At 41.2% G+C, this 239,814-nt stretch overlaps 2 protein-coding genes across 7 annotated transcripts; one reads left to right on the top strand and one right to left on the bottom strand.

The window, feature by feature from the left end:
* Positions 1-26,134: 26,134 nt before the first annotated feature.
* Positions 26,135-114,818, top strand: IL12RB2 (interleukin 12 receptor subunit beta 2). 3 transcript variants are annotated; one of them, XM_025288497.3, is made up of 16 exons: positions 26,136-26,647; positions 38,163-38,274; positions 39,777-40,064; positions 45,047-45,161; positions 47,143-47,327; positions 48,560-48,702; positions 50,318-50,468; positions 62,661-62,740; positions 74,988-75,207; positions 85,686-85,886; positions 91,948-92,046; positions 92,137-92,295; positions 100,911-101,048; positions 106,033-106,123; positions 108,581-108,680; positions 113,670-114,818. In XM_025288497.3, exons 2-16 carry the CDS (start codon positions 38,199-38,201, stop codon positions 114,207-114,209), a joined length of 2,586 nt encoding a protein of 861 aa, XP_025144282.1. In that variant the 5' UTR covers positions 26,136-26,647; positions 38,163-38,198; the 3' UTR covers positions 114,210-114,818. The 3 variants fall into 3 exon arrangements, with proteins under 3 accessions (XP_025144283.1, XP_025144282.1, XP_025144284.1); XM_025288498.3 differs by lacking the exon at positions 92,137-92,295 and having other exon boundaries at positions 26,135-26,647; XM_025288499.3 differs by lacking the exons at positions 26,136-26,647; positions 38,163-38,274; positions 45,047-45,161 and having other exon boundaries at positions 39,897-40,064.
* A 9,391-nt stretch (positions 114,819-124,209) lies between these two features.
* On the bottom strand, positions 124,210-140,487 carry SERBP1 (SERPINE1 mRNA binding protein 1). 4 transcript variants are annotated; one of them, XM_006057508.4, is made up of 8 exons: positions 140,058-140,487; positions 136,201-136,351; positions 135,515-135,655; positions 135,313-135,402; positions 134,613-134,732; positions 131,927-132,104; positions 128,219-128,392; positions 124,210-126,416 (listed from the first exon to the last, which is right to left on the bottom strand). In XM_006057508.4, exons 1-8 carry the CDS (start codon positions 140,368-140,370, stop codon positions 126,360-126,362), a joined length of 1,224 nt encoding a protein of 407 aa, XP_006057570.1. In that variant the 5' UTR covers positions 140,371-140,487; the 3' UTR covers positions 124,210-126,359. The 4 variants fall into 4 exon arrangements, with proteins under 4 accessions (XP_006057570.1, XP_006057572.1, XP_006057571.1 ...); XM_006057510.4 differs by having other exon boundaries at positions 134,613-134,687; XM_006057509.4 differs by having other exon boundaries at positions 135,313-135,384.
* Between the last annotated feature and the right edge of the window lie 99,327 nt (positions 140,488-239,814).

Genomic DNA, 239,814 nt, shown 5'->3' with positions numbered 1-239,814 from the left:
CTTTTTATTGTGTTCCTTATGCCTCTTACTGTGGAAAATTCTGAAAGAGATGGGAATACCAGACCACCTGACCTGCCTCTTGAGAAACCTATATGCAGGTCAGGAAGCAACAGTTAGAACTGGACATGGAACAACAGACTGCTTCCAAATAGGAAAAGGAGTACATCAAGGCTGTATGTTGTCACCCTGCTTATTTAACTTACATGCAGAGTACATCGTGAGAAACACTGGGCTGGAAGAAGCACAAGCTGGAATCAAGATTGCCGGGAGAAATATCAATAACTTCAGATATGCAGATGACACTACCCTTATGGCAGAAAGTGAAGAGGAACTCAAAAGCCTCTTGATGAAAGTGAAAGAAGAGAGTGAAAAAGTTGGCTTAAAGTTCAACATTCAGAAAACTAAGATCATGGCATCTGGTCCCATCGCTTCATGGGAAATAGATGGAGAAACAGTGGAAACAGTGTCAGACTTTATTTTGGGGGGCTCCAAAATCACTGCAGATGGTGACAGCAGCCATGAAATTAAAAGACACTTACTCCTTGGAAGGAAAGTTATGACCAACCTAGATAGCATATTCAAAAGCAGAGACATTACTTTGCCAACAAAGGTCCGTCTAGTCAAGGCTATGGTTTTTCCTGTGGTCATGTATGGATGTGAGAGTTGAACTGTGAAGAAAGCTGAACGCCAAAGAATTGATGCTTTTGAACTGTGGTGTTGGAGAAGACTCTTGAGAGTCTCTTGGACTGCAAGGAGATCCAACCAGTCCATTCTGAAGGAGATCAGCCCTGGGATTTCTTTGGAGGGAATGCTGCTGAAGCTGAAACTCCAGTACTTAGGCCACCTCATGCAAAGAGTTGACTCATTCGAAAAGACCCTGATGCTGGGAGGGACTGGGGGCAGGAGGAGAAGGGATGACAGAGGATGAGATAGCTGGATGGCATCACTGACTCAATGGACGTGAGTCTGAGTGAACTCCAGGAGTTGGCGATGGACAGGGAGGCCTGGCGTGCTGTGATTCATGGGGTCACAAAGAGTCGGACACGACTGAGCGACTGAACTGAACTGAACTGAACTGATGCCTCTTTCGCGACTTCACTTTCACTTTTCACTTTTATGCATTGGAGAAGGAAATGGCAACCCACTCCAGTGTTCTTGCCTGGAGAATCCCAGGGACAGGGGAGCCTGGTGGGCTGCCGTCTATGGGGTCGCACAGAGTCGAACACGACTGAAGTGACTTAGCAGCAGCACTATGCCTCTTACATGCTTTGTCTCTCTCTCTCTTTCTGCTTCAGTCTGGACATTTTATTCTGACCTATATCCAGTTTTATTTTCTCTTTAGCTGCACCAAATCTACTTATCAAATTAACCCATTCAGTGCTTACCTTTCATTTTTCAGTTCTAGAAGTTCCATTGGGTTCAAACTTATAGTTTTCAGTTCTCTGACAAATTATCCACTTTGTTCTTTAATTTCTTAAACACATTCTCATAGTTATTTTAAAATCATGTCTAAAAACTCCAACATTTGTATCTCCTGTGGCTCTGTTCATATTTTCCTTATGGTTTAGGTCAGTCGTCAGTTTTGTAGGCTTCATTCTTTTTTTTTATTGAACTTGAGACATTGTACATGAAGAAATATGAAGGCAATTTGAGGCTCTGGGTTGACTGCCGGGGTCCAGCTCCGGTGGATCCAGGGAAATTCGAAGGAGAGAAGGCTTCGGCAATCAGGATACGATAGCTTTAATTAAATATTAATTAGCGATATAAAGAGTAATAGAATAAGGATAGCTCAGTAGGAAAATTCAATGGAGAAAAGAGGCTGAATAACTTGGTTTACATGGAAAGCTAATAAAATTCCAAGCAAGGAATTTACATCACCTACGTAGGCCACAGGCATCCTCCCATTCTCCCGAAGGAGAGGAGACACTAAGGCCTCCCCAGTCAGATCTTAGAAGCCCAGGCATAATTAGTAGGCTTGACGAGCCTCCACGTTCCAGATGGGGGTTCAGCCAAAAGGTGAGAGAAAGAATGACATGGGGAGACCAGTCTTACGAGGAACTGATCCCATTTTTTATTTTTCCAGGGTCTGTTTTTATACACTGAGATGTTATACAAAAGTCACGTGGGGTCAGCAGTCCTGACTTTTATTAAAGTCAGGTGCTTCATACAAATGTATACAGAGGTCTTAAGGGTGTTACATCATCTTCTGGCCAGGGGGGGGCTGCTGACAATTTATGACCCTCTCCTTGTGACAGCGGTCAGTCAACCAGAACACTTATTTCTCCAGGGGTGATTATTTTTGAAACAGATGCAACCTTCCGAAGGTACCAGATAAAGTTACATTTCTATAGGGTGAGGGTGTAGTGGGTTTTAATTAAGGAAAGAATTTGCTTAGCCTAAGGTCTAACATGATTAATATCAAAGGTTAATACTTATTTCTTCTATATATTCATTAATGTGTATAAGGGCAGGGGATGTGGAGACTTAGCAGCGAACATTGGCTCAACAAATGAAAAACCCTTCACCAATACAATTTCTAATCAGCCCACTATACTTATACTAATAGTTTTCTAACTTCTCAAAAGAATCTGTTTTTAGAAGGTTTAAAGCATCTCGTGCCTCTTACAGTTGGGAGGCTGTGAACAATCACATGTGGCCGGACAAGCCTGTCAGGCAGGCTAGAGAACCTTCAGAGGAGTTTGTAGGTTAAAACACTCCTGTCACGCCCAGGAATTATTATTAACTGGAGCTCTAAGTTAACTCTTTCTCCGAAAGAGGTGGTGGGGGACAGCCCCCCGTATAGTCAGAGGTGTAGGTGAGAGCACAAAGTAGTAAAGTAGGCAGGCTCTGGTTTTTGGGGTAGATACTCTAGAATTTCCAGGGGGACTCCTGAGGCTCGATCCTGCCTTTGCGTGTGTCGAGCCTCCTTCCTCATGACCTTTGCCAGGGGCGGAGCTCCTGGATCCCGGCAGTTGACTTTTACTTTTGGCAAGAATTTAGGCCAGAGGTAGATCATCTTAATTCAATCTGGGGTTAAAATAATGCAGATCTAGGCAGGAGTTCTTGTAAAGCCTATTTGCCATTCCCATTGACTTCCAGGACAAAGCCTTTCAGGATCCCAGCTGCCTGCCTGGAGAATTTACCAGGGAACCTTTTCTGAGCTCCATCATTTTGCTCTTCCATTTTTGTTTTTTTGTCCCTACAGCTTCTGGGACTCCTCATGGAACTTCTCAGCACACATCTATCTGCTGCTGCTGCTAAGTCACTTCAGTCATGTCCAACTCTATGTGACCCCATGGATGGCAACTTACAAGGCTCCCCCGTCCCTGGGATTCTCCAGGCAAGAACACTGGAGTGGGTTGCCATTTCCTTCTCCAATGCATGAAAGTGAAAAGTGAAAGTGAAAGTGAAGTCGTGTCCAACTCTTAGCGACTCCATGGGCTGCAGCCCACCAGGCTCCTCGTCCACGGGATTTTCCAGGCAAGAGTACTGGAGTGGGTTGCCATTGCCTTTTCACACATCTATCTGGCATCTTTAAAATGAAATTTAAATGCCAAGCTTACACATCTTGACTTTCTTTATTTCCAGGTCTTGGTCCTGCACATTGTCATTGTCTTTCCCAGACTCTTGCAAACCAGGTGTGGATGGGAAGAGATGACCAGAGTCAGCTTTTCAGATGACTTTTTCAGAGGGTCCCATTGTCAGGACACACTGGCTGGTCTGCTGAGCTGTGCTCAGGTGTCTCTTGGAACCAGTGATACTGTCTCTTAATCAAGGAGCCCTATCACCCATCTCAACTTTCTCCAATGGAAGCAGTGCACACCTGTGGACAAACAAGCCCCTAAAATATGTTCTCCACAGAATCAATGTTTTGAAGGCATTTTACAACTCCAAATCTGTGTATGTTTAAATTAGATAGGAAATTATCTATCTCGAAGTTGGGTTGTTGAATGTAAGCAAAGGGAGCAGAATGAGCACTCTGTGTGAGCAGCCTAATGTGAGAACTCTGCCTCATAACAGTTTGGAGAATGTGTTGGATTGAACACTGTCCCCCAAATCCATGTCTACCCAGAACCTCAAAATAGGACCTTATTTGAGGAAAAGGTCTTTGCAGATGTAATTAACTAAGTTAAGATAAAGTCACATGAGATTAGTGAAAGTATTAATCGCTCAGTTGTATCTGATTCTTTGACCCCAAGGACTGTAGCCCATCAGGCTCCTCTGCCCATGGAATTCTCCAAGCAACAATACTAGAGTGGGTTGCCATTCCCTTCTCCAGGGGATCTTCCTGATCCAGGGATCAAACCCGGGTCTCTGCATTGCAGGCGGATTCTTTACCGTCTGAGCCACTAGGGAAGCCCCCATAGGGTGGGCCCTAAATCAAATGACCGGTGTCCTCATAAGAAGATAAATGAAGACACAGACAGAGACTGGGTGTTGTCACAGTCACAGAATTCCAAGGACTGCTGGGAGCCACCAGAAGCTGGGAAAGAAGGATTCTTCCCTAAAGCCTTCAGAGGGCACACTGTCCACCTTGGTTTCAGACTTTGCCTCCAGAACTGTGACAGAATGAATTCCAGTTGCTTAGATCACCTGGTTTGTGGTAATTCATTGTAGCTGCCCTAAGAACTAATACAGGGCTTCCCAGGTGGTGTAGCGGTAAAGAATCCACCTGCCAATGCAGGAGATAGAAGAGATAGGGGTTTGATCTCTGGATCAGGAAGATCCCCTGAAGTAGGAACTGGCAACCCACTTCAGTATTTTTGCCTGGAAAATTTCATGAACAGAGAAACCTGGCGGGCTATAGCCCATGGGGTCGCTAAGTCAGACATGACTGAGCACACAAGCACGCACACATGCAAGAACTATTACAGTGACTAACAAATTTAATCACAACTTCTCCCATTAGTAGCAACAAATCTGAGCCATTGTCTTGATTATAATTGGGATTATTTTCTAGAAGTGACTGAATGATGACAGAGAGAGGACAATGCCATTGAAGAAAGCATTATTACTCACAGTTCCCAAGGGAAGAGGGCATACTTGCCGGGCTGGGCCACGTAAGAAAGTTCCAGGATTGGTCAGGAGGCAGTAAGAGTGAGCGGAGAACATGGTCTAGAGTCTTTTGGGGGGTTTTCATGGAAAGGAATGAACAAGGCAGAGTAGGCAAGTTTTAGCAAGTTTAGGACTAGATAGCTTGAATAATTCCAGTGGGCTCTGGGCTACAGGCAGGAGATACAAGAGACCTGAGTCAGGAAGATCCCCTGAAGGAGGAAATGGCAACCCACTCCAATATTCTTGCTGGAAAATCCCATGGACAGAAAATCCTGGCGGGTTACAGTCCATGGGGTCACATAGAGTCAGACACAACTAAGCGACCGAGCACACACACATTGGACTATAGGAATAGTCTTGACTTGTCTGATACTTGGACATGGGGTGGTTTGAGAAAGAAGAAATATTGACTTGATGTGTGAAAATTATGTAAAGGAAGTATTCAGGGATATGAACTTCAAATTACTGTTATGGACTGAATGTTTATGTCCCCACAAATTCATATGCTGAAGTCCCAACATCCAATGTGATGGAATTTGGAAGTGAGCATTCGGGGGTATAATTAGGTTTAGATTAAGTCATGAGGGTAGGACCTTTCTGATGGGATTAAAGTCTTTGTAAGAAGGGGATGAGAAGGAGAGATCTCTCTCCATGAGAACAGGCCAAGGAAAGCCCAGCTGAGCACACAGCAAGAAGGCAGCCATAAGCAAGCCAGGAAGAGACTTCTCACCGGGAACAAATCTGCTGGCACCTTGATCTTGACCTCCCCAGTCTCCAGAACTCCATGTAGATGTCCGTTGTTTATGCCATCCAGTTTATGGCATTTTGTTATAGCAGCTTGAGCTAGGATAGTTGGTTTATATATGAAAAGAATGTTTGAAGGCAAATTGCTTACTCTCCTAGGAATTAGCTAGCCCTGGGAGGGGCAGTCTCTCCTTGGGTCAGCAAGCCCCCAAAATGTTAAAGTATCATAAAACACAGGAAGTAAAAAACAGAAACAAAAAACATGATTGTCAAATGTATAGGCTTTTGCATAGCAAAGGAAACCATAAACAAAATGAAAGACAAACTACGGACTGGGAGAAAATATTTGCAAATAATTCAACTGAAAAGGGTTTAATTTCCAAAATATACAAACAGTTCATACAACTCAACATTAAAAAAAAAAAACAATCCAATCAAAAAATGAGCTGAAGATCTAAATAGACATTTCCCCAAAGAAGACATACAGACAGCCAACAGGCACATGAACAGATGCTCAACTTCTCTTAATTGTTAGAGAAAGTCAAATCACAACTACAAACAGTTATCACCTCACACTGGTCAGAATGGTCATCATCAACAAATTTACAAATAATAAATGCTGGGGAGGGTGTGGAAAGAAAAGAACTCTCTTAAGCTGTTGGTAAATTGGTGGTCATTATGGAAAACAGTATGAAATTTCCTTAAAAAACTAAAAATACAACCACCATTTAACCCAGCAATCTCACTCCTGGTCATGTATCTGGAAAAAACAAGAACTCTAATTTGAAAATATATGCACCCCAATGTCCATAGCTACACTATTTTCAATTGCCAAGACAGAAGCAATCTAAGTGTCTATCAACAAATGAATGGATAAAGAATATATGGCATATCTGAACCACTTTGCTGTATACCTGAAATTAACACAATATTGTAAATCAACTATACCTCAATGATAAGTATACAAATAAATAAAAACATGATCATTACAGACATACAAACAGAAGTTACCAGAAGCAGAAGCAGTAGAGAGAAGTTGAGACAGAAGGAGGCAGAACCTGAAATTATCTTTCTTTTCAGAGCCAAATTTCTTGAAAGAACAACTTACATTTCTTGCTTATTTCTCATTTATTCCTTACCAACTACAATTTGACTTTTTCCTTTACTTCTAAAAAATTCCTCTTATGCCAAATTCAATGAATGCTTTCACATATGTCACCTTTGTATGAATCCTTTTGTTTTCCCCTGCCCTCTACAGGTAGAATTGGTCTCTCCTGCATTAGCATTCTTTGGGAACCTTATGGAAAATTTTATCAAGCGCCTTAAATAATTCACTGTACATATTTGCTTATATAAATATTCCTCTACCAAAATGTAAACTACCAAACTCTGAATTTCTGTCCTTAATATTTAGAATTGCTCCTATTCTTAATGTTTAGAACCTAACACAGGCTAGGCTCCCAATAAATATTTTACAAATGAATTTAAGGACTAAAAGTACTCCTCTGGAGCAGAACTTATCATTTTGGACAGTCTCTTGAGTTTCTAGGTGAGTTCCTCCCTCAGTGTCTATGGCCTTTTTGTCTTCCTGATTTTTCCCCAATTTCTTACTATTTCTTTTCTATCCCTTTTTTCTCACATTCTTTCAAGATTAGTGTTTCTAAGTGTTCCCTAGTGTTCCCAAGGACTTCATAAAATCTCCCTGGATGATCTCATGTACTTTCCTGTTTTCAGTTTCCACCTTCATGCTGATGACTTCAACAGCTGTATGTCTTGGCTACTACATCCTCCACCATAGCCCCAAACTGCCTCAAACTCAGCTGAATTCACTATCCCCCTTTCTGTGACATTTCATAATCTCCTGGTCAGGCCCTATTTTGAAATCGGTTCCTAAATGTCTCTTAATTCCATATTCTCTTCTACATCTCTCTGCCCCAATCACAAAGGACCCATTCTCTCCTTCCTCCAGGTCATTCTTTCTATTTGAAGACTTAAAAAGAGAATCAGGTCAATGTTTTTAGTGTTTCAGTAGTTCTCTGTATACTTCAGGAAATCATCTTTCCCTAAACATAACACGCCTCTTCCTTTGTCTTCTACCTGGAAGATCCCTCCTGTCTCATTAGCCAGCCAGTCTCTTGGCCATGTAAATAACTTTAATGTGTGCCTTCTATGTGCAAAACCCTGGGCTCAAGTATCTTTCTTCAAAAAGCTTCCCTGATCTGTCTCCTCATTTCATAAGATGGCCACATTCATAGAATTTGTCAAACTCTATTATGATTACTTACCTACATATTTTTTCCCTCAGCTTTATTGAGGTATGGTTGAGAAAATAAAATTGTAAGATATTTAGTGTACAACATGATGATTTTGATACATACATACATTTGTGAAAGGATTTCCCCTTCATCAAGTTAATTAACACATCAATCAACTCACACATTTCCCTTTTTTCTAGTGAAAACATTTAAGTTCTATTTTTTAGCAAATTTCAACTTGTGTCTCTTATCATCTCTTTCCTGTGGAGCCTATTATAACATCCAACCCATATCAGGCATTTAACAAATTACCACTAATGGGATGGACGATTGAATCTTTCATCAGATCAGATTAGATCAGTCGCTCAGTCGTGTCCGACTCTTTGCGACCCCATGAATCGCAGCACGCCAGGCCTCCCTGTCCATCACCAACTCCCGGAGTTCACTCAGACTCATGTCCATCGAGTCGGTGATGCCATCCAGACATCTCATCCTCTGTCATCCCCTTCTCCTCCTGCCCCCAATCCCTCCCAGCATCAGAGTCTTTTCCAATGAGTCAACTCTTGAGAGTCCCTTGGACTGCAAGGAGATCCAACCAGTCCATCCTAAAGGAGATCAGTCCTGGGTATTCGTTGGAAGGACTGAAGTTGAAGCTGAAACTCCAATACTTTGGCCACCTGATGCAAACAGCTGACTCATTGGAAAAGACCCTGATGCTGGGAAAGATTGAAGGGAGGAGGAGAAGGGGATGACAGAGGATGAGATGGTTGGATGGCATCACCGACACAATGGACATGAGTTTGAGCAAACTCCAGGTGATGGTGAATGACAGGGAAGCCTGGCGTGCTGTAGTCCATTGGGTCGAAAAGAGTCGGACACAACTGAGTGACTGAACAAAAACAACAGTGCGATTACTAAGTGCAATAGGCAGACTTCTAAGATAGTCTCATGATTCTCCCTGTCTTGTACTCATACCTTTATGTAATCCTTTTTTCTTGAGTGTGGAACCTGTGACCTATTTCTAACCAGTAGAAAATTGTAGTGGTGGTAGGATATCACTCCTGTAATTTGTAGTTAGGCTACATTATATGGCAAAGGTAAGGTATGTTGCAGCTGTAATTGAAGCCCCAAATCAGTTTATGTTAAATCACTTAAAAAAGAGATTATCTTGGGTAGACCTGAGCTAATCAGTTGAGCCATTTAAAAGAGGGACTGAGGCTCTCCCTAAGTTCAAAGAGATTCTCCTGCTGGCCTTGAAGGAATAAGCCACCAAGAGTTCTAAAGCTGCAGGGAAATGAATTCTGCTGACAACCCTTTGAGCTTGGAAGAACATGGCATGCTTCAGATAATGTAACAGCCCTGGTCAACACCATGGCTGCAGCCTCGTGATATCCTCAACAGAGAACCCAGCTGAGCCATGCCCAGACTCCTGACCTATGAAAACTCTGAAATAAAAATATGTCTTGTTTTAAACTGTTATCTAGGTGGCAATTTGTGATGCAGCAGTAGAATACTAACACACCAGTGGAAAAAGAATATGAAGAGAACCGAGGAGGTTCAAAAAATTCTGACAAATATATCCACATTTGAGTGACTGGGAAAAGAAATAGGTACACTAAGAATTATTAGAAGGAGGTGGTGGTCAGATGGTGTCTTAGGTAGTGTGGGCTGCTATAGGAAGAATTCTGGAGACTCAGTGGCTTAAATAATAGTTATTTCTTATCATTCTGGAGGCTGGAAGTTTTAGATCAGGGTGAAAGCATGGTCAGATTCTGGTGAAAGTCTTCATCTTGATTTCCTTATAATGTGAAGAAAGAACTTAGGTTTCTTTAACCCCATAAGAGAGCATGAATCCCCTCATAGGGACTCTATCCACATGACCTCATCCAAACCTATTATTCCTAAAGGCTACCTCCAAATACCATCACACTGGGGATCAAGGCTTCAACAATACGAATTTGGGAGGGGAGGATGTAAACATTCTGTACATGGGAGGTGGAGACTTCCTCATAATAATACAGCAGCTGATACAAGAAGCTGCCTCTAACTCCAAACACATAGAAATTTTGAATTTTTAAAAAATTGTTTAAAATTCATAGCCAAGCCAAAAGCAAGAAAGAACAACCTCATTTGCCAGAAATGAAGATAGGCCCAAAGTAAGAGCACTAAGTAGGAGCTAAAGCAAAACAACTCACAGGGGTGAAGGAAATAGAAATCTTTAGCACTCAAGTTTTACTACTAGTGAGAAGAATAAGCACATAGACTCAGACCCAGGCTTGATAGAAAGCTTGAATAATCTTCTGGACCACATGAGGTTGACTTTGTTAGTGAAAATGGTACAAGGAAAACTCCATCAAACAAATACACTAAGATAATTAAAAAGAATTAGAAGAGATAAAGTTTGCAAATTTTTTGGTGATATATTTACATAAAATAAGATAAATTATAAAACCAATAAGATAAACTATTATAAAAGATTTTTATAATAATTTATCAGAACAAGATCTGTATATAAAAGTCAACATCAGTGCCTCCTGGTTCCAGCAATATCAATTAGAAACATAATAAAAAGATTTCTTTTATAATAGCAACAAAAAATAAAATTGGAATTAACATAATAAGTAATGTCATACCTATATGTAGAAATTTCAATTAAAAATTATTCATAAAACAAGCATAACATACATACAGTTCAAAAATTTAAAATACATAAAGAAAGAAATAGTACTTTAAAATGCCCTTCTACCCTTTCTCAGCCACTTAATTCCCTTTTCCTTATAATGTGGAAATCATCTTGGTTTCTTATGCATTTTTTCAGAGATACCCCAGGGATACATAGGCAAAATCTATTTTTTTCTTTTTGTTTAATAAGATGGCAACAGAGTGGAACATTGCTTAGTATCCCAGCTTTCCTCATATATCAATATATCTGAGATAATTTTACATCAGTACATATGAAATTGCCTCATTCTTTCAAAATGTAGCATTGCATTCCATTTACATAACCAGTCCCACACTAATTAATATTGGTACAAACAATGTTATTGTGAAAATACCTGTACAAAATATCTCAAGCTCAAATTGCTAGAAAAGGAAGTAAGTCAAAAGTTATATGACTTTTAAGTTTTTTTTTATGTTTAAGTTTGCATTTAAAACACTGATAAATAAGACAAGTAAGCCAAAAAAACCTCCCTAGAGTAGCACTCATTCACATTCCCACCAGCAGTGTTGGTGAGTGCCTATTTTCACACAGTGTACTCTCCATGTCAGTGTTTATTCAAAATTTGATCTATGTCAATATGATAGGGTTAAAAACGGTCTCATGCAAGTAAAAACCACAAAGAGGTACTTCACACACAGTAGGATACCTAAACTAAAAAAGACAGATACTAGGTTTTAGTGAAGAATCTTTACACACTGCTGATGCTAGACATGTTAAATGATTCAGCCACCTTGGCAACATATTGGACATTTCTCAAAAACTTAAGCATACAGTTACTATATTAGACCAAACAATTTCACACCCAGGAATATGCCCAAGGGAAATGAAAGCATATGTCCACACATAATTTTGTACATGAATGCTTATGTTATTCTTGTTGTTATTTAGTCACTAAGTCAAGTCCCACTTTTTGCAACCCCCTCCCCCCCATCCCCAGATTGTAGACCAGAAGGCTCCTCTTTCCATAGGATTTCCCAGGCAAGAATACTGGAGTAAGTTGCCATTTCCTTCTCCAGGGGGTCTTCCTGACCCAGGGATTGAACATGCATCTCCTGCACTGTCAGGCGGATTCCTTACTGCTGAGCCAGCAGGAAGCCCTATATGAATGCTTACAGCAGCATCATTCCAACAAAAGATAGGAACAACTCAAATGCCCATCAATTAATGAATGGATAAACAAAACATAGTTTATCAATTGAGCATGTACATCACTTACCACTCAGCACTTCTGTTGATATTTCTGGGTGCACACCTTTGAGAACATTCACATACATGCACAAGAGATATTCAAGAGGATGTTCAACATATTATTTGTGGTAGCAAGGAGTTGGAAGCACCTGAGAAGCCCATCAATATGAGAATGAGTGAGGAAACGTGGATTAAGCTTTTGAAGGAATGCTATGCAGTAAGCTGAAACAATGAACCAAAGCTACTTGCAACAGTGTGGATTGATCATAAAAACATGATGCTGAGAGGGAAATAAAAGTAAAAACAGTATTATATTTAAATAGCAATCAGTTCAGTTCAGTTCAGTGGCTGAGTCATGTCAGACTCTTTGCAACCCCATGGACTGCAGCATGCCAGGCCTCCCTGTCCATCACCAACTCCCGGAGTTTACTCAAATTCATGTCCATTGAGTCAGTGATGCCATCCAACCATGTCATCCTCTGTCATCCCCTTCTCCTCTTGCCTTCAATCTTTCTCAGCATCAGGGTCTTTTCCAATGACTCAGTTCTTCACATCAGGTGGCCAAAGTATTGGAGTTTCAGCTTCAGCATCAGTCCTTCCAATGAATATTCAGGGGTGGACTGGTTGGATCTCCTTGCAGTCCAAGGGACTCTCAAGAGTCTTCTCCAACACCACAGTTCAAAAGCAGCAATTCTTCGGCGCTCAGCCTTCTTCACAGTCCAACTCTCACATCCATACATGACTACTGGAAAAACCATAGTTTTGACTAGACAGACCTTTGTTGGCAAAGTAACGTCTCTGCTTTTTAATAAGCAATCTCGGTTGGTCATAGCTTTTCTTCCAAGGAGCAAACGTCTTTTAATTTCATGGCTGCAGTCACCATCTGCAGTGATTTTGCAGAATCCCCCAAAATTAAGTCTCTCACTGTTTCCATTGTTTCCCCAATATTTGCCATGAAGTGATGGGATCAGATGCCATGATCTTCGTTTTCTGAATGTTGAGTTTTAAGCCAACATTTTCACTCTCCTCTGTCACTTTCATCAAGAGGCTCTTTAGTCCTTTTTCACTTTCTGTCGTAAGTGTGGTGTCATCTGCATATCTGAGGTTATTGATATTTCCCCCGGCAATCTTGATGCCAGCTTGTGCTTCCTCCAGTCCAGCATTTCACATGATGTACTCTGCATATAAGTTAAATAAGTAGGGTGACAATATACAGCCTTGACGTACTCCTTTCCTGATTTGGAACCAGTCTGTTGTTCCATGTCCAGTTCTAACTGTTGCTTCCTGACCTGCATACAGATTTCTCAGGAAAAAGGTCAGGTGGTCTGGTATTCCCATCTCCTGAAGAATTTTCCACAGTTTGTTGTGATCCACACAGTCAAAGGCTTTGGCATAGTCAATAAAGCAGAAGTAGACGTTTTCCTGGAACTCTCTCTTTTTCGATGATCCAGTGGATGTTGGCAATTTGATCTCTGGTTCCTCTGCCTTTTCTAAATTCAGCTTGAACATCTAGAAGTTCACGGCTCACGTACTGTTGAAGACTAGCTTGGAGAATTTTGAGTATTACTTTACTAGTGTGCGAGATGAGTGCAATTGTGCAGTAGTTTGAGCATTCTTTGGCATTGCCTTTCTTAAGGATTGGAATGAAAACTGACCTTTTCCAGTCCTGTGGCCACTGTTAAGTTTTCCAAATTTGCTGGCATACTGAGTGAAGCACTTTCACAGCATCATCTTTCAGGATTTGAAATAGCTCAACTGGAATTCCATCACCTCCACTAATTTTGTTCGTACCGATGCTTCTAAGGCCCACTTGACTTCACATTCCAGGATGTCTGGCTCTAGGTGAGTGTAAGTGATCACACCATCGTGATAATCTGGGTCGTGAAGATCTTTTTTGCATAGTTCTTCTGTGTATTCTTGCCACCTCTTCTTAGTATCTTCTGCTTCCATTAGGTCCATACCAGTTCTGTCCTTTATTGTACCCATCTTTGCATGAAAATTTCCCTTGGTGTTCCTAATTTTTGAAGTGATCTCTAGTCTTTCCCATTCTATACAGCAATATCATTTATTTAAAATTTTAAAACTTTTAGTTTTAAGTTAGATACTTTTAAAAGTTATATACTTTTAAAAAGTTAGATAGTTACCTAAGTTAATCTAACTTAATCTAGATCAGATCACATCAGATCAGATCAGTCACTCAGTCATGTCCAACTCTTTGCAACCCCATGAGTCGCAGCACGCCAGGCCTCCTTGTCCATCACCAACTCCCGGAGTTCACCTAGACTCACGTCATTCGAGTCAGTGATGCCATCCAGCCATCTCATCCTCTGTCGTCCCCTTCTCCTCTTGCCCCCAATCCCTCCCAGCATCAGAGTCTTTTCCAATGAGTCAACTCTTCGAATGAGGTGGCCAAAGTACTGGAGTTTCAGCTTTAGCATCATTCCTTCCAAAGAAATCCCAGGGCTGATCTCCTTCAGAATGGACTGGTTGAATCTCCTTAATCTAAAGTTATCTAACTTAATCTTAAAGTTATCTAAGTGAATCTAAAGTTATCTAACTTAATTTAAAAATTATATAAGTTAGATACTTATCAGAAATTCATATTATGTAAATAAACACACAGAATGCAGATTGGAAAGACACATTATATAAGAGAGAAAGTAAGGATAGTAGGACTGGAGCCTGACAATAAGAAAGGAAAAAAGAAAAGTAGACAAAACTTTTAAAGGGGGCTATGAACTAGACCTGCCTCTTGAGAAACCTATATGCAGATCAGGAAGCAACAGTTAGAATTAGACATGGAACAACAGACTGGTTCCAAAGAGGAAAGGGAGTACATCAAGGGTGTATATTGTCACTGTGCTTATTTAACTTATATGCAGAGTACATCGTGACAAATGCTGGGCTGGAAGAAGCACAAGCTGGAATCAAGATTGCTGGGAGAAATATCAATAACCTCAGATATGCAGATGACACCACCCTTATGGCAGAAAGTGAAGAGGAACTGAAAAGCCTCTTGATGAAAGTGAAAGTGGAGAATGAAAAAGTTGGCTTAAAGCTCAACATTCAGAAAATGAAGATCATGGCATCTGGTTCCATCACTTCATGGGAAATAGATGGGGAAGCAGTGGAAACAGAGTCAGACTTTACTTTTTTGGGCTCCAAAATCACTGCAGATGGTGACTGCATCCATGAAATTAAAAAATGCATACTCCTTGGAAGGAAAGTTATGACAAACCTAGATAGCATATTCAAAAGCAGAGACATTACTTTGCAAACAAAGGTCCGTCTAGTCAAGGCTATGGTTTTTCCAGTGGTCTTGTATGGATGTGAGAGTTGGACTGTAAAGAAAGCTGAGCACCGAAGAATTGATGCTTTTGAACTGTGGTGTTGGAGAAGACTCTTGAGAGTCCCTTGAACTGCAAGGAGATCCAACCAGTCCATTCCAAAGGAGATCAGTCCTGGGTGTTCTTTGGAAGGACTGATGCTAAAGCTGAAACTCCAGTACTTTGGCCACCTCATTCAAAGAGTTGACTCATTGGAAAAGACTCTGATTGTGGGAGGGATTGGGGGCAGGAGGAGAAGGGGACGACAGAGGATGAGATGTCTGGATGGCATCAGCGACTTGATGGACATGAGTTTGGGTGAACTCCGGGAGTTGGTGATGGACAGGGAGGCCTGGCGTGCTGCAACTCATGGGGTCGCAAAGAGTTGGACACGACTGAGCGACTGAACTGAACTGAACTGAACGATGAACTAGACTCACCAAAAAGAGAGATAACTCAAATAAATAAAATCAGAAATGAAAGTGAGATGTTACAACTGATACTACAAAAATACAAAGGATTATAAGAGACTATCACGGACAATAATGTGAAAGAAAATTGGACAGCCTAAAAGAAATAGATAATTTCCTAGAAACATACAAATTACCAAGACTGAGTCATTAGGAAATGGAAAACCTGAATAGAATTATTACTAGTAAGAAGATTGAGTCCGTAATAAAAATCCTCCCAACAAATAAAAGTCCAAGACCAGATGGCTTCACTGGTGAATTCTAACACTTAAAGAAGAACTAATATCTAGCCTTCTTGAAAGCTTCCCAAAAATAGAAGAGAAGGGACTCCTCCAAACTCATTTTATGAGGTCAACATTACTCTGATACCAAAACCAGAGAAGGTTATTACAAGAAAATTGCAGGTCAATGTCCTTGGAGAGCATAGATGTAAAAATACTGAACAAAATATTAGCAAACCAAATCCAATAATAACTTAAAAAATTGCACACCATAATCAAGAGGGATTTATTCCAGAGTGCAAAGATGGTTCAACATCCACAAATCAAAGTGCTATATCATATTAACAAAAAGAAGGATAAAAATCATTTGAACATGTTGTAGACACAGAAAAAGCATTTGACAAAATTCAACATTTATTCATGATAAAACTCTCAACAAAGTGGAAACAGAAGAAACAAACCTCAACATAATAAAGCCCATGTATGACAACTCTATGGTTAACATAGTACTCAGTGGAGAAAGGACTTCCCTTGTGGCTCAGCTGGTAAAGAATCCGCCTGCAATGTGGGAGACCTGGGTTCAATCCCTGGGTTGGGAAGATCCCCTGGAGAAGAAAAGGCTACCCACTCCAGTATTCTGGTCTAGAGAATATCATGGACTGTACAGTCCATGGGGTTGTAAAGAGCTGGACCCAACTAAGTGACTTTCACTTTCATTTTCAGTGGAAAAAAGCTGAAAGCATTACCTCTAGAATCAGGAACTAGACAAGGATGCCTACTCTTGCCACTTTCATTCAACTTAATACCAGAAGTCCTAGCCAGAACAATTAGGCAAGAAAAAGAAATAAAATGCATCCAACTGGAAAGAAAGAAGTAAAACCACCACTATTTGCAGATGACATAACAGTATCTACAGAAAACCCTAAACACTCAACCAAAAAAAAAAATCATTAAACTAATAAACAAATTTAGAAAGTTTCAGGATAAAAAATCAATATACAAAAATAAGTTATGCACTAACAATACACTATTAGAAAGAGAAAATAAGAAAACAATTCTTTTTACAATAGTATCAAAAAGAATAAAACACCTAGGAATAAATTTAATCAAGGAGGTGAAAGACCTGTCCATTGAAAACTATAAGACACTGATGAAAGAAATTGAAGAAGACATAAATGAATTAAAAAATAACCCATACTCATAGATTGGAAGAATTAATATTGTTAAAATGTCTATACTATTCAAAATAATCTACAGATTCAATGTAATTTCTATTAAAATTCCAATGGCATTCTTTCACAGAAAAAGAACATACAATTCTAAAATATATATGGAGCCACAAAAGATCCTTAATAATCAAAGCAATCTTGAGAAAGAAGAAAATGCTAGAGACATCATACATCCTGATTTCAAACTATATTACAAAGCTGTAGTAATTAAACAGTATGATATTAGCATAAAAAGAGACACAGATTGATGAAATGGAATAGACAGCCCAGAAATAGATGCACATGCATATGGGTTTATGACAAAAAAGCCAAGAATATACAATGGAGAAAAAATAGTCTCTTTGATAAATAGTGGAGGAAAAACTGGAGAGATACATGCAAAAAAAAAAAAAAAAGAAGAAGAAAGAAAAGAAACTAGACCACTTTCTTATATCTTACACAAAATTAACTCAAAACAGATTAAAGGCTGTTGAACATGACACCTGAAACCTTAAAACTCCTAGAAGAAAATATAGGCAGTTAACTCTTTGACACTGGTCTTGCAATGATTTTTGGATTTGACACCAAAAGCAAAGGCAGCAAAAGTAAACAAGTGGGACAACATCAAACTCAAAAGCAAAGGAAACTGTCAACAAGATGAAAAGGCAACCTACTGAATGGGAGAAATAATTTGCAAGTAATATATCTGATAAGAGGTTAATATCCAAAATATACAAAGAACTCAAATACTCAGTAACAAGAAAATAAACAACTTGCTTAAAAAAAATGGACAGAGAATTTAGCATTTTTTCAGAGACAATATAGAGATGGCCAAAGAGCACATGAAAAAGTGCTCCATATCACTAATTATCAGGGAAATGCAAATTCAAGTCACAATGAGATACCTTTTCACATCTGTGAGAATGACTATTATTAAAAAGATAAGAAATAGCAAGTGTTGGAGAGGATGTGGAGAAAAGAGAACCCTTGTGCGCTGTTGGTGAAGATGTAAATTGGTGCAGTCACTGTGGAAACAGTGTGAAGCCTTCTTAAAAAAATTAGAACTAGAGTTACCATGCTGCTGTTCTGTGCTTAGTCGTGTCCTACTTTTTGTGACCTCATGGACTGTAGCCCACCAGACACCTCTGTCCATGGGGATTCTCTAGGCAAGAGTACTGGAGTGGGTTGCCATACCCTCCTCTAGGAGCTCTTCCCAACCCAGGGATCAAACCCAGGTCTCTGGCACTATAGGCGGATTCTTTACCAGCTGGGCCACCAGGGAAACCCAGAGCTACCATATGACCCAGCAATTTTACTTCAGGAAAGAAAACAAAGACAATGACTTGAAAAGATTTCTGAACCCCCCCTGTTCACTGCACCACTATTTACAATAGCCAAGATATGGAAACACACTAAATGTCCATCAATGGACAATTAGATAAGTTGTGAAAGTTCAGTTGTGTCCAACTCTTTGCAACTCCATGGACTGCAGCATGCCAGGCTTCCTGTCCGTCATCAGTTCCCGGAGCTTGCTCAAACTCATGTCCATTGAGTTGGTGATGCCATCCAACCATCTCATCCTCTGTGATCCCCTTCTCCTCCACCTTCAATCTTTCCCAGCACCAGGGTCTTTTCCAATGAGTTGGTTCTTTGCATCAGGTGGCCAAAGTATTGGAGTTTCAGATTCAGCATCAGTCTTTCCAATGAATATTCAGGACTGATTTCCTTTAGGATGGACTGGTTGAATCTCCTTGCAGTCCAGGGGACTCTCAAGGGTCTTCTCCAACACCACTGTTCAAAAGCATCAATTCTTTGGTGCTCAGCTTTCATTATGGTCCAACTCTCACATCCACACATGACCACTGGAAAAACCATAGCCTTGGCTAGATAGACCTTTGTTGGCAAAGTAATGTATCTGCTTTTGAATATGCTATCTAGGTTGGTCATAACTTTTCTTCCAAGGAGTAAGCGTCTTTAATTTCATGGCTGCAGTCATCATCTGCAGTGATTTTGGAGTCCAAGAAATTAAGTCTATCACTATTTCTGTTGTTTCCCCATCTAATTGCCATGAAGTGATGGGACCAGATGGTCTTTGTTTTTTGAATGTTGAATTTTAAGCTAGCTTTTTCACTCTGCTCTTTCACTTTCATCAAAAGGTTCTTTAATTCCTCTTTGTTTTCTGCCATAAGGGTGGTATCAACTGCATATCTGAAGTTATTGAATCTGAAGTTATTAAATCTGAAGTTATTGATGTTTCTCCCAGCAATCTTGATTCCAGCTTGTGCTTCATCCAGCCCAGCATTTCACATGATGTACTCTGAATATAAGTTAAATAAGCAGGTTGACAGTATACAGCCTTGAGATACTCCTTTCCCAATTTGGAACCAGTCTGTTGTTCTATGTCTGGTTCTAATTGCTGATTCTTGACCTGCATACAGATTTCTCAGGAGGCAGGTAAGGTGATCCAGTATTCCCATCTCTTTAGGAATCTTCTACAATTTGTTGTGATGTACACAGTCAAAGGCTTTAGCATAGTCAATGAAGCAGATGTTTTCCTGGAATTCTTTTGCTTTTTCTATGATCCAGTGGATGTTGGCAATTTGATCTCTGGTTCCTCTGCCTTTTCTAAATCCAGCTTGAACATCTGGAATTTCTTGGTTCATGTACTGTTGAAGCCTAGCTTGGAGAAGTTTGAGCATTTCTTTACTAGCATGTGAGATGAGTGCAATTGTGCAATAGTTTGAACGTTCTTTGGCATTGCCTTTCTTAGGGATTGGAATGAAAACTGACCTTTTCCAGTCCTGTGGTTGGATGTAATATCATGTAATATTATTCAGCCATAAAAATGAAGGAATTACTGCCATTAGAAACACTGTGGATGGATTTCAAGGGCATGCTAAGTAAAATAAGTCAAATAGAGAAAAACAATGCTGTATGATCTCACTTATACATGGAATCTAAAAACCAACCAAACACTGAACTGATGAATACAGACAACAGATTGGTATTTGACAGAGGCAGAGGATGGAGGGTGGATGAAATTGGTGAAGGTGGTCAAAAGGTACAAACTTCCAGTTATAAAATAAATAAAAAACAAAAGTTGCTAAGTAAATCTTAATATCTCTAAGTAAAAAAATCTTGAGGGCTTCCCTGGTGGCTCAGTGGTAAAGAATCTGCCTGCCAATGCAGGAGAAACAGCTTCAATCCCTGGTCTGGGAAGATCCCACATGCTACAGGGCAACTAAGCCTGTGTGCCACAGCTATTGAGCCTGTGCTCTAGAGCCTGAGAGCTGTGATTACTTATCCCATGTGCCACAACTACTGAAGCTCAAGCGCCCTAGAGTGTGTGCTTGGCACCAAGAGAAGCCACTGCCCCACAATGAGAGAGTAGCCCCTGCTCTCTGCGACTAGAGAAAAAGCCTGTGCAGCAACGAAGACCCAGCACAGCCAATAAATAAATAAAACCTCTTAAAAAATCTTAATAGATCTCCTCACTTTGAAGGAAGAGACTAGAGATATGAAGATAGAAGTCTGCTGTTGTAAAGTGCATGCATTATACATTATTTGAAGGTAAGCTGAGATAAATTAATAATACATATTTGTAAAAACTATCAGACACATGAAAGATGTTCATAGTCAAGGATATATGGTTTAAAGCAATGAAATACCATTTCTCAACTGTTATATTAATAAAAATTACAGAAGATGGATAGCATTCACTCTTCGTGATGATGCAGTATGCCAGTAGGACTGTAATTACTATAGTTTGGACAATAATCTGACATAATCCTTTACAGTAAATAAGCTCAAACCCTTTGATTCAACAAGGCACACATGAGATTTTATTACACACAAATAAAAGCACTATACATTTGTACATGTTTATATTTAAGAATATTTTTATTTTGGTGAATATGCTGTATTTTTGCTTGGAGGACAATTGGAAAAAAAACTGAAGACCTATAAATAAAAGAAAAGTTTACATAGTATGGAATACCTGTAGCTATTAAAAAATAATTAGATCTGTTACGTATGTTGTGGAATAAAGTTTATGCCATGTGGTAAAGAAAAACAAAAGATTGATAGATAGATAGACTGACTCAATTTTTGTTTAAAGCAGAAAAAAGCCCTATCATACATTTATATAGGCATGAAGAAAAATGTGGAAAGATTCTCACAAAACTATTACTTTAGGGGGATTTATCCTATTATTACTGTATTGTGTTTAACTTATAAAAACAGATACTCAATTGAGATTCTTTCTGTCTCAGTTTTAACAGAGGTCCTACAGGCTAAAATCAAAAACTCTAATGTTAATACATCACCCAGCAGATAGCAGTGCTTCAGACCAATAACTTCTGGCGTTTCACATTTTTTTTTCCTTTCCAAAGTGTAGCATTCATTGCTCCTGTTCCATCACTTTATATTGTGGGTGAGGGAGTGGGGTGCAGGTAACATGTATGTGGGGATTATAGGTGGTAGACCAGAGAAGTCATCGCCAGCGAGGCAGCCACTACTGCTCACTACCCAGAGAACTTGGCTCTGAGGTGGATACTTTGAAGGGACCGGACTGGAAGCTGTCTCACTTCAGAAATCAGAGAGTATTTTTTATATATGGGAAGCATAGAGCAAAGAGATACTTGGAGCCTAAAAGATGGATGCAAGGAGATCAAACCAGTCAATCCTAAAGAAATCAATGCTGAATATTAACTGGAAGGACTGATGCTGAAGCCAAAGTTCCAATATTTTGACCCCCTGATGCGAAGAGCCAACTCACTGGAAAAGATCCTGATGCTGGGAAAGATTGAGAGCAGGAAGAGGAGGAGGTGACAGAAGATAAGGTGGTTGGATGGCATCACTGACTGAATGAACATGAGTCTGAGCAAACTCCAGGAGATACTGACGGACAGGAAAGCCTGGCAGGCTGCAGTCCATGGGGTCGCAAAGAGCAGGACACAACCAAGTGACTGAACAATGACAACAAAAGACTGATACATAGAAAAGAATATTAATGCTCACCAAGCATCTATGTTTAAGAATGTCCTTCACTGGACTTTCATTGAGCAAATCTGTAACTAACTAACTTAAATAACTACTGTGTGATTTTTGGTTAGAAATGTTTGTTAGAAACCTGACTTTTATGTGAATCACTCTCCTCTTTTGGAGAACCTACAATACACTTTCTCTTGAGCCACAAAAGTTCTGCTTCTGATGCCCAGGTTACAAGTTATTACATGATGTAATCCGTGAATCCTGTGTATCATGTCTCTTAGATTTAGCTGTTGAGAAGTGCAGAGTCAGGCTGTGAATCCAATTTATGTTGTGTGGAACCCTGTGGCTGTCAGTGTTTTAAATTTGCCCCATGTCTCATTTTACTTTTTGATATTTATTTTCATTTAACAAGGCTTCTGGCAACCTAAAAAGCTCTTGAAAATGCATTGCTCCTATCCAAGACATGGCATCTTTCATGTGGTTTGTTCCTTTGTAAACAACATCTGTGCTTGCTGAATGTCAGTTGTGGGAAAGTTACAATTCTACATTTTAAGAATCTTTGAGGATTACTAATAATTTAAGTATTTTGCACTACAATATTTTACGTAAGCCTTTCAACATATGACAGTACAATTATATTTAGGGGTTTTATTTGGGTCCTGTAAATGTAACACTTAGGACAGATGAGTAAAATTGATAACTAAACAAAAGCTTTCAGAAATGGAACTTTTGCAAAGTGAAGTAGTAAGGATGAATAATTCATTTTAGATTCTAATCTCTTTCTTAAAATAAAAGTTTAAAAATGTATGTCTGAAACTTCTTACCAAGTTTAACTGGTGCCAACATTTGTCTGATACACTAAATCACTATGTTGGCAACCATCTCAATATTTATTGACAAATGACACTCAGTTATTCATAGCACACTGAAAGTGTTTTCAGGACTTTTGGTATCAACAATGAACCAAAATAGACATTTAAAGGAATGGAAAAATACTAGAAATGGAAACTGAACTAGTATTTCCTAGAACACTATTTGTCATTGTGGTTATTCACTTAATTGAGCTTTTGATTTGCAAGTGCATCATCTGGTTCTAGATACACAGATGGCCATCTCACATCTACAGACTTAAAAATCATCCTAATCATCATACATGGATAATTTGGTTTGTATGTCAGGTTCTTGCGTCACCAGGCTTTCTTCATTATCTAGGGCTTGTTCTCAGAAAATATAGAAGCAAGATTTTCTTTTCTCTAACTAGACAGGTAACCACAGACAACCACCATGTATCTACTAGGGAAACTCCCCAGATATTAAAAGAAGAAGGAGGAAGAAAAGGAAGAGAAATGAAAGAAAACAGAAAGATATTGACTGATGGTTAGATTCCATATGGAAGGGTCACTGAGCTACTAAAAAAAAAAACCAAACTACTATATATAATTTTCTAACTATTCTTTTTTAAAAATTCTGTTGCAAATTTTAAGATTCAACATCACTTATAATCTTGATTGATCACAGAGAATGAGATTTCTCCAGAACAAGTCAATTCAACTCAACAAATATTTGTTGAGCCCCTGTTCTGTACCACTCACTGTCCCAAGTGCTGGAGATAAGAGAGTAAATAAGATATGTGGTCCTTGCACTTATGGAGCTTATAGTAACAAGGAGGATTCAGGGAGGATGGGAGCACCTTTGTTTTTAGCAACTATTAACACAAGCCTTCCTTCAATATTTAATTGAGGGATATAGTTAATTGAATGATATACTGATGGATTTAAAAGAAGATGATTTCTCTAATAATACTTATGTAAGATTAGTCATCTTCTGGTTTATTTGCCTCTTGGGAAAAGAGAATAATGAAGGTTATCATTGTTGCCTGCATCTTAAAGTTTTCTCATAATTTGTTTTGCTGCTTAACAAATTCAAGTTCTTTCTCCATTACCTCTCATCTGTTCTCCTACAGAAAATAGCTCAGATGCACTGGAACATCATCTTGTATCTGACTCAGCAATTTTGTAACATGCTGCAGTTAGAGGTTAACAGACTAGTGGTTTTTAAATATTTTAGTCTGTCTGTGGCTTTTAAAATTAAAGGGATTTGTGCATATATCCCCAATATATGTTCAGTTTTTTAAATTAACTTATAAATTTTATATATACATAATAAGTATATTTTGCAAATACACAGTTACAACATATATACTGTAAAATGTACACTAAAATATAAATTAATTTTTAAATGAGATAGAATAAAATACATTTTGATAATTTATTGACAAAATAAAAAGTCTTTCTTCTCACTAAAAATAAGAGAAAAATAAGCTAATTCATGAATTATACAAGCCTATTATTTACATTTGGTTACCATAATTTTACTACCCCTGATACTGATTAGTTGTCCTTTCAAACTGAGTAGATGCTGCTCTATTTTCATACTTTTAAACAAAGGGTTCAAAATTCACTCACTCAATTGAAAGATTGAAACAAAATATAAAATACTTGTTTGTAAGTATTTTAAAGTGCTTTTTTGTAGGTGACAGATGAAGTTACATAATTTTTAACAAAACAAAACAAAAAACCCCAATAATGGTAATATTTTGAAACATTTGTTTTCAAATTTTTTCTTTATAGCACTTTCTCCTTCAGTGTGGAAATGTATATTTATTTGAAGGGACAAACAAACCTTGTTTTTTATTTTTTTCCAGAAGAGTCTATTAGGTAACATACTACTAAGAGACATATCATCACAGAAAAGATAGGCAGGTTTAAAATATTTGCCTTCTTTGGTAAAAAATTAATAATAATAATTGAATTCTTTTAACTTTGATGCAAATAATTTTCATAGTCACTATCTCACTACCCAGTGCTATTAAGATTCTACAATTTAAGGATTTGTTTTTTATCAAAATATTCACATAGACAAATTGTTGGAGTGTTTAAACTTCAATGTTACAGTCTCAGAAAACTAATTATACACTGTCAATTCTAAGATGCACACTTTTCATATTTAACAGCTCCAAAATTACTAAGTGTCTTATGCCTACCACCCAAACAGTATGGTGAGGTAGTTAACTTTGCACATGCTTAGTGAGCCTGGACTGGTTTCAGAGGAAGGGAAGAACATCCCAGGGGTAACAGTGGGACGTTCTTGTAAGAAATGCGGCTTTCTTATATCACAACACAGATATCATATGTTGATATGATATCAATATCAACACTCATATCACAGAGGATGATATCAGGTGAAACCCAAAAAGTGATCAGGAGTATGATCACTGAATGTGAAGGTATCTAAAGACTATTTTAAACAAATTTATTTGTTTCTTTTTGAATGAGCAAGTGACCGATAATAAACACATATGTCTAATCAGCCTAAAAGAGGTGTTTTTAAAATAAGAGTGTAATTACAAATATTCTAAGTGACAAGGAAGCATTATGTCATAAGTTTTATGTGACAGTTCTTTTTATTTCTTCCTAGTATATAAAAAAACAGTCTTACAGTTGAATTCCTAGATTCAATGAAATATTGTCATAAGTAAAGTCACCTCTGTCATCCCCTCTGCATTTTGGGCAGTTTTTCCTCTTCCCTCAGAACCCCACTTACAACATATGGAACATGGGATTTTCCTGATGGTCCAGTGGCTAAGACTCCCGGTACCCACTGTAGGGGGCCCGGTCCGATTCTTGGAGGGGGAATTAGATTCCACATGGCCCAACTAACAGTCCGCATCTGATTCAGCCAAATAAATAAATAAGTGTTAAAAAACAAAAAAACATATGGAACATGGGACCATTTAGGGTCGGGGTCATGCCAACTATTAAATGTACGTTTTCCCTTACTTTTTAGTTACCAAACACCAATGAAAGTTCTAGTATTTTCTTCCTACATCCAGTCTTTCACACAGCCCCGTTTGGAAACCGCGGTGTCGTAAGCGCTGGGCAAGCGCAGAGGAAGAACATCTCTGAGGAAAGTTTTCTAAAAGAGTGTCAACGAAGTGCCGCTTTCCTGTGGCAAGAACACAATTCTGTGGTGCTTTTCACACCCTGGCGCTTACTTTACCTGCCCAACCCTGTGAGCCCTCGCTCAGGCTGATGAGCCAGGCTTTCCGACCCTCGTGTACCGAAGGGGAATCAGAGGTGTGGAGCGGTAATTACCTTGCTCCGGGACACACGGACACAGCTCGCCCGGGAGGAACCCGAGGCTCGCCGGCCGGCTTCCACCGCTGACCGCGCAGCTGCCTTCCCTCCGCCGACGGTCCCAGCCACCGCCACTGCCCGGGCCCCGCCCGCCTCACGTCCCGGCGCGCCCCGGCGCTGGAGCACCCACCCCCGGGCCGGCGGCGGGGTAGGCGCCGGCACCGGGACGCCGGGAGCTCACTCGGCCGGCGCGGCACGTGCGCCCCACAGCACCCCGGCCCCCGGCTCCGCGCCGCCCCGCAGCGGAGCCGCGGGCAGGCGACGCGCGCGGTGAGTGACCGGGGCTGGGGGGGTCGGGGCACCAGAGACCCCGGGGTTGCGTGCCTCGCTTTTCCCGTGGAGGGGGGTTGGGGGACGACCCCTCCTAACCAAGGTCCTGGCGGGCTATTCGCAGGAGGGTGCCGGGTTGGGGTAGGGGGTCAGATGGAGGGGAGGGGGCGCTCAGATTCATCCTCCACTGAGCTTGTTGAATGGTGGGAGTGCTCAGTGGAGGATGCGCGGGTGGCTGTGGAAAGGGCAGCGGGCACCCCTCTAGCCTTGGACAAGGCCCACGGGAGTGACTCGGGGCTCGAAAGCGGACCTTCTGTGATTAAGATATTGAGGAATCTTAACTTGGTCTTGCATAGGGCTGAATTCTCCTTTTCTCCGCAGCACTTGTCTGGGGGCCTCTGTAGACCCAGAGTCCCCACCTGGCCAGTCACTAGCAGAATGCTCTGGGGCCAGGCGCGTGGCCAGACTCTTCTCTCATCTGAGATGTCTCTTTAGAGAGGCCCTTTTCACCTGGTTGAAGGGCACTAAATAAAAGCATTGAAAAAGATTATGTATCCCTATGATTAGATCTGTTTTATGGACAGCAATCCAAACCCATGCTATAGTCTAAAGAGTAGGCAATGGCACCCAACTCCAGTACTCTTGCCTGGAAAATCCCATGGACAGAGGAGCCTGGTAGCCTCCAGTCCATGGGGTCGCCAAGAGTCTTGGCACAACTGAGCGACTTCACTTTCACTTTTCACTTTCATGCATTGGAGAAGAAAATGGCAACCCACTCCAGTATTCTTGCCTGGAGAATCCCAGGGACAGAGGAGTCTAGTGGGCTGCCGTCTATGGGGTTGCACAGAGTCGGACACGACTGAAGCGACTTAGCAGCAGCAGCAGCAGCAGCATAGTCTAAAGAACAGGGCAAAATTAGACTTTAGCCTTTTTAAAAACTCTAAATGTTTGTTATAATCCCTTCTGTGTGTGTCCCATGTGAATAAAAATCATTGAGCACCTACTGTGTACTTGGCCCTTGGGTATCATTGTTATACTCTATAACTCTTTAAAAACCCAGTGAACCAGTTATAAGTATTCCCATTTTACAGATGTGGAAACTTTCACACAGATAGTGGGTTACAGGTTTCTGCCTCCAGACTCTGTGCTTCTTGCCTTTGCACCTCTGACTCAGAACATTATATCCACTTCCACTTGGGTAAACAAACATTAGATTCTAGTTCCCATTAGCAAGGAATGGTACAGTGCCCTATTTCCGTGGCCAGCATATAACTAAAAGGACCTTAGTGGCTGAGAGCTGACACTTTTCCCCTCCATTTTTATGTGAAATTCTCAACTCATTACTGTCACTTTCTTGGGCACAGAAGACTGGTAAAGAGTTTGCAACATTCTTTTATCATGTATCATGTTTCTTGAATGTCATGATGCTTACATAAATCCCCAAATTTTGGCAAGCTCTTAATCTTTCCTGCATTAGAATTGAGTTACAGTGTAGAAAAATTGTAAAGCATGTGGGAGAAAAATCCTATAAATACAGTAGATGTTGTACATCATTTCTCAATTGTGGACTTTTTGTTGTTGTTGTACCTGCTTTGTTCTTCGGCCAGTTATTTGTCATCTTTGCAATTACACTTGCAACACTGCTCTTAACTTTTGCATGTACGTTTATGTAGGCTAAATCCCAAAGAAAGAAAGCCAAATCCCAAAGAAGCCTTGTCCAATTTCCTTTGTCCTTGGAACATTGTGGTGCTCTTTGCTAATGGTAGCAATGTTTTTTAAGTACATATTGAAAATCTGTTATGTTCAAGACACTGTGCTCATCATCATAATAAATATAAAGAAATGTAAGTCTCAGTTCCTGTCCTCAAGTTAAAACCGTTTGTGTCCATGCTCAGTTGCAAAGTTGTGCCTGACTCTTTTACGACCCTGGTGGACTATAGCCCACCAGGCTTCTCTGTCCGTGGGATTTCCCAGCCAAGAAAGATGGAGTGCATTGCCATTTCCTTCACTAGGGGATCTTCCTGACCCAGGGATCGAATCTGCACCTCCTGCATTGCAGATGGATTCTTTATGACTGAGCCACTTTGTCATAAATGATAGGTGGCATAAAATCACCTTTTATGTAGCAGGTGTAGTATCTAGTTTTAATCAAACTAATCCTTCAGTGGTGAGCCAGATGACTGGGCCAAGAGAGAGGTCAAAAAGCAAGACTGTCTAACTTAATTCTAACAATGTCCTTGATAAGTAAGTGATACTATCTTTTTTCTTATAATAAGAATAATAATGGATGATAATATTTACTGAGCTCTTGCTATATACCAGGCACTTTGCTAAGAGCTTCTCATTTAACTCCCACAATAATCCTGTGAAGTAGGTGCTATTTTTATTTTATAATTGAGGAAACTCAAGCATAGAAGGTAGTTCTAATTTATCTAATTCTGATTTTACTTGTTGTTTTTCTTATTATTGTGATCAACTTGCAGATTTCTCCACTTGTAGAATAGAAATACCAATAGTTAACTTTATTTAGTAGGAAAGCAAATATTAAAAACTCTGCATTTTGGTAAATTGCTAAGTAAATGCCTATAAAAGATTATTAAGACTAGAATCTTAATTTACATCTCTTTTGCAGTAATATGCAGAAGAAAAGGAAAATATTAAGTAAAACATCAGGCAGAGATGCTGAAACATGAGGTTGTTAGTGTAGACGTTTGGGCTGAATTATTAATTATAGAAGAAGCCTTGAGGAGTATTGTATTGTATGCATGGTGATCACTAGTCTTAGTCCCCCCAGCCCCCACCCAGAGTGCCTCCAATGATATTAAGATAATTGTGAAATTCCTAGAAAACTCTTAGAACAAAGTAATCATAATGTGTTTTAATGTTTTTAATGCCTCATAGCACTCAGAAAAGACTCAGGGATTGATGTTACAAACATACCAAGATGTTACACGATCCAAGGATAAGCCTGCCACTCCCATGCCATAGCCCACAAATAGAGACTTAAAGGTTGAATGTGTCCAAGGAGAGACCTTTCCAATTAACTAATGAAGAAAAGTTAAGAGAGAGAGAGATTTAATTTTCTCAATAAATATGGATTGCCATTTTTCAAAGTTACTTGCAATGACACGAATAGAAGTGGAAAAACCAGGATGGCACCCAGCCCCAGGATGGTCCTCTGGCCCCACACACCATGCTGTTTTCAGAATACCATCCTCTCCAGGAAAAGATGGCTTCTTTTACTTATAACTCTTGAAGTATGCAGAGAGTGAAAATAGAGAAGGTTGGATTGTTGCAACTTAATTGAACAAGTGCCTTGAAAATTGTAGCCTTGTGGAGCTAAACGAAGAAATAAAACACATTGCAAATAACACCAGTTGATTTGAAAGTATCTTGTTTTTTCCAGACTCCATCCATGTCTTATGTCTTATTCTTTTATTTCCTTTTTATTTCTATTGTAGGAGTGCTTGTTCAATTTATAAGGCAGTTCACAGTACACATGATTCTGCAGTTGGGTCCTGATAAGATTCCCTAATAAGTTTTAAATGTAATTTGTTTACACACAACATGTCTGGAGCCTGCCTGTTATGTCCAGTGTGATATATCTGAAGTGGAAATGAAACAAATAGGACTGAGAAATAGAACATTCTAGAAAAATAGGAAAGAAGGGAGAAAAGCAAAGGAGATCTTTGTTAAGGAAAATGATTTAAAAAATCATAAAGAGGGAAAGGAGAAAACACTCTGAAATTTAAAAAAAAAAAAAAAAAGGAGAAAGGAACCCTTGAATTCAAAAGAAGAAACCAAGAGTAGAAAGTTCCTGTACATGGGTAAAATTAGGACTACAGATGCTTACCGGTGAGATAAGCCAAAATTCAAAAGAGCGTCAGCAGCTGCATGAGAAAGAAAAACAGGTGTGTGTCCAATTTGGCTCATGTAATGGCGTTTGGAACTGTTGGTTAAAAAGAAGAAAAAGCAGAGGGGGTTGACATGGTTACTTTCCATCCCCTTTAAGCCATCTGGCATTTCCAGGTGGCACAGTGATAAAGAATCTGCCTGAAGAAGCACAAGCTGGAATCAAGATTGCTGGGAGAAATATCAATAACCTCAGATATGCAGATGACACCACCCTTATGGCAGAAAGTGAAGAGGAACTCAAAAGCCTCTTGATGAAAGTGAAAGTGGAGAGTGAAAAAGTTGGCTTAAAGCTCAACATTCAGAAAACGAAGATCATGGCATCTGGTCCCATCACTTCATGGGAAATAGATGGGGAAACAGTGGAAACAGTGTCAGACTTTATTTTGGGGGACTCCAAAATCACTGCATATGGTGACTGCAGCCATGAAATTAAAAGACGCTTACTCCTTGGAAGAAAAGTCATGACCAACCCAGATAGCATACTGAAAAGCAGAGACAGTACTTTGCCAACAAAGGTCCGTCTAGTCAAGGCTATGGTTTTTCCTGTGGTCATGTATGGATGTGAGAGTTGGACTGTGAAGAAAGCTGAGCGCCAAACAATTGATGCTTTTGAACTGTGGTGTTGGAGAAGACTCTTGAGAGTCCCTTGGACTGCAAGGAGATCCAACCAGTCCATTCTGAAGGAGATCAGCCCTGGGATTTCTCTGGAAGGAATGATGCTAAAGCTGAAACTCTAGTACTTTGGCCACCTCATGTGAAGAGTTGACTCATTGGAAAAGACTCTGATGGTGGGAGGGATTGGGGGCAGGAGGAGAAGGGGACGACAGAGGATGAGATGGCTGGATGGCATCGCTGACTCGATGGACGTGAGTCTGAGTGAACTCCGGGAGTTGGTGATGGACAGGGAGGCCTGGTGTGCTGCGATTCATGGGGTCGCAGGGAGTCAGACATGACTGAGCGACTGAACTGAACTGAACTGAATACAGAAGACTCAGAAGACATGGGTTTGATCCATGAATTGGAAAGATCCCCTGGAAGAGGAAATGACAATCCACTCCAGTATTCTTGCCTGGGAAATCCCATGGATAGAGGAGCCTGGAGGGCTACAGTTCATTGGGTCACAGAGTCAGACACAGCTTACCGTACCTGCATTAAGCCATCTGACGTGACATTATGAAGGGGCTGATTTGATAATCTGGGACTTGTGGGCCAGGATTTGTCCATATTATGGCTTGTTAGACTTTTCAACAAATAGTAGTCTTAGAAGCAAAATGGAGATGATGCTTTGGGTAAGGAACTCTTTTTCATAACATCACTTGTGAAAGGCTTGAGGAGAAGTTTGGCTCCAAAGGCTGAGTTTCAAGTTAGCTATTTGGTGGACTTTTCCTTTTCTATCCTTACAGTGGAATAGGTCATTAGAAATGGATATATATATTGTGCATACACTGGGTTTTGTCATTTGATCTTTGTTTGAGGGAAGTAGGTGATTCAACCTTCTGAACACTAAAGCATTAGGCACTGTAAGTGCTTTACTAGATGGGTATCACAAAGACTGGATATAATGTGCAATGACCATAATAAGAGATCAACAAACAAATTCCTATTAGTACTAAGAGCATTGTTCATATTAGTTCTAGTTCTAGTTTTATGCTGCTACTATTGCTACTGATCAGAAGCAATTGCAGCTGCAAGAAGTAATGTTGGATTAGAAATTATAAGACCATCATTCTGATCTAGATTCTGCTATTAATGTGACCTTTGGCAAGCTGCTTCCTTTCTTTAGGGCTCAGTTTACCTACCTATAAAATGAGGAATGTAGAATATATGACTTCCAAAGTGTTGTCTTTATATGCTGATTTGCCACCAGTAAGACATAGGACCTGTCCATTACTTTGCCAGCAGAAGAGAAGGATTTTGTACCCTGCCTCAGCAAATCAACTGGGTAATTGATGGTCTGTATTTGTAAGGCACACAGCCTTCATGCACATTCAAAACAATCACTTTCTTGTTCTGTGGTGGCCCAGACTCAAATGTCAGCTGTTGGGAGGGGAGGGGAGCAGTAGGGCATGGTTATTATTAGCTAATCTTTGAGGTTCCTTCTTCCTCTGAGTTCTTAAAGTCTATGAAAGCCAGGGTTAAGATTAACTAACGTATGACCTTTTACCTAGTCTAACAAAACATACAATTCAAGTACGTTGAAAGTCATAAGCGATTTAGAAAAGAAAGGCAAAACCTGGATCCAGAAGGAAATGGGGGAGCTAGTCTCAGTGGAGTGCCTACCCTGTGCTGGGTATTCTTGGGAGTCCATGCCATGGACATATTCATCCTCCCAGTAACTTGGTCTAGGTAGGTATCCCTGTACTCTTGGCATGAATGAGTAAATGGCACCCTGACAGTTAACAGCACACAGTGGAACTGAGACTCTCTAGCCTTTTTCTTTTCCACCATACCATGCTGCTCCTTGAGCTTACTATGGTGCTACAGAAAAAAAGCAGTGTGGAAGTAGGAAGAGTTCCTGCCTACATGAAATTACCATCCTTGATGAGGGTTTTTCCTAGCCTAGCCAAATATGATTTTGAAGTAGTTGCTTATTTTGTGCTTCTTCCTGGAGCAGTGGGGAAAGAGAGGCTCATGGAGGGGGATTCTTTCTCTGCCCTCCTGCCAGTGGCTGTATTTCTGGCTGGTCCCTGCCTCACTCACTGAGATGTTGTTTTCATTGTCTGGAAACTGTCACCACTTGAGTGATGAGTCAATGACAGCACACTTTGATTTTCTGATTCAAGACAGAGTTGTAGTTTTAATATCGACCCTCCAGGCAGACTGTATGAAGGATGTTTACAGTTGATAGAAGGTTTCATTTTATTGGAAGATACCTCATTTACTTGAAGGTCTTTGGGGTTGTTTCTTATAAATGAAGAAATTGTTTTACCTGGTCATTCAGAGAAAATAAGCATGTTTGTATTTGGATCAGTGTACTATGTAAACTCAAATCCTCTATTTTGTCTAGTTCATATGTAGGTGTATATATATATTTCATATACATATGTACATTTTAAAAATTCTTATTATAACCAACTAATATTTTACTATTCGGAGAATGTTATAACTTCATAAGTTGCAATGCACATTGAAAAATAATACACTGTGGACACCCCTTGCAGTTAGGAAGCAGAAACCTTTAATCCCTGTATATCTGCTCATTCAGTTATCTTCTAGTTCAATCCATTGTTTCCTTTATGCCAGAATATTCCAAAGTTTAATGAAAACTTATTTTAAACTGAACTAAGATAGCTACAACAAAAGGTAGCAAAATGAGATTTAATGTAGTTTTAATGTACTGTAGTCATTTTAAACTAACTAGAAGCAAAAAACAGAAAAGCCATTTAAATTTCATTCAGTTCAGCATGTGTCTTTTATTTTTAAACATCACTGTCTGGATGTGGACAATGTTGGTCCTAAATACTTCTTTTTATTTTTTGGCTATGTGATGTGACTCTTAGTTCCTCCACCAGGGATCAAATTGTGCTCCTTGCATTGGAAGCCTAGAGTCTTACTCACTGGCCCACCAAAGAATTTGCCAGCATATGTCTTCTATGTGCCACAAATTGTGGCTTCTGCCCATGAGGAGTTTGCAAGATAATGGAAGATATAGGCAGATACCTAAAGAAATTAGTTCTACTTACTATGGCAGGTGCTAAGATAGGAGGATGCCAGAATGATATGAAGATACAAGTAGGATACAAGATACAGTCTGACCAAAAGATATCAGTAAGGCTTGTAAGATCTGGCTACTTCTCTCCATCTCTGCTGCTATCCCTCTGGTCCACATCACCAGTATTGCCTACCTGGCTGTTCCCAGTTGTTTCCTAACTGATCCATTTGCTTCTACTCCAGCCTCCATACATGGAGCCAAGACTAGTTTTTCTGTTTGCTTTTGTATTTGTGTGTATGTTTTATATAATTCATATCTTGTTTCTCCCTAACTAAAAGCCAGCTAAATAAATAAATAAAACCGCTAATTATGCACAGTGGTTTCCCATTGATTGGAGAGTAAAATCCAGGCTCCTTTCCATGGCAAACAAATCCATGGCAGATCTTGCTCCTGCCTTCTACAATTTCATTTCATATGACTCTGCACACAGTTACTTTCCCCAGCTACTCTGACCTTATTTCTGTGCCTCAACCAAATAGCAAGCCCGTTCCTCTGCCTTCAGGCTTTGCACTCAATATTTATTCTGCCAGGAAAAATCTTTCTGAGCCTTCACCTGGCCTGTGCCAATCGCAGCTCAAGTTTCACCTCTAGAAAAGCCTTCATTGTCCAGCTTCTCTGCTCCCCAGGGACTCTCTCCCCTTAGCCTCTCTTAATCTTTTGTTATTATCTGAATGTATCTGTTTGTTATTTATTTACTTTTTGTCTACCTACTCCAAAATATTGGCTCCATGCAAGCTGAAACTCTGTCTTGTTCTCCACTCTCAAGTCCTTGGCACCTGGCAATTGCTAAATTCTTATTTATCGAGTAAATGACAGAATAAAAAGTGTCTGAGCTGAGTTGGGATACATGAGGAAGACTTAAGGAGTCCAAGAACAGTGGAAAGGTAGGAGAATACCACGAACAAAGACACAGAAGCATGAAGTGGCACGGGATGTGTGGGGGGACCAGGAGCAGCTCAGTGTTGCTAGGCAGTAGTGTCAGTAGTGGTGGATGTAGCTGGTGATGACGACAGGAATTACCAGTCACAGAAGCCACTGAATGCTATGACCTTGGCCTTTGTGATTTAGAGAGAGCTGAACTGTCAGATTTCAATTTAGGTCAGTGTTTCTCAGACATTTTAAACTGAAGTCCGGAGAATACATGTTATATTTTCTGCAAACTGAGATTCATCTCCAGAGTTCAGAGGCCACCATGTTTTTTGGCCCATAGCCCCTTTCTCCATCTTCAAAGGCAGCAGCCACAGCCCTCACATCATGGCTCTCTGACCAATTCTTCACCCCCCCTCATCCACTTTTAAGGACTCATACAATTAGGTTGGGCCCTTGTGGGTGGCTCAGATAGTAAAGACTCTGCCTGCAATGTAGGAGGTCTGGGTTCAGTCCCTGGGTCAGGAAGATCCCCTGGAGAAAGGAATGGCAACCCACTCCAGTATTCTTGCCTGGAGAATCCCATGGACAGAGGAGCCTAGTGGACAACAGTCCATGGGGTCACAAAGAGTCAGACATGACTAAGAGACTAGCAGATTTTCACTTGGGTATCCAGGGTAAACACCGTACCTCAGGGTCCCTAACTTTAATCACATCTCCAAAATCCCTTTGTCATGTAAGACAATGTATTTATTCACAGGTTCTGTGGATTAGAGCATGGACATCTTTGGTGGATCACTATGCTGCAGGGCCCACAGGGATGTTTATAGGGGATTTTCTATAACTCATATTCCTCCCCCCCCCCCCCACTTCCCTTCTTTCTTTCAATGCTTATAAGGCCTTTCTTTTCCATGGCCAAGTGCTCACATACAGCAGCGAGCAAGACAGTCAATGTTCCAGCTCTTGTGGGGGCTTAAATTCTAACAGAAAGGTAGATGACTGATAAGCAATCAAAATAGGAGATTGTTTGATGGTGTAAGTAAAGTGATGTGTAGAAAGGAACTGGGCAAGACCACTTTGGCTGAGTGGTCAGGGAGGGGCTCTTTGAGGAAGTGACACATGATCTGAGATCTGAAGGATGTAAGTCAGTCAGCCACTAAGAGCCAGGGGAAGAGGATTCTAGCAGAAATGAAAAGTACAAGGTTCCCGGAGCAGCAGAGGGCATGTCTTGTTCAAGGAACAGTCTGAAGGCCAATGTGAATGAAGTAGAACAGCTAGGCAAAAAAAAAAAAAAAAAAAAAAAAAAAAAGAGCAAATCATGGTGGCAAGACAGGAGACGTGAAGCCAGCCAATGGCTGAGAGAGTAATGTATGGTAATTTGGGATTTTTTTTCCTAACAGCAAGGGGGATCTACTGATGGGTTTTAAATAGAGATGATACCAAGCAGGGAACATAATCCAATTTATGTTTTTACAGTAGTCAGCTATGTAAAAATGACTTAGAAAGGGGCAGGGATGGACTAGAGAGACACATTAAGGAGCTCCTGCAGTCCTCTGGGGGGAGATGACAACTGAGGTTTGGACTGGGGTGAGGACGGTGAAAGGACTGATCTGTGGTATATTCAGGAGGTAAAATTGACAGGACTTAATGGTGATTTGGCTGTGGGGTATGACAGGGTGCAATGAAGGAGGACAGCTAGGTTCTTTTTAGCAAGTCACAGGATAAAAATTTTATTCACGGAGGTATAAAGGGCTAGAGGAAGAACCAGTTTGGAGAAAGGAGACCAAAGTTCAATTTGAACGTGTTAATATGGAGTAGTCACATCTGAGAAGTGATGCCAAGGAGACAGACATAGGAGACTGGCACTCAGTGCAGTGTCTGAGTTGAAGATAAGCATCTGAGAGTCTAGCTTACAGATGGTGTTGAGAGCCAAGAGACCAGAGGAAATCCCTCAGGAAAGAGTAGAAATAGAGAAAAAGAAAATGTCTTGAGTGCTGAGGTCCTCCAAGACTTTCAAATCAGGAGAAAAAGGATGAGCCACCAGAAAAGGCTATTGAAAAGATGCTAAATACAGGAGTCAAAAAAGCTAGGGGATAGTTTCCAGAAAGCCCGCTAGAGCAGGACTGTAGTATCTCTAGCACTGAACGCCGCGCCCGGCACATGAAAGGTAACCGTCACTGTTGAATGAATAAGTGAACTTTTCTGAGGCTCTCCAGTGGTATTCTGGCACATTTCTGGGCATGGGAATAAGAGGTGGACATTGGCTGGTTGCCAACGGCCCAACATCACACAGCTTTTCAGCCTGCTTCTTGAATTTCTGGCCCACTTTTGATAGAATTTAGAGAATTTGCTAGAGCCATTCCTTAGGTTTATATTTGGAAACAAACCGAAATCACCAACTTGCATTTTCCAAATCATTTAAGATAAAAATACTCAGTAAAATAAATAAATAATGAATAAACAAGCAAACAAGTAAAAATGAACTTATGGAAAACCCAAACAGCCCCCTTGGAACCCTTAGAATTCTTTTCTTACTGCCAAGGAAATCAGTCTTTTACTGAGTTCTGGAGTGTGGGGGGTAGTAGTGGTTAAACCACATTTTAATCTCCTGTTACTTCCAGGAGCACATGACTAGATCAGAAATTCTCACTACTCTTGGAATTTTAACACTAGTACATTTGACTATGATGACGCAGACTTGTTTGGAAGGAAAAAGCTTTGGGTGAGACTGAATCTCAGATTAAGTAACTTGCCCATAGGCTCAAAGTATTTAAACCCAGTTCTAAAGGACTCCATAGGTCAGATCTCTTTGCTTACTCTTTGCTGACCCCAAGAAGCCTAAATGACATGGGGGTTAGAGGTGGCTAAGATTTTTAGTTTATTGGTTTTAAACATCATTTTTTAAAAAGTCTCTTAACAACACAGAGTAAATTAAAGGAGCATTTTAAGCCCTCTGAATTGTTTTGGTTGTGGTATTTTCTGAATGTATTTAACATGAATGAATTTGTGTTCTTTTACAAGGAAACATACAGAGGTGTATTCCAGAATTGACTGTTCATGGCACATACAGTTAGCGGGTGCTCACTGGCACTTATTTTTATCATCATGTTGCTGCTAGTTAAGGCAAAAATAGGTAAGATATTTCTGTAATCTAATCTGCAGAGGAATTTTTGGTTTAAATTCTCAGTTACAGATGAAATATGCATTTGCAGTAAATGTTCTGATAGTTGGTCTTTTTAAAGCAATCGGTCAAGTTTAAGTGGATAAGTTTGGTTCTAAGTATGTTACTAATATGTATTTTATTTCATTATATTAATGATTGAAACTCCAGTGATATCTTTTCTCTTAAGAAAGTGACTAGGTAACCAGGCTAGGAATCATGAATGGATGTTTTAAAAATCATGAATGAATTTTAACAAAGGGTATTCATGGATGGATTCAGCTCTGCTAAAAAAAGAAAATAATGGCTGTCATTTTCTTTGCTTTTTTTATTGGCATCTTATTTTTTACTTTCTAACCCATTAGGATCAAAGAAACAAAAAACAAACATAAAAGTAAGAGAGAGAAAGAGATTTATTTCTGAAAATAAAAATGGAAACTTTTAACTTAAATATTTAATATTTCCTTTATTTGACTTAAGTAACTTTTTACCAATTTGTTTATGGTAGTTGATCCAAGCAATTTTACAATTAACAAAAAAAGACTTTCAGTGGAGGCTTTATATCATATCTAAAAATTCAGGGTGGATCTATAAGGGTTTTTTTTTTCATCAGCAGTTACTGAATACTACCAAAACTGCTAATTCGCAATTAGCTGTTGTATTTACATATACAGAACCACCTGAAGAGTAAGAATGATCTCTCTTTAAGAGTTTATTGTGGGATCTGGCATAAGGAAAATAATATGAACTCTTTTTAAAAGAAAAATACTTTTGTGTACTTTAGTATTAGCTGTATTGGGAGTGGTTCATCCTACCTAGGGTCTTACATCTTGGAGGAATACCATGGTAAGACCTAATTTCCATCCCAGATTCCAACTACAAACATACCAGAGCCCCTAAATATTTTCTGTTTATTATAAAATAATGCTATGGATTACACATACTTTATACCCCTAATATAGCAAGAGCAGGGATTATTCCCCAAATGTGCCCTTTAACATTTGTAGTAGCCTTTTAAGCATTTGTGATAGCTTTTTAATCATTTTGGTATGAGTATTGACGTAAGTGTTATAAATCATAAAAGGGCAGGGAAACAAATGTGATTTATTCTGGGAAGTACTTTTTTGTAGTTTGGTGAATAATTTGCATATAAGACAGATTGGTTTTTCCTAGAAGTGTGTTCCTGAATGTCCTTCCAACCCTATTTTCTCACCACTTTCCTATTTATAGTTCTGGTTATAGTATTACTGTTTTAGAAAGGATGTATACTTTAATTCAGATACAGTTAGACTTTAATATAGTTGCCTTCTGCCCTCACTGTGCTTCCTCAATAGAGCCAGAGCAACGTAGCTTATGTGTATTTTCATGATTTGATAGGGTTTGTTTTATCCAGCTTTGGGAAATTTACACAGCCCTCCAACTGATATAGGTTTCTTATGTGCCGACTCATCTTTTGCATTTGTATCTTGCTGCAGATGTGTGCAAGAGAGGGGATGTGACTGTGCAGCCTTCCCATGTCATTTCATTAGGATCAGCTGTCAACATTTCCTGCTCTTTGAAGCCCAAACAAGGCTGCTTGCCATCCTCCAGTTTTAACAAGTTAATCCTCTACAAGTTCGACAGAAGAATTTATGTTCAGCATGGTCACTCCCTCAGTTCTCAAGTCAAAGGTCTTCCCCTGGGCACAGCCCTGTTTGTCTGCAAGCTGGCCTGCAGCAGCAGTGACGAGATTCGAATATGTGGGGCAGAGATCTCCGTCGGTGGTGAGTAGTCCATCCTGAGTTCCTAAAGACTGGTGATCTTCTGGTATTTGGCATGTATTAAGCAGAAATCCAAATAGAGGACAGTGTTCTTTCTTCTCCCACTTCAAGGATATATTTAATCTTCCTAGTAACATGAGCACCTCAATGTGTTAAGTCCAGAAATCAACAGAACTGGGATCTCGTTTAGTAAATCTCTCCTTTCCTCTCCTCTCTTCTCCTCACCTTTCCTCTTCTCCCCTCTCCTTTCTATCCTTCTCCTCCCCCCCACCCCCTGCTTCTCTCCTCTTTTTGGCCATTAAGACCATTTACCTGTTGCCCTTGGACTCCAAAATCAGGAAAAAGGCTTTCTGCATCTGAATCTACATGCCTTCTTGACTTACAAGAGTTTTTCCAAAGCCACAGCCTCCTAAAAAGAAGAGATGTCTCTCGACTTGTGCAGTTCAGGCTGATACCCAAGGCTGAACACTTCTCCCCTCTCTGACTTAATGTAAAAAAAAAAATAGTTCTTCCATCCACTTCACTCCTGACCACTGATTATCATACTGAGCAGACATTAAGAGAGAACGATCATCATACTTAGTATCTTTCCCTGGGTTTTCTAGAAAACTGCCTGAGACAAAACTGATGTGCTAAGGCTTCAGAATGGGAGAGGAGTTGTCTGGTTACAGGGAAGCAAGAGTGAGGGAGTGAAACCAGGAAAAAAGTGGAGCAAACATGAGGTGGTTAAGTTACTGACCTAGCCACGGCATCACCAGAAGATACAGCTGGTTGCTTGGTAACTAGGGACATCCCCAGAAAGAACATATGGCAATAGAGTGACAGGTGAAAGAGAGAACTGTCTGGTGCAGGTCAAAGTTCACCCACAGAGCACCAACTCCCCCGCACTGCTAGCTTGCACTATGGGTCTCTCCACGCCGCCGCCAGGGGTAAGAACAAAGATGTCAGAGTTGGCGTCTGCAACCTGAGCCGCAGTGCACAGGGTGAGCCAGCAGCACACCTTCCTGCAGCTTGCAGTCTGCAGCCTTGAAGGCCCAGCCCTGCAAGCCAGTGAGCAAGCAAAGGCCCTGAGCCATCCCAGGGCACGCTGTGCCTCTGTGGTTCCCGGGAAGCTCCAAACTGGCAGGTGAGAGGTGTGTGGAAAGTCGGAGGAACTGCTGCTGCAGGCTGGCTGACTAAGATGCACGGACAGGGTCCCTGTCATAACGAGAGTGGTACAGAGCTCAGTGCGACTTATCAGGAAAGATAGGAGCCTCTTCTCTGTGACCTGTAACAGCAGCTCCCAACCTTTTTGACGCCAGGGGCCAGTTTCACAGAGGACAGTTTTTCCACGACCATGGTAGGGGGCTGGTTTCAGGATGATTCAAAAACATTGCATTTACTACGCACTTTATTTCTATCATTATTACATCAGCTCTACCTCCGAGCATCAGGCATTAGATCCTGGAGACTGAGGATCCCTGATCTATAAGGACATGGTTGGTGCCAGGCAGTAATTCCTAGAGGGCCACCACAAGAATTGAGCAGAACACCAAGCATATCTAAGCAAATCATTCGGGTGTGGAGGCATAAACTAGGTCTCATACCCCTCTTCCAGCACAGGGACTCCTGTTCACAGCTCTGATGGGTTATGTACACTCAGTTCTGACAGCCTGTGATGTAGTAAAAGGAGCATGGGCTTTGAATCCCAACCCAGCCACTAGCAGTGGACTCAGACAGTTTCAGTTCTCTCAGCCTCAGTTTCTCCATCTGTGTGATGAAGATACTAACCCTACCTCCTTAGATGGTTGTGGTGATTAGATGATACCTTGGATGCAAAGTGCTTAATCTAGTACCAGGTACATGCTGCTGCTGCTAAGTCGCTTCAGTCGTGTCCAACTCTGTGCAACCCCATACACGGTAGCCCACGAGGCTCCCCCATCCCTGGGATTCTCCAGGCAAGAACACTGGAGTGGGTTGCCATTTCCTTCTCCAACGTGTGAAAGTGAAGTTGCTCAGTCGTGTCCGACTTTTAGCGACCCCATGGACTTCAGCCTACCAGGCTCCTCTGTGCATGGGATTTTCCAGGCAAGAGTACTGGAGTGGGGTGCCACTGCCTTCTCCAACCAGGTACATAGTGATAGTGATAGTGAAGTTGCTCAGTCGTGTCCGACTCTTTGCGACCCCATGGACAGTAGCCAACCAGGCTCCTTCGTCCATGGGATTTTCCAGACAAGAATACTGGAGTGGGTTGCCGTTTCCTTCTCCAGGGGATCTTCCCAACCCAGGGATCGAACCCGGGTCTCCCACATTGTAGGCAGACGCTTTACCGTCTGAGCCGCCAGGGAAGCCAACCAGGTACATAGGAGGCACTTAAGTGATGAGCACTAGGTTTGCAGTTCCTTTGGTCTTCCTCTTTTCTTCATGTATGCAGTATGCTGAATGGCTGAGCATGTTTTGCTTGAGAAGAAATGAAGTATTGGTTATAGGCAAAATGAAATTTTTTCTTAAAAACACCATTCGTCCTCACCTCCCTTATCTTCCAAACGCCTGAATATTTTATCCAGGTAATTCACCATCTTATAGACCAACATACTATATTAGTATCAGATATTCTCAGCTCCGTGGTGTCAGGTCCAACTGTTCACAGTGCTGCAGGTGGGTTTTTTAGGGAGCTAACAATGGCCTTGGAAGTCAGTATCTTTGCAGATGTCCTTAAGCCATTCCATGCCATTTCCTATCCTTGCTCAGATGCATGAAAGTGCCACAGCCCCACTCATCCAGAGGTTGTGCATGCACCTGTGGCAACTGAGAGCATCAGGAGATCTGTGGAGATGGTAAGGCACATCTGCCCCGGTGTAGCTCAGTTGGGCAGCGATGCTGGAATGTTGCTTGTGCAGCGTGCTCAGGTGATAACCACACTATTAAATGGCTGCTCTTTGAACAAGTTTAGCACCTTTGAGGTAAAGAACTGACTGGAAGCAACACCTTTTTCTGAGTATGACTAGTCATCCCAAGAAAAGACACAATGAATGTTGGTTTCACCTGGTGCAGTGAGTTTAATTCTATCTGGTGATGGACTGAGCAGCCCATTTCCTCTTTTGTGATAAGTGGTAGTCCAGAGTAACATTGCATACCCCAAGTAGACCTGTCATAAAAGTGACTGGTTCTTCAGGATTGGGAATGGGTAGATGGCCTTGAAGCCTCTTCTTTCTGGCCCCCTTCTGGGCTTGTGCTGCTTTGCCGCTCAGAGCTCATCCAGATTGTTCAGTAACTAAACAACCAGGGCTCTACTTAACCTCAGAGGATTGGGCCACAACTTATTTGGACAACCTAGGAAATAAATGAAAGACAGTAGATGATACTTAGTTGTTTTCAATATATGCTTAGCTGTTGATATTTCTGAACGCTATTTTTAAGACTTTATTTCATATAGTAAGTAGGGCTTTAAAAAATAATAAGAAGAATACACATAACAATGCAAATAATATTTACATAATACAAATAATAATTACATGGTAAACAATTTTCACTTCAGAGGCTTTGATTTCTGACGTTTTCTTAGCTTCAGCTATTATACATTTATATTGAAGAGAATTAGGTCTGGTTTATCCTGGGACAGACAGTCTCTGCTCAAACCATGTCCCAGCCTGAAGTAGACACCTTGATTTCATGGTCCAGGGAACTCACAATAAGTTGATTTGATTTTGAGTAAAAGCTATGGTGTTTAAAATGAGAGGCTCTGCAAACTTTTAGGAGTAAAGGTGAAAGTGAGACTAACTTTTTCATTATGCAAAAGTGTCAGGTATATTATCTCTATCTCATTTGGTCATCAAAAGACCCTATGAAGCACTGAGAATTGATGGTGGTTTGTACACATGTATTTACTTTCATTCCCCCTGAAATAAAGCCAAGATGCAGCAAAGAAAGTTTTCTAGAGGCATAAACCCTAAAGGACAAAAAGAATGAGAGGGGAGACACAGCAACACAGTTTTGGAAGCTGGAAAGCAGGTGGACCAGCAATCACCGACTTGGCCTATAACTGGCAGTGAGAAATGTCAAGATGTGACCTGATTTAATGCAGAAGCTCCCACCCTAGACAGACAGAAATTGATGATACCATGTACTGCTGTGAGTAAGAGTAGCAGTGGGGATTAAAGTTCTGTCTTTGACTATGAAGTGGCTTCATTTAAAAATACACACCTTATGATAGAAAGGGCCATGCCTACCTTGTACACTTTTGCATTTCCACACCTAATGCTGCCTGGTCCATGGAAGGTTTTCAGTGTCTGTGTACATAAAGAATTAATTTATAAATATTCATTAAGTGCTTCAGGTGATGCTGCAGAAATTAGATTTAGGTGGTACATCCCAGGAAGACATGACTAGGGCCAATGGATAGATGTGCCTTGGCAATAAATTTCAAGTCAATGGAGAAAGAAAGACCCAATTTTTATAAGTTTCTAGTATTTGAACGAGCTTCATTCTAAAAATGTAAACTCATCATCACCCAGGGTATTGGAACTAGCACTGAATGTTCACTTGTCAGGGAAAATAGTAGAATATGATGGTGAAAGGCTTGAACTCAAGTCAGCCACTCCTGGGATGGAGCCCTGATTCCACCACTTCATAGTTTCGTAATGTTGGGCAAGATACTTCATCTTTCAGTGTCCTCTTTGATAAAATGAAGATAATAATAGTATGTACTTGATGTAGGTGCTATAATGTCCAATTGAGAAAACCACTCATAAAATACTTAGTATAGACTTGGCATATAGTAAGAGTAAGTGTTTGATCCATATCCATTATTATTACAATTGTTATTAGAACAAATTCATGCCTAGGAGGCACAGTTGAATTTGATGGGATTTGAAATAGCTCCCAGCTCATCTGGGCATGGGAGACATAGGGCAAGTATTGTTATCTTGTTGGCAAATAACAATAATGTAATTGAAATATCACATGTGTGCTGATTAAAATAGGTAGTTCTATTCTTTTTTAAAAAGTTGTTCCAGAACAGCCTCGAAACTTATCTTGCATACAGAAGGGAGAACGTGGAACTGTGACCTGCACCTGGCACAGAGGGCGAGACACCCACCTGTACACTGCATACACTTTACAGTGAGTAAGACTGTATTTGCAGCCTTTTGGTTGGTCTTCTCTTATATGACATCTAGAAGTATCTAACAGTGATAGTTTTACCGAAAGGAGAAGCAGTAAACACCTCCAGATACTTATATACTTAAAAAAAATATTCGAGTGTTCATCAGGTAAAACTGGTTCATTCATCTAAAGTGTGAGAACTTATGTCTTAGGCCTGAGGACTGACTCAGATCTCTTCAGGGCATCCAAGGCCCACATTATGGATGTTATTCCCTGCTGAATAGGGTTAAACTGGCTTCTCTCTAGGGTTAAACTTCTCTCTTTTGCAGTTGAGGAATCTTGGGTAATGGTTTATAAATAGACTCTTTTTTGTGGTAGCTTTCCATTAGCCCTGGAGGATTTTCTTTTTAAAGCACCTTTTAAAAGACACTTGCTCCTTGGAAGAAAAGCTATGACCAACCTATACAGTGTATGAAAAAGCAGAGACATCACTTTGCCAACAAAGGTCCACATTGTCAAAGCTATGGTTTTTCCAGTAGTCATGTACAGATGTGAGAGTTGGACCATAAAGAAGGTGGAGCACTAAAGACTTGATGCTTTTGAATTGCGGTGCTGGAGAAGACTCTTGAGAGTCCCTTGGACAGCAAGGAGATCAAGCCAGTCAATCCTAAAGGAAATCAGTCCTGAATATTCATTGGAAGGACTGATGCTGAAACTGAAACTCCAATACTTTGGCCACCCGATGCGAAGAGCCAACTCTCTAGAAAATACCCTGATGTTGGGAAAGATTGAGACAGAAGGAGAAGGGGGCAACAGAGGATCATATGGTTGGATGGTATCACTGACTCAATTGACATGAGTTTGAGCAGACTCTGGGAGATAGTAAAGGACAGGAAAGCCTGGCATGCTTCAGTCCATGGGGTCACAAAGAGTTGGACATGACTTAGTGACTGAACAACAGCAAAAATCTGACCTGAGAGTTTACAAAAAGAGAGAGTCTGGGAAATTCTTTCCCTTGGAATTAATTCTGTAATCCCATCCAGAGATCTAGCTGTGGGGCTGTGACTAAGTGAGAAGGAGATAGGGGAAAGGAAGTGGGGCCTAGGGTTCTGACCTGTACTTGGATCTGGCACTTCTGTGAAGTAAATGCCAAGGTGGCCATAGATCCTCTGGATGATTTACTCTGTCCTAAGGAGTGAAGAGGTCGGCCACGATTTAGGGAGTCAAGGCTTTCCTGATGGTTCAGTGGATACAGAATCTGCCTACCAGTGCCGGAGACACAGGTTCGATCCCTGGTCCAGGAAGATCCCACATGTCTCAGAGCAACTAAGCCCATGTGGCACAACTATTGAGTTTGTGCTCTTGAGCCCACGAGCCGCAACTACTGAGGCCACATGCCACAGCTATGGAAGCCGCACACCCTAGAGCCTGTGCTCTGCAACAAGAGAAGCCACTGCAATGAGAAGCCTGCATACTGCAACAAAGAGTAGCCCTTGCTCACTGTAACTAGAGAAAGTCTGCATGCAGCCACAAGGACCCAGCACAAACTAAAATAAATAAAATTATTAAAAAAAAAAGAATTCACCTGCAATGCAGGAGAGGCAGGTTTGATACCTTGGTCAGGAAGATCCCCTGGAAGAGGAAATGGCAACCCATTCTAGTATTCTTGCTGGGAAAATCTCATGGACAGAGGAGCCTGGCAGGCTGCAGTCCGTGGAGTCACGAAAAGTTGGAGATAACTGAAGCGACTGGGCACGCATGCATGCAGTGTAGAGATCATTACTCATCCGTATGAATGTCAAGCACTTCAGTCCTATCAAAAAAAAAAGGGGGGGGGTGAACTGTGGTCCTATGACTGCAGAATACAATATTCCCATAGTATAACCCCTAATAAAACATGTCAAGAATTTTAGATACTTGAACATTTTGTTCCTTTGTGCTAGAAAGAGGCAATAGTACATAAATTGTCTTGCTAAACACAAGCATCTTTCATTTACAGGTTAAATGGACCAAAAAATTTAACTTGGCAAAAGCAATGTAATGATCACTATTGTGATCATTTGGACCTTGGAATCAACCTAACCCCTGAATCACTTGAATCTAGTTACACAGTCAAGGTTACTGCTATCAATAGTCTTGGGAGTGCTTCTTCATTTCCATTCTCATTCACATTGTTGGACATAGGTATGTATAATTTCACTTTTTTAGGTGTTGATCTTAGCCTGTGAACATTATTTTTAGAATCACTTGTGTGATGGTTTCAAAAGGGAGAGTGGTTCATGGAGAGTGGCCAGTAGGCGTTGACAAAGGATAGATGTGTCTTTGGTGTAAGCAAAAGGATGTAGGTCTCAAGCGAGAGACATGGTTGTACAAAATGGAATATGCGACATTATTCTCTGTGTTGGAGAAATAAGAGCCCACTGGTTTCAGATCCCATGAAGGCATAGGCTGCCAGTGATCCTTTCTGAGTGAGGAGAGGGTCATGTGAGGTTCAAGAAGCTCAGTGTAAGCCCTTCATGGTGGAGGTGTCTTTTCAGGGCCACAGCTACTCCATTGTTCTAAGATAAGGCTGCGTGTGGGCCTGCAGGGCTGAAGCAGCCAGGTGCAAACTATAAATAAAGTGTATCGATGTACCAAATGCATCTTCCTCAGAGAACACTTACCTTCACCCCTCTCATCAGCTTGGGAGCTGGAGTTAGCCAGTCCCAGCACATTTCTGAGCAGATGTAATTGGCCCAGTTGAATCAGAGGCCAATTCCAGGCATTCCCAGGTAACACTGAGCTTCTGACCTGCCTGAAGTTCTGGCCTCACAACACGTGTCTCTTTTCTGTCTTCCCAAGGCATCTCATTGCACACATACACACTGTACAGTGTAGTAAATGATGCACGTTAGCATCTACTCTACATTTTGCTATCACACTTTTGCCCATTTTGCCTTCCTTCTCTTTACATTGACCATTCATCTCTAGTCACCTTCTTTCCCTCTTCTCTTCTATTCCTCTGTTGCTGAGTCTCTTTCCTATGGCTTTTCCTACCAAGATTTTTTCTCCTTCTGATGTAATCGCCCGACTAGCCACACCTCTACCTTCTCAGCCGTTGAAACTCTTGGGTTTGGCACATTGGTTTTCTTTAAATCATTGAATTAAGCGAAATCCAAATTATCAGTGATGTTTATGGTAGTTTATCTGTTTAAAAATGAGGGTAGATTAAAGGGAATTACTTTAAGGATTTAGAAGTCAATCCAATTTTTTCTTACTTCTAAAAGCCGGAGACTCCTCTCTTGTTTGTTTCACCAAGTTGGCGGCTGTGCATTTTAGAAATGAGACTTGTTCAACTCTTTATAGCTCATGTAATTATAAGGCAATTTCCAGCTGTGGAGCCTGAATCACACTTTTTTGTTTGTCCTGGTTACCAGTGAGGCCTCTTCCTCCGTGGGACATCAGAATCAAATTTGTAAATGCTTCCGTGAACAGGTGTACCCTTCTGTGGAGAGATGAGGGACTTGTGCTGCTCAATCGACTCAGATATCGGCCCATTAACAGCAGATCCTGGAATATGGTAATGGTCTCTAGAGTGAAGGGGAAACCAAGGAGAAATTCTGAGTAGCACCGCCCAGATGTCTTTTTTCATACCAGCAAAATACAGAGTTTAAGAATGTTTAGCCCAAAAGTACACATATACATGTGAGACATATCAGTCAATCATGTACACTTCTGTTTATTGAGAAGTATCTTAGGGAATTCCCTGGCAGTCCAGTGGTTAGGACTCCATACACTCATTGCCAAGGGTCCAGGTTTGATTCCTGGTGGGGAAACTAAAATCCCATAAACCATGTGTCAAAAAAAAGAAAAAAATGAAAACAAATATCCTAAAATTTGATCACTGATGCTGAAAGTTTTTAAGCCATAAGCTTCTATAAACCCACACTAATTTTCTATGATTTATTTCTAGTAAATGATTCATTTTTCCTTGTTGTTCTACTCCCTACCCCGTTATTACTTCCATTATTACTTTTTGGTAATTTCTTTTAAATTATTTATATATTTAGTTGGCTGCACCGGGTTTTAGTTTCCGCATGTGGGATCTAGTTCCCTGACCAGGATGGAACTCAGGCCCCCTGCATTGGGAGCACAGTCTTAGCCATTACACCACCAGGGAAGTCTCACATTTTAGTAGTTTTTAACCTATTGGAAAAAGAAATATTAGGGAATGTTCAGAGGCTTATCTAAATTGAATATTCCAAAGATAAAACTTTACACTTTGATGTAATAGTGAACATTAAATTTTTACAATAAAAATGTAGGATTATGATTCTTTCCAGTATTTTGTTAAAATATAGTGCCTATAATAATAACAAAGGATCAGTTCCACATAGAAGAATTCCATGGACTATGCCATGGGGTCACAAAGAGTCGGACACGACTGAGTGAATTTTACCCTATTCAAATATTAGTCACTCAGTTATGTCTGACTCTTTGTGACCCTGTGGAGTGTAGCTCACCAGGCTCCTTGGTCCGTGGAATTCTCCAGGCAGTAATACTGCAGTGGGTTGCTATTCCCTTCTCCAGGGGATCTTTCTGACCAAGGGATCAAACTCAGGTGGATTCTTTACCATCTGAGCCACCAGGGAAGCCCTAGTTCCACATATAGAAAGGTATAATAATTAAATGCTTATATATTGTTGTTGTTGTTCAGTCATTAAGTCGTGTCCGACTCTTTGCGACCCCAAGGACTGCAGCATGCCATTTAATAATTTTCTTATATAATTAAATTTTTCTGTTTGGAGCCAGTTTTATGTCTGTGTTAAAACATTCATTGCATTCTAATTGTGGCCAAATAAAAAATAATATCTAGTTAGAAACAAACTTTTTCAAGGCCTTTTTGAAAATGAGTAGTTTTCAGTCTTTACTTGTTTTATAGCTGGTTTCTGGATCCCCCTTGGAATCTATATAGGTGGGTTGTTAGATCCACAAATTTTTTTGTCTTTGTGTTTCTAATGAGACACTATTGTTTCAGATTAACATCACATGTATTCAGTAACCCAGTCATTATATTTCTTCTCATTGAATGACAGATTTGAAAAGTAAAAAGAGTTATCTAGTTTGGTTTTCTTACCTTTATTTTAATTAATTTAGTATTAACAGGCACTTTAAAAAATCTTGTTGGTTTCAAGGTTAATGTCACAAATGCCAAAGGAAGACATGACTTGCTGGATCTGAAACCCTTTACAGAATATGAATTTCAGATTTCCTCTAAGCTACATCTTTATAAAGGTAGTTGGAGTGATTGGAGTGAATCTTTGCGAACACAAACACCAGAAGAAGGTATGTGTCTAAAAAAGGCGGTGGTGGGGGTGGGGAGGAAGGAGGGATGGATAGACAGGATGAAAGATAAGAGAGAGAGGAAGATGTAATAATTTCCTTAGAATAGACTGTAAAATACTGATACTAAATCAAAACATAGTGCATTGATTAACAAGCTCATTTTCACATCAGCTTAAGTATTGAAGCTGTCCGGGGAGATATGTTTATATTGCTTGGAAATTTTTGACATTAGTTAAGTCCTACTCCTGTTTTTCATATATTATCACATTGGTTACAAGCTTTATGCCTCTGTTTGATTTTATCTCTTACTTCTATTTCACTTACTATCTCACTCTCTCTTATTCCACAAAGCTATGACTAGTAATTAATTTCATTCCTTTATCATTAAAACTTGATGCATCTTGCCTTTTGGGTTCTATGAAAATTAATATGGCCTTTATAAGCCATACTAAAAGCTTGGGAAAAGGTAGTCTCTGGAGACATAACATTTTAAAATAAAGTTTAACAGCCAACAATCCTCTCTTTTCCAAATATTACAGCTCTGCACTTCTTCAAACTTTGATACTCACTGCTCACAGGAGTACCATAGATTGCCCATAGCTATGAAGAGGAGGTCAAATATATTTTTCAATCTGATGAGCTTTTTGTTTTTGGTAATTATTGGGAAGACAGTTTTACTGAAGTAAAATCAAATATTTTATTAAACCAAAAATGTTTATATGAACTTTATGCCTCTTCTAAATCTTTGGAGACATAAGAAATAGCCATTTGAGTATTAGTTTTTGAAAGCACTCAGTTAGTGATACAATATACAACTTCATAATTTGTCTGAGAAGTTAAGTTGTATCACATTAATCTAAAATATAAAAATAGGGAAACTCTGGGCTCATAAATTCTTGTCATTTTTACTCACACTTGATAATGACCTGTTTAGAGATGTATGAAAGACTTTTATTTTTTTTTTTCAAGTGTTTATCTGTTGAATTAAAAACCCATCAAGGCAGAATGGTAACTTTCTCATATCCTATAAAATGAACCACTACCATAACAACGAATGCAGCAACTTGTTGTGTTTATGAACTCGTGGATGGTTATGAATTGAACCAAGGAAGCTGGCTTATTCAGAGTAGTTGCAAGCATTCACAAAGAGAGAAACCCATACTCTGAAATATGCCACGTTGACCAAGCTCTGCTGACTTCCTCTCTATCTGAATCGCCCTTTTCTGTGTTTGATCTTTCTGTGGGTTGTTGTAAGATCTCTTTTCTCTTACTCTAAGCTTCATGGTTTTCACCTCTTACCACTGTTTCTGTCATCAGTTTCTGTATGAAACACTAACTGATGTAAACCTAAAAGGTGTGAAATTTTTTTGACACTTCTTCCTTTTAACCCTTGGGATGTGTATGCAAATGTAACTTGGCATTTAAAAAAAAATACTAGTAAGCTTTTTTTTTTTTTTACTTACTGTCTAAAACTGAGCAATGTTATTATGATAGAGCTCTTTGCAGCCTCGGCTACTCAAAACAGCACAATATGTTATCTCTTAGTGGTTTGGGTGCAGTTATTTATAGCATGTCAGCAGTGAATGAAGGCATTATTCACTCCATATGCCCCTTCCCTTGTCATTAAATTAAACTCTTGTCACAGTCCTCCATGAAGAACACTTTAAAAATGACCACTAAGTAAGGGGTGGAAGGAAACAGATCACATTCCTATGCTTAGGAAGACAGTCCATCAATCAGTATACATCAAATGTGGGCCTGACTGGGAAACGAGCAGTCATATTTTGCTTCTAGTGGGAAAACAGTCTTGAGTTTGGGTTGTGTAGTGTCTTCACATGCCTGAGAAAATGCCCAAGTATTGGGGTACAGTGCTTCCTCATCATTTTGAGCACCCAGGAGGAGACTCCAAAATAAAGGTGAATGAACCATTCCTTAGAGCTATATTAACAATTAAGTCTTTCTGCCTATTCATTCTTCATCATTTTTCAGTGTTATTTGTATGTTTGGCCTTGGTAAACTTGACTGTGGACAGTTAATAAAGGAAGTGTTAAATGCTCATACTGGTGCCGGAGCAGTAAAGGAGTCCTCCTCCTCCATCGTGGTGATGGCATAGGTAATTGGTGAGAGATCGCCAAAGAGAGGAAAAAACATGGCTGCAGCCACCCATCTTCCCATTGAGAAGCTAGACAATTGTTCATTCACTTGTGATTTTAAACAGTTGCTAGGATAGGTTGCTGCTGCTGCTCCTAAGTCGCTTCAGTCGTGTCCGACTCTGTGCGACCCCATAGACGGCAGCCCATGAGGCTCCCCCGTCCCTGGGATTCTCCAGGCAAGAACACTGGAGTGGGGTGCCATTTCCTTCTCCAATGCATGGAAGTGAAAAGTGAAAGTGAAGTCTCTCAGTTGTGTCTGACTCTTAGCGACCCCATGGACTGCAGCCCACCAGGCTTCTCAGTCCATGGGATTTTCCAGGCAAGAGTACTGGAGTGGGGTGCCATTGCCTACTCCATAGGATAGGTTGCTGCTGCTACTGCTAAGTCGCTTCAGTCGTGTCCGACTCTGTGCGGCCCCATAAATGGCAGCCCACCAGGCTCCCCCGTCCCTGGGATTCTCCAGGCAAGAACACTGGAGTGGGTTGCCATTTCCTTCTCCAATGCATGAAAGTGAAAGGTGAAAGTGAAGTCGCTCAGTCTTGTCTGACTCTTAGCGACCCCATGGACTGCAGCCTACCAGGCTCCTCCATCCATGGGATTTTCCAGGCAAGAGTACTGGAGTGGGTTGCCATTGCCTTCTCTGTAGGATAGGTTAGGTGTGAACAATTAAATACTAGAGGTTATTTTACCGTCTGTTAGTAAGCAAGATGGTAAGTCTAGCTTAAAAGTAAGCAAATATTTTCTATAAAGGTCCAAAGCTGAAAATATTTATATAAATATTTATATATTGATTGATTAATTAATTTATTAATTTATTAATATATTTATTAATATTTATTTTATATGAATATTTATAATATTTATTATTTTCAGCTTTGCAGACCTATGATCTTTGTCACAACTATTAAAATTTGCTGTTATCACATGCAAGCAGCCATTGACAGTCTAGAAATACATAGACAAAACTGTATCCAAAATTTTATTTTTGCACACTGAAACTTGAATTTTATAAAATTTTTATGTAACTAAAAAGGATTCTTCTTTTGATTGGTTGTCAACCATCTAAAAATGTGAAAGCTATTATCATTAGTTCACTGGCTATATCGAAACACAGAATAGGGAACCAGTCAGATTTGGTCCATGGGCCATAGTTTGCTGATTCCTAAATTAGCTAAACTTGAAAATATCATGCTTGTATCTTTTTGCCTAAGACTTGAGGAAATGAGAATGAATGGTTCTTTACCTACTAAAGGGGCTTAGCGACAAACATTTTCATTAGAGGGAAAATGTTACGTTTGAGATCCAATGAGTGTCCCTACCCTCTTTTCTTCTTCTTGTGGCCTCTCCTAAGCTCAACACCTACCCTGGAAGAAGTAAATGCCTAAGCTTAATTATTTGACAAGATGGTAATCACTCCAATGGGAAGAAATGCTTTTCATGAAACCCTCCAAAAGAAGCCAGTGGGGAGTAAAAAACACTTCTCTGGATGGCCTGTAAGGAATGTATATATGTCAGGAACTATGCCAGGTACTCAGATGCAATGATAACCAGTCAGATCCTCAGATTCAGGGACTTACAGTCTATCTTGGAACATCAGGGAAAATTCCTGGAAGAGATAGCACCAAGAATAAGCTGCAGAGCCCAAAGGAAATCTTATGACCTTCTACCATCTGGAGCATGCGGTCTCCAAGGTACTGCAGTAGAAGGGAAGAGCTATTATTACCTCCTAGAAGTACTTGCTTCTCTTGAGTTCTGTGAAATCTCTTCTACCCTGTTGATTTTTCTTCTACCCTGTTGGCCAATTCTTCCTAGTCTTTTATGCTGGCCATCTTTCTCTTCTTAATCTCAATATACAGGGCTTTGTATTGGGTCTCTTTCTTTTCCCAGCTGACCTCATTCAATCTCATGGCTCTAAAACTAGATAGGTAGGTAAAGAGAAAGAAAGAATATAGTTTCTGTTCTGGAGTCTCTCCAGAACTTCAGATCTGTACTCCAGTCACCTATTCTACATCTTCACTTAGATATCAACAGATACACTAAACCTCACATAGCCTAAAAAGATTGTTTTTCTCCAATGCAAAATGCTTTCAGAATGCCTCTGTTTCGGTCTTTCCTTTCGTGGTTAATGACTCTACCATCTTCCTAGTTATTCAAGTCAAAAAATGGAGAAATTATCCTTAAATTCTCCTTTTCTCCCATTCCCTCATACCAGCATTGAGTCTCCTAAACATATTCAAAATCTATTCATTGCTTCCACTGCTACTCTGACTATCCTAGTTTAAGCTACTTTCTCATTAGAAAACATAACAACAAAATGAACACTTACAAACTCATCATTCAAGTTAAATGCTGTAAAATTACTGATGTATTCTTACCCTGTCACACTTCCCCACAGGTAGCCACTATCCTGGATTGTGTGTTTATGTCATCATCACACTTTTCTCATAGTTTTCAGAAATGTATATACTTCTAAATAGTGATTAGTGTCGCTTGTTTCAAGCTTGATCAAAATTATATGCAGTATATAATCTTTTGCAACTCACTTTTTTTCCCCATCAGCACTCTAACATGATGCCTCCATTGATTTTAGGATAGAGGAAACATCCCTGCTTCTGTTAAGAAATAGGCTCTTCACTTGTGATCTGGATGTTGAAAGATTATCTTTCTTAAAAAGAAAAAAAATAGATGGCGGAGTATTCAGCTATGTCAGATGTTCCTAATAAATCCAGTGAAGTGAGAATAGAGAAGTAATCATCAGATTTGACAAAGCAGCATCAATTTCTGACCAGGAACAGCATAAGTAGAGTTGTGGGGGCATTGAATGAGAGTGAATGTGAGGTGAGGAAATAAAGACAGAGACAATTCACAACTCTTCAAGAAGTTCTGTGAAGGGGAGCAGAGATGTTGGGCAGTAGCTGGAGTAGGGTGTAGCATTAAGAAATTCCTTAATTTTTTTTAGGATCAGAGATAATACAGTATATTTACAAGGTGATTTTAGGACCCAGCAGAGAAAGAGAGATTAATAATACAGGAAATAGGATAATAGTGGGAGAGATATACTTGATGAAGCAAGAGGATGGGACCTAAAACTCAAGGGCTTGGCCTGTGATGGAAGTAGGGAATGCTTCATTCACAGTAAAGTCAGTAGAAGTGATGTGTTAGGAAATTGATGGAGAAGTTTGAAAGTTTTCATGGTGGAAATATTAGGGAATCCCTGTTTGATCACTTCCTTTTGCTCAGTGAAGTGTGAGGCAAAGACATGAGGTGAGAGAATCAGATCATTTGAAGTGAGCAGGTAGAGGGACTTACAGCATCAGCCATTGGGAAGAAGCAACCCCTGTGGATGATAAGCCACCAAAAATAGTGACAGAAAGGAGTGAAAAGAGAGAGTGAACAAAGTGTTGAAAGTTATCAAAGAGGAGGAAAGGTGGGGGAGTGTGTAGGGCTTCCCATGGAGACATAGCAGGTGGTAACGTATGAAGGCAAGAGTCTACCACTGAGAAACTTGTTTAATCATGTAGGTGTTTGTGAATCTGTGAATCTATTTGAGTTATTTGAAACTAGATTTTAGAGAAGTGTATCACAGTCCAAAGAGTGGACATTGAGGAACCAAGGTGGTGGATGACTTACTTAGCTCTGTCTTTCCCTGCTTGGAGCATGGCTTGGACCAAAATATTCTCATGGGTTCAATTTAGTCCACTACCTGAAATCTCTCAAGGTACTCCTTTTTCATATTCACTTTGTGTTAAATTCTCTATTTTTACTGTTCTTAGAGATCTTTCTACTCTACCCCACTGCATGCTAAAACCTCGGTGGAGGGATTGCTGTCTACTTGCAATTCAGTTTCTCTCATCCACACCCTTGCACTTGCCTTGGCTTCCGAGATGAATGCTAATCTCAGAAGCAGCACATGGCTTAGCTCTGATTTACTTACCACACGTCCTTTTTCTTTGAATCCTCAAATCTTGGGATTCCCTTGTAACTCAGTCAGTAAAGAATCTGCCTGCAATGCAGGAGACCAGGGTTTGATTCCTGGGTGAGAAAGATCCCCTGGAGAAGGAAATGGCAGCCCATTCCAGTATTCTTGCCTGGAGAATCCCATGGACAGAGGAGCCTGGCGGGCTACAGTCCATGTGGTCACAAGAGTCAGACGTGACTTAACGACTAAACTGCCACCACCAGAGTTGAAAGAACCCTTTGAGGGCAGTTAGGCTGATCTTCTGCTTAATTTAGGATGTCCTCCTTTTTTATATTGGTGATTCCTTCCTCTTTAACCCAGGTTTTTTTATATTGGTGATTCCTTCCTCTTTAACTCAGGTTTTTTCCTTCACATTGATAGTACATTCGTCTCAGGAGAAATGACTTCCATTGCTCAATATTCATATTTTTTATCATTTGTACTCATCCTTTTTGTGTGTGTCACTTGGGACATATGGCCTTTGTCTTTCCTTTTCTCACCTGCCTATGATACTTTTATCTGACTTTTTGATGACACTGAGGTTAGGACTCCCAAGTGATTTTGACAGTTGAATGTCAAAGATTCTCTATAATATTAGCCCTTATATTGCTTTACACAGCAGTAGTTTGACTTTTCTAGTCATAAAGTTTTACACTTTGAAACCCATACAGATTTGGCTAATGATTTCTCTCCCATAGAGGCTTACACTACAGGTGGGCACCATTAAAATTTCAGCTTCACTTGCAATTTATCTTTTGAAGAAACTATGACTCTTGAATTTGATTCTTAGCTCTGTAATAATCTGGTAGGTTGTAGAGGCAATGAGTGGCAATGAGAGGCGAGTGTTCCCTTGAAATTTCTCACCTATATGTAATTAACTGAAGACATGTAGCACCATGGAACGTGTCATCTGGCCTAGACACTGAGCACACCGTAGTTTCCAAATTCTGATTATGTGGTCAATGTCTGGATCATCTAGTCTGTGGCGTGTTCAGATCTTTGCTCAACACGGTGAACGCTAACAGACGAGCAGGGTCTTTGGAGACAGCAAAACTTGGGCCCAGCTCTCAGCTTTGCCATCACCATCTCTGCAGTTTTTGTAAATCATTTGATCTTTGTCAGCCTCCTTGTCCTCAGCTGCAAAACAGGTCTACTCATATGCTTCCTCTGCATTGTGTGAGGATTAAGTGAGAGCATGGATATATAGTATCCAAAGATTATTTGGCACATGCTAGTTGGACACGACTGAGCGACTTCACTTTCACTTTTCACTTGTATGCACTGGAGAAGGAAATGGCAACCCACTCCAGTGTTCTTGCCTGGAGAATCCCAGGGATGGGGGAGCCTGGTGGGCTGCCATCTATGGGGTCTTACAGAGTTGGACAGGACTGAAGTGACTTAGCAGCAGCAGCAGCAGCAGCAGGTGGTCAATAAATGCCAGGCCCCCTTCCTTTCTGTTGCCTGTGCTTTTTTCCTTTTTACATATGGACTAGCAGGAAAAAAAGTTCTGAGCTCGATTCCTGGGTCCCTGTAATCCTGAAGGATGGAGAGCACTTTCAGAATGTCTTCTGTACACATTTCTTACTGTTAGGTCCTCGCTGCAAGGGTGAATACTATCACTAGTCAGAAGAGAAGGGGAAGAAATGAATGTTTAGAAGTTAAAAGAGATGAAGGTGAGAGAGGCAGGAAGAGGAAGTGACAAAGGAAAAGACTAGAACATGAAAGAGGCACACCCAGTGGAGGACCTAAGTTTTACAGAGACGCTGTAAGCCTTAGCAGAGCCAGGCAACTGCATGATGCAGAGCAAAGATCATAGACCAAACAGAGCTGTGTTCAAAGCCTGGCTTCCCCACTAATTAGTTCTGGAACTTTGATCAAGTTCCTTAACTTCTTTGAACTTCAGTTTTCAGGTGAAGAAAACAACAGCAGCTAAATTGAGTGCTTAACATGTGTAAGCACTCTTATGTTCATTTAAGTTCTCACAATAGCCCCATCTGATGTGTAGAATTATGATCCTCATTTGACAGATGAGGAACCTGGCTTAAGGACAAGTTAGCATTGTTCTGGAGAAGGCAATGGCACCCCACTCCAGTACTCTTGCCTGGAAAACCCCATGGATGGAGGAGCCTGGTAGGCTGCAGTCCATGGGGTCGCTAAGAGTCAGACAAGACTGAGCGACTTCACTTTCACCTTTCACTTTCATGCATTGGAGAAGGAAATGGCAACCCACTCCAGTGTTCTTGCCTGGAGAATCCCAGGGACGGGGGAGCCTCGTGGGCTGCCGTCTATGGGGTCACACAGAGTCGGACACAACTGAAGTGACTTAGCAGCAGCAGCATTGTTCAGGATCACAGAGCCTGGATTTGCCCATAGAGGGCCTGGCTCTGGAGCTCACACTTTAACCACTGCACCAAAGCTAGTGTGTCATGCGGCTGAGGAGGACATGAGATGTCACTGAATGGGCCCACATGGGGCCTGCCCGTGGTATGTGCTGGGACATGTGCCCCCTCTCTGTCCTTCTTTCTCTTCTCCCCTTCCTGCCTGCTTGTCTTCTGCCATCCAGGTAGGACTTAGCTTTCTGGGAATTTCTAGCTGGTTAAATGGAACTTGCTGCTCTAGAAGGAACCCCAAGATAGCTTCACCCTAATACACTCTGAGGGTCACTATTACACAGGTTAGGTTGGCACAATTGAAGCCTGTTTTCAGGGATTGCTTCTATTGATTCCACCCCTGGCTGTAAATCAAAACAAAACTGATAGTGGGAGAAATAAAACTATTTCAGTTCAGTTCAGTCGCTCAGTCGTGTCCGACTCTTTGCGACCCCATGAATCTCAGCACTCCAGGCCTCCCTGTCCATCACCAACTCCCAGAGTTCACTCAAACTCATGTCCATCGAGTCGGTGATGCCATCCAGACATCTCATCCTCTGTCATCCCCTTCTCCTCCTGCCCCCAATCCCACCCAGCATCAGGGTCTTTTCCAATGAGTCAACTCTTCGCATGAGGTGGCCAAAGTACTGGAGTTTTAGCTTTAGCATCATTCTTTCCAAAGAACACCCAGGGCTGATCTCCCTTAGAATGGACTGGTTGGATCTTCTTGCAGTCCAAGGGACTCTCAAGAGTCTTCTCCAACACCACAGTTCAAAAGCATCAATTCTGCGATGCTCAGCTTTCTTCACAGTCCAACTCTCACATCCATACATGATCACAGGAAAAACCATAGCCTTGACTAGACGGACCTTTGTTGGCAAAGTAATATCTCTGCTTTTCAATATGCTATCTAGGTTGGTCATAACTTTTCTTCCAAGGAGTAAGTGTCTTTTAATTTCATGGCTGCAACCACCATCTGCAGTGATTTTGGAGCCCAAAAAATAAAATCTGACACTGTTTCCACTGTCTCCCCATCTATTTCCCATGAAGTGATGGGACCAGATGCCTTGATCCTAGTTTTCTGAATGTTGAGCTTTAAGCCAACTTTTTCACTCTCCTCCTTCACTTTAATCAAGAGGCTTTTTAGTTCCTCTTCACTTTCTGCCATAAGGGTGGTATCATCTGCATATCTGAGGTTATTGATATTTCTCCCGGCAATCTTGATTCCAGCTTGTACTTCTTCCAGCCCAGTGTTTCTCATGATGTACTCTGCATATAAGTTAAATAAGCAGGGTGACAATATACAGCCTTGACGTATTCCTTTTCCTATTTGGAACCAGTCTGTTGTTCCATGTCCAATTCTAACTGTTGCTTCCTGACCTGAATACAGGTTTCTCAAGAGGCAGGTCAGGTGGTCTGGTATTCCCATCTCTTTCAGAATTTCCCACAGTTTATTGTGATCCACAAAGTCAAAGGCTTTGGCATAGTCAATAAAGCAGAAATAGATGTTCTTCTGGAACTCTCTTCCCTTTTCCATGATCCAGCGGATGTTGGCAATTTGATCTCTGGTTCCTCTACCTTTTCTAAAACCAGCTTGAACATCTGGAAGTTCACGGTTCACGTATTGCTGAAGCCTGGCTTGGATGATTTTGAGCATTACTTTACTAGTGTGTGCGATGAGTGCAATTGTGCGGTAATTGTGCGGTAGTTTGAGCATTCTTTGGCATTGCCTTTCTTTGGGATTGGGATGAAAATTGACCTTTTCCAGTCCTGTGGCCACTGCTGAGTTTTCCAAATTTGCTGGCATATTGAGTGCAGCACTTTCACAGCATCATCTTTTTGGGATTTGAAATAGCTCAACTGGAATTCCATCACCTCCACTAGCTTTGTTCATAGTGATGCTTTCTAAGGCCAACTTGACTTCACATTCCAGGATGTCTGGCTCTAGGTGAGTGATCACACCATTGTGATTATCTTGGTCATGAAGATCTTTTTTGTACAGTTCTTCTGTGTATTCTTGCCACCTCTTCTTAATATCTTCTGCTTCTGTTAGGTCCATACCATTTCTGTCCTTTATTGAGCCCATCTTTGCATGAAATGTTCCCTTGGTATCTCTAATTTTCTTGAAGACATCTCTAGTCTTTCCCACTCTGTTGTTTTCCTCTATTTCTTTGCATTGATCGCTGAAGAAGGCTTTCTTATCTTTCCTTGCTATTCTTTGGAACTCTGCATTCAGATGCTTATATCTTTCCTTTTCTCCTTTGCTTTTCGCTTCTCTTCTTTTCACAGCTATTTGTAAGGCCTCCCCAGACAGCCATTTTGCTTTTTTGCATTTCTTTTCCATGGGGATGGTCTTGATCACTGTCTCCTGTTCAATGTCATGAACCTCCATCCATAGTCCATCAGGCACTCTATCTATCAGATCTAGGCCCTTAAATCTATTTCTCACTTCCACTGTATAATCATAAGGGATTTGATTTAGGTCATACCTGAATGGCCTAGTGGTTTTCCCTACTTTCTTCAATTTAAGTCTGAATTTGGCAATAAGGAGTTCATGATCTGAGTCACAGTGAAAACTATTTCACCCACTGATAATACACATACATACACACACTTAGACATAGGAGTTGATTATTCAGTTTCTTTTCAAAAAATATGTTCAGTTGACTTTCTCAAATTAAATCAGGTCATATTTGACCATTGTTTTATGGATTGGTGGTTATTTCTTCTACTAGTTCAGCCTGTGTTTCAGCATCAAGTAGATGAGATTGCCTGGTTTGTTCATTTGCTTATTCATCATTTAACAAAGAGTAACTGGGAGCCTGTTACATTCTAAGCACTGCACTGGGTATGAGGAATGCTAAGATGAATGAGGGAGAAGGCAATGGCATCCCGCTCCAGTACTGTTGCCCGGAAAATCCCATGGATGGAGGAGCCTGGTAGGCTGCAGTCCATGGGGTCGCTAAGAGTCAGACACGACTGAGCGACTTCACTTTCACTTTCCACTTTCATGCATTGGAGAAAGAAATGGCAACCCACTCCAGTGTTCTTGCCTGGAGAAGCCTGGTAGGCTGCAGTCCATGGGGTCGCACAGAGTCGGACACGACTGAAGCGACTTAGCAGCAGCAGCAAGATGAATGAGACAGACTTCCTTACAAATAGATTATTGTCTAATGGTCATAAAACTAAATAATTATACTCAAACATAAATTCAGGAATGGAGATGAACACAAAGTTCAGCCTTTGTGTTTGTATTTTACAGGATTGAAAAATGTTTTACTCGTGATTTATGTCTGTTTTTCTGTTGAGAATTATTTATGCATTCCAACAAAAAAGAATTAACCATGTATACTTTCTTTGAGTTATTTTACTAATACACGTTTAAGGGTTAGTTAAAAATGTAATGTCCCCTTGTCATTTTTAAAAGTTTGTTTTTAAGGTGGTTATTTAGTCACACAGTCATGTTTGACTCTTTGTGACCCCATGAACTACAGCACTTTGTTTTTTATGACTTCTGTGGTCAAGCATGTTCATTATTTAACAAAAGGAAAAGGGAAATACTGGGACACAAAGAAAATTGAAATTATCCTATAATTCTACTCTCTTAGAATAATTTAATCAATAACCAATTGACTTTTAAAGTTTTTACGTTGTGTATTTGTATATATGTATATATATATGAAGCTGTGGATTTTTTTCCCCTTCAAAACAGAGCCTATTGGGATGTTAGATGTCTGGTACATGAGACAGCACATTGACTACAATAGACAACAGATTTCTCTTTTCTGGAAGGTAAGTTTGCAGTGTCCACTTAAAATTCAGGAGAACTATATATTTAGTTTTTTTAATTGAGATATAATTGACATATGAAGAGAATTACATATTTGAACGGTAAGTTTCAAAGCCGAAGAACTTGTTCTATAGTTGCTTTAATATGAGGCTTCAGAGACTGTGTTGGAACTCATTTTCTCAGCCAGATCTTCACAATGGTTGACTTTATGTCATTTACTTTTCCAACACAAGGGTGAGGACTCTTGACTTCCTGCCTCCACGCAATCATATCTTTCCCTCATCCACTTCCAGTCAGATCAAGGTCTCTTCCCTTCCCGAACTGTGCCCATCCTCTGTCCCCATTCCCCACACCTTCTCTTCTGATTCTGTTCTCCTCTCTGCCATTCCTCCCACCCCACAGATACAATATGCCCTGCAGTGACCACCCCACTTTTTCATTTTAGGGGAGAGTAAAGCTGTGGATATAGATATTTAGGAATATGTTTTCTATGGTCATTGAAAAGTGAGTGGGTGGAAAGTAAGCGCCTCTACCTCAGGAATACTAATAATAGTAGAAAATAAGAGAACTAGGAATAGAAAACAGCCCTTCTTCAGGAATAGTAGTGAAACAGTGGTAAACAGAACAACCTTCCAGCAAACAGTGAGGCCTATTGTTATGACAGGATGTAAAGTTTCACAAAGTGCTGAGAGCTGGCATTATCATTTCACTTAACCCTTACAAAAACCCCAAGAGATGCATACTAGTATCCCCACTAACACATGAAAAAAACTGAGAGTCCAAAAGTGGAGGTTTTTCACAAAGTCAACCACCTACTAAGTGCAGAGCTGGGACTAAAACCCCATCCAGAGCTCTTTCTGCTACAGTATGACTCATTTTGCCCCCCAAAATATATATATTGTTTGAATTGAGCTACCGATTGGCATGTTTATAAGAAGAGGTTTTATTTCTCAAAACCTATGTCCTTTTTACGACATGTCTTCCAGTTAAGGGTAAATAAACAGTTTTGGAATTATGCAGCTGACAAGCATGAAACTAGAAGTCAGAGTAATAAAGTCCTCTGATGGGGTTAGCATGATAGATTTTGATAATCACGGTCTTCTTCAATTTTAAGAAATGAGCTCTTTCTCCCTCTTTCCCTTTCTCTCTCTCACACATAGAATCTCTGGTATAAAAGGAGACTACTGTAAATAGCTTGGTGAGTCATAATCAAGTTCTTCACTTTGAAACTAAAACTGCAGCTTAAAATTTATCTTAAAAAAATGGATTTTTAATAGCAAGATTATTCTTAAAGCAAGGCATTTAGAGCAACCGCAATTTGTAAATAGTATAGAAGAACCTACCTCAATTCCTGGCTGTTGGTTTTCATTTTCACAAGTAAGCAACTGGTTAAAATGCAAATTCTTCATCCCGTAAAGATCCCTCCTCCAAAAATGTCCTTTACAGTTATCTGAAAATATGCTGTTCTTGTCCCATTTCATTCCTCTCAACTCTGGGGTTTCTCTTGGTAGAATGAGGGTAATGATCAAAGTACCTGCAGAATTCAAGGTGGGGGGCGGAGGCACAAGTAAATGAGAAGGTGCAAACCCAGAAAAATCACTGGGGCTGCCAAGGTAAATTAGATGGTACCGCAACATGATTTTTCTCATAACAGTGTAAGCAACATACCCAGTGCTAGACTTGTGTTTCTTTCTGTCACAAAGAGCATTTAGAACAGGCGTAAGCAGGACACCCTGAAACCAGCCTCGGAGCAAAGTCAAAATAACGATTTGTTAGCAAACAGGTAATGTTTAGCAAACTTCCATATGCGGATTCCTCTCTGCTGCTCATCTTAATCTTGTCCCTGTTTCTTACAAAGCTTTAGGTTCTAAAATGAAGTCTTGAAATTCAAAAGGGCTTCAAAACTCTTCTGGTCCACCCTATCTCTCATGAACATTGCTCCTAGTCCAGCCAGAACAGACAGATGTCTCTGCTAGGACCGTCTGGGACAGGAAGAACTGCTCTGGAGACAGCCCACCTTGATGGCATCTCTTGTCTATAAGTTCAGTTCAGTTCAGTTCAGTCGCTCAGTTGTGTCCGACTCTTTGCGACCCCATGAATCGCAGCAATAGGTTTTCTTTTGTGGAGCCAAAATTGTGGGCCCAAGAAGGATTTTTTGGACCGGAATGGATTTGAATAAGAAACCAAAAATGTAAAAACTAGAAGCTCCAAAACCTTATGCTAGATGGTGGTCATGAAAGGGCACCTTCAAAACCTTCAGCGATTGTCCACCCTGAAAAAGGAGAGTTGGAGCCAGCCTTCTGTTTTACAGGGTTGTTACAGGACTTAGTCCCTAGTCCTTCCCAGGTGGCGCTAGTGGTAAAGAACCCTCCTGCCAATGCAGGAAACATAAGAGAGTTGGGTTCTGACCCCTGGGTTGGGAAGATTCCCCTGGAGGAGGAAATGGCAACCCATTCCAGTTTTCTTGCCTGGAGAGTTCCAGGGACAGAGGAGCCTAGCAGGCTACAGCGCATAGGGTCACACAGAATCAGACACAACTGAAGTGACTTAGCACGTGCACACACAGGACTTAGTCTTTTTCTGTTGAATCCTGGATTTCTTCAACGGCCCTACACAGGAAGTGGCAATTAAACCCTGCCCAGAGTTACTGAGATGAGTGGTTCTGCTCTGAGCCCCAGAACCATGAATCCCAGACCTCCAGAGCCAAAGGGCATTTAAGCAGCATGCAGTTCCAGCAATCATTTTACAAACATGGAAACTGCAGTCTGGGGAGGGGAAGCGATTTCTCACAAGGATTTCTGTAATGTGGTGCCTGCTGCTGGGAGCCCTTCCTGAGTGGTATACTGCCCTTCTGTTTGGAAACACTCCCATCCCTCTGACTGGGGATTTCTCTTGCCGCTCTCAGGCAGGACTGGGAGCTGACAGGGCAGTGCTGTGACAGGAGGAACTCATCAAAACCTCAGAACAGCCTGCAGCCAGATCAGGTGCTTTGTGGTGGGGCCCAGTCAGACCTCACTGGGGAAGGGAAGCAAAGACATGCGTGTGGTGGGTGATTTTTCTTTTCTAACTTTGATCAATACTGGGAAACCCAATGAAAGGGACACCCCGCCACTGCAGAGGGGAATTCAGGGCTTCAGCACCAAAGGAAGCCCCAAGTAAAACCCCGTCAGCCTGTGAACACAGAGAGAGCACGTTTCTCTTGCGGCTGGGGAAATGAGAGATGACCTTTCATTTCTCTAGTATGTTTACACTAGAGGAGAACAACTTGATGCTGAATGGGTACAGCCCAGGTGTGTGCTGAGGGTGGGGGCAGGGGGTGGGTGGAGGGAGGGGAGACGGGTCTGTGGTGAGGATGTGTGAGTGTCTGGAGTGGTGTGTCTGCATGTGTGTTGTGTGTGTGTGAATGCACATGTGTATGAATGCATGTTAATTTTATATTCATGGGAGGGATCTGATTGTGTGGGTGTGTAGATACGAGTACATGTGTGAGTGTGCAGGCATGTATGCTGTGCATGTATGTAAGTGTCTTATCACATCTAATAAAACACCATAGTTTGGGGGCTTGTAAATAGCAGAGATCAATTTCTCACAGTTCTGGATGCTGGAAGTCTGAGATCTGGCTGCCAGCATGGTTAGGTAAGGGCCCTCTTCTGGATTGCAGACTTCTCCTGCGTCCTCACATGGTGACATGGTGGAAGGGGCTAGACAGCTGTCTGGGGTCTTAGAGAGTGCTGATCCCATCCATGGGTGCTCCACCCTTATGATCTAATCAACTCACAGAGGCCCCACCTCCTGACACCATCACATTAGGTGTGAAATTCCAGCGTGTGAATCACCATTGCAGTGAGTGAGTGTAAAGGCGTGAATGTGTGGAAGATGGGTGTGTGGGGTGTATGTGGGTGTGAGTGTGGGTGAATATGTGTGGGTCTGTGAGTGTGGGGGTTGGTTGTGAATGTGAGCATCTACATGTGTGTCTATTTATGAATGTGAGTGTAAGTGTGTTGAGGGTGGAGGAGACCGCTGTTGTTCTGGTTCCTATGTAGTTCCTCATTTTCCCACACCTTGGTTTCTCCTAAAAGCTACATTTCCTCAAAAGTATTCTGTACTGTTTTTTGCCATAGTTTTTTTTTGTTTGTTTGTTTGTTTTTAATTTTTGGTCACACCACACGGCTTGTGAGATCTTAGCTCCTCGACCAGGGATTGAACCTGCAGTAAAAGCATGGAGTCCTAACCGCTGGACCACTAAGGAAGTCCCCACAGTTGCTTTTAAGAGAAAAAGTACTTTCTATGTTGAAGCCAAAAAATTGAGCCTAATCTATGAATAGAGCAAAAACACCTGGGTATTGTCAAAACAGTAAATGCGGTGGTAGAAAATGTGGCTGCGTCACCAACAGCCCCAGTGTTGGATGAGAGCCCTTCACAAGGGGTCACCAATTCTTTCCCTCACATTCTAACATCCCCTTCTGCACAGACTTTCACATCATTTCCTTTGCTTTGATCAGTTATTTCCATCTGTGATTCCAGTACACTTTTCCTTCAGTTAATTCAGCTTCCATCCTTTAAGAAGAAAGTCACTTTGAATATAAGCCTTTGACTGTGTGGATCACAATAAACTGTGGAAAATTATGAAAGAGATGGGAATACCAGACCACCTGACCTGCCTCTTGAGAAATTTGTATGCAGGTCAGGAAGCAACATTTAGAACTGGACATGGAACAACAGACTGGTTCCAAATAGGAAAAGGAGTCCGTCAAGGCTGTATGTTGTCACCCTGTTTATTTAACTTATATGCAGAGTACATCATGAGAAACGCTGGACTGGAAGAAACACAAGCTGGAATCAAGATTGCAGGGAGAAATATCAATAACCTCAGATATGCAGATGATACCACCCTTATGGCAGAAAGTGAAGAGGAACTCAAAAGCCTCTTGATGAAAGTGAAAGTGGAGAGTGAAAAAATTGGCTTAAAGCTCAACATTCAGAAAATGAAGATCAAGGCATCTGGTCCCATCACTTCATGGGAAATAGATGGGGAAACAGTGGAAACAGTGTCAGACTTTATTTTTCTGGGCTCCAAAATGACAGCAGATGGTGACTGCAGCCATGAAATTAAAAGACGCTTACTCCTTGGAAGGAAAGTTATGTCCAACCTAGATAGCATATTCAAAAGCAGAGACATTACTTTGCCAACAAAGGTCCATCTAGTCAAGACTATGGTTTTTCCTGTGGTCATGTATGGATGTGAGAGTTGGACTGTGAAGAAAGCTGAGCACCAAAGAATTGATGCTTTTGAACTGTGGTGTTGGAGAAGACTCTTGAGAGTCCCTTGGACTGCAAGGAGATCCAACCAGTCCATTCTGAAGGAGATCAGCCCTGGGATTTCTTTGGAAGGAATGATGCTAAAGCTGAAACTCCAGTTTCATTTGGCCACCTCATGTGAAGAGTTGACTCATTGGAAAAGACTCTGATGCTGGGAGGGATTGGGGGCAAGAGGAGAAGGAGACGACAGAGGATGAGATGGCTAGATGGCATCACTGACTCGATGGGCGTGAGTCTCAGTGAACTCCAGGATTTGGTATTGGACAGGGAGGCCTGGTGTGCTGCGATTCATGGGGTCGCAGAGTCGGACACAACTGAGCGACTGATCTGATCTGACATATGAAAAGATACGACAGTGGGTTAAAGCCATGTTACCCTTTCCAGTTTCCTCTGTCAGTTTTTTCAGAGTCCTCTCACTGTCTGAAGCATGGCTAATCATAAACTTTCTGAAGTTTAGGTTTAGACCATGGGTCTGGAAGAGAAATGTCTGTGTGCAGATGGAGCTGAATTCCCTTCTTCATTCGCTCACTCCCTCGTTTGTTCATCCACGCGAACAAGTACATTAAAGCCCCTCTTTAGGCCTAGAGCCCATGTTGTATGCAGGGACATGGACATGAACAAGCCAGGGGCAGGCTCCGTGTCCTTGAGCTCACGGTCCAGCAGAGGAGGACAGAAATGCAGAGGGGATGGTGAGGGTCTTCGGGTGTTAAGAAGGAGTTCAAGGTTCAGCTGAGGGGACTATGACCAGGGAGGAGATGGGTGAGGAGTCAGAGAGGACCTTTCAGAAGGTAATACTGGCAGTTTCAGCATCTCCCATTCTCTGTGCAGCTAACTTTGTGAACCATAGACCAAAGTGAAGCTCAGGCGATGAGTCACTGCGGTTAAAGGGACAGAGCGTCAGGAAGACACAAGGGACGGGAGGGTCTACACATGGAAATATAGGCCTACAATCAGAATCCATGTGAGCATCTGCTTGTAGTTTATGTGGTTGAAAGGATTTGGAGGTGTGGGTAAAATGAGTCAGCAGTCTAGTTGCTGAGGATTAAATAGGGTGAAGTTTTTGTTTGTTTAAACTGAGTTTTAAGGATAAAATCTTTTGGAATATTTAAAAGCTTTAGAAAATATCATGTATTTTCCCTTAAATTGTTTATATTGATTCTGTCCAGGTGTTATTACAGTTTTCTGACTTAAAAAAATATGAGAAGGTAATATTGGAGCTCCCCAGAAGAACAAATTAGTCAGGACAAGGGTGGGAGAACATTTGCTAGGAAGACCTCAGGGGGACATGGCTTTGGCATGTAAAGAATCACATTAGTGAAGTGCTATCCCATAGAAATATTGGGTTGGCAAAAAAGTTCTTTCAGCATAAGAGGGCACACAAACCTGAACAAACTTTTTGGCCAACCCAGTATAAAGCAAGCCACAGATGCAAGCCATATGTGTAATTTCAAACTTTCTCATAGCCACCTTTTAGGACATTAAAAAAAACAGGTGGAGTTAATTTTAATAATATGTATTACTTAACACAGGTTTATTGAGAATGTTATCATTTCAACATGTAATCAATTTAAAAATTACTAATGATCTATCTTGGGGCTTCTCTGATGGCTCAGTGGTAAAGAATCCACCTGCCAATGCAGGAGATCAGGTTTGATCCCCGGGTTGGGAAGATCCCTGGGAGAAGGACATGGCAACTCACTCCAGTATTTTTGCCTGGAGAATCCCAGGGACAGAGGAGCCTGGCGGGCTACAGTCCATAGGGTCGCAGAGTCAGATACGACTTAAGCGACTGAGCACGCACGCATGCACGTGTCTATTAAGTGCCAGTATGGCACAGAGGCCAAGAGCTCACCCTCCAGATGGCACCCCATCCTATGTCAGGATAGCTTCATTTCAAAGGCTACATGGCTCCCTCCTGTAGTGAGCAAGATTCCTAAGCCTTGACAAGCAGGAAAGGAGAGAGGGGGAAACGCTTGTTTCCAAAAGTGGGGAAAAGATTGAGCAGGGAAAAGATTCATTTGTTAAAAGAAGTAATTCATTTTGATAAATAGCTACCCTCAAACCATAGAAGACAAGGAGAAAGAGAAAAGAGCCAGCCCCATGCTAGTTAACATCACAGCTTCAGAAAGACAGTTGAGATCAGAAGCAGCTTGTTTAGTACATTCACTTGGTTTCTTTCTCCCTGTCTTTGTCTTGGGTGAATGAAAAGTGTTCCAGCCTGTATCACATTGCACTGAAGCCATGAATTCTTTGGCCTCCTCATATGAAAGGGATTCAATAAAAGTAGAAAGTATTATTTGTAACCTGGTTTATATTGATGGAGGACAAAGGTCTATTGTGAATCCCCAGGGAAGATTGGCTGCCAGGAGTCTTATGTAATTATAGGAGCTATACAACATCAGAATCAATATTTAAATACAAAAGCAGCAGATGGGAAGATTAGTTTTGTTGCGGTATTCAACTCTCTCTCCTTCCCTTTCCCAGCCCTGTCCCAACAGGCTGGCACAGAATTGCTGCAGATACTTTCAGACAGAACAGGTTGATTTCCCTTGCTTGCTGGTCACACATGCTATACCAGCTGCAATGCAGGGAATTTGGATTGGATAGCAGAATGTGGTCAGTGACAAAGAGTAAGTGGCAGAGAATTAACAGAACATAGAACACAGACGCAAGGGGAGTTAAAGCTTGCTCTTAAAAAGTTTCCATTATTTTGCTGTTTTCCAGCTATAAAACAAGATAGAAATCATTATGCCAGGGTAACTGCCAGAAGGTAAATCAGTTCAGAGTAACAGAACACCTGGGGAATGTCTACTGAGTGTCAGCATGACAGCAGTTTAAGCCTTCATCCTCCAGGTAGAGCAGCTGTGCTACCTGGGTTCAAGTTCCAGCTTTACCACTTGCTGGCTGTGTGTCCTTGAGCATGGTGCTCAACCTCTCTGTGCCTTATGAGCACAGTGTAGATAATAACAGCATATACTACATGAGATTGTTATGCAAACTAAAGAGAGAATTGTGAAAAGTGTTTGCAAGGTCATTGTTAGGAGGCAAACACTGTGTGTGACACTGAGGATGCAAAAATAAACTGACAGGCTAATGGGGAAAATAGATCCACAGATAGAAATTTCCAGTACAGTGATTTTTAAACCTTCCAGGTAAACACTGTCCTTACTTTGAACTAGGGTTGCTGAAGGCAGTCGTAAGTTGAAAAGTTGAGGTATTCAGGCTTAAACCCACAAATGGTATATATACTTTGTAATCAACTGTATGATATTGGTGAGTCTTCCACAGGGAGCTGTGGTATATGCCAGGTTAAGAATAATAGAAGATTCCTAGAAAAGCCATAAGGGTAAAGTGCCAGTCGTGATGATTTTTATGTTAGAGTGAGTAAACAGTACCCACCAAGTGTCTTCACATCTGTCATGCACCAAACACTGTTTTGAAACAGTCTGTTTCCCTTAGGTCACTGAATCCTCCAATACACCTGTGCTGCACAAAGAATTATCCTCATTTTACACGTGAGGAAACCGAGGCTCAGAGAGTTGAAACAGCTTGCCCAAGGTCACACAGCTGCTAAGTGGTGGAACAGAAAAGTCAAAGATCTGTCCTAATAACAAGAACCAAGTCAGCAGTGTTTCAGAACCCAAAAGGGAAAAAAAAAAAAAAAAAACCTCACAGATAAAGCTGTGATTAGTAAATGTTCAAACTCCCCAGCTTTCCAAGGGGTCTTGATTACAGGCTCTCTTCTCTGATACAGGCTAAACTCTAACAGTTTTTAAAAAGTTATTTTTTGCCTGAAGAGAAATTCAGAAGTAAAATAGTACTTTATTGTCAGTACAGTAGTTTTTAAGTCCTAAGAGGAAATGCTTTATCAATTCACAGAAACACCTTTCCTATAATACACTTCAAAACAGAAACGGGGCAGTGCATTCTGAAATGCATCAGACTTTGTGCTTTCTTGGATTGCATTCACCAAGTTATTTTTGATTCTGAAAGCCTTTTCAGGCAGCAGAATTATTATAACGGTTTATAAGGGAGCTCACTCCTTGCTTCTTGGACAAACCAAAGTCAGAAAGGCTAAGTTCACTAAGTTTAGGTCATTTCCCACAGGACAGAGCAGAAAGAAAACTAAAGGGAGAGAAGCAGTGGACACATTTTTCTTTTTAGTGTATTCTTACCAGTAGAAGAAGGTGACAACAGTAATATCACTGGCTGAAATCTGCTCTTAGCACTGTCCAAGAAGAAACAAGAAGTACCCTGTCTTTGTGATGTTCACAGGGACCCCTGGCTCAATAGGAGTAGCGCCTTCATCTCTCACATCCACCAGGGGGCGCACTAAAATCTCACATTACTATGGGGACAAGTTTATTTCTTAACCTCTCTTGAGCTTTAGCACTCTCATCAGAATGGGGACTGTCACATTTATTGTGACACTCATTGTAGAGCTCCTGATTCATGGTATGGCCCAATAGATGATAGATTCCCTCTTCTCACCCACCCAAATAAACACTAGAGGAAAAAATAAGTTTATCTGAAAAGACCCAGCTGGCTCCTCAGGCCAAGGTTCTTTTTGTTTCAGAACTTGTCCCCTTCTGACTCAGAGCCTGTTGGCTCTGGAGAAAGAATTCTAGATCTCCACCCTCCCCAAATTACCAACCTCATGCCCACTATTGATGTTCCACATCAGAGCATACCACAGCCACACAATTACAGAGGCTGCTTTGCAACTCTGGGCCAGAAGGGTGACTGAGGACCCAACTATGCAATATGGCGCCTGTACTCACCAACTGTCTCAGGCTTGCCAATAGAAGGAGTAGCGAGTCAGAGTGGAGGGGTCATGAGTCCAGAGGTCAGGAGCCCTTGATTCCACTCTCAGCTCCTCCATCTGTCTCTTGAGTGGCCTTAAGCAAATCATCTCGTGTCCCTGGGACTTAGTTTCCTCTGTTGATAAAATGAAACGCTGAATTAATTGTTCATCTGGAAAATCCCCTCCAGTTCTGTTCTTCTGGTATTCTATTCCAGCTATTATTAAAACTGGAATAATTATTCCATTATTTAATTCTGTTGTTATTCCATTCCCTCAGAGCCAGGTTAATCCACGGGTGATGGATTATGTACATGGTTTGCAAACTTAATGTTACCTAATTTTTTTAACTAACCTAATCACACTGTTTTCAGGTACTTCAGGAGACTGCCTGCCTGCTGGCTAAATACTTGTTTCCCCACTGACTCACTGAACTCATTGAATCTTTTATTCTATGGACCTTGCTAGACAAGTTAGGTCCATTTTCCTAACTGATTGATGTTAACCTTTATCCCCAAACTTGAGTTTGACATTTTATACAAGCACAAGTCAAGGGATACCATGTTCCTTTGTCTAACTTGTTGGCCCCATCTTCATTTTCTCACTGATATTTGCAGCTCAAAAATATGGGATCTGAAGAGAAAATGCAAGATAGGTCCAGGCCCTTCGCTGCCCTCCTTCACTCATCTTTCCAACCCACACCTCTGCTTACCAGATCACTGGGATCAGATAGATTTCCACAGCAGTCACTACGTAGGTTTGTTGGACCCAGGAGGACTTGACATTTCCCCCCTTCTGTTAGCATTCTACCATTGGATTGCATGAGATTACCAAGGTGTCTGTGAAGGACAATGAGGGGGCCATAATAGAGGCTGTTTCCCTATTTGCCTCCTGGGTCCCTGGCAAGAATGGGGAGCTTTGTGAGCGCCAACTCTTGGGAAGTACATTTGGGTGCTACCCTTTGGAGCTACCAGACAAGTAGGGAAGGATGGAGTGAGAGAGACCTGACCGAATGGTCTTCCCTACCCAGCTTTTACTTATTTATCTTTTTTTTTTCTTCTGTGGCCAAGGGCATGTTTATTAATAACAGTTCAGAACATCACAATGTCAAAAGCACTCACTTGTTTTAATCCACACAAGATCAGCTGTGATGGACACTTGCCCCACCAAAACTTTGTTGGTTCTTGCCAGGACACAGGATGCCTTATAGGGAAAAGCTGAACATGCACCCCCAAATACCCCCAGCCACATGGCATTCACCCATTGCATTGACCATGTTTTATGATCTAGTCTTGGCCCTTGTGGATCCAGAAAGGCACCTAGGACATGACCTGCATCATTCAAGCTCCCAGAGCCTGAAATATGAAAAAGCTGGATGTTCATGCATTAATTTATAGTGAGAATTGCAGCTGTTGGGCCAACCAGAAAGCCTGAGTCAGCAGATAGGAGCATTCTCTTGCAGCATGCTAATTATTTCAGAAGCCAAATTATAATCAGAAGGCCAGTTTTTTCACTTAAAGTGGAAGATACAAATTCTAAATGAAGCAGATAGTCATATTAACCCAGCCTCTCCTGACAGATAAAAGACATAGGATACCAAATTATTAAAAGATGGCTTAGGAGCAGGAAACCAGAAAAAGGGGCATTTGCCAACCCTAAGGTGTGTCTTTCAGCATCTTGAGGTGATGCCACACCCCATGGAAGGAAGAGCCTTGCCCAGAAAACTGTGATGCTTAAGTCTGGTGAGCAATGCCTTTCTCTCCCTACACTAGGCATGGACAGGCACTGCCGACATAGGCTTGGGCAGCTCTCCATTTCCAGTGATTCTGTTTCTCATGGTCCTTGTCCTAACAGGGTTACAATATAAAGAATTAGTTTTATGCTTACTTTCTGGGATTGTTCCGAAACAATTCTTTAAAAATTAACTTTTAAAAAATGTTAACTGATTTTTTTCTATAAGTGGTGGAGCTTGGTGGAGCGTAAAAGTGTGTGGTGGAAGAAATGAAAAGATGTAAATAAAAAGGTCACTCTAGTGTAGCCGCCTGCTGCAGGCAGTCATGAGGTCCTAGCATAGAGCATCCACTGACCTTGTCTGAGAGTACACAGTAAGTAAGTGTGTTTTGTTGCAGAATCTGAGTCTATCGGAAGCAAGAGGGAAAATCCTCCACTATCAAGTGACCTTGCAGAAGGTGGCAGGAGGGGAAATCACACTACAGAACATCACAGAACACACCTCCTGGACCTGGGTAATTCCCAGAACTGGGAACTGGGCTGTGGCTGTGTCTGCAGCTAACTCGAAAGGCAGTTCCCTGCCCACTCGCATTAATATAACGGATCTGTGTGGGGCAGGTAAGTACCAAGTTTTCTTTAATATTGTTTGTAGGAAACTGTCTTCCTAATCTCTTAGCTCATTCAGGCCCAGCTCAGGGCCTGGAATGAGTAGCACAGGAGTTTAGACTTTGAAATTAACAGGTTTCAGAGGCTGTCTGAAATTTCCTTTTAGCCAGTGAGTATCCAAATGAATTAACACCTCTGAGCTTCAATTTCCCCCTCTGTAAACTAGGGATTACATTACCCGAATTGCAGGTTATTGTGAGTTTAAATACACAGACTAATAAATACATAATAGGTGTTTGGGGTTTCCCTGGTGGCTCAGCTGGTAAAAAACCCCTTGCCAATGCAAGACACACAGGTTCGATCCCTGGGTCAAGAAGATCCCCTGGAGTAGGAAATGGAAACCATTTGCTTGGGAAGTCTCGGAGAGAGGAGACTGGTGGACTGGAGTCCATGGGGTCACAAAGAGTCGAAGATGACTGAGAGTGGGCACACACATATAAACAATAAATTAGTTAAGGAAATAGTCATTAAATTGAACACTAATATCTTGCTAATTTTTCCATGAGCAAGAGTAATATGTGTTGTCAAGTTCTAGAAAAAGCATACCTATGGTCAAAACATGTTTTAAAACCAATAGTATTAAAATGAAATTCTGACTGTAAGGAACTATAGTACAATATTGCTATACTATAGCTCTTTATTATTCAAATTTAGATATGTATCCAATTATCTACATTGAAAACCTCCCAACTAGCTAGACATATTTTATAGTCACATCCTCTGAAAGCTACCTTGTCAGGATTAAAGCTGATAATTAGTGAAGAAAATAGATACTAAAACTATTTTCAAGACCCGTATTATAAAAGTATTTTAGTCAAGATTGTCGGCCTAACTTTTTCAAAAAAATGCCTGATAGAATAAAACTCTATAATTAGATTCTTCCTTAAAATTCAGTGTAACAGTTTATCCACAGTGGGGTCTGAAAGTGAAAGTCACTCAGTCGTGTCCAACTCTTTGCAGTCCATGGAATTCTCCAGGCCAGAATACTGGAGTGGGTAGCTGTTCCCTTCTCGAGGGAATCTTCCCAACCTAGGGATCAAACCCAGGTCTCTCACATTGCAGACAGATTCTTTACCAGCTGAACCACCAGGGAAGCCCAAGTATACTAGAGTGGGCCGCCTATCCCTTCTCCAGCAAATCTTCCTGACCCGGGAATTGAACTGAGGTCTCCTGCATTGCATGCAGATTCTTTACCAGCTGAGCCACCAGGGAAGCGGAGCAATTATTATTTTGAACAAGCTTCTACCAAGAATTCTCATCTTATATATACTATTGAATCTTGGTTATAAGTCTTTTCAGTCATATATCTGTAAAGGTAGAGATAATATAGTAGATAAAAATACAAATAAATATTGATATAACCTTGGGTCAGCATATGAGTTAGGAATTGCTTTTAGGAGTAATAGTTGCTCTTTCTAGAGGCTTGACTATAGTGACTTACTTACTCTCTTATAGAAGAGAAGTTTGGAGGTAGACGGCCCAGGGCTGGTGTGACAGCTGTACACACGGGGACCCCAGCCTCCTTCCTTCTGTGCCCTCTGCCCCATAGTCCAGGGTGACTGCTGGAGCTCCAGCTGTCTCCTTCTAGGCAGCAGAAAAGAAGGGAGACGCCTCACCTCTCACTCTTGAGGAGTTTTGCCCCAAGTCACACAACAACACTTGCAGTATTGACCCTAACTGGTCACCTGGTCACACCCAACTACAAAGGAGACTTAGAAACACATTGTTCTCTTGCTAGAGAAGATGAGAAGAGGGTATTTGGTAGGTAACTGGTAATCTCTGCCTCATGTGGGGGAAGGCATGTAAGAAGAAACCTGAAGGAAAAGATGGATTACCTATGGGAAAAAAGCTTAAACTTTATGCATAGTAAAGTAAGAATTTTTTAAAAACACTGTAAATAAGGCTTTTAAATGCAAAGAGCAATTTAGGGAAAGTATATGATAGATTTTTGGCAAATACATATAACTTTTCAAATAAATAAGAGATAATGGGGTATGAACAGGAAACTCAAATATAAAATAAAAGGAATAGGGACTTCCTTCATGGTCCAGTGGCTAAGACTCCACTCTTCCAATGCAAGGGGCCAGGGTTTGATCCCTAGTCAGGGAACTTGATCCCACATGCTGCAACTAGAAGATCCTGCATGCTGCGGCTAAGACCTGGGCAGAGAAATAAATAAATAAATAAACACTTACAAATAAATAAATAAATAAATAAAAGGAACAATACAGATATAAAAACATGTTCAGCCTAACTAGCAATCAATGAGATGCAAGTTTTGAAAGAAAAAAAAACCTTAGCAATCAAATCAAAATAAAAAAGAGTAAGTAGCATCAGCATAACCTATACTGGTGAAAGTGTGGGGAAAAGCCACTCTTGTGTGAACTCATACACTTTCTTTACAGTTGAGCCACTAGGGAAGCTCATGAATTGGTACAACTTTCTGAAGAGAAATGTGTCAACTTGTAACATAAAAAACTTCAAATATGAATATATCTTTTGACCAGGAAACTATGCCATTAAAAATACATCCTCAGCAAATAATAAGGCATGAGCTTAAAAAAAAAATGTAAGCTTTTTTGTTGAATGGTTTTAAAATGTTTTTTTTTGTTGAAATGGTTTTGAAATAATGAAACACTACAAACAGCCTAAAATTTTATAATAGAGGGTGGATTGGTTAAATATATCATAACCTTCACCCACCTTAATCCCACTCCAGCATAAAAGTGATATTGTAGCTGTGTTTTTATTGGTGTGGAAAGATGCACATGATGAGTGAAAAAGTAGGCTTTCAAAAGAATACATGGTATAATGCAATTTAAAATATGAATTTACACAAATAGACATTTTAGCACAGTAAAGAAGTCTAGAAGAATGTACATGGGAATATCAATAGAAGTCATATCTACATTGTGGTATTACAGGTGATTTTTATACTCAAATTTGCTTCTTCATTGAATAAATACTGTACATGTAATTTTTTAAAGGGATCCTGTAGGGGAAAATTGAGATCTTACCACTGTTTAATATCCTGCTCTTGTTAAAAAGTAGTATGTCAAAATACCTTACTTCTTTAAACCTCACTGCAGATGGGTCTTGAGGATATAAGCATCTTGAATTTTCTGGGCCCATTCTAGTTTCTTTACTTAGATTTGAAAACAGCTTCTCAAAATGACGCATTCATTAGGCCTCTGCATTATTGATTCAACAAAAATTTATTGAGATTACTATATAAGGTAACTGGAGTTCAGCAATAGGTAAAAAGTACAGTTACATTTTGTCCAGTGGGAGAGGCAATCATATAAAAAAAGCAAACTGCAGTACAGGATATATGTGAGACAAGAGATATGCACAGGGCACTCTAGGAACAGAGAAAAGTAGAAGCGTGGGCATGGAGGGGAGGCTTCGTGTGAACAGAGATTAGAGAGACAAGTTGGTGTTAGCCAGGCAAAGCAGTGCAGGTATGCAGGCGAGAGGGATGGAATGGGGAGGGAGGAGGGAGGAGGGTTCAGGATGGGGAACACATGTATACCTGTGGCGGATTCATTTTGATATTTGGCAAAACTAATACAATTATGTAAAGTTTAAAAATAAAATAAAATAAAAAAAAAATAAAGTAAGATCTGAGCAGGCATAGAAGTTGAAAAGAACCAGGGTGGGAAAGAGTTGACGAGGAAGGGGAAAGGGGATCATTAAGGGAATGAAGTTCCTGAGGAGCTGAAGGATGATGGATCCAGAAGCCAAAAAGACATAAGAGGCACAATTACCCCTCTCAGAATGGAGGAGTGTCATTAAGGATGAGGCTCAAAATAGAGAAATGTGGAGGGGTGGTAAAGTAAGACATTGAAACAGTTCTCTAGACCTGGGCTGTAGCTAAAAAGGTCCTGGTCCTAGACATCTTAAGAGCCCACTGCCTCTCTTAAGGCCACACCTGAGCCATCCAATAGAAGTAGTCAAGCCTCCTAGGGAAACCTGGAGGACAGATTTGCAAATCTCCCATCGGGGAGCTCTCGTGTTCCAAATTCTGCATGATCTGTAGGAATAGTGTACCATGTACTTTTGCTGCTTCTCTTTCAGTATAGTTCACACAACTCACAGAAATAGCTTTCTTCCCAGAAAGAGAAAAATAGTGCCCCAAGCGGCAGAATTATATCGATTTTGAGAAAGCGGGGACAACTTGTTTGTAAAAGGCATATGCCACAGCATTGAATATCAAGAAGTATGAGAATGATTTTGTTGGTTTATGATGAAAACTGAATGTGTGCTAAACAGACTGGTCAAGAAATAAAACACATTTAATATTTCAGACCTGTCCCTGTGCTCAGGAATTTTGGAAATTATGGCCAGAGTCAGAAGCTAGCACAACCATAGAGGCCCACACAGATGTCAGAGACTGAGGCCCCAGGAGGTGAAGTAACTTAGCCAAGATCGTACATCCAATTAGTGGCAAAGCTGGACTGAAAAACCAGGCCACCTGTCAGCAGGGTAATTTTTCCAAATACCTTATGAACTTCATAACTCTATTCCAATGCTCTTAATGAAAATGTAGAGGGAATTTGAATGATAAAGGCTGAAGAATAATTTTGAAAGATGTCACAGAAATGAGTTGTTAGCCAAGTTCTAAAAGAGAGGGCATGCCCTGGCAAACACGGTGGGGAGAAAATTCAGACTGGTTCCTGGCAAGTGTGGTGACTCAGAGACTGGGCAATGCCAAGTTGATTTACTTAGCTAATTGCAACGAGACCAGTGGTTAGAAAAGTTGATTGACTGTGTTAGCCCATCACCTGGCAAAGAGTCTTTCAAACCCTACGTGCTCAATACATATTTACTGAATGAATACGTTTTATTCTCCAAAACAAAAACAAATTTGTGGCATAGCCAGAAAATAAGATACCAAGGCAAATGAAGACAAAGAACCAGGGCTGGGGAATTCCAGTTCCTGGCAAGGTAGCTAACACAGAGGTACCAAACCCACCCAAAGATGCCACAGGAGAGACAGGACAGGATGACTGAGAACCTGTGAATGGGGAATAGTGAGGAATGGAGAGGACTGAGGTGGCACTGGCTTGTTGCACTCCTTTTTCTTCCCCTTGTTGCCTTGGTATTTTTACTATGGTATTTTACTTGGTATTTTTACTATGGGGCAGGAAAGTCTGGAGGGCAGGGCAGAATGACTATGAGGAAGCCCTGGAACCTAACAAAGAGTGCCTGAGATATTCTCCTGCCCCCCAACCCCATGGCCTGGCAGTTATAGAAGAGAATGACAGCCCCACTCCCCCATGAAGAGCAGTGTCAGCCACAGAGGCATGGGCAGGTTCTGGAGCTGCCAAGTACACCTCCCAAGAGCCAAGCAGAGCTCAGGGTGCATCACTATAGGCTCTCTGGCTCTCCACTCTGAAAAGCTCCTTCTCCTCACCTAAGCTTACCTGGAGGAGCACAAGCTCTGGCTAAGGTTTCACGACTCCCCCCATAGAAAAATGAAGGTCAAGGCCGCTGATCAATCCAAGGAAATAAAACATGACCCCAAAGGAGAAAATTAGGAGAAATCTGAGGGGCACAGTTCTGGGAAGGAAAGGCACCAAGTGGGACTACTTGTGTGGTAGGACACATAATCAGCACAACAGAAAGAGCAAGAGTTTAGAATAAGGGCTTCCCTGGTGGTCTAGTGGATAAGAATCCTCCTCCCAATGCAGGGGCCATGGGTTCAATCCCTGGTCCAGGAAGATTCCACATGCTGTGGAGCAACTAAAGCCCATGCGCCACAACCACTGAGCCCATGTGCTGTAACTATTAAAGCCCGTGTGCCTAGAGACCCTGCTTTGCAACAGGATAGAAGCCTTTCACTGCTACTAAGAGTGGCCCCCTGCTCACTGCTACTAGAGAAAGCATGCTCACTGCAATGAAGACCCAGTGCAACCAGAAACAATTGAATAAATAAGAGTTTAGAGTAAGCATAAGAAGTATCCTTAGAAAGATAAGAGAGGATCCTGGGAACATGAATCAGAAACAGGTGGTTGTGGAATAGCCCTAAACAGAGATTCAATATGAAAAGTTCAGTTGTTGAACTAAAGAACTCACCCAATGGGTTGGATAGCAGAAAGGACTTACCTGAAGAGTGAATGAGTGAGAGGAAGATTGGGTGAGAAACTTAAAAGTCATCAAAAGGGGAAAAGAGTTTGAAAAATAAAAAGACTTAAGACATTGAAAGAATAAGTGATGATAATTGCATAAAAGAAATTAAGAGAAAGAAATTAAATTAAAAGAAATTAAGAGAAAACGTGAATCAAAGGGGAACATATTTGAACATATTTATCAAGAATCTTACAGAATGTACTCCTCTGGTGCAGGATGTCGATAATGAGGAAGTGATGCGTGTATGGGGTCGAGGGTGTGTGGAAAATGCCTGTATGTCTCACTCAATTTTGCTGTGAACTTAAAACTGCTTTAAAAAATAAAGTCTATTTTAAGAAGAAAGGAGAAAAGATAATGAGTGCAGAATGATCAAGCAGGGTTGCCCCCAAGAATACAAAGATGGGTCAATATCAGAAAAGTGTATCAATGTAATTCATTACTTTAATACTGAAGGAGAAAAGGGGGTATGTTCTTAACAGATATAGAAATGTATTTAGTAAAACAAAATTTTTAGTAAATAAATAGTATTTTATAAAAATAAAATCTGTTTGAAAGCTATAAAAAAAGGAAAACTTTTTAGCTTTTTAAAGACTTTCTACCAAAAACATGCAGCAAGCATCATCTTAATAAAGATATGTGGGAACATTCTTTTTTAAAATTAGCAAAAAGATTTAAAAAAAAGGAAATGAGATTTAGTTCAAAAATTGGGAAGAAGAGATTTTAAGTGTACAACTAATAAGATTGTTACATGGAAAATTTAACAAGGGCCATAGACAAACTATGAGAACTAATTAGAGAGTTTAGAAGGTCGGCTAGAATAAGAATAACACACACAAATTCATAGTGGAAAAGAAGTAGAAAATAAGATGCCATTTTAATAGCAAACTAATAGTATAACATGTCTAGGAATTAACCTTAAAAAGCACATTAAAACTTTAAGGAGGAATTTTTGAAACTCCATTAAAAGATATAAAAAGAGGCCCAAACAACTTCAAAGAAACATCATATTTATAAATGGGACAACCTAACATTGTAACAATATCAGTTCTCCCTGAACTGAGCTGTAAATTTAATATAATTCCAATAAAAATACCAGCTGAAATTTTTGAGGACTCTCATAAACTGATTATAAGAGCTATATGGAAGAATAAAGTTTCATGAATACCCAAGATGACTTTGAAAAAAAGAAGAGCAAAATGAGGAGGGACTTTAACTACCAAATAGTCAGGTGTCACAGAGCCTTGTAATGTGACCAGCGTGTTCTGGTGAAGAAGCTGATCCACACACAAACCCATGAATATGTGGAGCTTAGTGTGTGACCGGGGTGGTACCACATTCGGAAAAATTGACCTGTTGTGTGGAAAAAATAATAAAGCTTATTTCCTTGAAACACACACACACACACACACACACACACACACCCTTGAGCTAGATTTGGATTAAAAACCTAAATATGAAAGGTATTTAAAAAATAAAACCAAAAGCAAATGGGAGGAAATGTAGTTGAGTATCTTTGTGACCCCAGAATGGAAGGATTTTATAAACAAGACTCAAAATACACATACTGTGGTGAATTTATCCACATCAAAGTAAGTATTTATGTTCAACAAACACATCATAAAATTAAGAGACTTGAAAGACTAGAGTGAGATATTTTTAGTGTTGAAAACTAACATGTGATTAATATCTAGAATATAAAAGTTATTTCTGCAAATCAGGAAGAAGACAGGAAATACAACAGAAAAAAAAATGAGTGAGGTATGAAAAGGGGAAAGTCAGACAGCTAGTAATATGTGAAGAGCTCAGCCTTGTAAGAAATCAGAAAACGAAAATAAAACCACAATTAAATACCTCCTTGCATATGCCAGCTTGGGAAAATGAGAAAGAAAATACCAAATGTTGGTGGGGAAATGAGAACTCTCATGCTTTTCTTGTTGGAGGGTCAACTGATTTACTGTTTTAGAGATCAGTCTTACCATATTTAGGGAAATGGGTGAATTTAGTTTATAATTGAGAAATTGTGTGCATTTATATGTAGAAAGAGTATATTTTTAAAAAACTGAAGTATAGTTGCTCTACAATGTTGTGTTAGTTTCTATACAGCAAAGTGAATCAGTTATGTAATACATATACATATATCCACTCCACACTGGTTCACATTTGGGAGAAGAGCACGTCATGACAGTATATTGTCACCCTGCTTATTTAACTTATAAGCAGAGTACATCATGCAAAATGCTGAGTTGAATGAATCACAAGTTGGAATCAAGTTTGCCGGGAAAAAATCCAACAGTCTCAGGTATGCAGATGACACTACCCTAATGACAGAAGCGAAGAGGAACTAAAGAGCCTATTGATGAAAGTGAAAGAGGAGAGTGGAAAAGCTGCTTAAAATTCAACATTCAAAAAACTAAGATCATGGCATCTGGTCCCATCACTTCATAGCAAATAGATGGGGAAAAAGTGGAAACAGTGGCAGATTTTATTTTCTTAGGCTCCAAAATCACTGTGGACAGTTACTGCAGTCATGAAATTAAAAGACGCTTGCTCCTTGAAAGAAAAGCTATGACAAACCTAGACAGTATATTAAAAGGTGGAAACATCACTTTACCGGCAAAGGTCCTAATTGTCAAAGCTACGGTTTTTCTAATAGTCATGATTGGATGTGAGAGTTGGACCGTAAAGAAGGCCGAGTGCCGAAGAATTGATGCTTTTAAATTGTGCTGGAGAAGACTCTTGAGAATCCCTTGGACAACAGGGAGGTCAAACCAGTCAGTCCTAAAGAAATCAACCCTGAATATTCATTGGAAGGACTGATGCTGAAGCTCCAATTCTTTGACCATCTGATTCCAAGAGTCTGATGCTGGTAAAGATGGAGGACAAGAGGAGAAGAGGGCAACAGAGGATGGGATGGTTGTGTGGCATCACTGGCTCAATGGACATGAGTTTGAGCAAACTCTGGGAGATAGTGAAGGACCGGGAAGCCGGGCATACTGCAGTCCATGGGGTCACAAAGAGTCAGGCACGACTTAGCGATTGAGCAATACTCTTCTGTTAGATTTCCTTCTCATTTAGGTCATCACAGAACATTGATATAGTTCCCTGTGCTATACAATTGGTTCTTATTAGTCATCTATTTTATATATAGTAGTGTGTATATGTCAATTCCAATCTACCAATTCATCCCATCCCTTCTCCTTAGTGACCACAAATTTGTTTTCTAATCTATGACTCTGTTTCTGATTTGCAAATAAGTTCATGTGAACCATTTTTCTGGATTTCACATATTAGTGATATTATATGATATTTTTCTATTTTTGACTTACTTCATTCTGTATGACAATCTCTAGGTCCATCCATGTCACTGCAAATGGCATTATTTTGTTCCTTTTTATGGCTGAGTAATATTCCATTGTATATTTGTACCACATCTTCTTTATCCATTCCTCTGTCAGTGGACATTGAGGTTGCTTCCATGTCCTGGCTATTGTAAAGAGTACTGCAATGAATATCAGAGTATATGCATCCTTTCAAATTTTGGTTTTCTCCAGATCTTTGCCCAGGAGTGGGATTGCTGGGTCATGTGGTAGCTCTATTTTTAGTTTTTTAAGGAACCTCTGTACTGTTCTCCATAGTGGCTATACCAATTTACATTCTTACCAACAGTGTAAGAGAATGAGAGAGACACTCTTACACAGGCACACACAAGGACATGCAAGAGAAGGTTCATTGCATCCTTGTTTGTGTTGACAAAGAGTTGGAAGAAAGCTTGTCACTTGGAGACTACACAAAGAACGTGTTGAGGCAGTAATCTGAAGGAATGAGCTTGATTTTCATATAGCAGAAGAATAGGTGTATCCTAGAAACATATTGTTGAGTGGGAAAATAAAAGTTAGGAAAAGCACTAGATTTACTCCAAATGTGTTTCATGAAAATACAACACACAAACTGAAAGCAACACTAATTCTCAAGGACACATATATATGTAAATAAACATATAGAAGGTAGATTAGAAAGATACATATTATAGATCACTAGAGCAGGTACCTTTGGGGACACAGAAGTGGAAAGTGAAATGGAAGATGAAGGGGAAATAATTCCATAAATAACACTACACAGGGTCCTGGCACCGATGCCTGTTCTCCAAGAACTGAGAAGCTGGATGAACAAAATCTGTGAACCTGAGTCCTTTAAAAGACGTCGGTTATTGCTACAGCTTTGCTGGGTTGGGTAGTTGTTTTTTATATCTGTTTCCACTGTGATTTTGTTTTTTTTCCCCCCCACCTTTCCCCATAAAGAGTTGCTGGCTCCTCAACAGGTCTTTGCAAAGTCAGAGGGCATGGACAAGCTCATGGTGACGTGGACACCTCCAGAGAAAGCTACCACTGCTGTGCAGGAATACGTGGTGGAGTGGAGGGAGCTCCACCCGGGGGCTGGTATGCAGCCCCCTCTTGGCTGGTTGTGGAGTCCCCCCTACAGACTGTCTGCTCTGATTTCAGGTACTTAATATTCACCTTCCTTCTCAAGGGTTACTAAGTTCACGTTTTTCAAGGAAACTTCAGGCAGGAACCCAAAGCCATGCTCTCAGTTACAGCTGCATGAGAAGAGGGGCAGTGATGACCTAGAGCCCATCAGGGTGCACCGCTGCAGCCATAGAAGACCCACTGATTGACTAAAACCTCTAGGATTTATGGAAAACTCATGTGCTGGGACAGTGCCATATATGATGAGTAAATAATGAACCCAACAGGCATGGCTGAGAGCTAAGTAGTAGCCAGTCAGTGTGATGGACACCTTACATTTGGGAGTTCATTTAATTGTGAGAAAAATCATGTAGCAAGAGTTATTTCCCCCATTATTACAAATGAGGAAAGCAGGAGATCTTTCATTTCCAATTCTGCTACTTAATATTTGTGTGATAATAAACCCAGAATTATCTATATGACAGTTGGTTTCTCTCATCCTCAAATTCCAAATCTGTCAGTGGTTACATATATCAAGTGATAGAAAGCATCTGAAAATGCATTCAAACAATTGGACAGAAGTTAATCAGTGTTTTTTTTTTAATTTCATTTTATCCTTGGAGTACATCTTAAATTTCTGTATCATACAATATGAATTTAAACTGAAAAGAAATTTCATAAATAATCATTTAATCCTGTGCATAGGCAACATTGTTGTTATTGTTGTTTAGTCGCTAAGTTGTTTCTGACACTTTGCAACCCCATGGACTGTAGCCCACCAGGGTCCTCTGTCTATGGAATTTCTCAGGCAGGAATACTAGAGTCGGTTGCCATTTCCTTCTCCAGAGGATCTTCCCAGACCCAGGGATCAAACCTACGTCTCCTGCATTGGCAGGTGAATTCTTTACCACTGAGCCACTTGGGGAGCCTATAAGCAACATTGGACAATTGGAAAACAAGGTGGCCAAAGGCTTGTTTAACCATTTTGATAAATGATTGCAGTGGTGTGTGTCTTCCTCTTATCAGAGTCTGATGCTTACCCTTCTGCCGTCATGGAAGCAGTCCCTAAATGGGGCTTGTTATTTCTAACCAGTGAAAAGAATCCTTAACCTCTTCTGTCAGAGAGAGCTAGTCCTAATCTCACCGGAGGTGGCTGACATATTTGCCCAACAAACATTAAAGGGCAACATCTCAAGTTCTTTATTTTTTTCAAGTTCTTAATTACAAACTCTGAAGTCTTACTCTGTGAGCCACTGTCAGCTTCTACTATTGTTTTGTGTTTGAAATACTCAGAGGCCTCCCTTACTTACCAATGAATGTTACCAAAGACCAATTAGTGGAAATTTCTTATTTTAATTTTCCCGAAGAGAAATGGTATTATTTGCATGCTAGAGTTAAGCTAGTTAGATGGTCACTTGCTTGAAAATCTTCCAGGATGAATTCCAATGAACAAGGCACGTGTGTCTGTGTGTGTCTGTGTGTCTGTGTGTGTGTGCACGCATGCACATTTGCTGACACATTCAGAAGCCAAAGCTACAGTATTTTCCGCCTTCTATTTTTCTCCTACTAATTGTTGTTCTATAATAAAGCAAAATCATCATAAGATTATTAATGCAAATCTAGGTCATCAGATCACCCCAAATTAATTTTTTAATTTATTTTATTGGCATATAGTTGCTTCACAATGTTGTGTTAGTTTCTACTAATAGCAAAGTGAATCAGCTATACATATATTTCTATATTTCAGGAAACTTGAATGAACTCCTTGGCCAGCCCAATATATATCCCTTCTTTTTTTGATTTCCTTCCCATTTAGGTTACCACAGAGCACTGAGAAGTATTCCCTTAAAATGTTGATAAATGTGTTTTCTGTATGGCAATGGATGTGTTAATTTAATGTGTTAAAAATGTCAGTGTGATTTTTAAAGTATAAGTTCAGCATAGTGATGAAAAGTTCTGCAGCCAGATTATCTGGATTTGAGTCCTGGATCTGTCACTTATCAAAGTGTATGATCCAGGGCAAATTAACTTTTCTGTGCCTCAGTTTCCTTATCTGGAAAATGGGGGTAATATTGCCTACCTAACTGGGTTATTGTGAAGACTAATTGAAGGAGAAAACATTTTTAACAATACCTAACACATTTTAGGGAGAAGGCAATGGCACCCCACTCCAGTACTGTTGCCCAGAAAATCCCATGTATGGAGGAGCCTGGTAGGCTGCAGTCCATAGGGTCGCTAAGAGTCGGACACGACTGAGCGACTTCACTTTCACTTTCCACTTTCATGCATTGGAGAAGGAAATGGCAACCCACTCCAGTGTTCTTGCCTGGAGAACCCCAGGAACGGAGAAGCCTGGTAGGCTGCAGTCCATGGGGTCCCACAGTCGGACACGACTGAAGCGACTTGGCAGCAGCAACACATTTTAAGTGCTCGATAATCTAGCTATCAGTATTATTATTATATGTGATGGAGCTAAGATTTTATAGGTTTTGAAGCTCTAAATCCCATAATATTTTCATTACACCATGACAACCATTGTGCCTGTCCAGGAGGATATACACATCCTGCTTAAGGAGACAAGATTTTCACAGATGAAAAAAACAGAGCATGGTGCATGATACATGACCCAGTCCTTAACTGTGTGCCTCTTTTAGAGTCTGGCTACTCAGACTTCTAGTGGGTTGTGTTCAGTTTTAATCACTGTACTTAAAGAGAATGCTGCCTGGATAACCCTGTGAGCATCAGAGGAAGGTGAGCAAGCCTTTAGGGTCTAGAACTTTTAATGGGGAAACCATTTAGTGTGTAGGAGAGTATTCTAGATTGGAGTGGGAGGTGGTTGATGACTCTTGCTGGCTTCAATATGTATGTAAGAAACAGTATGTGTCCTTTGTTGTTCTGGAGAGCAGAATGAAGGCCCTCTGCATAAAAATTGTAAGAAGACAGATGTCAGCTCAATTTTGAGAAAGTACTTCCCTTACAGTTGATGGTCTCTAATAGGACAGTTGCTGCCCCTCAAGGCAGTGCATTCTCTGTCCCTAGAGTTGCTGAAGTGGAATCAGTGTTTCTTTAAGGGTGTGTGTGTGTGTGTGTGTGTGTGTGTGTGTGTGTGCTCAGTCATGTCTGACTCTGTGACGCTATGGACTGTAGCCCACCAGGCTCCTCTGTCCACGGGATTTCCCCCTTCACACTGCAAGAATATTGCAGTGTGTTGCCGTTTCCTCCTCCAGGGGATCTTCCCGACCCAGGGATCCAACCTGCGTCTCCTGAATCTCCTGCCCTGGCAGGCGTATTCTTTACCACTGAGCTAACTGGGAAACCTTTTATGACTGTTATGTCCATCAAATCAGACGAAACAGTAGATACTGAACTCTAAACTGCTATATAATTATAAACACTTATTATATTAGGATTTACCCCTTTGGGATAGTTTGAACTATACAGTCCCTACAGATCTTTCTTTTTAGAAATTCTATTAATTCTATACACAGTGCCTAAAATAAATGACAAGAGAGAATTTTTTCCATACTTAGGAAACTAAAATGTTCTTAAGCACTTCAGACATATTCATTTGAATAAAAGCAATCATACTGGATGAGATTAACTATTAATTCAAGTCATTCTCCTACCTGAAAACACTTGATTAACTATGAGTTTGTTTTGACGTAACAGTCGCTAAGAGTCGAACACGACTGAGCGACTTCACTTTCACTTCACTTCTAGAAATAAACACTTAAAACTTACTTAATTCATACCTACCATGAATTCAAAGTTACCCTCTCCAATCAGTAAGATAACGCAATGCCATAAGATCCTTACCAGTTTTTTCCCAGCATCTAGCTGGGGCAGAGTTGGGTGCTTTGGAAGGGGCTACAGTGAAGTTCAACTCCTGGATTATAAGTTGGTGGGGTCTAGGCTAGAGACTGTCAGTCCTGTCTTGTCTAGGTGAAAACAGGTCTGACCTTATTATATAACCACTCCTTTTGGATAACGTAGACATCATGGTGTCTAGAAAACCTTCCCTCATGCCTAGCTATTGGGGCTCATCTTCTGTATGCTCCCATCATACTTCCTCTATGATTGCCTCTCATTGCTGATCATTTAGTGTTTGCCTTCTCCCAGACTTAACAGGTGAAATTAGCTTTCCACAGAAAAACCACTTGAGAGACAGTTTATGAATAGGGAGACAGAGCCTTTGCCCAGGAGTGCTAGGTGTATGTGCATGCATGGGAGTCTTCAGAAATAAGCCTGGAACTCAGGGCCAGACTCTAAAAAGAAATGAAAATGTTAAGAGTATGGGCTTCATCCAGCAGCAGCAAAGGCTAAGGACTTTCTGAGGTGGGGAGCAGACAGTGGTTAGGGTGTGTTCGTGCCGGAGACCCAAGAGAGGCAGGTTCCATCCCTGAGTTGGGAAGATCCCCTGGAGTAGGCAATGGCAACCCACTCCAACATTCTTGACTGGAAAATTCCATGGACAGAGGAGCCTCCAGTCTACAGTCCATGGGGTTGCAGAGTCAGACATGACTGACTGAGCACACATATACACACAAGTAAGAATTAGCCAGGAAAACAGGAGGAGTTCTTAAGGTCAGAACTGGGGAACAAGCTTGCTCGGGCTCTACTCTTCATAAAAAAGAAAGTGTCAGCTAAGTTATGGAGCCACATTTTCTTCCCTCCTCCACGTGTTAGTCGCTCAGTTGTGTTGGACTCTTTGTGACACGCTGGACTATAGCCCACCAGGCTGCTCTCTGTCCATGGGATTCTCTAGGCAAGAATACTGGAATGGATTGCCATGACCACCTCCACGGGATCTTCCCAACCTAGGATTGAACCCCAGTCTCCTGCATTGCAGGTAGACTCTTTACCATCTGAGCCCCAAGCGAAGCCTGCCCTCCTCCACTAGGGGCAGGTTATTCACAAGAAGCCCAAAGTTTCTGATGCCGCAGTTCCCAAGGCCTCTGCCCTGAACTCACACCTTGCATGGCAAAATGCAATGAAACCGTTTGCCTAATGTGCTCATCTGGAACTCCCACCTGGCACTGTGGTTGATAGGTCCCTTCCAGAACTAGCAACAGAGCTGCCAGGCACCAGCCCCTCCCAAATGAAGCAATTCCATATTCCATGTTGCCCTGTGGATTTCTGGGTCTGGATGCCACCCACAAAGCACTTTAGATGACAGGACTAAGCTGATTGCAGCCTTGTTCTACTTCACTTGGCTCATGAATATGATTTGGAACTTGCCCAGGGAATGAGTTTTTAATCTCCTCATGGACAGTAGTAGTTGCACATTTGGGCTTTATGTACTGCCTACTTGCTGGAATATTTAAGGGATAATGGATTTTTATAGAAAACACACGATGTAGTAAATTATTCTGTGATATAAAATTCCTCTTCCCAAAAAGAAAATGTGAAACCCTAATCAATTGTCAGTGTAGGGGACCCAACCTACCTATGGCAGGGCATTTAACAATGTGGGAAAGAGTCCTTCCTCTGCCCATGTGAGACTACAGTTAGTTACCTAACAGAAGTAATCTTTTTCCTTTAAATTTCCATTGGGAGTTTAAAGATAAGTCACAGGCAGTATCTATGACAGGGGCCTTTTCTTGACAGGAAATTGACATTTGAGATTCATGGAAATAAGGAGTTTGGGCAGGGGAGAGTGCCAATAAACCTTATGGCTGACAGAACTGCAAAGTGTAGCACTTTAAAAGATAGGAAGGAGTATTAGCATCCCCAGGTATCTTCCCAGTCTTCCAAGCTGTGAAGCAACTGAGATCTGAGTGGAACATGGCGGGGGGACTGGGGGCTGGTAGGGCGGGGCAAAGGGGTAGATTACACTGAGCGGCACCCTGATTAGTCACACCAGAATGTGTCACCTACGCTGCCCTGTCAGATCATGATAAGTATCTGGGGAATCAGAAGAGCCATTCAAGTGCTATGCCTACAAAACATCACCCTTACTTTGCTGTAAACAGCAAATAATTTATTTGTAGAAGTCGAAGGTTTTCCTTAAAAGTGAGTTTTGTTTCAGAAGCTGTCTGTGTGGTTTTGTTTAAACCCTTGTTTGAACTGGAATAGCCTCTGTCTTTATGTCTTGCAGAAAACATAAAACCCTACATCTGTTATGAAATCCGCGTGCACGCACTTGCAGGGGACCAGGGAGGGTGCAACTCCACCCGGGGTAACTCCCAGCACAAAGGTGAGTCTTGGGATCTTTCGTCCAATTGTGCTCTAGTTTAATGGTTTGGATTTGGAGGGTGACAAAAGCCTCCTATGTTCTACTTCACAGCACCACTGAGTGGCCCCCACATTAATGCCATCTCAGAGGAAAAGGGGAGCGTTTTAATTTCATGGGATGAAATTCCAGCCCGGGAGCAAATGGGCTGCATCCTCCACTACAGGATATATTGGAAGGAACGGGACTCCAACTCCCAGCCTCAGCTTTGTGGTATGTGTGATAGACAAAGGCAACAGGGCCTTTCTTGTTTAGGTGTTGGAGAAACACAAGCGTGTGCAAGTGCCTGCACTGTACCTAGGACTTAGTAGGTGCTCAATAAATATTTGTAAAGTTAATTGAATGAAGAAAAGTAAAAGACATCTAAACACACACACACTCACAAAGTTACTGAATATGTGTTACATGCCAAGCAATGGAAGAAGTGAAGTTAATGAATGAGGCTCTCAAGGAGCTCACTTACATGGGGACAGCATTTCAAAAAGCAATAAAGGCACTTGGATATCATTATATAGACCCTTGAGGTTTGCGGGGAATGCGTTTGGAAAACCTTTGAATCCCCACACTCGCAAATACCATCATAGCATGTTATTTTCTCCTTAAATGGATAAAATACAATTTAAGTAACTCCTTATGACCCATCATTATGCAATAATACTAAAGCAATTAAACTCTGGCTAGAGCATTATCTCAAGTGATTTCATCACTCATTCACTGAGCAGCTCCAAATCACTTGCCAGATTTAATGTTTTAATCTTTGATTTATGCAGTTTTGTTTTATTTTTCCTGGCTTAAACCTCCCTTTCGTATTTATAGGCAGCCAGAGTTCTTTCAGGAGCATTTATCATAAAGAAGCAACCATTTTATTCCTTAGTGAGAATTATTGGCTCCAAGAAGAATGTAACAAAGCCGACCTGCCATATAGGTGCCAGCTGCCTGCAGAGTGGTTTTTACCTGGCAAACTTGAGGAACTGGTCCTCTCTCTTGACCTTAGATCTGCAGTATTGCTTTTCTAAAAGTTATGACTTTTAAAGCTAATTATTTTTTATTATATAAGTAATACTTACTTATGGTAAAACCATTCAAATAGTTCAGAAAGATATAAAGTGGGAATTATCCTTTCCTCTATACTTAGGCTGTTAGTAGTTCTTCATGTGTCCTTCCAGAAGAAAATGCAATGCATATACTAGCATACATTTGGGATAACCATCTGTATTCTGATCTGTACCTTACTTTGCCTCTCACTAGCAACTAAACTGGAGAAGGCAATGGCACCCCACTCCAGTACTCTTGCCTGGAAAATCCCATGGAGTGAGGAGCCTGGTAGGCTGCAGTCCATGGGGTCGCTAAGAGTCGGACACGACTGAGCGACTTCACTTTCACTTTTCACTTTCATGCATTGGAGAAGGAACTGGCAACCCATTCCAGTGTTCTTGCCTGGAGAATCCCAGGGACGGGGAGCCTGGTGGGCTGCTGTCTATGGGGTCCCACAGAGTCGGACACGACTGAAGCGACTTAGCATCAGCAGCAGCAACTAAACAACAAAAAACATCACTCCATAGTGAGATCTTTCCACATCAGTCCATGTGGACTTGTCTCATTCTTCTTTTTAACAGTTCTATAGTGTTCCACTATGAGACCTTACAACAATCTGCTTAATAATCCACAATTTCTAAATGCAGCATGTCACTGAACGTAACTGCTCCCCACTGTCAGGGTAAAGTCAGTTCTGAAATGTGCCCCCAGTGGTGCTTCATCAATTGATGTAATCCTGGGCCATTTGGAATGCTTCTTGTGACATTTGCTCCCTCTTAAATGTTAATTTTTATAGAATTTAAACTGAGATGTCTATTTATAACAGATCAACATGGTTAGATAGTTCTAAAATCTGTTCTTGTAGATGTTGAAGAAATTACCTACCTTATTTGCAAAAAATCTGATGAATCTGAAGTCTGTATAATGGTATTTTAAAATAAGTTTAAAAGGAAGAAGGTGCAGATTCAAAACCGTATTTTGTACCCGTTTAGATAGTTTCCCTCTTAGCACTTACAGATGAATAAGACCTGTTCCCTATCTTCAGAGAGCTCACAGTCTACCTAGGGTGATGGAAAACTACACAGAAGTGATGTAAATTCTTTAATCAAGGACTGACAACTACCTGTTGCATTTGGCAACCAGAAATTGTTGGCGAATCCACAAGTGCAGTTTCTAGAGAGTGGTAGGAGGCACTAGGTTGGGGAGGAGAGAGAAAGAAACCAGAAAGGCTCGACAACAGCAAAAGGAGCATGGAGTTCCCAGGAGGAAGGACCCTTGTCGTAGGTGTCTTCTGGCCTGGCCCCTAACAGCACCAGCAGGGTGCAGTAAGAGCACTTCACCCGGCCTGAATGGGAGAGAGGCGTAGCGCCGGGGCGGGGCTTCCCCAGGCAGTTCCAGCACACTACCACTCCTCTGGAAGTGTGTGGATACTGCCATGCGCACTGCTCTACAGGCACACACAGCCTACTTATTATTACTTGGCTCTTTTTGCCAACATGAAGACAGAAGCCATGATTATTAGTTCACCATTGTCTCCCCCTTACTTGCAGTACAGCCAGGCATCCAGTAGGTGTTTAATAAGAACAGTATTTTTTGAGTAACAAATGGGTGAATACTGCCTTGCACTTTGTTAAATCAATGCAGATGATCAGATCAAAGCTAATTTCTAGTAACCATGCAACTGTTTTGCCTGGTGTGCTTCCCTTGTGGCTCTGTGGTAAAGAATCTGCCTGCCAATGCAGGAGACGTGGGTTCAATCCCTGGGTCAGGGATTCCCCTGGAGAAGGAAATGGCAACCCATTCCAGTATTCTTGCCTGGAGAATCCTGTTGACAGAGGAGCCGCGTGGGCTACATTCCACAGGGTCACAAAAGAGTCAGACAGAACTTAGTGACTAAACAACAACAACAATTTTGCCTGGTACCACTTGACCTTCTTACTGGCCACCTTTCAGATAATTGGCAACCATTAGCCTCTCCCTAAACTGGTGCCTTTCTCATTTAACCACCATCAGCCTAAAGTTTCAGACCCAAGGACTGAATGGCCTCCTTTATCTCTGCCAGGTCACAGCCCAGATGAGGCAGCAGAACCAGTATTTCCTGCATGACTGCTTTCTCTCATTACTCAACTCAACCTATTTGCCAACCAGATTGCTGACACCATCACTCTCCTTCCTGCTCCTCCCATAATTTCTGTTTTTATTCTTCAAATATATACAATATATGCATGTGTGTGTGTGTGCATGTATGTAAACATTTTTGCCCCAGAAAACTATTTAAACACCTTCCCTTGTGTTCCAACGTCTCATTTGACTCCCTGATGCCCACCATGCATGCTTTGCTGCAGCAAGATGAGCAGAAAGTCTCTCTCAAATTATTTTTTTAGTCCCCTGCCTTGGGAATGAGATACAATTTAGTTTAATCATATAGCTGAAGTCTGTGCAAGCAATTTCATCAGGTTGAAGTAGGGTTGGGAATTTTCCACATGGTACTTTTTCTCAAAAGGATGGAAAATATAGGAATTGCTCTGATAGTCACAGCTGTTAAATGATCTGCGGAGGCCTTAGCTCCTTTGGGCAGAGTGAACGCAGTAATACAGGGCTCCATCTTGCTGGTCACCCATAGTAAGCAGGGGTGTGGGAGTGTCATGGGGTCTGTTATCCCTACTAGTAATGGACGGTGAACTCGTTGAGGCATACTCTGTGTCTTAGTGCCTTGTATGAATAATAAATATGTCTGACTGTTGAAGTAAATTCAGCAAGCAGGGGGAAAATCTAACTTGCCCTAGGATTTGTGTGTGCTCAGTTACTTAGTCTTTGTGGCCACATGGACTGTAGCCCACCAGGCTCCTTTGTCCATGGAATTTTCTAGGCAAGAATACTGGAGTGGGTTGCCATTTCCTTCTCCAGGGGATCTTCCCGACCCAGGGATCAAACTGGCATCTCCTGCATTTGCAGGCGGATTCTTTACCACTGTACCACCTGGGAAGCCCCACCCTGGGATTTGTAAGCCCATAAATGATGTTGAGGCACACAGTGCTGAGTTCTGGTTTCCACTTTGATCACCAGCACATGGACAAGTCTGCTGAGCAAATAAGCTACACCTGTAGAAGCTCCAGCCTTAATTTTACAGTTCCCCTCAGTTTTTGAGAGCTCACTCTGAAACTCACACCCGGCAGATCCCTGGAGGAGGAGACTGCCTGTTTACTAAATGCTACCGACATTCATGTTTCTTGGAGGAGAAAAACAGCATCAACACATTACTCAAAAACCAAATCTTCCCTGCTGAGAACCTGCAGGGGTGTTGAAAGTATAAAGAACTGACAATCTAGGCTTAAACTACCAAAATAAATCTAAGTACTATTGCTCTCATTTTTTAGATTTTATGTCAAATTGAAGCAGATCAAAGATTAAACCCACCAAGACCAATACCCAGAACTTATACAAAAAAAAAAAAAGGAAATCAGAATTAATAAATGTAACTTAAATGTCTATTTCATTAATTGATAAATGCACAAATTTCTAAGAAATATAATTTCTTGAAAATTCTATTGAAAACAATATGTACATTTAATTTCCTCCCCAGGAATTCTCAAATATACCTGATAAATGTCAGAAACATTATCAGATCAGATCAGTCACTCAGTTGTGTCCGATTCTTTGCGACCCCATGAATCGCAGCATGCCAGGCGTCCCTGTCCATCACCAACTCCGGGAGTTAACTAAGACTCACGTCCATTGAGTCGGTGATGCCATCCAGCCATCTCATCCTCTGTCATCCCCTTCTCCTCTTGCCCCTAATCCCTCCCAGCATCAGAGTCTTTTCCAATGAGTCAACTCTTCGCATGAGGTGGCCAAAGTACTGGAGTTTCAACTTTAGCATCATTCCTTCCAAAAAAATCCCAGGGCTGATCTCCTTCAGAATGGACTGGTTGGATCTACTTGCAGTCCAAGGGACTCTCAAGAGTCTTCTCCAACACCACAGTTCAAAAACATCAATTCTTCAGTGCTCAGCCTTCTTCACAGTCCAACTCTCACATCCATACATGACCACAGGAAAAACCATAGCCTTGACTAGATGGACCTTTGTTGGCAAAGTAATGTCTCTGCTTTTGAATATGCTATCTAGGTTGGTCATAACTTTCCTTCCAAGAAGTAAGCATCTTTTAATTTCATGGCTGCAGTCACCATCTGCAGTGATTTTGGAGCCCAGAAAAATAAAGTCTGACACTGTTTCCACTGTTTCCCCATCTATTTCCCAAGAAGTGGTGGGATCGGATGCCATGATCTTCGTTTTCTGAATGTTGAGCTTTAAGCCAACTTTTTCACTCTCCACTTTCACTTTCATCAAGAGGCTTTTTAGTTCCTCTTCACTTTCTGCCATAAGGGTGGTGTCATCTGCATATCTGAGGTTATTGATATTTCTCCCGGCAATCTTGATTCCAGCTTGTGTTTCTTCCAGTCCAGCGTTTCTCATGATGTACTCTGCACATAAGTTAAATAAACAGGGTGACAATATACAGCCTTGACGTACTCCTTTTCCTATTTGGAACCAGTCTGTTGTTCCATGTCCAGTTCGAACTGTTGCTTCCTGACCTGCATAGAGGTTTCTCAAGAGGCAGGTCAGGTGGTCTGATATTCCCATCTCTTTCAGAATTTTCCACAGTTTATTGTGATCCACACAGTCAAAGGCTTTGGCATAGTCAATAAAGCAGAAATAGATGTTTTTCTGGAACTCTCTTGCTTTTTCTATGATCCAGTGGATGTTGGCAATTTGATCTCTGGTTCCTCTGCCTTTTCTAAAACCAGCTTGAACATCAGGAAGTTCACAGTTCACATATTGCTGAAGCCTGGCTTGGAGAATTTTGAGCATTACTTCACTAGCATATGAGATGAGTGCAATTGTGCGGTAGTTTGAGCATTCTTTGGCATTGCCTTTCTTTGGGATTGGAATGAAAACTGACCTTTTCCAGTCCTGTGGCCACTGCTGAGTTTTCCAAATTTGCTGACATATTGAGTGCAGCACTTTCACAGCATCATCTTTCAGAATTTGAAAGAGCTCAACTGGAATTCCATCACCTCCACTAGCTTTGTTCATAGTGATGCTTTCTAAGGCCCACTTGACTTCACATTGCAGGATGTCTGGCTCTAGGTCAGTGATCACACCATCATGATTATCTGGGTTGTGAAGCTCTTTTTTGTACAGTTCTTCTGTGTATTCTTGCCATCTCTTCTTAATTATAGGAAATAAAAGGAGTTACTACAACTAAATAATTTCAAAAGCAAAATAATACACATTCTTTGAAAATATTTTTATCACAGAAAAAAAATTTAATTCTTTTAATATACTGTGACATGGGGCCTTCATAAATGATAGTGTTTAGAGTCTTTTAAAGTATTAAGTACCAATGAATTAGGACTATTTTATTTTTTTTTTTTTAATTTTATTTTTAAACTTTACAATATTGTATTAGTTTCACCAAATATCGAAATGGATCCGCCACAGGTATACATGTGTTCCCCATCCTGAACCCTCCTCCCTCCTTCCTCTCCCCTACCATCCCTCTGGGTCGTCCCAGTGCACCAGCCCCAAGCATCCAGTATCGTGCATCGAACCTGGACTGGCAACTCGTTTCATACATGATATTCTACATGTTTCAATGCCATTCTCCCAAATCTTCCCACCCTCTCCCTCTCCAACAGAGTCCATAAGACTGTTCTATACATCAGTGTCTCTTTTGCTGTCTCGTACACAGGGTTATTGTTACCATCTTTCTAAATTCCATATATATGCGTTAGTATACTGTATTGGTGTTTTTCTTTCTGGCTTACTTCACTCTGTATAATAGGCTCCAGTTTCATCCACCTCATTAGAACTGATTCAAATATATTCTTTTTAATGGCTGAGTAATACTCCATTGTGTATATGTACCACAGCTTTCTTATCCATTCATCTGCTGATGGACATCTAGGTTGCTTCCATGTTCTGACTATTATAAACAGTGCTGCGATGAACATTGGGGTACACGTGTCTCTTTCCCTTCTGGTTTCCTCAGTGTGTATGCCCAGCAGTGGGATTGCTGGATCATAAGGCAGTTCTATTTCCAGTTTTTTAAGGAATCTCCACTGTTCTCCATAGTGGCTGTACTAGTTTGCATTCCCACCAACAGTGTAAGAGGGTTCCCTTTTCTCCACACCCTCTCCAGCATTTATTGCTTGTAGACTTTTGGATCGCAGCCATTCTGACTGGCATGAAATGGTACCTCATAGTGGTTTTGATTTGCATTTCTCTGATAATGAGTGATGTTGAGCATCTTTTCATGTGTTTGTTAGCCATCTGTATGTCTTCTTTGGAGAAATGTCTGTTTAGTTCTTTGGCCCATTTTTTGATTGGGTCATTTATTTTTCTGGAGTTGAGCTATAGGAGTTGCTTGTATATTTTTGAGATTAGTTGTTTGTCAGTTGCTTCATTTGCTATTATTTTCTCCCATTCTGAAGCTGCCTTTTCACCTTGCTAATAGTTTTCTTTGATGTGCAGAAGCTTTTAAGTTTAATTAGGTCCCATTTGTTTATTTTTGCTTTTATTTCCAATATTATGGGAGGTGGGTCATAGAGGATCCTGCTGTGATGTATGTCAGAGAGTGTTTTGCCTATGTTCTCCTCTAGGAGTTTTATAGTTTCTGGTCTTAGGTTTAGATCTTTCATCCATTTTGAGTTTATTTTTGTGTATCATGTTAGAAAGTGTTCTAGTTTCATTCTTTTACAAGTGGTTGACCAGATTTCCCAGCACCACTTGTTAAAGAGCTTGTCTTTAATCCATTGTATATTCTTGCCTCCTTTGTCAAAGATAAGGTGTCCATATGTGCATGAATTTATCTCTGGGCTTTCTATTTTGTTCCATTGATCTATATTTCTGTCTTTGTGCCAGTACCATACTGTCTTGATAACTGGAGACTTTAATACCCCACTCACACCTATGGATAGATCAACTAAACAGAAAATTAACAAGGAAACACAAACTTTAAATGATACAATAGACCAATTAAACCTAATTGATATCTATAGGACATTTCATCCCAAAACAATGAATTTCACCTTTTTCTCAAGTGCACATGGAAGCTTCTCCAGGATAGGTCACATCCTGGGCCATAAATCTAGCCTTGGTAAATTCAAAAAAATAGAAATCATTGCAAGCATCTTTTCTGACCACAATGCAGTAAGATTAGATCTCAATTACAGGAGAAAAACTATTAAAAATTCCAACATATGGAGGCTGAACAACACGCTGCTGAATAACCAAGAAATCACAGAAGAAATCAAAAAAGAAATCAAAATTTACATAGAAACGAATGAAAATGAAAACACAACAACCCAAAACCTGTGGGACACTGTAAAAGCAGTCCTAAGGGGAAAGTTCATAGCAATACGGGCATACCTCAAGAAACAAGAAAAAAGTCAAATAAATAACCTAACTCTATACCTAAAGCAACTAGAAAAGGAAGAAATGAAGAGCCACAGGGTTAGTAGAAGGAAAGAAATCTTAAAAATTAGAGCAGAAATAAATGCAAAAGAAACAAAAGAGACCATAGCAAAAATCAACAAAGCCAAAAGCTGGTTCTTTGAAAGGATAAATAAAATTGACAAACCATTAGCCAGACTCATCAAGGACGATTTTAAAATAGCAATGTGCTTTTCTTTTTCAAGTTAAATAAAGCACTAACAAATAAATACGAATAAAAGCCCACATTCAAGTATCTCCTTTAATGCATGCCTTTCCTCCTTTATATTCCTTTCAGAAATTCCCTATAGGATCTCCCCAAATTCACATCCCATAGACAGCCTGCAGCCCAGAGTGACATATGTTCTGTGGATGACAGCCCTGACAGCTGCTGGTGAAAGCCCCCAAGGAAATGAAAGAGAATTTTGTCTGCAAGGTAAGAACCACCCTTAAAGAGGGCAAGTCCACTGGATTCCTCCATAGGAGTATACTCCCATTATGTGATAAGGAGATTATCAGACTTTCTTTAATTTACTAATTATTTGCTTGCTGCTACACCCTTGTGTTTGCCGTGTCCTCTAACCAGAGTGCCCTACCATTTCATTATCTGCTTGGAGACAGTCTCTACTCAGTTTTCAAAACTTAGCAAAAATGTTGCCTCCTCCAGAAAGTCTTCCCAAATGCACATCCATATTTTCTTCATAATGCGCTACGCTTGACCCCTATTCAAAACTCTGAATCCAACAGGCAGGAACTAGTGTCTATCACTTATTATCAAGGTCTGGAACACCACCCAGCACATAGTACTTGTCCTCTGATGAAAGATTCAATGAAAGATGAGCATAATCCCAACAAGGATACATGTCTTGCCTATTGTCCAACTCTTTGCAACTCCTTGAACTGCAGCACCCCAGGCTTCCCTGTCCTTCACTATCTCCCTGAATTTGCTCAAACTCATTTCCATTAAATCCATGATGCTATCCAACCATCTCATCCTCTGTTGTCCTCTTCTCCTCCTGCCCTCAATCTTTCCCAGCATAAGGGTCTTTTCCAATGAGTAGGCTCTTTGCATCAGGTGGCCAAAGTGTTGAAGCTTCGGCTTCAGCATCAGTCCTTCCAATGAATATTCAGGGTTGATTTCCTTTAGAATTGACTGCTTTGATTTCCTTGCAGTCCGAGGGACTCTCCAGAGCCTTCTCCAACACCACAGTTCAGAACCATCAATTCTTTGGCAGCCATCTTTATGGTACAACTCTCACATCCATACATGACTGGAAAAACCATAGCTTTGACAATATGGGCCTTTGTCAGCAAAGTGATATCTCTGCTTTTTAATATGCTGTCTAGGTTTGTCAAAGCTTTTCTTCCAAGGAGCAAGCATCTTTTAATTTCATGGGTGAGGTCACCATCCACAGTGATTTGGAGCCCAAGAAAATAAAATCTGTCACTGCATCCACTTTTCCCCCTTCCGTTTGCCATGAAGTGATGGGACTGGATGCCATGATCTTACTTTTTTAAACAACTTTTGCATATCAGATAGTTATCATGCTCAAGGCACTGTGTTAAGCACTTTGCACACTGTATTTTGTGTGCGGGAAACTTTGCACAATAACCAAGTAGCTTAAACAACACAGATTAATTTCCTCACAGTTCAGGAGGCTGCAAGTCTGAGAACAAGGTGTCAGCAGAGTTGGCTTCTTTTGAGGGCTGTGAGAGAATCTGTCCCACAGCTCTCATCTCACATCTGGGGCCAATCTCTGGCTCCTGGTTCCTCTGCCTTTTCTAAAACCAGCTTGAACATCTGGAAATTATGGTTTATGTACTGTTGAAGCCTGGCTTGGAGAATTTTGAGCATTACTTTACTAGCGTGTGAGATGAGTGCAACTGTGCAGTAGTTTGCACATTCTTTGGCTTTGCCTTTCTTTGGGATTGGAATGAATCCTTTTCCAGTCCTGTGGCCACTGCTGAGTTTTCCAAATTTGCCGGCATATTGAGTGCAGCACTTTCACAGCATCATCTTTTAGGATTTGAAATAGCTTAACTGGAATTCCATCACCTCCACTAGCTTTGTTCATAGTGATGCTTCCTACTTGACTTCGCATAGGATGTCTGGCTCTAGGTGAGTGATCATACCATCATGATTATCTGGGTCGTGAAGATCATTTTCATCTAGTTCCAAATAGGGAAAGGAGTACATCAAGGCCGTATATTGTCACCCTGTTTATTTAACTTAAATGCAGAGTACATAATGAGAAACGCTGAGCTGGATGAAGCACAAGCTGGAATCCAGATTGCCGGGAGAAATATCAATAACCTCAGATATGCAGATGACACCACCTTTATGGCAGAAAGGAAAGAACTAAAGAGCCTCTTTATGAAAGTGAAGTGAAGTGAGTGAGTGAAGAAGAGAGTGAAAAAGTTGGCTTAAAGCTCAGCATTTAGAAAACTAAGATCATGGCATCTGGTCCCATCACTTCATGGCAAATAGATGGGGAAGCAGTGGAAACAGTGACAGACTTTATTTTGGTGGGCTCCAAAATCACTGCAGATGGTAACTGCGGCCATTAAATTAAAAGATGCTTATTCCTTGGAAGAAAAGTTATGACCAACCTAGATGGCATATTAAAAAGCAGAGATATTATTTTGCCAACAAAGGTCTGTCCAGTTAAGGCTATGGTTTTTCCAATAGTCATGTATGGATGTGAGAGTTGGACTATAAAGAAAGCTGAATGCCAAAGAATTGATTCTTTTAAACTGTGGTTTTGGAGAAGACTCTTGAGAGCCCCTTGGACTGCAAGGAGATCCAATCAGCCCATCCTAAAGGAAATCAGTCCTGAACATTCATTGGAAGGACTGATGATGAGCTGAAACACCAACACTTTGGCCACCTGATGTGAAGAACTGACTCATCTGAAAAGACCCTGATGCTGGGAAAGCTTGAGGGCAGGAGGAGAAGGGGATGACAGAGGATGAGATGGTTGGATGGAATCACCGATTCAATGGACATGAGTTTGAGTAAATTCTGGGAGTTGGTGATGGACAGGGAGGCCTGGCATGCTGCAGTCCATGGGGTCACAAAGAGCTGGACACAACTGAGCAACTGAACTGAATTGAACTGAACTACTCCAGTCCGACCTTATCTTAACTAATAGCCTTTGCAATGACCCTATTTCCAAATAAGGTCACTTTTTGAGGAATTGGAAGTTAAAACTTCCACATATGAATTTCAGGGTGGGAGGACACGATCCAACCCATGTGACACATACTTTCACTCATTTGATCCTGACTGCAGCTGTGTCACATGCCTATAGCAGGCACACTGCCAACCACTCCATAGGAAATGAATGCAGGAATGAGGGCCTAGGGCATCTTTTTATAGGTATGAGGTACAGAGCGATGACCCAGGGTCATAGAGGTGGCAAGTGCAAGAACTGCAAATCAGACTCAGATTTGAGTTTAAGTTGAATTTGAATATGTGACGAAGTGGCCCAGCTAACATGGGTTTCTCTCCTACCAGCTAAGTTACACTGTTCTCTCTGGCAGTGCCTTTTACATCTGCTCCAAGCATAAGACAAGCTATTCTTGTTTGTGACAAGGACTACCAAGTTAATCATTCAGGACCCTATGCTAGATACTTCTCCACTGGAAAAACTGACAACTCATCTCCCAGCACTCCCATGAAAGTCAACTTGTGAGCAGTTAATTGCATTAAGGACTCAGCATCTTTCTGCTTCTGGTACTCCAGACTTGTCCCATCTGCCCAGAAAGCAAAGCAGATGCTAAAGAAATGTCAGACTGTGCCAGTTGTGTGGGGTGGTAACAAGGCTGCCAGCATTAATTCCCCTATTCAGCCCTAGGAACAACCCTTCTCATGGGAGTAGCAGGTCTCTGGCCGCTAGTGCCCCCTGCACGCCCTCCCCACCCCAACCTGTTCTTCCCTCTCTCAAAAGAAGAATCTTTCTACAAGATCCCTGTTGCTGACGTTCTACCTTCTGTTGCAACCCATCCATGTCTCCCAAGGACTTTCAAGCTAGAATTCAAACTGCTTTGTTACCAGTCGCTGCATGACCTGGTCCCATTCACCTGTCGAGCTCCATCCTCTGCCACGCACTCATCATTTGTACTAGAAAGCAAGACCAGACTATCTGTGGTTGCTGAAGCACTCTCTGCTTCCTCCTTCCATGCCTAGTCTGCTAGTCTGTCTGCACTTCCCTAGCTTGTCCGCATAGCTGACTTCTAGGCATCCAGCTCTAAACTTTTGACATCCTGCCCTTGGGGAAACCTTCCTGAGCTGCTCATGAAACCATTTCCCATGTTGTTTTCTGCAACAGGGACTCATATATGCTGTTTTTACATGTATCCCATGGCATCATGGCTTACTGTTTACATGTTTATACATCTGTCATGTGGACTATCTTCATGACTTCTTGCAAAGCCCATGGCCTATTCATCTGTGTATCCAGCATTTAACCTGTCCTGTTACTTGGTTTATACTGAATAAACGTTGGATGAATTAATATAAAATTCCAATACATAGTGAAATATTGTTTAAAGGAAGGAATCAGAACAATTTCAAAGACCCAAGTTAGAAGGCTTATTCAGTGGCTTGGTAAAATTAATAGCTACCATTTCTTGAGGCCTTCTATGTTCAGATAAATGGCTCTGTGCTTTAAATACACCATCTCTAATATTCACAACAACCTGTAAGGTAGATTTTATCATTCACCATTTATAGATCAATTATCTGAGGTCCACACATCAGCCAGTGGCAGAGCCAGGACCAGACTCCAGGGCTTCCAGGTCACAGCCAGTGCTTTGTATACCACACTCCCTTTCCCTCTGCCCCTAGTAGAGGAAGGAGCCCTTGTAGGATTGGAGCTCCTCTGTTAGAACCATAGAATTGGCCCCTTTGTGCCCTTTCTCCCTAACTGAATGGGCAAAAGTGAGTCAGCCTTGTTCCTGAGTCCAGATACGCAGGAGCTATAAAGCCCAGGGAGTTCACACAACTGTCAGTATTTATTTATTTACTCATTTACTTAGCTATGCTGGGTCCTAATTGCAGCATGCAAGATCTTTAGTTGTGGCATGTGAACTCTTAGTTGCAGCATGTGGGATCCAGTACCCTGAAGAGTGATCGAGTAGGCCCCCTGCACTGGAAGCACGGAGTCTCCGAGCCACTGGACCACTGGGGAGATCCCACAGTCAGTATTTAGAAATGTTCACTGAGGACATTTCTAAACTCATTCTAAACTCAGTCACAGGGTTTGCTCACTTTTTGCTGCTGCTGCTAAGTCGCTTCAGTCGTGTCCGACTCAGTGCGACCCCATAGACGGCAGCCCAGCAGGCTCCCCCATCCCTGGGACTCTGCAGGCAAGAACACTGGAGTGGGTTGCCATTGCCTTCTCCACTTTTTGCTGCAGGTAAAGCCAATTGGAGCACATTTGTGGCACCAAGTATCTGCATGGCTGTCATCATGGTAGGCGTTCTCTCAATGCGTTGCTTCCGACAAAAGTAAGTTCATTACACCTGCCAACTTTGGTAAAAGTTGTTTGTTTGTTTGTTTCATATAATAGCTGTTGCTGCTATGGGTCAAAAAAATGGTTTTCTCATACATTGTTGGTAGCAGACTAAGTATATTCAGCTTTTTAGAGTGACAGTATATGTTTAACTTTTTAAAATATTAAACCTTTCCCCTAACAATTCTAACTAGAAATTTATTCTGAGTATATCATAGGTATATACAGATATTTAGTGGCAAATAGGTTCACTGAAGTGTTATTCATAAAAGGAGAACAATTGGAAGCAAACTAAATGCCTGACAACATGGAATTGGATAAATAAATCACAATATATTTTATGCCATATAGCATACTATGCATTCATTAAAGATTATGAATCATATGAATATTTGCTATATGGCATTTTAAAAAGCAGGTTGTAAAACAAAATGTACTTTCATTTAAAAAAAATAGTGCATATACACATGCACACAGACATGTGAGATGTATTAGTGAGCATTAGATTTGGTTGTATATAACTTAAAAAGCCAAAATAGTATGACAGATGAGCTAAGCTTCTCACTCAGGTAAAGGAAGTAAACTCAGGTAACGACTGGTGTAGGAGCTCCCTGGTCATCAGGGACCTAGGCTCCTTTTTCTGCTGCACTGTCCCGACCTTGGCTTCTCTCCTCGTGGTCCTCATGAGGCCCTCATGAAGTTCACCTCAGGGCCCAGTGGCTGCAGGGACTGTGGCCATTGGGCCTACATTCTACAGCTCCAGGGAGAAGGAAGTGCCCGTACCTACCTCTTCAGGAGTCTTCATGTGAAGAAGTCACACGTGACACTTTTTGTTACATCTCACTGGCCAGAAGTTGATGAGGCAAGAGATGCTTAAAACTGTGACTTTTTAGCTGGGCTTCTTGTTGTCCCAGTAAATCAGGGTCCCCTTCCAAGAAAGAGGGGAAAACGTGTACTGGATGACAGTTAATATACTCCTCCCCAAGGATATACACTAAAACATTAATGGTGGTTATAACAGGGGGATAGAATCATAGGTGATCTTAGTTCTGTTTAACTATAGTTTCTAAAATTTCTTTAAACATGTACCACTTGGTATGGAGAATTTTTTAAATGAATTAGTTATTCAATAGTTTTCTTCAGATGTTGTGTAAAGTAGAAGATGTAAAGTAAAACTACAGTAGAAAAGTCATTTTCTACTGGCCATTGAACTTGTTTGAAAGGCCTTCCATTTATTAAAGCTCTCTCATATGTGATACATATTTCAAAGCAGAGCTCTTTTTAGGTAGACTTTGAAAAAGTTGAACTCAAAGAGTCAACTAGAATCCCATGCATCCTCCTGAGGGAAATAGTATCAGTTAGGGTGGAGGCATCTGCTGTTAAAAAATAAATAAATAAAAGAACCTCCAAATATAGTGGCTTTAATAAAATAGCTAATTTTTCTCCCATATAATTCTAAGGTGTGTCATCTGATTGGTCATCAGCTCTGCTCCACACAGCCATTTAGGGATCCAGTTGTCTTCCATTTTATTGGCCCACAATCCTTTGGGTACTTTCCTCATCTGCATGATCTATACTAGGTCACAGGAACCTTTGCTCACATTTCTTTGGGGGAAAAAAACCTAGTCACATGGCCTCATCTCATTTCAAAGGGCTAAATACATCGCAGCAGCTCACTTTTCTTATTAAACAAAGTTTATTAAAGCCACATCTTTAAAACTGCTTCATATTGCTCTTGAATTAAAAAAAAAAAAAGGCGAAATAGTTAAGTCATGTGCATGTAAGAAACACTTTTTGGATTTTTTTTCTTCCACATCATAAACTCATTTTAAAGTATCTTCAAAAACCCAGAGATGTGGAAAGAAATAAAAGACCTTCTGATCACCAAATACAACTACTGTTGGATATTTCCATATGGTATTTTTTTCTTGGCTTTTTTTTTTTTTTTAAGCTTGGTTATGTCCAAGCTGTTTATGCCACTTGTATCCTGTTTTACTCTTTATTTACTTTTAGCAAAACAGTTTATTTCCCATTACAAGCTCTTTATAAACATTCTAATTTACTAAATAGTAATCTCCCCAAGGGTATTGACCATGTCCTCTTATTTGCTGTTTTATCCATGCAGCATGTGGCACTGTGCTGGTCATGCATTAGGGATTCAGTCAGTGTCTGTTGAATGAGTACTTGGCTGCTCAGTGATAGCTAAACATCATACTGAGGGAAAGTTCCATAGTTTATTTAGCAAACCCTAAGTGGTTGTGGCATGAGCTTTATCATCTGTCCAGACTTCATAGAAAACTAGTCCAGCCTTAGGTGAGGCAACATCTTTCTCCTGCAGTATTTACATTTTATTCATTTGCATAATCCTGCACTGAAATCACTTCACTAAGAACCTGTGTCCCATGCCACTGTGTGCACACTTAACCAGATGTCATGTTGTCTTTTCCTGCAGGGTATTTGTTCTCCTTTTGGCCCTCAGACCTCAGTGGTGTAGCAAAGAAATTCCAGATCCAGCAAATAGCACTTGGGCCAAGAAATATCCTATTGTGGAGGTAAGGTGTAAAGCCATGGTGGTCAGTTGATGGGGTGCTAAGTCTCCCATTGTAGCTACAGGGAAACCTAGGTGCTTAGATCCTGTGAATAAGCTGCCTATCATACCAGGTTACCAGCTGAGTCATCACCCCCACGCATAGTAATTTTCTGAAGCTTATGTGTGCATGCTCATTCAGTCGTGTCCAACTTTCTGCAACTCCATGGACTGCAGCCTGCCAGGCTCCTCTGTTCATGGGATTTTCTAGGCAGGAATGTTGGAAATTTCCTACTCCGGGGGATCTTTCCAACCCAGGGATCGAACCACATCTCCTGCATTGTCAGGCGGATTCTTTTATCACTGAGCCACCTGGAAAGCCCCTGAAGCTTATGACCAAGACTAAAAATCCAAAGCTTTCCATTCCTATCTGTGCATTATGTTCCCCTCCTCACCTCAGCTTACTTCAAAAAAAGATTTAAAAAGCAAGTGTATTTGGTGAGCGTTGGCTCATCCAAATTCAAGAGCACTGAAGCTTTTACTGCGATGCTCCCAGTCCTTTGTGAGCTTAGAACAGATAGAGCCCAGACTATTTTGGTCTTGGCAGGAAGCCAGTAAGTCATTCCATTGTGCAAGGAAAAGGTTTTAAGGCAGGAGAGGTTGCTCAGCTAGCACAGGAGAGTGCTGGGAGTAGAGGACATGCAGGGACCTGCTGCCACACAGTCCCAGGAGGGGAAAGCAGCTCACAGCGGGTGAGAGGTCTCTGGCCAAGGACCTTGAAGTTGAAGGCATCTGAATGCGGAGCCAGAATATGCACTGAAGGGAAATAAAGGGGAACGGGGGCGGGGGTAGGGGGGGTATGTTCTTCCCATCACCTGGGGCCTTAGCAGCCCCACACTCTCACGTCTTAGAGCCCGGTTCCTCTAAGACTCTTCCTCTTCAGTCACCCATGCATTCTCTCATCCACACCCTTTCTCAGGCCAAAAGACAGTGGTACCAGCTGCTCCTCAGGGAAAGAGCTGGTCCCGCTATGTCTGCCTTAGTAGGAATTTAAGTCACCACAGTTTAATGCCTTTGAAATAAGGCCACCTCCGCCACTTACTATGTCAGTGATCCTTGAGGAGCTTGTCTGATGACATGAGCCCTAGTTTCACCCTCCATAAAACAGGAGTTGACAATATCTCTCATATATATTGTTGTGAAGACTAAATCAGATGCCATATAAAGCACATGGATCATACAAGGCAAAGATCATTCATTTTCTTCTCAGGAAGATTTATTCTTTAAGACTTCTTTCTCTGTTGAGGAGTTTTGTCCCTGTTAAGTTACAGTAGCAAGAACAGTATAATAATAACAATATATGTATGTATGCATGTATATGATGTATATTTGAGTATTTATAATGTATAATTATATAGTATATTATGATATGTAACAATATTACACAACAATATGTTTACATATAAAATATAATGTACATTCTCTATGCCAGGCACTGTAAAAAAATTTTCATGTATTAACATCTAACCTGTACAACAGCTTTATGAGGTTATAATGTTATTGTCCCCATTTCTCAAATAAGGAAGCTGAGGCACAAAGGACTCAGTAACTTGTCCAGTAAAAAATTTTCATGTATTAACATCTAACCTGTACAACAGCTTTATGAGGTTATAATGTTATCATCCCCATTTCTCAAATAAGGAAGCTGAGGCACAGAGGACTCAGTCACTTGTCCAGTGTTAGTTGACTAGTAGGTGGATCCTGGGTTCACATATAAGTAGGATGTGCTGTCTGCCATTATACTTTTAAATGTTCTAAAAGATCTTCAGCACAGGGTGAGGGAGGTGTTGCCAGCAGTCAGCGCCTCTGAGCTGAAAAGACTAACTCAAGAGGTGTTCCCACACTGGACCCTCACTTGGAGGCAATATTGTAATGACCTATGGGAATGTACTCAATAAGGATGCCATTGCTAGTATTAGAGGGGATTCAGGTACCAGGAGTTGAATTAGCTGAGCTCTAAGGTCTTTCTCTTCCAATGCTGAGATGCCATAGTCCCATGTCCTGAAAGCCTGAAATAGCACAGTGGGGAGCAGCTCTGGGTCAGTCACGGACACCTGGCTCCCACGCTGGCGGCTTTGGTGTCATGGTCTCTATTTGCCACTGCCTGGGTGTGAGGGGACACAGAGGCATACAGAGCCACTGAAGAGCCCATAAAAAGCTTAGAAGAAGAGGTGCTGAGATAAACAAAGGGTTAGAGAAAGTAACACAGGTAAACAATAACAGAAATTGCCACACACATGCCCGAAGTTGTACACTATGAGTATTTTCATTGCAGCGTTATAAATAGAAGCCAAGCATTACATAATGTAACCTGCCACCAGGGGGCCAGGTTAAACATTTGGGTATATCTGTACAGTAAGGTTATGAAACTACTAAGAACAAAACTGAGATCTGCTGCTGCTGCTGCTAAGTCGCTTCAGTCATGTCCGACTCTGTGCGACCCCAGAGATGGCAGCCCACCAGGCTCCCCCGTCCCTGGGATTCTCCAGGCAAGAACACTGGAGTGGGTTGCCATTTCCTTCTCCATGTATCTAAATCTCTAGTATATTTAAAGGTGAAAAAAAGCAGTTTGTATTAATTGTCTAAAGTGGATTCTCATTTGTATAAAAGGAAGATGATTATACACACACACTCTCCAACATGTGCACAGGATATTTCTGGAAGCCTAAATATGAAACTGGTAGTGGTGGTTGTCTTTGGGGAGGCGGTTGAAGGCATGAAGGCCACTTAATTTTTATTACAAATTCTCTTTGAACAGAAAAAAATTTACAAGACTATGTCCCTATATTTCTTTTGCAAAAAAAAAAAACCAAAAAACCCAATAAATTAGAAAATTAAAAAAAAACCAAACATGCCATTGCCTTGTGGCAGCCTCAGAACCCCATGTCACCAAACCCTTGCAGGGGTAGACTATTTTTAAAGGCCCAAACTGCTCTCCTGGTGACAGGCTGGGACAGATATCAGAAACCATAGTCTTTTACCTCCAACAAAATGTGCTTTGAGTTATCAGACTTTACATTCCCCTGAAAGTGAAAGTATCAGTTGCTTAGTCATGTCTGACCCTTTGCAACCCCATGGACTGTAGCCTGTCCATGGGGTTCTCCAGGCAAGAATACTAGAATGGATTGCCATGCCCTTCTCCAGGGGATCTTCCCCACTCAGGGATTGAACCCAGGTTTCCTGCCTTGCAGGCAGATTCTTTACCATCTGAGCCACCAGGTAAGCCTCCTACCATTTCGTAAAATGTGGCCAAAAAGACATGGTCTTAAAACTCAAGAGGAAAAGGCCCAAGCATAAAGGGAATACTGGGATGTTATCCATTTTGAGCTTGTAAAAGCTTAAAATAGTTCCTATGATATACCTGAGTTATTACTGGTCCAAGAGGCCTTGCCCCGGGACTTGTCAGCCAGGGGGCCTGCTTTGTAAAAGTTCTGAGGTACAGCCTCTGTTGGTACTGCCAGAACTGTCAAAAGGCAGAGCCTTGCCTTATGAATACAAAGTGATCCTCACTCTCTGTGATCCTTCCATAGCGGTGGTTACAGTGTTTTGGCAGCTGCCAGCCATGTTCCAAGCCAGACCAATGTGCCAGGGCTAGTTTGCTTAGCGATAGGAAAAGACAGGCTCTGGAAAGAAAAGTACACACCTACCCAATGGCTGCTCAGGGCCCGTTGTAGAAGTCTACCCTGAGACAGCATTGTTACTCACTTTGGGGACACTTGCCATGCTCGAGGCAAGGGAGGGGACATCAGTGACCAGTATAGATCATACCATTCTCGCACAGCTTGGCATCTTACAGATAAGTGATTCAAAGGCCAGAGAGGTGTATTGAGTTTTCCCAAGCTGTGGATTCTCAGAGCTGGGATTAGACCTCAGGATTTGCCCTAGACAAAGGCTAATTTTATTATCCTCCTCCTATAAGATCTGGTCCCTGCTTGCAGCTGACAGACATGTTTTGGGGTGGGGGTAGGGGTGGGTTATGCCTTTTTTTTTTTTTAGTAACAGTATAAAGCATCTTGTGCCAAGAACCCAACAGCTGGCTTCTTTGCTGTTGTAGGAATCCAGTGTGGGGAACAGTCACTAGGGGCTTCCTGAAAGTGGGCTTTGGAGCTCTGCTTCAGATAAATCAAGCAGGCAGCATAAAAGAAAGTTTCAAGTATGGGGAGAGCCCAATAATGCCTATAAAAAGAAATGTTAATAGAGTGCTTAAACTTGGACTCAGGAATCAGTAGTAAGCTTGGAAAGGAGATGTAACCAACTAGATGTTGAGAAAGAGCAAGAAGAGTAACACACAAAATTAGCTATAGTGAGGAAAGGATGAAAACTTCTTCCAAATAAGTTATTCCAGAGGAGTCCTAAGAGCAGAACTGACAAGGATATTACCCTGCCAAAAACCTTTCAGCAGTTGTATCGAACCCCGAACTCTTAAGTATCCCTTAAAAGTCTCTTCATCATGTGACCTCCTTCTCTTTCTAAAGCCTTAGTGTGCCTGTCCTAAGAAAGAACTAGCAGCTTCCAGAGTAGACCAATCCTCCTTGCCCCACCAGCTCCTTACCTGGGAAAAACTATACACCTCTCAGGATTCAGCTCTAATGTCATCCTTTTAAAGTCTTCCATGCCTCCTCCCCAGACAGATGCAAGCTCAGCCTTTCCTCTGCACCCACTGTATCTTCTATGCTAGAGGAAAAGCAGCTGGTGCAGTTTGACTCACCAGAAACAGCCTAGCTGACGGCTGAGTGGGATAGTGACTCACTCACTGCTGGGAGCTGAGAGGAGTCCACAGCTCGCCAACAATGTTAACTGCCTCTCTTACCTCCCAAAGTTAAGGGCCTACAGTGTTCCGCCTTGAGCTGACTAGGTAGTGCAGGCTGTGGGGCCTTTTGGAACCCTGAACAAGTTGGTTGTCAAGGCTACTTACTCAACATAGCCATATGAGCCTCTTCTTTCCCTTTCTCAGGAAAAGACACAGCTGGCCTTGGATAGGCTCCTGACAGACTGGCCCACTCCTGAAGAACCTGAGCCGCTGGTTATCAACGAAGTCCTTTGTCGAGTGACACCAGTCTTCAGACCTCCCCATCACCCCAGCTGGTCAGAAAAGGGACAAGGAGTCCAAGGTCACTATACCTCTGAGGAAGACACAGGGTACAGTGCCTCAAGCCCACCACCTCCAAGGGCTCTCACAGCAGAGACAGGACAAGGGGTGGATCTATACAAGGTTCTAGGAAGCAAGGGCCCTGACTCAAAGCCGGGAAACCCAGCCAGCCCCTTGACCATCCTCCCAGTGGACTACCTTCCTACCCATGATGGCTACTTACCCTCCAACATGGATTATCTCCCTTCACATGAGGCTCCCATAACTGATCCTCTGGAAGAACTGCCTCAGCACATCTCTCTTTCCATTTTCCCCTCAAGTTCCCTTCGCCCACTCACCTTCTCCTGTGGTGAGAAGTTGACTCTGGACCAGTTAAAGATGGGGTGTGGCTCCCTCATGCTCTGAGTGGCAAAACTTGAAGTTTGGAAAGCTGATGTACCTCCAACCGGCAAGGCATGTCCTGTCTACCCAGCCACCTGCTCCAGTGGTCATTACCTGTGGGTGCTCCCATCAGATCTGGGTGCAGCTAGAGGGCAGGTAAGCCAGCTCACGGTGAATCTCAGGAACTGAGAGTTGGCTGTAATCAAATCCAGATACCTCATCTTGCCTTCTGCAGAGCCTTAAGATTACATCCTCTGCTGTGTGGACCTAGATATTCCAATCTGGGTTCTTGCAACTTTCTTGTCTATGTTGTCCAGAAAGGAGAAAGGCAAGAGTAGAAACCAAAACTCTTACTAGCAATGGCAAACAGTGCAGAGGACCATTCATTCAACAACCATTTATAGTTGACCTTGAATAATATGTGTTTGAACTGTATGGGTCCACCTATATGCATATTTTTAAAAATAATAAATTCTACAGTACTACATGATCCATTGTTGGATGCTGAGCCACAGATCAGATCAGTCGCTCAGTCGTGTCTGACTCCTCAAAACCCCATGAATCGCAGCACACCAGGCCTCCCTGTCCATCACCAACTCCCAGAGTTCATTGAGACTCATGTCAATCGAGTCAGTGATGCCATCCAGACATCTCATCCTCTGTCGTACTGCCTATCCTCCTGCCCCCAATCCCTCCCAGCATCAAAGTCTTTTCCGATGAGTCAACTCTTCGCATGAGGTGGCCAAAGTACTGGAGTTTCAGCTTCAGCATCATTCCTTCCAAAGAAATCCCAGGGCTGATCTCCTTCAGAATGGACTGGTTGGATCTCCTTGCAGTCCAAGGAACTCTCAAGAGTCTTCTCCAACACCACAGTTCAAAAGCATCAATTCTTCGGCGCTCAGCCTTCTTCACAGTCCAACTCTCACATCATACATGACCACAGGAAAAACCGTATCCTTGACTAGATGAACCTTTGTTGGCAAAGTAATGTCTCTGCTTTTGAATATGCTATCTAGATTGGTCATAACTTTCCTTCCAAGGAGTAAGTGTCTTTTAATTTCATGGCTGCAGTCACCATCTGCAGTGATTTCGGAGCCCAGAAAAATAAAGTCTGACACTGTTTCCGCTGTTTCCCCATCTATTTCCCATGCCATGATCTTCGTTTTCTGAATGTTGAGCTTTAAGCCAAATTTTTCACTCTCCACTTTCACTTTCATCAAGAGGCTTTTTAGTTCCTCTTCACTTTCTGCTATAAGGGTGGTGTCATCTGCATATCTGAGGTTATTGATATTTCTCCTGGCAATCTTGATTCCAGCTTGTGTTTCTTCCAGTCCAGCGTTTACAGGCGGCCAACTAAAAGTTATATGCAGATTTTCAACTGCACAGGGGAGTCGATGCCCCTAATCATCACACTGTTTAAGGGTCAACTGTATATAAAGTTGCTACTATAGACCACATCTATGTATAGATCAGTATGTCCCATCGGCCTGAGATACAAATGTTCTGCTAGGTCATGTTTAGTTTTCACCCATGCCTCCTGCCATTCCAGACTAACATAGTTCTCCCAGGCTTTATTTGAAAAGCTTAAGCTTCTTCCTTACGTATCTATTCTACTCTGTTTAACTGCTGTGTAGCACCCCCACTGCGTGGTTCCTTGCATCTCCGCAGCTTCAGCACTGGCTTGTCTGCACCCAGGCTGTGGAGCCCCTTGTTTGACTATTACAATAGGTCATGACAGACAAAGCTGCCACCTCAGAAGCAGTCCAAATTGTCACCTCTTGAGAGTAAGAACCAACTTTTATTTCTTGCAATACCTGCTGTTCCTATATTTGCTTTCTTTTGATTACTTAATAGCCATTTTAGCCACTCTTCCCCTCCCGCTTCAACACACAGGTCCCAGTCTCCTTTTTAACCACCCACACCTTTTCCCTTGGAGAAGGAAATGGCAACTTACTCCAGTATTCTTGCCTGGAGAATCCCATGGACAGAGGAGCCTGGCGGGCTACAGTCCATGGGGTCACAGAGAGTCAGACATGACTTAGCAACAAAACCACCACCACTACCTTTTCCCTTCCCTTAAAGCCTCAGGTGGTACTGCAGACCTCAATTGTTTTCTTAAAAGAAAAGTCTCCTTCTAAGTATGCAGAAGCCTCCTCAGCACTCCCTTTGTACAATGCACTTTTTCTCTACTGGACTGTAAGTAACCTGAAGGCAGGGATCACAGCAATCTGATTCTCCAGCACTGTGCCTGGTCCACAGTGCTGGAGAATCAGATTGATAGAGTAGGTTATCAATATAAAGTAAGAGATGTCTCCTGCCACCGCCTCCACCTTGTTCTGTTCTAGAAGGCAGTCCAGCTATGCCTGCTTCCTCTTTATTGAGACAATTGCATTTGCTTGCAATCCTCTTCATTCTCAACCCCCATTCTACCCTACCATTGACTGACAGCACTACTGCAATACATGTTGCTGTTTAGTTGTGTCTGACTCTCTGCCACCCCATGGACTGTTACTCACCAGGCTCCTCTGTCCATGGAATCTCCCAGGCAGAAATACTGGAGTGGGCTGCATTTCCTCCTCCAGGGCACCTTCCCAACCCAGGGATCGAACCCATGTCTCCTGCAAGTCTCCTTCATTGCAGGTGGATTGTTTACTGCTAAGCTACCAAAAACATATTTGAGCATGCCTTTGGCTGCTCACTCTGGCAGATAAAATGCCCTCTTTCTGTAAATGACAGGATAGGTAACCTCATTCTGCCCTTGCTCCAAATAGTTTTTATAATCTTCCTTCCTGGCCACACACAAGTAAAATTCCTAGATCAGATTAACTCATTTACCAAGCCTAGTAGAGCTCACCAATATTCATATAGCCAGGCTTTCATCCCTCAGGAAAATTAGCAATACTTTAAATCCTCATTCCTGATACACATCCCAAAAGCCAACCCAGAAATCTCTGCTCTATTGAAACTATCAAATTCCTGAATTCTCTGGGACCTAAATACTACAAATAGAGTTCAAGTTCATTCTCAGTGAATTCATGGGCATCTCTACCAATTTGTGTGTAAAGATCATTACCTTCAATTATTCATTAAAAAGACCCTCTTTACCAGAAGCCAGAAACTCCATTTCCTGGGCCTCTGTCTTCCTTATAGGCAATAGGAAAGCCAAGCTGTTATCTAGTTCTTTCCCCTTAGTGCCTTTTCCCCTCCACCCTGTCCCAATTTCTCAGCTTCCACGAATAGCCTACAGCTGCAACTCACCAATGCCCAGACACCAGTGAAAGAGATGCCAAGCTAGGCACATTCTATTCTAGTCAGTACCCCTTACTCAATTCTTGGTTTTCTCCATCAGGCTCTTTTTCTTCCACCTGATGTAGTTGTCATCTGTCCCAGTATCACTGCTCAAGCCTTCCAAAGATTTCTTAGTCCTGTTCTTCTCTTTCTAGCCTGCAGGACTCAAGGACATTCACATTATCCACCCTTATGAAAGGCTAATAGGTAAACCCTCAAATTAATCACTCTAGAATAAAGAGATCAGAAAGTCCTCTTCTTCACCCTAGTGGGGGAGGGGTGAAAGGATTAGGAATTTAATCAGTTGGCTAATTGATGATGGGAAGAAACAAGTCATATTTTTACATCAGTCTACACTAGAATAAATTTCCAATAAAAACTTTGCAAAACACACCCAAGTTAGATAAAAATATTTTCAAGATATGCCAGATAACTTACAGATCAATATGAAAAAAGCACCAGCACTTCAAAGAAAAATGGACTGAGTGAGCAACTCACAAAATTCATATAAATACCCAATAAGCATGAAAAACCCCACCTGTTTTATCAAAGAAATAAAAACTAAGTATCATTTTTCCCTTACCAAATTAAAAACATTAAAAATTGGCTGGTTAAGAGTACTGTTAGTTGGCTCTTTTCTGGAGGCAGCTGGGTAATATTCAGTAAAATTTGAGTCAGGAACTCCTTTCCTAGCAATGTAGACTAAAACTGTATAAATATCATAAAGTGAATAAAAGCTTTATCACAGCACTGACTAGAAGGGGATGGATGTTAAAGAGTAGTAACTGAAGCAATAGATCTTTGAAATACAAGTTTATATAACAAGCCAATTTTTGCCTTTACTCCTATTCTTACAGAAATTGTTAATAATGATCAACAACCTCTAACACAGTACTTAGTCCGTGCAGTTTTCAAGAGGTGTAACTCAGGTCTCACCATGACTAGTTTAAGGTAGGTGTTCTCTCCACTTTAGAGATGAGAAAACTATGGTACAAGTTAACTAAACCCAAGTCATACTATTAGAACCTGATACCACAGTCTGGTTTTAGAGCCTAACTTTCAACTACTCTAATTCTTCTCTATGCAAGTGACTGCACAACAAATTTTTTATCAATTGGGATTCTGACTGTAGTTGACAATACCTGTGATTCCATAAAAATCTTTGAACCTATTGTTACTAGATAATCAAAAACTGGCATTTCCATACTTCTAAAGTTCTAGAGCATTCTTGGTTCTTTAGGAAACTACCTAAAAAGCAGGAAAATCTTAAATGACACCAGGACAAATCTGGCACTAAGTTTGCTAACTTATCTACTCAGCTATCTAAATCTTACAAGGCACACTGTAGGTCACAGATGGGAAGTAACACTTCTGAGAAAGTCCATTATTTTAAGGAAACTGGAAAGTATTTTAAAACTATGAATAAAAACATTATGCCTTTCAAATAGAAAAGTAACCAGAACAGTGTGTTCTCTCTTTAATTAAAATATCTATAACTCCATCCAACTTAACCTGATTTTTTCCAAACATGGCTGTTTCTTAAGTTAAAAATGAATTAGGGCTGTTTTTATTCAGTTGTGTTGCTTGTATTAATTGTTGAAACATAAATGCCTTTCCTTTATTCTATGGTAACTGCTTCCACATTTTGTTGATGGTTCTTTTATTTATAAATGGCAAAACCATTCTTAATTTGGCTGAGATTTCAATCACATCTCCAAGAAACATACAGACCTACTATGTGATGCCACAAGGTCCCTTTAAATTAATTCAGGCCACTTATCAATTTCCACGACTGTGAATAATTCTTCCACAAGGAACCCTGGCCTTGCCTAGGCAAGAGAATGTCAGGTGGAGTCCGTATCTTCCCTTTTCCAATTTCAGATTTTAATACTACCCACAGGTAACTGGACCCAACAAAATACTGTAAAAGCTGTTACGAGATTCTCATCAAGACTGTTTTTCATAGGTCCTGGATTTTCACCAGGAAGATCGTAACCTGCGTTAACATGGTTTTTCCTAAGAACCTCACGACCCTCATCCCTAGCCAAAAATCTCAGGGTGAAAACTGGATGTCACCAGATTTCATTTATAAAAAGAAATCTTAACCTTATTCCATCACAGAGGGCGTTAAAGACCATTTGCCTTCTTTTTCACAATTTCCTGTTTCCTCTCCTCTCCCTGTCTCGCAACTGCAGATGGCTGGATTCCTTTGCACTCCTATAAACACTCCCTTTAGATGCCTCTGGTCTGTGGCAGGTTAACTTTCACAACAGCTGTATAGAGACTTTTTGGTTGTTGTTAAAACACACAGTTTTCATGTGTTTTGCAATAGATGAAAAATAGCTAGAAAGGATAGTTAGCCAATAATTTCTCCAGCTACAGATACTTCTCAAAATTTTTCCTCTAAAAATCTGTAGATAAAAGTTTAATAACTTTAAGTGACAAGAAATTGATGATCCTGAAAAAAAGAAAAAAAGGTAAGGAGGAACATCCATGTTTGGGTGTCATTAGGAGGTGCCAATTATTTAAGTTCTTCAAGCAATAGTATAATGGCAATTTTCTGTTAATAAACTGTCCATTTTCTCCTAAAGAGAACTTCAGATAATTTTTATTTTCACTGAGCAATATACAGCATCCAAAGCACTTCTCTATTTCAGTCTTCCAGCTCTACTTAACTTAAAATGAGGGTGGACCAATTCAAATGTATTGATAGTGTATTGAATTGTATCAATACACTGTATTGTATTTTATCAACTGTATAATACATTGTATCAATACAATGTATTATATTGTATCAATCCACTGTGTGATACACTGTATCAATACAATGTATTGTATCAATCCACTGTGTGATACACTGTATCAATACAATGTATTGTATCAATCCACTGTATTGATACAGTGACAAAGTGCCACTGGATCTCCAATGGATACCCTTATGAACAAAATACAGTGGTGGGAAGCACACACAATATACCTGGCTGGGTATGTTGATTTTCTTCGTATGATTAGTGACCAATGAACACCTTTATCAGAAGTAATTTATCCAATCCAGTCTTCCATGGCCTTTTTAAGTTACTACAACTTAGCACCTAAGTGAAGCCCTGATAAACAAGTACACAGTATCAAGCTGAAACCAAATTTTCTGTAGTTTTTAGGAAAATGTGTTCCTTTTTTGTTGGGGAAAAAAATGTAGAAGCTTCACTGGAAATTCAGAATTTCCAGAGAAGACAAACCAACTTCATCTATAAACAGAAAAGTTCCTGTGTTTAATTCATTTCACTAGTCACGTAAGCCTAAATATTTTCAGCTATGAAATGCAATTGGGGGTGGAGAGGAAGCCATTTTCTTTTATGTGTTAGATCATTTCCAAACCTCTGGCAGCCTGAGCATTGACAGAATGTCTAAACATGTGCTTATCTAATATTTGTCACTATTTGTCAGTGTGCCTGCCAAACAAAGCAACAACTGACTGTGGATTATTACACCCAAGGTGTGAAACAAGGAATTCAATGTGTAAAAGTTCCCATAATAAAATTTTGGACATTATTCATCAGCTAAATAAGAAAACTTCAGTCCCAAACTGACAAAATTCTGGGCAATAACAAGAACCAAGTTCAACTGGATCATTTTATACATCTCCATTCTAGGTAAATGAAAGCCATTTCTTCAAATTGAAGCGTTTTTGGTCCTAAAATCTGTAAGAGAAGTCAGCTGCAACTGCAATTACAGTGTTATGGTGTAAACAATACTGTCCAAACGAACTACTGCTCACTCTTGCAGCTCAGTTCTCCAAGTAACAAAATCCTAAATATTAACTAGCCCTTTGCTTTTCACATTTCCATGCCAGTAACATTTATGCCGCTATTTAAGGAATAAAGCCACAACCAAGATCAGTTCAGAGCAATTCTTAGCACGTTAGGTAGTCTAGCTGCAGTCCATGAGGTTGCTAAGACTCGGAAACGACTGAGCGACTTCACTTTCACTTTTCACTTTCATGCACTGGAGAAGGAAATGGCAAGCCACTCCAGCGTTCTTGCCTGGAGAATCCCAGGAATGGGGGAGCCTGGTGGGCTGCCGTCTATGGGGTTGCACCGAGTCGGACACGACTGAAGCAACTTAGCAGCAGCAGCAGCAGTTTGGAAAAATTCAAAGAACCAAAGGTAACAGAATAATTATCACCAAGTATTCTTTGTTTTCCAAGCACAAGACTTAGAATACACATTCAAGTGCACCGGAATGGTCACAGCCTCCCCAACAGGCAGCAAAGGGGACTAATGTTACTGATTTAACACTACCTATGTAATTAGGGGCTTCCCTGGCAACTCAGCTGGTAGAATCCACCTGCAATGCCAGAGACTCTGGTTCAATTCCTGGGTTGGGAAGATCCCCTGGAGAAGGGACAGGATACCCCTTCCAGTATTCTGGCCTGGAGAATTCCATGGACAGAGGAGCCTGGCAGGCTACAGTCCATGGGGTCGCAGTCTGACACAACTGAGTATTTCACCTTCATGTAAATTTCATTTAACTTTCACAGTCATGTAATTTGACTTTCACATAATTAACACCTCCAACAAAAACATAATTTGGCAAGTCATTTTCTAACTTGTATGGGCTATTTCTCACCCTTCCTTTCCATTTCAAAGTGAAATGACTCCCAGATAAGACAGAAGTAATGACACAAAAGCTAGATTCTGCCTAAATGGATATCCTGATTAAGCTGAGAAACAGTTCTCAGAATCCATTAATTCATGCCCCAGTTCAACCTATGAAGTTGACATGTTTTCTTACCCATGTAAAATATTTCTATTTCTCATCTTATGGCACAGTCAGCACAACAGAAAGGTATCATCATTAAGTGATAATTGCCACTAAATGTGAAACCCTGTAACCATGCCATTGTGTCTCAGTCTAGCAAATTATACTTTCCATAACAGCTTTCAGAATCATATTTAAGTTGCAAACTCAATAATTTCTTAAAATATAATAAATCTTTACTAAAAAGCTACTGAATATCTTGCCCTTACTCTGATAAGAGATTAAGAAGTAAAAATTTTTAAATACTTCAAATTTCACAACTTCCCATATAGGGCAATTTAATCTGCACCTGTAACTTAAAAAAACAAACAAACAACTCTTATGTTGACCTAAGTAATGGTGTAGACCAGGGGTCAGCAAACATTTTCTGTGAAGGACCATATATTTTAAACTTTGGGAACTATATACATCATTCGCTTTTAAAAGGTAGAAGCCATTCTTAGCTCAGGAACTGTACAAAAAACAGACCACAGGCAGAAATCTGTTGATGTCTGGCTTAGATGTAGCACTAATTTAAATGATACTCACTTCCAATGTTAGCACTTTCCAGTATGGACAAAATCTTAATGGTTTTAATAATTTATATCCTAACTACTTTCTGAAATTAAGCTTATACTTTTAGGTTACCTTTCCTTACATTACTGATTTAATGAATTCCTCTCAATCCCTTTTCAATCACTTCGCCTATAACCCCCATATTTGATCATCAGATTGATTCTCAAGTTGAAAGAACATGTCAGAGGTAAACCTAGACTGAGCAAAAAATCAGGAGCCCAAATTTCTGAAAGTTGACACTTAATATACAGATTAATGATCAAATCTGACAATTTTACAATGTTTATCTAATCAGGTCTGAAAATCTGATGAGGGATTTTACTGCTTTGTTACTAGATTTTAAGTGTTCTGCCTATTTATTTCAGTAGAAATACAATGTCTGGGTTAGAATCTATTTTCTAAGCATTTAATTGCTTTCTTTATAAAGCAGAGTTGCAGGCACCCAAGAGCCTAGAATTGCTATCAGGATAGATGTCTTCTAGATGTCCACTAGTATACATGATAATGATTTTAAAGTCAAAATCATTCAGGTTCTAGCAGCTCCACATTTCTGAGTTTTTTTAACCCTTTGATATTTGTTGGTTCTTTCCATATGTTAGTCTCTTAAAGATATGTTTAAAAGACCTAATATACAATATTCAGACTTTCTATGCAACTCCCTAACAGCATATAACAAAAATTTTCTATTTCCAACCACCTACAGCAATTAGAAAAAATGAATACCTAATATTCTCCCTCCATAAAACACCAGAAACAATCCCCAAACACATTACTTATTTACAACTCGAGATATATTCTGCCTCCTTTTTAAATGAAACTGAGTAAAGTAACTTAGATGTATAGTGTCTGGTGACACATTTAAAAATCTTTCATAACTGCACAAAGGCCTCAAAATACTTAACTATGAGACCTTATCTCCATCATCTCAATGTAAACTGCAAATCTTAATAAAAAATATAAACTGTACCACTATTTTGCTTTAAAAGCATCAAGACAGAAGTGCATTAGAACATTCTATCAGCCATTATTACCTTATTTGTGAAGACAAACCCTCAACATAAAAGACAAATCCCCGACATTCACTCAAACATGGAGTTTCCTACAAGAAAATTGTCAATTTTCCTACAAGTCAATTGTCATGTCAGTCCTTGAAACTCATTTTGCAAGAATTAAGCTTTGTAATTAAAATAGGTACTCTCCCAATTGCTATTTGACAGACTAGGTTAACAAACACTCCATATAAAAAAGCCTGTTTGTGGAAAAAATGAAATATGAACATTACCTTTGGGGGTACACACATAGGTCAGAAGACACGTGACGATAAATGGGCTCCTATTTGATTGCTTTTATGACTTTTAAGAAGTGAGCATGAAAATAAAATCTTTATTTTCAGTTATTACCCACCAATAAGAGAAAGTTAGGTTCACAGTTTTAGCTCGTGACACAAAGTGAACTAGGAGGCAAATTTACATCCATCAGATACAACTAATGGACTGACTTTTAAAATCCAGGCTATCTTGAAAGCTTGCAACATACCAGATATTGCTGTGTATTCTCTAGTGACAGAATGCCAGCAATGGCTGACAATGAGTAGAACTTATTTTTTTAATAGGTGTTTTCTATATGTTGCTAGAAATCAGGTTTATTACATGTTCGTGTCCAAAAATGAGTTAAGATACTTTAAACACACTACGTATGGGTATGTTTAGGAATGTGTATGTTGCAATCTCAAGAGGGGTCAATAGTCCATATGGACTAAATTAATACTTGCCTCTGGGTAGCAGATGTTTGTAAATATAAAATTATGTTTAACATTAGCACCAGTGCAGAACATGCTCAGCATCATAAGATCCAAAACACCAGCACAAGCTTATCCACCATTTAAAAAAACCAATTACCTCCTTCCTAAAATGTTAAACTAGTAGGTCACTAGATCAATTAATCCAATCCCAATGCGTAACTCTTGTACTGTATGGTTTCTCCTTTAGAAGTACAGGGGAAAACTAATGAGATAAACAGACATTTTATGACTTAATGTCTTATATCAAGTATTTTTAAAATTGGACATTACCACATAGAAAATTACTAATAGTGACAAAAAGATCTTTAAATCTGTAAATAAAGCCCCTTTCCTGTTAATCAATGTTGCAGAAGACTTAAAAAAAAATCCTAGAAAGGCTGTTTATTATTCTCTCCATGTATGTTTTAGTAAGTGGTGATGCTCTTGATCAAAGAATCCATTATTAACCTAATTTTGTAACAGAGGAAGAGGTAAAAAGATAGTTGTTACCTTCTACAGAATCTATCAACTTAAGACAAAAATTAATAGCAATATAGGAAATTTGCAAACAGTAAAATTTTTGGTTTTCATTTCATGGATGGTGCTGCTGTTCCAACCTTATAAAGTAAAGCTGTTCACTTTCCAAATCCCAGAAATTAACAACCTCCAACCTTACCATACTAACCAGTGCCCTTTGGTTTCTTTAGAACAAGGGAGAGTTAAGGGGTTGATTATGGATGTACAATTTTGATTCTGGGACCTTTCACACATACAAATCATACTGAGCGGCCACTTACTTTACAGAGCAGTTTAAATGTTAACACATTAGCCAAATCAACTTGTTCCATCCACCCTATTGGAGGAGGAAAAATCCAACACCCATAAAACTACTTCACTTGACAGTATGTGTCTATCAACAATAAGTAGCTTAAACAACTTTTACCAGTAAGGTGTCTAGACTGATTTTTAAAATGGCCAAGTGACATTTTAAAAGTAAATATAATTGAAATTGAATCAATTATAATTTGAACCTAATGAACCATGCAGGAGCAAGGGTTAATAAACCAATGTGCTTTGAATTTGTTCAAGTACTGATATTTCTGTATATAAAGATTTAGCATATATAACAGCTATCATGAGAAGTGAGAAAGACCTTATCCCCAGAAATGAAAATATTAAAACTAAGTTAAAATACATAAAGTAGTTAGTATTCCACACAGCATAAAATTTGACAAAGTTTACATGTCCCAGTTGACCATGTGTGAAAATGCAAAGCAGGTATTAAAACTGATATTATTATGTCCAATATTTAAAACCAGTTTGTAATAGGGGGAACATCTAAATCCTTAATTAAAAAACACAAATGAAGTGAAAGCTTTAAACTGGTACACACTGTTCACACCTATATTTCAAGTTTGGAAATGCATATTTGCAAGCAGCAATACAAAAGTATTCATGAAGAATGCATAATCTCTGAAAATTATGAAAACATCCCTGCTACCAATACATTTCTAAATACAAAACTGACTACCATATTGTTACTTCTGTGTAGCAGGAGTAGTTCATTTTCAAAACAGATAAAATTCAGTCTTTAGGTGTGAATGGTATGAATGACAGTCTTTTTTTTTTGTTTTTTGTTTTTTTTAAATTTCTTAGTCGTTTGGGATCCTTAAGCATGCAAGCCTCAAAGAGGAGGGTCCACAAAGGAACCAGGGCGGTCTTATGGCATCCAGTTAAGCCAGAGCTGGGAATGCCTCTGGGTCATCCACATCAGGAGCAGAAGCACTTGACTGAAAAAGAAACAAGCAAAATTAATGATTCTCAAATCTTATATAATATTTCCAGTGTCTACATTTAGACAGATTCTTAAAAAAAAAAAAAAAACAACACACACACACACACAAAGTTTTATTACAATAAGTAAAATACGCCAAAGCTTTTACTTTCAAAAGGTAAAATTATGGATCAGAATAGGACTTGAGGGGAATAAACTGGGAGACTGAGATTGACATATACACACTATATGTAACTAATAAATAGGTAACTAATAAGGACTGACTGTATTGTAACAACCTATATATAAAAGAATCTAAAAACAAGTGAATATATGTGTGTATATATAACTGATCCACTCTGCAGAAACTAATACAACATTGTAAACTCCAGTAAAATTAAAAAAACAAAAAAGGACTACAAATATTTGCAATGAGCCCTGTCCTGAATTTTCTATCAAGATCTGAGAAAACTCCTAGTAACACCATGGGTTATTTGTTTTTCTAACAAATCACACTAGTAGATTCACACAAGGTACGTATGTGGATTCACTGCTGTTCACTATTCTTTTATTTTTCCCCCTTACTATTAAGAATGGCAATGAAAGCAGGCTAAGAAACCAATTATTTAAGCAGCACATTCATAGCTGATAGGAAGGAACTCGATGGCTATTTATAGTCAAAATACAAATTATAAAACAAAAAAGTATTGAAAAGATCCATATACACAATGCTGCTAAGTCGCTTCAGTCATGTACAACTCTGTGCGACCCCACAGACGGCAGCCCACCAAGCTCCCCCGTCCCTGGGATTCTCCAGGCAAGAACACTGGAGTGGGTTGCCATTTCCTTCTCCAATGCATGAAAGTGAAAAGGGAAAGGGAAGTCGCTCAGTCATGTTCGACTCTTCCCAACCCCATGGACTGCAGCCTACCAGGCTCCTCCGCCCATGGGATTTTCCAGGCAGGAGGACTGGAGTGGGTTGCCATTGTGTTACAGAGGGAAAAAACAAAACATCACTGAACTGTTATGGGTGACCATAAAATCTAGAATATTAAGTTACTACTGTAATTAAACATTGTCAGACTCAATCAAGCAGATGGGTGCCATTTATCAGATGTTGAGAATTCAGGACATTATGGTTGGTTCTGAAATAGACTGTAAGACACAATGAATTAACTCAAATTATCACTAATACTTTAATAGTATCTCATCAATAAACCATGAACTTTGGGATCAAGCAGATCAGAATTCAAAACTACCAATTACTAGGGCTTCTAGCAAAATGTGTCAGAAAAATTTTGTGTCACACACAGTGCAAGGCAATGGAAATCACAAAAAATAGGACAAAAATGAAACCCAACTCTAATAAGAGACCAGCTCTCCTGAAAAGAATAGGAATCAACAACCAATCAATGTAACACAATTAGATACTGGACACAAAGGTTTTATTAAGCTGAGCTCTAAAAAGCAGTGAAGATTTGTCAAGACAATTATTGATATTTGGCACTTCAGGTAGACAAAGACCAAAAAATTACCTTGGTTCCTTGCACCTGAATTTCATCTTCTATAAAATGGCAATTTTTTTTAAAAGCACAGTACCATGACAAGCACTAAATTGTTCAATAAAGGGTGATAAACTTAACCACTGGCAGCACAGTCATTTAAGTGCTTTAAACAAAAATATAACCTAAAATGTAATTTCTTAAAGGCACGCCAACCTTTTTCTTCTACTTATGTCCCCAAAAGGAGTTAGGTCAGTCATCCATCCAAAGAGGTCCCTCAAGTTACTTACAACGGTAGACTATGTCTTAAAATTACCTTGTCAGTCCTGATGCCACGGTTTGGACGTCCACCACGCCCACGGCCACCTCGTCCTCCCCTGCCACCACGTCCTGGGCGGCCAAGGTCTCCAAAATTGATCTCCAGCTGAGATGTTATATCATTTGCTGGCTTCCGGAAATGATGATCCATAACTGAGTCTTCAGCGTGAGCCTAAAATTTCAAATGAAGGCCACTGGGTGATTTGATTAATAGGAAAGCAATGTTGTATATTTCTAAATGAGCTTTCTACAACCTGTCCTTTGTGTGAAAAAATGTAACAACAGGTAATAAGTAAGCTTTGGGATGACCTACAGTCATCTAGCAGGAAGAATTCCTTTCACTTTTCTCCACTTCATATTCCCTTAACTTTAATTATAGGTGACACTAGCAAGTCTTGATTAGAGGTATTATCACAACTACTCAAGTGGCTGGACCCCACCTCAAACCTACTGAATTATAATCTTTAGCAGTGAATTATGAATAGTGTTAGTTGCTCAGTCGTGTCTGACTCTCTGCAACCCTATGGACTGTAGCCTACCAAGCTCCTCCGTCCATGGGATTCTCCAGGCAAAAATACTTGAATGGGTAGCCATTTCCTTCTTCAGGGGATCTTCCCGATCCAGGGATAGAAGCTTGGTCTCCTGCACTTCAGGCAGATTCTTTACCCTCTGAGCCATCAGGGATGAACAAGTACATTTAAAATATGCCCTTCAGATTAGGATTCCAATCTGAACCCTCTGATGAAGACTTATATTTCTGTTAGAGACATTACTGAATCTCCTCATTAAGTTTTAAAGAGAACTTTTGCTCTATACCAGCTATGACTTGGGGAAGAAACTGTGTACAGACTTCTCAAAATGCTTTTCTGTTTATATTTAAACATGTTCTGCCATATAAATTGGAGAACTACAGATTCAAGTGAAACAAGTTAAATAAACAACCTTCAAAAACTGTGCACAAATAAAACCATGCCTTAAATTTACCAAAGGAACCTTCATAAAAATGAAGTCATCATGTTTGTGAAATTCAGATCCCAAGCCACATGACAAACTGCAAAAATGCCAAGCAATCTCACACTGCTTAATGCCTGATTTTCTTTTGTACATTTGGGAGAATGGGTTTTAATCTTCTAGTTGGAAACTTCCTATACTAAAGTATGTTTTAATTTTTCTAAATACATGCATAATCCTTTTTTCTGAAGGGTATTTCATTCTAAATATCTTGTAATATTACAACTGTTAATAATTACCTTTCAAGTACAAATTCTTTATTTGTAAACAGATTTGCATTCCTTTAATCATCTAATACCCAAACTAAATTACATCCCTTTTGTGTCTTTCTTTAAAAAGAAAGGTTTTTAAAAATATTCTCCAATTTTTTAAATTTAAAAAAAAATTAATTTTAACATTTAAAAAATATTAACTTAAACAACAATATCAATTTATTAGTTAAAACCATTTATAAATTTCTAGAGCAAGAAGCAAAAAAACTTAAGGTGATATATTACTGAAAACAATCCGGAAGGTATTACTATAGTAATTAAGAGGAAGCCTGGATATTCAGGTTACATCCCCTATCTTCAAGTAAACTACCAGGATCAATTTACAGGGTTTGTTTTTTGTTTTTTTTTTTTTTTTTCCTATAGCACTGTGCAATAATTAAGGAAATAGAGCTTGGTCTCAGCTGTCAATAATTCAGTTCTCCATTTCTCAAAAAAGTGCTTTCCTTTCCCTAACTACTTCATTTTTATTGCGAAGTATAATAAAAGAAAAAAGATTACTCAAAGCACTGTATACAACAAATTTAAAGACCTGTTATAAAGTTACAATGAGGTTGCATCCTGATAAACCTCAGATTATCTTTAAGTCCAAAATACATTTAATATACCTAACCTACCAAACACATCATAGCTTGGCCTAGCCTACCTTCAATGTGCTTAGGACATCTACATTACCCAATGGCAGAGCAAAATCATCTAAAACAAATCCACAAAGCCTTTATTATAATGTGTTAAATATCTCATGTAATATATAAAATGTAGTATTGAAAGTGAAAATCAAGTTCTATATCAGAGACAATCTGTATTCAAGTGTTAAGGCCATATATGCCAATAAGGCCAGATTCCAAGTACAACATCACAAAAGTAGCCTAACTATGAGGGTCCAAGCATTTGTAAGTGGTTGATAAAGAAAATATCCTATTTTCAAGGTTATTCATAACCAATTTCACATTTTATAATTTTCAGAAAATTCTATGTATCACCTTGTGTAATAATTATTTCTGAAAAGCTCAATATAAAATACTTAAAGCTGGGATACTTAACCAGATGTCTATAAAATGCATGAAGAGGTTGCAGGGTATTAATGGTAATGATATAATCTAAAATTATACCAAAGTATTTCATGTCTGTGTCCTGTTCTGAAGAAAAATTCTGTTGGGACCCCAAAAACTTATGAATAATTGTCTCAAAGGTGCCAAAGTACTTTTTTTTACATTATCCTAGGCAGTTTAATGGAGAAGGCAATGGCACTCCACTCCAGTGCTCTTGCCTGGAAAATCCCATGGACAGAGGAGCCTGGTAGGCTGCAGTCCATGGGGTCGCTAAGAGTCGGACACGACTGAGCGACTTCACTTTCACTTTTCACTTTCATGCATTGGAGAAGGAAATGGCAGCCCACTCCAGTGTTCTTGCCTGGAGAATCCCAGGGACGGCGGGGCCTGGTGGGCTGCCGTCTATGGGGTCACATGGAGTCGGACATGACTGAAGTGACTTAGCAGCAGCAGCAGCAAGCTGCAAGTTTAATAATTAGTTCAAATGAATAATCTCCCTAAAGTGAACTTCTATGGTTCTTTAAATCCAAGATTCTTTTTGGATTTTACAGATACACAAAACAACTTTACAGCAAGAACTACAAAAAAACCCAAAGCACTCTAATGAAGCAAAATGTTTTTTCTTTACCAATAGGAAATGACACAAGACTGTCTCATTTATACTACTTTCATGATGCCCATGTTTAAAAAATCAACTCTAAACTTTTTAGTGCAGAATATTTCCAAGCTTGTTTCACAATTATTTTTTTTGCTTAGAAAATTAAAACGTAGAAAGATTTTACTGTATTTTTTTAAATTACAGGTTGCCTTCATAACATTTCAGTTTAACTGTGACTAAAAGCTCATATTTACACAAACCCTAAAAAGATATAGCAGTGGGATAGTCCCCTAAGAATGTGTGCCCCAAGACGTAAATAAAAGCTACCAAATCAAAAGTCACTCGTCTTTCTCAAGTATTTTCATTAGTTTCCTTATTTCCTAAGGAAAGGAAACTCAGAAATTCTCTGGTCTTCACAAGCTATTACTCTTCAGTAAAGATTAATGAAAGATTCCTGGATATTATTTATATATGGCATAGGCAGACAGTTTAAAGTTATACCACATAAAAAATGCCAACCTTTCAACCTAATACAAGTCTTAATGACTCCCAGTTAAGTAAGATTTTAAAAAAGATTACAACTTTAAAAGAATAATTTCTTAACAATATATCATAATGCAGTTTATTTTCCTTTGGGGGCAATATATGTCTCAAATAATCCTATGTAAAACTTTACTTTATAAACAGATTACCCATGTGAAATTATAAAACAAAAACTGTATATGCAATTCAAGACAAATCTGAACATTTTCAAACACCACAAAACTTCACTTTACCTCTTCACTTTTTGACTTATGAAGAACAAATCCCTTCTTCCACTGCCCATCAGCACCTTCATTTGGTTTTCGGATATTAAATTCTACTTTCGCCCGGTCCTTATTTTGAATAGCCTTCCACTCATCCAAAGTCATTTCTTTTGGACCCTCTTCCTTTACTTCTTCAACTTCATTCTCCCTGTGTGAAGATGTTTCAGTATTACACCTGGTAGCGGGCTCATAAAATCACAGAACTTGTAAATGTAAGTGAGGAAGTACCAACCTTAGCTGGTTGATAATCATCTAGATTATCCAAGGACAGGAAAATCAGTTTTCTTTGTAACCCAATGGCTAACATGTGACTTGGTAGAGACCAGGAATTCACTGTTTGTTGAATCAGTGAAAATGTGGATAACGAAAGAACATACAATTCATCTTTATAAACTCTTAAATGACCATCTATCAGTAACACAATCTTGAACTGGCTTTATTAAACCTAGAACACATTTTTTAAAACCACACTACTGTTTTAAAAACTTAACAGTATGTGATTAAAATCTGATTTAGCTTCTGCTAAAACACATTTTTAATTTCCATAATACGTAATTCATAACACACATGAAGGTAATCATCTAGGCTGCCCATGACAACCAAGTTTTATATAAGAATATAAGAGAATTGTTCCCTCATCCATTTTTATAACATTTAAAGCAAATCTCTAATTTCTACAAATCCAATCTTTATATATACTCCAACTGTCAAACCAGTGTGTACATGAATAGGAAACTAAAGTTTCACTAGTAATGGAACTTTCTATAAAATACCGGTTTTCAATACTTAATACCAAATTGTGTTATTTCTAATATAATTCCCAGACTATAACTATTATAGTATCCTGTTTCCTTTTTACACAAACAAAGCATGCACCTAGGAATTCACTATTTAATCTCAATTTTCAATTGTCACCAAACAAGTTTGCTATTTTGGGAGCACCGCTTCTTTCCAAAGATAGTAGGTGATTCAGTTAGCCTCAGAGCTCAAATAACTCCCATACATGCTATTCTTTACTGTTTGACAAATCTCAACTTAAACTCCCCAGACCAAGTTTATACTGAATTGATGCAATTTTAAGTATCAAGTCCAACCCTGTCAGTTTGCACATCAGAAAACTAAAGATAGAAAAAAGGTCCCAGTTACTCATAAGTTGTAACCTAGCCAAGAACAGAACTCTGCATACATTTATCATGTCATGAAACCATGACATCTACCTTCAAGGGTTCTAAGAATCAAATGAAACAAAACAGAAACTCAAGAACTATACTTAAAGGAACCAATCAAATTCAGCCAAAACTGTGTTTCTTAAATTTACACTCTTGCATATGTAAGCTAATGTCATCATCATGGTCTTTAGGCTCAGTACCTAGAACCCCAATTTCAGTCCTGGGAACTGAGCTAAAATTTGCTTCCAATACCCTATCAATACTAATATATCTCTTACATAACTGTAAGTATCAACAGTTATAATCTTGGCAGATTACTCTTAAGGTGATTTAAATATGTTTAAATATTTAAACAAATTAAATATTTATTCATTTAAATAAATGAAGGCTCTTCATTAAGGGCACAATATTTGTGTTGAGCTTTGTAAAGTAATTAAGTGTTGTATAAGGTTCATTTAACTTACCTATTCCATTGTTTACCACAAAATATTCAGTTTCATACAAAATAAAACAAAGTTCAACACATCACTCAACACCATGTATTTTTACTTAATAGTAATAACTAAAATAACTAATAGTGTAACTAAAAATAATAGATTTATATTTTTAGTAATAACTAAAAACAATGATAATTTTCTCTAATAATAAATCAATTATTATTCCTTATTTAAGGAAATCCACTAAATATGACTTTCTAACCATTAATAGTGCTTCACTCTAAGAAAAATTCTGGAGAAAGAGTTTAGAAAAGTATCCCCTCCCTAAATGATTTGATTATGCCTTGATTAAGAATTACTGACCTAAATAATCTGCAATGCAAGACTTTAAACTACATGCTGAAAGAAATGACTGACATGTAACTTCTGCTTGTATTGATGGAAGACAGAGGAGGCATAAAACTATTTCTACCAGCATAACTTGAGTCTTTAAAACTCTCCAATCCTTGAACAATTTCAAAACTGTCCTGTATCTAAAAACTCAGAAAATAAGAAAAGCTAGTTAAATGATAACGTATTCTGGGCCTTGCTCTCCTAACAGATTTTAAAACAAGCCAATAATGCTGTATTCCACATTCTATGTCAACGGGAAAGACCTTCAAAGAGATGGAGGAACTAATTTTAATAGTCACATTTTCTCATTTTAAACTGTCTCAGTATAAAATGTGTACGGCTATAGAGTCCAAAGTACTTTGAACTATGAGTTGCAAATAATTCTCAGGTCAAAACAGATAATTTTTGTGCTCAGGGCTAACAGGATTTACTAAAATACATATCTTCCTTATCTGTTTAAGATGCCAATGGTAAATTCAAACAGCCCAACATATACATGTGTAAAGTACTACTCTACTATTTGAAGGAATGGAGTACAATCAAGTCTTTCCTATTAAAAAGCAAATATTTAACAACATTAAGTCTATAGATTGTTTTTTTGGTAAACCCCAAACATTGCAATGCTCAAGCATTACCACCACACACAAAATCACTTACTTATTTTCAGTGTCCGCAACTGGATGTTCTTCACCTTCAGGTGTTTCCTCAGTCACATTTGATTGTTCCAAGTCACTGCAATTATAAGATATTTGTTTCTGAATGTATTTGGGGGACTCTCTAAGGAAAGAAAGAAAAAAAAGGCATCTAGGTCCATTTACATGTAGTTAAAAGAGTATACAGAAGTATTTTAAAATTCTCACATTCCCAGTTTTTTCCTACTGAATTTACTCCCCTGTAGAACACCATGAGAAAATAATTTAAAAATATATACTGATCCAAGTTATAGCTCAAGCACACTACTCAAAAAGTAGAAAGGAAGCAGTTCTGAAATAAAGCCCCACCAGCTTTTCAAGTTTTTATAATCACTAAAAGGTCAACAGCTAGAATAAGAATTATAAAATAAGAAACATACAATAGCAGAACATTCAAATAACTTCAATATAAGATTTCAAAAAAAGTGATATACCTATATGAAAAGTATCACATACGTTTGAAACAGAGGAAAATTGGTCATTTGACACATTATAACCCTAACATATCCAAAAAATCACCCATCATCTTGTAAGGAAGTAGCTGAGATGACAGCATCCATTCTTGTCCCAAGGACAAGTAAATATTTAACAGAATTAAGGGCAAATCTCAAAAGTAAACTATACAATTTTATTAAAATTATTTATTAAAAAAACAGAATACCAACGTTAATTCATCTTTGACAGTTCCCCAGTTGTGAGATCCGCTCCCTCCACGTTTGTCCTCATGCTTCAGGCCACTGTAATGTGAAAAAGAACTAACAAAACTGAGTTAACATAATACTCTTTAGTTCTAGAAATTCAAATTTTGTTTTATTAAAGAAGTAGATTCAAATATTAAAGTATAATAAAAACCAATATAAGACTTACGATCTATCACTTCCACTATGCCTATCAAATTCACGTTTGCCACGAGAATCAAAGCCATCTCCCCGGCCCATTCCACGACCACGACCTCCTCGACCTCTTCCAAGACCACCACGGCCTCGGATAGGCCGGTCAATAATCGGTCTACAACAAATGAAAAATATTACATACTTGTAAGGTTTCTGGAAAAAAGAATGAGAGAAAGTCAAAGACTCAAAAATATAGGAACATATTTACTGGCTCACATCCCAACTGTTAAATATGTTTAGAAAATTCAAAATAGTCTCTTTCTAAACAGTTAAAGGGAATCAGAACTCGGAAATTCCCCAAAGTAAGAAAATTATTTTGACATTCGCTTTTACTACTAATGTGTATATTCTTCCACTGTTACTCATTTCACATTATAATCTAATAAAACTGCTATTCACTCATATACTTAAAAATTAAAATAAACACATCTAACCTGCATAACTGAAGTGTTTCACTACAAGAAATCTAAGTCTGAATACCAAAAACTGTTAACAAAATGTCATTAATAACACACATACTCACATGGTCTGCTGAAAAAAACTGATAAAATTAACCACCCACGCTGCTTCCTGGCAATTATGCTCAATTCATATGCGTTAAGATGGATGTCTATAAACTATAAACTGACAATACATGAAGAGATTAAGAAACAATCTTGCCTATCAACAGAAAATTCTCCTCCTTCACCCTTTTCTTCAAGTGGCTTTTCGAATCTTCTTTCACGAGGTGGTCGCCTTTCTGGTCTCCTATCAATTATCTTCCCTTCACCCTGAAGTTGTTGATCAGGTCTTCTTCCAACACGTCTTATTCCTAAAACAATTTAAAGAACAAAACAAAACCCATATAAGCAAATCATTTTTGCAACACAAAACATTTAGGCCTAGACTGTTAGGAAAAAAAAAAAATACTACTCTCTAAGTCCACCACTAGCACTTTCTGTTGAAAAAGGCTAACATTGGGCACCTCTGAAGTTTAATGAAGTACTTCAGAAAAATTTCTATTTAAATAAACTTGTTTCAAAATTCCATTTAGTTTGCCAAACCATTTCCCCCCCCAAAGCATTCTCTGTAATTGACCTGGAGGTCATTTAGTTATTTCTCTCACTTTTCAAGATGCCCACCTCTTAATTTGAAATTCTAAATTCAAAGAAATCTTAAGCAAATGATATAGTAAAAAAGATTAGTAACAGTAGCCATTTACAAATAATAGTCAAGCAAACCAACACAATCACCAGATAAGGACCCTTAAAAAAACACACACACACCAACAGTGAAGGCATTATTTTATTTTACATCATCTGAAGAGAAAAAAGAGTAAAAAGACTGATGATTTTATGAAATTACAAAACTGAAGGGAAAGCAAATGCCATTTAAGATTATATCCAATGAATAAGGTCCTACTGTATAACATGGGAAACAATATTCAATATCCTGTGACAAACCATAAGGGACTATATTAAAAAAGCTTATATACACATACATGTATAACTGAATCACGTCAGTGTACAGCAGAAAGTAACACATTTTGTAAATGAACTATACTGCAATAAAAAAAATTTTAAAAAGATTACATCTCCATAGTTGGAAATAGCTACTTAACCCTCTTCCTATTGCAGTTTATACATATATTTCTATATATGTAAACATATACATACATACCACACCTAATTTTAAAACACACTGTTATGCAACCAGAAGCTATTATTATGGAGAAATTTTTTTTTAGTTTGCCCTTACAATTATGTTTTCAAAAAATCCTTAAAAACCACATACACAAATTAAGCAAGATGTAAGAAACAGAAACTTGTGACACTAAATGATGGCTGAAGCATTTACTGATTTCCCTCTCCCTTACCTTTTTTCTGTTTGTGTCAAAGGCCAAAAGGCCCCATGGTGGCCTTAAGGATAGTAAGTAGACTGATAGTTAAATTTATGACTGTAAAATTTTAGGTATGCTTTAATTCCCAAACCACAATTTCTGACAGTCACCTGAGGAATTGATTTCACAACAAGATATTAAGTTGGTTCACTCTGGTTCTTTCTAAGAAAGTGTACCACCACCAAGATGCACCTAACTGTTCAGCTGCTTGCAGTCAAATGGTAAATGTCAAACTCTTAAATGAAATTTTAAGGTCCGTTCCACATAAACTCTCAGGACAGGCCACAAATGTTAGATCTTACACCAAGGCATTTAAAAAATTTTCTTCAGAGGTAGTGTATGGGGTGGAGCTACGAAACCAGTTCTTTTAATATCCAAGCCTCACACACCCAAATGAACAATGGCTTACTTCCCCACTCCAATATTGAGTTATCAGGCTTACAGAATCTAAAACACTTACAAACAAATCCACGCAGCAATTGACATTTAAAAATGTGTCTCTAGATTTTTCACTATATTCTAGGCTTTCAACATTAAAAAACAAATGAGAATAGACCTTAGTGATGTTCAGTGGTGTCAATTCTCAAGTTCCTCAAGTGGGCAAAAGACAAACTACAAAATTAATAGAATACAAACAGTGAATACCTACCTAAAGCATATCTAGGATTGTGCCAGGACCTCTATTCAAAAGCACAGAACACATGATCAGGTTAACGATCCTTCCTACCACAGGAGTCCAGGACTTTGTTTACAGGTCTATACTTCCCCAATGGCCAGAAATGACTGCTACGTAGTAGGCTCTCAAAATGAATTTTTTTCATTCAACATTTTTATAACCTGTGTTTTATGCAATTTAAGGATAAGTGTGCTCTGAAATGCTGACCTAAGGAAAATGTTGATAGTTAATAATGGAAATTTTCCCAAGGAAAGACTACTGAATGGTAAACGCAATCCTGCTCATAAATTTATGAAATAACTAATTTTAAAATACTAGGTTCCAGGTAAAACTTTATTTCATAAATGGACTTTACAATCAAACTGAGAAGTTTAAAGCACACCTCATGTTTTGAACATGCAAAACGAGTGAACACACTTCAGATTCCATTTTTGCATGTACCTTCTTTGAATTAGTGTGATAAAGGAGGTAAACATGAGCACAGTTTAAATGACTACACAAGTCAGTGTTTCTTAACATAGAAATTAAACGATTTATTACATTGTACTACAGCCTATAGAGCCTGCTATAAAGACTAGCTGAGTAGCCTCAAAGATGCATGCTTTATAATACTCCAAAGTGTGCTTCCCTCTCCAACCTGTAATTTTAATATAATTGTTTTATTTACCACCTAGGTTCCTCATCCCAAGCCTCAAAACGTTCTCTCTATATTTCTTAAAAATTCGAAACCAAAACCTAACACAATTGTTTTCATTTTTAAATTAGTTGAACGCTATCAAATTTAACTAACGCTAAGAACTCCTTTCTGAAGCACGTGGCAAAATTTCAACTTTCAACACACAGAGGTAATCTCTATGATTCAGAGCTTAGGTCCTACACCTACTTACTTCGGACCTTTAAGATTTTTCCTTACTCCTCACTGCTATGCTTTTTCACCCACCACCAAAGAGAAACCAGCAATGAGGGGAGAGTGCAAACACCAAGTTCAAGGCAATCCCGCGAAGTTTACAATGACCTGGAAGCAGCTACTACCCGCCAATGAAATCCCGGCCATGCTTCACGCACATGGGGAGAAAAAGCCATAGACTCAAAAGGACTCTGCGGTGGCTACCGCTGTGACAGCCACGAGGCTCAGGCCAGGGGCACACTACACGAAACACTGTGTGCGGGGGGGGGCGGGGGTTCGACGGGGTAGATAAAAAAGATCTTGACTGGAGAACGAGTTTCAGGATTTCCTGCCAACACATTTTCATTCAGAATTCCCGCTTCTGGTCAATCCCGAGTGGCTCAATTCCTCTCCCAACAGCTTGACTCACTCCAGCAAGTTATTAAGTTTGTAATAGTTGAGGGGGCGAGGGGTGGACAATAAAGCACGTGTGCACCTAAAAGGGCAGCTTATTCCACAATATCGGAGCGGTTCGAACATGCCTGCGGGGAGGTGTGTGCGTAGGCAGACAACTCGATTCTCTTTCTCGGGCGTACCCCGCGCCATCCTGGGACAAGATGGCAAGAGAGGAGCCTAAAGGAGACAACCTCACCTCAGAGCAGCAGACTGAGGGGGGAGCTCTGAGCAGGAAGAAGCCGCGGAGCTCCCGCTAGCCGCTTCACTACAAGTGCTCCGAGGAGTGGCTCCCTTCACCGAGCCTCGGTCCATGCGCTCGCCCGCCAAGGAATCCGGCGGGAAGGCAACAGCCTCCCAGGATCCCGACCACGCTTCTTGGCTCAGATCTGAGGCGGGAAGGGGTGGTTCCAGCATCCTTGCAGGTGGTGGTTTGAACTTGGGCTTAACACGCTCCCAACACCTTCGCAGGACCTGGCTTTTGTCGCGTGGAGGGAAACGCGAGGATATCGGTGGCCAAGTCTCCCGCGAACCCTCGGAGCCCCAGAAGCGAGTGTTAGCCCCAAGTCTTCTCGCTCCTTCCCCCCATCCCGGGTGTCTCCCACCTTCTACCACTGCTTTACCTTCTTTCTTCAGCGCCACAGGCGGCTGCGTCTCCTCCTTCTTGTCAACCACGCCGACGCTGGGGGGCAGCGGATTCTTGCGGTCTTTCTGGGACTCTTTACGCAGCTGTTTGCCCGCCGCATTGGAGTTGGTCTGAGCTGCGGCCTGAGCTGCGCTCTTCGCCCCAGGGCCCCCAACGCCGCCCCCGCCGGCTTCTTTTTTCTTGTTCTCTGCTGCCTTCAACACCTCGAAGGGGTCCGATTCGTCGTCAAATAACTGGTCGAATCGGTTGGTGACCACGCAGCCGAAGCCTTCCTGTAAGTGCCCAGGCATGATGGTGGCTCGGCGGCGCGTTCCTCCACGGATTGCAGCGGGCCGCGCCGAGCCAAGAGCGCCTGCTTCAGCTCTTCCCACAAGATGGCCGGGCCGAGAGAGGGGGGCTGTCTTCTCTTCCGGCGCTAGGCACACATCCGGGAGCGGCCAGCGCCGCACGGTACCACGGGGTCTGTAGGCCTGAGTCGCTTTTCCTGAGGCGACTCCGGGCACCAGGACTACAACTCCCAGAATACACGGCTTAACAACTCTTCGCGCGCGCCTCAGAGGCGGGACCTCACCGAGGGAGAGGGGCGTGCAAGCTGAAGGAGAAGCGCGGTGGTGGGAGGAGTCCTGCCACCTGCTATCGCCACCCTTAAACTCTTGGCATCTCCTGCTGCGCTGAAAACAGGAAAACGTGACGGCGTGTTTTGCTCGCGAAAGTTCTCAGTCTTCGGTTTTACTCCCCGCCTCCGGCCCAGGACTAACTTTCCCCACCTCTCCGGGAGGGTCAAGGTGACTATCAGTCCTACAAGTGGAGACTCACAAACTTCCAGGGCTGGCAGATTGCTGAGGTGCCGCACTGGCCTCGCGAAAGCAGAACCCGCTCTCTTCCAAATCCCTAGTTGCTGGAGTTACCCTCCTGCAGCCCTAATAATGAATCGAAGCGTTTATGTTTAATGTGAGGCGGAATACGCTTCCTCTCGCGGGGACTTGAACTCTAGCAGCAGAATTGATCCAAAAGACAGGTTGAACTAGCGAAGTGAGTGTTGCGCGCTTTTCTTGGATGAGAAGTGCCGTTTTGCAACCGGTGCTTTAATTGTTAACTCCTGGCAGTGTAGCACTAGCCAAACACTGGGAAAGCCTCCAAAAGGCATTGTTTGTAGAAACACTTTCTAGAGTCTAGACTGACATTAGTGCCCGGCAAGTCAAGGATTGGGTGTTAGTAAAGGGTACTCAAGAAATAACATTAAAATGTTATCTGAAGAGCATCTTAATGTGTGATGTGCTAAGAGGTGCAGTGAGGGGAGAGAAATATGTCAGAGAATTGTCTTTAATTCGCATTGGGATTAGCTGAGAATATTAAAGTCCATTAAAAGGGTGTCATGCATATTCAAGCATATTTGGTAACACGGTGAGGGTAAATGTATTATCATAATTTTTAAACCTTTTTCTATTAACCAGACTATAGAAAATGCATCTCTATGTTCCAGGTACTATGAATAACCTTAATGAGGACAACAACTTGTTAGGTAAATAATTTTCCCTTTTCACAGGTAAAACCATTTCCTATTTGAAATAACTTAATCAAGTTCACATCTGTAAAAGTGTAAGTGCCAGGAGTTAACTCCAATCTTCTAACTCCACTGTGAGACACTTGACATCAATTCTTTAATCCAGACTCTGCCTTCTGATAGAAATGAATCAATATAAATTAATTTCCAACATTTCAGTTCAGCTCGGTTCAGTCGCTCGGTCCTGTCCGACTCTTTTCGACCCCATGAAATCGCAGCATGCCAGGCCTCCCTGTCCATCACCAACTCCTGGAGTTCACTCAGACTCACGTCCATCGAGTTAGTGATGCCATCCAGCCATCTCATCCAAGACTTAAATGTTGTTGAAGAAGAGAAGCGAAAAGCAAAGGAGAAAAGGAAAGATATAAGCATCTGAATGCAGAGTTCCAAAGAATAGCAAGAGAAGATAAGAAAGGCTTCCTCAGCGATCAGTGCAAAGAAACAGAGGAAAACAACAGAACAGGAAAGACTAGAGATCTCTTCAAGAAAATTAGAGATACCAGGGGAACATTTCATGCAAAGATGGGCTCGATAAAGGACAGAAATGGTATGGACCTAACAAAAGCAGAAGATGTTAAGAAGAGGTGGCAAGAATACACAGAAGATCTGTACAAAAAAGATCTTCATGACCCAGATAATCACGATGGTGTGATCACTGACCTAGAGCCAGACATCCTGGAATGTGAAGTCAAGTTGGCCTTAGGAAGCATCACTATGAACAAATCTAGTGGAGGTGATGGAATTCCAGTTGAGCTATTTCAAATCCTGAAAGATGATGCTGTGAAAGTGCTGCACTCAATATGTCAGCAAATTTGGGAAACTCAGCAGTGGCCACAGGACTGGAAAAGGTCAGTTTTCAGTCCAGTCCCAAAGAAAGGCAATGCCAAAGAATGCTCAAACTACGACACGATTGCCCTCATCTCACATGCTAGTAAACTGATTCTCAAAATTCTCCAAGCCAGGCTTTAGCAATACGTGAAACGGGAACTTCCAGATGTTCAAGCTGGTTTTAGAAAAGCCAGAGGAACCAGAGATCAAATTGCCACATTTGCTGGATCATGGAAAAAGCAACAGAGTTCCAGAAAAACATCTATTTCTGCTTTATTGACTATGCCAAAGCCTTTGACTGTGTGGATCACAATAAACTGTGGAAAATTCTGAAAGAGATGGGAATACCATCACAACTGAGTGACTGAACTGAACTGAAATGTTGTTGTATGTCAGACAGGATATGTAACATGGCTGAATGTAACCTTATCGATTTCTGAGCATAATTGAAATCAAATCCTTAACAGGGAGGGCTTCCCTCATAGCTCAGTTGGTAAAGAAGCCTCCTGCAATGCAGGAGACTGTGGTTCGATTCCTGGGTCAGGAAGATCTGTTGGAGAAGGGATAGGCTACCCACTCCAGTATTCTCGCTGGAGAATTCCATTTACTATATAGTCCATATATAGTATGGACTATACTATATATAGGGGTCGCAAAGAGTCGGACACGACTGAGAGACTTTCACTTCACTTCCTTAACAGGGAAAATAAAAGTCATATTACAGGCATATGGCAGCAAGCCTAGTGGTTTTCTAAATACAGCCCGTATTCCTCAAAATCAGGTATTTCTCTGTGGCCTCGGCCCCTGCCACACACACTCCCCCATCTCACACACAGACCCTGCCTCCTTCCCTAAGCTCTGGCTCTTACGATTTTTACCAAGACAAAGGACAAGGAGTTTTTGATCATACTCTTCATGCCCCTTTGAAAATAGCTCGGAAGATCACCATGCTTTAACAAACTCTTTCTCTTTTGCAGGGTCTATTAATATCTGCATCTTTGAGACATTTGCTGCTACAGCTCCTCCTCTTACCACTTTCTGGCCTCTGCCACAGCAATATCAAGAACTAAAACTTGATGTTTTATTATGTACTTGGTGCATTTTATGTAATCTCATTTAATCCTTACATCAACTCTCTGGGAAAGGTATTATTGCTTTTTTAAGATGAGAAAAACGAAGCACAAAGAGACTAAGTAACTTACCCACTCACTACAGTCTAGAAGGGCTTCCCTAGTGGCTCAGTGGTAACGAGTCCACCTGCCAGTGCAGGAGATGCAGGTTTGATCCTTGGGTCAGGAAGATCCCCTGGAGAAGGGAATGGCAACCCACTCCAGTATTCTTGCCTGGGAAATCCCATGGATAGAGGAGACTTGCTTGCTACCATGGGTTCACAGAAGAGTCAGGACAGGACTTAGCAACTAAACACCATCACCACTACCACCACAGTCTGGGGAGTGGGGCAGGCCTGTCCTTAGTCATTTTTATCCTAGGTACAGGTTTCTAGTTCCTTCAAACAGATCTTTATGACCAGCAAGCATTCTTATAAGAAGAATATTTAAAAATAAGCTATATGTAGCAAAATTGTATGGCTATGAATTTTCTTAGCACTTTTCAACTTCCTTCTCTCCCTTTTGTCTCTCCTGGAATTTTGGTTACTCCAGGGAAGTTTTAAAGCCCATTTTGAAATTATACAAGTAAAGATCAAAATTCCAATTCTTTTACGTCTCACAATTGATTTTATTTTATATGTAATTATTTTTGCAATGTTTCCTTCTGAGAACTTAGTTTCTTTATGAATATTTAAAAGTTCCTACTACTCTTATAGAAAAAATATTGGCCAAATAAACCTCAAGAGAGAAGGAAGAGGAGATTTCTTGGCAGACCTGTTATTCAAATGAAAGCCGGGAGTTGTAAACTGTCAAGTTATAAGATATCACTGATTAGAAATGTATCCTAAAATATCAGCTCTCTGTAGCAATGCTTGAATCACATATTGTTCTCTGAAAAATACTTGTGCAACTTCAAAACCTTATCTATAGCAAGCTCTCTAGAGTTCTCTAGCAACAAATGCTGGAAACTAGCCAAGTGTCTTGATTGAATATACAATATAGTTGCTTAATGTTAATGACACTGATAAAGGGAATAGTATACCTCCTTCCAGCCCTCACTTGTTTTTAGGATGTTATCAACCACAATACAACTTGTTTTTACCCATTTCTAAATGATCTCAACCCACTGTTACTGTTGCTATATTCTAATAATAATTACTAACAAGGACTACAGTTAGAGCATTTGCTATGCACTTTACACTGTGCTGAATACCTTACATGACTCATTTCCTTAAATTCTCAGAACAACACTATGGAGAAATATTACTACTCCCCTTTTATACTTGAGGAAATTATGGTCAAGTGCCTCTCCCAAATTCACATTACCTAGAAGAGTCCAAACAGTCTGATCTCACAGCCTGAGCACTGACCTGTTATACTTGTAAGTAACATGATAGAGGAATCAGTCTTTCATCCTTACATGGCTACCACCTATAGCAAAAGAAAACTATTATTCTAGTACTTTGGGGACACTGGATACAGGTATCATATAAACGTTAAGAGAATCTAATTTTTAGTATAGGTGATGGAATTCCAGTTGAACTATCTCAAATCATGAACGATGATGCTGTGAAAGTGCTGCACTCAATATGCCAGCAAATTTGGAAAACTCAGCAGTGGCCACAGGACTGGAAAAGGTCAGTTTTCATTCCAATCCCAAAGAAAGGCAATGCCAAAGAATGCTCAAACTACCGCACAATTGCGCTCATCTCACATGCTAGTAAAGTAATGCTCAAAATTCTCCAAGCCAGGCTTTAGCAATATGTGAACCGTGAACTTCCTGATGTTCAAGCTGGTTTTAGAAAAGGCAGAGGAACCAGAAATCAAATTGCCAACATCCGCTGGATCATGGGAAAAGCAAGAGAGTTCCAGAAAAACATCTATTTCTGCTTTATTGACTATGCCAAAGCCTTTGACTGTGTGGATCACAATAAACTGTGGAAAGTTCTGAAAGAGATGGGAATACCAGACCACCTGACCTGCCTCTTGAGAAATCTGTATGCAGGTCAGGAAGCAACAGTTCGAACTGGACATGGAACAACAGACTGGTTCCAAATAGAAAAAGGAGTACATGAAGGCTGTATATTGTCACCCTGCTTATTTAACTTATATGCAGAGTACATCATGAGAAATGCTGGACTGGAAGAAACACAAGCTGGAATCAAGATTGGCGGGAGAAATATCAATAACCTCAGATATGCAGATGACACCACCCTTATGGCAGAAAGTGAAGAGGAACTAAAAAGCCTCTTGATGAAAGTGAAAGTTGAGAGTGAAAAAGTTGGCTTAAAGCTCAACATTCAGAAAACGAAGATCATGGCATCTGGTCCCATCACTTCATGGGAAATAGATGGGAAAACAGTGGAAACAGTGTCAGACTTTATTGTTTGGGCTCCAAAATCACTGCAGATGGTGACTGCAGCCATAAAATTAAAAGATGCTTACTCCTTGGAAGGAAGGGGCGCAAACTCGGATACGCAACCCCCCCCCCCCCACTCCATGTAGCATATCCAAAAGCAGAGACATTACTTTGCCAACAAAGGTCCGTCTAGTCAAGGCTATGGTTTTTCCTGTGGTCATGTATGGATATGAGAGTTGGACTGTGAAGAAAACTGAGTGCCAGAGAATTGATGTGTTTGAAGTGTGGAGTTGGAGAAGACTCTTGAGAGTTCCTTGGACTGCAAGGAGATCCAACCAGTCCATTCTGAAGGAGATCAGCCCTGGGATTTCTTTGGAGGGAATGATGCTAAAGCTGAAACTCCAGTACTTTGGCCACCTCATGCAAAAAGTTGACTCATTGGAAAAGACTCTGATGCTGGGAGGGATTGGGGGCAGGAGGAGAAGGGGACGACAGGATGAGATGGCTGGATGGCATCACTGACTCGATGGACGTGAGTCTGAGTGAACTCCAGGAGTTGGTGATGGACAGGGAGGCCTGGCATGCTGCGATTCATGGGGTCGCAAAGAGTCAGACACGACTGAGTGACTGAACTGAACAGAACTGAGTATATAATGCATTTTTAAAACAAAAGTAGTAAAGGTGGTTCTTATGAAGAAAATGTCAAATCCTCTGTCTGAGGATGGAATGATAAATATGGCAAGCCTTGGCTATTGCTAAACTTAGGCTATCAAAGCTAAAAATAGAAATATTACACTCTCTATATTTTGCTACCTCAAACTTTATTTGAAGATTGATACCCTTGATTTTAAACTTCCGTACTTTTTTTCTGCTACATTGTACTCTTAAAAAAAACACACACCTTTACTGAGAATTAATTGCATACCGTATAATTCACCTATCTAAAGAGTGCTATTCGAAGGTTTTCTTTTTAGTATTTCACAGAGTGGTGCAGCTATTACCGTTATCCATTCGTGCTGCGATTCGTGGGGTCAGAAAGAGTCGGACACAACTGAGCGACTGAACTGAACTGAATTTTAGAACATTTTTAAGAAACTCATTAATTGTCACTCCTTGTTCTCTCAACCCCCAGCCCTGGGCAACCACTAATCTACTTTCTGTCTCATCAGTTCAGTCACTCAGTTGTGTCCAGCTCTTTGCAAACCCATGGACTGCAGCATGCCAGGCTTCCCTGTCCATCACCAACTCCCGGAGGTTGCTCAAACTTAGGTCCATCGAGTCAGTGATGCCATCCAACCATCTCATCCTCTGTCGTCCCCTTCTCTTCCTGCCTTCAATCTTTCCCAGCATCAGGGTCTTTTCCAGTTAGTCAATTCTTTGTATCAGGTGGCCGAAGTATTAGAGCTGCAGTTTCAGCATCAGTCCTTTCAATGAATATTCAGGACTGGTTTCCTTTAGGATTGACTGGTTTAGTCTCCTTGCATTCCAAGGGACTCTCAAGAGTCTTCTTCAACACCACAGTTCAAAAGCATCAATTCTTCGGAGCTTAGCTTCCCTTGTGGTCCAACTCACATCCATAAATGACTGGTGGAAAAACCATAGCTTTGACTATATGCAGATTTGCCTATTTTGGACATTTCATATGCATGGAATCATGTGATCTTTTGTGATTGGCTTATTTCCCTTAGCACAATGTTTTCTAAGTCCATGTTGTCACATGTATCAGTACTTCATTCCTTTTTATAAATGAATAATATTCCATTGTATTTTATTTATACATTAACCAGTTGATAGACATTTGCGTTATTTCTACTTTTTAGGTCTTATGAATAATTCTGTGATTATTTCAGGATTTGTGTGGACATATGCTTTCATTTCTCTGGGATATATATCTAGGAATGGAATTGCTCTGTCATGTGGTAACTCTATGTTTAGCATTTTGAGGAGCTTCCAAAGTGGGTGCACCATATTACAATCCCTTATGAGAGTTCCAGATTCTCCACATCTGGTATTTGTCTTTTGATTATAAGCCATCTTAATGGGTGTGAAGTGGTATCTCACTGTAGTTTTGATTTGTATTTCTCTAATAGCTAATGTTATTAGAGAGCATCCTTAACATGCTTATTGAGCATCCTTAACATGCTTGTTGGCCATTTGTATATCTGCTTTGGAGAATATCTATTTAGATCTTTGCTATTTTCTGGCTGCTAAGTCACTTCAGTCGTGTCCGACTCTGTGTGACCCCATAAATGGCAGCCCACCAGGCTCCTCCGTCCCTGGGATTCTCCAGGCAAGAACACTGGAGTGGGTTGCCATTTCCTTCTCCAATGCATGAAAGTGAAAAGTGAAAGTGAAGTCACTCAGTTGTGTCTGACTCTTTGCGACCCCATGGACTGCAGCCCACCAGGCTCCTCCGTCCATGGGATTTTCCAGGCAAGAGTACTGGAGTGGGGTGCCATTGCCTTCTCCGATTTTCTGGCTAGTTATATTTATTTTTAATTATAGAGTTGTAAGTATTCTATATTCTAGATGAAGGGCCTTATCAGTTATGTAATTTGCATATTTTGTCCCAATCTGTGGGCTGACTCTCCACTTTCTTGGTGGTGTCCTTTGTAGCATAAAAGCTTTTTAATCTAATGTGGTCTTTTGTGATCAAGTCCAGTTTATCTGTTTTTCTTTTGTCACTTCTGCATTTGTTGTCACATCTAAGAAGACTTTGCCTAACCCAGAATCCCAAAGATTTACTCCTGTGTTTTATAAGTTCTACAGATTTTTAAAGTAGTATTGGATTTTACATTTAGAAGTATAACCCACTTAAAATTGATGTATTCCCCTTCCTTTTAATTTAAATTAATTTTGAATATGTCAAACCAAAAGAAAAACTTTAGAAGAAAAAAAAAGATTGTTATTTTTCATTTTACTCTTTTAAAAACATTTTATTTTGGACATCACAATAAGTAGCAAGTTTTTAGGTTTAAAAACATTCAGTGAAGTTCCAAGTGCATGTATGTAAACCTCTTTGGAAACCGAAAATATATTTCCCCCTTATTAGTATTTATTCATTCTGAAAATAAACATTTAAATCAACAACTACTTACAGAACATCTGCCTGTGTGTCAAGCACTGTTCGAGCCCTGAGGATTCTGTGATGAACAAAACAGGCAAGGCTTTGGTCTTCATGGAGTTTATACACTGATAGAAAGAAGCAATGAATAAACAAGTAAATAAATACATCGCTGACATCATTTTCAGAGAGCAGTATGTACTTGAGAGCACAATGTGAGCGAGGGACAACTTTTTTGAATATGTGGTCAGAAAGCCTTCTGAGCTAAGGCCTGAACAATGAGAATAAACCAGCTTTACAGAGATTTAAAGAAGAAGCCAAAGAAACTGAAGTAAGAAAATATGAAGTAGGAAGGAGCTTGTGGATTCCAAGACAAAACACAAAAGCAAAAACAATTTCTTTTACCTGTGACTGATTCATTTTGATGTATGGCAGAAACCAACTCAATACTATAAAACAATTATCCTTCAATTAAAAATAAATACATTAAAAAAGAGTCTCTGAGTGTCTGTGGTAAATGAGCATGAGATTGGCATGGTGAATTGGAAGACAGATCTTACATTGAATACAAAGGTAATTTTGTCTGTGTGTGCTTTCAAGTGCTTCCAGTTTTCTCTGCCAAGAATTCCCTGAACATGGTAATAAAGCTTAAAAATTAAAATATATTGTAATCAAAGTCTTATTTTTTATTCTAAAATAAGCCATATAAAACATCTTGAAATTTTAACCTGATGCTTTAGGCATTGAGAGAGCAAAGCCATTCTTATTGATCCAGCAGGAGCTCAAACACTGATCTTTTTCACTAAAAGTTCCCCCTTGGTGCTCCTTGGCTTCTGTGAAGTAGGTCAGAGGTAACAATATTAAACAAAGATTATTGGCAGAAGGTTTCTTCGTGGTGATACATTTACCAGGAGCTACCAAAAACAAATAATACATGTGCAGGTGGTATCCATAAAACTGAAAAATTAGAAGACATAATTATAAGCACAATGCTCAGATATAATAAACAATGAATAGGAGCCTTTATCCGACTCAATGGACATGAGTTTGAGCAAACTGGGAGATAGTGAAGGACAGGGAAGCCTGGTGTGCTGCAGTTCATGGGGTCGCAAAAAGGACTTAGGGACTGGAAAACAACAATCACAATACCTTAAATGGATCTTCAGAGACACCACTCTTGATTGCTGACTGGAATCTTTTAGGTTTCTGCTGCTCCCAGAAGAAACAAATGGTAAGGATGAAGGAGATGGAGCCTCATGGCTGACATTCACATGTGGAGATTATGTGTAAAATTTTTGGAGCAAATTGTATATGTGCAGAGATCTCAGGTTAGGCAGAGACACAGGAGTGAGAGCTACAAGACCTTACCATCAACCATCACCACAGGGAGTTTCTTCCTCTAGTGCCAACTTGGTAGAGATTAGGCCTGAGTTTATTAAGCATATTCCTTTTAAATTTAAACTGAGGCCTCTGCTTCTCTAGAAATTGCATCCAAAATTTTGCTTATTCCCAAAATAGACATTGGTTTTACCAGATCTTCTGAAGAATTTAAGAGCAAATCTGCAGAAACAGAAAGTAGATTAGTGGCAACCTACACCTGTGGAGGGGCTTCGGTACAAATGGGCAGTGACTGCTAATGGGTATGGAGTTTGTCTTAGGGGTAATTGAAACGTTCTAAAATTTGGGAGTTCCCTGGTGGTCTAGTGGTTAGGATTCAGTGTTTTCACTGCCATGGCCCTGGGTTCAATCCCTGCTCAGGCAGCTGAGATCCCACAAGCCACTTCAGTTTAGTTCAGTCACTCAGTCGTGTCTGACTGTGCAGCTCCATGGACTGCAGCATACCAGGCTTCTCTTCTTCACTGTCTTTGAGTTTGTTCAAACTCCTGTCGGTTGAGCCAGTGATGCCATCCAACCATCTCATCCTCTGTCACCCTCTTCTATCCTCAATCTTTTCCAGCATCAGGGTCTTTTCCAATGAGTCAGCTCTTCAAATCAGGTGACCAAAGTATTGGAACTTCAGCTTCAGCATCAGTCCTTCCAATGAATATTCAGGGTTGATTTCCTTTAGGATTGACTGGTTTGATCTCCTTGCATTCCAAGGGACTCTCAAGAGTCTTCTCCAGCATCACAGTTCAAAAGCATCAATTCTCTGGCATTCAGCCTTCTTTATGGTCCAACTCTATACATGGCTACTGGGAAAAATCATAGCTTAGATTAGACCATTGTTGACAAAGTGATGTCTCTACTTTTTATACGGTATCTACGTTTGTCATAGCTTTTCTTCCAAGGAGCTTCTTTTAATTTCATGGTGGAAGTCACCATCTGCAGTGATTTTGGAGCCTAAAAAAAGTCTTTCACTGTTTCCATTGTTTCCCCATCTGTTTGCCATGAAGTGGTGGGACCAGATGCCATGTTCTTAGTTTTTTGAATGTTGGGTTTTAAACCAGTTTTTTCACTCTCCTCTTTCACCTTCATCAATAGGTTCTTCAGTTCCTCTTCCTTTTCTGTCATTAGGGTGGTGTCATCCCATATCTGAGCTTGTTGATATTTCTCCCAACAATCTTGATTCCAGCTTGTACTTTCATCCAACCCAGCATTTTGCATTACGTACTCTGCATAGAAGTTAAATAAGCAGGGTGACAACACATAGCCTTGACATACTTCTTTCCCAGTTTGGAATCAGTCTGTTGTTCCATGTCCGGTTCTAACTGTTGCTTCTTGACCTGCATACAGGTTTCTCAGGAGGCATGTAAGGTGGTCTGGTATTCCCATCTCTTTAAGAATTTTCCAGTTTGTTGTGATCCACACACTCACAAGGCACTTGGCATGGCCAAAAAAAAGTTCTAAGATTGTGGTAATGGTTATACAACTCTGAATATAACAAAACCCACTAAATTGTAAGCTTTAAATGAGTGAATTGGTGGTATCTCAATAACACTTTTTTAAAATATCTGTTTATTTATTTTTGACTGCATTGGGTCTTAGTTTCAGCACATCAGATCTTCACTGTGGTGTGGGGGCTCTCTAGTTATGGCACACGAGCACTAGAGTGCATGGGCTCAGTAGGTGCAACTCTCAGACTTATTTGCTCCATGTGGGATCCATGTGGCATGTGGGATCTTAGTTCCCCATCCAGGGATCGAACATGCATCTCCTGCATTGAAAAGTGGGTTCTTAAGCACTGGACCAGTAGGGAAGTCCCAATAAAGTTTTCTTTTAAATGAAAAGTTTCTAAGGCATTCAAAAGACATAGGATCCCTGCTGTCTGGCATGAACCTCTGACTGTTTCTTATTTTCTGATCCCAGAATACAACAATCATGCTTACTATGTGTCAGGCACCGTACTAGGTGCTTTACATGCTTATGTTATTATATAACAAACTTTGAGGTTATCTACACTAAACATGAAACCAACAAATGGTACAGACTAAATTCTTTCCATTATGCCGCCTGTACTCCTCAGACTTGTCCAACTAAGTACCCATCATAGCTAGACATATGTCTCTTTTGATGGCATTGTAGGATATTCTGCCCTTCCATTCTGTTCTAATCACTCATCACATTCTAACAATTCTCAAGTATCTCTTTTCCTCCATGCCCATGGCCAGCACTCCAGTGAGGCCTTTATTTCTCTCTAGGTGTATCACTGTGACCCTGACTTCAAATCTCATCAGGTTTGGATTATCTGGTCTTGTTCCTCCTAGACTCGACAGCTTTTCATGGCTCCGTATTACTTACAGGATAAAGTCCCAAATCCTCAGCAAAAACTGAAGGTCTTTAATAACCTAATGTATCTTCTTTCCAGCCTCACCTTCTTCCTGCCTCCTGCCACATGCACTGTATTCCTTAAGTCACATAAGACTACTCATTCTATCGTATGCACATGCTCCATGCCCTTTATATTCCGTACAATTCACACCTTGTTCCAGTAATATGTGGCAAATTCCTTCTCATCCACCAGGTCCTACCTTGAGTTTACTTCCTGTAAGAAGTTTCCTGCAGTGCTCAAATGTCATGCCCCCTTGCCCTCTCTTGTGCTCTAATAACTCATTTCTACTCTATTTGCAGTACTTATTACACTGAATTGTTGTTAGTTGTCTATTTACCTCTTCTAATAGTTTGTAAATATTTGTGGTAAGAGTGTTTTGTTTAGATGTTATGCCTGATGCTTAGCCCTTGAATGGATCTATTGAAGGAATGTGCCCAGTATTTCCCACTAGATTTCAAGTCCTTTTATTTCCAGTGCCTAGCATACTTCTATTTCCTAAATAGCTGTTCAGTGAAACTTCATGCTTATTGAGCATTTACTATGTACCAAGCATAGTGCTAGTTATTTAATGTAGATTAAGTCATTTAATAGGGTTCTCAAGGCAAGAATACTGAAGTGGTTTGCCATTCCCTTCTCCAGTGGACCACATTCTGTCAGATCTCTCCACCATGACCCGACTGTCTTGGGTTGCCCCACGGGCCATGTCAAGTCCATGAATCAAGGCAAATTGGAAGTGGTCAAACAGGAGATGGCAAGAGTGAATGTAGACATTGTAGGAATCAGCAAACCAAAATGGACTAGAATGGGTGAATTTAACTCAGATGACCATTATATCTACTACTGCAGGCAGGAATCCCTCAGAAGAAATGGAGTAGCCATCATGGTCAACAAAAGATTCCGAAATGCAGTACTTGGATGCAATCTCAAAAACGACAGAATGATCTTTGTTCGTTTCCAAGGCAAACCATTCAATATCACAGTAATCCAAGTCTGTGCCCCAACCAGTAATGCTGAAGAAACTGAAGTTGAACGGTTCTATGAAGATCTATAAGACCTTTTAGAACTAACACCTAAAAAAGATGTCCTTTTCATTATAGGGGACTGGAATGCAAAAGTAGGAAGTCAAGAAATACCTGGAGTAACAGGCGAATTTGGCCTTGGAATACGGAATGAAGCAGGGCAAAGACTGATAGAGTTTTGCCAGGAGAACCCACTGGTCATAGCAAACACCCTCTTCCAACAACACAAGAGAGACTCTACACATGGACATCACCAGATGGTCGACACCAAAATCAGATTGATTATATTCTTTGCAGCCAAAGATGGAGAAGCTCTATACAGTCAACCAAAACAAGACCAGGAGCTGACTGTGGCTCAGATCATGAACTCCTTATTGCCAAATTCAGACTTAAATTGAAGAAAGTAGGGAAAACCACTAGACCATTCAAGTATGACCTAAATCAAATCCCTTATGATTATACAGTGGAAGTGAGAAATAGATTTAAGGGCCTAGATCTGACAGATAGAGTGCCTCATGAACTATGGAATGAGGTTCGTGACATTGTACAGGAGACAGGGATCAAGACCATCTCCATGGAAAAGAAATGCAAAAAAGCAAAATGGCTGTCTGGGGAGGCCTTACAAATAGCTGTGAAAAGAAAAGAAGTGAAAAGCAAAGGAGAAAAGGAAAGATATAAGCATCTGAATGCAGAGTTCCAAAGAATAGCAAGAAGAGATAAGAAAGCCTTCCTCAGCAATCCATGCAAAGAAATAGAAGAAAACAACAGAATGGGAAAGACTAGAGATCTCTTCAAGAAAGGTAGAGATACCAAGGGAATATTTCATGCAAAGATGGGCTCAATAAAGGACAGAAATGGTATGGACCTATAGAAGCAGAAGATATAAAGAAGAGTGGCAAGAATACACAGGAGATCTGTACAAAAAAGATCTTCATGACCCAGATAATCACGATGGTGTGATCACTGACCTAGAGCCAGACATCCTGGAATGTGAAGTCAAGTTGGCCTTAGGAAGCATCACTATGAACAAATCTAGTGGAGGTGATGGAATTCCAGTTGAGCTATTTCAAATCCTGAAAGATGATGCTGTGAAAGTGCTGCACTCAATATGCCAGCAAATTTGGAAAACTCAGCAGTGGCCACAGGACTGGAAAAGGTCAGTTTTCATTCCAATCCCAAAGAAAGGCAATGCCAAAGAATGCTCAAACTACCGCACAATTGCACTCATCTCACATGCTAGTGAAGTAATGCTCAAAATTCTCCAAGCCAGGCTTCAGCAATATGTGAACTGTGAACTTCCTGATGTTCAAGCTGGTTTTAGAAAAGGCAGAGGAACCAGAAATCAAATTGCCACCATCTGCTGGATCATGGAAAAAGCAAGAGAGTTCCAGAAAAACATCTATTTCTGCTTTATTGACTATGCCAAAGCCTTTGACTATGTGGATCACAATAAACTGTGTAAAATTCTGAAAGAGATGGGAATACCAGACCACCTGACCTGCCTCTTGAGAAACCTCTATGCAGGTCAGGAAGCAACAGTTCGAACTGGACATGGAACAACAGACTGGTTCCAAATAGGAAAAGGAGTATGTCAAGGCTGTGTATTGTCACCCTGTTTATTTAACTTATATGCAGAGTACATCATGAGAAACACTGGACTGGAAGAAACATAAGCTGGAATCAAGATTAGCGGGAGAAATATCAAAGGAACACATGTATACCTGTGGCTGATTCATTTTGATATTTGGCAAAACTAATACAATTATGTAAAGTTTAAAAATAAAATTAAAAAAATAACCTCAGATATGCAGATGACACCACTCTTATGGCAGAAAGTGAAGAGAACTAAAAAGCCTCTTGATGAAAGTGAAAGTACAGAGTGAAAAAGTTGGCTTAAAGCTCAACATTCAGAAAACGAAGATCATGGCATCCGGTCCCATCACTTCATGGGAAATAGATGAGGAAACAGTGTCAGACTTTATTTTTTGGGGCTCCAAAATCACTTCAGATGGTGACAGCAGCCATGAAATTAAGAGATGCTTACTCCTTGGAAGGAAAGTTATGACCAACCTAGATAGCATATTCAAAAGCAGAGACATTACTTTGCGAACAAAGGTCCGTCTAGTCAAGGCTATGGTTTTTCCTGTGGTCAGGTATGGATGTGAGAGTTGGACTGTGAAGAAGGCTGAGCACCAAAGATTGATGCTTTTGAACTGTGGTGTTGGAGAAGACTCTTGTGAGTCCCTTGGACTGCAAGGAGATCCAACCAGTTCATTCTGAAGGAGATCAGCCCTGGGATTTCTTTGGAGAGAATGATGCTAAAGCTGAAACTCCAGTACTTTGGCCACCTCATGAGAAGAGTTGATGCACTGGAAAAGACTCTTATGCTGGGAGGGATTGGGGCAGGAGGAGAAGGGGATGACAGAGGATGAGATGGCTGGATGGCATCACTGACTCGATGGACATGAGTCTGAGTGAACTCCAGGAGTTTGTGATGGACAGGGAGGCCTGGCGTGCTGTGATTCATGGGATTGTAAAGAGTCGAACACGACTGAGCGACTGAACTGAACTGAACTGAAGTCATTTAAAATTCTTAATAACTATGAGGTCAGTGTTATCATTAACCCAATTTATGTAAGGCACCGGTGGCACAGAAAGATTCAATGACGAACTGTGTGACCTTGAGCAAGTAAATGACAAAACCAAAATTCAAATAAAGTCCAATGGTTTCAGGACTTCCCTGGTGGTCCAGTGGTTAATAATCCGCCTGCCAGTGCAGGGCACATGGGTTCAATCCCTGGTCTGGGAAGATTCCACATGCTAGAGCAATTAAGCCTGAGTGCCACAACCAGAAAAAATCCACAAGAGCAATGAAGACCCAGTGCAGTCAAAAATAATAAATAAATAATTTTTTTAAAAAACTCCAATGGCTCCAATGTCCACACTCTTATTCTGTGTTGTATAACCTATGTGTGAGTGTCTGTCAAGTGAGAAATGATTAAATAGAACCCTTTCCAACCTCTACAGGAACAAAAGTCCAGGTACCATTAGCCTATTTAAGGAAGGAAGATAGAAAGTCCATTAGGAACTGGAATGAATTTAATTTCTCATGGGAATAATGTCAGATTTCATTGGGATTGGTTAAAATACTGTGAGAACTTCAGGCATATTACAGGCAATATAAACAATTGTGGATTGACCGGTCATGTTGGGAGGTGGCAGAACCTGGTGTTAATCCTGGGACTGTGCGAAGAAAGGTCCTCTCATCAAGGCATCACCCTACTGAGGAGCCATGGGACCTGGGGCAGGTTCTTAACCTCTTGAAGCTTTGGGTTTCTTATCTGTTAAATAGGGGTATAATTGTTAGAGATTTCTGTGGAAAATTCTTAAAGAGATAGGAAGACCAGACCACCTTACCTGTCTCCTGAGAAACCTATATGCAGGACAAGAAAGAACAATTAGAACAAGACATGGAGCAATGGAATGGTTCAAAATTGGGAAAGAAGTATATCAGGGTTGTATACTGTTACCCGCTTATTTAACTTTATGCAGAGTACATATTGGGAAATGTCAGGCTGGATGAATCCCGAGCTGGAATCAAGATTGTTGGGAGAAATATCAACAACCTCAGATATGCAGATGATAACACTAATGGCAGAAAGCAAAGAGGAACTAAAGAGCCTCTTGATTAAGGTGAAAGAAAGAGTGAAAAAGCTGGTTTAAAACTCAACATTCAAAAAACTAAGATCATGGCATCCTGTCCCATCACTTCATGGCAAAAAGATGGGGAATAAGTGGAAATGGTGGCAGATTTTATTTGCTTGGATTCCAAAATCACTGCAGACAGTGACTGCAGCTATGAAATTAAAACGCTTGTTCCTTGGAAGGAAAATATGACAAACCTAGACAATTAAAAAACTGAGACATCACTTTGCCGACAAAGATCTGTATGGTCAAAGCTATGGTTTTTCCAGTAGTTATGTACGAATGTCAGAGTTGGACCATAAAGAAGGCTGAGTGCCAAAGAATTGATTTTGAATTGTGTTGGAGAAGACTCTTGAGAGTTCCTTGGAATGCAAGGAGATCAAACCAGTCAATCCTAAAGGAAATCAGTCCTGAATATTCATTGAAAGGACTAATGCTGAAGCTGGAACTCTAATACTATAGTCACCTGATTTGAAGAGCCAACTCATTGGAAAAGACCCTAATGCTGGAAAAGATTGAGGGCAGGAGGAGAAAGGGGTGACAGAGGATGAGATGGTTGGATGGCATCACCAACTAAATGGACATGAGTTTGAGCAAACTCTGGGAGATAGTGAAGGACAGGGAAGCCTGGTGTGCTGCAGTTCATGGGGTCACAAAGAGTTGGACATGATTTAGCACCTGAACAACAACAACAAATTGTTAGAGATCTCTTAGGATTGTGAGGATTCAATGAGCTAATACTTGTTAAACTCTTAAAGCAAGACATGTAGTTAAGTCCAATTAAAAAAAAAAAAGGAAAGGATAACAGAGATGAAAACATTTTTTTCTTGGGGAGGGTTGCTAAAGCCAAAAATCATTTCATTGATTTGTGAATAGTGACTAGCACCTTTCTAAATGAGAGGAAGAAGGAAGAGAAAGCATTCAAACTTAAGCCACTTCTGCTCATTTTTATCAAGTTTGCAAATTAAATGTTAGGGAAGAAAAACATTGTTAGGAAATGGGGACACAATGTGAGTGCATGCTCAGTCACTCAGTAGTGTCCCACTCTCTGTGACCCTATGGACTGCAGCCAGCTAGGTTCCTCTGTCCATGGGAGGAGGCAAGAATACTGGAGTGGGTTGCCATTTCTTCCTCCAGGAGATCTTCCTGACCAAGGGATCGAAACTGCATCTCCTGTGTTCTGCATTGGCAGGCTGATTCTTTACCCTGAGCCACCTGGAAAGCCCTAGGGACACAGCACAATAAATAATAACCTTAGGATTCTCCATACCTCATTAAGAGTTGCCCAACCATATATTTATACTTCCAGAATACATATCTTTTGAGGAATTTAAACAGCTTTTAAAATTAGAACATTTCTAGCTCAAGGGAATTCTGGATTCTGTTAATAATTTAAGGGCTCTATTTCCTGCTTTCCCTCAATCACCTTTTACCCCTTTCCCCTCCAGCTATAAAATGTCCCTTGCAAACAGCTTTTTAAAGATGCATTTCCACTAGTAAAATCCATGAGTTCTTTTTTTTGTTTATTTTGAGAGGAAATGGTTAAGAAAGTAAAATAAAACAGAGAAATATTCAGTCCCCTTGGCTGCCTGCCAGGAAAAATGCCAAATGTCAGATGAGAGGCCTTGCTGGAATCTACCCAGCCACAAAACCGAGGGGTTGGCCCACCACAAGATAATCCTCCAGGGAAATTTATACCAACAGCCTAAAATTGGATGCTTTTAGGACTCTTCTCCAACAAGGTCTTACAACCAGACTTCATAGTAAAATATTAGGGTCCTAAGCTCCCAGATCACTCAGTAAACAAGAGCCTGAGATCTCAGGTCACATAAAAAGGATTCAAATATGTGAATACTTTAATCCATCTGGGAGACCATATAGCATAATGATGAAACACAGGCCCTGGGGCTAGAGAGACCTCTGTTTTGATCCTGGCCCTCTTATTTACCTTCTTGATGATTTTGCACAAGTTGCTTAGTCTCACCAACCTATTTCTTCACCTGTAATATCAGAAATAAAACAGTAGTCAGAGGGTTGATCGAGAATTAAATCAAAAGCCCCTAACACATTTAAATTCCTTGCTCACTAAATGTTAATTACCACTGCTACTAGTTTTGTCAGGCTTCAACATTGATAGGTGGAAACCAGCACCTTCTAGTACAGAGGCTGCAGGATTCTGTACACCATTAGAGTGTTCACATTATGTCTACACCAGTAAGTTGCCCTAAAGAATCTAGACAGGTCTAATAACTCAACCATGAATTTGGTAAAAGGAACCTAAAAGGTAATAACCTAAATCAAAGACAAATGATACACTTAATGATAATGGTAACTATTTGAGCACCTAATACATTATCCGACTTCATCCTCACAGTAGCCCCTAAGGGAGTATCATTGTTGTGTTGATTTGCTAAGTCATGTCCAGCTCCTTTGCAACCCCATGGACTATAGCCTGCCAGGCTCCTCTGTCCATGGGATTTTTCAGGCAAGAATACTGGAGTGCCATTTCCTTCTCCAGGAGATCTTCCCGACCTAGGGATTGAACCCATGTCTCCTGTGTTGGCATGTGGATTCTTTACCACTGAGCCACCAGCGAAGCCCAAGGGAGTATCATTAGCCTTACTTTACAGAGAAACTGAAGCTGTCAGTTTTCCCTACCTACCTAAGTGATGGAACTGGGATCTGTCCAAGGAGTACCAAACACTGCACCTTCTTTTCTTTCATCTCCACCATAAGACCTTGGGTTTGAAAACTGCAAAATTTAGCAATGTAATCTAGAAAAGCTCAGTATTTTTACTCAACATGAACTGTGGCAAAAACTCCAAAAGTAGTTCCTCCTAGCAGCTTCTACCCCACCTCAAGATCAGAACCCCCTTAAGCACACCTCTCATCCCTTAGGCACACCTCTCATCCCTTAGGCACATACTTGGTTTGAAGAGTTTTTAGCGAGTCCTGTTTTAATCATATTAGACACCAAAAAACAAGGCTGATACCCCGAAACTGTCCTGTCTAGCCACTCTTGATCATGAATGCCTACCAACAAGGCAGAGCTTTCAGAGAAGGCTGAAAGAGAGCACTCAAGGCAAAGCAATGGGGTGCCCCAGATAGTCCTGTGGCAGAGTGTATTTTCCAAAGCTAAATGAAACTATGTCTCATCCCATGTTCTCTACTGCAATGTGATGTTGCAACTCCCCATCAAGAGGTGGAGTCCATTGCACTTGCCCTTGAGTCTGAGCTGGCCTTCATGAATTACTTGACCAACCGAATATGTTGCAAGTGATGTTCTGGTTTTTCCAAGGATGAGTCATAAAAAGCATTTCAGCTTCTTCTTGGATGTCTTGGATCCCTCGCTCTTGAGATACTGTCTCTGAGAAATTCAGGCCACACAGAGAAGCCATGTGTGGTGTTTCAGGCGGCAGGTTCAGTCGAACTCCCAGTTGACAGCCAGCCTCAGCTAGCAGCCTTGTGAGTGAGGCATCTTGGACATCCAGCCTAGTCAAGTCTTTAGATGACTGCAGCCTCAGCCAGGACCAGCTCCATAATTTGTAAGGCCCTGTGCAAAATGAAAATTCTGGACTCCCTGTTCAAAAAATACTAAAAGAATCAAAATAGCAACAGCAGGACACTGAACCAAGCATGAGGCCTTTCTAAGAATGGCTCTCTGTGTGACTCCACAAGCCCTGAAGCCCACCTTGGACCTAGAAGACTGATGGCAACCAGCTGAGAGATCCTAAGTGAAAACTTCCCAACTGAGACCAGTCAACCCATGGAATAATGATAAATTATTATTTCAATTCACTAAGTCTTGAGGTGGTTTGTTATGTAGCAATAGAATCATGAGAACACGCCCACAAAACAACTGCAGGTAGCCATAACCACAAAATGCCAAAGGCAACAAGTCTGTGAAAGGATCCTCTGCTCAAATATACACAGAAGATTGATTTTATACAATAAAACACATAAATCTCAGATCCAGGAATAGGGCTTCCCTAGGATCAGAGACAGAGAAGGCAATGGCAACCCACTCCATTACTCTTGCCTGGAAAATCCCATGGACAGAGGAGCCTGGTAGGCTGCAGTCCACGGGGTCGCTAAGAGTCAGACATGACTGAGTGACTTCACTTTCACTTTTCACTTTCATGCATTGGAGAAGGAAATGGCAACCCACTCCAGTGTTCTTGCCTGGAGAATCCCAGGGATGGGGGAAGCTGGTGGGCTGCCGTCTATGGGGTCGCACAGAGTTGGACATGACTGAAGCGACTTAGCAGCAGCAGCAGCAGGGTCAGAGAGGTTTTACTCCTTTGGGCAGACTGGGAGAAGAAGGCAGGCAGCATAGGTGCCTCAGAAACAGGTGAAAGAATTTAATGGAATTATATTAAAAATAAAAGTCAAAGAAAATATAAATAAACTGTATTCTGCAATTACATTTATTTCAGCTATGGAAAAAAGTTAAAACTGGGAGCCAAACCATTTTGGTTATCTCTCTAAGGTATCAGTTCAATTCAGTCGCTCAATCGTGTCCTACTCTTTGCGACCCCATGAACTGCAGCACGCCAGGCCTCCCTGTCCATCACCAACTCCCGGAGTCCACCCAAACCCATGTCCATCAAGTTGGTGATGCCATCCAACTATCTCATCCTCTGTCGTCCCCTTCTCCTCCTGCCCTCAATCTTTCCCAGCATCAGGATCTTTTCAAATGAGTTAGCTCTTCACATGAGGTGGCCAAAGTATTGGAGTTTCAGCTTCAACATCAGACTCAGGGAGAAGAAAAAGTTTCCTAGGAATGCATGAATAGTTTGATTCTCTAAAAAAGTGAAAAAGTTGAATTCAGCAAACTACAGCTTAGTTACTTCAGTGATTATCCTGTGCTAGATTCTGGAATAGCATGTTCAAAGAATAGTTTCTTAAGTACTAAAAGAGGAAGAACTGATCACTAGGATCCTACACTGATTCATTAGGAATAATCATGATAAACATAGAGCGTTGGCACACAGCAGGTCATCAAAAAATACTTGCTGTACGAACTAATTTTATTTCTTTCTTTTTAATGGAGTTACCACATATTTCATAAGGAATTCAAGGCATTTAGCAAAGTATTTCATGAATTTCTTTAAGGGAGAGAAATGTGGGCCACAGGATAGCAGAGTTAGGTGATTTTGTAACTGATTAAACAATCAGTTACAAACACTTTGTAAAAGAAGCAATAGACTGCCTGGCCTATCTAGCAGAGCATGGATTTTGAGATCATTGTTTAGCCATTTGCAAATTTCTAGGACTTGGGAAAACTACATAATTTCTCTTAACCTCAGTCTCCTTGCCTGCAGAAAGGGAATAATATCCTAAATGGGACAGGCATGAAGTAGTTAAACAGAAAACCCCAGGTCAGTTGGCCCCCAGAGAAGCAGGGCAGGTGGTTCCTCTGTCAGTGAGACAATTACAGTGAGAAGCAGGAAACAACCCAAGAGGAAAAGGGTTTTGAGTAAGAGGAGAGTCTTCCGGGCAGCACTTGGCTCAGAAGAGTCTTCTTTTCAACAGACTTTAGGCATGGGTCTGAAAAAAGTCCCTGGCATTCTAGAGCATTTTGACTGGAGGGAGCGTCATGGCTTCTGATAGTGGGGCTGTCTTCTATTGCTACTACGTACGGAACAAAACATAAGAATAACATAAATTCAGCAAAAGAAATACATAATTCAGGGAAACCCCATGCTTGAAAGACCCAACTCTGGGCAGCTTCAGAGACTGAGGTTTCTTTGCAGTTGGCAGATCAGCATTAAAATAGAAAAGCAAACAATCCAGGGACGGTCCAGGAAGCTTAACACAGGACCTGGGCTTCCCTTTCAAAGCCCTCCAGTGTAGACTTTTAAAATTTTTATTTATTTATTTATTGTTGGCTATGCTGGGTCTTTGCTGCCGCATGCTGGCCTCTTTCTAGTTGTGGTGAGCTGGGGCTACTCTCTAGTTGAGGTGTGCAGGCTTCTCACTGCAGCGGCTCCTCTTGTTGCAGAGCACAGGCTCTAGAGCATGCGGGCTCGGTAGTTGTGGCACACAGGCTTAACTGTCCCACTGCATGAGGGATCATCCCAGATCAGGGATCAAACCCATTTCCCCTGCATTGGCAAGATTCTTAATCATTGGACCACCAGGGATGTCTCATTGCAGACTTTAGATGTTATTTCCAAATGAGGTTATACATTTGATTGTCCTGGAGGTATATTTACAGAATTAAAATTGGGTCATGTTCATTATGCAATTTTAAATTTGTGTTTCATTACTGGATATACCACCTCTAATGTGTTATCAATTAATATTTTTAATAATATTAATAAACCTATTAAGACAATTCTATAATTATTTTGTGCATAGCTTTTATCGTATGTTAACAAAATTGTTACTAAAAACCACTTAATGGAAACATGACCACAATTTTTGTAACTCTATTTTAGCATTTTTTCAAAAAATATAACAAGATTCTCAAAAGCTACACATGGCTGGGGCTTCTCACAGTCTCTGAGAGAAAGTGGACCAAAGCCAAGTTCAGAGTTATGACAGTAGAAGTAAATGATCCAGGCCAGGACAGCATAGGTGCCACTCCCTGGTCAAATTTCTCCAGAATCAGAGACAAGATTTGGTAATGATGGCCTGAACTTTATGAGTTACCGTTTGTGTGTTTGGAGGCTCTTCCTCTGTAGACACTAGTTTTTACCCATTGAAAAGGGGGAAATATTGTGCTTAACAAAGGAAAATGTCTCAGAGATCACTATGTCCAACATGGAACCCCTTACATAAAAATGTTATGCAGCTATTAATATCCAGGTGGAGAAAGGTGCTCTTCAATTCCTAATCCAAAACCTTTGGAGCCAGAGGTTTTCAGAATTCAGAATTTTTCAGATTTAAGAAAGATTTTAATAGGTTCATGCATGCGTGCTAAGTCACTTCAGTTGTGCCCAACTCTTTGCAACTCTATGGACTGTAGCCCTCTAGGCTTTTCAGTCCATGGGATTCTCCAGGGAAGAATATTGGAGTGGGTTATCATGTCCTCCTCCAGGGGATCTTCCTGATCCAGGGATCAAACCCACATCTCCTGTGGCTCCTGCATTATAGGATCTCTTACCGTAATATGTGCATATAAAGTATATTATGTAACACTCTAATGGGGTATACAGCCGACCCATAATTGTAATCAAACATTATTTTGCAGAAAAATGTATGAATATTCATACTAAGTGGGAAATAAAGACTATAAATAGCTGCATAACATATGAGCTTAGTTCAGGTTTTGCCACTAAATGAATTCAGATCAGATGATGTCTTGCCAGGAATGAGTTACAAAACCAAACCAAACTAAACACCACAAACTTTCAGCTTTTAGAATGTTTCTACAAGTTGGTGTTATGCAGTTAACCCCAGTACTGCTCCAAAGGTATGTCTTCATATTAAATGGAATTTATGTATACCTAAATTTGTTTCAGTAACACTTAACAATCTGTAAATTGAGCATATTAGATATGCCCTACCCTTTGCTTTTTCATCACTGATCATTTGTGTTTTTGTTTTTTCTCTTATAAGTTCCCAAGGTAAAAAAAAATCCTTCAGCTATGGAAAAATAAAGGTTAGTAATTGCAAAACTAGTTTTCCATATACAAGAATACCATGCTATATTTAAACACAAAAACACCAGCATATTTGTTGGTATATTTTTTTAAAACCTGAAATCGAATCATTTGCTTTGGGGGCTGTATACAAAAAATTACACACTGCATTAAAATTTCAAGTTAAACAAACATATATGTATTCTGACCATACCACTCCTCTGCTTAAAAACTTCCAAGCATTGTCAGCTTTGTTTTATTTCAATTTCCCAGGTTTTCAGAGGTTGGCAGCTTTTCTAATGTTTATTAGGCATTTGTACTTCCCCCAGAGCCTATTTCTGTCTGAGGGAGTCCTTTCAGAATGCACAGTAGGGAGGGAGGGTGGTGGATAGAGGGGAGTTACGGAAAATGAATAGGTGGTGGTCTCGGGGATGGGGAGGAGGGGATTAGGAGAGGGAATGGGAAGAAAGGAGAGAGAGAAGAAACTGTCACGTTGAAGTCTCGTCTTATCCCAAGAGTCCAGCTACCTTTTCTTCCTTGGGGCTGCCTTTCCTCAATACTCCTTCCTTTTGTCTTACTGAATCAGATCCATTTTCTCCTGACCTGACCCTGCTGCTGCTGCTAAGTCACTTCAGTCGTGTCCAACTCTGTGTGACCCCATAGATGACAGCCCACTAGGCTCCCCCGTCCCTGGTACTCTCCAGGCAAGAACACTGGAGTGGGCTGCCATTTCCTTCTCCAATGCATAAAAGTGAAAAGTGAAAGTGAAGTTGCTCAGTCGTGTCCGACACTTCGCGACCCCATGGACTTCCGCCTACCAGGCTCCTCCACCTATGGGATTTTCCAGGCAAGAGTACTGGAGTGGGTTGCCATTACCTTCTCCAACCTGACTCTACCATACTACTTACTTTAATTGGGATCTTCTTGCTTAGACATAGGCATCCTCCCTGAAGAGAATAAAGGCTTACGGGTAGAGATGCCCAGACCTAGATTCTGGTCTTTCCCACTTGGAAGAGCACCTGAGGACCAAGTATAGAGACAATGAGGGGACACATCTTAGCCAAATACGGAGATAGTCATCTTGTCATTTTGCTCTGGTGTTGCAATGCCTGCAGTTTTGAATAGTCTTTATACTAAAGAACTGGCATTTATCACCAGTTTGCAAGGAGACAATATGATATCCTAGTAGGAAAATCCCAGTGGGTCTACCTCAGTTTCTTGTAGGAACTTGTAGCCCCAGCATACTGCTAAGTTATGGAAGGTAGACAAGGGAAAGGAGAAATAAGGGGCCCTGCATTTACAGGTCTTCTTAGCTAGACTCAAAGGGAAAATTGATTGATATATCTTTTTCAGATACAAAATGTGTTGAAAGGGGGAGAAAAGGACAATTACTACAATCTAATTAACTTCCCTAGTTCATCTGACATGGTTAGACACATCTCTTGCCTTTATCTCACTTTCATTACTTTCATGACTCTTCTGATGCACCAGCAAAACAGCAATAAAGTATCATCTTTGTGATCTTCCCTGAAGCCAGTGGAGCATCAGGTCAATGGGAAGTGATTAGTATAGAATCAGATAGATTTTTTTTTCAGGCCCAGCTTGGCTGTTTATTGTGTGACTGTGGGTAAATCTCAAAGCCTCCATTTCATCATCAGTAAAATAGTTTAATCTTACCTAACTCATAGGGTCATTAATTTGCTCAAGAATATTTTTTAAGCACCTGCCTGCCCAGGGACTGTATTAGATGTTGAGGATAGTTAACAAAACAAAAGCCCATCCTTATACATCTTGCATTCTAATGGGAGGCAGAGAATATACCAAGAAACTTAAATATATTAGATGGTAACTATGGGGGAAAACCCAAGTAAAAGCACTGGGGTGAGGGAGCTGTTACTCTCTTCTATTGGGTGGTCTGAAAATCTCCCATAAATAGGTGCTATTTGAGTACAGACTAAAGGAAGTCAGAGTAAAGTGTATTCTAGGCTGTTGTGAGATTTAAATGAGATAATGCTCATAACATCTTAGCACAGTATCTGGAATACACTGAGTGCTATATCAATATTGTGTGCTAAGTTGCTTCAGTCATGTCCAACTTTTTGCAACCCTATGGACTGTAGCCCATCAGTCTCCTCTGTCCATAGGATTCTCCGAGCAGCAATACTGGAGTGGGTTGCCATGCCCTCTTCCAGGGGATCTTCCCAACCCAGGGATCGAACCCAAGTCTCCTGCCCTGCAGGCAGATTCTTTACTGCTGAGCCACCAGAGAAGCCCAGATCAATATTTAGCTGTTTAGATTATTAAAGAAGGTACTGCATTACAGGGAAGGTAAAAAGTTTTCTAGTTCCACCTGAGACACTCTTGAGAGACTATTAACCATTGTGAAAGATGGGGTGATGGCTGATGGAACTTTTTACACACACATCTTACTCTAGCAATAAAATGCCGCTTCTAAGAGCAAAAGTACTTCTGTCAGAGTGGGATGTTTTAAGCCAGCAAAAAAGAGTATCAGGTAAGATATACTCCATAGAAGAGTGTTTCAATTCATATTCTCTGTAACAAATATCCCCTATTCTGCAGTTTCCATGTGTGCTGAACTATTCCCCATCAACAATAATAATGGCAATGATGACATTAATCATGCTGTTTATATGTTTGTAAAAGCCTTTGTTTCAAAGACCTCAACTGTTTTATGGACATGACCTAATTTACCCTCAAAACTTCCCCAAAGGCGGTCTAGTCCTGTTTAATAGATGAGGAAACTGAGTTATAGAGAAGCTAAATAATATCTTCCAGGTCAAACAATTACCTAGGCAGCTCTGATCTACATCTCAGACTTAATTTTCAGGTCAGGTCCTGTTTTGCCTTTATCTCTCAGGAAATGCCTTGGTGGGTACAATGAAAGGAAGCCGTAATGTCAGATGGCCAAAGTGCCACCCCATGCTCATCACCTAGTCAGTAATCAGTAAATGTTTTTTGTTTTTTCTTTTAAAAAAAGCTCTTTAAGAAGGGACTTCTTCGCTACCAAAATATTAACTATCTATCACACTTCTCTCTGATGACTACCTCATACTTATATGTTAAGGTGGTATTGATAAATACAAGCCTTGGTTGATGAGAGAGGACTAGTTTGGAAATATCCATATGCTTTTAAATACAGATATTTGGTTTCTGTCTGTGAAAGTCAACAGGAACATAGCAAGGACATTCATTTTTGTCTATCACCTTCTATAGGCTAAGCCTTTTACATATGGCATGTGTCGTTCAATCCTCACTTTTACAGAAAAAATTATTGACCACACTTTACAAATACAAGCTAAGTATGCAAAAAGTTAAGTAATTTGTCTTATGTCACATGGTTTATAAATGACAAAGATGGGATCAACCCCACATCTATCTGACATCCAAGTCTAGACATCTTTCATACAGCCAAACTGAAAGTTCATATTGCCTTATTCAAAGTACCTGCAGTCTAATGATCCAGTGCAAGTCATTTATGACCCATTTTCCCCTTTACATGAAATACTAGCAAAAAAATAAAGTCAGCAGGTAAAATTTGAATAATATAATTTTGTTGTTTTTAAAATTTTCTCTTAAAAGTTTATCAGATTGGTATATGCAGATAAAATTTGGAATTTTGAAAGCTGTATCTGGATTTTAAGTATCTAATCTATCCCTTTTCTCATGTGTGTTAGTCGCTCAGTCATGTCCTACTCTTTGTGACCCCATGGACTGTAGTCTGTCAGGCTCCTCCATCCATGGAATTCTCCAGGCAAGAATACTGGAGTGGGTTGCCATTTCCTGAACCAAGGTCTCCCTCATCGCAGGCAGATTCTTTACCACTGAGCCATGTTTTTTCATAAACATGGATAATTGGTAGCTTCCTACACACGTCAGTGTACCCATTTTTTCTCCTGTGGTGAAGCTAGATTTCGTAGGTAGACACTTCTGGAGACATGCTGCTGCTGCTGCTGCTAAGTCACTTCAGTCATGTCGGACTCTGTGTGACCCCATAGACGGCAGCTTCATAAGGAAGGTCTGAAATCTGGACTTCAGTGACATCAACACCTTCTCTGATGCTAGAGGTGACATCTTGTAGTTAAATGCTGCAGACTTTGGAAAATTTTTCACTTACAATTCAATCATTCTTATTGTTCAAACTGGTAAAGTAATGTTGTTTTTTAGTCGCTAATTTGTATCCTACTCTTTTGTGACCCCATGGACTATAGTCCGCCAGGCTCCTCTGTTCATAGGATTTCCCAGGCAAGACTACTGGAGTGGGTTGCCATTTTCGTCTCCAAAAGTGATGTTCCCAGTAGATAACTTATGTATGTATAGTACCTAAGCAATCACCAAAAAGCTATGCAAAAAACACTCCAAAGCACTATAGATAAGTCAAAACAGAATTCTCAAAAATGTTCAAATAATCTGCAGAAAGATATAAAAAAGAAAATAGAAATGGAATACAATAAATAGAAAATAAAAATAAAATGGCAAACTTAAGCTCTCACATTTCAATAATTATATGTAAATAGCCTAAATACACCAATCAAATGACAGACTGGCAGAGTGAATTAAAAAAAAATGATCCAAATATGTTGTCTACTAGAAACTCACTTCAAATATAATGAAATAAGTAGGTTGAAAGCAAAAAGAGAAAGATATGTCATGTAAACATTAATCAAAAGAAAGCATTATTGGCCATATTAATGTCAGAAAAAGTAGACTCCAGTAAAAAGAAAATTACCAAAGACAGAGAGGGACAATAAATAATGATAAAAGGGACACTGCACTAAAAAGACAGCAGTGCTAAATATGTATGCATGAAACAACAAGCCACAAAATATGTGAAGCAAAACCTATAAAACTGAAAGGAGAAATAGACAAATTCACAATTATAGTTAGAGACTTTAACATACTTCTCTCAACAATTCATAGTGCACAATTAGCAAGGATATAAAAGAACTCAGGAACACCATCAACCAACAGGATCTAATCAACATTTATACTGTATTTTACCTAACAGCAATAGAACACACATGCTGTTTGAGTTCCCATGGATTATATATCAAGAGAGACATAACCTATGAGGTTTGCTATAAAACAAACCTCAACAAAATTCAGAAAATGGAAATCAAACAGAGTCCATTCTCTAACCACAGTGAAATCAAAATAAACAAAAGATTACAGAAAAAACTCCAAGCACTTAAAACAAATCAACTCAAATAATTACTGGGTTAAAAAAGGAAGTCTCAAGAAGAATTAAATAGTACACTGAAATAAATAAAAATACAACCTTTTTGTTGTGAAATGCAACTAAAGCAGTTCTTGGAGGGATTTCTTCCCCAGTACTTTGCATGTTCCTTTAACAAAACACAAAACTTTTTAGTTTTAAAACTATTCTTTCCATATCTTACTTCTTCATTAGATTGTGAGTAGACAGCATCTCGGAGAAGGTGATGGCACCCCACTCCAGTACTCTTGCCTGGAAAATCCCATGGACAGAGGAGCCTGGTAGGCTGCAGTCCATGGGGTCACTGAGAGTCGGACACGACTGAGCAACTTCACTTTCACTTTTCACTTTCATGCATTGGAGAAGGAAATGGCAACCCACTCCAGTGTTCTTGCCTGGAGAATCCCAGGGATGGAGGAGCCTGGTGGGCTGCCGTCTATGGGGTCGCACAGAGTTGGACACGACTGAAGCGACTTAGGAGCAGCAGTGGACAGTATCCAGCTTATTGCTCTCTTCCAGCATCTGGCTTAGTGCTCAGTAGAAGTTGTTTGAACAAAGGAATGACTAGATAGAGCAAGGTACTTAGCTGAGTGAAACTGTGGCCAAACCAATTTTTGTGTGGAATTAGAGTGTTTACAATAATTCAGTGCAAGGTATGTGGGCCCATACACAGTGAGGCTGCTGCACAGACGCGGTTCTTGAGCTGCTGCCTACCTTGTCCCATAGGAAACCCTCCTTGGATTTTAGCCAAATATGGAAGCGCCTGTGAGCAATGAAAGTAGAGAAAATTCAACACATATAATCCCGTATCTCTGCCCTCAGTAAAAACAGCTTTTTTAGTTAAATCAGATTCAACCCTCTCCTTAGTCCCCTGCCTCAACTGTAAGCTTTCCTATCCCTTCCTCCATTCCCCTATGAATAGGTTCACGAAACTGTAAAACCACAGGGTTGAGAAGGACCATAGAGATCATTTGTACAGGTTCCCATTCAACAACTGAGTACTACCCTATAGTCAATGGGCTTCCCTCGTGGCTCAAATGGTAAAGAATCCGACTGTGATACGAGACTTGGGTTCTATCCCTGGGTTGGGAAGATCCCTTGGAGGAGGGCATGGTAACCGACTCCAGTATTCTTGCCTGGAGAATCCCCATGGACAAAGGAGCCTGGCGGGCTACAGTCCATGGGATCACAAAGAGTTGAACATGACTGAGTGACCAAGCACACACACACCCTATGGTCAATAGGCGGGTGAGCTGCCAGTTTTTCTCACAGTTGACTCAACTCAGAACTGTCTGAGAAGAGCATTAGCAAGAATCAAAATGTGAGGCATAAACTCAGGAACTGAGGAAATGACCTAAGAGAGAGACTGTGAGCCCTCCTCTTTCAAAACAAATGTTTCTACTACACACATAAAGGCAGGCCTATTCTTGAAAATTAACTGGAGTTGAAAGTTGGAAACATGTTCCAGAAGGTGACTGTGCTAAAATCGCTCAATAGTCTTACATGTTATGAGGCTGGTTCTATTCCTAGAGAACTAGGAGTGTGATAAAATCCCTAATTATACATAGTCTTGACAGTGTATTTCTAGGATTCTGTAGATGTGTCTAAATGTGTGTGTTTTTACCCCCACAACTGATAATGCAGTCAATTGGTTTTCATATCCATATGTTGTGCAGTTACATTTCTCATAGGGAATGAGTGTATGGCACACTAGTTTTCATATATATGTCTCTCTGCTTTCAATCATATCTTGGTGCTCTTATAATTCAATTTATGAGCTTTTAAAGAGTATAACCCTTCCTGGAAATCTGGTGATTATACTTAATTAATGCCACCTTCTGGTAAACTCTCTAGTTAGTCAACTAGCTCTGTGGCCCAAGTCACATCTGACTTTACCCCAGATCTTTCCACACAGGTGATAAAATCCTAACAGAGGATCCTTGGGCTAGTACTTGACTTCTATTAGAGAGAGGGAACTTTGTTTTCAGGAAGTTGCTTCTTCACTCTTAGATTGGTGCCTTTAGAAATGCTAAAGCTTGCCTCCTTTTCCGTTTCTTCTCTTTGATCCTTGTTCTATCCCTTGGGGCTATGCTGAGAAAATTTAAACTTTGGTTTAGTTAAGCCAATGATACAAACCTAAAATAACAAAGTAAAGTTAAATTAAATAACCAATAACAGCAACAATATTATCTCTGCACTCTTATTTTTCTTTTGTGATAATTAAAAGGTAGGAGAAGTACAAACATCAGCCCCACTGAAAACCTCACCAGGGGAGCGATCCAGGGAGTAGGAGTCTCCGAGGATCTAGGAGTCTCTGAGGATTGCTACAAGTCAGCAGCAATTACCCTCCCACTGTCCAGTCAGCAGGGCCAAGCTCTGACTTTATCCTCACCAGCCTCATTCAAGATGCATAGGAACTGGCATCAGTACAGCCTACTTAATAACACACACTACCTGTGGGGATACTGGATTAAGAAGGGAAGAACCAGTGGGACCTGTTTGTCAAGATCCTAAAATGGGAACTTGCCTAGTTATACACACAGCAATGAGTACCAGCAAGATTAACAGTGGCAAGAGTGATGGCATCAAAAGCTTGACTCTTGTTCTGCTATAATTATTAGATGATGTACCCCCAAAGTGGAAAATTCTTGAAGAAATGGGAATACCAGGCCACCCGACCTGCCTCCTGAGAAATCTGTGTGCAGGTCAGGAAGCAACAGTTAGAACCAGACATGGAACAACAGACTGGTTCCAAATCAGGAAAGGAGTATGTCAAGGCTGTATATTGTCACCCTGCTTATGTAACTTCTATTCAGAGTACATCATGGGAAATGCTGGACTAGATGAAGCACAAGCTGGAATCAAGATTGTTGGGAGAAATATCAATAACCTCAGATATGCAGATGACACCACACTTATGGCAGAAAGTGAAGAAGAACTAAAGAGCCCCTTGATGAAAATGAAAGAGGAGAGTGAAAAAGTTGGCTTAAAACTCAACATTCAGAAAACTAAGATCATGGCATCTGGTCCCATCCCTTCATGGCAAATAGATGGGGAAACAGTGGAAACAGTGGCTGACTTTATTTTGGGGGGCTCCAAAATCACTGCAGATGGTGACTGCAGCCATGAAATTAAAAGATGCTTGCTCCTTGGAAGAAAAGTTATGACCAACCTAGACAGCATATTAAAAAGCAGAGACATTACTTTACCAACAAAGGTCTGTCTAGTCAAAGCTATGGTTTTTCCAGTAGTCATGTATGGATGTAAGAGTTGGACTATAAAGAAAGCTGAGTGCTGAAGATTTGATGCTTTTGAACTGTGGTGTTGGAGAAGACTCTTGAGAGTCCCTTGGACTGCGAGGAGATCCAACCAGTCCATCCTAAAGGAAATCAATCCTGAATATTCATTGGAAGGACTGATGCTGAAGCTGAAACTCCAATTTGAAAAGACTTTGATCAAGCTTTTTCCCACTTTTCAAGCTGGGAAAGCTTGAAGGTGGGAAGAGAAGGGGATGACAGAGGATGAGATGGTTGGATGGCATCACCAACTCAATGGACATTAGTTTGAGTAAACTTCGGGAGTTTATGTTGGACAGGGAGATCTGGCGTGCTGCAATCCATGGGATCGCAGAGAGTCTGACACGACTGAGCGAATGAACTGACCTGTATCCCCAAAGTAGGCTGGCAGAATTCACATTTTTAATTGAGAACAGTGTACCTCTTACCCTGGCCTTAAGATATCTGTTTGGCTCAAATTACATTTTGTTGAAGATGATTTTGCATTAATTAGAGAGTGTTTAAACTTTGAGAGTTATGAGTAAGTTTATAGAAATTGTGGGTGACAGTGCTAAAATGTTCCAAGCAACTGCTTAGAGTGATGATTGAAAGCCTGAAGTTCCTCAAATAGGTGGCTCTGTCTTTTCTACATTTGAATTTTCTCCCTGCCTCTCAGTTTTTAAGTCCTATTGAGATGCTTAAGTGGTCTAGATTTGGAATACCAAGCAGCACACAAACATCTGGGAAGCTAAGTGCAGGCTTTGAATCATGTGTGACAGTGGCCTCTAGAATGATGATAATAATTTACCCAGAATGGCCCCCCAGGCCTAACAGACTAAACACCTTTCCTGTTCTTTCCCTCAGCAACACGTTCTTCCCAGTCACCCAGGCTGAAAAACTGGGGCTTATTTGCTTCACTTTTTTTCTTTTCCCACTTCCTCTTCATTTTGCTTTTGAACCTTTTTTGAAACTGGCTTTGCAACTTTTCCCCCCTTCTATCAAAACCTACTATCAGCATTCTTGACATTTCCCATGTATCATTGTGAAAGTCTTTATGCTAAAAGAGACATCATCTGTTAACAGTGGTTATCTCTGGGCTGGAGACTAAAAGGCACTTTTATGTTTTTAACTGTACATTTATATAGTCCTCGAAATCTATTACTATCATGAACTGCTTTTGCAATCAGAAAATTTTTTTGTGATTCAAAAGGACATGGGAAAGGGATATGTTACTCAAAGAGGCCTCTTTAATGTGATAAAATAGGAATGGGAGAGAACATTTGAGAACAAACACATTTCTGTGTTTTTTACATGTAACATAACCCGGAACCAAACGTTAGTTCCTGTGCTAAAGCAGCACAACTGTCTTCTATAAATAGAAAAACTCAGTCTAGCTTCTTATACAAGATCATCTGACAGACAAGATGGAAAAGGCATGTTAGTCAGGGACTGACCAAAGAAAAGGGAGGGAAGGAATGAGGAATAGAAAGTCGTAAACAACTTATAATGCTAATTAGTTCTTAGAGAGGCTCCTCAGTGTTAAACCCACATAGTAGGAATTGTCTTTTCCCCTCAGACTCATCACTTAGACTCAGAGGTTCACAGTCACAGAGGAGAGCCAGCATGTTTTCCTGACCTGCCTCCCCTTTCACATATGACAGTGCTATTTATGGAGCTGCTTGGCTGAGCGGTCTGTCCCAGGGGTGCAGGCCCAAGGAAGCCCTGTGTACTCTGTGACACGTTCTTCGCAGGTTGGACAATTTTTAAGACTAGCCAGCAGCTGCTACTAGCTGCTAAGAGGACAAGGGAGAGGCCAACACAGAAGACTCTTAGGAAGAAGAGCCTTCATCTGTCTTCCTTACTTCCTGCTGGACTCAGCCCAGGGCCTGGAGACTGTGGCCATCGCTCCTCTTAACTTATCTTCCCTGAAGTTAGAGCTAATGGGGATTCTGAGATTAGGACACAGACTTATATTTGTTGAGGTATGGAGAGGGTTCTGGAAGCCTTTTCGAAGCATGCCTTCACTAATGAGTCCCGGTCTTAGCAGGAGTACATAGATTCTATTGACAGTAAGTAGGGAACTAAGAAAAGAGACACTCAACATACGTCTGTTGAATGACTAGTAGAACATGGTGGTCAAAATCATAACCTCTGGAGGCAGCCTCACTGGGATTCAAATCCTACTTAGCTGTGTGACCTTTGCAAAGTTGAAGGTCTCTTAAGTAAGAACACCCACCCACTTTCCAGCCCAGACTCCAGTTTAGTAACTGAGTTTGTGTGGTCAAGTCGTTTGGTTTCTCCAAGTCTCAGTTTTCTCATCCATAAAGTGGGATAATTATACCCATCTTGTCTACCTTAAGGGGTTGTCAGTGGGATCAAATGAGATAATGTCATAAAAGCCCTTTGTAAATTAGAATATACTATACAAATGCAAGCTATTATTACATTTAATTCTAGTGCCTAGTGAATAATAAACTGGTGGAATCAAGAACCCCATTGTCACCAGCCTGAATCTTACAGAGCAATTTCCCAGTTCCACCCACTCCACCTTCTAGGCACTGCTACCAACCTCCCCCTATGACATCAGTAAAAGACAAGACAGAGTACCACAGTAAAATTTTCCCAATTAACATTCTCAATCAGAGCCCAGTGAAAATGTATCCAAAAGAAAAGGGGAATGAGTAGCAGAGTGTGTACTGGTTCTTTTAAGTCAGCCTTGATAAGCTTCCTTCATAGCTCAGTTGGTAAAGAATATGCCTGCAAAGCAAAAGACCCCAGATCAATTCCTGGGTCAGGAAGATCCCCTGGAGAAGGGAAAGTCTACCCACTCCAGTATTCTGGCCTGGGTCACAAAGAGTTGGACACAACTGAGCACCTTTCACTTCACTTGATTCCCCTATATATTTGGGGTGTTGTGTTTGTTTTGGTGCCATGAGTCTGTGGTTATTTCCACGCTGTTATTTGGGTGTACATCAGTAGGCTAAGGTTCTGGGCTGCTTTTGGCCACGGTTGGCTAGGTGAGCATGCATGAGTTACATTCCTCTCACTTTCTTCCATCTGTAAATTTAGCTGTTAAAGTAGATGACACATTGGTCCCTTCCAGTCCTAGGGTTCTAGAATTCATCTGGACTCAGGATCCCCAGTTCCTCTGCCCAGTTCAGACATTTTTCTTCAAGCTTTTCGCTATTAGGTATGTGTGATTTATGCTGAGATGAGATAAAGAGCAAAGGAAAAAGTCACAAATATGGCAATCACAGGAATTAACTGTTAAGTTTCTTCCCAAATCCTCTTCCCATTCTCTCTTGTAGCTCTTCTCTAGAGTGGGTTAAAAAGACCCTTTTACAAGAGGTGGAAGCCAGAGTTAAGAGCTTGAAATGAATTTGGAGTGAGAAACTCTTAGCCAAATCTATATTTTCGGCAACTTTGGGCAAGCTAATATGTTTTATATTTGTAATTGTTTTACAGTGTGTGTGTGTTAGTTTCACAGTCATGCTCCAACCCTTTGCAACCCCATGGACTGTGCCCGCCAGGCTCCTCTGCCCATAGAATTCTCCAGGCAAGAATATTGGAGTGGGTAGCCATTTCCTTTCAATCTCATTTACCTGCTCTTTTTTTTAAAAAAATTTATTCTTAATTGGAGGATAATTGCTTTATAATGTTGTTTTGGTTTCTGACATACAACAATGTGAATCAGTCATAAGTATTCATATATCCCCTCCCTCGTGAGCTTCCCTCCCACCCTGCCCCTATCCCTCCCCTCTAGGTGTGTTATACAGCAGCTTCCCACTAGCTATCTATTTTACACATGGTAGTATATATGTGTTGTTGTTGTTTAGTCGCTAAGTCATGTCCCACTCTTTGAGACCCCATGGACTGTAGCCAGTCAGGCTCCTCTGTCCATGGGATTTCCCAGGCCAGAAAACTGGAGTGAGTTGCAATTTCATTCTCTAAGGGATCTTGCCAACCCAGGAATCAAACCCATGTCTCCTGCATTGGCAAGTGAATTCTTTACTGCTGAGCTACCGGGTAGCGTATATATGTTACTTCATCTTTAAAATGGGGCCTGGGGCTTACCTGGCAGTCCAGTGGTTAAGACATCACCTTCCAGTGCAGGTGGTTGTGGGTTTGACCCCTGTTCAGTTCTGTTCAGTTCAGTTGCTCAATTGTGTCTGACTCTTTATGACCCCATGGACTGCAGCACACCATGCTTCCCTGTCCATCACCAACTCCTGGAGCTTACTCAAACTCATGTCCATTGAGTCAGTGATGCCATCCAACCATCTCATCCTCTGTTGTCCCCTTCTCTTTCCACCTTCAAGCTTTCCCAGCATCAGGGTCTTTTCAGATGGGTCAGTTCTTCGCATCAGGTGGCCAGAGTATTGAAGTTTCAGCTTCAGCATCAATCCTTCCAATGAATATTCAGGATTGATTTCCTTTAGGATGGACTGGTTGGATCTCTTTGCAGTCCAAGAGACTCTCAAGAGTCTTCTCCAACACCACAGTTCAAAAGCATCAAATCTTCAGCACTCAGCTTTCTTTATAGTCCAACTCTTACATCCATACATGACTACTGGAAAAACCATAGCTTTGACTAGACAGACCTTTGTTGGTAAAGTAATGTCTCTGCTTTTTAATATGCTGTCTAGGTTGGTCATAACTTTTCTTCCAAGGAGCAAGCGTCTTTTAATTTCATGGCTGCAGTCACCATCTGCAGTGATTTTGGAGCCCCCCAAAATAAAGTCAGCCACTGTTTCCACTGTTTCCCCATCTATTTGCCATGAAGGGATGGGACCAGATGCCATGATCTTAGTTTTCTGAATGTTGAGTTTTAAGCCAACTTTTTCACTCTCCTCTTTCATTTTCATCAAGGGGCTCTTTAGTTCTTCTTCACTTTCTGCCATAAGTGTGGTGTCATCTGCATATCTGAGGTTATTGATATTTCTCCCAACAATCTTGATTCCAGCTTGTGCTTCATCTAGTCCAGCATTTCTCATGATGTACTCTGAATAGAAGTTAAATAAGCAGGGTGACAATATACAGCCTTGACATACTCCTTTCCCGATTTGGAACCAGTCTGTTGTTCCATGTCCGGTTCTAACTGTTGCTTCCTGACCTGCACACAGATTTCTCAGGAGGCAGGTCGGGTGGCCTGGTATTCCCATCTCTTCAAGAATTTTCCAGTTTGTTGTGATCCACACAGTCAAAGGCTTTGGCATAGACAGTAAGACAGAAGTAGATATTTTTCTGGAACTTGCTTTTTCAATGATCCAACGGATGGATCCAATGGATATTGACCCCTGGTTTGGGTGCTAAAATCCACATGCTTCGTAGCCAAAAAACTAAGGCACAAAACAGAAGCAATGCTCCAATACTTTGGCTACCTGATGTGATGAGCAGACTCATTGGAAAAGACCCTGATGTTGGGAAAGATTTAAGGCAAAAGGAGAAGGAGGTGGCAGAGGATGAAATGGTTGGCTGGCATCACTGACTCAATGGCCATGAATTTGAGGAGATAGTGGAAGACAGAGGATCCTGATGTGCTCCAGTGGATGGGGTCTCAAAGAATCCAACACAACGTAGTATATTGTAACAAATCCAATAAAGACTTTTAAAAAATGGCCCACATGAAAACAAAATAAAATGAGGCTAATAGTTGCCATATTTTATAAGCTTGTTAAGGGTAAAACAAAATTAAAACAAAAAACCCTGCTTAAAGTCAGAGTGCTTTGTTGTTATTATTTACAATACAACAGAGATTAGAATCTCTGGAATCTGAGGGCACCTGGGGGCACTTAGATCCTGGCAGACTAAATGTAAAATAAAATCACAATTGCTTAGATTGGAGAATAAAATCATTGCTTGTTGTCCACCCATCCTTCCATTCTTCATAGCAAATTCTTCTTAGGGCCTCCTTGCTGATATAGGTGTCAAATGTTCCCATTCTCAGATGATTCAGGCTTACTTTCTTTTAAACGCCTCAGATGCCTGACACATAACTACCTCTGCATTTAGAAACCTCTAAGCAGAGCCATGGAGTTTGGAACTGCCTCCTGCAGCTAAGCTCCATAGGTGCAAGACACAACTGCCAGCCGCTCCTCACTGCCAATCAACGTGATCCAATTGCACGAACAGTGATGGGCCCAAATATAGGCCAGCAGCAGGGGTTCATGTTGGCTGGGGTAAGCCAGGTCACACACTTGAGGAGGACTGGCTAGGACAAGTCCCTTCATTGTGTAACCCAACTACCCTTAGTGAGTTCAGGGCTGTCTACCTGGAGGAGGGAAACAACTTGACAGATTCTGTCAACATGTTTTCCTCTTCAGCCTCCCCCTGGGCAATCTCATCCATTCCTACCATTTTTCTTTTTGGATAACTTCTACATTTCTATCTTCAACCTAGATGTTTTACTTGAGAATTAAACTACTATCTACTGACTGCTTATCTCACTTGGATGTCCCACTGGCGCCTCAAACTCAACAGATCCCAGGCTGATATCCTCACCCACCCACCCACACACCAGCCTCTCCTTTTCTGGTGCTTGCCCTCCGATGGATGAGCCCTGTCTCAGGGGATGATACTCTGTCGAAACAAAGGGCTGGCCCTTGACCTTTCCCTCCCATAGCACATCTTTGATCAAGCCCTAGATGTTCCGCTTCCCAAATATCTCTGAAATTCATCTGCCTCCATCTACCCCTGCTGTCACTTGCCTAATTCAGGTTGTGATCATCTTTTGCTTCAATTATTGCAAAAGCCTCTCAATTGGTTTTCTTACTTCGATGCCTGCCCACTTCTAATCCGAATTCCACAACAGGGATCTCTGAAATCTGCAACTCTGATCAAGCTGTTTGTCCCCTTGCTTGAATGTTTAAATAGTCTCCAGTGCTCAGAGAAGAAAACTCAAGCTCCTTGACACAGTCTTCCAAGTTCTGCATGATCTAGCTGAGCTCATATCTCCAGCCTCACCTCTCACCACACCCTCTCTTTCATCCCATGTTCTGGTCCAGCAGTTCTCAACTCTGGCTACACATGAAAGTAACCTGGGAAGCTTTTAAAAATACCCAAGGCTGGGCTTCATCCAAGACCAATTAACCCAGAACCTCTGGCAGTGGAGCCCTACCCGACTGCTTCTGGGTTCCTTGCAGCACACCATACCCTCTCTTGTCTTTCATCCTTTGCACAGGCTCTCAGCTTTGCCTGAAACACTTCCCTTTAACCTCCCCTACCATCTGCCATCTGGCTGACTCATTCATCCTTGAAGACTCACCTACAGCATTGTGTTGTCCTCCAAGAAGCCCTCCCTGAGCCCAGTACTTCCATTTGGGGTTAAGTGTTCTGTCCCATGTGCTTCCAGATAGACCAGCCTGTATCTTCCCTTTGGCAGTAGCATTGTCAGTCACACTGTGTAATTTTTGCCTGTACAGACACTCTGACTTTGAGCTCTAGGAGAGCATAGATCGGGCCTGCCTTACCTAGCCCTCATCTCCAGTATTTAGCACAGTGTCTGGCACATAAAATGGGCTTAGAGCATTTATGGAAATAATTTAGTTAGTTTTACAAGGTCATCTTAGTTACTCCAGTCTTGCCAGTTAGTCATAGCAGCAGGTCTCTAGTCATATCTGTTTCTGAGTTCCCTTACTCAGTCATTCTTCTTCTTCTCAAGTATTTGAGAATCTGGTAAGGTATCACTTTTAACCATCGTGAAATAAATTGGGTTTCTTCAAATGTAAAATTCCCCACAGTGAGGGCCTGAGACATATCTGAGGAGAGGCAAAGAAAGGGTCTCACAAATTCAGTCTACCTGTCTTAGAACTATACCCAGAAGACATGGGCAACTTCCACTGTTTGCACCAATTCCCCCAATTCCCCTCCCCACACAGGGAATTGGGCCAGGATTTGCTCAGTACCAAGGACTGCCTCTCTACATGACTGAGATCTTGAACAAGAAAGGCTAAGAAAAACTGAAAGGGTTGTAGTAAACCCTGAGTTGATAACCCCAAAGGGTAGAATCTGGCTTCGGCTCTTGCCTAAGAGAAAACACAGATGAACATCACTCCAACATACCCTGCTCAGAGGGAGTGCCCCTCACTTCCATCAGTTTTAGAAGTCCACCCATGGACACCAGACTGTAAGAGCCTAAAGCCCAAAGTCTGGTGTGCAAGTTTCCTGAGGGTCTGGAAAGCTCTTAACTCTTCTCCAACCTGAACCAAGCTAGTTCTCTCCAGTCAGAACTATGAGCTGCCACTAAGAAGACCTGGCCAAGGACCCAACTTCAACCTATATAAATGAACCAAAAAGAGTAAAACTAACCAAATAGGAGTGGGCTGGAAGAGAAGAAAGAGCAGGAAGCAGAGACAAAGAAGAAATTTTTATTATGGTAGTGATAGTAATGAGACCCAGCTAATGTTGATTGAATACTTAGCATGTGCCAGGCATTGTGCTGAGCTCATTGAATCCTCACAACAAACCTCAAACCCTGGTTACTGGTGTGGCCGCAGCCCGGTGTTTTTAGTCATGATGCCAAAAGTCTGTGCAAGGACTCAAGTTGAAAGGAAGCTAATGGACTTAAGGATTTGGGAATGGTTGAGCAGCTGGAATTCCTGTTTTAGTGGAGGTGGGGTAAAGGAGACTTGGAAGATTTAGAAGTTTTGTTTTTTCTTTTAATTAAAAATAATTATATTTTTGACTGCTCTGGGTCTTTATTGCTGCTTGTGGGCTTTCTCTGGTTGCAGCAAGCAGAGGCCGCTCTCTAGTTGCTGTTTGCAGGCTTCTCATTGCAGTAGCTTCTCTTGTTGCAGAACATGGGCTCTAGAATGCTCGGGTTCAGTAGCTGGGGCTTAGTTGCTCTGTGGCATGTGGATCTTAATTCCTGGACCAGGGACTGAACCCGTGTCCCCTGCATTGGTAAGCAGATTCTTAACCACTGGACTACCAGGGAAGTCCCGATGTAGAAGCTCTGAAGAGATTAGAGCGGTTCCAACTTGGTGATGGTTGAGCAGGAGCCCCATAGTATGATGATGAAGGTGAAAATAAGGTTCTGGTATCTGGATCATGTGGGTGGGAGATGAGAAGGAATCAGACGTTGTTGTCAAAAATGGCAATGTGGAAAGTGTAGGAAAAATGAGCTTCGTTCTTCTCATTTATAATTAGGTATTAATCTTGGTTGTGTGTCAGGAAAACCTCTAGACTCTGAATAGTGATGAACAGGAAAGTTAAAGCCTTGTGATCATGGGTTTTATGTCCCTGTAGGAGTGACAACAACAATCAAGGAGCAAGTGTACAAGAAAGAGGCCAGGAAGTGATTAAGTGCTGGCAAGTGATAGAGTGTATATATGGATTTAGATTTGGGGTCTGTGGTTCAGGAAGATCTTCCTGAGAGGGTGGCATGTGAGTGGGACATGAAAGACAAGGAGGAGTCAGCCACAAAATCAGGGGGAAGACTATTTCAAATACAGACACCAGTTGGTGCAAAGGCCCTAATTGGGAACAAGGCTGGAAGAAGACCAAGCCTGATTAAAGAGGACACTAACAGATGGAGAAATATACCATGTTCATGGATTGGAAGAATCAATATAGTGAAAATGAGTATACTACCCAAAGCAATCTATAGATTCAATGCAATCCCTATCAAGCTACCAACAGCATTCTTCACAGAGCTAGAACAAATAATTACACAATTTGTATAGAAAAACAAAAAACCTCGAATAGCCAAAGCGATCTTGAGAAAGAAGAATGGAATTGGAGGAATCAACCTACCTGACTTCAGGCTCTACTACAAAGCCACAGTTATCAAGACAGTATGGTACTGGCACAAGGACAGAAATATAGATCAATGGAACAAAATAGAAAGCCCAGAGATAAATCCACGCACATATGGACACCTTATCTTCGACAAAGGAGGCAAGAATATACAATGGATTAAAGACAATCTCTTTAACAAGTGGTGCTGGGAACTCTGGTCAACCACTTGTAAAAGAATGAAACTAGAACACTTTCTAACACCATACACAAAAATAAACTCAAAATGGATTAAAGATCTAAACGTAAGACCAGAAACTATAAAACTCCTAGAGGAGAACATAGGCAAAACACTCTGACATACATCACAGCAGGATCCTCTATGACCCACCTCCCAGAATATTGGAAATAAAAGCAAAAATAAACAAATGGGACCTAATTAACCTTAAAAGCTTCTGCACATCAAAGGAAACTATTAGCAAGGTGAAAAGACAGCCTTCAGAATGGGAGAAGATAATAGCAAATGAAGCAACTGACAAACAACTAATCTCGAGAATATACAAGCAACTCCTACAGCTCAACTCCAGAAAAATAAATGACCCAATCAAAAAATGGACCAAAGAACTAAATAGACATTTCTCCAAAGAAGACATCCAGATGGCTAACAAACACATGAAAAGATGCTCAACATCACTAATTATCAGAGAAATGCAAATCAAAACCACTATGAGGTACCATTTCACACCAGTCAGAATGGCTGCGATCCAAAAGTCTACAAGTAATAAATGCTGGAGAGGGTGTGGAGAAAAGGGAACCCTCTTACACTGTTGGTGGGAATGCAAACTAGTACAGCCACTATGGAGAACAGTGTGGAGATTCCTTAAAAAACTGGAAATAGACCTGCCTTATGATCCAGCAATCCCACTGCTGGGCATACACACTGAGGAAACCAGAAGGGAAAGAGACACGTGTACCCCAATGTTCATCGCAGCACTGTTTATAATACCAGGACATGGAAGCAACCTAGATGTTCATCAGCAGATGAATGGATAAGAAAGCTATGGTACATATACACAATGGAGTATTACTCAGCCATTAAAAAGAATACATTTGAATCAGTTCTAATGAGGTGGATGAAACTGGAGCCTATTATACAGAGTGAAGTAAGCCAGAAAGAAAAACACCAATACAGTATACTAATGCATATATATGGAATTTAGAAAGATGGTAACAATAACCCTGTGTACGAGACAGCAAAAGAGGCACTGATGTATAGAACAGTCTTATGGACTCTGTGGGAGAGGGAGAGGGTGGGAAGATTTGGGAGAATGGCATTGAAACATGTAAAATATCATGTATGAAATGAGTTGCCAGTCCAGGTTCGATGCACGATACTGGATGCTTGGGGCTGGTGCACTGGGACGACCCAGAGGGATGGAATGGGAAGGGAGGAGGGAGGAGGGTTCAGGATGGGGAACACATGTATACCTGTGGCGGATTATGTAAAGTTTAAAAATAAAATAAAATTTAAAATCTTCAAAAAAAATAAAAAAAAAAAAAAAAAAAAAAAGACCAAGCCTGGCATAGCTGGAAATAATGAACATACAGAGAATAGTGTGGATGAAGTCTGAGAGGCAGGCAAGGGCTGATAGGGGGAAACCTTATTGTCCCACAATTTGCTGTTTGGATTTTAATCCAGGGATAGTGGGAAGCTATGAAGGGCTTTAATTAAAAGAGGAATGGCCTGGGGTGTGTGTATGTGTGTGTGTGTGTGTTTATTAAAATGATCTTAACTGTGGAGCAGCAGTAGATGAGAGGAAGGAAACAGGGCCCCAGTAGAAATAAGCCATTTTTCACAAGAGGTTGTTAGGGTTTTTTTTTCGAATCTTGAAGTAGAATGCATTTCCAAGGGTCAACTTCCAAGGTCAAGAGTAATCTGAGGAGTCTGCCCGCTCCCTGTGGTTGTTTGTGAGGAAGTCAGAGCAAGGCACAGACCAAACCTCTCATTATGGAGGAGAGGGTGTGTGTATTTTTCCTTTCCACTGAGAAACAGACAACAGAAGAAATGTATTTATCTGAATCTCTCCCACCCACCGTCGCCTCTCCCTGGGTACCTGGAACCCCTTTCCCAGTATCTTTACCCTTCTTATGGTTTAATAAAGTAAGCTCTGTCTAATTTCTAAGCTGCTTTCCCTAGGGGTCTAGCTTGGGGAGTTCTCTTTCCTGTCATAGGAACCAGCTAACTGACTTCATTTTGCTTTCCTGCCCGCATCACTAGGACCTGGGAGTCACTTTCCAGACTCCACACTGCCCCCTTCTCAGGCTTCAGATCATCCCTCTGGGCCTCTATTCTTCTTGCTCCTTTGGTGGTCCAGACTCCTCATTTTCATCAGATTTCATGGGGAGCAACACGATGGAGTAAAGAAGGGAGTGACTCTGGTAACCTAAAGAGATACTCTGCATCCCTGGTGGCTGCTGCCCTGGTTCCTCTGGCCTGGAGCAATGGGCAGGCTATGTCTGGTCCTAGCTGGGATTCTGTAAACCGCCTACCATGAGGTTTCTGGCAGAGCCCCTGTGAAAATATGAATGATTCAGAGCATGGAGCCAACTTTTTTCTGACTCTTCTTTTAGTTCTGGATGTCATGACACTGCACTGAAAGCCACATTCAAGAGTGGCTCATGCTGCGTAAAGACACACATGGGCCTGACTCTGCACTGAGGTCTCTGTAGGCCCGTCTCACGAGACCCTCACCATTTTCCTACAGAGATGGGATCTTCATCTCCATTTTTGTAGAGGAGACATGGAGGGATTGAGTAACCTGTCTAGAGTAATAGAGATGGGATTCTAACAGGCATAAAGAGTTCACTTTTGTTTCTCCTTCACCAACATTTCAGTCTCAAGGTAAACTTCTGATGCAGTTTACTTTCAGGGTCTCAATTACAAAAAACATTTCCCACCATGACTCAAACACCCATACCAAGATTTTCACTCAGCATGGGCCCTGGGGAGATTTGCAGGAGGTTCTGATTGATGATGTAAAATCTAAGGTTCTGAATTTCTCACAAACAGCCTGTTTTCTCAATTAATGGACTTTTAAGTGTTACACATGAAAGCATTTCCAGTGTCTGGAATTGTAAATATAATGTTGTCAATACTGAATTGTTCTTTCTAGATTTTTTTTGTTTTGCTTCAAACATGCATTTATATTGCTATCAGGAAGGAAGAAAAGAAGAAACTGGAAAATAAAACAATAGAAAATAGGGGAAAACAAAAGAAGAAAAGAAAAGAAACTGTTCAGACTTATCTTGAGCCATCAAAGCTAACAAGTTTCCTGTGCAGAGGGTCTTACTGCAGTCACTTAGACATGCTTAGACTTAAATTCTGGCCTGGCTGAGGACCAAGTCTTCATATCTGTAGTACATGGTCAGCACCCTTGAACAGAGATGAAAATCAATACAGATTGGTGTGTTAAATCAGCTGTGGTCCAGGATACACAAAGAATGCCAATATGTGGCCAGTTTGAGGTTAATAGTTCCACAGATTTATTCCCTGTTGAGATATGAGATCATTTTTAGTGAGACTCAGATTTTTGAGACTTGAGAAGAGAACTGATGTCATGATTCAGTGAGTTCGTGAGGAAACACGTGGGCTTTTTTGGCCATATATTCTCAGTTTTGGGGTTCATTTGGCATAAAGCCATGCTAGATTTGAAAGCAAATGTCAAGCACAATTGTAATATATATAGAAATTCACCTCCAAAGGACTTATTTTCTCATCTGGAAAATAAGAGGGTAGACCAGATGCTCCCTAAAGGGCTTGCTAGCACTTGTGTGCTCTGGTTTATGTATTTTGGACATAGTATTTCACTTTTTGTTTACTAAAATCTGAAAGGAGTGAAGAAGATAATATCCAGCCACCAAATTCCCAACCCTGTTATAGCTGACCTACAAATTGGATGTCTAAAGGATTATGTTACCTCGGGCTAAATAAATAGAATAGGTCAGCATTCTGAGAAGATGCTTGGACTGTGGCCTTCTAGATAAGCCCTATGCCCAGGTATTTGCAGCCACTGCCCTAAGTCACAGACAGAAGGATTATTCCATGCCCTTTGAATGGATTTGTGAGAAGGAATTAAAATAAGTACCAAACTAAAGCCAACTAAAATATTCAAGCCCTTCTAATTTTGTGTTTTCACCCAGAATGTATATGATGATTTTTTATTCTTTCTGTGTTTTTCCTTTTTTTTTTTTTTTTAAAAAAAGGCAAGTAATCTATAAATAACATTTAGTTAGGCCTCTTTTTGAAAAAATCTCATGAAATATTGCCAATAAGCTCTCCAATACTTGTGTATGTGTGAGGTGATACTTAGTGACAGAACCATGTAGAAGCTAAGAGTTGAAGTCTTAGATTTCTGTCCTGCTACTTAATTAGCTGTGTGACCTTGAGCAACTACTTAACCTCTCTGAGTCCTCATCTATAAAATGGGGATATTAGCAGTTCTTTCTTTCCTTCCTTCCACAAATACTTCTTTTAAGCACCTGCAATTCGTGACTCATGGTTCTAGGAATAAGTGCAAGAGTGAGCAAAGATGGAGTTCCTTTTCTCATGTACCAAAAAATCTAGTTGAGTGAAACAGACAATAGGTAAATATGGATGCCAGGTGGCAAGCACAGTGAACAAAGCAGAGTGAGGGGTATGAGGAGAGAAGCTGTTTAGAAAGGGTGGTCAAAGAAGGCCTCTCCGAGAGGGTGACAAAACAAGAACTAAGTATAGAGAAGACAATTCCAGGTGAGAGTGGGAGGAGTAGCAGATGCAAAGACCAGAAGGTGCAAGATATGCTTTGAATGAATGTTTGAGGAAAAGTAAGAAAGAACATTATTCCTTGTAAAGCCTTTAGCTTTTACTCCAAATGAGTTGGGAGGCCACTGGGGGTTTGAGCAGATGAGTAGTAACATGATCTGATATATATGGAAAAGAATCATCTTTCCAGATGTTTCAACATGTCATTTGACTATGTTTTTAAAGAGTGACTTCTCAGGCATGTAGTGAGACTGACCTGAGTTTATGAGGTGGTGTGTATATGAACTGCTTAGCCCAGTGCCTGCCAGTAGACTGCACTCAGGGGGCAGCTTTTATTATGATAGTGGGCTTGATGATCCATCACCAGGATTCTGCCCTGATGGTGATAGGGCACCTTTTGGGGGCCAAGGAAACAGGGAGAGAAAACCAACTTTTCTTGAGCACTTACTCTGTGCCAGGCCTGTATTTATTTAGCTTCAGTTCAGTTCAGTCACTCACTCATGTCTGACTCTTTGAGACTGCATGGACTGCAGCATGCCAGGCCTCCCTAACACCAACTCCCGGAGTTTACTCAAATTCCCTTCCATTGAGTCGGTGATGCCATCCAACCATCTCATCCTCTGTCATACCCTTTTCCTCCTGCCTTCAATCTTTCACAGCATCAGGGTCTTTTCCAATGAGTCAGTTCTTTGCATCAGGTTGCCAAAGTATTGGCGTTTCAGCTTCAGCATCAGTCCTTCCAGTGAATATTCAGGACTGATTTCCTTTAGGATGAACTGGTTGGATCTCCTTGCAGTCCAAGGGACTCTCAAGAGTCTTCTCCAGCACCACAATTCAAAAGCATCAATTCTTCACACTCAGCTTTCTTTATTATTTTTTAATTTTATTATTTATTTACTTATTTAGCTTAGATACAATATAGAACAAAGTGGCATGCTTTGAGAAAGGGAAAACAAAGGCATCTGGCCACAAAAGAGCTCCTCTACATTTCTTCATTTTTTTTTTTTTTAATATTTGTTTATTTGGCTGCACCAGGTCTTAGCTGTGGCGTGCGGGACCTTTAGTTGTGGCATGTGGGATCTTGTTCCCTAACCAGGGATAGAGCCCCAGGCCCTCTGCATTGGGAGCTCAGAGTCTTAGCTACTGGACCACCAGAGAAGTCTCACCTCCTATACCAGTCTTTTCATGGTGCCTAAACTAGTCATAACTTTGGGTGTGGACACTATTGAAAGGTACATGTTAACCTGGGGTAGTAACACCAGGCCCTATTCATCCATTTCCACTTTGATTTCATGGATCATATGAAATAACTGGCCACCCCAGTGGCCCTTGAGTCTGAGGGCTTGGGGTCAAAATCCAGTTCAACTACTCACTAGCTGTGCAGCTTTGAAAGAGGTATGAAATCTCTCTGTGCTTCAGGTTTCCAGTCTTAAGAATGATAGTGATAATTATCTCTTAATGTTATGTGAGCCAATGTGAGGTGATGCATGCAAAATGCTTTATCCTGAATAACTATATTATTTGCACAGTTAATTAATGAGCCAACCAGAAGAAATCTGAAGGGTGGAACACGGGACTGATAAAAGTTTTCAGGAGAAAGCAAAGAACCAAAAATGTTATGGTACAAGTATAAGAAATTTAACAGGATGAGCCCTTCCAACAGTGGAAACGGCTGATAAAAAGATGCTAAAACATTAAGAAAAAAACCACAAAACTAACTTAAGTCTTTGCAAGTTCTGACTATGGAGGCAGAAGATTCAAGTGATCCAGCAAGAATTTTTGATCAGTATGCTGCAGGGTACTGAATGATAGGGAGCCAAAATAATTAGATGGGCCATAAAAGGAATTCAAACAAGGCAGCAAGAAAAACATTTAGATATGGGAAAGGACAGGATCAGAAAATTCACAAAGTAAGAAATGCAACTAGAAGACAAATTAGTGAAACAATGTGTGCTGATCAAGTTAGCAAAAATTAAAAAAAATATAAATTACTTGACAATTATGGAAAAAATAAGGCTTTCTTATACAATCCTTCCTCAGTTGCTGTGGGGGGATTTGTTCTAGGAATGCTGTAGATATGAAAATCTTGAGTCCCTTATATAAAATGGCATAGTATTTGCACACAGCCCATATACATCCTCCTCCTCTGTGCTTTAAATCATCTCTAGGTTACTTATAATACCCAGTACAGTGTAAATGCTGTATAAATTATTGTAAATACAGTGTACAAACATACCCCTCATTTTACCAAGTTTTGTTTTATCCTGTTCCACAGATATTGTGCTTCTTTACAAACTGAATAAAGCAGAGCAAAGGCTAACAGAGTTTTGCCAAGAGAATGCACTGGTCATAGCAAACACTCTCTTCCAACAACACAAGAGAAGACTCTACACATGGACATCACCAGATGGTCAATACCGAAATCAGATTGATTATATTCTTTGCAGCCAAAGATGGAGAAGCAAACAGTCAGCAAAAACAAGACCAGGAGGTGACTGTGGCTCAGATCATGAACTCCTTATTGTCAAATTCAGGCTTAAATTGAAGAAAGTAGGGCAAACCACTAGACCATTCATGTATGACCTAAATCAAATCCCTTACAACTATACAGTGGAAATGACAAACACATTCAAGGGATTAGATCTGATAGACAGAGTGCCTGGAGAACTATGGATGGAGGTTCATGACATTGTACAGGAGATGGTGAACAAGATCATCCCCAAGAAAAAGAAATTCAAAAAGGCAAAATGGTTGTCTGAGGAGGCCTTACAAATAGCTGAGAAAAGAAGAGAAGCTAAGGGCAAAGGAGAAAAGGAAAGATAAACCCAACTGAATGCAGAGTTCCAAAGAATAGCAAGGAGACATAAGAAAGCCTTCCTCAGGGATCAGTGCAAAGAAATAGAGGAAAACAACAGAATGGGAAAGACTAGAGATCTCTTCAAGAAAATTAGAGATACTAAGGCAAATTTTCATGCAAAGATGGGCACAATAAAGGACTGAAATGGTATGGACCTAACAGATGCAGAAGATATTAAGAAGAGGTGACAAGAATAAACAGAAGAACTATACAAAAAAGATCTTCATGACCCAGATAATCATGAAGGTGTGATCACTCACCTAGAGCCAGATATCCTGGAATGCGAAGTCAAGTGGGCCTCAGGAAGCATCACTAAGGAAAAAGCTAGTAGAGGTGATGGAATTCCAGTTGAGCTGTTTCAAATCCTAAAGGATGATACTGTGAAAGTGCTGCACTTAATATGCCAGCAAATTTAGAATACTCATCAGTGGCCACAGGACTGGAAAAGGTCAGTATTCAAATCCCAAAGAAAGGCAATGCCAAAGAATGCTCAAACTACCACACTCGCTAGCAAAGTTATGCTCAAAATTCTCTAACCAGGCTTCAACAGTACATGAACCGTGAACTTCAAAATGTTCAATCTGGATTTAGAAAAGGCAGAAGAACTAGAGATCAAATTGCCAACATCTTTTGGATCATCAGAAAAGTGAGAGAGTTCCAGAAAAACATCTATTTCTGCTTTACTGACTATGCTAAAGCCTTTGACTGTATGGGTCATAACAAACTATGGAAAATTCTTAAAGAGATGGGAATACCAGACCACTTGACCTGCCTTCTGAGAAATCTGTATGCAGGTCAAGAAACAACAGTTAAAACTGGACATGGAACAATAGACTGGTTCCAAATCAGGAAAGGAGTATGTCAAGGCTGTATATTGTCACCCTGCTTGTTTAACTTACATGCAGAGTACATCATGTGAGATGCTGGGCTGGATGAAGCACAAGCTGGAATCAAGATTACTGGGAGAAATATCAATAACCTCAGATATGCAGATGACACCACACCTATGGCAGAAAGCGAAGAACAACTAAAGAGCCTCTTGATGAAAGTGAAAGAGGAGAGTGAAAAACTTGACTTAAAACTCAACATTCAGAAAACTAAGATCATGGCATCTGGTCCCATCACTTCATGGCAAATAGATGGGGAAACAGTGGAAACAGTGACAGACTTTATTTTTTTGGGCTCCAAAATCACTGCAGATGGTCACTGCAACCATGAAATTAAAAGACGCTTAGTCCTTGGAAGAAAAGTTATGACCAACCTAGACAGTGTATTAAAAAGCAGAGACATTACTTTGCCAACAAAGGTCCGTCTAGTCAAGTCTATGGTTTTTCCAGTAGTCATGTATGGATGTAAGAGTTGGACTATAAACTGAGTGCTGAAGAATTGGTGTTTTTGAACTGTGGTGTTGGAGAAGACTCTTGAGAGTCCCTTGGACTGCGAGGAGATCCAACCTATCCATCCTAAAGGAAATCAATTCTGAATATTCATTGGAAGGACTGATGCTGAAGCTGAAACTCCAATACTTTAGCCACCTGATGCAAAGAGTTGACTCCTTTGAAAAGACCCTGATGCTAGGAAAGATTGAAGGTGGGAGGAGAAGGGGACGACAGAGGATGAGATGTTTGGATGGTATCACCGACTCAGTGGACATGAGTTTAAACTCCAGGAGTTGGTGATGGACAGGGAAGCCTGATGTGCTGCAGTCCATGGGTTCTGGACATGACTAAATGACTGAACTAAACTGAACTGCACTAATTGAAGGTTTGTAGTAACCCTGGACCTAGCAACCTATTGGTGCCATTTTCCAAATACCATCTGCTCACTTCCTGTCTCTATGTCACATTTTGATAATTGTTGCAATATTTTACATTTTTTAATTATGATCATACTTACGGTGATCTGTGATCAGTGACCTTTGTTACTATGGCAAAAATTTCACAAGTTCCTAAACTCTCAGATGATGGTTAGCATTTTTTTTAAACAATACTTTTAATTAAGTTATGTACTTTTTTAGACACACTACTGATGTACAGATAACAGTCTATGGTATAGAATAAGCATCATTTTTTTATGTACTGGGAAACAAAAAAATTCATGTGACTTGCTTTATTGCAATATTTGCTTTATTTTAGTGGTCTGGAACCAAACCAAAAATATCTCAGAAATATGCCTGTAAATACTACTTAAATAGTTACTACTGTGCAGCAAATCAAATTTTGCCTTTTGGAACTTCCTGGAGTTTTTTTTCTTAATATTTTTGACCCAAGGTTGGTTGAATGTGTGGCTACCGAGGGCCAACAGTACACTGCTGAAAAGAATGTAAATCAATAAAAACACCTAAATTTTGTTTTATCTTTAAAATTTTATTTAATTGAAGAATAGTTCATTTACAATGTTTTGTTAATTTCTGCTGTACAGGAAAGTGATTCAGTTATACAAATGTATATATTCTTTTTCAAATTCCTTTCAATTATGGCTTATTGCTCAGTTGGTTAAGAATCTGCCTATAGTGCAGGAGACCCTGGTTCGATTCCTGGGTTGGCAAGGTCCCCTGGAGAAAGAAATGGCAAACCACTCCAGTATCCTTGCCTGGAAAATCCCATGGACAGAGGAGCCTGATGGGCTGCAGTCCGTGGGGTCACAAAGAGTCGAGCATGACTGAGTGACTAACACTTTTACTTTCATTGAATATAGTTCCCTGTACTATACAGTACTCCTTTGTTGTTTATCCATTCTATATATAATGGTTTGCATCTACTAATCCCAAATTCCCAAACCATCCCACCCACCTTGGGAACAAATCTGTTTTCTATGTTTTTGAGTCTGTTTATTTTGCATAGATAAGTTCTTTAGTGTCATATTTTAGATTCCACACATAAGTGATATCACATGGTATCTGCTTTTTTTCTTTCTGGTTTACTTCACTTAGTATGATAATCTCTGCTGCTGCTGCTGCTAAGTTGCTTCAGTCGTGTCCGACTCTGTGAGACCCCATAGACGGCAGCCCATTAGGCTCCCCCGTCCCTGGGATTTTCCAGGCAAGAACACTGGAGTGGGTTGCCATTTCCTTCTCCAATGCATGAAAGTGAAAAGTGAAAGTGAAGTCCCTCAGTCGTGTCCGACTCTTCACAATCCCATGGACTGCTGCCCACCAGGCTCCTCCGTCCATGGGATTTTCCAGGCAAGAGTACTGCAGTGGGGTGCCATCACCTTCTCCAATGATAATCTCTAGGTCTTCCCATGTTGCTACAAATGGCATTATTTCATTCTTTTCATGGCTGAGTAGTATTCCATTGTAGTATATATACACACCACATCTTCTTTATCCACTCATCTGTGATGGACATTTAGGCTGTTTCCATGTTTTGGCTATTGTGAATAGTGCTGCTGTGAACAGAGGGGTGCATGGATCTTTTCGAATTATATTTTTGTCTAGATATACACCCAGGAGTGGGATTGTTGGATCATATGGCAAATCTATTTTTAATTTTTGAGGAATTTCCATATTGTTTTCCATAGTGGCTGCACAAATTTATGTTCCCAACAACAGTGGAGGGCTTGCTTGATAGCTCAGATGGTAAAGAATCCACCTGCAATGCAGGAGACCCTGGTTTGATTCCTGGGTGGGGAAGATCCCCTGGAGAAGGGATAGGCTACCCACTCCGGTATTCTTGGGCTTCCCTTGTGGCTCAGCTGATAAAGAATCCACTTGCAATGCAGGAGGCCTGGGTTCGATCCTTGGGTTGGGAAGATCCCCTGGAGAAGGGAAAGGCTACCCACTCCAGTATTCTGGCCTGGAGAATTCCATGGACTGTATTGTCCATGGGGTTCCAAAAGAGTCGAACATAAATGAGCAGCTTTCACTTCATGACAACAGTGGAGGAGGGTTCCCTTTTTTTTATACCCTCTCCAGCATTCATATCTGTAGACTTTTTAATGATGGCTATTCTGATGTTGGCAATTTGATCTCCGGTTCCTCTGCCTTTTCTAAAACCAGCTTGAACATCAGGAAGTTCACGGTTCACATATTGCTGAAGCCTGGCTTGGAGAATTTTGAGCATTACTTTACTAGCGTGTGAGATGAGTGCAATTGTGCGGTAGTTTGAGCATTCTTTGGCATTGCCTTTCTTTGGGATTGGAATGAAAACTGACCTTTTCCAGTCCTGTGGCCACTGCCGAGTTTTCCAAATTTGCTGGCATTTTGAGTGCAGCACTTTCACAGCATCATCTTTCAGGATTTGGAATAGCTCAACTGGAATTCCATCACCTCCACTAGATTTGTTCGTAGTGATGCTTTCTGAGGCCCACTTGACTTCACATTCCAGGATGTCTGGCTGTAGGTCAGTGATCACACCATTGTGATTATCTGGGTCGTGAAGCTCTTTTTGGTACAGTTCTTCTGTGTATTCTTGCCATCTCTTCTTAATATCTTCTGCTTCTGTTAGGTCCATACCATTTCTGTCCTTTATCAAGCTCATCTTTTCATGAAATGTTCCTTTGGTATCTCTGATTTTCTTGAAGAGATCTCTAGTCTTTCCCATTCTGTTGTTTTACTCTGTTTTTTTGCATTGATCACTGAAGAAGGCTTTCTTATCTCTTCTTGCTATTCTTTGGAACTCTGCATTCAGATGTTTATATCTTTCCTTTTCTCCTTTGCTTTTTGCTTCTCTTCTTTTCACAGCTATTTGTAAGGCCTCCCCAGACAGCCATTTTGCTTTTTTTGCAGCTAGTTTTAGAAAAGGCAGAAGAACCAGAGATCAAATTGCCAATATCTGCTGGATCATGGAAAAAGCAAGAGAGTTCCAGAAAAACATCTATTTCTGCTTTATTGACTATGCCAAAGCCTTTGACTGTGTGGATCACAATAAACTGTGGAAAATTCTGAAAGAGATGGGAATACCAGAACACCTGATCTGCCTCTTGAGAAATTTGTATGCAGGTCAGGAAGCAACAGTTAGAACTGCACATGGAACAACAGACTGGTTCCAAATAGGAAAAGGAGTTCGTCAAGGCTGTATATTGTCACCCTGCTTATTTAACTTATATGCAGAGTACATCATGAGAAACGCTGGACTGGAAGAAGCACAAGCTGGAATCAAGATTGCCGGGAGAAATATCAATAACCTCAGATATGCAGATGACATCACCCTTATGGCAGAAAGTGAAGAGGAACTAAAAAGCCTCTTGATGAAAGTGCAAGTGGAGAGTGAAGAAGTTGGCTTAAAGCTCAACATTCAGAAAATGAAGATCATGGTATCCGGTCCCACCACTTCTTGGGAAATAGATGGGGAAACAGTGGAAACAGTGTCAGACGTTATTTTTCTGGGCTCCAAAATCACTACAGATGGTGACTGCAGCCACGAAATTAAAAGACGCTTACTCTTTGGGAGGAAAGTCATGACCAACCTAGATAGCATATTCAAAAGCAGAGACATTACTTTGCCAACAAAGGTTTGTCTAGTCAAGGCTATGGTTTTTCCTGTGGTCATGTATGGATGTGAGAGTTGGACTGTGAAGAAGGCTGAGTGCCAGAGAATTGATGCTTTTGAACTGTAGTGTTGGAGGAGACTCTTGCAAGTCCCTTGGACTGCAAGGAAATCCAACCAGTCCATTCTGAAGGAGATCAGCCCTGGGATTTCTTTGGAAGGAATGATGCTAAAGCTGAAACTCCAGTACTTTGGCCACCTCAGGCGAAGAGTTGACTCATTGGAAAAGACTCTGATGCTGGGAGGGATTGGGGGCAGGAGGAGAAGGGGACGACACAGGATGAGATGTCTGGATGGCATCACTGACTCAATGGACATGAGTTTGAGTGAACTCTGGGAGTTGGTGATGGACAGGGAGGCCTGGCGTGCTGCGATTCATGGGGTTGCAAAGAGTTGGACACGACTGAGCGACTGATCTGATCTGATCTGATTCTGACTGGTGTGAGGTGGTACCTCACTGCACCTTTGATTTGCAATTCTGTCTTATAATTGAAGTATAGTTGGTATACAATGTTGCACCACTCTTTGCTATACAGCAAAGTGACTCTAAGTTTTACACATATAGGTATTCTTTTCTAATATTCTTTCCCATTATGGTTTATCACAGGATATTGCATATAGTTCCCCGTGCTATACAGTAGAACCTCATTATTTATCCATTCTATATATAATAGTTTAAATCCGCTAGTCTTAAACTCCCTGTCCTTCCCTCTCCCACCCCTCCCCCTTGGCAACTACAGGTCTGTTCTGTGTCTGTGAGTCTGTTTCTGTTTTGTAGGCAGGCTCATCTGTGCCGTATATTAGATTCCACATATAAGTGATGTCATATGGTATTGGCCTTTCTGTTTCTGACTTCCTTCACTTATTATGATAATCTCTAGTTGCATCCATGTTGCTGCAAGTAGCATTATTTTGTTCTTTTTTATGGCTGAGTAGTATTGCATTGTAACATCATTAGCCATTAGGGAAATGCAAATCAAAACCATAATGAGATACATTTTATACCTACTAGGATGGTTATACTAAGACAAATAACATCAAGTGCTGACAAGGATGTGGAGAAATTAGAACACTCATACGCTGCTGGTAGAATGTAAAATGATGCAGACAATTTGGAAAACAATACATCAGTGGACTGTAGCCCACCTGGCTCCTCCATCCATGGAATTTTGTAGGCAAGAGTACTGGAGTGGGTTGCCATTTACTTCTCTAGGGGATCTTCCCAATCCAAGGATTGAACCCGGGTCTCCCACACTGTGGGCAGACGCTTTATGGTCTGAGCCACCAGGGAATCCCATATACCAGTTCCACAGAAGGTTAAACATAGAGTTACTCTATGATCCAGCCATTGCACTCCCAGGTGTATATCCAAGAGAAATAAAAACATATTTGTGCAGAAATGTTCACAGCAGCATTATTTATAATAGTTAAAAAGTTGGAACAACACAAATGTCCACCAAATGACAAACTGATAAAATGTAGCATATCCATATAATAGAATATTATTTGATGATATAAAGGGATGAATTATTGACATTTGCTATAACACGGATGAGCCTTTAAAAAAATATGCTAAGTGAGAGAATCCAGTCACAATAGACCATATATTTTATAATTCTATTTATATGAAATGTCCAGAATTGACAAATCTATAGAGACAGAGTTGATGCCTAAGGCTGGGGTTGGGGCGGGGTTGGAGATGGGGAATGATTGCTAACGGGCACAAGGCTTCTTCTCAGGATAAGAGGCCCTCAAACTGATGATGGCGACAGTTGCAGAATTCTGTGTATTAAACCACCAAACTGCATACTTTAAGTGGGCAAATTTAAATTCATATGGTACATGAATTACATCTTAATAGAACTGTAAAAAACACATATGTGTAAAGTGTATACTAATAGAATAAATGTTCATAAAATGTATGAATAATTTGAGATTGTGTTTTGTAAACTATGATTATAATTATTTGGAAAAGAGATAAAAACCTGACACATTCTGCCAAGAGATGCACTGAAGTGTTAATGAAGGTTGCCTTTGGATTGTTGAACTATGGTTGGTAGCTTTTTACCCCTTTCGATGAGCAGGCTTTACTTTTATAATAAGGGTAACTTAAAAAAAAAAAATGAAGAGTTCTTATTTCCAAAACAGTCCTTGGGTAGAATCATTATTAAATACTGCCAAACACAAAACAACTGTAGACAGTTTCAGCTGTCATTCTTCAGAAAGTAGTCTGATTGCGGCCAAAATGATGTTTTCTGTCCTCTCTCCTACCTCCGGTTCTTCTACCTCTCAGGCCCATAATAGAAAACCATTTAGAAAGTCCTGAGCCAGTAAAAGCCAAAAATGTGCTGGCAGCTTCCTGTCCTGGAGATGAGGGCCCAACAAATGCTATCCGAGGCTTCTGATAGTGAAAGTGAGGGAGGGAGGCATTTGTCCCAGGGGAGGGCAGGAGTTTTGGCCCATGCCAGGTACAAGAAGTTTTATTTATTCCTGGTGCACACACTCTCTGCTTATCTCTACTGAGGAAACCAGCTTTTCCTTCTCACCTCCCAAGAGGAGGAGCCAGCGCTGGCTTGTGGCCCTGGACAGGGTTACACTTTCCAGCTGGCCCCTCTCCAGGCAGCCAGTTGTCCATCTCTATCTTAGAGGAACAGCTTTGACAAAGACCTTGGCCCTGTTTGGAAATTCCCTTTCCTTTGCTCTCCCAAACAAAATTAATTTGAAATGGTTGGGTTCATCTGACACTTTTTCCTCTAAGGAGCATGCGTTCATGTGAGAGGGAATGTCTCCTGGAGACAGTGTCCAGGCTGTCTGCTTGGAGTTCACATCCCTCTCCAGTGCTGAGCATCTGCAGTGCATTCAGAGACATGCACCTGGGATGAAAAGGGACCTGGGGGCCAGGTTTCCAGGGAATGGCTGAAAGATCTGGGGCTGCTCAGCATGGAGAAGAGAAAACTCAGGGAGCTTCTGAGAGGTATCTCAATGAGCTGTTACCATGAGAAAGGTTTATTTTGGAATATCTCAGAGAAAAACTGAAACTGATGTGGAGAAGTTGCAAGGAGGAAAGTTGCCTTAACAGAAAGAAATTATAATAACTAGAATTTCCAAACAGGCAACAGGTTCTGTAGTAGAGGAGGCAAGATTAATCCCATGTAATAAGTTTGTTTCAGGCATCATCATCATCAAGTTTGGAGAATGAAACATCTTTTTCAACTGTTATGTGGTGGTTATTATGTGCTAGACACTGTTCTAAGGACTTTACATTCATAATTCCTGGAATTGTCACAGTAACTCTCTGAAATAATGTATTATTATCTCCAATTTACAGATAAGGAAAAATAGGCTCTGAGAGGTTTGATAATTTGCCCAGGACCACACTGTGACTCAAATCCAGTTAGTCTGACTCCAAAGTCCATGCTCTTAACTATTATAGTGAAGTCCTAGTAGCTCAGATGGTAAAGGATCTGCCTGCAATGCAGGAGACCTGGGTTCAATCCTTGGATCAGGAAGATCCCCTGAAGAAGGGAATGGCAACCCACCACAGTAATTTTGCCTGAAGAATTCTATGGACAGAGGAGCCTGGTAGGCTACAGTCCATGGGGTTGTAAAGAGTCAGTGAAGACTGAGTGACTGACACTTTCACTTCATTTCACATTTATATGAATACCCCAAAATATCACTGCAGTCGAATTATAGGAGTTTGTTTCCCTCACCAAGAGGTGCCTGGGTCATTTCCAGGTGTTCCCATGGAGTAGCTTTTGTTATTGTTTGGTTGCTAAGTTGTGTCCCCTCTTTGTGACACCCCTGGACTGCAGCATGCCAGGTTCCTCTGTCCTCCACTATCTCCGGGAAGTTTGCTCAAAATCACGTCCATTGAGTCAGTGATGCCATCCAACCATCTCATCGTCTGTCACCCCCTTCTCCTTTTGCCTTCAGTCTTTCACAGTATCAGGGTCTTATGAGTTGGCTCTTCGCATTAGGGGGCCAAAGTATTGCCCAAACCTACGTATATGGTACAGGCACATGTCATGTACTGTGGTTTGCCTCTTGGTGACACCTCAGCTCTCAACACTGTTTAGGCAGCCTTGCTGCTGCTTCTGCCAGCTATACTAATTGTGAGAACCCCAATGTCAGTGCTGGGGAGCTTCCTCACAATATGCCCTAGTTCCTAAGACTCAGCATCCCTGTGTGTTACTGGATCTTGAGAGTTACGGAGAATGGTCCCACCTCTCTGCCACAGTTTGTCTTCTGAGTCCCCAGGAAACACTAGTTTTGGCCAGAGTCGTCTATATCTCAACAAGTTGTCTCTCTCAGCTACTGGCCCTCATCTTCTTGGTTATAGGATTTCAGAGAAGTCCAGCCATTGGAGCTGGGTCATACAGTGTCCTGTCCCTCCTTGTCATCTTACTTCTCTCTCAACTGTCTGCTGTCATTTGAGCAAGCGAAACAAAACTCTCTTTCCCCCTAGTCACAAAACAGTGCCTCTGTGCACTAGCTGAAGAGGTCCTCCCAAGAAATGTCACCTAGCTTCTCCCAAGGCCCTGCCTAGCCAGAAGGACTGGTGGTACCTGTGAACAGAAGTGGGAAGATTGTTGGTCAGGAGTGCAGGGGGAAGGGATGCTGGACCAAGCTGGAGGCCAGAAAGAAAGATAAGGGCTTGTCAGCTCTCAAGTGTTAGAACCTTAAGTTGCAAACAGTTTGATAGAAATGGAATTGGTTACCCCTTTTTCTCAAATAGCCCCCCTGAGTTTGTTTGGAGAACAGTAAGCTATGTTTCACTTATGGAAGGTGAAGAGTGAAGTAACTGGCTATTTCATGCAGCTCACCTGTATGTGAGGAAGTTGGGATGAAAGTTTATTGTTAAGTGAGTGAGTGAAGTCGCTCAGTCACGTCCGACTCTTTGCGACCCCGTGGACTGTAGCATACCAGGCTTCTCCATCCATGGGATTCTCCAGACAAAAATACTGGAGTGGGTTACCATTTCCTTCTCCAGGGGATCTTCCCAACCCAGGGATCGAACCTGGGTCTCCTGCATTGCAGGCAGACGCTTTAACCTCTGAGCCACCAGAAAAGCCCGAAAGTTTATTGTTGGGGAGCAACTAATGGTTTCTCCAATAAACTGTTTCCTTCAGGGAGAATTTCAGAGATGAACTTCCTGTATTTGTAGTCTAGTCTCTCTCACGCTCTGGGTAAAGGTAGCAAGGACTCATTTAATTTTTAACATTTCCATATTATCCAAGAGATCTTCTTATTGTCTTTTATGGGTAATGTGAGGGTTTGGGATGGTCAAATTCTCTGAAGATTCTATGGTAGCATTTGGCTGAAAGAGGGGAGAGAAGATTGGGGAAAGAGTGAAGCATGTGTTGCCGTAGGTTATGCAGAAAGAGTGTGGTAGCCGGCATCAACATAACCTTTAGTTATCCTTGGCTCCAAGTGTTCAGGCCTTGTATATTCAGATACTGTTCCCATATTAAACCCATGTCTGTAGGATGAATAACATGGAAAAAGTGGCAGTATGCGAGTTCCTAGGCTAAGCCATAGCTTCCACCTTGGTCCCTTAGATTGTTTGCTCTGGGGGAAGCTGGACATGGTGTTGTGGGGGACACTCAAAGAAGCCATATGGAGAAGAGCTGAGGCCACCTGCCAAAGCCAACACCCCCTTGTCAACTACTTTTATTGGAAATAGATTCTGTAGCCCCAGTAGAGCTCAGATAACTGCAGCCCTTGACTACAACCTCATAAAAGCTTCTGAACTGGAATTGCCCAAATTTCTTCCTGACCTACAGAAATCATCAAAGCTATTAATGATTTTAGCCACTAAGTTTTGACAAAATTTGTAACACAGCAAATCCGTGCAAAGAGTAAGTCTGATCGTGTGAAGACTCCTGAGCATAAGTCCTGAGGGTTGGGCACCTCCAGGCACTGTATCTTGGGAAGCCAGAGGGCAGTTTCTTTGTTCTGTGGTAGGAATTGGCAGGCTAGGGCCCATGGGTCAAATCCAGCCTTCCCCGGGGCCGAACCTGCTTGTGGCATTGTTTACATGTTATCTATGGTTGAAGTCTTTCTACAGTGATAGAGCTGAGTAGTTGTGACAGACTAGATGGTTCACAAAGCTGAAAATATTTTCTATTTAGCCCTTTTTAGGAAAAATCTTGCTGACCTCTGTTCTACAGGAATTTATAGGCTGATGGTGAAATGTCTCTCTTTCATTTATGCAGATCCCCATGCTCGCCCCATACAAGAGTCTGCAGTGCATGAATGCTGCTTCATTTGTCCAGAGTCCTCTTTTCCTTCTTCATCTGGCCAACTACTACTCATCCTTCAAACGCAGTTGAGATACACCTCCTTCATGCAATCTTTACTTGGCCAAAGTCCTCTCCTCCTTTGAGTCTGTTTTACACATCACCTTTTCCCCTCACGACCCCAAGCTAAGCCAATTCTAACAGCATGTTTTCATATCTCTTTAAGAATTCTAATCAATAATATGATGGAGTTTTGTTTAGTGTCTTTCTCCCCTAGTGGATATGAGCTCTTCAGGGGCAAGGACTGTGTGTTATTCATTTATAACCTGAGAGTAATATGCCTTTGTTTATTCATCACAGATACTTACTGAATGCTTATTATTATTTGCCAGATCATCGCTGGCACCAGGATACATAGAGAAAGAGACTGAGTCCCTACCCTGAGGTTGCTTTAGGATGAAAATGGAAAAACAAACTGGTCATAGGATTCAACGTGATGGAGACGTGTGCAATCTCCATTGTAAGCCATATTTGCAATAACCATATAAACATCTGCAAAGAATAATTGGTTTTCAACACTTTCATAGCATTTACTATGTGTCAGACACTGTACTAAGCACTTACATATATTATAATTTATTTAGTCTTTGTACCACCTGAGGCAAATATGAATGACAATTATTTCCATTTTAGAGCATATAGAGACCCAGAGAAGTCAAGTAACATGCCCAGGGTCACAGGGCTAAAAAATGTCAAATGAATTTCTGAGCAATTCTTTAGTTGAATAATTAATTCCAAGTCTCAGCAACACAGCAAGTATAAGGACTTGGGTTAATGCTGTTCTTTTCTCTCTGAACACTAAGTGGATGGTTTCTATCAAGCTGGAAATTCCTGCTCCAAATGCTTTCTGATGACTTGTACTGTGGTCGGCATTTTATTTTTAGGAATTGGCTTCTGGGAGATTCTGCTGTTTTAATGATTGTGCAAGCCTGGTTTCCTCATTGAATTGTACCATTTGCCACTTTGAAGTGATTCGAGTTATCACTTTTACTTTCTTAGGACTCGGCAGGGGAAGAACACATTCAGCAGCAAAATTACTCCCCTGTCCCCAAAGTGTTTCAGTATTTTTTCTTGCCAAAGTTAATAGACTATGGATTGTCTACAGCTGGGGTGTGAGATGGGGCCCTGGGGCCTTGTCTCTGCCATCATTTGTCACCAGCCATGATCTCAGCTGTGGCTTAATTGGCTCAAACCTTGGATATCACTCAATGGACTGTATACAGTGGCTAATGAAGCTGGTTCTGATTTGAAGAAAACACTGCTCCCTGTAGTGTAAATCACTGAATCCATTCAATTTTTCTTTCTAGGACTGAAGGCTTTCTTGTTGATTTTTTTTTTAACTTTTTATTTTGTATTGTGGTATAGCCAATTAATTGTGGGCTTCCCAGATGGCATCAGTGGTAAAAAACCTGCCTGCCAATGCGGGAGACGTAAGAGACGCAGGTTCAGTCCCTGAGTTGGGAAGCCATGGAGGAGGGTATGGCAACCCACTCCAGAATTCTTGCCTGGAGAATCCCATGGACAGAGAGGAGCCTGTTAGGCTATAGTCCACAGGGTCACAAAGAGTCATACACACTGAAGCAACTTAGCACACACACACATAGTCAATTAGCAAACAATATGATGATATTTTCAGGTGAACAGCGATGGGACTCAGGGATACATATACATGGATCCATTCTCCCCCAAACTCCCATCCCATCCAGCCTTCCACATAACCCTGATCAGAGTTCCATGTGCTATACATATATGTGCTATACATTCCATGTGCTACAAACCTTGTTGGTTATCCATTTTAAATACAGCAGTGTGTACATGTCCATCCCAAGCTCCCTAACTATGCCTTCCTCCATTCTTCCCCCAGCAACCATAAGTTCATTTGCTACGTCTATGTGTCTCTGTTTTGTAAGTTTATTTGTATCATTCTTTTTAGATTCAACATGTAAGGAAAGTCATAAGATATTTCTCTTTCTCTGTCTCACTTACTTCACTCAGTATGACAATCTCTAGGTAAGATCGAAGACTTTGGGGCTCCAAAACTGGTCCTTGTAAAAACATTTAAGTTTTTTTTTGACCCATTCTGTTCAGGTCACTCTTCTGTACTGGGTTCAGCCTTCCTCCCATAATATGTGGATACTTTGTGATAAAGACAGGATGGAGAGTGGGAGAAATCTTACTGTTACCAACTATTTAGGTTCTCTGGGTTCAAATCCTGGCTCTGCTACCTGGAAGCTATAACTTAAACCTGACAGGAACAGAAAACAGGTCTGTGCCTTATTCAAGGGCCTTAGCTTGTGATTCCCATCAAAGAGAAAGATATAGGGTGAAGTGGTGAGGAATGGGAGTCAGTGTGGGCAGGAGAGGACAAGGCCAGGGTGTCTACTCATGGTTTTCATCATAATCGCCAGCATTTAACAAGTTCTGATGGAATCAATTATGTGCCAGACATTGTTTACGATCGAGTTCTGGAGTTTACAGCCATGAATGAGACAGACGTGGTTTCTGCCCTCCTGAAGCAGTGAGGAAGATCATTAAACAGATGAAAGATTTCTAAAAATCATTAAATTCATGGTTAGTGCTGGTAGGAACTAAAGAGTGGGCTATTACAGAGAATAATCAAGAATGGGGGATGGGACAGGATATTTATTTCAAATGAAATAATCAGATTCAGGCCTCTCTGAGGATGTAAAGAATAGGACCGGAAGGATAAAGAAGCCCACGGAGAATTCTGGGCCATAGGAAATAGGTTGCGTGAAGGCTATAAAGCTGAGGTTGGCTTAGGCTAAAAGAAGCTACGCTACTCACGGTCCCTCCAGGCTTCCTGCCTGGACTGCTTTCTCCAGAAGGTGTCCATCTGCCCTAAGCCTAGTGTTTCCCTTTGTTCCATCCAAACACGCTACTGGTAAGGGCGTGAGAGCCACCTTTGCCAGGATCCACAATTCACTTGGGATCACAGCTTCAGCTGTAGCTCTGAGGCAGAGTAGCAGACATTCATCAAGAAACAACGCTGCTTTGGGACTTGAGGTCCCTTCTCTTTTATTTTAGGGTGAGCAAGCCTGGGCAAATCTTTTTGTTACAAACTAGATTTGTAACCTAAATCCTGGCTCTATCACGTGGAAGCTCTAACTTTAGCCTGTTACTTAACTGCTCTGTGCCTCATTGTCCTTATCTGTAAAATGGGTCTTAAAAAGTATCTACTTCACAGGATTGTAATGAAAATTTAATTTGTTAATGTTAGCTACATGCTTAGATCAGTACCTGGCACTTAAAACATTCAACAATCATGTTGCTGATATTAAGACTATTATCATAATTAAGCTGTTGTACCTGACTGATGCCTCAGACAGCAGGTGGAGTGGTATTATGTATTCCTCTGGTGCTGGGCTCCCTGGAATCAAGCTACAGCCTTAATTATATAACTCAGTTCAGAAATCATTTTAATGCCAGGCACTGTGTTGGACACTCGACTACAGCATTTCCTTTGATCCTCCTAAAAATCTTAAGAAGTATGTACTATTATCCCCATTTTATAGATGTAGAAACTCAACCTCAAAAAGGTTAGCTAACTTACCTAACACCATGAAGCCAATATGATTCCTAGGTCTGAGATTCTGACTCAGCAGCCCTGGTTAAGGCCTCAAAATTTGCATTACAAGTGCCTCTCCCAATCTTCCCAGTTCTCATAAGGGTGACCTCTTTATTGTCCCTTGGAAAACTGTGGCCTATATCATTTCCAAGAGTCGCTCTGGCTGCAAAGTCTATAAAGATAAGAAAGGCTATACATTTGAGTATATAGTTTAGTTGGGAAGGCAGTTTGCGGCTGTTAATGTTCTTTAAGAGAACTAACTCAGTTCAGGGCATTTTTCTGACACAGTCATTGTCTAACAGGCACTCTGGGACTGAAAAGTGTGCCTACCTCCAAGTGTTTTGCATTATGTAATCCCTGTTCATAATTTTTCATTTTACCATTGCAAAATAAAATAAAATAAAAACGCTGTGAAAATCAAAAGCCTAAAGTTTAGGGCAACTCATTTTGCAGTCAAACTAGACTGAATTGAGGTAAGTTTATTTGTAGGCTGAGTGCCGAAGAATTGATGCTTTTGAACTGTGGTGTTAGAGAAGACTCTTGAGAGTCCCTCGGACAGCAAAGAGATCCAACCAGTCCATCCTAAAGGAAATCAGTCCTGAATATTCATTGGAAGGACCGATGCTGAAGCTGAAGCTACGATACTTTGGCCACCTGATGCGAAGAACTGACTCATTGGAAAAGACGCTGATGTTGGGAAAGATTGGAGGCAGGAGGAGAAGGGGACAACAGAGGATTAGATGGTTGGATGGCATTACTGACTCAATGGACATGAGTTTGAGCAAGCTCCATGAGTTGCTGATGGACAGGGAAGCCTGGTGTGCTGCATTCCACGGGGTCGCAAAGAGTCAGACATGGCTGAGTGACTGAAATGAACTGAACTGAGGTGTTATTTAAATCACTTTCTCTGAATATTTATACATTGTACTGCAAAAGTATCAATATGCTGGATTATGGGGTTGCATTAATTATGAGCAGTTACATAACAAATTGCTCTCGAATTTAATGGCTTGAAATATACCTTCCCCAGCATTTGTGAGTTGTATACTTAATGATGGCCATTCTGACTGGTGTGAGGTGATACTTCATTTTAGCTTTGATTTGCATTCTCCAATAATTAGCGATGTTGAACATCTTTTCATATGCCTGTTGACTGTCTTCTTTGAAGAAATGTCTATTTAGTTCTTCTGCCCACTTTTTAATTGGGTTGTTTTTATTGCTGTTGTTGTTGAGCTGCATGAAATGTTTGTATATTTTGGAAATTAAGCCCTAGTCAGTTGCATAGTTTGCAAATATTTTCTCTCATTTTATAGGTTGTCTTTTTTATTTTGTTTATGTTTTCTTTGCTGTGCAAAAGCTTGTAAGTTTGATTAGGTCCCATTTGTTTATTTTTGCTTTCATTTCTGTTGCTTTGGGAGACAGCTCCATATAATAGATGAAGAAACTGAAGTTCAGAGAAGTTAATTTGCATTCTTAAGGCCACACAGCTAGTAAGTGATGAGACTGAGTTTGAACTAATTCTGTCCAATTCAAGATCCATTCTTGTTCCATTTCATGAGGCTATCTGTAGCACTGGCTTCTTCTAAGTCCTTTAGGCTGAAAACATCAGAGTCTTTTACAACATCTGTTCATAACCCTCATTCAATCAGTCATTAAATCTAGTTGATCCTCTCTCTACCAGGTCTGATTATCTGTCCCCATTGCCACTGACACAAGCAAACACCTGATCACATTCTGTGGTACATGAAATATCCTTTTTTGATCTTCATAGGCCAAATATATATATAGGCATATATGTATATAAATAATATTCCATTATTCTATAGTGCATGACCACGAAATCAGGTGATGTGAGCTCAAAAGCACATAAAGTCCAAACATATGTCTTGGGTTATTTCCCAAGGAGGCCCAGAAGCCAGCTTGGGTTTCCCTCACTGGCAGACTGGTGGATTCACACAATCGGATCTATGTAGTACATAAAAGCAATAATGTGCACCATACATAGGCTTGTGAGTACGAGGACTTGATCCTTAGCTCCTTCTGAAGGGGGCTTCTCAGCAGCAGCACCGTGGGGGCCCATGGGAACACAGACTATGACAGATACAGTAGAATGACTTGCTCAGCATCCATCCCCTGCATCTTCCATGTGCCTGTCTGAACTCAGAGGCTGTGAAGGTAAAATCCACCTTCATCAGCCTCCTTCACAGGTGCTGAGGGTGATTAGAACATGTCGTTCAGATGTGCTTGCAGGAGACTCAAATTAGAGTTACATGGGGACGAGGGACGGGCACCTTGTTGTTACACTGCTTATCAGCTGTGTGACCACTTAAAACTTTCTGATACCTTGGGAGATGTGGATGATAAATATCTAGTAGCACAGGGCCTTTTGGTTTGTGTGCCGGTTTTGGTGAGGATTTAAGAGCTATTATAACACATAAAAAGATGCCCAGCACCGTCCTTGCCTGGTACATAGTAGCCTCTTCTCAAATGTGAATTTCCTTCTTTATCTCTTATTCCCTCAACTTCACAGTCATTTTTAATATATCTGCTGATAAACACAGAGAAGGCAATGGCACCCCACTCCAGAGGGTTGGACACAACTGAGCGACTTCGCTTTCACTTTTCACTTTCATGCATTGGAGAAGGAAATGGCAACCCACTCCAGTGTTCTTGCCTGGAGAATCCCAGGGACGGGGGAGCCTGGTGGGCTGCCGTCTATGGGGTCTCACAGAGTCGGACACGACTGAAGCAACTTAGCAGCAGCAGCAGAAGCAGCAGCTGATAAACAGGATGGTTGGAAAGAAAGCAATTAGGTAAACGGTTGTAAAGAATGCAGTTACACAACCAGCCATGTGCTCCCTAATAGGAAACTGATAAATTTTTTTTTTCCATAATACAGGAAATAAGACTGTATCTGCCACTTCAGTGGGTGTGTCTGGGCACACTGGAGACTGTTCTGTGCACACCTCTTTCCTGCCTCCAACAGCCCTTTCTTCTGCTACCAGAGCTCTGCTTCAGAAGATAGGGCCAGCACTCTGGGCGTCTGGGGACTGCCAAGTGAGATAGGAGCAGACTGGGGAAGAGAAGCCCTTTGGGCTCTTTGGGAAAGTGTCAGTAAGGTCGAAAGAGAGGAGGAAGGGACAATGCTGGACACACAGGTGGGTCTGCTGGTTTGTCGAGTCATCGGAGCCCAGGTGTGTGGGCAGGGGCAGAGCAGGCCCAGGGAGAGTGGAAACTAGAGCACTGCTGATAGAAAGTATGTGGTGGGGGAGGGATAGGGGCTATTTTAGAATTATTCTTTAGCCTTTCTTGCTATGTGATATGCTTCTTGACAAGAAGTATAACTAGTAGAATCCATTGAAAAGCATTTTGAAAAGTAGAGGCCATCAATAGACAATTATGTTGGGTCTTAACCAATATATACTCCTATAAGTGCTAGAGTTTTGTTTTTATCTTTAATCCTTCGCAAAGGGTGTTGCTGTTGTTCAGTCACTAAGTTGTATCCACTTCTTTACAGCTCACTGGACGAGAGCACACCAAGCTCCTCTGTCTTCCACTATCCCCTGGAGTTTGCTCAAATTCACGTCCACTGAGTTTGTGAAGCTGTCTAACCATCTCATCCTCTGCCACCTTTTGCCTTCAATCTTTCCCAGCATCAAGGACTTTTCCAATGAGTCAGTTCTTCGCATCAGGTGATCCAAGTTCTGGAAGCTTCAGCATCAGTCTTTCCAATGAAAGTTCCCAAAGTCTGGCAGCAGTGATTAGCACACAGTGATTGACATGCAACCTGTAGCTTATAATTAGTGGGCAGGGCATCCTGTGGGGGAGACGTGGCCACTCAGCAAACGTTGGGGGAGTGCCCACCATGTTCCCGCCAGAGGCTGAAGATATAAAGATATATAAAATCCTCCCTTTTCCCAGGGAGCTGACATTCTAAAGGCAGAGACAAAGGCAGGGGTTCAGCTAACATTGAGTACCTACTGTGTTCATGCTCCTACCAGGCTCTGGAGATGTAACACTGGGTAAGATCTGGTCCCTGCTTTTTTTTATTTTTAAACTTTACATAATTGTATTAGTTTTGCCAAATATCAAAATGAATCCGCCACAGGTATACATGTGTTCCCCATCCTGAACCCTCCTCCCTCCTCCCTCCCCATTTCATCCCTCTGAGTCGTCCCAGTGCACCAGCCCCAAGCATCCAGTATCGTGGTCCCTGCTTTTAAAGATCTTACAGGTTGCTGGGGTAGGGTGGAAGAAACTGTCAGATGGACAGGTAACTATAATCTGGTGCCCTTCAAGGCAGGGTGGGTAGAAGTTCAAGGGGCTAAGGAGGATCTGTTAGACCCTCTTGTCCAGAATGGAAGGGCCACGGAAAAGGGGGGCTGTCCAGAGTAGAGCACTGGGCTAAGACAGGGTGAGCAGCACTTATCCAGGTGATAAGCAGCGGGTAGTGTTTGGGTGTGCTCCCATTGCTGAGGGTGGAGAGAGGCCATTCCAGGCAAAGAAAGCTGCACTGCATAAGAAAGGGCTTGGAGGCCTGAGGGCACAAGCAAGTTTGGAACTGCTGGAGGGTAAGGTACATGGTGTGACGGAGTGGTGGGAAGTGAGGTTTGAAGAAAGCTGGGACTGGCTTTTACTGAAGCTTCTTTGTCCTGCTAAGTAAAGAACCTGAATTCTATCCTGAAAGCAATGTGGAACTAGAAGAGATATTTTATGAAGTAGATTGAAACATTTATTGATCGTTAAGTATGTGTGTATTCACTAGTGGGTGAAATTTTGGGAATCTGATGGTGTGTAAAACACACTTTGATCACATGGAGTTTATGATCCAATGTGAGACAGATTAAACAAATGGATCTTTTGTTTATAGGATAATTAAGGTCATATTTACGTAATTAAATCAATTAAAAATCACTGCACACTATAGAGTCATCCAAAAGGTGCTGTACTTAGAAGCTCAGCCATGTCTGACTCTTTGGGAACCTATGGACTGTAGCCTGCCAGGCTCCTCTGTCTATGGAATTTTCCAGGCAAGAATACTGGAGTGGATTGACATTTGCTCCTCTAGAGGATCTTCCCGATCCAGGGATTGAGCCTGTGTCTCCTGCATCTTCTGCATTGGCAGGCATTTCTTTACCACTGAGCCACCTGGGAAGCATGATCCAAAAGAAATGAATAGTTATAATGTATGACAAGTGGTTTGAAGACAACTCTAAGTCACCTGGTGGTAAACAGCCAAATAATAGCCAATATCGATAGGCATTTGGTTGAGTGATCTCAGTATAGCTGTCATCGGGCTTCATGCACATTATCTCACTGAATCTTCAAAGCAATCAGGTGAATGGAATTTATCTCATGTTATGGTGTATGTCTGACTCCAAGATTTGTACAGTTAACGGGTTGAGATTGCATCTTGACTTTTATCTTCTGGTGTTACCAACTGTGATATTAGACAGGATAATGCCCCCCGCCCCACCCAGATATCCATGTCTGAAACCCTGGAACCTGTGAATATGTGACTTAACATGCCACAAGGGACTTTGCAGGTGTGATTAAATGAAGGATCTTGAAATGGGGAGAGTATCCTTGATTATCTAGGTGAGTCAAATGTAATCACAAGGGTCCTTATAAGAGGGAGGCAAGAAAGCCAGAGACAGTGGGGAGAAGGGGAGATGTGATGGAAGCAGATGTGATGGAAGCAGGGGTTGGAGTGACGTGATTTGAAGACAGAAGAGGTTTGGAGTGATGTACTTTGAAGAGGGAAGAGGAGACCCCTAAGCTGGAAAATGCATGGAAACAGATCCTCCCCTGAGAACATCTTGATTTTAGCCTCCAAGGACCATTTCCATCTTCTCACCCCCACAATTATAAGGTAATAAATTGGCGTTATTTTAATACACTAAGTTTATAATAATTTGTTACAGTGGCAACAGGAAACTAATAAAGCAAAAAAAAAATTTTTTTTTTTTGATACTTATTTCTCAACAGCCGGATCACAAACTCCGCATCAGGACACTCTGCTTTGCATAAAAGAAGAAAAACAAGTGTTTCAGAAGCTGGTAGAAGGTCTCCAGCTGAGGGGATGAGTCCGAAAGTGAAAGGAGAATGGAAGGAAATGAGAGACAGTATTTTAAGTGAAGGGAATCCAGAGAAACAAATGGTAGGGACAGTATTTTAAGTGAAGGGAATCCAGAGATACAGAAGTCACATATATGCTGGAGGGTTAATAGTCTTGTCTTGCTAAAACCCTCAGGCATATCAGGCATGTGGAGTGTGACATAAGGCTGGGGATTTTGGCTGCAGACCAGGGAGCCTGACCATTGGGTATATAAGCACTGACTAGACAGTCAAGGATCATGAGAGGATTGGGGGCGGGGAGCACTTAACATGCAGTGTTTTATGAAGAATTCCCTCCACACTTGGGAGTGGTAGGAGGGTAGGGGATAAGGCCACCAGTTCTGAGAATTTTGCTGTCACATGCTCCATATAGTGCAAGTCTGAACCAGCTTGGTGGCAGTAAGAAGAGAGAGCAGAGTCTCCCTGCTCCACTAAGATAATACTAAGAAAAATGTCTTTTCTACCAACAGTTCTCAAAGAGTGGCCCCTGGACTTCTGCCATGTCCTTTCAGAGAGTCCTCAAGGTTAAAGCCATTTTGTACTCTCATTCTCATGGTGCATAGAGGACTCTTTCAGAGGTTAGAAGACATGTGGAATTGCTATGTACTCAGTGTAAAAGGAGAATTCAGCTCTCTTCCATTAAGCCAGACATTAGACTTGGAAAAAATGTTTGGTCTTAGAAAATGTTATGTTACATTTATGCTAATGTATATGCTATTTCTAAGTAAATATATATTCAGATGTTTCTTAGAGTTAATCTCTAATGTGGTAAATATTGATACATACAAGCCAGTAATTCTTTGGGGTCCTCAGTAATTTTTTAGGAGTATAAAGGGGTCATGAGACAAAAACTGTGAGATTTGCTGTTGTATACAAATCTTTGGGCCTGACTCTATTTATTTGGGGTAAATTCCTAGACTTTAAGTCCTGGACTAGACAAAGCAGAAATGACTTCCCACCTGACAGCCGAGGCTCAATAAGGTTAAGGGACCATGGGTAGGTCCACACCTTGCGTGAATAGAATAACAGCTGAAAGCCTTGTGTTTGTGCTCGTATCTTGGGCTTTTCCCATTGTTCTGAGTGCCTAAGAAGGGGTTGGCCTGCTGGAAGGAGCCCCGGAAGGGCCGGTCCTCACGCTGCAGCTAGCGCCCTAAGGCCTTGGGTTCGTGCCAGACTGGCGTTTCCCAGCCTGTGCTCAGGGCTCCCTCTAGAGGCTGAAAGTTGATCCTACACCACCATCCTTGCTTTATCTTTTTGCTGTTCCCTCTGAACAGGAGTTGAAGTTCATGGCTGCCAGGTGCGGTGGAGCAGACACCGAAGAGATTGTGGAAAGAAGCCACATTTTGCGGTGATGAAGCCACTGAACTGACGTGAAGCTTGGGCAACTGGGGTCACTTGATCTCTCTGCGTTTCAATTACTAAGGAAAAATGGTCACTAAGATTCTTCCAGCTCTGCTGCTGCTGCTGCTAAGTCGCTTCAGTCGTGTCTGACCCTGTGTGACCCCATAGATGGCAGCCCACCCGGCTCCGGACACCACTGAGCAACTTTACTTTCACCTTTCACTTTCATGCATTGGAGAAGGAAATGGCAACCTACTCCAGTGTTCTTGCCTGGAGAATCCCAGGGATGGTGGAGCCTGGCGGGCTGCCGTCTATGGGGTCGCACAGAGTCGGACACGACTGAAGCGACTTAGCAGCAGCAGCAAGATGGGGTTGCCAAGCTGGGGAAAGATGGCAGGGCCTTGAGGAAGGATGAGGAGCTGATGATTTCCTGTTTGAAAACCATGGCAGAATAGCCTCAAGCCCCAGGATGGGATGAAGCAAGAACCAACCAGGCACACCACTGAGAATGTCTCCTAAGCTATGGGATTCTCTTCTCAAGAAATACAAAGCAACGGTCCCTTTCAACTGCTAGGATTTAGTTCTGGGACAAATACCAATGGGGATCAAATCTTCCAGGATAAGTGGATAGAGGAAGAAGAGAAGAGGTTGGTTGGGACTTAAGTTGTGAGTACAGTGCACATGGTAAGTGAGCCTGAACACAGCGAGGGAACTTGAAATAAGGATGGAGCTGTGACTGTCTCATGGGACCTAAGTGTGGGAATGGGCCTGCAACCTGGGAACCAAAGCATCATGCGAGGAATTCTGTCTCTTGTCTCTGCTTCTTTATGCTTGTGTACTTTGTTCTGTCCTCTTTCTGACAGCTGTCATGTGTGTGTGTGTGTGCACGTGTGCACATGCACACATCTGTTTGTGTAGACTTATACATCCAGGAGAGCAAAAGAAGAGAGCGCAGATGAATGAGTAGTAAATGGCTCAACAGACTCACTGAAGTTGAATTCTAAACTGGCAATGGGGAAAGCTGTGATTAAGTAAAATTCATATTTTATGGCAAGACAAGAACAACTTAAGCATAAGATTTTTCTCTGCCCATTTGAGCTCCTATCTCGTGTTTAGTGTGTGGAATGACTACCCACTCCAGTATTCTTGCCTGGAGAAGTCCATGGACAGAAGAACCTGGTGGAGTTCTGCAGTCTCTGGGGTCGCAAAGAGTCAGACATGACTGAGCAACTAACACACACACACACACACACACACACACACACACACAAGTGGGTTTGCATTAACCAGACCTCCTTAGGGAGATAACCTTCCTTGTTAATCCTACAAGGGGTTACGGTGACCCACTCACTACTCATTCATGATGATCTGGAGTGTGTAAGCTGTCAGTACATGATCTGATATGTAATTCTTCATCTCAAAAATGTACAAAACTATGATTTGGTCTCTAGCAGGCAGAGCAGACCTTCAGTTCAGTTCAGTCACTCAGTCATGTCCGACTCTTTGCAACCCCATGAATCGCAGCACGCCAGGCCTCCCTGTCCCTCACCATCCCCTGGAGTTCACTCAAACTCATGTCCATCGAGTCGGTGATGCCATCCAGCCATCTCATCCTCTGTCATCCCCTCTTCCTCCTGCCCCCAATCCCTCCCAGCATCAGAGTCTTTTCCAATGAGTCAACTCTTCACATGAGGTGGCCAAAGTATTGGAGTTTCAGCTTTAGCATCAGTCCTTCCAAAGAACACCCAGGGCTGATCTCCTTTAGAATGGACTGGTTGGATCTCCTTGCAGTCCAAGGGACTCTCAAGAGTCTTCTCCAACACCACAGTTCAAAAGCATCAGTTCTTCGGCGCTCAGCCTTCTTCACAGTCCAACTCTCACATCCATACATGACCACAGGAAAAACCATAGCCTTGACTAGACGGACCTTTGTTGGCAAAGTAATGTCTTTGCTTTTCAATATGCTATCTAGGTTGGTCATAACTTTCCTTCCAAGGACTAAGCGTCTTTTAATTTCATGGCTGCAATCACCATCTGCAGTGATTTTAGAGTCCCCCAAAATAAAATCTGACACTGTTTCCACTGTTTCCCCATCTATTTCCCATGAAGTTATGGGACCAGATGCCATGATCTTAGTTTTCTGAATGTTGAGCTTTAAGCCAACCTTTTCACTCTCCTCTTTCACTTTCATCAAGAGGTGTTTTAGTTCCTCTTCACTTTCTGCCATAATGGTGGTGTCATCTGTATATCTGAGGTTATTGATATTTCTCCCGGCAATCATGATTCCAGCTTGTGCTTCATTATTCAGCCCAGCGTTTCTCATGATGTACTCTGCATATAAGTTAAATAAGCAGGGTGACAATACACAGCCTTGACATACTCCTTTTCCTATTGGGAGCCAGTCTGTTATTCCATGTCCAGTTCGAACTGTTGCTTCCTGACCTGCATATATGTTTCTCAAGAGGCAGGTCAGGTGGTCTGGTATTCCCATCTCTTTCAGAATTTTCCACAGTTTATTGTGATCCACACAGTCAAAGGCTTTGGCATAGTCAATAAAGCAGAAATAGATGCAGACCTTAGAGCTTTCTGAAAGACTGTCTCCTAGGAATAATCCTCAGGGTGGCTTAAATAAAATTTTCCATTTCTTTCTTTTCTCTCTCTATTTTTTAAATTAGAGGATAATTACTTTACCATATTGTAATGGTTTTTGCCATACATCAACATGAATTCACATTAGGTATACACATGTCCCCTCCCTCTTGACATTTCTTTCTTAGACGGACTATTGATTACTTTTTTGTTGACAGTTGAGAACCAAATTTATTTTCACTGCAGAATCTTGAAAAAGTTCAGGAATTTGTGGTACCTGGAATAACAAAAATACTGTAAAATAGACGTTACAGTGAGGATTTGTTGGCAGTTGTTTAAGAAAAGTTAGACCTGTAGATCCTTCCAGAACTGTTGTTTCCTTGATGACTGCTGCTTCCTTCTCCAGCCAGAAGGTTAAAGGTTTATTTCCTGAAGAAGGGAAAGCACGCCTTCAAAATGAAGTCTCTCACTCCGAGGTCCTCACGCAGCTCCCCAGAAGCTGGTTGCCCGGCTTTTATGTCTATATCTAGTAACAGGAAGAACCTATTCTGGGAAGTATAACCTGCCCAAGTTAAAAGATATTAGTAGTTTGCTGTTAAGTAGGTGAAGCAAATCACTTTACCACACCCAGAGCTTCCAATTCACTTTTTATTTCCAGAATCTCCCAATCTCTTTCTCTCAGTTGTGTGTGCACTGTCTTTCTCTGTTTAAAAATACAGAATAATTTGTGGCGGAGGGGAGAAGGAAGGATAAATTGGGAGACTGGAACTGAGAAGGTGATGGCACCCCACTCCAGTACTCTCGCCTGGAAAACCCATGGACGGAGGAGCCTGGTAGGCTGCAGTCCATGGGGTCGCTAAGAGTTGGACACAACTGAGTGATTTCACTTTCACTTTCATGCATTGGAGAAGGAAATGGCAACCCACTCCGGCGTTCTTGCCTGGAGAATCCCAGGGATGGGGGAGCCTGATGGACTGCCACCTATGGGGTCGCATAGAGTCAGACACAACTGAAGCAACTTAGAAGCAGCAGCAGCATATATAAAATAAACAACAAGGACCCACTGTATGGCACAGGGAACTACAGTCAATATCTTGTAACAACCTATAAGGAAAAGCATCTGCAAAAGAATCTGTGTGTGTATATATATAGTGGTTCAGTTATACCATATCATATTCTTTTCCATTATGGTTTGTCACAGGCTATTGAATATAGTTCCCTGTGCTCTAGGACCCTGTTGCTAACTCATCCTATATAATGGCTTGTATCTGCTAGTCCAAAGCTTCCAATCCATCCCTCCCCCTCCCCTTGGCGTCTGTGAGTCTGTTTCTCTTTCATAGCTAAGTTCTCTTATTTTAGATTCTATATATAAGTAATATCATGTACTATGACATTTATGTTTTTAACTGAAAAAATTGTTAAAGGAATTGTGCTACTTGCTCCATAGGCTTTCCTCTAGATGGAATTTTGCTGATGGCATCCTTGTGGTATGACTGTGATGTTTCCCCATATTGCCTGTTAAGTGGCAGCTAACTTTAAAGGCTTGATAAGTTTCACATATGTGAAGCAGATCGCCAGTCTGGGTTTGAGCATGAGACAGGGTGCTCAGGGCTGGTGCACTGGATGACCCTGAGGGATGGGATGGGGAGGGAGGCGGGAGGGGGGTTCAAGATGGGGAACACATGTACACCCATGGCTGATTCATGTCAATGTATGGCAAAAACCACTACAATATTGTAAAGTAATTAGCCTCAAATTAAAATAAATAATTTAAAAAAAAGGCTTGATAAGTTTCATTCTTTCTTCAGGCTACTTCATTAATTATGTTGTCTACTTCCATCATGGGGCATGTGATTTATTTGTCTCGCTTCTTGTGATGTTAGCAGCCACTGGTGATCACTGAATAAACAGATCTATTCATTCATCTGGTGTTGCAGAATGGTGTGTTTTAATTCTATCGTTCATCCTCCTTTGTTATTTGGCTTACTCGAGCAGTTCTTAAGCTGCTGTTTCTTCCACGGTTTTATTTGCCAAAGTTTTCTTTTGATTCCCTGGGAAAACCTTCTAGACGTACTACCTCCTGAGTAGTTCATAATAGTGTGTTTGATGACTTTATATTTGAAGATCAATTTAGCTATATTTTAAAATCTTGGCTCATAAATTCTTTGAATATCCTAAATAAACTACTCTATTGATTTCTGGCATGAGGTATTGATGTTGAAACTCTAATGATAATCTTATTTTCTTTTTCTTATAAAATACTTGTTCTTTTTGTCTGACTGCACAAAGGATTTTGAAAATTTTTCTCAAATTCAGTAGTTTAAGAGTGGAGCTATTGAAGGCTGATTTTTTTCCAATTCATGCAGTGTATCTGTTCAATATGTGTGTGTGCTTTTTTTTTAATTTAAAAATAAAAAAAATTTAATTGAAGTATAGTTGGTTTACAATGTTGTGTTAATTTTAGGTGTACAGCAAAGTGCTTCAGTTATCTATATATATCATATACAATAAAAATTATATACTATGTATAAATGTATAGTATGAAAGTGAAAGTGTCAGTGGCTTAGTCGTGTCAGACTCTTTGCAACCCCATGAACTGTAGCCTTCCAGGCTCCTCTGTCCATGGAATTCTCCAGGCAAGAATACTGGAGTAGGTAGCCGTTCCCTTCTCCAGGGGATCTTCCCAGCCAAGGGATCAAACCTGGGTCTCCCACATTGCAGGCAGATTCTTTACCGTCTGAGCCATCAGGGAAGCCCATATATAGCATATATATTATATATGTAAAAATTTCAGATTCTTTTCCACTATAGGTTATTATAAGATATTGACTGTGGTTCCTTGTACTATATAATAGGTCCTTGTTGTTTTCAATATGTGATTTAAGTTTTCTTTAATTTCAAGGTTTTTTTGTATTTTAGTTTTTAATATTTTTTTGTCTCTTTATTTTGTTTTCTTCTTTTGGGACTCATATATATATATATTGGATATTCTTTGCTCATTTTTTTTTCTTTTTCTACTTGTTACTTTGTCTCAAGTCCTTTTAATCCCTTTTTCTTTCCTTTTTGACTTTAAAAACTTTTTCCATTTCTATTTCTCTCGAAGAACTTTTCATTTGGTTTGTTTATTCTTGTCCTTCTAGCTTAGCCTTTATTTCTGAAATGACTTTTCTTTTATCTCCATCTTTTTTTGTGTTATTTCTTTTCTCTTTACAAATCTTCCTTTTCCTGAATCATCCTACTTTTTTCTTCTTTTGATTTATGTTGTCATTTATAGTTTCCATTATTTTTTCTTTCTTATTTTTCAAGCTCATCTTGAAATAATTGATCACAATTTTCTCCTGTTTTGTGGCATGTTTCTTGGTATTTTTTTTCTCATCTGCAGTGGTATTATTTTGCTCCTTATTCTCTTTTTTTCTTATAATAATGTTGTCAGTATTTGACTACACTCCTTTCCTGTGGCTTGTTTTTTTGTGAAAGGAGTTTCCCCTCTACATTTGTTGCAGGGAAGAGCCAATTCTGACTCCATGATGGATCTGCTTCTTTGACTTTGTTGTTGTGCAGTTGCTAAGTTGTGTCTGACTCTCTGCTACCCCATGGGCTGCAGCACGCCAGGCTTCCTTGTCCTTCACTATCTCCCTGAGTTTGCTCAAATTCATGTTCATTGAGTCAATGATGCCATCCAGACATCTCATCCTCTGTCGTACCCTTCTCCTCCTGCCCTCAATCTTTCTCAGCATCAGGGTCTTTCCAATGAGCCAATTCTTCGCATCAGGGGGCCAAAGTATTGGAGTTTCAGCTTCAGCATCAGTCCTTCCAGTGAATATTCAGGACTGATTTCCTTTAGGATGGACTAGTTGGATCTCCTTGCAGTCCAAGGGACTCTCAAGAGTCTTCTCCAACACCACAGTTCAAAAGCATCAGTTTTTCAGCGCTCAGCCTTCTTTATGGTCCAACTCTCACATCCATACATGACTACTGGAAAAACCATAGGTTTGACTTTAGCCTTTGTTTTTTGTTGCTTTTGTTATTATGATCATATATAATGACCTGCCTCAGGGAACTCTGCCCCTCTGCCTGAAGAGATTAACATATCCCCTCCCTGAGGTTGGCCATTCCAGGAGATATTGGCAAGATAATGGTCTTTACTTCCTCAACTCTGTCCTATAAAAAGGACCTGGCATACAGACCCTGTCAAGATGGTTATTTTGAGACATTAGTCTACCATCTTCTTGGTCAGCTGGCTTTCTAAATGAAATTGCATTCCTTGCTTCAACACCTTGTCCCTCAGTTAATTGGCCTGTCATGCAGCAAGCAGGCTGAGCTTGGACTTGGTAATACTTTCAGGAGTTAATGGCAAGAAGCTTTTCTAGTTTCAAGTCTATAGCATCCCTTCTGTTGATTTCATGAAAGTGTTAATTGCTCAGTTGTGTCCGACTCTTTGCAAACCGATGGACTGTAGCCTGTCAGACTCCTCTCTCCATGAAATTCTCTAGGCAAGAATACTGGAGTGGGTTGCCATTCCCTTCTCCAGGGGATCTTCCCTACCCAGGGATCGAACCAGTTTCTCCCACTATGCAGGTAGATATATGACCTATGTTCTGAGCTCCTCTTCCCTGCTCCCCTTCCCATCCTTTATTTTGCTTTCTGTATTTTTTTTTCTTTTTTCTTTTCCCACCCTCTATTTTGACATCACCTTTTCTCTGCCTTTTCCTTGTCTTATTCAGCTTGGATGACACTCCCAGCATTTTCTCCTCAGGGTGGGCTTTGTCCTTGGCTTGTTGGGTTTGGAAGAGTTCATAGGGCCTGGACTCCTGGACTCTTGGACCCCTGAGACCCTCCAGCATAATCAGATCTTCCCATAAGCTCCTATACCCATGGTTATTAGCACCTTCTCTGAATTAGGCCCCAGCTTTGCCTCCATTCTCCAAATGGCCCACTGTATGGTTGGGTCATTCAAGATGGTCGCTCTCTGTACATCCCCTGTCCACCCAGTGACTGCTTCACATACACCCTATGCACAGGACTGACCTTCCTACATACTTGCCCCAGGTCCCAGCTAGTGAAGGTTCTTATCAAAGGGGCAATGAGGGACAGACCCCTCTACTGGTTTCCCTGGTAACAAATAAGCCCACCTGATGTTAATTTCCCTAAAATGGTAATCTCCCCTTCTACCTGGGAGCAAAGACTACCATCATGTTCCACCCACTTTGCAACACATATGGTGGGGTGTTGCTTCAGGACCTTGCTTCAGACACATAAGCTCTCTCATCTATTAAATCACTGATGCCTCTGTCATTGACTCTGGGTTCTTTCTTTGGTCTTGAAGTTAGACAAGCACAAGCCTTGTAGGGTTGGTTGCAAGCCCAATACCCATGCAACTTTCCAGTAAGTGAACTTTCTTTGGTGGTTGGGGGCTGCTAATCTACTGCTACGTTGCTTCAATCATGTCCGACTCTGTGTGACCCCATAGATGGCAGCCCACCAGGCTCTGTTGTTCCTGGGATTCTCCAGGCAAGAACACTGGAGTGGGTTGCCATTTCCTTCTCCAATGCATGAAAGTGAAAAGTGAAAGTGAAGTCATTCAGTGGTGTCCGACTCTTCGCGACCCCATGGACTGCAGCCTACCAGGCTCCTCTGTCCATGGGATTTTCCAGGCAAGAGTACTGGAGTGGGTTGCCATTGGGTTGGGGGAGGGTGCTCCAAATCTCATGGGCATCAGAAACCCCTTTATCTTTCCTCTTTCTCCTACTGTAGTCTCTAATATAAGGTTGGTCATGCAGTTATTGGCAGCCAGTCCCTACTCACTCAGATTTTGCAGTTCAGGAATACACTGTTTGGAATACACTCTAATACCAGGGTTGGTAGTATGTGTTGTCCATGGGTTTTGCTAACCTAGTGGCTGTGACTGTGGGATTCAATCAGATTCAAAAACTGCTCCACCATCTGGTTGTACAACATGGTAAATTTACTAAAAATCATTGAATTATACATTGAAAATGGGTAAATTGTATTGAGGCAGAAGGTAGTTCCCCCTACCCCCACCAGGGTAAAGCAATTGGAGATTCATTCCCTGTGGACTAAAACACCAAGATGAGACTAGCAAGACAATTAAGGGAGGAGGCTGGGCCCTTCCCAGACCACATATTTCTTATTTTTGAAGTCAGGAAATGTCCTCACCACAACATGCACAGAAATGCTCCTTGGAGGTCAAAGGGGAGTGATGTCAAGAAATTCTCTAACCATATGCCTCTTTGGCAGGATCTATTGTTCACCTTACTTTCTTCAATTTAAGTCTGAATTTGGCAATAAAGAGTTCATGATCTGAGCCACAGTCAGCCCCCAGTCTTGTTTTTGCTGACTTTATAGAGCTTCTCCATCTTTGGCTACAAAGAATATAATCAATCTGATTTCGGTGTTGACCATCTGGTGATGTCTGTGTGTAGAGTCTTCTCTTGTGTTTTTGGAAGAGGGGGTGTTTGCTATGACCAGTGCGTTCTCTTGGCAAAACTCTATTAGCCTTTTCCCTGCTTCATTCCATACTCCAAGGCCAAATTTGCCTGTTACTCCAGGTGTTTCTTGACTTCCGACTTTTGCATTCCAGTCCCCTATCATGAAAAGGACATCTTTTTTTGGTGTTAGTTCTAAAAGGTCTTGTAGGTCTTCATAGAACTGTTTAACTTCAGCTTCTTCAGCATTACTGGTTGGGGCATAGGCTTGGATTACCCTGATGTTGAATGGGTTGCCTTGGAAACAAACAGAGATCATTCTGTCATTTTTGAGATTGTATCCAAGTACTGCATTTTGGACTCTTTTGTTGACTATGATGGCTACTCCACTTCTTCTAAGGGATTCCTGCCCACAGTAGTCGATATAATGGTCATCTGAGTTAAATTCACCCCTTCCAGTCCATTTTAGTTTGCTGTTTCCTAGAATGTTGACATTCACTCTTGCCATCTCCTGTTTGACCACTTCCAATTTGCCTTGATTCATGGACCTAACATTCCAGATTCCTATGCAATATTGCTCTTTACAGTATCGGACCTTGCTTCTATCACCAGTCACATCCACAACTGGGTATTGTTTTTGCTTTGGCTCCATCCCTTCATTCTTTCTGGAGTTATTTCTCCACTGATCTCCAGTAGCATACTGGGCACCTACCAATCTGGGGAGTTCCTCCTTCAGTATCCTATCATTTTGCCTTTTCATACTGTTCATGGGGTTCTCAAGGCAAGAATACTGAAGTGGTTTGCCATTCCCTTCTCCAGTGGATCACATTCTGTCAGACCTCTCCACCATGACCCCTCTGTCTTGGGTGGCCCCACACAGCATGGCTTAGTTTCATTGAGTTAGACAAGGCTGTGGTCTGTGTGATCAGATTGGCTAGTTTTCTGTGATTACAGTTTCAGTGTGTCTGCCCTCTGATGCCCTCTTGCAAACCACTACCGTCTTACTTGGGTTTCTCTTACCTTGGATGAGGGGTATTTCCTCACCGCCGTCCCTCCTGACCTTGAACATGGAATAGCTGCTCTCGGCCCTCCTGCGCCCATGCAGCCGCCGCTCCTTGGACGTGGGGTTGCTCCTCCTGGTTGCCGCCCCTGACCTCAGATGTGGGGTAGCTCCTCTCTGCCGCCGCCCTTGACCTCGGACTTGGGATAGCTCCTCTCGGCTGCTCCTGCGGTGTCACAACCTGGCACTCTCTGGAGCCGCCCCTTATTGCCAAATTCAGACTTAAATTGAAGAAAGTAGGGAAAACCACTAGACCATTCAGTTCAGTTCAGTTCAGTCGCTCAGTCGTGTCCAACTCATTGCGATCCCATGAATTACAGCACACCAGGCCTCCCTGTCCATCACCAACTCCCGGAGTTCACTCAAACTCACATCCATCGAGTTGGTGATGCCATCCAGCCATCTCATCCTCTGTCGTCCCCTTCTCCTCCTGCCCCCAATCCCTCCCAGCATCAGAGTCTTTTCCAATGAGTCAACTCTCGAAAAGCAAAGGAGAAAAGGAAAAATATAAGCATCTGAATGCAGAGTTCCAAAGAATAACAAGAAGAGATAAGAAAGCCTTCCTCAGCAATCCATGCAAAGAAATAGAAGAAAACAACAGAATGGGAAAGACTAGAGATCTCTTCAAGAAAGGTAGAGATACCAAGGGAATATTTCATGCAAAGATGGGCTCAATAAAGGACAGAAATGGTATGGACCTAAAGAAGCAGAAGATATAAAGAAGAGTGGCAAGAATACACAGAAGAACTATACAAAAAAGATATTCATGACCGAGATAATCGTGATGGTATGATCACTCACCTAGAGCCAGACATCCTGGAATATGAAGTTAAGTGGGCCTTAGAGAGCATCACTATGAACAAAGCTAGTGGAGGTGATGGAATTCCAGTTGAGCTATTTCAAATCCTGAAAGATGATGCTGTGAAAGTGCTGCACTCAATATGTCAGCAAATTTGGAAAACTCAGCAGTGGCCACAGGACTGGAAAAGGTCAGTTTTCATTCCAATCCCAAAGAAAGGCAATGCCAAAGAATGCTCAAACTACCGCACAATTGCATTCATCTTACACGCTAGTAAAGTAATGCTCAAAATTCTCCAAGCCAGGCTTCAGCAATATGTGAACCGTGAACTTCCTGATGTTCAAGCTGGTTTTAGAAAAGGCAGAGGAACCAGAAATCAAATTGCCACCATCTGCTGGATCATGGAAAAAGCAAGAGAGTTCCAGAAAAACATCTATTTCTGCTTTATTGACTATGCCAAAGCCTTTGACTGTGTGGATTACAGTAAACTGTGAAAAATTCTGAGAGAGATGGGAATACCAGACCACCTGACCAGCCTCTTGAGAAACCTATATGCAGGTCAGGAAGCAACAGTTAGAACTGGACATGGAACAACAGACATGTTCCAAATATGAAAAGGAGTACGACAAGGCTGTATATTGTCACCCTGCTTATTTAACTTCAATGCAGAGTACATCATTAGAAATGCTGAGCTGGAAGAAGTACAAGCTGGAATCAAGATTGCTGTGAGAAATATCAATAACTTCAGATATGCAGATGACATCACCTTTATGGCAGAAAATGAAGAGGAATTAAAAAGCCTCTTGATGAAAGTGAAAGAGGAGAGTGAAAATGTTGGCTTAAAGCTCAACATTCAGAAAACTAAGATCATGACTGCTGCTGCTGCTGCTAGTCACTTCAGTCGTATCTGACACTGTGCGACCCCATAGATGGCGGCCCACCAGGCTCCCCCGTCCATGGGATTCTCCAGGCAAGAACACTGGAGTGGGTTGCCATTTCCTTCTCCAATGCATGAACGTGAAAAGTGAAAGTGAAAGTGAATTCGTGTCCGACTCTTAGCGACCCCATGGACTGCAGCCTACCAGGCTCCTCCATCCATGGGATTTTCCAGGCAACAGTACTGGAGTCGGGTGACGATCATGGAATCTGGTCCCATCACTTCATGGGAAATAGATGGGGGAAACAGTGGAAACAGTGTTAGACTTTATATTTTTGGGGGCTCCAAAATCACTGCAGATGGTGATTGCAGCCATGAAATTAAAAGATGCTTACTCCTTGGAAGGAAAGTTATGACCAACCTAGATAGAATATTGAAAAGCAGAGATATTTCTTTGCCAACAAAGGTCCATCTAGTCAAGGTTATGGTTTTTCTAGTAGTCATGTATGGATGTGAGAGTTGGACTGTGAAGAAAGCTGAGCACCAAAGAATTGATGCTTTTGAACTGTGGTGTTGGAGAAGACTCTTGACAGTCCCTTGCTCTGAAAGGAGATCCAACCAGTCCATCCTAAAGGAGGTCAGTCCTGGGTGTTCATTGGAAGGACTGATGTTGAAGCTGAAACTCCAATACTCTGGCCACCTCAAGCGAAGAGTTGACTCATTGGAAAAGACCCTGATGCTGGGAGGGATTGGGGGCAGGAGGAGAAGTGGATGACAGAGGATGAGATGGCTGGATAGCATCACTGACTCGATGGACATGAGTTTGGGTAAACTCCGGGAGTTGGTGATGGACAGGGCGGCCTGGCGTGCTGTGATTCATGGGGTTGCAAAGAGTTGGACATGACTGAGTGACTGAATTGAACTGAACTGATCGTTTACCTGGCAAGGAATCCTCCTGCAATGCAGGAGACCCTGGTTTAACTCCTAGGTTGGGAAGATCCACTAGATAGGCTACCCACTTCAGTATTATAGCCTGGAGTATTCCATGGACAGAGGAGGCTGGTGGGCCATAGTCCATGGGATCACAAAGAGTTGGACATGACTGAGCAACTTTCATTTTTCATCTTGCCTGAGAGATGCATGCATACGTATGGGAGGATGCTGAGATACACTAGATATGAACTGTGAACCAGGCAGATCTAAATGATTGGACAAAAGAAACTCAGAAGAAATGCCTCATAAAAGTGATTCAAACTGCCATTAGTGTGTGACTCTCTCTCTCTCTGAGTCCACCTGTATGCCTCTCCACGTGTACTGTACTCTTTTCCTCCTGATAAATACTTTACCTGCTTCACTACCTTCCACCTTTGTGGAAATTATTTTCTGCAAAGCTGAAGGGCCAAGGCCCCTGTCACTGAGCGCTGGTCTAGTTGTTAGAATTTGGTGCTTTCACAGTTGTGACCCAACCTCAATCTCTGCCTAGGAACTAGCTCTAGCCAGTGAAATTTGGTCAGAAGTGACATGTGCTGCTTCTGGGCTGAAGCATTTAAAGCTGGGGTGCTACTTCAACACTCAATCAACCTCTACCTCTCAGTTCAGTTCAGTTCAGCCCCTCAGTCGTGTCCAACTCTTTGCAACCCCATGGACTGCAGCACCCCAGGCCTCCCTGTCCATCACCATCTCCTGGAGTTTACCCAAACTCATGTCCATCAAGTCGATGATGCCATCCAACCATCTCATCCTCTGTCATACCCTTTTCCTCCTGCCTTCAATCTTTCCCAGCATCAGGGTCTTTTCAAATGAGTCAGTTCTTCACATCAGTTGCCCAAAGTATTGGAGTTTCAGCTTTAACATCAGTCCTTCCAATGAATATTCAGGACTGATTTCCTTTAGGATGAACTGGTTGGATCTCCTTGCAGAGCAAGGGACTCTCAAGAGTCTTCTCCAACACCACAGTTCAAAAGCATCAATTCTTTGGTGCTCAGCTTTCTTTATAGTCCAACTCTCACATCCATACATGACTACTGGAAAAGCCATAGCTTTGACTAGATAGACCTTTGTTGGCAAAGTAATGTCTCTGCTTTTTAATATGCTGTCTAGGTTGGTCAACCCTGTAAATGCTGCAACCTAACCTCTTTCATCCTGATAACTCAATGTCTACTGGTGATGGAAGCAAGTGAAGAGAAAGAGAAAGAGGAAGAGAGAGCAGCTCAGAGGAAACAAACAATTCAGAGAAGACTCTTGAAAGTCCCTTGGACTGCAAGATCAAACCAGTCAATCCTAACTGAAATCAACCTTGAATATTCATTGCAAGGACTGATGTTGAAGCTAAAGCTCCAATATTTTGGCCATCTGATGCAAAGAATCAACTCACTGGAAAAGACCCTGATGCTGGGACAGACTGAGAGCAGGAGAAGAGGGCAGCAGAGGATATGATGGTTGGATAGCATCACCAACTCAGTTGACATGAGTTTGGGCAAACTCTGGGAGATAGTAAGACAGAGAAGCCTGGCATACTGCAGTCCATGGGGTTGCAAAGAGTTGGATGCGACCTAGTGACTGAACAACAACAAGAATTAAATAAGATGATATGTACCCAGAATTTTGTGTAGTGAAAGAAACTAACAAGGATTGGTTAAATACTGGGCTCGGTCTCCAAGGTGGTGAGTTGACCCCTGCAGAGAAAGAAGGTCATCCATCCTTGCAGTTTGACCTCCCTGGTCTGAGGTTGGGAGATTGGGTAGCACCTTTGCTTCAGGCCTTTTGTTGCTTTACAAGACTTGGAAGAGCCTACATGGTGTTAGTGCAAAACAGAAGTGCAGGGAAACATCTGCAGGGAGCAGAATTGCAGTGGAGAAATGACTCCAGCATTAGCTGTGCAATTCAACATAGTTATGTTAGTTATCTTCATGGAAATGACCATAGTAAAACAAAACCTTGCACACTGTGACCAAACATTCCATAGAAACCATTGCTGATGAGATGGACATGGTCATTCTGTGCTGTGGATACCTACTTTTTGTCTCCTGCCCAGGGGGCCAGGTGTGGGGCAAGGCCAGGCTGGGCTTCAGGCTTGGAAAGGAGACTGGGGGAGGTGCAGGGGGAGATGCCTGAGGGTTGGTTGGGGGCTGTGCTCCTGGGAAAGTTACTGTGCCTTGTTTTGATCTTCTAGGCACAGACCATTTTCCTGTTTGTTGCAAAATTCTTTTTCAGAACTCATGCTGCTGATGAAATGCCATTCCATAGAGGTGGCGAACAAAGGAACTTGTCTGGACCTCTGGATGGGGCATCCCCCCAGCCCTTCAGCCCCGTGTGTCCTTGACTACGCTCATCACCTGCCTCCTACACCTGTTCTCCTCCTCCATTCTCTAGCTCCGTGACTTATTGATTACTAAGTCCCCACACTTGGTCAACATGCTGAGAACCCAGGAGTCCTCTGGCAGCTTCCCCTCCTTCCCTCGCCACCTCCTTTTCTCCCTGTGTCATTCATAACATCTGGCTAACTCTGCCATGGAAGGACCCTCATGCTCACCACTCCTCTCTACCACCGACAGGGTGCTCAGTATTTCTCTCACCTTGACCTTGGCCTTAGTCAAGTGGATACCTGCCCCTAGCCACATACACCCAAGCATTTCTTCACAGTTCTCCAGAGCCTTCTTTCTAAACCAGGCCCACACTCCACTAAAACATTGGTGACATTATTATTAAAGAAAGAAGGGGAGCGTAAGTACTGAAAAACAGTCTTTGTTGCCATGTGCAATATGAGCCAGGCACTGTGCTAAGCAATTTACATTAATTTCTCATTTAGTCATCCGACTTTCAATACATAACCCATGCAGAACCCTACCTTAATGCCATCTTTTTTTCCTTTTCCCCTAGTAAGCCTTTTCCCAGGGGCAACTTCCTCCTTGTGGCAGCAGCCAGAGACTTTGCTCAGCAGCTGGTGAAGTTACTTATGGAAAACATCATTATTTCCTATTCAACAAATAAGAAAAGAGAGGCTCAGAGAGATTAAGTAACTTGCCAAACACCACACAGTAAATGATGAAGGCTTAATGTTATCTCAGGTAATCTGACTCCCCAGGACACATGTTTAATCATTTACGCCATACTAAGGATGTGTAGGAGAAAGCAATGGCACCCCACTCCGGTACTCTTGCCTGGAGAATCCCATGGATGGAGGAGCCTGGTAGGCTGCAGTCCATGAGGTCGCCAAGAGTCAGAAACGACGGGGTTCCCTGGTGGCTCAGAGGTTAAAGTGTCTGCCTCCAATGCGGAAGACCCGGGTTCGATCCCTGGGTCAGGAAGATCGTGTGGAGAAAGAAATGGCAACCCACTCCAGTATTATTGCCTGGAAAATCCTATGGACGGAGGAGCCTGGTGTAGGCTACAGTCTACGGGGTCTCAAAGAGTCGGATACGACTGAGCGACTTCACTTTCTTTCACCTTTTCAAGGATGAGTAACAAGGTCCTTGCACCTTAGGAACATTTGGGCTAGCAGGAGAGATGGTATAAAGAAATAACTCCTATAAAAAATGATACTTATATTAATTAGGTATGACTGATATCCTGGAACCCCGAGGAAATAGAGGGCCAATTGTTTCCACAGTTTGGCTTTTGCTCTGCGTCAGCATGATCTTCACAATCTCCAGGTCTAAATATTTCCTTACGAATAATAGACAATACAGTAAATTGGAGAATGACCCAGAGGAATGATTGTTCTCAACCCAGCTATGCTTCTGTGCTCCCCATATCGCACCCCTGACCCGTGGAGGGCCTTGTAAGCCTGCTGTGGGATCATGAACAGATTCTGATAGGCTCTGTTGTTGGACCTTTGGTGAAGGGTTCCCCCTTTGTGGAGCTGCAGCAGACAGCTCACAAAAGCAAACCTCCAAAGACCCATCAGCTCTTCTCTCGCAGAAAAATACCACCAGTTACTAACTGGCCCCAGACTTTCACTTCCACGGGGATCACTGCAAATGTGTCTCTGAAACAGGTGTCCTCCTCCCCTCCTAACCGCCGCCCCACCATCTTTCACTTTCTTTTTTTCCTTCCTCTATGAACATATGTTCAGCATGTATTTCTGCCAGATACAGTGCTGGGATCTGGGATGCAGGAGTGAATAAGATACCATGGCAGGAAGAACATGACTTTAGGGCCTTTGTCTCAATCATAATTCCAGCTACACTGCTTTCTAGCTGTGTGACCTTGAAAAGTTACTTAGCCTCTCTGGGTCTTAGTTTTCCCATCTGTAAAATGGCACAGATATGCAAATGACACTACACTTATGGCAGAAAGTGAAGAACCGAAGAGCCTCTTGAAGAAAGTGAAAGAGGAGAGTGAAAAAGTTGGCTTAAAACTCAACATTCAGAAAACTAAGATCATGGCATCTGGTCTCATCACTTCATGGCAAATAGATGGGAAAATAGTAGAAACAGTGACAGGCTTTATTTTTTTGGGCTCCAAAATCACTGCAGATGGTGACTGCAGCCATGAAATTAAATGATGCTTGCTCCTTGGAAGAAAAGTTATGACCAACCTAGATAGCATATTAAAAAGCAGAGACATTACTTTGCCAACAAAGGTCTGTCTGGTCAAGGCTATGGTTTTTCCAGTAGTTATGTATGGATGTGAGAGTTGGACTGTGAAGACAGCTGAGCGCCAAAGAATTGATGCTTTTGAACTGTGATGATGAAGACTCTTGAGAGTCCCTTGGACTGCAAGAAGATCCAACCAATTCATCCTAAAGGAAATCAGTCCTGAATATTCATTGGAAGGACGGATGTTGAAGTTGAAACTCCAATATTTTGGCCACCTGATGTGAAAAACTGACTCATTTGAAAAGACCCTGATGCTGGGAAAGATTGAGGGCAGGAGGAGAAGGGGATGACAGAGGATGAGATGGTTGGATAGCATCACCAACACAATGGACATGGGTTTGGGTGGACTCTGGGAGTTGGTGATGGACAGGGAGGCCTGGCGTGCTTCTGTCCATGGAGTCGCAAAGAGTTGGACATGACTTAGTGACTGAACTGAACTGAACTGCAAATGGCATAACATAGATATCTCCTGTGCAGGGTTATTGTATGAGTTACAGTGAGAGGGTTACATTTAATGCCCTTAGAGTCTGACAGATGACAATGCTATAGAAGTATTTATTGTTGTATTTATTGCATACAATATACAGCAGTCCTGAAAACTGTAATTTGATCACTTTTCACTCTCCCAAGATAAATCACACAGCATGCTAGGTTGCCTGGAACATAGTAGTGAATGTGGAAGTGTTAGTCAGTCATATCTGACTCTTTGCAACCCACAAACTGTACCCCGCCAGGTTCCTCTGTCCATGGAAATCTCCAGGCAAGAATACTGGAGTGGGTTACTATTCCCTTCTCCAAGGGATATCTTCCTGACCTAGGGATCGAACCCAGGTCTCCAACATAGCAGGCTAGTAACCTAGAAGTCATCATAATTGTGATTGCTGCAGTTTGAATGGAAAACTCTGGATTATTTTAGTTAAGTTTTTGCTTCTTTCTTGTTGTGGAAGTGTGAGGAACACAAAACTGACCTGTTAAGGGAATTTTCTGGGCATATCATCTTTTGAGTCAAGAGAAAAAACAATGGTGAAATACTTTCGAGGAGAGGCTGAAAGGTTGAACCACAGAAAGATTACTATCTTTATTGGCCTGGAGTGAATCCTCAGCCCAGGAGGCCAAAAAGTGGTGACAAGTCATGTGGTTAATTGACAAGACAGAATCCTTGACTGGCTGACTTTGTTGTTGTTCATTCCTGTCCGACTCTTTGTGACCCCATGGACTGCAGCATGCCTGTCTGTTACCATCTCCCAGAGCTCAACTTTGGCTGGGGTTAGTAATGTCCGAGAGAGTTTAGTGTTCCACATCCCAGCAGAGAGGGCAGGAAGAACAAATGCAACCAATCTTCACCACCCACAGGTTGTGTGTGTGTGTATGTGTGTGATACATGTATGCATGTGGTGGGTGTGTGTGGGAGAGATGTGTGTATGTGGGTTTGTGGATCTGTGTGTCTGTGTGTGTGGGGGCATGGGGGTGGTGGTGGTGCCAGGTCAGGGAATCTGATCCCACACGATGGATGAGGAGGCAAGCATGTTTTTCTTTTTCTTTACAAGAGCAATCCAAATGACATACAGATATTTTTTAAAGTTATTTTTATTTTTGGCTGTGTTGGGTCTTCATTGCTGTGGGCTTTCTCCAGTTGCATTGAGGTGGGGGCTACTCTTCGTTGCAGTGCTCAGGCTTCTTACTGCAGTGTCTTCCTTGTTGCAGAGCACAGGCTCTAGGCACACAGGCTTTGGTAATTGCAGCACATGGGCTCAGAAGTTGTGGTTGCTGGGCTCTAGAGCGTGGGCTCAGTAGTTGTGGCGTAGGGGCCCAGCTGCTCTGTGGCATGTGAAATCTTCCCAGACCAGGGCTCGGACCTGTTTCCCCTGCCTTGGCAGGCGGATTCTTATCCACTGACCCACCAGGGAAGTCCAACAAGTATTTTAAATTATTCTTGAATTGGATGTTTTCTATTAATCAGACATTTCTTTTAAAGGTGCTGTTAAGAATAATTATTACTCTCCTGGGGACTTTATTTCTTTTCATAAAAGTTAAGTAATCTTATGTGTTTGAAGTAGGTCAACAAAAAGGAGCTGTCTGGTTTTGCTGTCTAAGCAACTTTGCCTGTATTGTCATCTGCATGACTTTTTAATTAAAGCCCCTTCCAAGTTCACAAGTAGGAACTGCAACCCAGGCCTGAAACCACACAATCCTTCATGCTACAGATGCCTCAAGAACTGCGTACCACAAACACGGGCAGACAAAAAGATTGTGCATGTTCATAGGACTTAAACTTTGGTTCAAGTGTTTCTACAGAGACAGCAGAATGGAGCAGCCAGTATTATCTCAGAAATCAGGATATTGATCATAACTGGGCTCTCGTTTCTTACTTGAATAAAAAAAAAAAATGAAACAGAGTGATGAGCCAGGAGGCAGACGAATGCTTGATTCCAGTAAATGAGTACACTATTTACTCTGTGTCTTGGGCAAGGTTCACAAATTTTCTGAGCCTTGGAGAAAATACTATAGCCCTCCAATTACTTATCTACAATCCCCAAATCTCAAAGCCACACACATACACACAAAAAGACATTTTTTAAAGAAACTCATTTGGCAGTGAAATCTAATTGATCTGAATTAATTTGCCATAAAATCCTTCCTTGAACTAGTATGAAACTTTTTACAGTCTGTGTTTATTTTATTTATTGTGAATATACATGTTTCGCTACACAATTATGAATATATTCATCAGGGAAGGTATAGCCCAAGAGCATTGGATACAGAATGGAAAATGCTAACAATATACTTCTGCTCTAAAATTAGGAAATACCTGAATTCCAAAACATGTTGGGATTTTTGATAGTGGACCCCTATGTTCCTCACACGCTAGTAAAGTAATGCTCAAAGTTCTCCAAGCCAGGCTTCAGCAATACGTGAACCGTGAACTTCCAGATGTTCAAGCTGGTTTTAGAAAAGGCAGAGGAACCAGAGATCAAATTGCCAACATCCGCTGGATCATTGAAAAAGAAAGAGAGTTCCAGAAAAACATCTAGTTCTACTTTATTGACTATGCCAAAGGCTTTGACGGTGTGGATCACAATAAACTGTGGAAAATTCTGAAAGAGATGGGAATACCAGACCACCTGATCTGCCTCTTGAGAAACCTATAGGCAGGTCAGGAAGCAACAGTTAGAACTGGACATGGAACAACAGACTGGTTATACAACAAGGCTGTATATTGTCACCCTGCTTATTTAACTTCTATGCAGAAGGATTCTCCAGGCAAGAACACTGGAGTGGGTTGCCATTTCCTTCTCCAATGCATGAAAGTGAAAAGTGAAAGTGAAGTCTCTCAGTCATGTCCGACTCTTCGCGACCCCATGGACTGCAGCCTACCAGGCTCCTTTGTCCATGGGATTTTTTAGGCAAGAGTACTGGAGTGGGGTGCCATTGCCTTCTCTGCTATGCAGAGTACATCATGAGAAACACTGGGCTGGAAGAAGCACAAGCTGGAATCAAGATTGCAGGGAGAAATATCAATAACCTCAGATATGCAGATGACACCACCCTTATGGCAGAAAGTGAAGAGGAGCTAAAAAGCCTCTTGATGAAAGTGAAAGAGGAGAGTGAAAAAGTTGGCTTAAAGCTCAACATTCAGAAAACGAAGATCATGGCATCCGGTCCCATCACTTCATGGGAAATAGATGGGGAAACAGTGGAAACAGTGTCAGACTTTATTTTTTGGGGCTCCAAAATCACTGCAGATGGTGACTGCAGCCATGAAATTAAAAGATGCTTACTTCTTGGAAGGAAAGTTATGACCAACCTAGATAGCATATTGAAAAGCAGAGACATTACTTTGCCAACAAAGGTCCGTCTAGTCAAGGCTATAGTTTTTCCAGTGGTCATGTATGGATGTGAGAGTTGGACTGTGAAGAAAGCTGAGCGCCAAAGAATTGATGCTTTTGAACTGTGGTGTTGGAGAAGACTCTTGAGAGTCCCTTGGACTGCAAGGAGATCCAACCAGTCCATTCTAAAGGAGATCAGCCCTGGGTGTTCTTTGGAAGGACTGATGCTAAAGCTGAAACTGCAGTACTTTGGCCACCTCATGTGAAGAGTTGACTCATTGGAAAAGACTCTGATTCTGGGAGGGATTGGGGGCAGGAAGAGAAGGGGACGACAGAGGATGAGATGGCTGGATGGCATCACCGACTCGATGGACGTGAGTCTGAGTGAACTCCGGGAGTTGGTGATGGACAGGGAGGCCTGGCGTGCTGCGATTCATGGGGTCGCAAAGAGTCAGACATGACTGAGCGACGGAAATGGACTGAACTGAACTGACGGTCTTCATAGGCATGTGAGAGCTCCGGGAGATGATGGGCTGAGCCCTTGGATTGGCTGTGTCGGGGCATCTTCCTCTCCATTTCCCCACCGTGAGCCTATCCCGCTTGCAGCGTTCCCACTCAGCCAGAGATCTTTACTTGGCCAGGGGTGAAGCTAGCACGCTTCTGGCTATCGGCCACTCACTTCCTAGTCTATAAATGCCTCAAGGTCAGGGATTGCGTGCCAGCGATTTAGGAGCACAAAGTCCATGTTCCACAGATATTTTTCAAAGGAGTTCTGCACTCATTTGGCAGGTGTCTGCGGGGCCTCAGTGTTTGCTGATCACCTGGCAGGTGGAGGGTTCCAGCAGATGGAAGTGACTTCAGGAGCAGCAGGAAAGAGAGGCACAGTCTTGGGAAAGAGGCACAGGGCAGGTGAGGCCAGCCTTGGGGAGGCCCTGGTGGGGACCCACTGCATCCAGCTTTGTCCACACAGTCCTGGTGTGCCTGTCGTCACAGGGTAATCGTTAATGCTCACTTTTGCTCTTTGATCCATAGTAAATCATGTGGTCACCTTATTCAATGAGCAACAGCAGAGAGATTCAGGGTGCAAGGATTTTTTTTTTTTTTTAACCTCTGCTTTCACTGAACATAAAGAAGTAGGGGGAAGGATTGAGAGGGAGAGGAGATACAGAGGGGAGGGTTGCTGGCAACAGTCTCGACTCCACCTAACAAGGAAGGCAATGGCACCCCACTCCAGTACTCTTGCCTGTAAAATCCCATGGATGGAGGAGCCTGGTAGGCTGCAGTCCATGGGGTCGCTAGGATTCGTGTCACTTTCCCTTTTCCCTTTCATGCGTTGGAGAAGGAAATGAGAACCCACCTCAGTGTTCTTGCCTGGAGAATACCAGGGACGGGGGAGCCTGGTGGGCTGCCGTCTCTGGGGTCGCACAGAGTCGGACACGACTGAAGCGACTTAGCAGCAGCAGCAGCATGTATTAAATAGACAGCTAATGAGAACTTACTTTGTAGCACAGGGAATTTTGCTCAGTGCTCTGTGGTGACCTAAATGGGAAGAAAATCCAAAAGGAGAGGATATATGTATACATGTAGCTGATCCACTTTCCTGTACAGAGGAAATTAATGCAACATTTTATATATTCTTTAAACTTATTTTTTGATTGAAGGATAATTGCTTTACAGAACTTTGTTGTTTTCTGTCAAACATCACTATGAATCAGTCATAGGTATATGTATGTCCCCTCCCTCTTGAACTTCCCTTCCATCTCCCTCCCCACCCCACCCCTCTAGGTTGATACAGAGCCCCTGTTTGAGTTCCCCAAGACATACAGCAAATTCCCATTGGCTCTCTATTTTACATATGGTAGAAGGCAATGGCACCCCACTCCAGTACTCTTGCCTAGAAAATCCTATGGATGGAGGAGCCTGGTGGGCTGCAGTCCATGGGGTCGCTGAGGGTCGGACACGACTGAGCGACTTCACTTTCACTTTTCACTTTCATGCATTGTAGAAGGAAATGGCAACCCACTCCAGTATTCTTGCCTGGAGAATCCCAGGAACCTGGGAGCCTGTTGGGCTGCCGTCTATGGGGTCGCACAGAGTCGGACACGACTGAGGTGACTTAGCAGCAGCAGCAGCAGCAGCAACAAGGATTAGGAGCATAAATTCTGCAACATATTAACTCAAGAATATAGCCTAGTGAGTTGAGTGGCTACTCCCCCATGCCTAAAAGATATGCTTACCTTTTTACCCCAGGAAACTGAAACCCTGAATGTGACCTTATGGAAAAAGGGTTTTTATAGGTGGAATTAAGTGAAGGAGCTTGAGAAGAGATCACTCTGGATTGTCTTGGTGGGCTCTAAATTAGAATACAAATGTCCATCTAGGGCTTCTCCGATGGCGCAGTGGTAAAGAATCTGCCTGCCAACCCAGGAGGTACAAGAGAAGCAGGTTTGATCCCTGGGTCAGGAAGATCCCCTGGAGCAGAAAATAGCAATCTGCTCCAGTATTCTTGCCTGGAAAATTCCATGGACAGAGGCGCCTGGTGGGCTGCAGTCCATGGGGTCGCAAAGAGTCAGACACGACAGAGCACACACACAGTACTTTTAAGAGAAACACAGAAGAAAGACACACAGGGAGAAGCAGGAGAACGTCATGTGGAGATAGAGGCAGGGATGAGAGTGATGTGGCCACAAGCCAAGGAACACTGGAGCCACCAGAAACTGGGGGAGCCAGGAAATATTCTTCACTAGAGCTTTTGGAAGGAGTCCGCCTCTGTTGACTCCTTGATTTCAGGCATCTGGCCTCCATAATGATGTGAGAATAAATTCCTACAGTTTTTAAGTTACCAGGTTTGCAGTAATGTGATACAGCAATCCTAGGAAACTAATACACATAAGGTGGGTTCAATTCAGTTCAGTTGCTCAGTCATGTCCGACTCTTTGCAACCACATGGACAGAAGCACGCTAGGCTTCCCTGTCCATCACCAACTCCCAGAGTTTGCTTAAACTCATGTCCATTGAGTCGGTAATGCCGTCTGACCGTCTCAGCCTCTGTCATCCCCCTCTCCTCCTGCCTTCAATCTTTCCCAGCATCAGAGTCTTTTCCAATGAGTCAGTTCTTTGCATCAAATGGCCAAAGTACCTAAACCACCATGAACCTCAGGTGCCTCATCCAAACATGGGGATAAGACTGAACCTAACTTATAAAGTTGCTTGGAGGAGTGAAAGGAATTGTACATGGAAATTGCTTGGCACTAAGAAGCATCTTTGGAGAAGGCAATGGCAACCCACTCCAGTACTCTTGTCTGGCTAATCCCATGGACAGAGGAGCCTGGTAGGCTGCAGTCTATGGGGTCGCTAGGAGTCAGAAACGACTGAGCGACTTCACTTTCACTTTCCTGCATTGGAGAAGGAAATGGCAACCCACTCTAATGTTCTTGCCTGGAGAATCCCAAGGACGGGGGAGCCTGGTGGGCTGCCGTCTATGGGGTCGCACAGAGTTGGACACGACTGAAGTGACTTGGCAGCAACAGCAAGAAGCATCTTAATCAATGGAAACTGCTACCGTGGCTGATGAGTGTCAGTACTGAAATGCTGCTTTCATCCAGCAGATGGCAGAAGATGGATTTGCAAACCAGAGGCCTTCGTTAAGTTTAGTGTGCCTGACCTAAAGTAGCCCTACTAGCTCACACACTGAAGAGGATTAACCCTCCTCACCTCAAAGTGAGGTGTGTAGACTGTGTAGACGTGTCAGCTGTGTAGACATTCACCTGATTCTGTTATCCGCTGACATTACATGTAGTAGATGCAGGCACTGCTGAATACAAAGAACGGGTGCGACCAGAAAACACCTGGGTTCTGGGCCCAGCTCTGTGACTTCACTAGGACTCAGTTTCTCCATCTGTAAAATAACCATTGGGTGGACTGTTGCCGAAGCTGAAGCTCCAATACTTTGGCCACCTCATGAGAGGAGATGACTCACTGGAAAAGACCGTGATGCTGGGAAAGATTGAAGGCAAAAGGAGAAGAGGGTGGCAGAGGGTGAGATGGTTTTAGGTAGCATCACCAATTCCACAGATATGAATGTGAGAAAACTTTGGGGATAATGGAGCACAGAGGAACCTGGTATGCTACAGTCTATGGGGTTGCAAAGACTGAACCCAATTTAGCGACTGAAAAATAACAATACAAAATAACAATATAATGAAATACAAAGTGCAACGCAAATTAGAGGATTGTTTGAGGCCAGAGTGACCAATGTGCGAAAGTGCTAGGAAAGCAGGATGCTGTGCAGCACAGAAAGCCCCAGTGGGGATTAATTCTGTGGAATCACAGGCCATTCGTTTATTAGCTTGGCAAACATTGATTTGTGCCAGGCATTGTGCTAGGCTCTGGGAAGCTCACATTCTAGTTTTGGAGGACAAACACGACAACGTTGGCACAGGGCATCCTTTCCCTCAGATGCTAGGATGACATTCCATGAGTTGATATTGCCTGCAAAAACAGGTCGTTTTAAACAAAATTGTTATTGGAGAATAGTTGCTATAAAATGTTGTCTTAGTTTCTACAATGAGATATCACCTCACACTGGTCAGAATGGCCATCATCAAAAAGTCTACAAACAATAAATACTGGATAGGATGTGGAGAAAAGGGAACCCTCTTACACTGTTGGTGGGAATGTAAATTGATATAGCCACTGTGGAAGACAGCATGAAGATTCCTTAAAAAACTAGGAATAAAACCACCCAGCAATCCCAGTCCTAGGCATATACCCTGAGGAAACCAAAATTAAAAA

This window comes from Bubalus bubalis, chromosome 6, assembly GCF_019923935.1.
Source record: "Bubalus bubalis isolate 160015118507 breed Murrah chromosome 6, NDDB_SH_1, whole genome shotgun sequence".
Classification (NCBI taxonomy): Eukaryota; Metazoa; Chordata; class Mammalia; order Artiodactyla; family Bovidae; genus Bubalus; species Bubalus bubalis.
The sequence above is the reverse complement of the archived record's forward strand: the minus strand, read 5'-3'. Positions and strand labels throughout refer to the sequence as shown.

What these genes read in the sequence shown, in the direction of transcription:
- IL12RB2 (XM_025288497.3), top strand. Translation starts at nt 38,199, where the DNA reads ATGGCACATACAGTTAGCGGGTGCTCACTGGCACTTATTTTTATCATC. An exon ending in TACACTGCATACACTTTACA is followed by an intron (nt 45,162 to 47,142) that starts GTGAGTAAGACT and finishes TTTCATTTACAG; the next exon opens with GTTAAATGGACCAAAAAATT. An exon ending in AGAAATATCCTATTGTGGAG is followed by an intron (nt 108,681 to 113,669) that starts GTAAGGTGTAAA and finishes TCCCTTTCTCAG; the next exon opens with GAAAAGACACAGCTGGCCTT.
- SERBP1 (XM_006057508.4), bottom strand. Translation starts at nt 140,370, where the DNA reads ATGCCTGGGCACTTACAGGAAGGCTTCGGCTGCGTGGTCACCAACCGA. An exon ending in TGTGGCGCTGAAGAAAGAAG is followed by an intron (nt 136,352 to 140,057) that starts GTAAAGCAGTGG and finishes AAATTGTTTTAG; the next exon opens with GAATAAGACGTGTTGGAAGA. An exon ending in ATAAGTCAAAAAGTGAAGAG is followed by an intron (nt 128,393 to 131,926) that starts GTAAAGTGAAGT and finishes TTGAAATTTTAG; the next exon opens with GCTCACGCTGAAGACTCAGT.